Source organism: Chlorocebus sabaeus, chromosome 11, assembly GCF_047675955.1.
Source record: "Chlorocebus sabaeus isolate Y175 chromosome 11, mChlSab1.0.hap1, whole genome shotgun sequence".
In the NCBI taxonomy this organism is placed as follows: Eukaryota; Metazoa; Chordata; class Mammalia; order Primates; family Cercopithecidae; genus Chlorocebus; species Chlorocebus sabaeus.
Genome location: NC_132914.1, coordinates 128,642,174 through 128,930,531, shown reverse-complemented (window position 1 = coordinate 128,930,531; position 288,358 = coordinate 128,642,174). Strand labels below are relative to the sequence as shown.

Below are 288,358 nucleotides of genomic sequence, written 5' to 3'. Positions count from 1 at the left end.
TTCTATCCTTCTCTGCCTACTCAGAATCTCCTAACTTCTTATCTCAGTTACCTTCCTACCCCAAAGACAAAAAGAAAGCTAAACAAATGCCTTATATAGTTAGGCCCTCAGATCAATAAGTCTGCTTCTTTAATTACTGTTACGCCTTGTTCAAAAATCTTGAGTTCAGAGCAATAGTGAAAGGTTTCAAAGGAAAGCCCCCAGAAATTTTCTCAGAGGTAAAAAATTCTCATGGAGTACATGATCCATGATTCCTTGATCTTTCCCAATTTATTCATAGGATACTGGGACTGGTGATACTTGTAAATGGATGGCTGAGGCCAAATGGGAGGTACTTGAAAAAGATATCAAAGATCTAACCGTTCGGTCTTTCAGGGATGGACTAAAAAACGGCTAGGGAAATCTCATATGTCAAAGTAAAGAGATCACAGGATCTTAAATTTGGAAAGGAGAACTTTATTTTTGAGAAGGGTTGCAACCCACAGCCTGGGAAGCAGACCCTCTGGCTGAGACAGAAAGGAGGCACTTTGAAGGAAGAGGGGTGGGACAGGAGTTTTATGATAAACAGGTTGGCTAAACATACATATTTAGCAGGTTATAGGAGGAGGTATGAATATTCGTGAAAGGGGCTTGTGAGGATGTGTGGCAAGTGAACATTTATGTTACATGGTCCCACGTTCACTTCAGGGTGGAGACTTTACATTAAAATCTAATAAAATTAGTCTGTGTATGTCAAAAGGTAAAATTTAGGATTGTTTGAGCCTGGAAGGTCGAGGCTGCAGTGAGCTGTGATTATGCACTCTATTCTGGGCGACAAAGCAAGACCCTGTGAAGACCTTGTCTCAAAAAAAAAAAACAAAAACAGGTAAATAAATAAGATTAAAGAACTGTAAAAACCTAAGAATCAACATGCAAGTGTGTGTTTTGTAAAATTATTTTAAGTTGCCATATAATAATTGTACGTATTTATGAGTACAGTGTGATATTTCCATTGCATGTATACAGTGTGTAATGATCAAATCAGGATAATTAGCTTATCTGTTGCCTCAAACATTTATCATTTCTTTGTGCTGAGAACATTCAAAATGTGCTCGTTTAGCTATTTGAAATATACTATAAATTGTGAATTACAGTCACCCTGCAATGCTATGGAACACTAGACTCATCCCTCCTAACGAGATGTACTTTTGTGTGTGTGTGTTTGTTTGTTTATTTGAGACAGAGTCTCGCTCTGTCGCCCAGGCTGGAGTGCAGTGGCACCATCTCGGCTCACTGCAACCTCTGCCTCCCGGCTTCAAGCGATTGTCCCGCCTCAACCTCCCGAGTAGCTGGGGCTACAGGCGCGCACCACCATGCCCGGCTAATTATTGTATTTTTAGTAGAGGTGGGGTTTCACCACGTTGGCCAGGATGGTCTTGTTCTCTTGACCTCGTGATCTGCCTGCCTTAGCCTCCCAAAGTGCTGGGATTACAGGTGTGAGCCACCGCGCCTGACTGACTACTTTTGTATTTGTTAATCAACCTTTGGCTATGCCCCCTTCTCCTGACACTTCCCAGCCACTAGTAACCACTATTTTACTCTCTACTTTTATAAGATCAACTTTTTTAGCCTCCACATATGAGTGAGAACATACAATATTTATCTTTCTGTGCCTGACTTATTTCTCTTAATAACCTCCAAGGTCGTCCATGTTGCTGGTATGACAGAACTTTCTTTCTTTCTTCTTTTTTTTTTTAGATAGAGTTTCACTCTTGTTGCCCAGGGTGGAGTGCAGTGATGCGATATCGGCTCACCGCAACCTCTGCCTCCTGGCAACTCCGCTTCCCAGGTTCAAGCGATTCTCCTGCCTCAGCCTCCCGAGGAGCTGAGATTATAGGCATAAGCCACCACGCCTGGCTAATTTTGTATTTTTAGTAGAGATAGGGTTTCTCCAGGTTGGTCAGGCTGGTCTTGAACTCCTGACCTCAGGTGATCCACCTGCCTCGGCCTCCCAAAGTGCTGGGATTACAGGTGTGAGCCACCACACCCAGCCCAGAACTTTATTCCTTTTTTGTGGCTAAATGGAATTCCATTGTGTATATATACACCACATGTTCTTTATCCATTCACTTGTGGATGGAGAATTTTATCCTGGAGAATGTTCCATGCACTGATGAAAAGAAAATGTAATCTTCAGCTGTTAGATGAAAGATTCTATAAACGTCTGTTAGGTCCATTTGGCATAAAGCACGGTTTAAATCTAATATTTCTTTGTTATTTTCTGTCTAAATGACTTGTCCAGTGCTATGAGTGGGGTGTTGAAGTCCCCAACTGTTACTGTATTGGAGTCTATCTCTCCCTTTAGATCTGATAATACTTGATATTTATGTATCTGGATGCTTTAGTGTTGCGTACATATATATTTATTATATCATTTTGCTGAATTGATCCTTTTATTATAACATAATGACCTTTTCTCTTTTTACAGTTTTTGCTTTAGAGTCTGTTTTATCTGATATAAATACAGCTAATCCTGCTTGCTTTTGATTTTCGTTTGCATGGAATATCTTCTTCTGTCCCTTCACTTTCAGTCTATATGTGTCTTTATGGGTGTAGTAAATTTCTCGTTGGTAGCGTATAGTTTTGTCATTTAAAAAAAATCCTTTCAGCCACTTTTAGTGGGAGAATTTAACCTGTTTTAATTCAAGGTTATTATTAATATGCGAGGACTTATTTCTATTATTTTTTGACTGTTTTCTGGTTGTTTTATATATCCTTTGTGCCTTTCTTCCTTGCTTATTGTTTATTATTTTGGTGTGGTGTATTTCTATAGTAGCAAGTTTTTATTCTTTCTTTTTTTTTGAGACAGGGTCTCACTCTGTTGCCCAGGATGAGTATAGTGTCATGCCCATGGCTCACTGCAGCCTCAACTTCTCAGGCTCAAGTTAATCTCCTGTGTCAGCCTCCTGGGTAGCTGGGACCACAGGCATGCACCACCACACCCGGCTAATTTTGTATTTTTTGTAGAGATGAGATTTCACCATGTTGCCCAGGATGCTCTCAAACTAATGGGCTCAAGCAATTTGCCTTCCTCGGCCTCCCAAAGTGCTGAGACTACAGGTGTGAACCACCCTGCCCAACCAAGTTTTTCTTCTTTTGTGTTTCTCCTTTGTGTATCTGGTCTACCAGCGAGTTTTATACTTTTGCATGTTTTCACAATAGTGACGATTATCTTTTCACTTCCAGATGTAGGATTCCCTCAATCATTTCTTATAAAGCTGTTCTATTGGTAATGCATTTCCTCAGTTTTTGCTTGTCTGCAAAAGACTTTATTTCTCTCTCATTCCTGAAGGATAGCTTTGCTGGATATAGTATTGTTAGTTGACAAGTTTTTTTTCTTTCGGCACTTTAAATATATCATCCTGTTCTCTGGATCTGGCCTGTAAGACTTCTGCAGAGAAATCTGCTGTTAGTTTAGTGGGGATTCCCTTATATGTGACTTGATGCTTTTCTCTTGATGTTTTTATTTTTATTTATTCATTTTATTTTATTTATTCTTTTGAGACAGGGTTTCACTCTGTCACCCAGGCTGGAGGTGATCTCAGCTCACTGCAGCCTTGACCTCCCAGGCTCAGGTGATCCTCTGACCTCAGCTTCTTGAGTAGCTGGGATTGCAGGCACATGCCACAGTGCCCCGCTAATTCTGTGTGTGTGTGTGTGTGTGTGTGTGTGTGTATTATTATTATTATTATTATTTTGGTAGAGATGAGGATTCACCATGTTGCCCAGGCTGGTCTTGAACTTCTGGGCTCATGTGATCCACCTGCCTTGTCCTCCCAAAGTGATAGGATTACAGGCGTGAGGCACCGTGTAATAGTGTCCCATGTCTTACAGGTTTTTAAATATTTTTCATTCTTCTTTTTTTTTCCTCTGCTAGATAATTTCAAATGACCTATCTTCATAGTCAGAAATTCTTTCTTCTGCTTGATCAGGTCTGCTGTTGAAGCTTTCTATTGTGTTTTTATTGTATTCATTGAATTCATCAGCTGCTGGATTTCTGTTCAGTTGGGTTTTTTTTCTATGATTTCTATCACTTTCTGGAATTTCTTGTTCATATCCTGAATTGTTTTCCTGATTTTGGTGGATTGTCTATCTGTATTTTCTTGTATATTGTTGAGTTTCCTTCAGATCATTATTTTGAATTCCTTTTCTAGCAATTTGTTGATTTTCTTTTCATTTCGGTCTGCTGCTAGAGAGTTATTAGATCCCTTTGGTTGTGTCATACTTCCTTGCTTTTTCATGTTTCTCATGCCCCTGCATTGATGTCTGTGCATCTGGTGGAAAAACCACCTCCTCCAAATTTTGAGAGTGCCTTGCATAGAGAAAGACTTTCACATGTAGTTGGATTGGTTTTAACGTGCTGGTTAAAAAGGATGTGGTGACTCTGTTTCCAGATAAGTGCAGTGATATAGTCCCCACTCAGCTTCTTCAGCTGTGTTGAATGTCAGCAGTAACTGTAGGTGCCTCAGTTGTCTAGGCTGTAGAAGTTTGTGGTAGCAGTGGTGCCAGCATAGGCTGTTAATGTCCTTGGTATCAAAGGCTTTTGGAGTCCTCCTATTCCTGTTTTCCCCACAATAGGGGACTCAGGTCAGGGCGTCTCTCTTGATGTCAGTCTGACATGGCCTGTAAGCAGCTCCAGTGGTGCTGGGTTCCAGGTGTAGATGCTTGCAGCAGCTATGAATCCAGGGTCCTAGGCTCAGGGTCGCACAAGCCTATTATGGCACCTGGGTTTTGGTGTCTAGGTTCATTCTTTGTGGCAGGGTTGGATGTTGGTTGCCAATAGATCTGTGACTCTGAGACACTCCCTAGCAGCTCCGGCCTCGGGCCTGGGTTGTAGCTGTGATTCTACCCCTGGGGGACAGGGCACAGCACTGGCCCAACTCTGGGGAAGAAGGGTTGTCCTGGGGATTTGGGCCTCAGGATCAGGGCATGACTACAATTCGATAACCTCAGCCAGTAGGGCTCAGTGGCAACTTGGGTCCCAAGGGACGAGGCACCAGGGGGTAGGGACTCTAGACTGTGGGATGGTGAGGCTTGGCAGTACCCCAGACTCTGGGAGGCCAGGTGCAGAGGTGGCAAGGACCCCAGAATGGTGGTATAAGGTTGTCATTTGGGCCCTTGAGGGGTAGGGAATAGCACAGCAATGCCTCCACTTCCCAGGTAGAGGGCTGTCTCAGCTGCTGAGACTCTAGAGTACTAGTCCAGCTCCAGGGAAGTGGGTACTAAAGTTGTTTGGTCTGTAGGGTGGGTGTCTCCACTCAGCCACTGCTGTTTCCCTGGAATGTGGGGCACCATCTCAGCTCTGCTCTGGGATGTGAGGCTGTTCAGCTTGGCCAGGGCACTGACTCCTCAGGAAGCAGTGTGCTGTTTCACCTCAGGCCTGGGGAGCGTGGCTGCTCTGGGCTCAGGAAGCAGTGTGCTGTTTCACCTCAGGCCTGGGGAGCGTGGCTGCTCTGGGCAGCCCAGGCCCTGTTTCCTGGGATGCAGGGCACTTCTCAGCTCGGCCCAGAGGGGTAGAGGGAGGGGTAGGCAAGGTGGCTTCACATCTGCCTGGCGCCACGGGAAGGCTGTAACAGCTGCTCCAGTTGTGCTTGGGGATGTTGGGTCAGTGGGCTGGGGTGGTTCCACAGGAGCTACACTTATTGTTCCAGACCATGACACACTCCAGCCATGCTTCCAGTTCCAAGATGGCGGGGCACAGTAGCCATGTGGGCCATGGGGGTGGGCACCGTGTTGCTTCCTTCTCTGGGGATCACAGCCATTAGACTCCAGGCAGCTCCCTCTGCTGAGCTTGGTGCCTGTGAGGACTACAGGGACCCCAGTGGTGAGGGCTGTGGGTGTCCATGGTGGTGGTGGGGGGCTGCTGGGGTCCTCTTGCTTTCCTCCCCACCCCAGGGAGAAGCTCCTCGTGGGTCCCAGCTGGTCCCAGTTGGGGGATGGGGTGGTGGAGGCCCAGCATTTCCTTCCCGATGTGGCCATCCTGAGCTTCTGTGCTCACCAGCGTTTCTGTGACTCTTCTGATGCACTCCACCGCTCTCTCTCTCTCAGTTACTTTCATTCCGATGCTGTTGTGTGTTCATTGTTCTGGCTGTCTCCACGGGGGGCCAAGCATGAGGGGCTTCTAGTCAGCCATCTTCTGACCCATGTGTATGTGTTTTGTGTGGTTAAAAGAAGGCCATGAACAAAGTGTGATTTCACAAATAGCGTGGTTTAATTGCTGTACAAAGAGACTCCTTTTTTCACAATGCTCAAAGATAGGGAGGATGATGAGAACAAATCTCTCAGGGAATACACTCAACAGATGAGGTACATTTTGTTAGGGTTTGGTTATTAAAGTCCAGTTGCTCTAGGCTGGAAGCAGGCTGCTGGGGATGTAGAGTCTAACTGAAGTTTGAGGTGTACCTTTCTATGAGAAGTTCTTGGAAGAGACGGTATGACTAGCACAGCAGAGATCTGGGGTGACTCTCCAGGTCGCTCAATACTAGTGAGTGGTGTTGCTTGTGGACGAGGCTTCAAAGCACAGATCAGAGGCTGACAGAGTAGCCTGGCCACAGCCTGAGCTGTCAATGTGTCTGTTGAAATTATGGATGTGTATGTGTTTTGGGGTCCAGTAGTCACATACGTGGTCTGACAAGGTGTGATGTAAGATCTTCATGGGGCTGGGGCTTATTCTCCATTTTCTCATCACAGCAAAGCATGTTCCACTCATGTAGCACACGATGTGTTTGGAATCATGTCACAGCTGCATAGCAAAGTGGCCTGCAGGGTCCATTCCTCCATGGATGTCAAGCCCCACAGTAAACCCCAAAACCTATGTATTTAAGTTTTTTGGGATTATTGCTTTCATGATGACAAAATGAGTAGCACCATCTCCAGTTTTCCCATTTTCCTGGGCTATTTCACAGCTAACATATTTCTTCACCTAGCCTTTTTTCTAAGTTTCTTTGAAATCCAGTGTTCAGAGTGAAAGCTTGTAAACAGTTATGATGAAGCCTTTTTGAAAACAGCTTTATATTTCTTTCCCACTTGGGCCAAGGCTTGACTCAGATGTATAATTGGCAATTTTTACTCCTGATAACAGTACCCTGGCTAGATCAATCGATTGACCTTGATGTTTAACTCAGCCGGTTGCACCAGAGGCTCTGTTCTCACTCCCTCACTCACTGACTGCACAAGTTTGCCATTTAAAAATGCAGCTGTGTCTATTTCACTCCTCACCACATTGTCCCCAGTCGTCATTTCTCTCACTAATTGGCATTATATTCCAGTTTAACTCTACAGCACCATTCATGAACTATTTAATCTCAGTTGAGTCATGATGATACATTTGGGATTGGAAACATTCGAGCCTGATGTGCTCTGTGGGACTAAGAAGAAGGAATGCAGTTCTATTTGTACAATCCATCGGCAATTGATCATGGACTGTCTTTTGTCTTCTACTGTCTTGAATTCTCATTTCATCTTTCCTTGTTAGCCTCGTTAGTGAACCAGAATACACACATTCACTCTGAATTCACTCAGAAGGGACCTTGCAGATGTGGCTGAGGGTCTTGAGATGGGAGATGATTCTGGATTCTTCGTATGTGTCCAATATAATCGCATGGGTGCTAATGAGAGGGAGGCAGGAGTGTCTGTATCGGGGGAAAACGATGCGAATACAGAAGCGGAGGTTGGAGTGTTGCGGGGTGGCCTCTGGGAGCTGGAAGAGGCCGGAAATGCACTCTCCCCTAGACCGGTGGTCCCAGCCTTTCTGGGACCAGGAACTGGTTTTGTGGAAGGCTTTTCTCCCACGGATGGGGGTAGGGATGGTTTCAGGATGATTCAAGTGCATTACATTTATTGTGTACTTTATTTCTATGATTATATTGTCACATATAATGAAATAATTGTACAACTCACCACAGTGTAGAGTCAGTGGGAGCCCTGAGCTTGTTTCCCTGCAGGTAGATGGTCCTATCTGGGTGTGATGGGAGCAGTGACGGATCACCAGGCATTAGATTCCCAGAGGGAGCTCACAACCCAGATCCCTTGTGTGTGCAGTTCACAGTAGGGTTCACGCTCCTGTGATCATCTTTTCTTTTAAAATTTTTTTGAGACAGAGTCTCACGCTGTTGCACAGGCTGTAGTGCAATGGTGCGATCTCGGCTCACTGCAACCTCCGCCTCCCGGGTTCCAGCGATTCTCCTGCCTCAGCCTCCCAAGTAGGTGGGATTACAGGCATGTGCCACCACGCCTGGCTAATTTTTGTATTTTTAGTAGAGACGGGGTTTCACCGTGTTGGCCAGGCTGGTCTTGAATTCCTGACCTCAGGTGATCCGCCTGCCTCAGCCTCTCTAAGTGCTGGGATTAGAGGCATGAGACACCGCGCCCGGCCTCCTGTGACAATCTAATGCCGCTGATCCGACAGGAGGCAGAGCTCAGATGGTAATGTGATTGACAGGGAGCGGCTGTAAATACAGACGAAGCTTCGCTTGCCCGCCACTCACCTCCCGCTGTGCAGCCTGGTTCCTAAAAGGCCTGGTACTGGTCTGTGGCCCGGGGCTTGGGGACCCCTTGGGAACCCCTGCCCTAGAGCTTCTGGATGGAACCAGCCCTGCCAGCACGTGGGTTTCAACTCCTCGAAGACTCGTGGTGAACTTCTGACCTTCCAAATGGGAAGAAAGCAAAGCTGTATCGTTTTCAGTTGTTACAGCAGCGATGGGAAATCCGTGTGTACAGCAGCTCCATGCTGAAGCTTCTGAGGCACTGCTAAACTGTTTTCCAGCTGGCTGTAACATGTTCCATCTCCACCACCACTTGGTGTGGGCAGTTCTTTGGTCTGTAGCCATTCTAGTGGCTATGTGTCTCTCTGTGGTGTTAGTTTGCGTTTCTCTAGTGACTGATGACGTTGAGCATCTTGTCCTATGGTCATTAGCCATCCAGATATATTCTGCAGCGAAGCGTCTATTAAAATCTTTTACCCATTTAAAAGCTATGGACTTGCGGGAGAGATGGCTGACACCTGTAATCGCAGCACTTTGGGAGGCTGAGGCGGGCAGATCACCTGAGATCAGAAGTTCGAGACCAGCCTGGGCAACATGGCAAAACCCCGTCTCTGCTAAAAATACAAAAAATTATCCGAATGGCGCATGCCTATAATCCCGGCTACTCGAGAGGCTGAGGCAGGGGAATTGCTTGAACCTGGGAGTTGGAGGTTGCAGTGAGCCAAGATCACACCACTGCACTCCAGCCTGAGTGACAGAGCGGGACTCTGTCTCCAAAACAAACAAACAACAACAACAAATTTATGGACTTTTCATATATCCTGATATGCTGATTACCTGATATGCTGATTAATTTTTTTCTTAAAGGTAACTATTACCCTGACTTTTACCATGGTAAGTTGATTTTGCCTGTTTTTATATTTTATGTAAATGGAATTACATAGTATGCATGCTTCTAAATCCGTTGTCTTTTACTTACGTTTGTGAGATTTTCCCAAATCGTGGTATGTTATGAGAAAAGTAAATAACTTTAGGCTGAGGAATGCAAGTCCCTTTAATGATCAGGCCCAGAGAGACCGTAGAATGAGCGGCAGCCACCTGCTCCTCCCAGCTTTGAACTGTGTACTCGGCTCTTCAAACTGTGGGCTGTCGTCACAAGTAGCTGTAAATTAACCTAGTAACGCCACACTGGACACTGTGACCCACACCCTACCTTGTAACATAGTACAGCCAATCACTAATCAATGTTATTTCTGTAGACTAATGAGAATTCTTTTTTCCTTTTTTTTGAGACGGAGTCTCGCTCTGTCACCAGGCTGGAGTGCAGTGGTGCGATCTCAGCTCACTGCAACCTCCACCTACTAGGTTCAAGCGATTCTCCTTCCTCAGCCTCCTGAGTAGCTGGGATTATAGGCATGGGCCACCACGCCCAGCTAGTTTTTTGTAGAGGCAGGATTTCGCCATGTTGCCCAGGCTTGTCTTGAACTCCTGAGCTCAGGTGATCCACCTGCCTCGGCCTCCCAAAGTGTTGGGATTACAAGTATGAGCCACTGCGCCTGGCCAGATAATTCTTGATATAACTTTTTATCAGTCCACTCCTTGTTCCCTTTTGCCTTTAAAAATCCACTTGTAATGGTTGGTAATCAGAGTGTATATTCGGGAAACTTGAATGTGTGCTCCTGGGCCACAATCCTCAGGTTTGGCCCAAATAAACTCTCTACTTGTATTAATTTTGCCTCAGTTTCTTCCTTTTGGGTTAACAGTTATTTCTAGTTTATTCATTCTCGTTGCTGAATAATGACCCATTATGATAGCACCATCGTTTATTTAGTAGTCTGTGGGCATTTGAGTAATTTTACTTTAGGGCAGTTGTAAATAGCGCTGCTGTGAGCTTGTGTTCACATGTCTTTTTTTTTTTTTTTTTTTTTTTAAAGACAGAGTTTTGCTTTTGTTGCCCAGGCTGGAGAGCAGTGGTGCGATCTTGGCTCACTTCAGCCTCCATCTCCTGGGTTCAAGTGATTTTTCTGTCTCTGCCTCCTAAGTAGCTGGGATTACAGGCACCTGCACCATGGGCATTTTCATACGTGGGGGCCACACCGAGGGACCCTGTTGCTAATCAGTGTGGCCAACGTTGTTGTCTTTAGGCTAGTGAAAAGAGAAAGGATGGAGGAAGAGGTAAGTGTCAAGATTGGAAACCAGGACCAGGGAAGGGGCGAGGGCCAGGGACGGACACCAGGGGTAGGGAGTGGCGACCATAGGACAAGTGAGCCAAGGTGTTTAGTGCTAGCTCTGTGGCCGACACCATTGCAAAAGCATTCGGAGTCTCTATTGGGGGGGATTTAACTTAGGCACACGTGTAATCACTTATGTGTGTGCGGGCATCCTGGTGACTGGTGGAATTGGTGTGAAGCTGTGCAGTATTTACTGCTGTTGCCCAGTTACATCTTTGTGGTGGGTTGAACAGACATGAAAGGACCATGTTGGGAAGGTGGCATCTAACTGCCCTTGTTACTCAGGGACATCCTCTCCCACACCCAAGATGCTTTTCCATGTCAGAGGCAGAAGCGAAGGGGGAAAGGGTTTTCTTTCCCTATGACATGAAGCCCGACTTCGTCATGATTTCCTTCCATGAGGAACAGGTAATCTTGGCAACCGAGTTCCCGATTCAACCTGCTCTGCATTCAGCCTCCACTTTTCTGAACCTCAAAATGTTTACATCTTTCTGAAGACAGCCTGACTCTTCAAGAGTCCCAGCACAGTGTTTTCCCTACACCAGAAGTGTTAAGCTCAGGTGCCGCCAGAGGCCAGGCGTGTAGGTGAGGCTGCTGCAGAGGTGGAGGTGGTGAGCGTCAGGGTGGGTGCACCAGTTTCTCCCTGCAGGAGCACCAGCTGGGGATGCCTGAGGAGAAGCTCAGAGTATGGATTTTTATGTGAAATCCCCCGTTAAGAAAAAAGTTGGAATAGCAGCCCAAAGAGAACACACCTTCCTGCTAGGCCACTACTTTGCAGTCTCTGTTCTAAATATTTTAAAACGTGATTTGAACCAACAGAATCGTGTTTAAAGCAACCAGCTCTGGCAAGGAGACCACGGAGAGCTCAGCACTTAGACTGGGAAAAGCGCCAGAGCCCCTTCCAATGGTCCTGTCTGCGTGCAGGGAGCAGGCACTCTTTGTAGGAATGACCTCCATGGGGAAGGGACTATTCCACTCACCCTCACAGTGGAGGCTTCACTGGCTCTCCCCAGGCACAGGCAGCTGTGTGCAGCTTCCGTGTAAAGCCTCTGTATGCAGCCTCTCTGTGCAGTTTCTGTGCGGCTTCTGTGAGAAGTCTTTGTGTGCAGCTTTTGTGTGCAGCCTCTCTGTGCAGCTTCCATTGCGCGGCCTCTGTTTGCAGCCTGTGTGCAGCCTGTGTTTGCAGCCCGTGTGCAGCCTCTGTGCATGGGCTCCCTTGTGCCGGCCGTGGACTCTGTGCATGGCCTTTTTACAGCATCCTTTCTGCCCTGCTCTGTCTTGTTCTGCCTCACCTACTGTCATTGTCAAAGGGTTTCAGCAGGTGCCCCCTCCTCACTTCCCAGTCCTGGGATCAGAAACCTCAAGGGGGTGTGTCTGCTGAAGGGCAGGCAGGTCGGTGGGCCCCTGGTCTCTCCCCTGGGTGCAGGACCATAAGGTGGGCATGTGTGTTTTTGGGCTGTGGTGTCTCAGCTGGGGACTGTCCTCTGCTGGCCTGTGACCATGGGGCATGGCCTCCGCAAACTCCTCTTGGACCCTGCCTTAGGGGCCGTAGGGGGAGGCAGTGAGACTGGAGGGCTGTGGAGGTCAAAGCAGCTCCGTGTTGGATGTGGATCTGCCATGTTGGCTTCTGATTAACCCCTGTTCTGGGAAGGCCTCTAACGTTTCCAGTTAATTGATTGTTCCTTGTGTAGGAGCAGGCACTTACTCTAAATCCTGCCACTGGATCAAACAGTCTTAAGGTTACCATCCTTCAGTTGTCTCTTCTGAGTCACCCCTCCCTATGGTCTATGAGCCCTGGGTCTGGGAGTGATGGGACAGGGATCCACCATCTCGTCTCACTGTCGTCTGAGACACAGACCTGGCTTCTGTTCGTAAGTCACTATTAGATGTTTCTTTTAAAGAAACTGAACATGTCGGCCTCTTTCTTCAGCAGCTTCCTCGGACTTTGGGGTGGACTTGCACACACCTGCCTACGGTGGAATGACAGAGGACTGGTGGCCTCCAGTTTGCTTCCTGCTCCTCTGAGCGCCACCCCCCAGCAGCCACACTTCTACCAACAGTGCAGGCAGCTCCAAACTCCTGCCTGCTCAGCCCAGCCCACCCCTGGCCAGCCTCACTGCATCATCCTCCTGTGTGGGGCCCTCAGAGTCTGGGTCTTAGCCCCGTGGGGTCCTTCTTCCAGCTTCTGGGAAATCAGCCCCAGTTGGGACCCAGGAGATTCTCCAAGTGTGGAGGTGTGCGTGGTGGGGAGTGTGGTATTGCAGAGTGAGGGGCCCCTGGAAGACACATGATGGGGGCTGCCTTGGCTGCCTGGTGTGAGCCCTGCAGGAGGCAGGAGGAAGGGGATACCCTGTGAGGCTCAAGGGGCATCAGAGCAGCGAGGACCTGGACTCACCCTTGGGGAGGTCCAGGGAGGGAGCGAGACCCGGAACGAGCTGAAGGCTGAGTGTGCAGGCAGAGAGGGTCTGGCTGAGCTCCCCAGGCTCAAGTGCGAGTCATTCTATGCCCCAAGAGTGGCAGAGGGAGGCCAAGTGATCCTCTGGAGGGAAAGAACCCCGGGGAGACGGGCAGAAGTGACCCTGCAGAGCCCCCACCCCAACGGACGACGGAGGCTCTGTGGACGCGGGCAGGTGTGTGATAGCCAGCTCTTCAGGTAAACTAAAGAAAGCAGCCTGGATATGTGGCATTTGCCAATTTCTGTGGTGTAAACACTGCCCAGGGCTGACCTCCCACTGCACTCTAATGCCCCTGAGGGTGGAGCTGGGGGAGATGCTGGTGGTCTCTACCGCATGGTGCTGCCACCACAGACTCAACAGCTAACTGCAACAGTTGTAAAATAACCGGGAGCTGAGGGCTTGTAACTATTACCCTTGCTTTAATAGAGTTTACTTCATGGTAAGTTTATCTGATGCAATTCTGATAAAGGCAGCATTGAACGCCCGGCTCGTGCACTCTCAGAGCTCTAATGACTGGCTCTGCAAGCTCACAGGGCAACTCCAGCACACCCCACGGAGGCCCCTTGCACGATGATGTCCTTTCCTGTCCTGGATGGGCAGGTGACGTCAGGGATCTGGTGGCCTCCTGTCCGCCTCCCTGCCTCTGCAGCACGTCACAGACCCTGAGATTCAGCTGCTGTGCCTGGGGGAGCTGAGATCCAGTGTATGCCACGGGGGCAGGTGGAGATGAAAGCCATTGGTGGAATCGTGAAGGCAGTGCTGCTTCCCACACACCAGAGCTGGAGGACACTCCCAAGGGCCTGAGCTGCAGGTGTTGGGTCCAACTCACCTCAGGCTGACCTTCAGTGATGCAGGTTGGTTCCCCCTCCTCAGCGGGGTCAGACTTAGGCCGACCTTTAGCGATGCAGGTTGGTTCCCCCTCCTCGGCAGGGTCAGATGCGTCACTGTACCTCCCAGGTGTATGGGGGTTCTCTTTAAAGAAGCCTCTGCACCCAGCACTTTGGGAGGCTGAGGCGGGCAGATCATGAGGTCAGGAGATGAAGACCAGCCTGGCTAACATGGTGAAACCCCGTTTCTACTAAAAATACAAAAAACTCAGCCGGGCGTGGTGGCGGGCACCTGTAGTCCCAGCTACTTGGGAGGCTGAGGCAGGAGAATGGCATGAACCCGGAAGGTGGAGCTTGCAGTGAGCCGAGATCCAGCCACTGCACTCCAGCCTGGGTGACAGAGTAAGACTCTGTCTCAAAAAAAATAAAAAAGAAGAAGCCTCTGCAGACATTTCTTCCTTGACAACAGCCAAAGCTCTAGGAATCCTGGTGTCTGGCACCACCCTGAAAAGTGAGGGAAAGGACCCCAAATGGGCCCAGCCGGACTGTGAGAGGACAACCAGCAGGGCCCCGGGCACCCGCCCTCCCCTCCCCGACCCTGGAGAGGCGGCTTGGCCTTCCCCTCTTTCACAGGACTCTCCTCCTGCCCTTTCGTGGGCGCCTGCCCAACCCACCATGTGAACAGCCCAGACTCAGCCCTCATAAAAGGGCTGGAAGCAACCTTAAAGTGAAAATGTTTTCACTCAGCACTTCCTTCCAGAAATTCATCCAAGAAAAGCAATCAGAGGTGTGTGTGAAGATTTATATTGTAACAGCATTGTTTGTAATGGTGGAAAACATTGGAGACAATCTAGACGTTTAAAATAGAGGATGCCTTATGTAAGTTATTGTACATCATTCTCATCGCATATCAAGCAGGCATTAAAAATAATGCTGTAATGTGTGCAAGGACGTCTGAACGAAGATATCATTACGGCGTGATTTGTAATAAAAGACTAAGATAAATGTCTGTTGATAGAGAATCGCTTAAACAAATTATGAGGCCCCTATACAGTAGCACAGGCTAAAGCCATTAAAAATAATGAGGGTTCTGTAAGGTCCCGTGCACTTGTTCCTGTACAGACTATCTTTGAATTTTTTTTTTTTGGGACAGTCTAGCTCTGTCTCCCAGGCTGGAGTGCAGTGGTATGATCATGGCTCACTGCAGCCTTGACCTCCCGGGCTCAAGCGATCCTCCTACCTTGGCCTTCCAAGACGCAGGGATTACAGGCACACGCCACCATGCCTGGTGGAAACTATCTTTGGAAAGACCTTTTAGAGCAGGTGACCGTGGCAGCCTTTGAGGGCTAATATGGAGACATTGTGGCCAAAATGACAAAGAAGAAACCTCTTTTCCTCCCCACTGTGTATTTTATACTCTACACTTTAAACCACAGACATGTCTTATTTTGGGGACATAAAAGCAAAAAACTAAAAAAACCAAAAAGGCCCTAGAGCCCAGTGCATACAGACGTTGTCCTGGGGTGAAAGCACTTTGGCCGTGGTGGGAAAATGCCAGCCCTACCAGCCCCAGCGTCCTCTTTTGTAAAACGTTTGATTTCAGCTGGGAAATAAAGTTTTAGGGTTACAGGTCTTCATCTCTGATTCTGCAGCCTCAACACCCACTGTTTCCTGTGTTTTAAAAGAAACTTTTCCTAGTTTAGCATGGCTTTCTTTAGGTTTTCTGAGAAGTATGAAGACTGTACAGAGTCCTTGCAGCTCCTGTCCCGTTTCCTGTCACTAACCTCTGTCATTACCACGGTACATTCGTCACAGTTAATGAGTTTGCATGGATACATCACTCTTAACCCATGTCCACACTTCAGTCACACTTTATTAGTTTCCCCAATGTCCTTTTACTATCCCAGGCTCCCACCCAGGATCCCATGTGACATTCAGTCATTGTGTCTCCTTGGGCTGCTCTTGGCTGTGACTGTTTCTCAGACTTTCCTTGCTTCGATGACCTTGACAGTTGTGAGGAGGACTGGCCAGGTGTTCCGTGCATGGTCGCTCCGTTGGGATTTGTCCAGTGCTTTGCTCCTGATTCGCCTGGGGTGTACAGAGGGAAGGTGGCTGTCTCTCACGGTGTATTGAGGGCCCGTGTCATGGATCAGACATCATGGCTGACATTGACCTTGATTCCTGGCTAAGCCTGGTTGCCGGGTTTCTCCACTCTAAAGTGACTGCCCCTTTTTCCACTCTGTGCTCCTTGAAGTCGCCATGCAGAGTCTTGATCCCTGTCTCTAGTAAAGAGGGTGAGAGTGGTCCCTGCTGGTGGTGCTGCCCAGAGGGAACGGTGCTGTCGGCTGCCCTGGCTCTGTCCTTCCCCATGGCTGCACGATTGAGTCACAAGCCTACACTTTTGCACACCCTTGGCTATTCACTGGTTCTTTATCTGTGGCTTTCACCGCATGTCCTGGGGACAGAGTTCCAGAAAGGATGGCCCATCCTCGTTTGTGTGTGAGGTATGTCGAAGGAAGAATAAGGCTGGACATCATTATTTAGGCCTTCGGGGGAAAGTTTTTGTGTCCTCTGTATGCAAGAATCAAGATGTATAATTCAGCAGCTGAAATCTCAGTCTTACTTTCACGTCTGGAAATGAATTATAATATATATACATGCAAATGAAGGAAGGTGACTTTTTAAAATCCCTGTTCCATTTCTCTACAGGACAGTTTCTGCCATGTTCAGCTGAGCGTGCAGGGTCACATCACATTTTCCCTTTCTCTGAAGTTCATATTTTATTTGAATTCTGATGGGCGTTTATCACCCCTCTCCACTTGGAATGACACCGTCAGAACCCACTGTCTTTCGACATCTGCACCTCATTCCTTATTTATATGAGATTCTCCAAAGGCAGATGTTATGGAGCAGAAAATTGGTTTCGGAGCAGACTTTCTCCATGAATTTTCAGGACGACTATTGCATCAAACGCCCGTTAGTAGAAATGGAGTGTCTTAGGCTGTTCTCTGCTGCTGTAACAGAATATCACAGATGGTAATTCATCAAGACGAGACATTTCTTCTGCTTATGTTTTTGGAGGCTTCATGCACATGGCACTGGCCTCTGGTGTGGTCATCCTGTGGTGGAAGGATGGAAAACAAGAGGGTGAGTGATTGCAGAGCCTGGCCTCCTCTCCTCTCCTCCCCTCCCCTCTCCTCTCCTCTCTCCCTTCCCCCTTCTCCCCTCCCCTCCCCCTTCTCACCTCCCCTCCCCATCCCCTCAACTGCGTTAGTCCAGGGGCTGCCTGGGGGAGTGGGGATCCCAGAGCCACCTGCCCCATCCCCTAGTGGCCATGGGGTCTGCTCCACCTTCCTCCTGCCCCAGCCTGGGCCCCACCTGTTCTCCTGCCTCCCCCATCCTTTAGAAGCAGAGGAGGCCATGAGGATCCAGCACCCACAAGTGAGCTCTGTGTGCCCTTCCCAGGGAGGGGAGGGGAACCCCCACCTGATGTCACCCTCTTTCAATGACAAGGCTCTTAATGTGTGATTAAGATTGTTCTTGGGCGGTTCTCGACCATCACCCACGACTCTCCTGGTGTCCACTGCATGATGTCACCCTCTTTCAATGACAAGGCTCTTAATGTGTGATTAAGATTGTTCTTGGGCGGTTCTCGACCATCACCCACGACTCTCCTGGTGTCCACTGCGTGATGTCACCCTCTTTCAATGACAAGGCTCTTAATGTGTGATTAAGATTGTTCTTGGGCGGTTCTCGACCATCACCCACGACTCTCCTGGTGTCCACTGCAACCATCTCAACCCAGAAGCCCTGGCAGGTGCCGCGCGACCCGTGTCTCGGGGACTGAGCCCAGGTGTGCAGGTTCAGGCCCTTGGTAGGAAGTGCCAGAGACAGACATCAGCAACTGATGCAGAAACTAACCCACAGGCAGGGCGCCGGGAGGTCCAGGCTTTGGGACACAGGCCCTTCCGAGCCTCCCTCCCCCACCCGAGGTTCCAGCGTCATCACCATGGAGGCAGTCCCAGGTGCAGCAGGGACATTTATGTCCTAACCAGCAGGATCTAGAGGGGCACGTGGCTCCCTCGGATAAGTCAGGGCTCTCCCCGGAGAAGAAGACAAGGACGTGTGGTGAGCACACACACAGGCAGCGCCAGAGCCCAGCACTAGAGCCGGGTTCACTCCGCTCTTCCCCACAGTGCTGAAGCACACCATTGCGTCACCATGGTTTTCTTGGTGTGACAAGTAATGTTTTTCTAAATACCCAAGTGCCACAGATTGGGAATGTTTTACTTTTTAATAAATGAAAGGTCATTAGAGTAACTGACGGTGGGTGACTTCACCTTTGCTGCATTCAAACTCGCAGTGTCACCAGAGAGGAGGGCTGCGGCCACACTGGTAGGACAAATGCCTGGCTTGGCCGTCCACAATCAGGAGAGGGCGAACAGCTGGGGGCAGTTCTCTGCGGAGCATCAGAAACCCTGATGCCAATCAGCAGATGCCCGGGAATGTGTTGGCTCACATCGTGAGGAAATCTAGGTTATTCTAGCTGGTTTCAGGTGTGGCTGCATTCTGGCCTCTAGAGACATCTCTCTCTCTATCGCTCCATCTCTGTTTCTGTCTCTGTCTCTCCCCTGCTCTTCCTTGCTCTCTCTCTCTCTCTCTCCTGGTCTCTCTCTTTCTCCCTCTCTTCCCTGCTCTCTGCTCTCTTTCTCTCTCTCTTTTTTTTTTTTTTTTGAGACAGTCTTGCTATCTCCCCCAGGCTGGAGGCCATGGCATGTTCTCTGCTCACTGCAAGCTCCGCCTCCCGGATTCACACCATTCTCCTGCCTCAGCGTCTCAAGTGGCTGGGACTACAGGCATCGGCCACCGCGCCCAGCTAATTTGTTTTTTTTTTTTTTTGGTATTTTTAGTAGAGATGGGGTTTCACTGTGTTAGCCAGGATGGTCTCAATCTCCTGACCCCGTGATCCTCCCACCTCGGCCTCCCAAAGTGCTGGGATTACCGGCATGAGCCACCACGCCCGGCCTCTTTTTTTCTCTTTCTCTCCTGCTCTCTCCTCTCTCCTGCTCTCCCTCTTGCTCTCGCTCTCTCTCTCTCCCCCCTGCTCTCTCCTGCACTCTCTCTCTCTGACTCTTAGCTCTTCCCTCCTGTGCTGCTTCCATCTCAGGCCCCACATGCTGTCCCCTGGGAGCCCCAGAATCCCCTCTGACTGTGACCCCATCAATGCTGCAGCACCTCCCAGCTCACCTGTGTTTAAGAAACAGCACACGCCTTCCCCAATAGCTTCTGTAGTGGTCCTGATCTTGCTCTGCTTGGCCCGGATGGGGTCATGTGACCCCTACCCCACAGAGTGCTGCCCTAGGGAGGCTGTGCGTTTACTATGCGGCCCGATCACGTGATTCACGTGTGTGAAAAGGCGAGGGCCCCACCCGGCCCACAGGGACTGGATGTGGGGAGGGGCAGCCCCCCAGGGAGAGCCAAGAGCATCATGGGAGGGGGGAGGGGAGGGGCTGGGGAGGAGCCTCGTGTCCGGGGGCGGGTCCTTCCCGGCAGAGCCGTCCGCCGTGGTGTTCGGGGGCTGCCGTCTCTATTCACGCCCCCAGGGACCCTGTCTGGGCTGGTCAGAGTCCGCGTCAGCCCCAGGAGTGTGTGTGCTGCACACTTGACCGCGTCCGTCCTGCACACGCAGCAGCAGAAAGGCTGAAAGCCCTGGTCTGTTTCACACCTCAGTGAAAAATTAAGTCTTTTCATCTGTGAGGACTTCAGTCCTAACGACCCAGGCCGCTGGACTCCCGAGGGGGCTTCCGTCTGCTCCATCACTCAGGACCCCATCCCCAGAGCTGAGACGGGCAGGCCCTGACTTTTCCTGCAGTGCGTCTGCCACGGTTTGTTGCCCAGGATTAATGCTGCTTGTGATTGACAGCGTGCAGAGAGACCAAGACGGACGTGGACCAGGGCGGCTCTGCTCCCAGCTTCGCGAACGCTGGCGCCTGCGTCTGGAAGGGAAGCCCTGCAGGCTGGGATTCGGGAACGCGGGCGCTGGAGCTTCCTGGGAGAGGCGGACAGGACTCCCCGACCTGGTGTCCCCAGAAACCCTGGCAGGTGCCGCGTGACCCGTGTCTCGGGGACTGAGCCCAGGTGAGCCGTCAGAGGCAAGAGCTCAGCTCCAGGTCAGGCAGGCCTGCGGCTGGATTCCACACCACAGCCGTGCGGCTCTGGCCTCAGTTTACCCACCTGTAAAATGCAGATGACTGTCGTATTGACATGAATGCCTCGGAAGGTGAACGAGGCCGTCCTGCGAAGACGGCGCGGACACATCCCAGCTCTCGATCACGATGGGCAGTGCTAATATAATACAACAACGTGAGGTTGGGGGCTGCTGTTCACCCCACCCAGGACGTTTCTGCTGATTGTTTTGAAGCCCCGCCGTGAATCTTCCCTTTTCCCCGATCCTAAATCTCTCCCGCTGCTGCAAAGCCGCCCTGAGACATACGCAGGAGGTGGGTTCTGGAGACCTGTTGCCCAGCCAGCTGGAGGGACAGAGCTCCAGGTCAGGCACCCCTGCATCCCCTCCCTAGGCTCCCGCTCCTCAGCCCACGTCCCACAGTCCAGATCCCGCACCTCCCCCTCCCCTTTCCTTTTTCCTCCCATGAGACCCACCTCTTCTGCCCCTCCCTGGCCTCCACCTCCTGCTCAGGGTTCAACACTGACCTCTGCTTCCCTCCACGTTTCCCTCCTTCTTCCCTTGGCCCCTGTCATCCACAGCAGACACCCCTCAGCTGCCGCCCCACCTCCTGCTCCTGACTCAGCTGGCCGCCCGCATCCTGTAAGGATCCTGCTCCTGACCCAGCTGGCTACCCACCTCCCGTGAGGACCCTGCTCCCGGACCCCAGCAATACGTGTCCTCCCACTTCTCTCCCTCTCACCGGCCCCTCCCAGGAGCCCCTTTCCCAGTGTCATCTCTTGGCTCCAGCTTCTTCGAACCAAACCCTGAACTCCATCCAGAGCGGAGCTGCTGCCCTGCTCCAGAGTCCATCTGGTCAACCCAAGTCAGCCCCTGGGACCCACCCCTGCGGGGCAGCCACATCCCAAGTGGGGAGAGCACGGTTGGCTCATCCGGGACACATGCTTACTGGCTTGTTCTATGTGATCGGGGATTGGGTCTGGGGGGCCTGTGGGGTTTGGGTCCCAGGGTGACTCTCACCTGACCCACCCCACGTGCCGGCCGCAAGTCACACGGGCTGTGCAGACGTGACTGTATGTTCCTCCCAGGCCACTCTGTTGTCCTCAGTGAGGCCACGCCGGGGAGGTGACAGTGATCACAGATGGGACATGTGTGGCATTGTATCCCCATGTGTGACGTGTGTCCTCTGTGCAGAGCTCAGGGTGTGGGTGCCATTGTGTCCCCACGTGTGACCTCACGTCCTCTGCACAGAGCTCGGGACACTGGTGCCATCGTGTCCCCACGTGTGACCTCACGTCCTCTTCACAGAGCTCGGGACACTGGTGCCATCATGTCTCCACGTGTGACCTCATGTCCTCTCTACAGAGCTCGGGGCTGTCCTCTCATGGCCGCCCCTGGATGGTCAGGCCCTGTGTTCCAGGCGGCTTCGACAGTGACTGTCCCAGGTGCTGCCGTCACTAACCCAGCCTAAGAGCAATAAAGCCGCCTGCCCTGCTGTGGAGAATGTGTGGGTTGCTATGCACCAGTCGCCATGGCACCAGCACCCGTGACTTCAGGTCGGATGAGTGTCTGGAGAAGAGTGAGCAGCGTCAAATGGTCAGGGGCCCAGGGTGCCTGCGGAGGTCAGCCTCTGCCCAGTTCCCTGCCGGGAAACCTGTGGGGCTGTCCTGGGCCCCACGGAGCTCACAGTCGTCCCAGGGAGCAGGGAGGAGGGGCCCAGGAGGCCTTCTCATCTGGGACAGTCCTGGAAGAGGCCCCTTGGGGACACACATGGGAAAATGGGGCATCCAACAGCCAGACTGAACCAGGACCTTAAGAGAAGAGACAGCTGTCCCCGGAAGTCCTGCACTGTGGCTGCTCCATCCACTGGCCAAGTGGAGCATCCTGGACCACTCACAAGGAGCTCTGCTCTTCATGACTTTAATGCAACCTGTCACCGTTGTTGTGGGTGATCACTAACACAGCATAGCAAGGCAGGGAGACTACAGGGTGAGGAGTTTCTGCAGAAGACGTTGGAACCAGGAATGTGCACAGACACCATGAATGTGAATTGTAACTTCAAAGGGAATGCACAGGCAGTCCAGCAAAAGCAGCAGCTGATGGGAGCTCACGGCAAGCCCACCTCTCCTCCAAGTGGTGAGAGACCCCAGAGGAGAGGCCCAGGGTGTCGGCCCCCCGGAACAGAGAGAAAGATGCCCGCGTGGACGGGTCCCCAGAGGTGTGAACAGCAGGGTCCCCATTCTGACCGCGGCAGGACAAGCTCGGGTTCAAGCTCCTCAAGGAAAGCTTTAAGCTCATCCCCAGCTTCTGAGCAGGTGCAAGCCAGTCCCAGGGACGCTTTGTTCCGTTCCCTGCTCTCCACGGGAGGCGGGTGGGGAAGGGAGGAAGACAGAGGCCTCTCCCTCTTCCCTGCACAGCCTCAGACCTTCCAGCCAGAAGCAGTGGCATCTGATAACGATGATGACTATGCTAATAATTATTAGCATTATGAATTAATAGGCAGGGAGCCAGTGAAGTGCAGGGGCTGGGGGAGCTGCAGCACAGAGTCCAGGAGAGTCCATCCTGGCTCCACTCCTGAGCCTGGGTGACCTTGGGCCAATCCCCCAAGGTCAGCCATTCTGTTGGTTTCCATCACCTCTAAATTGCAGTTCCCAGGGAGCACAAAATGAGAAAAAGCGCTTAAAACCCTGAGCATGGATGGTTCCTGCCTCAGGGCTGTGAGCTGCTGCCACCATTAGTCCTGAGAAAGCCAGTGGCGCGGGGGCTCCACCCAACCTGGGACGCTCCATGTGGTCCATATGTCGTCCTGTGAAATTCTGAGTCTGTTGCCAGTAGATCAAAGTCGGGATGTTCCAGGTAAAACCTGGATTTCCACCTCCTCCTGGAGAACCGAAAGTCCTGGCATCCCCAGGCGCACCCGCCCACAGTCGGCTGTCAGGCCAAGGCTGGGGGCTGCTCCCCAGTGACCGAGCTCCCACCAGCTCAGCTGGACTGGCAGCCACGTCCACCCAGCCCTGGGCATTGGTGCTGTGACCCTGATGTGACCTGGGCCTTTGCCACCGACGACCTGAGCCCCTCTCCCCCAGCGAGAGGCCTAGGGCGTCCGGAGTAAGCTCAGTGGGGAGCAGCCTGTGTGGGGACGCCTCTCACCACAGGTTCCCCCTGAGTTTAAACAAAATGCAAATGTGCACACATGCACACACTAAAACACACATCTGCACACACCTGCACACAGCTACACACCCACACGGATGCACAGCACACACATGCCATGCACACACATAGACACACAGGTGCACTCACACTCACACATCCCACACACGTGTGCACACTTATGCACACATGCTCAAGTACACACCTGCACAGAACACATGTACACACATGTACATACACTCATATCCACACACCCCATGTATGTGTGCACATGTCTGCTTAAATACACACCTGCACATAGCACATGTGTACACATATACACACATCTCTACATCCCATGTACCCGTGTGCACATGCATGGTCAAATACTCATAACACATACATGTACATACATATGCACACTCACATCCATACATCCCATATACCTGTGTGTACACACATGCTCAAATACACAGCTGCACATAACCCATGTGCACATATACATAACTCATATCCACACACCTCATGTACCTGTGTGCACATGCATGCTTAAGTACTCATAACACATACATGTACACACATATACACACATGCACACTCACATCCATACATCCCATATACTTGTGTGTACACACATGCTCAAATACACACTGGCACATAACACATGTACACACATATACACACACTCAGATCCATACAACCAAAAACACATCCATGCACACACATACACACATATGCACACGAAAACATGTCTGCACATTCATGCGTACTAGGTGCACACATCCACACACCCACATGGATACACAGATACACAGGCACACTAACATCTGCACAACTCCACACACATGCATGTACACACCCACACACACCCCCGCACACACCCACACACACCCCCGCACACACACCTGCATACACATGCCACATCACATCTATATGAACACCTGTACACACACATGCCACCTGCACACCTGCACACCCAGCCTGTCTCCCAGCCCTTTGACAATGACATTCCCCCTTCAGGGTTCCCAAATCCATGACTACACTCAACCCCTCTGCAGGGCCGTGCAGACCCCGAGTCTGCTGCAGGAAAGGAAGGCAGTGGGGGATGATGAGAAGCTCCCCTGACATGGCTGGATCCAGTGTCCCCTGCACCCATGGGGTTGGACAACTGGTCACTGAGGCCGGTGGCATTAGAGAGGAGAGGCATCGAAATCCCCTGTGGGATGGCTGTGGGAAAGGATGCGTGTGGGGTGAGGACGAGGTGCTCGAGCTGGAAACCAGAGCTCCAGGTTCTCCCCGAGAAGGATCAGATGGAGACCACAGGCTGGGAGTCTCCAAGTCAGGGGTCAGCAGGAATCAGCCTGGGGCCCTGGCTCCCTGCAGGGGGAAGGGGCTGGATGGCCACCGTGGACTCAGCCTCTGTGAACTGTGAGTGAAAAGCTCTTGCCCTGCAAAGCCAGCCCACACCTGCCTCGCTGAGGGACTGATCAGCACCTCGCAGGACCCTCCACTCAGCACTGGAAACAGAATGTGCTTGGGCCGCTGACTTACTTGGGCCACCCTGAGGGAAAGTTAGGAGGCACCAGTTAAGTTAGAGCTTAGGGGATGCAGGGACCCTTCGTCAGGAACTCAAAGGGGAAACAGAGCCCAGGCCCTGTTATTCCGCATCTACTCACCCCTCCCTCCGGAAGGGATCAGAGGCAGCTGGGGGTGAGAGCCCTTCTAGGACGTCTGAGCCCAGGGGAGGCCCCGTCCTCTCTCCTCTGACGTCTGAGCCCAGGGGAGGCCCCGTCCTCTCTCCTCTGACATCTGAGCCCAGGGGAGGCCCCGTCCTCTCTCCTCTGACGTCTGAGCCCAGGGGAGGCCCCGTCCTCTCTCCTCTGTGGGATATGCCCATGCCCGGGGACGGGGGACCAACAACAGGCTCCTCACACAGAACCAGACTGCTTCATCGACCCGGGGAGTGAGGGTTCCGGGTGCTGTGTGTCCCTGAGGAATGACTCACCTTCCTAGCAAACTACAGGGAAATGCCATCAAATCAAGCTGCTGGTTCTAACCCTGGAACTTACAGGAAATGCAGGGAAGGGAGGAGCACCTCCAAGGATGCCTGGGGATGTAATCAGCACCATCTGGACAGGGGATTCACAGGACAAACGGCACAGCCCTGTCCTTCTGCAAAGAAACCATGGGGAGAAAAGAAGGGGCTGGAGGAGAGGGGAGAAGGAAGACGGCAGAAATGTGTGGATACTTTCCCCCATAACCAGTGGTGTGCTGGCAGAGGCTGAACAACGGGATCTCTTGGCATGTGTGTCTGCTCACACACGTGTGCACAGATTTTCATTTTTACTGACACAGAGGCTCTGCAGCACCCAGATTTTGAATAGTGAAATACACCACGCCCTTTATTGTGAATTCCATATTGCAAGCGGTTGTTGCAGGATATGTTCTCACTGATTCTTGCTGAACTGTTCTATTCATAGTTGACTTCTGGGTGCTGGCTATTGATTTATTGCCTCTGGGTTCCAAAGTTGTCCTGCGTTGTCTGCTGGGTGGAAATGCGTCTGGGCCTGGCAGCGCCTCTCCTGTGTCAGCTGGTGCAGTGTTGAGCACAGTCAGCAGAGGGCGCCGAGGAGGCCTGGCAGGAGGAAAGGTGCTGCTGTCCGGTCCCTAAACCAGCTCCAGTGGCTGGACTGGAAGGTCTGGGCTGGGCTCCCTTGCAGGGTCGTGCTGGGCTGGTGGCTTCTCCAGTGCTGGCGCCTGTATGAGCTTCTCTCATGTTCTTTGGAGTTCTCTGTACTCCTTAACCCTCAACTCCTCCTTTCTGCAGTCCTCTGTTAAATTGAACAAACCATTAAATAAAACCTGCCTGGTTCAAATCACTGTGGGATTTCTCTCTCCTGATAGAACCCAGGCTGATACACTGTGGCTGCAAATCAAGCAAGATTTGGCAAAGATAGACAATGAGTAAATGTTTTCACTGTCAGATTCAGCAAGAGACTCGCAGGACTGGCAAATGGGTGCAGTTTTGACGCGCGTGTGGGCTGTAGTTTCATTACACTGACCTAAGTGAGATGACGTCACATGCGTTGGCTCAGGTCAGACGGAAGTTGACACTGGAGCCCCACTTGTCATCAGTGAAGTGAGCAGCTTCCTCACTTAATCAGAAAATCACTTTCAGGTCAGGTGTGTGGCACTTCAGGAGGCTGTAGTGGGAGAATCGCTTGATTCCAGGAGTTTGAGGTCCCTGGAAAATCCCATCTGTCTCTACAAAAAATTTTTAAAAAATTTAGCTGGATGTGGTGGCGTGTGCCTGTAGTCCCAGCTACTCAGGAGGCCGAGGTGGGACGACTGCTTGAGCCCTGGAGGTTGAGGTTACAGTGAGCCGAGATTGTACCACTGCACACTTGAGCCTGGGCAACAGAGTGAGACTCTGTTTCCAAAAAAAAAAAAAGAAAAAAAAAAGAAAAAAAAGGAAATGGTTCATGGTTTTTCCCATACTGGAAGAACATTTCTTCACTTTTTTGTGCCACTCACAGTGTGTTGGCTACTGACACAACACATGTTTAATCGGAATCTGCACGATTAACATGTTTATTCTGTACTTTCTTAAATCTAGAAACTCAACAAAAGAATAAATTAGGCCCTCATTTGCACCATTTGATGACTGCCACTGTTTAAGTATTCTCACCATGACTGGTTCAAGCTATCACTGGAGGTCTCTGAACAGAGCTGGGAGAGGCGTGCAGCCCAGCACCACCGTTTCCACCACGTAGACACCACAGACGCCGGGAACCCTGAGGGCGGAGACCACGGTGGAATGTAGTAAGTCATCACAGGGACACTGTGAGAGTTTATTCCCTTCGTTTTCACACAATTTCTTCCCTTGTAAGTTTACAGGATTTAATTTATGACAGCAGCTGTGTTTCATGACTGGTCAGCCCCAGCACCCACTGCCCGCTCTCTGGCCTGGGAGCCCCTGACAGGAGCGAACGCGGGACGGGCCCCGGGTCTGCCCCTCCTCCTCCTCCATCCTGGTGTCCACACGCTGCACACTGTGAGCCTCTCCCCACACGATCCTCATGATTAAAATCAGTCTTTCCCCACAAGTGACCCCTACATCTAAAGCAAGGACAGCATCTGTGACTCACTGAGGCCCAGGATCCGAGGGCCGGCATGTGGTGTGGGGATGCTGACAGCTCAGACCGGGCTGTGGCCTGAAGCCAGCGAGGAGGAGAGGCTGAGGCGAGGAGCCAGGTGCCCGCCCTCCATGCTCCGTGGCCCCTCTGTAAAGTGACCTCTCACTCAGAGCAGGGACGTGGATGTGACATTTGGACAGATGCCCGATGAAGTGAGGGAGCTGTGTGAGCACTCGGAACAGGGCCTTCCCAGCAGTGGGAATGGGGGTGCAAAGGCCCTGAGGTCAGGGGAACTTGATGCATTCCAGGCACAGCAGGGGCACCTGCTGGAGGAGGGCATGGGACATCAATTCAGGATGTCAGAGCAGCCGAACTTGCAGGGCCTGTGTATACCTCTGTGTCCCAGGCTCAGACCCAGGATTTGTTCTGAATATGTAGAAAAACCTTGGAGGCTTTGAGTAGGGAAGGGACAAGGTGTTTAGGACGCTCACCCTCCTGTCCCCCACTTTCCACGTCACGCCCAGCACCCGTGGGTCCAGGCAGAGTTGGGGCAGGATTTCCACTGCCGTTCTCGCCATTTCTGACGCCATCCCAGCTCTGGGGACTGCACTGGTGCAGAGTTCTTTCCGTCCTGTCTCTCAGTGTGTTTAATCACTGTGTGGTGGATGGTCCTGGCCATTACTCCCTCAGATTAGAGCTGATAATTCACTGAAATGAAATCTCAAGGTGTGAGTCTCGTTAGGCCTCTAATGAGAAGGGAAGGCGGGGCCCCCGTGGCCCTCATCAGCTCCTTCTGTCTTTGCACGTGGCCCTCGTCAGCACTTTCTGTCTCTGTAGCAGTGATTGATGACATGACCAGCCTCAGATGCTGGTCTCTTGATCCACAGAGGAGGGGCCCCTGGGGTCCTATGAGGCCAGGGCTGGGGGCAGCAGGTGAACTGGGTTTGCCAGCGGAAGGTCCGGGCTGGGCTCCCTTGTAGGGTCTGAGTGGCTGAGTGCATCCTAAAGACCTTGGGTAACAGTAATGGAGCCCACCCCAGGGGCTCAGGTGGTCGTGGGGGATTCTGGGGCCCACAGAGCTGAGATTTCAGGGTTGGGGCAGGGCCTCTCGGCCAGGACATCTTCCCAGGCTGTGGGATTCGGCTCCCCCATTCCTGCCTGGCTTTCTTCTCTGGTGGTTGCTTTTTTTTTTTTTTTTTTTTTTAGTTGTAATAAAGGACACATAACATAAAATTTATCATCTTTACTTTTTTTCTAAGTGTATATATAGCAGTGTTAACCAAATGCACAAGCTAGCACACGATTTCTCTAAACGGACTCTCTCTATCCATTGAGTGACTCTTCTTCCCCCTCCCCACTGTCCCTGGCAATAGCCATTCTTTCTGTCTCTAAGAGTTTGACTGCTTTAGAAATCCCACATGAGTGGAATCATGTTGTGTTCGTCTTTGTGTGACTGGCTTATTGACTTAGCATAATATCCTCAGGATTCATCCATGTTGTAGCACATGGCAGGATTTTTCTTCCTTCTGAAGACTGAAGAGGATTCTGCTGTGTATAATCCCACACTTTCTCTGTAAACTCACTCTTCAAAGGACATTTAGGCTGCTTCCACCTCTTGGTTATGGTGAGCAAGGTTGCAGTGAACGAGGGTATGCAGATATCTCTCTGAGATCCTGTGATCAGTTCTTTTGGATAAATACTCAGAAGTGGGATTGCTGGATCACAGGGATTTTTTGAAGAACACCACACTGTTCATTTGACCACACCTGTGAGGGCTTATTTCTGGGTTCTCTATTCTGTTCCCTTGGTCTGTATGTCTGTCTTTATGCCTATGTCATACTGTTTTGATTACTGTAGCTTCGTAACACATCTTTGGTTTTCTTTCACCAGATTGTTTTAGCTATTCAGGGTTCTTCAAGATTCTATATAAATTTTAGGATGCTTTCTAGTTTTTCTATTTCTGTAAGAGGTCCCATTGGGACGTTTATAGGGATTGCATCGAATCTGTGGATCGCGTTGGGTAGTATGGACATTTTAATGCTGCTAAGTCTTCCAGTCCATGAACACAGCATATCTTTCCATTTATTTGTGTTTTCTTTAATTTTTTTTCAGCAGTGTTTTGTAGTTTTCAGGGCACAAGTATTTTGCCTCTGGTTAAGTTTGTTCCTGAGAATTTTTTTCTTTTGATGGACTTGTAATGGGATTGTTTTCTTAATTTCCTTTGGAGATTGTTCATTGTTAGTGTACTGAGATGACACTGAGTTTTGCATGCTGATTTTGTATCTTGCAACTTTGTTGAATTGGTTTATTCATTCTTTTTTTTCGAGGTGGAGTCTCGCTCTATCATCCAGGCTGGAGTACAGTGGCCCCGTGATCCCAGCTCACTGCAACCTCTGCCTTCTGAGTTCAAGTGATTCTCCTGCCTCAGCCTCCCGAGTAGCTGGGACTGCAGGCACCTGCCACCATGCCAGGCTAAATTTTTGTATTTTTAGTAGAGATGGGTTCACCGTGTTAGCCAGGATGGTCTCGATCTCCTGACCTCGTGATCCGCCCGCCTCGGCCTCCCAAAGTGCTGGGATTACAGGCGTGAGCCACCATGCCTGGCCGGTGTGTAATCCTTTTAATCTGTTATTAAATTTTGTTTGTTAGCATTTTGTTTAGGATTTTTGCATGAATATTCATCAGATATTTGGTGTTGTAATTTTCTCTTTTTGTAGTATCTTTGATTTTTGTATCAGGGTAATACTGGCCTCATAGAATGAGTTTGGAAGTGTTCCCTCTTCTTCAACTTTTGGAAGGGTTTGAGAAGGATTGGTGTTGGTTCTTCTTTAAATATTTGGTAGAATTCTCCATGAAGTCATCTGGTCCTGGGCTTTTCTTCTTTGGGATGTTTTTGATTATTAATTCAATTTCCTTACTAGTTATAGGTTGGTTCAGATTTTTTATTTCTTCATGGTTCTGTCTTGGTAGGTTGGATGTTTCTGGAAATTTATTTTTTTCCAGGTTATCCAATTTGTTGGCATATAATTGTTCATGCTAGTTTCTTATGATCCTTTTTATTTCTGTGGCATCAGTTGTAATATCTCCTCTTCTATTCTTGACTTTTGTTATTTGAATATTTTTCTTTTTTTTTAGTGTAATAAAGGGTTTTTGACTTTATTGATCTTTTCAAAAAACAGCTCGTAGTCTTACTGATTTTTTCTATTGTTTTTCTATTCTCTATGTTATTTTGGCATTAATCTCTATTATCTCTTTTTTATGTTAACTTTGGATTCAATTTGTTCTTTGTCTAGTTCTGTGAGGTGTAAAGTTAGGTTGTTGATTTGAGGTATTTTTTTCTCTTTTTAAGGTTGGCATTCACCATGGTAAGCATGCTTCTTAGTACTGCTTTTGCTTAGTACTGTATATTTGTACCTAATGTATAACTTTGGTATGTTGTGTTTTTATTTTCATTTGCCTCAAGGTATTTTCTAGTTCCCTTGTGTTTCTTCTTTTACTCATTGATTATTTAAGAGTGTGCTGTTTATTTTCCACATATTTGTAGGATTTTCCAATTTTCCTTTTGTTGTTGACTTCTAGTTTCATCCCATTGTTGGAAAAGATACTCAGCATAATTTCAGCCTTCTTAAATTTATTATGATTTATTTTGTGGCCTAACATATGATCTTTCCTAGAGAATGTTCCACGTGTGCTTAGGAAGAATGTGTGTTCTGCTGTTGCTGGAGAGTGTTCTGTGTGTGTCTGTCAGACCTAATTGGTCTATACTGTTGTTCAGGTCTTCTCCTTCCCTGTTCTTCTGTCTGGCTGATCTATCCATTATTGGAAATGGGGTATTGAGCCTTCTGCTGCATTTATGTGTATTTCTCCCTTCAGTTCCATCAGTTTGTTTTACATATTAGTGTGCTTTGTGATGAGTGCGACCCTAACTGGGTTATGTTGAGGAAAGCAGGGATTTTCACATCAGAGTTAGGAATGGCGGTGACAATGAACTAAGGAATGGTTTCCATGGTTACAGTTGACAGGCGGAATCCTGTGTCTTGGAAAGCCTGCCTTGAGGTTGGTTACAGTGGTTCATGCCTACGATCCCAACATTTTGAGAGGCCAAGGACGGAGGATCGCTTGAGGCTAGGAGTTCAAGACCAGCCTGGCCAGAATAGCAAGACTCCATGTTTATTAAACATTTTGAAAGGCTCACTGCTTTGTGTCTCAGGATTGCTCTGTGCTGTGTCAGACAACAGGAGGCTGAAAACAAACTCTCCAGTCTCGGGGCTGGGAGGAAACAGGGTGCCTGTTACCATGACCTGGGATGAATTGATCTTTCATTTAGTCCTTCTGCAGTGCTGGTTGGTTGGTTCCTTCCTTCCTTTAACAGGCGTTTCTTGCGGCAGCTACTACGTGCCAGGTGCTGTCCTGGGCTCTGCAGATCCAAAAGCGAAAGAAAATCCCTGCCCTCCTGGAGCTCCCCGGAAATAAGTGTATCCGTTAAAGAAGGGATGAGAGGCAGCCAGAGGCGTGGGGGCTGGTAAAGGAAGAACTGGGCAGGGCCTCTTGGGCATCTGGGGGCCACCAGCGAGGGCCTCTCCAGCCGCGGGGGCCTCTCCAGCCGCGGGGCTCCTCTGAGCGGGGCCTGCGGGGTGAGCAGCGGCCCCCACGGAGGGCAGGAAGCAGCGCGGGATGGGGACCCGCAGGGCAGAGCCTGAGGCGCCTCCGGGGACGGCCCGGTGTGCCCGGGAGGGGTCAGGGCCGTAGAGGGGGCGGCGGGCGGGACAGGCCCTGACTCAGGGTCCCGGGCAGGAGCGTGGACTTTGTGCATTCGGGAGCCGCAGGTCGAGGCTCGGTGGCTGCTGCGGGCGGCGGGCGGGGAGGGGGAAGCGTCTGTCTCCACCTGCTTCTCCTGCTTGAGGACACGAACTAGCGTCCTCCGGGCGGGGACCGGCGCTGGCTGGAGGCGTCCGCAGAAGACCCGCGCTGGGTCCCAGGGCCGCGTGGGGGCCGCAGACTCGCAAGGAGCGCAGCCCGGGGGGCAGGGCCGAGGGGGACCTGAAGCCGGGGAGGGAGGCGCAGGGCGGGCTCCGCGCTGGGATGTCAGCGCCGCTGGGGGTTCCAGAGAATTCTCAACCGTCAGCGTCTCTCCCCCGTGGGACAGCGTCTCTGTTCCAGTCTGACACGGGCGCCAGAAGCTCGCGCTATTTGTCATTTTAAAGAGAAAACACAATTTACTTGTCCAAAGTCGAGACGAGAAAGCTCGCGGATGCCCGTTAGTAGGATTTGTGGGGTGAGACGGGACCAGCGACCCTCCCGGGAAAACAGAATCCACGAATGCGTCAAGTCTCCATTTATGGATAACCGCGTGTGCGGGGAGGGCTGTGCTCAGTGTCCCGCGCGAGGCTCCTGGGAGAGCTCCCTCCCCTTCCGCGTCTGGCTCTGGGAGGGTCTGTGGCCCTGGGCGGCCGGTCGCGATCCCCGTTGCCTTTGCCAAAGTGCTGGGTCCGGGACAGGCCTGTGAGCCACGTGGCCTCCAACAGGGTCCCTGTCCATCGCGCTGTGGTCGTGGGGTTTGAGGAAGAAAGCCCAGCGCCTTCACCATTTGGTCTCCCATCGAAGTTCTAACCAGGTCTGACCCTGCTTAGCTTCCGAAATCAGACGAGATCGTAGGTGTTCAGGGTGGTATGGCCTTGGACTTTGGCCACTTGGTACCATGGTGGGCTGAGGGGCTGTGGGTGGGAAGGCGATGTGAGGAGCACATTTGCAGGTAACAGACTGTGGCTTCCAGAACGGACTGTCCCCGAGGATATGGCCTGAGCTTCAACAACCCTGCAAGTGGGTTGAGCAACCCATTTCACAGCTGAGGAAACTGAGAGCAATGGCTCAGCCTGGACCCGGAGCTGAGGTGGGCCCTGCAGAAGCCGTGGGGGGCTCGGACTGTGCATGGGGGAAGCGCCACACCAGGGGCTGCAGGACCCCTTCCTGATTCCCCCAGGACAGGGCACCTGTCATTTCTCTACACCCCATTCTCCCTGGGCCTTCTCCTTCGGCTTCCCCTGCATGAAGGAGTTTGCTCCGAAGCACGGAATTCCAGCAAGCCTGAGAAATCCATGCAGGCCCAGCACCCAGTGCCCCAGGGCCCCAGTGCTAAGGGTCCCACAGGATCCACTATTTGGGGTGAAGGCCCTGGGTGTGCCCAGGAACAGAGCTGGGCTCTCTCCTGCTTGGAAGAGGGCGGGCTTTTGTTTCAGAGCCGTGGGAGCAGACAACATTTCTGAAGGTTGCAATTTTTGTTTTTTAGCAAAAACTCCTTTCGAAAATTTATGAGCCTGAGCAACACATTCATTTTTGTGACACAGAGTGAAATAAGGCATGAGTTTTTCACATTTCTTTTCTCATTCATTGGGCATTGCATGCACCACTCTTCAGCTTGTCAAAATGTTTTAATTTGTGGATTTGTTTTTAAAAAGTATATGATTGGCAGGAAGTGGAGGAGGGTTCCCCTCTTGAGAACACCTACCACATAGACAGGAGGCCCCAGTGCCAGCTCGGGATGTGGGGGAGGGAAGTATTTAACCGGGATGGGGAATCCCCTCCATGACAGGTTCCTGTTTCCTGGCTCACCTGGAGGCTCCTGAAGTTGGCCAGATGAGACCCCAACGTGGAAACAAATCTCTTGGGCACAGGCACACTTCAGGGTGAGTGTAGCCTTCACAGGGGATGGGGCCTCACTGGGTTCCAAAGGCCAGGGTCTTCTCCTCCTCCTTCTCCTTCCCAGGGATTCCTGGAGTCTCTTTCCCATTCCCATCCCCCAGCCTCCATCCTCCATCCCAGGCTTTAAAGAGATGCATTCACCTGGTGAAGAAGGTGGCCCAGGCAGGAAAAGAGCAGGATCCGCTGCTGCCTTGTTCCCCAGGAGCGCAGGAGAGGAGCCTTTGAGACCGGCATATGTCTTATGGCTGCTCCACCCAGACCGGGGTCTGACCACGGCAGGTCAGCAGAGAGGACACCCCCGAGCGGGAGGCCCAGCCCAGGGCAGCTGCGGTCTGCAGGGCTCCCCTCCAGAGGCCACACCTCAGACCTTGGCAGCAGCTCCAGCTCCGTGGATTCTCCAGATTTTCCCAAGCTCTAGCCCCAACCCTTTAATTCACACTGGGAAGAGCCTCAAAGAACCCGGCAGGGATGGATCTCCCCCCACCCTCTGTGCAAAGATCGACTTGGTTAAAAGGGCCTCCAGCTGAAACCCATCTCCTGGGGAAATTTGTTAAAACAGAAACTCTGCTAGGAAGATGGTTTTGCCCAGACTTTCTTCTCCTCCTGGGTTTCTGCGTTTACAAAGTCTTGAACTAAATTTAATGGAGAAACCTTCACTGGTTGCTGGGAGAGCAGAGTGGAGGTTTAGGTGAGAAAACTAATTTCAAAGAACGGTAGGGGAAGAAAAACTTCTCCTCTAGCGTCTCACCTTCAGTGGGTGGGGGCCTAACTGGTGAAAGTCATTAACAGGAAGAAAGTGGCCAGGCGCAGTGTCTCACACCTGTAATCCCAGCACTTTGGAGGCTGAGGCAGGTGGATGCCCTGAGATCGGGAGTTCGAGACCAGCCTGACCAACATGGAGAAACCCTGTCTCTACTGAAAAAAAAACCCAAAATTAGCCAGGCATGGTGACATATGCTTGTAACCCCAGCTACTCGGGAGGCTGAGGCAGCAGAATCGCTTGAACCCAGGAGGTGGAAGTTGCGGTGAGCCGAGTGTCCTGTGATGATAATAATCATTACCCATCATCGTTACCATCATCATCATCATCGTCGTCATCGTCATGACCACTGCACTCCAGCCTGGGTGACAAGAGTGAAACTCTGTCTCAATAAAAACAAAAAACAAAAAACAAAAACAGGAAGAAAGCATGCATTTAGACATTTTAAACTTCACATGCATGAGAGTGTCCCAGAAATAAACAAATACCAGAGGAGCAGTGAGATTCTGGAGCTCACATCTCGTTCTAATGGGGGTGGGGAGGGCAGAGGTGCACTTACGGAAACGTAAAGGACTTTATTGAAAGATAAATGGCCATTTTCACGATATTGATTCTTCCTATCCAAACTGCTTTAAAGTTTATATGGAACCAAAAAAGAGCCCACATTGCCAAGACAATCCTAAATCAAAAGAACAAAGCTGGAGGCATCACGCTACCTGACTTCAAACTATACTACAAGGCTACAGTAACCAAAACAGCATGGTACTGGTACCAAAACAGAGATATAGACCAATGGAATGGAACAGAGCCCTCAGAAATAATACCACACATCTACAGCCATCTGATCTTTGACAAACCTGAGAAAAACAAGAAATGGGGAAAGGATTCCCTATTTAATAAATGGTGCTGGGAAAAGTGGCTAGCCATAAGTAGAAAGCTGAAACTGGATCCTTTCTTTACTCCTTATACAAAAATTAATTCAAGATGGATTGGAGACTTAAATGTTAGACCTAAAACCATAAAAACCCTAGAAGAAAACCTAGGTAATACTATTCAGGACATAGGCATGGGCAAGGACACCATGTCTAAAACACCAAAAGCAATGGCAACAAAAGCCAAAATTGATAAATGCGATCTAATTAAATTAAAGAGCTTCTGCACAGCAAAATAAACTACCATCAGAGTGAACAGGCAACCTACAGAATGGGAGAAAATTTTTGCAATCTACTTATCTGATAAAGGGCTGATATCCAAAACCTACAAAGGACTCAAATAAATTTACAAGAAAAAAACAAACAACCCCATCAAAAAGTGGGCAAAGGATATGAACAGACATTTCTCAAAAGAAGACATTCACATAGCCAACAGACCCATGAAAAAATGCTCGTCATCACTGGCCATCAGAGAAATGCAAATCAAAACCGCAATGAGATACCATCTCACACCAGTTGGAATGGCAATCATTAAAAAGTCAGGAAACAACAGGTGCTGGAGAGGATGTGGAGAAATAGGAACACTTTTACACTGTTGGTGGGATTGTAAACTGGTTCAACCATTGTGGAAAACAGTATGGTGATTCCTCAAGGATCTAGAACTAGAAATACCATATGACCCAGCCATCCCATCACTGGGTATATGCCCAAGGGATTATAAATCATGCTGCTATAAAGACGTATGCACACGTATGTTTATTGTGGCACTATTCACAATAGCAAAGACTTGGAATCAACCCAAATGTCCATCAGTGACAGGCTGGATTAAGAAAATGAGGCACATGTAGACTATGGAATACTATGCAGCCATAAAAAAGGATGAGTTCATATTCTTTGTAGGGACATGGATGCAGCTGGAAACCATCGTTCTCAGCAAACTATCACAAGAACAGAAAACCAAACACCGCATGTTCTCACTCATAGGTGGAAATTGAACAATGAGATCACTTGGACTCTGGAAGGGGAACATCACACACCAGGGCCTATTATGGGGAGGGGGGAGGGGGGAGGGATGGCATTAGGAGTTATACCTGATGTAAATGACGAGTTGATGGGTGCTGACGAGTTGATGGGTGCAGCACACCAACATGGCACAAGTATACATATGTAAAAAACCTGCACGTTGTGCACAAGTACCCTAGAACTTAAAGTATAATAAAAAAAAATAAAATAAAATAAAATAAAAAGAAGGAAAAAAAAGAAAGATAAATGGACCCTCGGAGGGCAGATGGGAGACATGGTCCTTTGTGACGATGTCTGCCGGGATGTGGCGGGGGCGCTTCTCACCTCCAAGAAGAGATTACAGTTGCTCCTGGGGAGAGACTTAGGACAATGGAGTTGTTTGGGGAGGCTCTGGTTTTAGGCAGATAAAGAATTTTAGGAACTCTAGTGCTTTCTGCTCAAAAGAATTCTGATGCCAAAACAGCATACCTCGGGTTGGCATATCCTAATTCCCTCTAGAGCCTTGTGATGAACTGTAGACCTCTTCCTGTAAACACCACCACCATATGCAAATGAAAAGACATAGGTGAGATTGAGGAGTGATGTTTGCCTCATGCTTAATTGTCAACAGTTTGGTATATGCAACATCTAAGTGGCTTCCATAAGTGAATAACAAACAGAAAGAAAGAGTGATAGAAAAATGAGCAGATATTATGAGCAGGTAATTCACAGAAAAGGAACATCAAAAAACAGTTAAACAAAAGAAAAGATGTCCCACCTCACTAATAATCAGCCAAACAGTGAATTCAGCAGGTGTGTGACATTTTTTTGCCTGCCCACTCCACGCTAATGTACTAAGACGTGCAGACAGCAGCCTGGGGAGACCAGCTGCACCTCCCTTAAAGCAGTAGCCCTGGGCCAGGCATGATGGCTCATACCTGTAATCTAAGCACTTTAGGAGGCCACGGCAGGAGGATCATTTGAGGCCAGGAGTTCAAGACCAGCCTGGGCAGCATAGTGAGACCTCCCCCTCATCTCTATAAAAAACAAACAAGCCGGGCGCGGTGGCTCAAGCCTGTAATCCCAGCACTTTGGGAGGCCGAGACGGGCGGATCACAAGGTCAGGAGATCGAGACCATCCTGGCTAACCCGGTGAAACCCCGTCTCTACTAAAAAATACAAAAAACTAGCCCGGCGAGGTGGCGGAAGCCTGTAGTCCCAGCTACTCGGGAGGCTGAGGCGGGAGAATGGCGTAAACCCGGGAGGCGGAGCTTGCAGTGAGCTGAGATCCGGCCACTGCACTCTAGCCTGGGCGGCAGAGCCAGACTCCATCTCAAAACAAACAAACAAACAAACAAACAAACAAACAAAAGCAGCGGCTCCAAAGCCGCTGGAAAACTTCTCATGATGTGGGCAAGGCAGAGGCTTCATTAGTAAAATGGTTCAGCACCTGTCATCTGATGTCCGTTCTCGCATCCCTTAGCCAAGCACAACTCAAATGGCATTGTCGATGGCCTATTTCAGGGACACAAGTTTCCTTACATTAATGACTCTTTCCAGGATGCCAGGCACAGTGACCCCCTTCGTATAGGGTCAGGGGACCCACCTGTGTCTCCTCCTTGTCTGGGGGAAGTTTACATGCTCTGTGGAGGGCGTGCTGCTGAGGGGAAGACCAGAAGGGAAGTTTTCTATAGGGGAGCTCAGCTTCTGGGGAGCCCAGGATAGGGGACATGGCCCCTGGGAGGGGAATGTCTCCACATACCTAATAATTTGAGATGATTATAACAATAATAAGTATATTTCATACAGCATTTGTGGTGGGATTGTCTGTGCTCTGAACCTTGTCCTGATCTCACCACATCCTCTTCTCTCTCTGGGATACCAACATCACCATCATTACCATCACCATCATCATCATCATCATTATCATCATCACCATCATAATCATCATCATCATTATCACCACCACCATCATCATCATCATCACCACCATCACCACCATCATCACCATCATCACCATCATCACCACTATCACCACCATCACCTCCACCATCATCACCATCACCTCCACCACCATCATCACCACCACCTCCACCACCATCACCTCCACCTCCACCACCATCACCTCCACCACCATCATCACCATCACTATCACCATCATCACCATCACCTCCACCACCATCATCACAATCACCTCCACCACCATCATCACCATCACCTCCACCACCATCATCACCACCATCACCACCACCATCATCACCATCACCATCACCACCATCATCACCATCACCACCATCACTACCACCATCACCACCATCATCACCATCATCACCATTATCATCATAATCATAACAATCATCATCATCATCATCATTATCACCGTAATCACCGCCATCACCACCATAATCATTATAACAACCACCATCATCACCATCATCATCACCACCATCATTACTATCATAATCATAATAATCATCACCATTATCATCATCATCATGACAGTCATCACCATCATAATCATCATTATCACCACCGTGATCATCACTGTCATCTTTATCACCATCATCACCACCACCAACACCATCATCATCATAATCATAACACTCATCACCATCATCAACATCATTATTACCATCATGATCACCATCACCATCGTCATCATTATAACCACCACCATCATCATCATCATCATCACCATTATTACCATCATAATCATAATAATCATCACCATCATCATTATCATCATCACCACCATCACCATCATCGTCATGACAATCATCACCATCATAATTATCATTATCACCACTATGATAATCACCGTCATCGTTATCACCATCATCACCACCACTATCATCATCACCACCATCATTACTATCATAATCATAATAATCATCACCATTATCATTATCATCATCACCACCATCACCATCATCGTCATAATCATAACACTCATCACCATCATCAACATCATTATCACCACACCATCATCATCCTCATCACCATCATCACTATCATCATCACCATCATCACCATCATCACCATTCCTATGTCACAGCTGAGGAAGTGGAGGAGAGGAGGAGAAGGAGAGGGCTCACCTCTGTCAGGAAATGACCAGGAAGTGGCTCCCATGGCCTCTTATCTTAGTACATTGGTCAGAAATGGGTCACTTGGTCACACAAGGCCACAGGGAGGGCTGGGGAAGATTGTCCTCACTCTGGATATCCGTGGGTCCAGATCCCACACGGGGCTCTAATCCACAGGTGGGGCAGATATGGAGGGAGGGCCTGAGAGTCTGCAGTTCTGAGAAGCTCCTGGTGATGCTGATGCTGCTGGTCCCAGAGTAGCAAAGCTTTAGGGGCTCAAATTCCCCGTTTTCCTTCACTATAAGAGGTACCTACTTAGGGGCCATGAGAGGGTCCCTTCTGTCCCATAACTGATTGTTGCTCAGGGTCCTCTCTGCAGAGCCCCCGGTCGACCCCCAGGGACAGACCTGTACGGTTTCTCAGCTAATTGTGGCAGCATTTCCTGCAGTGGATTCACCCCCAGAATGTGGCACCGGGCTGCCTGTGCCTCTCTTTGTTTTCCTGTTGCTGATGTGGTACCTGGGATAAGAGTGCAGAGCTGGCTTGGAAGACGGGAATTTCTCCTGTCGATATCAATCACTTCTAGTGTATTGCTGAACCTGCCTCATTACAATGTCAAATGTGTTCAGAGGTGGGAGCTTAAACCGCCATTATTCTCACCCATATCTCTCTCTGCCTTGAACTTCTGTGAGCAATGAATTTGAGTCCCAGGACAGGGTTGAGAAGACGCTGAGTTCCAAAATGAGAGTATGGGCTTTGTGGCATCCTGGGCAGAGAAGTTTATGTGTTTAGTGCATAGGCACCATGGGGGCGGGGGATCACCCCACAGTGAACCTGGCCACAGGGCCATGGATGGGATACATCTCTCAGTGGGGACAGCAGCTCCATCACCTCCAACCCAGCAACCCTCAACTCACATCCTCAGTCAAATGTCTGCTCCTCCCCTGTGAAGGGTGAGGAGGCCACGGAATCCCTGACTGCACAAAAGGCTGAGCGCTGCACACACCAAGAGATCTGAGGCCCCTGCCCTCTGGCTGCTCTCTGGCTGAGCCAGGGAAGGAAATGGGATTTTTCCTGGAATTCAACTCTCCGCACCATGGCCACCCCTTGAAGGACTCGCAGACTCTCCTGATTCAGCCTCATGGCATCTCAGGGAGGTTGGGCAGCTTCCCTCTGCAGTTGGAGGCCAAGTGCCCCACCCACCTCCAATCCTGCCCTTCAGCAAACTGACTGACAGGCAAAGGAATCAACCCAGAGCCTCCAGAGGCTTCCAAGGCCCAGCCAGGGGAGCCACACCTGCCCAGATGCTGCAGGAGAGCAGCACTCAGTCATGGCCTGCGCTATTTCACACAAGAGGAAACCGGGTTTGAGAGAGGGGAGGGGCTACGCAGACTTAAACAGACGCAGCTTTAAGCAAAGATAAACTCACAGAACAGAGAAAGTGTTCTCTACACTCTGCTCTGTCCAGATTTTAGAATCATGAGTGTGTGACCTGAGACCCTATTAATTAGATGCTTTAAGGTGATGACTAAAATTGGTCAAAAACTTAGATTAGTCAATTCACAAAAGAGGATTCTCACATGTCCCATAAGCACAGGGACAGTTGTGCAGCATCGACAGGCATCAGGGAAGTACAAATTAAACCATAGCCAGACTCCAGTACATGTCCACAAGAATGGCTGGAATTGGAACAGCTGACCTCCTGCTGAAGACCAAGTGAGGCCCTTGCAACTCCTGTGTGTAGCTGGGAGGAGTGTGCAGTGGTGGACCCCTAGGACACCCTCTTGGATGGCTTCTGGGGAGGAGTGTGCAATGTTGGACCCCTAAGACACCCTCTTGGATGGGTTCTGGGGAGGAGTGTGCAATGGTGCACCCCTAGGACACCCTCTTGGATGGCTTCTGGGGAGGAGTGTGAAATGTTGGACTCCTAAGACACCCTCTTGGATGGGGTTCTGTGGAGAATTGTGCAATGGTGCAGTTCCAAGACACCCTCTTTGATGGGTTCTGAGGGAGGAATGTGCAATGGTGCACCCCTAAGACACCCTCTTGGATGGCTTCTAGGAAGATTACACATAGAACAACCCCATGACCCAGAAAATCCATTCCTGGGAACATAAGAAAAATACATAAATATGCCTACAAAAAGCAATTGCACAAGAATGACACAATAGCTTTGTTCAAAATAGTGAAACCCAGAAACAACCCAGGCAAATGTAGAACAAATAGCAGAATCTTCATACAATACAATGTTATTCTATGATCACTCCTGAGAATGACAGCTTTAGGGAGAAATCTTAAGAAATTACGCTGAGAAAAAAAAATGGGAGACATGAAATACTACGTGTCACAGAATTCCATTTATATCCAGTTCCTGTCACTTAGGTTTCTGAACAGGCAAGACTGTCTGGAAACCGATCACAGGAGCAGTGACCTCTGGGTGTGGACTGGAAAGGGCATGAGGGTCTTCCTGGGGGTAGTGGTGTCTGTGCCTCAACTTGGGGGCAGTCACAAGGCCTGTACATATGTGAAGTCCCATCCATCTGTACTCGTAAGATTTGTTATTTTACTGAGTGTAAGTGATGCCTCAAATAACTACTAAAAAGGGGTGATGGGTAAATCCTGCCTGATTCTTCAAACCCCATTTCCTCCTGCCCCGCCCCTCTTCTCACATAGACCCTTTTCTTAATCTCCCAGCCACACACCATCCCCTAGAGCAAAGACGTTGTTTTTGCTGTTTTTTCCCCATACATGGATTCAAGATCATTGCAAATATCAACTGTGCATTTGAAGATTAAAGTGAAAGTCATTCTTGACTCCACCCCGTCCTTTCCCTCCTGCTCACCACATTCCTCTTCATTTCCAGAGAAACACTGTGGCCTGGGTGGGGGACTCTTCTTCCAGAGGGTTTCTAAACTTTTACACCCATACATCCATGTGGATGGAATTAAGTGCCCCTTTCATCATGGCTTTTATACACACATACACACACACACACCACACACACACACACACACACATCACACTGGGGCCGTGTCTTCTTCCTTGCTTGTTTTGTAGAACAGCAAGCCTTAGAAATCTTTCCACATCCGTATATATAGTTCTACCATTCTGCATCAGCTGCTACACAACATTCCACAATATGGGCATACCGTAGGCTTTGTTTAACCAAATCCCCCTTGGAAGACACTAGTTTTATTTTTCCCCAAGTCTCCAGGATGACTGTTGACGTGGCAGCACACATTCTAGCACCCGCCTCCTTTGCCCATGCTCAGGTAGATGCTGAGAAGTGAAATTGGGAACCATGGCACGTGTGCACTTCTTGTGCCAATAGATACGTCCAGATGGTTCTCCAGAAGACCGTTCAAGCTTACATTCTCACAAACAGCAGACACGAATCCTCTTTCCACACATCTTGGCTAATATTTTTTTTTCTTTTTTTTTGAGACAGAGTCTCATTCTGTTGCCCAGGCTTGAGTACAGTGGTGTGATCTCGGCTCACTGCAACCTCCATGTCCCAGGTTCAAGTGATTCTTCTGCCTCAGTCTCCCAAGTAGCTGGGATTACAAGCCTGCGCCACCTCACCTGGCTAACTTTTTATATTTTTACTAGAGACGGGGTTTCCCCATGTTGGCCAGACTGGCCTCGAACTCCTGACCTCGTGATCCACCTGCCTTGGCCTCCCAAAGTACTAGGATTACAGGCGTGAGTCACCGCACCCCACCCTTGGCTAATACTTGACATGATCATGTCCTCATTTCTCCCATCAGATAGGTGAGACGTTGCGTCTTGTTTTAACTTGTTTGCCCTCATTCCTACTGAGTTGAGCATTTTTCTATGTTGCCCTTTGTCATTTCTCTCCCATAAATTGTTTATGTCCTTTGCCTGAATTTTTGCTGGGTTGTTTATCTTTTCTGTATTACTCTAGGAAGGCGTTTACAGATTCCGTGTGTGAATCTTTTGTTCTATGTCCTGTAATGTTTTCTCCGAGTCTGTGGCTAATCTCTTCACTGTATCTTTACTGATACGGAAATTCTCAGTGTTGATGTAGACAAAATTATGTATTTTTCATTTTAGCCCTATGTGTTTTTGTCTTGTTTAAGTTCTTTTGATACCCAGGTTACATTTTCTTTCTTATTTTTTTATTTTTATTTTTAATTTTGAGACAGAGTTTCACTCTTGTTGCCCAGGCTGGAGTGCAGTGGTGTGATCTTGTCTCACTGCAACCTCTGCCTCCTGGGTTCAAGCAATTATCCTGTCTCAGCCTCCCAAGTAGCTTGGATTACAGGCATGTGCCACCACACTCAGCTATTTTTTGTATTTTTAGTAGAGACAAGGTTTCATCATGTTGGCCAGGCTGGTCTCGAGCTCCTGACCTCAAGTGATCCACCTGCCTTGGCCTCCCAAAGTGCTGGGATTACAGGCATGAACCACCGAGCCCGGCCCATTTTCTTATATTTCTGTCCATCGTTTGTATAGTTCTGCTTCATATTTAGGTCATAAGTCTGTCTTTGTTTTGGGGAATGGTGTGAGGTTGAGGCTTGATTTTATTTTTCCTCCCACAGGACAGGCAAGCATCTCAACACCATTCATTGCCATTTGTTAGGGTGTGAAACAGCTCCCTTATTGCATCTTAAGTTCATGGCAAACGGCTCTGTCTCTGAACCTTCCATTATATCCTATTGATCTCTTGCTCTACTTCTGTCGGTGCCACGGTGTTTCATTCAGTATCTTTATTACCTGTTGAAAACAGGGAGAGAATCACTGCTCTCCACTCTTCGTCCTCTTCCTCTCTTTCTTCCTCTCTTTTTGCACTGTTTTAGCACTTACTCTTCATGGTGTATTTAGAATCCGTTTGCAAGTGTCCCTGACAGTGTGTGTGGAGATGTGGGTTGACGCTGCGCAGAACGTGTGGATTCGAATGGGAAGAATGGATGGCTGTGCAGTCTCAGGCTCCCTGCTCAGGAGGGGAGCAGCTTCCTCCTCCCTTTCCCGAGAGCACGGTAACGCCTTGCAGGAGAGATTTACGATCATCTTCACAAAGATCTCACTCATTAGTTAGGTTTACTAGCACATGTTTTAAACGTCTTGCTGCTATTGTAAATGGAATCTTATGTATTCTATGGCGTCTTCTAATCAGACAGTGCTGATCAGTAAGAAGTGTTTTGTATTTGCAATTTTTCTTTTAGTCCTTATGATTTATGATGTTGGTTAATGAGGTTTTCTATGTAGGCCATGACCTATCTGCAAATATTGTTAATGGTGTCTCTTCCTTTTCAATATCTATGCTTATTCTTTTCTAGTCCTATGCATCATCAAGGACCTATATTAAATACTGTTTGTGACAGTGATATCAGGCATCTTTACTATGTTCTTGACGTCAAAGGAACAGCTTCTGGTATGTTTTTTCTTTTCTAAGACAGGGTCTCGTCTGTCACCCAGACTGCAGTGCAGTGGTATAGTCATGGCTCACTGCAGCCTCAACCTCCCAGGCTCAATCAATCCTCTCACCTCAGCCTCCTGAGAGCTAGGAATACAGGCACACACCACCACACCCAGTTAATTATTTTTGTACTTTTTCTTGGGTAGGGCTGGGGTTTTGCCAGTTTGGCCAGGCTGGTCTCGAACTCTTGGGCTCAAGCGATCCACCTGCTTTGGCCTCCCAAAGTGCTGGGATTACAGGCGTGAGTTACCATGCCTGAGTCACCATGCCTGGTCCAGCATCCGATATTTCTAAATGACACATGACAATAACCATTTTCTCCCAGTTTTCTGAATGCTGCATGTTTACAATACCCTGGTTTGTATTCCTGTTCAGTGCCAAAAAATGGTTTCAAAATTATCATCCAATTCCTTGCAGACCAGAAGGATGCTGGAGTAAAACAAATCAGAGCTTCTTCCCCCAATCCCAGCGAGGTTCCTGACTCTGGGCAGGAAGGAGTGGCCTTTGCTCCTGGGGAAAGGAACTAAAGAGGATTCTGGAGGACTCCGAGCTCCCACAGCCTCCGGGGCTCTCAGGTCTCCTCTAGGGGGAAACGTGGTCAGAGCCTGGGGAAGACAAATTGAATTCTGCTCGTGCTGACTGGCTGCTGCCCCTCACCCCACAGCCCAGGAGCTACTTGCTGTAAGGCCACTGTGCAGACGAGAGACCTTGAGAGACCTCGGTCTCCACGGTGTTCAACCATTCAGCCAAGACGCGGCCAGTGAGCTGTGGAGAAGGAACCCACATCTGCCTGGATCATGATTCTTTCCACCACTGGGTAGAAGGTAAGTGAGGAATCTGAGTGCCTGGCAGCATTTCTGGAAAATAACTGAGTATGATCATTAGAAGACATTATCATTAGAACCCAAGGGAATTCTTGGTGAAGGCCATACTTGTCACACCCAATCCTATATGGGACTGGCCAAGGCCACTGCCCAGCCAAGGGGAAGCTATGTGTCTGAGAGACAAGGAGTTCAGCGACTCCTGTGCTGTTCCCATGGAGGGAACCATACACAAACCCAGGCACCAGGGCATCCACCAAAATAATGGCGAGGAGGAGGACAGAGAGGATGGGGAGGTGCAGTCACAAGGCTCCCCACTTTGGTGGAGCAGCAAAAATAATGGTGAGGAGGAGGACAGAGAGGAGGGGGGAGGTGCAGTCACAAGGCTACTGCTTTGGTGGAGAAGCAAAAATAATGGCGAGGAGGAGGACAGAGAGGACTGGGGAGGTGCAGTCACAAGGCTCCCACTTTGGTGGAGCAGCAAGGGACACATTTCTCCTTAGTGTTTTAGAGGAGCATGAACCAAGAATGTGTGATTTGAAAAAAAGTAAAAGTGGGCGGGCACGATGTCTCATGCCTGTCATTCCAGCACTTTGGGAGGCAGAGACAGGTGGATCACCTGAGGTCAGGAGTTTGAAACTAGCCTGGCCAACATGGTGAAACCCTGTTTCTACTAAAAATACAAAAATGAGGTGGGTGTGGTGGCGGGAGCCTATAGTCCCAGCTACTTGGGAGGCTGAGGCAGGAGAATCGCTTGAACCCGGGAGGCAGAGGTTGCAGTGAGCTGAGATTGTGCCACTGCACTCTAGCCTGGGTGACAGAGCAAGGCTCCCTCTCAAAAAAGAAAAAAAAAAGTAATAAAAGTAAAACGTTTAGAAAGCGATTTCCAGGTTTCAGTTCACTCTCTCAGTGCAGTTGAGATGCTGACCTCAAGATTATTCCATGGTCACTGTCCTGGCTATGCAGATAGTGGTCGGTGGACATCCCAGTCATTTAATACCAACCACTTGGCCCAGGGGGAAGCAGTCGCTTGTGGCCCTCAGGGGCGTCTTATCTCATGGGAGCAAGTGAGGAGCATTGCCAACCTCTCCGTCACAAGTGAGTGGCCCATCGTGTGTAGATCACCAACAAGAACCCCCATGTGGTCCCCACAGGCCTGTGGATAGACAGAGCGAGCAGGATCAGGTCCCATTTTCTGGCAAGGGTCTCAGGATGAGATTATAGGTGTAGAAAGATGCTCCCAGCTCTGGGCTCTCAGTCTGAGCCAGGTGCGTGCCTTGGAAGGCCCAGGGAGGAGGCTGTGGTCATGGTTCCGCCTCTCCACATGCTGTCAGCAGTGATGCTCGTCAGATACGTTTGGTTCTCACCCTTCTGGGCACAAGGAAAAGACTGTACGTCCTGGCTCCTTGTGGTTGGGTGGGGCCAGCGACAGGCTCTGACCAGTGAGTGCTGAGTGGAAATGACACCACAATATCCATGTCAAAGCAACGAATCGTCCACGTGAGACTCCGCGGGACACCCCTTCCTTCAGGCACAGCAACCAGCAGGGTTCACAAGTCCTCCTGCCGTGGGCAGAACCTTCCAGCTGGCATGTGGTGGCCGTGCAGCATGCGTCAGGCAGAAGCTTTATGCTTTTACACCACCGAAGGCAGTTTTTTTTGGTCACTGAAGCAGAGCTTAGCTGATGCTGACTATTGCACCTCTAATTCTTTGCCTCTTTGGGGGACCCAAAACTCTAGCATTTCCTTGCACATAGTGGGAGCGCAATTAATGGATGGATGGGTGGATCATATAATGGTCCAAAGCCCTCCAGAATTGCAGTGGTGGCCCAGAGAGCTGGGCACTCACAAAATATGGAATTTCTTCTTTCCCCAGATCACGCTGCCTGTGCAGTGTTATTCTCACAACAGAGGCCAATCTTGGGAAGGGCAAGTAAGTTGCAACCCAAATAGTGGGATGTTGTACAGAAGGAAGAATGTCTCCCCTGATCAAAATTACCTTCTTTCCATCCAACCAGGTTATCGGTTCCTCCAGGTGCAGAAACATGGGCCAGTGGCTGAGGCCCGGTTCCACAAGGAAATGTTGGGAGAAGGCAGCACACATGGAGGAGAAGCAAGGAGGTAGAGACGACTTCTCAAACCTGTGTGTGTGTGTAGGGGGGTGAGCATGGGGATGAGTGAGCGTGTGAGCGTGCATGTTTGTGAGAGTGAGTGTAAGTGTGCACGTGTGTTAGTGTGTGGGTGTGAGTGTGTGTGAGAGTGTGCAGGGCAGTGAGCATGTAAGTGTGCATGTGGGTGTGATTGTGAGTGTGCATGCTGTGTTAGTGAATGTGAGTGTATATGTGTGAGGGTGCCTGAATGTGAGTGTGTGAGTGTGCATGTATGTGTGTGTTAGGATGTTTGAGTGTGCATGTGTGGCACAAGTGTGAGTGGGCATGAGTGTGAGCGTGTGTGTAAATTAGTGTGTGAGTGTGTGCATATGTGCATGAATGTGAGTGGGCATGGGTATAAGCTTGTGTATAAATGAGTGTGAGTGCGTGCATGAATGTTAGTGGTCATGAGGGCATGTGTGTGAGCATGTTCCTGTAAATGTGCACGTGTGTGTGTGAGTGGGTATGAGTGTGTAAATGACTGTGTGAGTGTGCATGTGTCTACAAGTGTGAGTGGGCATGAGTGTCAGCATGCATGTGTGCAAATGTGCGTACATGCATGAGTGAGTTTGTAAATGAGTGTGCAAGTGTGCATGAGTGTGGGTTTGTAAATAAGCGTGTGTGCATGAGTGTGAGTGGCATGATTGTGAGCATGTGTGTAAAACGTGTGTGAGCATGAGTGTGAGCATGCATGTATAAATGAGTGCAAGTGGGCATGAATGTGAACATACGTGTGAGTGAGCATGCAAATGTGCATGTGTGTGAGTGTGTGCAAATGAGTGTGTGAGCATGTGCATGAGTGTGAGTGGGCACGAGTGTGAGCATGTGTAAATGAGATGAAAGTGTGCACACAAGTGTGAGCACGTGTGTGTAAATGAGTATGTGTGCATAACTGAGTGTGCATGAGAGTGAGGGTGTGTAAATGAGTGGATGAGTGTGTGCACATGAATGTGAATGGGCATGAGTGTGAACATGTGTGTAAACCAGTGTGTGCACGCGTGTGTGTGTGCATGGTCACCCTTCCTTTCAAGGAACAAGGGTCACATGTTGTCTCTTCCTGTGACACAAGTGGCGGGGGTGAGCAGTGGTTCACGAGAGGCGGCTGCCACTATGTGAACCTGCTGCAGTTTTTGCGAATCTGTAACGATTTGCAGGCAGCCATGGGTGTCCATGCTGAAGGAAGAGGCAAGTTCTTAGAGGCAAACTTCGAGTTCAACGATGAAACAACTCGAAGGAGATGTTACCAGATGGAAGGTCTTGACTGTGAGTTGTCCAGGTTCTTGGCACACTGAACACAGAATTAAATGAAAAGCACAAAGCAACAAAAGAACAAAGTAACAAAAGGAGGAAGCAACAAAAGCAGAGATTTTATTGAAGCAAAAGTACACTCCACAGAGGGGGAGTGGGATCGCAAGCTGCTCAAGAGCCCCAATTACAGTGTTCTTCAGGGTTTTTATTAAGCTAAAAGAATTTGCTAACACCCCCAGGTGCCCTTTAGAGGCCTCCGATTGTTTACACCCTATGAAGGATTGGCCTGCAGGGTGTGGTGGCTCATGCCTGTAATCCCAGCACTTTGGGAGTCCTAGGCGGGCGGATCACAAGGTCAGGAGTTCGAGACCAGCCTGGCCAACATAGTGAAACCCCGTCTCTACTAAAAATACAAAAATTAGCCGGTTGTGGTGGTGCGTGCCTGTAATCCCAGCTACTAGGTAGGCTGAGGCATGAGAATCGCTTGAATCTGGGAGGCAGAGGTTGCAATGAACCAAGATCACACCACTGCACTCCAGCCTGGGCAAGAAGAGCCAAACTCTGTCTCCAAAAAAAAAAAAAAAAAAAAAAAAAAAAAAATTAAGCAAAATAGATGTACATATTTTGGGGGTGCGTGTGATATTTGATACATTCCTATAATTCGTAGTGATCAAGACGCTTGGGATACCCATCACCCCAAACATTTATCTTTCCTTTCTGCAGGGAACATTCACATTCTTCTCTTCTAGTGAGATCTACAAGGACAGTGAACAGACATCATGGAGGGAATGCTGGAGTCTGTTACCCACGTATCTGTTATGCCAGAGGAATGGGGTCCACAGTGGTCAGTGTGAGGATCAGCCAGTGTGACGGGAGGAGCAAAGTTTGCACAGAGAAAGACGCAAGAGCGCCATGCTGAGCTCCCGCTCCCTATTCCAGCCTCACAGAGACCCAGTCACACCTCGCTCTTCCCCCTCATGTGGACTTCCCTGACCTACACCAGTGCCAGCTGCATTTCTGCCACTTTAAGCTGAAGCCGAGCCCGGACTGACACAGTTTTCTCATTTCCCCGAGAGCAGCACCACTCCTGATTATCCCCTCCGAAGCCCCAGGAAACTCGCAACAAAAGCAGTCTTAGATTAAATTCACTGAGTTTCTGGATCTCGACAGGAAACTGTGTCGAGCACAAAGGTGTCCTGCGAACAGGCTCAATCACAAGCTCCGCCAAGACAGGAGGTGACAGAGGCCCCAGAAAGCCAGTTCCCGACAACGCCAATACTGCACATTTATCAGCTGCGGTGGGAGTTGGCTGGAGGCGGTGGCGATACCTCAATGCTCTTGCCTCGTCTTCGAGATTGTTCTGTTTGATGATGCCTCCTCACTGTTTCTCTGTTGAGGAGCTATAGTGTGGCTCACAACCAAGCGATGACTCTCCAGATTCAAAGACCACATCTCACCCTCTCTAAAGCGCCCAGGTGCCCAGCGCAGTGCCGTGTGCAGAAAGGGGTTGATGAGCATTTGCTGAGCTGGGTGATAATCCCATGGGCATTGTTTCCTCTGCCCTCAGTCTCCAGCCTGCAGACGCCTGAATGGATTCTGGAGAGGTGTGTGTTGGACTCTGAAGGTCCTCTGAGCCCATCCAGGATAAAGATGCTCCTCCCAGGCGTCTGCTCAGCAGCGTGCTGTCGGCAGGACATTCCGCACCAGGTATCTTCACGCTGCTTCTGGCTGGATTTAGGGCACGATGGAAACATAGAAACAACTGTAGTTCTGCCACGGAATCCCACATCTGCTCATCCTGGGACAGCCACGCCGTCCCCACCCAGGAAGCGGCAGCAGATTTCAGGACCCTGGAGAGGGCCAGGCCCCAGTGGCTGGTCAAGCTCCTCAGGGTTAGGGGAGCAGCTCAGGAAGGCCCCGCCCAGGACGATGAGGGGAACAGGAATGAAGTCAGCAGGTGGGCGGGAGGAACTTGACTCAGAACAGTGGGAGGGCAGGAAGCACGCTGGGGAGGGGCCCTTGAGAGGCCACCACCTGGGGAAGCCCCTGCTGTCCCAGGGACAAGGGAAGGCTCCGCCTTGATTCCCCAGAAGAACAGCGTGGCTATGGTCAAATCCGTCCACGGGGCAGATTTTCCCCACGGCCCTGTCCCCTGACCCTAGTGGCCCTCCCACAGACATGCCCTGCAGGGCCCAGGACACTGGCCCTCGATGGGCCGTGAGCCAGTGCCACCTGTGTGTGTGCTGATGGTCAGGCACTTTATTGGAGGGAGGAGGAGCAGAAAGAAGAGAAGGAAACGTTGACTCCTAAATCACAAGGCAGAAAGGATTCCTGAAACAAATCAGCCAAATCTGCCTCCTAGGTGGTTCCGGATCTGCCTCCCCTCCCCTCCCCATTTCTTAGGGTGCAGCAGTAACATTAACTCGGCTCCACTGCACATCCTCCTGGCCCTGGCCCTGCGCCCTTGGCCCCCACACATCTCATGGCTGGCACCTCCGTGCGGGCTCTCATTTCACGTTCCACCTTCAAATTGTCCTCTGTGAACACGTGTGTGCACGCATGTTTATTGATCTGTTTGTTTATGTTTGTTTGAAAATCCAGTTGCAGTCTCTTTTCATTAGAAAGCTAGGCTTGTTCCAAGCATAATATGTGCTTGTTTTGACTTCTTTTGAAAACGAAAGCACCTGAAACCTCCCGTAGCTAATTAACCTGCCAGGATTTGTTTAATGGCAGAGACAGAAAAACCCCCTCAACGCAGCCACGCAGCTGAGCACGAGGGCGGAGGGGAAGGTGCACCCCAGCCTCTTGGCTCAGGTGTTTAAGAGGAAGACACGTCCTTCCGGTGCTTTCATGCACTTCCTGACCGCCCAGAGGCCTCAAGAGCAGGGGCTGGCTGTGCTTCTCCTCCCATACTCTGCTCCTGAGCCAGGAGTTTCCCCAGCCAGGCCCCTGCCCCAGGCCCAGCTTGGGCCATGATCTCCTCCTTAGCCTGCCTGGACCTCATCCTCTGGCCTCCAAGCACAGAGCACCTCCCTTCTTCCAGGCAGCCGAGCCCAGGCCTGGAGCTCCTGCACAGCCTTTCAGGATGTCCCTGTGCTTCCACCTTTGAATAACCTTAGCGGGAGACACGTCCCAGTGCTGCTCTCCTGAGATTTGCCCTGGGATTCTTTTCCGCACTCGTGGCCTCTCCTTGGGGTCCTGCAGGACACTCCCCAGGCTGCTGCCTGCACCCAGGCCTTGCACTCCCCACACAGCTGCCTGGGGTCCCTCCCCAGCCTGTGTTAGAGGGTTTCACTCTCTGCTTGTGCCCCATAGGGGCTATACCTGCCCTACAGAACCTGTGCCATCCCAGTGGCAGCAGAGGAGGCCCTTGTCCTCCCCAAGGGCCTGTGTGCTCCCCAGGGTCCCTGATCCCTGCAGGGGGTTGTGCCTGTGCCCTGTGACCTGTTCTGGCCCATGGGCTGTGGACTTCAGGGACAGGAGAGGGCCCAGGAAGCTCCCCATCCTCTGTTCCAGAGGCTGGGCCAGGTTCTGTCCCTGCACCATGACTTCCACACCCCTGCAGGCTTAAAACAGCCCCAGTTATGGCCTCACAGTTCCTGTGGTGCAGCCTGGGTAGCTCTTTCCTTTCTCACACAAGAAACTCCAAGGAAGGAAGCAGAGAAGGGGCCCAGACCCTCCTGTCCTGAGATTGTCCCCAGATCCTCCTGTCCTGAGGTTGTCCCCAGACCCTCCTGTCCTGAGGTTATCCCCAGACCCTCCTGTCCTGAGGCTGTCCCCAGACCCTCTGTCTTCATGAGCCCACCAGGGGGTGGCCCAGCCCCAGGAGGTCCTTCCTCTCTTCAGGGCCACACTCACTGGGGACCCGTCTGTGTTCATGGTGCTGCCTGTGCCTGCTCTGGTGTCTGACGGGGCTGAGACAAGCCCCGCTGTGAGTTGAGTGCCAGAGAAGGTGGCAGGGAGGGGGTGGGGAGAGGAGGAGCACTAAGAATTCCATATAAATGGTATGCAAATGAGCAGCACATGCTCGGGTTTGGATCCTGTTTTCTTCCTGGCCTCATTCCTGCTGGACTGTGAACCTGCCCTACTTTCTGTCTCCCAGTTACAGACTTTTTGGGAAAAAGCATTTTTAGCTACCAGCACTCTCCCAGATCCAACAGAGCCACAGCGAGGCTGTGAGACCCCACTCACCACCTGGGGATGGAGCCCTCCTCCCCACCATCTGCTGGCTGTGTCCCCACCCCACCCCCAAGTTCTTCTCTCCTCCATGCTCTGCCTGAGTCCCCTCCTCCAAGAAGCCTTTGCTGACCAGTGCAGGCCACAGGGTCCTCCTGGAGTTGTGGGGACACAGCAGACAGGACACTAGGCAGGTGACCACGAGCCAGTGAGAGTGGAAAGGTCTCAGAAAACTCATTTGAGAGGAGAATTTGAGCTCTACAAATTCGTATCCATCTATCCATTCACTCATCCATTCATTCATTCACCCATCCATCCGTCCATCCATCCATCCACTCTTTCACCTATCAATTCATCTATCCATCCATCCACCTATCCATTCATCCATTCATCTATTCTTCCATTATTCATTCATCCATCCATCCATTCCTTCATCTGTCCATTCATCCATTCACCCACTCATCCATCCATTCATTCATTCATTTACCTATGCATTCATCCATTAATTCATCCTCCCACTTATCCATCTATCCATCAGTCATTTTGTTCATTCATCAATCCATTTCTCCATTCAACAAATAGGGGACAACTGAGACTGAGACCAAGACCAAGTCCTGTCCCTCGTTGGGCTTGTTTGTGCTGAAGACAAAGAGTAACCAAAATAATCCACGGTAAAGCACTGGGTGGTGATAAGGGAAAAAAAATGAAATAGGTGAAAGTCAGCGTGATATAGCAGGGGTGTGGGCGGGGCTCCTTCAGATGCGTGGTCAGCAGCAGTAGAAGGTGTTCGAGCCACAGGGGCTGACTCCTGGGGAGGGGGAGCAGGTGGAGAGGAGGAGGCCTGGGATGAACTTGGCAGGAAGAGGAACGTCCACCAAGGAGACCCGGGGGGAGCTTTAAAGGACCCTGGTCAGGCTGGGGCCGTGGGCAGTGCAGCAACACCAGCACTGGGGAGGACAATGCCCACACTGGAGACTCGCACTTCCATCTGGATATTGTGGGGCTGAAGGGGGTCCTTCTACCTGCTCTGTCTCGGGGAAATGAGGGACACCCCGGCAGCAGGAGAGCTCCGTATACTAACAGAAGCCCCTATTTAAGAATTATTGTGGCCAGGCACCCTCATCACCTCCTATTTCTGAAATAGACTTATCTTGTCCTCATCGGTGTTAGTGACACAAACCCCACTGGAAGAACCTAAACCCCAAAAGGGGATGAATGGTTGAATCTAGGGGAGGGGCAGAGCAACCTGATTTGAGGTCTGGGTGTATCCAGGGCTCAGGTCACAATCACCAAGGCCTGCTCCACCCCTGGCTCTGCTTTCTCCACGTGGACTCCAGTATCAAGCAGGCTCTGTCCACTGGTCCCAGGGGAGCAACCTGTGCCACGCCCCCTCAGGTCACAGGCAATGAGAAAGGCCAGAGCCTCTCAGCCCGTTTCCTTGCATCTGATTGGCTCTGATGGAGTCACATTCCTATGCCTGAGCCAATCACGTGCCCTGGGACAGCCATGTGTTGATTGACTGTGACTCGGTCATGTGATCTGTCCCTGGACTGGGGATGTCCCCAAACCACGTGAACTGAGGCTGGGTGAAGGGCGGTCCTCAGTGGCCTGTTCCAGGCACTGGGGGACTGGCTGCCCAGTGGTGTCCCTGGGAGAGCATCAGTTTCCCTGCTTTAGAGAGGAGGGAACCGTGCTCAGTGGTGAGGATGGCTCCGGGGTCACACAGCACAGCTGTCAGGGTCAGCACTGGGATTTGGACCTGCCTGGAAGGCCTGGACTCTGACTCTGACCACTGGTTGAACTTTCCTTGGCCTGCCTCTGGCCCTGAGCCGCAAGTCAGCTCTGGAGATGCCTGGGTGGCAAAGGCGCGCCCCTTAGACCCTCTCCATTTTACCCACAACCTGACAACGAGCCCAGCACAGGCAAGGACTCGCAGACAGTGCTATAAATCTACCCCTCGATGGTAAACTGCAAAGCGGCCATAAAGTCTTCAGGAAACACATACCGTATGGCAATTAAAATGATGTTCTCCCCCTCTGTCTCAGGGATGAGACATGTGAGGACCAGTGAGAAGTACGCATCTTTTACAATGAATGTCAACAGACTCTTACAAACGAATTCACCCCAGACTACACTGTCAGCTCCTGGGGACACATTTAAATTGTCTTCTGTGTCTGTAAAGTATCAGCTTGTCCTGGAGTCGACCCCAGATCTGAGAAGCACAAATGCTAGCTTGGAGGCCTGAGGCTGCCTGAGGTCTCTGGGCTCCTGCACAGACAGATATCTGGACAGACAGTCGCAGTGCATCCCTGGGCTCCTGTCCTTCTGCCCCCCACTGTCCTCCCTCAGCGTGGGTGTCCCATTGCACAGGCAGAAATGGGGTTTGGTCTTGTCTCCTCCAGGCACCTCTGTCTCCTGACCCACGGCCTGGGGTGGCGGGATAAGAAGGGGAAGGGCCTGGTGAGTGCAGCACCAGGAGGGACATTCAGCTGGACACAGTACTCCCTCCATGCTGGGTCTTTAGACAGGTGTCCATTGTGATTGGCCCGTGTTCCATTCTGATTGAAAAATGCTCCAGCCTGATTGGACGGTGCTCCATTGTGATTGGCCCATGCTCCATCCTGATTAGCTCAGGATCCATCTTTGTGGTTCATGATCCATCCTCATTGATCTATGCTCCATCCTGATTGGCAAATCCTTCATCTTGATTGGCCCATGCTCCAGTCTGTGTGGTCTGTGGTCAATTCTGAACATATCTGAAATATGTTACCAGTTGGAAGTTCCCACAGGTTTGGAAATGGCTGGGAAATTCTCCCCACCCCATCGCCTCTCTGCTGTTCATCCTGAAGATTCCTGCCCAGCATTCTGCATCCTTGAGCACATTCTAGCCCATTCCATTGTCTCTAAGGAGAAAAGGCTCAGGGAAGGGTTGGGAACAATCAATCAGGGAAGGGTTGGGAACAATTAGGAAAAGGGAACAAGTTTGGGTTTCTTTTAAATCCTGAAGTTTTCAGCATTTGCAGATTCTCCAGGGCCAGATGCTTAGCCATCTGCATGGAGCAATCTCTTCTGGAAACGATTTCCTGCCTCCCAAATGGCACAATTCTTGACTGTGCCGAGGGCCATATCACTGCTTCAGTAACAGACGCTCACTGCTGGCACCCAGAGAGGGAAGGCTGCTTGGTTCTGAAATCTCATTTTCTAATCCTATAATGATATGCAACTGTGTTCACACTACGCTCTGCAGCTGAGAGGCCCCTCCCCAGCCTGAGCTCAACTCCCCTCAACCCTTCCCCTTCACAGAGCGACTCTCAGACTTGGAGTTCCCCTGTACCCACCCCAAAATGTCTCCTCTGCAACCAAGTACAGTGCCAGATCCCAGGGGCACACCTCCCCTCCTCTAGGTAAGCATTGCCCCTCGGAAGCTCTTTTACAATTAAAACCTGCCAGGGAACTCAACCCAGCTCTCAAGGTCACCGAGTGCTCACATCTGCTTTTTATGGTGCCCCGAGAACCTTTCCCTCTTATTCCACCAACAGCGCACTGATTTCCCATGGAAATGACACCCCCAGTTCTCAGATCACGCGTCTGTCCCAGCTCTGAGATGGATGTTGATGAGACCTGGCCAATCACAGCATCTTGATCAGGGCACTTGGTGCTGGATAGACACAAGCCCCAGACAGTGAAAGCCACAGGGACCCACATCTGGGCTTTGACAGAGGACTGGGAGGATGCATCTCTTCATCAATGTCCCTGAGAGGAGGGGAGTAGGCTTGGCACTGCAGGTGGAGGGGTTGGCCCCACGTGGCTGAGCTCAACCAGGAGAGGAGCCAGACAGGGAGCAGAGTCAGAGAGAAGGAGACAGAGAGACAGACACAGAGAGACAGAGAGGTCCTGGGGGCTTCTCCCGGGTCCCTCCATCAAGCTGTACCTGAAAGTACACAACCATGGACCCTTCAGTTGGCTTGAGTTGGGTTTTTTGTCTCCTTCAACCACAGAGTCCTAAATATGGAGAAGACATCAGAGGGGGGAGACGGAGATGCTTTGACAAACCTCCAGTTTACAAGGAGCACCTCCAGACTGGAGACCCCTCCCAGTTTCCTCCCAGCACCCACCCATGGAAGTAGCTGCTGCCCACGGCAGGGACGGCTGAGGGATGTGTCCAGAATGCCCTCCCAGGAGGCTCTGTGTTCGGGCTCCTCGGCTCATCCATCAGCACAGACATCCCAGGTCCTACCCACTGGAGGGACTGGGGTGGAGAAGGGACCACTTCACCCAAGGTCTGAGTGAAAAGGCTTCCACAGGTGAGGTGAGGATGGCAGGGATGAAGGTGAAAGCCTGAACATCACCCAGAAGGCTGGACATTGGCCTTGACCAGCTAGCAGAGCCCTGGGGATGGAGTCAGATTGATGCCCCCAGGCCTGGCTGGTACAGAGCCAAGGAAAACACCTGCATCAGAGCTTCCTTCCACCCCACCCCCATGCCCGCCCCTCACCTGTCTGTGGAGTCTTCAGAGCTAGAGATGCCCCTCCCTTCCTGCCCACTCTCCAGCAAGGGAATATCTGCCCGGGACTTGTTTTTACCTCACCGAGAAGTACTTGGCTGGTCCGTGTCCCCTTAGAACTGCAGGGGTTGATGCAGCAGCAGGGTCACCAGCCCCGCCCCCTGGGCAGGGCTTGCAAACAGTGCTTGATGGGTCAAGTCCAGTTCCCAAGTGGAGCTTTAGCCCATGGAATCCTTCAACATCAGAGCATACAGAACCCCCCTAAAACTAATCAATTTTTAAAATTTTTTTGCCAGTGTCCTGTGGTAGAGATGCGGTGTCGTTCACCTAATCTGCTTTCTGCTGATGGAATCCAGGGCAGTTCAATGTGACCCTGAACCCCACAGAGCCAGAGAGGACATCCTGTAGTCCACGTCTTAGCTCCCACAGGTGTCTTTCCTGCAGGGTGGATTCCTAGAGGGAAGACACAAGAGCTGAGCACCATCAAGGTCCCCACATGAGCCCAGGGACTGGAGAGTCTGTTGCTGGTCATGCACAGTGCTCCCCTCAGAGCCCCTCACCAACCTCATCTGTCCCCTCACCGGCCTCATCTGTCCCCTCGCCACCCTCATCTGTCCCCTCGCCACCCTCATCTGTCCCCTCACCGCCCTCGTCTGTCCCCTCACCGGCCTCATCTGTCCTCTCACCATCCTCATCTGTCCCCTCACCGGCCTCGTCTGTCCCCTCACCGGCCTCATCTGTCGCCTCACCACCCTCATCTGTCCCCTCACCACCCTCATCTGTCCCCTCACCACCCTCATCAGTCCCCTCACCGGCCTCATCTGTCCCCTCACCACCCTCATCTGTCCCCTCACCACCCTCGTCTGTCCCCTCACCGGCCTCGTCTGTCCCCTCACCACCCTCGTCTGTCCCCTCACCGGCCTCGTCTGTCCCCTCACTGCCCTCGTCTGTCCCCTCACCGGCCTCATCTGTCCCCTCACCACCCTCATCTGTCCCCTCACCGCCCTCGTCTGTCCCCTCACCACCCTCATCTGTCCCCTCACCGGCCTCGTCTGTCCCCTCACCGGCCTCGTCTGTCCCCTCATTGGCCTCGTCTGTCCCCTCACCGGCCTCGTCTGTCCCCTCATTGGCCTCATCTGTCCCCTCACCACCCTCATCTGTCCTCTCACCACCGTCATCTGTCCCCTCACCGGCCTCATCTGTCCCCTCACCGGCCTCATCTGTCCCCTCACTACCCTCATCTGTCCCCTCACCGCCCTCGTCTGTCCCCTCACCGCCCTCGTCTGTCCCCTCACCACCCTCATCTGTCCCCTCACCACCCTCATCAGTCCCCTCACCACCCTTATTCTGCAGACGCTGCTGCAGAATGGAGATAGTCACCGACTGGCTGCTTCCAGGCCCACCCGCCTTCCAGCGTGTCCACCAGGGACGGCCTTGGACTGCCTGGGGCTGTGCTGGACGATCCCCTTGTGGCTACCGAAGGGCACGTTGGGGTGGAGGGTGGTCCCGCAAACTGGGGTCCTTCAGGGCCTGCCATGTGGTCTACCTCTCCTGAGTCTACAGATGGGAGCTGGCACCAGCTCTAGACTCAGGCTGACCCCCCAGAGGACGACTGTGCAGCCCTTCCCAGCCCTCCTGGCACGGGACTGCCGGCCGCAGGTGGCCTGTGGCTCTTCTGCTCATCATGTGTCCAGCATGGGGTGGGATACTGGTCTCCTTCTCCTGCAGGGACCCCTATGTTCACACAGGATCCCCAAGAGACGCTCACTGTGTTTAGCTGAGCCAGCACTCACTCCTACACGGCCTCCCCATCAGGCAAACAATCCCCCCACCCGTGCCCGCCCTCCCTGGTCCTGTCCAGGCCCAGAGTGAGTGATTGTTGCACTCACTGGGTCCGTCTCCATCTCTTCTTAGGCTGTGTGTGTGTGTGTGTGTGTGTGTGTGTGTGTGTGTACGGGGGTTACAATAACAGAAAAAGCCCTGCTGGACCTCCTGTTGCCAAGAGAAAGGTGTCTCTACCTTCAACTTGGTAGAACAGAGTGGGTGTCCGGAGGGTGGGAGCTGAGGCCATGTCCAGGCGCTCCTCAGTGAGTGAATTCCCCAGACAGAGCCTTCGCCTCCCACCCTGCCAGCTCCTCCTCACACACCTATTCCTGTTATTTCCATGAATGGCACCATCTTCCTCTCATCGATCTGGGTACAGAGCCCTAGAAACAGGGCCCAAGAGGACCTGGAAGAAAGGAGAAGAGGATTCCATGGTTACGTTCAGCCCCTTCCTGCGCTCACTCCTCACCCACACCTCCAGTCCCAGGCTCTCCTGTGGTTCCCTCCTGGGTCTCCCGTGGTTCCTTCCTTGGTCTCCTGTGATTCCCTCATGGATCTCCCGTGGTCGCCCCTGCAGGGGGAGTGGCAGCTCCCGGATATTCTCAGACTCACCTCTCAGGTCTGCACACCCTCCCAACCCCCCTGGTGTTTCTTTCTCATCCGAGCAAATCCCTTTGGGGCCTATTCTAAGAACGATTTAATGTATTATCCATCAGAGAGAGGCCTGCGGACAGCCCACAGCAAGGCATCTAGGACGGTGAAGCTCAAAGCACTTCCCTGGTGTGGGGGCGAAGGCCGATGTTTCCAGAGAAGACATGTTTCCAGCACACTGCACGCGGCTGCCTCGTTCTCCTCTGTCCACACCAGCCTGGCTGTCAGGAAAGGCACATTGGCATGGAAGGGGACTCCGGGTGTGGAAGAAAGGCAGACTCAGGGCGGACTCAGGCAGGAGCAGAACCACATGCATCACATGAAAAGCACCATCAGTGGACAGAAACCCTTAGCCAGACTTCACAGCATTCCCAGCCCCAGGGTAAAGCAAACTGCTCTGCGCGTCTCCTCCCATCTCTGCCCATCATGTGTCGGGTGCCCCTCAGGCAGCTCATTGACTCCCCTGGGGAGCAGAGGCTGGGTCCAGGCAGGAACAGTGGTTCTGTTGTGATCGTGTGGCAATTAAACAAAGTGGCATCTGATTAAGTGACCATATTGCTTCTCTTAACATGGAAGGACAGTAGCTCCTAGACCAGGAGGCATAAATCTCACTTTCTTTTCCAGGCTCCCTCCAGTGGAAATGTCAAGGTAAGATATAGGCCAGTGACAAACATGGACAGATACGTCCTAGCCCTAATATACTCATCAAGCTCCCTCTGATGCTGGCCAGGTACCATGCATTCATCAATCCATCCTTATTCCAGTGTTTGGTAAAGTCTGCAGGGAAATAGCTGGTGCTGTCAGGGGATGGGCAGAGGCAACCAGAGATGGATGACAGGGTCATTAAGCAACAGAGGAGCAAGTAGGCAGACAAATACATGGAGAATTCGTGCAAACAGGGATGGGTGTGCAATGGATGACTGGATAATTGCAGGACAAATGGTATAATTGGTTAAAATCCAGATGATTGGTTAAATGGGGGATAGGTATATAAATGGATGAGAAGGTAGATGGATGATGGATGGACAGATGGACAGATGGATGGATGGATGGAAGAGAGAAGGATGTAGAGTAACCTGAGTATATGTTCAGATAAGTGGATGGACGGATGGATGGATGGATGGAAGAAAGAAGGATGTATAGTAACCTGGGTATATGTTCAGATAAGTGGATGGACGGATGGATGGATGGATGGAAGAAAGAAGGATGTATAGTAACCTGAGTATATGTTCAGATAAGTGGATGGATGGATGGACGGATGGATGGATGGATGGAAGAAAGAAGGATGTATAGTAACCTGGGTATATGTTCAGATAAGTGGATGGATGGATGGATGGATGGATGAATGGATGGATTAATGGAAGGGAGATGAATGGATAGTAACCTGGGTATAAGTTCAGGTAAATGGATGGGCAGATGGATGGATGGATGGATGGATGAAAGAGAGAGAAAGATGTATACTAACCTGGGTATATGTTCAGATAAGTGGATGGACGGATGGATGGATGGATGAATGGATGGATGGAAGAGAGAAGGATGTATAGTAACCTGGGTATATGTTCAGATAAGTGGATGGACGGATGGATGGATGGATGGATGGAAGAAAGAAGGATGTATAGTAACCTGAGTATATGTTCAGATAAGTGGATGGACGGATGGATGGATGGATGGAAGAGAGAAGGATGGATAGTAACCTGGGTATATGTTCAGATAAGTGGATGGACGGATGGATGGATGGATGGAAGAGAGAAGGATGGATAGTAACCTGGGTATATGTTCAGATAAGTGGATGGACGGATGGATGGATGGATGAATGGATGGATTAATGGAAGGGAGATGAATGGATAGTAACCTGGGTATAAGTTCAGGTAAATGGATGGGCAGATGGATGGATGGATGGATGGATGGATGAAAGAGAGAGAAAGATGTATACTAACCTGGGTATATGTTCAGATAAGTGGATGGACGGATGGATGAATGGAAGGATGGATGGATGGATGGATGAGAGAAGAATGGATAGTAACCTGGGTATATGTTTAGATAAGTGGATGGGCAGAAGGATGGATGGATGGATGGATGGATGAAGGGAGAAGAATGGATTGTACCCTCGGCATATGTGCAGATAAGTGGATGAACAGATGGACAGATGGATGGACAGATGGATGGATGGATACATGCATGGAAGAGAGAAGACTGGATAGTAAACTGACTATAAGTTCGGATAAGTGGATGGACAGACTGGTGAACAGATGGATGGATGGTGGATGGATTAGTGTGAAGGTGGATGGACATACACACAAATGACAACTTTGAGAGCGAATGTTTGACTTAAATCTTAGGGTCATCACGTTCCCAGAAGACACACAGGTGGTGCATTAATCCTCACCTGCTGTTCCCAGCAGCCCACACTTCCTGTTTCCACCACTTCCCCGATCGATTCAGACAGTCAGGGAATGAGGGGGTCACAACCTGGGTCAGCAGGTCAGCCAACCCGGCCAGCGGTGTGGATGCCCCAGGCTGCCCACAGTGGGTGGTGACCTGAACCTACACAGGCCACGGGGGAGGAATCTGGGCAGTTACATGGATAATTGGGATAAAAACAACTCCACTCAAGAACCTGGAGGACTCGGGCTTTATGGGCTCTGGTGGGACACGATCCTCAAGTCACTCCCCTCCCAGTCCCTGTGTAGGTCCTGACCCAGGGAGCCCCTCCCCTGCAGAGGGCAATGCTGAGCCGGCCCTAGGCACAGAGAGGTCTGAACATCCCTGTCTTCTCCCCCAGGGGAACCACAGCCTGTCTTTCCTTCAACACAAACCTACCACATCCCTGGATGGAACTCAGACAAGCCACTTCCTATTGATTTCAATTTGCATTTTAAATAGACTAAGTGGCTCTGGAAAGAAAGCAGAAGTTCATTAATGTTGCAAAATGCCATTTCCATCAACTCCTTGCATGGGAAGCCTAATTACAGCTCCCTGGGGAGCAGTGGCAGGACCCAGGCCCACCCAGCCAGCCGCTGGAGCAGCAGTGAGTGGGGAGCACCCTTGGCTTCCTGGGCCCTGGCTGGGACAGCGGGGCTGCCTGGGAAAAGGAGCCACTCCTCCACCTCAGAGGCCCCTGGACCCTGACCTTGGCCGGCCAGCGGCCTGACCAGCAGCCGTGTCAGCAGCATTGCCCTGGGAACAGGGATTCTCAATCCTGGTGCACTCTGGAACCCAAGGAACCTGAGACAATGCTTGTGCCTGGAGACCACCCCCAGAGATGCAGATGGGTGTGGGAGTCAGCACAGACCCCAGGGGTAACTATGTGCAGCTGATTGGTGACCACCTTCCCGGGCACCTTCTGCCTCCCCACAGAGGCCCACACCTCCCCGCACAGACAAAACCCATCCCCTCCCCGCCCCCCTGCACTGAGCGCCAGGGTGACAAAGCCCCACCCATCCGCAGTGCATTCATTCACAGTGGAATACATGTGTGTTGACTGGAGAGGGCTTTTGATTACTCACTACAATGTTAAATGCATCTCTCCACAAAGACGACACAACAGAAAGGAATCACGTTTTCAACAGATGAGGCTGTAGCCATTGCAGGTCCGCAAGCAAAACAGTGAGCTCCGCCTACACCTCCCACCTCACGCAGAAACTGCCTCAGCGTGTATCGGGGACCCATGTGTAAAAGGTGAAATCATAAACATTTTAGAAGCAACACTGGAGAAAGCTTTGTGATTGGGTTAGGCAATGGCAAAAGCACAATCCTTAAAAAAAATCTGTAAACTTGACTTCATCAAAATTAAACCCTTCTGCTCTGCAAAAGACAGAGTTGCGAGAATGCTCAGACCAGCCACAGACTGACAGAAAATATTTGCAATTCATGTATGTGACCAAGGTCCTGTATCTGAAATATGTAAATAACTCTTAAAGCTCAACTGTAACAAAACAGAGGACACAATATTTTTTAAATGAGGAAAAATGTACACAGAGGTTTTCCCAAATAAAATACACAAGTGGCAAATAAGCACATAAAAGAATGGGCAACGTCACGAATTATTAGGAAAATGCAAGTTAAAGTCGCGATGAGGTCACAGCACACACCTATTAGGATGCTAAAATTAACAAAAAAAGGAAAGCAAAGGAAGAAGAAGGAACTGATCCAGGCGCTGCTGAGGCTGCCGAGCAAGCGGAGCGGCCACTTCATTCTAGAAACAGGGCGGCGGCTCCTCCAGCCAAGCGCTCCGCACGCTCGCCACGGGAGTCCGCAGCCCCACCCGGGGACCCGCTCGCGTGGGTGAAAAGCCACGTGCACACAGAAAAATGCCGGTTAATTTGTAATTGCAGAAACTGGAAACAACGCAAACGCCCCCACCAGCGAGCGGAGAACCGGCCGTCAGGCCTCGTGCGGTGGACACGCTCCGCGGGGCCGGGCAGGGCAGGCCGTGGGTGCGCACAGCCGCCGGGCGACCCTCAGTGACCCGGGCTGAGGGCCGGGAGCGCACCCAGAAGGCTCCCGCTGCAGGAGCCCGTTCATAGGACGCTCTGGGTGTCAGAGAAGAGGCCTGCGGGTTCCAGGCGTTAGGGCGGAGGGGAGGGGCGAGTACAAGGGGAGTGTGAGGGATGTGGGGGTGACGGGGCTGTTCTGGAGGTGCTCGCATGAGTCTGGGCAGTTGTCCAAACCCACAGAACCGCACGCCAACGAGGACATGCAAGCTAGAAGACAAATTTTAAAATGCATTTCCTCCTCCACCAAGCAGTTCTCCAGGAATGATTCCCACGAACGCACCCACACTAGCGTCTTAGTAAAGGATGGGGAGCCCGTGAGGGACCCGCTGCCGGCGCGGGTTAAATGAAGCTGGAGCTTCCAGGCCTGGAATCCTCCATTCCGTGAGTAAAGAATGGGCAGATCACGGATGACTGACAGGGACTTTTCCCATGAGCGCGTGTGAAAGGGATGTAGAGCCGCACAGACCGCCGTCATCTGTGTGAGAAGAAGAGACATAGCCATGTGTTTCCTTGTGAGTGACACAGTATTCTCTGGAAGGATGAACAAAGATGATAACACCAGCTCCATCTGGGGAGGGAACTGGAGGCCCAGGGACGGTGTGGGAGACCCGCTTGTCAGTGAGTGTCCTTTGAACTGCTGGAGCACGCTTTGTCTGTTCAAAAGGAAATGTATTTTACAGTTGTTGCTCCAGCCTGTCACTCTGCAGCTAAGGAGAGCTGCCATTCTCCTGCCAGCCTTATAGGAAGAAGCCTCAGCCCAGGCGTCCAAGGAGCCATCCCGGCTCCACACGTGCAGGTTAAGATTACTCAGCTCTAAAGGTAGCACAGGGCCGACCTGGAGGAGCAGGAAATGTGTAGGTTCCCAGCATGGGTCAGTGATCCCCTGACCAGGCCAACAGCATCCATCCATCCACCCACCTACCTCTCCACCATCCATCCATCCATCCATCCATCCATCCATCCATCCATCCATCATTCCATCACCCATTCACCCTTCCATCCATCCATCCATCCGTCCGTCCGTCCGTCCGTCCATCCATCCATCCATCCACCCACCCACCCACCTGTCTATCTGTCCGTCCATCCATCCATCTATCCATCCATCCATCCATCCACCCACCCACCCAACCACCCGTCTGTCCGTCCGTCCGTCCGTCCATCCATCCATCCACCCATCCATCCATCCTTCCATCCGCCCATTCACCCTTCCATCCATCCATCCATCCATCCGTCCACCCATCCATCCATCCTTCCATCCACCCACCCATGCATCCATCCTTCCATCCACCCATTCACCCTTCTATCCATCCATCCATCCCTCAGTCCATCCATCCATCCATCCTTCTACCCATCCACCCATCCATCCATTCATCCATCCTTCCACTCATCCATCCATTCATCCATCCTTCCACCCATCTACCCATTCATCTGTTGTTTCATCCTTCCACCCGTCCACCTCTTGTCCCCCACCCATTCATCCATCCTTCCACCCATCCACCCATCTGCCCATTCTTTCATCCAGTTCACTGAGCACATGCTGTGGGCCAGACTGTCTGCTGAAGCTGGGGATAGAGCCCTTAGGAAGAAAAACAAAGTCCCTGACCTCCAGGTTCAAGCGATTCTCCTGCCCCAGGCTCCTGAGTAACTGGGATTACAGGCGTGCGCCACCACACCTGGCTAATTTTTGTATTTTTAGTAGAAATGGGGTTTCAACATGTTGGCCAGGCTGGTCTCGAGCTCCTGACCTCAAGTGATCCACCCGCCTCGACCTCCCAAAGTGCTGGGATTATAGGCATGAGCCACTGTGCTTGGCCTCAGATTTGTAATTTCATTTGTCCATATTATTTTGTAATATTTGTCCACAGGACCATTTGCTTTGTAACAAGTTTGTACCATTATCATAAATACAAACAGATGGTCTGATGGTTCAATGCAGGAACCTTTGACTTTACGATGGTGTGAAAATGATTTGCTTTCAGTAGGAACCGTACTTTGATTATCTATACAGCCATCCTTTCATTTTCCATGCTGTGTTCAATAAATTACAGGAGATTGTTCTGGGCACATTTAAGGTAGGCCCGGTAAAGCCATGCTGTTCCATAGGTTTGGTGCATTGATGCATGTTGAGTTAGGACATTTTCAACTTAGGATGGGTCCTGATGACACAGCCCCACTGTGAGTCGAGGAGCATCTGAATTTGTAGTTTACATTTTCACTTCTCACTGCACCCCTTGTGTGTCCGGGACAGGCTCCCAGGCCCGGGAATTCTGCTCATTCTGTGCAGCAGCTGCCGAACATCCCGCAGTGCCCATGGACCGCCGCGTCTTGCCTGCCCTCCCATGGATGACATGGGGTCACTATTCCCAGTTCTCAGCCACCATACACAGAGCAGCCACAAACACACGTGTGGGGACGTCCTGTGTGTTTGTGGCTCTTGCCATATGATATGAGAATTAACTTCAAGCCCCCAGTCTGATAAGTACCTTGGTCGGTACTTATCAGGACACCCATCCTGGGCTGGTCACAGGAGGCTCCTCTGAGGACGTGATGTGTGGAGAAACCTGGGAGGAGGGGAGGAGTTGGCTCAGGAAGCTTCCGGACCCGGGGAACTGCAGGTGCCCAGTCCCAGAACATGGTGTGGGGAGAACAGAGAGGAGGTGAGCAGGGAGGCCCCATGAGTCGGGGTGTGGCAGGGCCCTGGGGTTTATGACAGAGGTCATGGGGTCTCTGAATGTGGGGGAAGCCGTGTGAGGGCCTCACACAGAGGTGGCCACACAGAGTGGGTCAGCACTGGCCCCTCACTGAGCGCTAGAGAAGGGGGCAGAGGGAGGGCGGGTCTGGAAGCCTTGCAGGAAGGAGGTGGAGCTGTGAAGACAGGGGAGCAAGGTTAGTGGTAGGTGCCTTCAGGACACAGGATCTGCAGCTCAGTGACTGTTGGATGGGGAGAGGAGATGGGCGTCCAGCATGTCCCAGGTTTCTGGTGTCAGCGTCGGGAGGCTGAGACAGGACACTGGAAGAGGAAAGCGTTCTGGGAGAATCACGAGTGCAGCTGGGACTCAATGAGTCTGAGGTCCTCTGAGATGACCCAGGAGCTGTCAACAAGGCAGGGACAGGGCCAAGGCCAGAGTGGAGATCAAGGGGTGTCAGCAGAGGGGCAGGGGCTGCACTGGGGGGCTTCCCAGGGAGCAGGGTCCTGGGATCAGCGGGTCACCCTAGGGGGCCTTGTTGAGTCTGGCCTTCAGGGGAGCTGTTTCCTCAATACCCCAGGCACCACTCAGCATTGCACGGGGCAGGGCTGTCCTTGAGTTCTAAGTCCTGGGACCTGGTGTTCAAATTCAATGGACTCACACACCCCACAGAGCCCATGTGCCCAGCCAGGGAGGACATGGGGTCTCTGACCACAAATGGGGTGCAGCCAAAGGGCACCCGGCTCCCCCTCAGCCCCTCACAGCATGAGGTTGGGGGTAGAGTGGTCCTGCAGCCCCCAGCCCCACACTGCTGGTGTGGAGTTGGGAGGGCACAGGAAGGGGAGGGCCCAAGGGCCGAGGACCCGCAGGTGCAGAGTGAGGAGGGGCCGAGGCATCCAGGATAGAGGGAGGCTGGGCTGGAGGGCGGCTGAGGGTGGAGAGAGGCCAGCTCCTCACTTGTCCGCTCCCCGGTGTTTGAGATGCTTTCCGTACCTGTCTCTGCGGACCTTATTCTGTGGCCATGATTCTGGGAGGATGGAATCCTGAGGCCCGGTGTGCAGGGCCCCCGAACAAAAGCCCCACGGTGTTCGGGGCCAGGCTGCGTGTGGGATGAGGACAGGAAACGCAGGGCACAGTCGGGGAGGAGCCCAAGGAGACCATGGACGTGGCAGGAAAATCCCAGGCATGGCTCAGCCAGGGCCCCTGAGTCTGTGGGACCCCAAGGCGGGCACTCCCTCAGGGACCACCCAGGGCATCATCACGGCTGCCTAAAGTCCTAAAAATACCTGCCTGGAAGGAGCCTGCGGTCGGCTCCCTGGTCTCCCCTTCCCCGTTATGGCTCCCCAGCTCCTGCTTTTCCCAGGAAGGACAACCCCCCATCCCGCACCCCCCAGAGGCACGTCCTGGGAGGGGGAGCAGAGACCCTAGGGCGCCCTCCAAATGAGACTCCTGAAGTTTTCCAATCCATTTCCTTTAAAATAACTCTAAAAAGTTTGATATATTAATTACATAAATAAATAACATACACCATATTACATATCCCATATGTCAATATTTACACATGCATTATGTAAATAGATTTATGCCATATATTTATACAGATGTAAGCGTGTATATGCGACGGAAATGTACACATGACATAATATAAACATTTGATCCCTCATGTTGTTTGGAAGAATTGCCTGTTACTAAAAATGGGACCATAAGCGGATCCAGAAAAGTATTTTAACACTTGGAGCTCTTTAGACACAAGAATTACGTTGCTATTTAAATTTCAAACACGTTTTTTGTTGTGGGGAATGTAATCTGGCAATTAGCAAATACTTCCAGGCATCGAGTACTCACTCCATGGAGAAACGGGACGCAGTGAACGGTGAATCGGAGTAGAAAGGACGCTGTGGTTTTCCCGCTGTACTTGTAAATGTGGATGGTGAGAAGGGAGTGGCTGTGGTCTCGGCGTTACTGGAGACACTGAGAAGGATGGGGCAGTTTCTAAAATATCAAAGTTTATAATACACGGGGAATTACATTTCTGCAACCGTATCTTTACATTTTAAATGAAAATACTTGCTGTGAACAAGTGAGGAGAGAAGAGTGAGGGGGTGGAGACTTCATGGAAATGGTTTAAAGCCCACCAGCATGGAGGTGGTGGGGGCGCCTCCAAGCACAGGCGGCAAATCCTGCAAGACAGGAGCAGCAGTTAAGGCGGTTGCAGGTGAAGTTGGGGGGCAGCTGATTGTGTGGGAGTTTGTGGCGGGTGGGAGCCCGCCCTAGCCCCGACCCAGGATCTTGGGAGGATGAAGGACAGCAGATATGGGAAGTGGGGCTGGTCCCACAGGGCTGGATGGATCCAGGCTGCCAGGTCTGAGTTGGCCGAGGCTGTGGGGGCCCCTGTGTTACTGAAACCAAAGATGATTCTACCTCCCCAGGGAAGGTACGGCAGCCCAGTGACGTTCGAATCTCTCATGAGCACCACACTCTTTAGAAAGCCCAAACACAGATTCTCTCCATATTTAAAAACTTCTTCCACTTTCGGTTTCATAAACACATCCTTAGCCTGCCTTCTGGGGACTGTTCCGTGGTGTGTTAAAGGTTTGGGACTCTGGGACAAACCTTTAAGGACAGTGGGAAGGCATCACAAGTTGTGACAGAGGAGTGGCGATTCACCCACGGGGTCATTTTCTGGACATTTGTGAGGCTTAGGATGTGCCGGGCCTGGGACCAAACGCCTGCTGCACTCTCTCCTGCAGCCAACAGAGACCCTAGACAGCAGGCGCGGCCCTCAGCCCCTTTCTCCAGATGAGAAAACCAAGGCTTGGACCTGCCCGAGGCCCCAGCCAGCGCCTCAGAGGGGCTCCTGGGTCCTGGGGTCCTGGGGTCCAGGCTGGGTGAGCCCAGAGCCCTGCTCTGAGCAGACACAGCCTGCTGCTCTTCCATGGTTCTGGAATTAGAAAGCAATGGACACATGCTCTGAAAACCGCTCAGCCCTTTGTCTTTAAAACAGCACCGATGTGGACAGTTCTGGGAGTTCCGGGGGGAGACAAAGTAACTGAGTCTTCCAGAGACTCAGTGAAACCTGCAATAGCTCTGGTCCATCCACAGACTTGGACAGCTTCCATCCAATTAATTACCAGAACAAAACGCAGAATCAGAAAACATCTTGGATTACCAGACTGGTTCGCAATACAAGTTAACTCTTTCCACCTCCGGAAATTAGAAGTCCCATTAACAGCCTTTTAAGTTTGAAACAGCTGATTCCAGCTGAGCCTCCTGAATTAGCAGCACACATTGGCTGTCTCTTCTCAGGGCTCCTAGGGAGAGGCACATCACTCAGAAAATGAGGCCAGGGTGACGAGTGACACAAATGGACCCACAGCCTGGGACACAGGGGACATGTCCACATCCCGTGGGAGCAAGGTGCACCCAGCTGTCTTCCCATGGGCATCTGCAGGCCCCTCCCTGCTCTGGGCTTCCCGGCACCGTCCTCCCTGTGGAACCTGGCAGGCTGCCAGGAGAAGCTCAGTGGGCACCACGGGTGCTGGGCGGGGCCTCCCATCTGCCAGAGGCTTTGATGAGCCCTGGTGACAGCAGCCTGGGAGTCCTGGAGGGAACAGCTGAGGGGCTATCTCTGCTGCAGGCCACACACCTGGCTTATCTGGGAGTCCCCGGCTCCCTCACTCTCTCTACGCGGTCTGGTCTGGGTGGGGTTGACTCCACCCCCAGGTCAGGTGTGCTCCTGTGATCCAGACCTATGAGAGTAGAACATTCCATTCCCATGGCCTGGGTGATGGGTTCAGGGGTGAGCACTTGACTGGACCTGCTTGGAGAAGTCAGTCAGCTTCAGTGGACTTAGCCCCAAGGAGACACTGGCCTGGGAGGGCCCTGGACACAGGAAACCAGAGCCCCGAGGTCATGCCTGAGCTGCAGGATCACGCTGTGCCTGAAGCTGTCCTGGTCTGAGGATTTCAATGCATTTCCTCTGGTGCCTGGGCTGGTCTGGGGCTTCTGTCACCCCCAGAGTCCTGACTCCTGAGCGCCCAAGTGGCCTGTAGAAGAGGGTGGATGTGGACAGTCTCACACCCAGTGCAGCCGCCTGTGGCCACCCAAGGACAGTGATGTGGTGCTGAATTCACCTCCTGTGTGACGTCGGGACCCTGCTCCCCAACAGGGGCCTCCTCCCCAGAAATGTCTCTGGAGCCTTTGGGAGCCTTTGGGTTGCTGCTGTTGACACATGAGATCAGTCCTGCCGTCTGAGTTGGCCCTGCTGTTGGTCACTTGGTTCCTGGCCACCATGCTGGGGTCTGAGCCCCACGGACGTCCCCGCCTCTCAGCCCAGGCGCAGGAGGGACACAGGGAGTAGAGTGGGGTGATGCCTCCTTCACCTCCCGAGGCCCAGGAGTGAGTGCCGGGACAGTCTGGCCTCGCCCTCTGCCTCCCTGGGTGTTAACGCACCCAGGCAAAGTGTGCGGTTCATTGCCAAGGCCAGGGCCACGGGCCCTGCGTTTCCCTGCAGAGTCCCTGGGCTTCTTGGCCCATCACAGGCTTGAGGATCAGCACCTGCAGCCCGTGGTGGTTGTTTTCTAGTCTGTACAGCGGATTTGGGTTTTAGAGCTGACACTTTGTCACCGGGAGCACAGCCTGTCTTCTCCGTTCCTTTCCTTTGGGACTCAGAGGCCCTCTGTGCCTTGGTGGGAGGAAGGGGAATTGTCCTTGTTGCTGACGCCCTGTGACGGTTACTGGCTGGGGGGGTGTGCATCGTGCCAGGAGCTGGTCCCTCATTCAACCTCGCAGCAGCCCTCCCAGGCTCACTCACTGTGATTTTCACTCCCATTTCACAGACGAGGTCCCTGAGGCCCGGGAAGGCTGAGTGGGCCGCCCTCCCAACTGGAGTGTGGAGGGGATTTGAACTCGGGCCTCGGGGCAGAGCCTGTTGCTGGCTGGGCTGGGCTAAGTTGACTCCCCAGGGCCGTCAGCCCCACTGCATCCTGACTGCTCAGGAACCGTGGCCAGCACTTTCCAGGCTCGAAGGCATGGGTGCTCACAGCATGCCCGAGGGTAGGTGTCATCGTCCTCACCCTGTGCACTCACCGTGCCTGTCTTTGCAGGGTGAGGGCCCTGCCGGGTCCTACTCTGGGCACCGAGGTACAAAGGGCAGCACTCCTGCCCTGCCCTGGGAGGCTGCTGGTCTCCACCAGGGTGCAGAGGGAGGTGGGCGAGGCCACAGCCCAGAGAGGGAGGGCAAGGTGGCAGGGGTGGCGTGTAGAGGGGTAGGACTGAGGGTGGCAGTGACACCAATGACCCCGGGTGAGGAGGGGCATGGACTCTCCTGCACATCAATGGGGGGCCACAGAAGCTTGTAGAGGAAGGTCATTCTGCCCTAGGTCCCCCAGGGAGCTGAGGCCTCAGCCACGTCCATCCTCACAGCTGGGCCCTCCGGCTCCTCCCGCCCTGGGAAGTGTGGCCTCTGTTTTTGGTGAGGTCACAGCTGCAGGGAGGGCCGGGGGGCCGGATGCTCCAGACTGCAAACAGCTTCGCCCAGTACCCCCTGTTGTGAGGCAGAGGCCAGAGCTAGAAATAGACCCGCAGCGACCCCCACCCCAGCCACACAGTGCGGGCCTCCTGACCACAGGTCCTGGGCCACCCCTTCCTGCTCACGTGGGAGGGAACCCTGAGCTCGGGGGAGGCTGTTCCCCAAACAAGGCCGCCTTGTGTAGCTCTCTGAGGGCCTTTTATAATCTTCCCTCCCCCGGGACAGCCCAGCTGCAGCCCCTCCTCACCAGCGACCCCTGGGCCCTTTGCCTCGGGGCCAGGCAAGCGGGGAGCAGACAGCAGTGTATGAGGAGGGAAAAGAGCCGGACTACAGGGACCCCAGCCGCCTGCCAGCCCCTCCCCTGCAGCCTCTCCTCCCAGACGCTGAGGCCCCTGAGCTGCCCCGTGTAGGGAGAGTGGCCAGGCAAGGCCCCGTGGAGCACAGGAGCTGTGGCAGCAGGAGAGCCGGGAGGAGGCTGTGGCTGCTGCCCAGCCAAGCAGAGACGCCGGCTGTATGCAGTCCTGGGCCACGTATCGGGTGTGGTCTTAGGAAATGTGAGTGTACACGTGCGTGCCTGTGTGTGCACATGTGCATGTGTGTGTACACAGCCTCCGCCCACATATCATGTGTGTGAATTCAGGAAAAGTGTGCATGTGAGTGCATGTGCCTGTGTGCATTCTCATGTACACAGCAGAGCGGTGGGTCTCTGCCGCTGCTGCAGGCTGGAACCCCTTGGGGGTGTGGTGGATCTGGAACTCTGACAGGGAATGGCCAGTGGAGCGGATCCCTTGGGAAGCAGCCCGGCAGTGTTGCCCAGAGCTGAAGATCCACTTATCCTGATGCAGCAGTTCCACTCTGGGGTGTCTACACCACAGACAGGGGCATGTGTGTTCACCAGAAGGTGCTCTTAGCAGCACATTCGTGAGCGCCAGACTGGAAACTGCTGCGATGTGCACTAATCCCACAGTGGGTGCATGAGCGGAAATGGCCATGCTGGGCCTCCCTGTCCAGGGGAGCCCTGACCCCCTCTCCCTTGCCCTGTGGAGAGGCCGAGGAGCAGTTTCCAGGCCTGGGAGGGATCTGGCCATCCTGGGAGTGACTGGGGAGGAAGGAGAGTGCCGGCTCAGTCCACAGTGACTGCACAGCTCTCCCCACCACCTCCTCCTTCAGGAACAATAAGGGCCCTTGTGTCTGTCTTCCCCAGGGACAGTGTCCTAGTGAGTAACAGAGCCTGGCCTGGGAGGTGGCCCCAGGGCAGGCCTGGGTCCAGGGGTTAAATCTGGCCTCAGCCCTGGGGCTCTGGGCAGGGCTGAGGATGTCCCGAAGGGCTGCAGTGAGGGGATGGAGCTCTCCGTGCACCAGACTGGACCTTCTGCCCCCTCCCGGGACAGCCAGCTCTGCCATCCCCTGAAAAGGGTCCCTGGGCTGTGGACAGGCACCATATCATGCTCTGCTGTGTGGTCCTGAGGGGCACAACAGATGTCCCTTGGGTCCATCCAGCACTCACCTGCTTGTCTCTGTATTTCTCTGCCAGATCGCCCCTACTTGGTGCACGTGATTCAGAAGTGGGGAGCCACGCCTCCCAATCAGCGTATTTCCTACTGTGGTCCTGGGATTGGCTCAGGAATGGCCATGTGACCCAAGCTGGTCCAATCAGAATGTGCCTGGGACTTTTTCCGAAACCCCTGGGAAAGGGAGGCTTTTCTCGCAGTTGCTGAGTTAAGAGGAGCTCTCAAAAAAAAAAAAAAAAAAAGAAAAAGAAAAAAGAAAAAAGAAAAAAAGAGCTCTCTGAGGGCCATTTCCAGGCCGCCTTCCCCCATCAGGGACACAGGTAAAGTGCAAGAGCCCCGAGCATTTCCAGGGCTACAAAAATGTTTTAATTTCTTTCAAAATTAGAAGAAAATATGAGCTCTTAGGTCAAAGAAAGCATTTTAATATAAAATATTAACCTATTCATCTTTGTACCAGTTGTAAAATAGAAGTTTAAAGGTGATTTTATGGAGGAAGGAGCCCACGAATGCCAAAGGTCCCAGGGCCCATGGAAGCCACAGTGCAGCTCTGTCTGTCTCTGCCGCTATACGGGAGGGGGCCTGAGATGAGGATGGGGAGCCGATGCCCAGGGCCGGGTGAGGGTGACGCCGGGGCGGTGCCAGTCGTCCACAAAGTCCTGCTGTGTGTGCACTGGCGTGGGCAACCTCATCAGAGCCCCACAGCAGCTCACCATGGTCATTTCACAGACGGGGAAAGCGGGACCTGGAAAGGTTAAGCAACGCAACCAAAGCCACACAGCTTGAAAGTGGTAGAGCTGGGTCTTGAGCACTGAGTTTGGCTGCAGAGTCTGAGCTGGGGAACCGCTGAGCTGCTTACTGTCTGAGGGCAGGTTGAGCCTGGACCTGTCCTGATGCTGCCAGCCCCTTCCTTTGGTGCTCGGGGGAGGGGGTTGGTGAAGCACCTTCTGTCACTTGCTTCCAAGAGAGCCCAGATAACACATGTGGGGTAGGGGCAGAGGAGAGCCGGGCAGGGGCAGAGGAGAGCCGGGCGGGGGCAGAGGAGAGCCGGGCGGGGGCAGAGGAGAGCTGGGCAGTGGCTGCAGCAGCCAGGAAGCAGACCCTGCTCCGCTGGGACATCGGATTGTGTGGGCTCTGCAGCCTTCACCATCCTACACTTTTGCTCTGGGGTCTGGGGAGTCCTCCCCCTGCAGCAGGAGAGCAGGGTTCCCCAGAAGGTGAGTCCCACAGCTGTCCAGATGTGTGACGGCAGCTTCCTGTGGAGGAACCAGACATTGTCAAATTGGGTGGGCCTGGCTTCTTGGAGGTTTGCAGTGTGTGGTAGGTGTGGAAAAACTTGAGGACAAGGAAAGCCCTTTCGAACAGGATTAAGCAGGTGGCATGGTGGTGGTGGTGATTCCAGTACTGTGTGTGTGTGTGTGTGTGTGTGTGTGTGCACGTGTCTGTACCTATGCATTCATGTATGTATGTCTGGGTCTGCGTGTGTGGGTCTCTGTGTGTGCATGCATATGTGTACATGCATTGTGTGCCCGTGTGTGTGCACATGTGTGTGCACCTGTGGAGCCAGTTCTGTGAGTCCCCCTGAGGGCCAGGAGGCCGTGGGCAGGGCTGGTCCTGGAGAGCACTTCGTTTTCTTTTCCACGCACTTTGGCTTCCCCTGCTGAGCGCACCCCCTGCACTTGGCTGGCTGCTTTCACCCCAGCCCCACTCCTCCTGTGCCCAAGAACCTCCTCCTCGTCTCCTCCTCAGCCACACAGCTGGTGCAGCACAGCAGACCTGCACTGAAATGCAAAAGGGAGGTAAAGTCAAACATCCCATCTGCTCCTGTCCTCGTCCTCAGGTTCACTGCCAAGTTCTGACACTGTTGACCCCCCACACTGAGGGCAAACAGCTTCCCCGAGTGCGAATCTCACTCCTGATTTGCCGTCACTGAGAAATTCTTTCTGGAAGGTGTTTATTGTTTCTCATTCGCTCTGCAAAATCATCAATGTAGAGAGGAGGTCTTAGGAGTTTCCAGAATAAGGAAATGATGGAGCAGCGTCTCATGTGGGTCCTCTTGGGATGGCTGAATGGAATGCAGAGGGGGAGGAGAGTGGAAAATAGTGCACACATTTTGGGAAAATTTCAAGCAGCTTTTCAGGAGCCTTGAGCCTTGGAGGAGGCAGAAAGGGAAATTATTTTCAGCTTTGTGTACACTGTTCTCTGAGGATAGCACTTGTCTCTCAGAGGCTGACTTTCTGAAGACTTTATCTGTCAGATTAGAAGCCTGTATGAGAGCCTAGTTAAAAATGCAAATTCCTAGGTCCCAGCCCAGACTCTGGGATCAGAATATGGAGTATGAGAGACCCAGGTACTTGCGTCTCAGCAGCCTCCCACGTGATTCAGACGGTCACTAAAGTGGGAAGACCATGCTCCTGAAAGAGCTGATGGCATCTGCGCAGTTGAAGCGTCGTTTGTCCGTTCGATCGTTCAGTAAACGTCACTGAGTCTCTTCAGGTGCCAGCACTGTTTCTGGTGCTGAACCAGGGCCCCGCACTCACAGCATTCACCTTCCAGTGGAGGAGACAGCTTGTATCCATGGGAGTCCCCCAGCACTCAGAAGGGACACGACGGGTTAACTGAAGAGGGCTTAATAAAAGGCAGGGGTTGGGACTGAGGCTGTTTATGCCAAGATGGCAAAACCCAAGAGGTCTGTGGGTGGCGATGTCTGAGAAGCTAGTGGCTGCCTGGAAATTCCGAGGCTCACCAAGAGCAAACCTGAATTGCTTTCCAGGCCACAGGCCTGTGAACAGCGTGGTGCAGAAGCAACTGCCGGAGGCCTCTCCACTCCCCAGGGGCTGGTGTGGGAGGCGGCCGTGGCACCAGGCGCTGCCGCATCCTGCAAGTGCACTGCCCCGTTATCAGTCATGGATGGCATCCAGAATTTCTCCATCATACTTGGACCCACCAAATCATCAGAGCAGCACAAACGGCCAATCACAGGCCCTGGGGACAGGACCCAGAGCTGGGAGGTGCACAGGACAAGCCTGGCTCCCTGCATGCCTGGGGCGTGGCCCCCTCGCTCTAGCCACTGTGTCTCCGACTGCCTGTCCTGGAACACATGCCTGCCATGGTGTGAGGGTGCACAGGGAAGCCTGAGCCCTACCTGAACTTCAGAGACCAGGGGCATGGGAGGATCCCTGGGCTGATATCAGAAACGAGGGCATCAGTGCTGGTGAGAAAGTAAGGGGAGGCCCTGGCCCCCTGCAAAGGATCCCGTGAGTCCCCAGGTAGCTGCTCCCAGGACATGGCACTTGGCCCCCCTCATCCTCACAGTCTCGAACCTGACTCCTCCACGTAGCCAACACCATAGGATGTCAACGGTGTCTTTAAATCTATGAGGCTCCCAAACGAACTATCCTCTTCCCGCCCCAGTCCCTTCCATTCCCAGAACATTCTTGGAGCTCTCATGCAAGTGGGACCGCCATGGTCCTCGGCCAACAGTCCTGGGGTGCAGCCAGAGACCACACTGCAATCTCAGCCCTCTCCTGCCTGCCTGCCTCCACTCTAATCTCCACCCCCACTTGGTGCTCTGTCCCACGAAGCTGTGACTCCAGGAAGGAAGTGGCTAACTGGTCAGGAGAAAGCCCACTCCAGGCCGTGCATTCAGGAGCTTTCCATGGAAGGAGCTGGGTACACAGGTGGATGAGCAGGACACAGGTGAAGGAGCTGGGTACACAGGTGGATGAGCAGGACACAGGTGAAGGAGCTGGGTACACAGGTGAAGGAGCTGGGTACACAGGTGGATGAGCAGGACACAGGTGAAGGAGCTGGGTACACAGGTGAAGGAGCTGGGTACACAGGTGGATGAGCAGGACACAGGTGAAGGAGCTGGGTACACAGGTGAAGGAGCTGGGTACACAGGTGGATGAACAGGACACAGGTGAAGGAGCTGGGTACACAGGTGGATGAACAGGACACAGGTGAAGGAGCTGGGTACACAGGTGAAGGAGCTGGGTACACAGGTGGATGAGCAGGACACAGGTGAAGGAGCTGGGTACACAGGTGGATGAGCAGGACACAGGTGAAGGAGCTGGGTACACAGGTGAAGGAGCTGGGTACACAGGTGGATGAGCAGGACACAGGTGAAGGAGCTGGGTACACAGGTGGATGAGCAGGACACAGGTGAAGGAGCTGGGTACACAGGTGAAGGAGCTGGGTACACAGGTGGATGAGCTGGGTACACAGGTGAAGGAGCTGGGTACACAGGTGAAGGAGCTGGGTACACAGGTGGATGAGCAAGACACAGGTGAAGGAGCTGGGTACACAGGTGGAGAAGCTGGGTACACAGGTGGATGAGCAGGACACAGGTGAAGGAGCTGGGTACACAGGTGGACGAGCTGGGTACACAGGTGAAGGAGCTGGGTACACAGGTGGATGAGCAGGACACAGGTGAAGGAGCTGGGTACACAGGTGGATGAGCAGGACACAGGTGAAGGAGCTGGGTACACAGGTGGAGAAGCTGGGTACACAGGTGGATGAGCAGGACACAGGTAAAGGAGCTGGGTACACAGGTGGACGAGCTGGGTACACAGGTGAAGGAGCTGGGTACACAGGTGGAGAAGCTGGGTACACAGGTGGATGAGCAGGACACAGGTGAAGGAGCTGGGTACACAGGTGGATGAGCAGGACACAGGTGAAGGAGCTGGGTACACAGGTGGAGGAGCTGGGTACACAGGTGGATGAGCAGGACACAGGTGAAGGAGCTGGGTACACAGGTGGAGAAGCTGGGTACACAGGTGGATGAGCAGGACACAGGTAAAGGAGCTGGGTACACAGGTGGAGAAGCTGGGTACACAGGTGAAGGAGCTGGGTACACAGGTGGAGAAGCTGGGTACACAGGTGGATGAGCAGGACACAGGTGAAGGAGCTGGGTACACAGGTGGAGAAGCTGGGTACACAGGTGGATGAGCAGGACACAGGTAAAGGAGCTGGGTACACAGGTGGACGAGCTGGGTACACAGGTGAAGGAGCTGGGTACACAGGTGGATGAGCAGGACACAGGTGAAGGAGCTGGGTACACAGGTGGATGAGCAGGACACAGGTGAAGGAGCTGGGTACACAGGTGGAGGAGCTGGGTACACAGGTGGATGAGCAGGACACAGGTGAAGGAGCTGGGTACACAGGTGGAGGAGCTGGGTACACAGGTGGATGAGCAGGACACAGGTGAAGGAGCTGGGTACACAGGTGAAGGAGCTGGGTACACAGGTGGAGGAGCTGGGTACACAGGTGGATGAGCAGGACGCCAGCCAGGGGCTGGAAGACACTCCAGGGTCTTGGCAGTGGGAGCCTCCAGGACCCTGAAGGTTTATCTGAGCCACTGTGCAAGGGGGTGCCTGGCTCTGTATGGAGACCTCCCCTTCCCCAGGACAGAGCGAGCTCCTTCCTGTGGGATTTCCAATAAAGCTACTCAGAACTTAGACGAGTTTCCAACCCAAGGGATTCATCATTTCACTAAAATGTATTTACTGAGCACCTACTGTATGCCACGTGCCATGCCTGGCATGAGAAACAGAGGAACAAGAAGGGCAGGGCACATCCGAGGAGCCTGTGTGCTGGGAGGCAGACAGGGTGGTTCCAGGAGTGGGCCATGTGACTCCTGGCTGGGAGGCGGATGGGGGCGGGTTCCAGGAGCGGGACGGGGCCACTTGACTCCTGGCTGGGAGGTGGACAGGGCGGGTTTGAGGAGCAGGATGGGGCCACTTGACTCCTGGCTGGGAGGTGGACAGGGCGGGTTCCGGGAGTGGGACACGTGACTCCGGGCTGGGAGGCTTGAGCCGCAGAGGAGGCTGGTGCCACCTTCTCTGGAGGGAGGACAGGAGGACACAAGTTTGTGGAGGAATCACGAGTTTGGTGTGGGCAGATGCAGGTTCAGCAGCCGTGAGGGCCCTGGATGAGTCTGCGTCTCCTCGCAAAGGAGTTGTTTATGACTCCAGTTATGCAGCCACGAGTAGCTATACCAAGGTCTGTTTCCCAGCTACTGTGAAGCTGGATGTTTCTGGTGAACAGAGCCCACACCCAACGCGGGGCAGAAACACGCGTTCCATCGTTCTGAGCTGAAAGGGAGCAGCCTGGGCAGAGCACATCGTGGGGGAGCGGCCTCTGTTCCCCGCTGTGCCGGGCCGGGGTGACTGGCAGTTGATAAACAGCCCCGCTCCTAACAGAGAGCCCCGGAGCGGGAGCCAGCACGGTCGACGTGCCATTTATCTTAAAGCTTTCATGGAGGGAAAAATATATTTTTTAAAAAAGCTGCCGGGAAATGGACAATTATTAATGAAACTCTTTTATCAGTGATTTCCCTCATTTGCGAGGCAGGAGATGCTGACATACAAGAGTGAGGCCAGGTGTGCTTTGGAGGGGGCTGCGAAGGTGGCCAGGAGCACAGTGTGTCCCCTCAGCTGTCACTGGGTCTGCAGGCCCGACGCCCTCTCTGAGGACAGCGTTGGGAGTAAGGGCCGCCGTGAGCTTCATTTAATTCACCTGACATCTGGGGAAGCCTGGGGCTGGCTTGCAGAGCCCATACTTACGACAAAGAGGTGTTGCAGAACCACAGGCTCTTGGCTCCCTAATGGTTCACTGGAAAGTCACTGACATGAGGAAGATTGAGTAATAGGAGAAAAGCACACATTTACTTAACATGTATGCCTGGGAGTCTTCGGAATGAGGATCCAACCCAATGATAAGGTACAGAAACTTCCACACCATCCTGAGGCACAGCGAGGAAGGCAGAGGACTCTAAGCACTGCCAGAAACAGGTCACGCTGCAAAGTCAGGCTCAGTGGCAAGACAGGGAAACAGCGGGAGAAAGGAAGAGGCTTGGCTAGCACAGGCAGCCTCGTTATGGAGATGAAGCCTCCCTCGGAGAGGTTAGATGGGAAGTGTTTCTTTTCAGACTCTTAACAGTGTCAGACTCTCAATCTCTCCCAGATCTGGGAAAGGCATGGAAAGTGGAGGGAGCCTGGCTGCATCAGTGAAGATTCTCTATCAGAGGCCAGTGGCAGCTGTTTCAAATTATGTCAAGCAAATGTATTTTGGGGGCAAATATTTTAATTTCCTCCAGCATTCTCTGCAGTTCTCTGCTGGTGCAGATGGCTCTGCCTGAGAGCCCAGGCAACAGCTCAGATCTCAGGACTGCATGGGGCAGCCTCTTCCAGGAGGCTCAGAGGTGCGGATGAGAAATGCCAGACTCTGTACAATATTTGAAGAGATCTATTCCAGGCCAAATGTGAGGGCCATGACCTATGACACAGCCTCATGAGGTCCTGAGAACGTGTGCCCAGGAGGTTGGGTTGCAGCTTGGTTTTATACATTTTAGGGAGACATAAGACATAAGTTAATACATGTGAGGTGTACATTGGTTTAGTCTGAAAGGTGGGACAACTGGAAGCAGGGTTGGGGCGCTATAGGAGGTCATAGATGGGTTCAAAATTTTCTGACTGGCACTTGGTTGAGAGACTGAGGTTATTACTGAAGGACTTGGAATCAATAGAAAGGAATATATGGGTGGAGATGAGAGGCTGTGGGGACCAAGGTTCTTATTACACAGATGAAGTCTCACAGATGACCACCTTTAGAGGCAAAGGTGGCAAATGTTTCCTATTCAGACCTTTAAAAGATGCTAGACTCTCTGGAAAAGACCCAGAAAGGGAACGGGATTCTCTACTGAATGCAAATTCCCCCCACAAGAGACAGCTGTGCAGGGCCACGCCAAAATCTATTAAAGAAACATATTTTTGGGTAAAATACTTAGATTTCTTTCAGGGCCTGCTATTTGTCATGTGATGATTTACTAGATTAGGGTTGGAATTTTTTTTTTTTCTTTTGAGATAGAGGCTCGCTCTGTCACCCAGGCTGGAGTGCAGTGGTGTAATCTCGGCTCACTGCGAGCTCCGCCTCCTGGGTTCTCCTGCCTCAGTCTCCCAAGTATCTGGGACTACAGGCGCCCACCACCGTGCCCAGCTATATATTTTTTGTATTTTTAGTAGAGATGGCGTTTCACCGTGTTAGCCAGGATGATTTTGATCTCCTGACCTCGTGATCCACCCGCTTCAGCCTCCCAAAGTGCTGGGATTACAGGCGTGAGCCACCGCACCCGGCCTGGAAATTCTTATTGCTACAAAGAGTCTGTTTGGTCAGTCTTAAAATCTCTGTTTTAATGTTAATGCTGGTCAGTTGTGTCAGAAATTCAAAGGGAGGAGGGTCTCATGAAGCATATCTGAACCCCCTTCCATCAGGGCCTGAGCCAGGGTTTCAGGTTGACTTTGGAAAGCCCGTGGCTGAGATGGGGGGTCCGCTAGTTGGTTGGGGGCCTCAGAATTTTATTTTTGGTTGACAGAGGTCAGCAGCGAACACATGGCTTCCCAGACCAAGTCACCCGTGGACGAGAGGCCTGCTGCTGCTGGAGGGTGACGTTCTCACTTGGCCTGGAGATAACACAGGCAGCCGCTTTATGTGGAAGTGTAACCAGCATTAAAAGAAAAACCTTAGACAAGTCAAATTTAACAGAGTTTAACTGAGCAAAGAACAAGTTGTGAATTGGGTCACCTCCAGAGCCAGAGTAGGCTCAGAGGCTCCATGGCAGCCACGTGGTGGAAGATTTATGGACAGAAAAAAAGGAAAGTGACCACAGAAAAGGGAGTGAGGACAGAACCCGCGGGGTTGGCTGCAGCTGGGACGGAACCCTCTGCGTTGGCTGCAGCTGGGACGGAACCCTCTGGGTTGGCTGCAGCTGGGACAGAACCCGCGGGGTTGGCTGCAGCTGGGACGGAACCCTCTGGGTTGGCTGCAGCTGGGACGGAACCCGCGGGGTTGGCTGCAGCTGGACATTTGCCTTATTTTTAATTGGCCAGAACTCGGTGGTTGGCACGAGAGTAGGTTAATCTGTTTACACATCCAGTTAGGTTTCAGTTCTCTACGTACAGAGAAATCTTTAGGCTGAACTTAAAATACGTAAGGAGCCAGCTTTAGGCTAAACTTAGTTTAACACCAGGGACCTCAGTTTAAAAAATCACACACTCTCTTTTTCTTCCCTCCCTCCCCTCTCACCCCTCATTCCTTCCCTCTCTGGACACTCCCCTCTAGCGATGCACACTTATCTAATTAGAATCTTGCTTAAGAAATCCTAGAGGCTGATCTCAAAATAACCAGGCACCGAGTCCCCGTTGTGGATTCTCCTGCTTAGGGGAGATCACGACCAATGAGTCCACCTCCACCGGGCCCAAGTCAGCATGCACCGCTCAGACCTCCGTCCACCCAGCACAGCCACTGGGGTGAGACACACAGGCCCTGCACCCCGCGTGGCTCCCGTGTCACGTTTCCCAGCTCCCTGTGGCGCATTTGCACATTTAAGATGGTGCTTTAGAACATCAGTCCATCTTCTTGGCTTGCTGGCTCTCCAATGAAAGCTGCTTTCCCTCCCGCCACCCCTTGGGCCTCGTGTCTGGCTTTTGAGTGGTGAGTCGCTGAACCTGGATTACAGAGGGTCTAGGGCCCAGCTTGTCCCTGAGGTTCAGACCCAGCAGGCCCCAGGCGGCTGCCACCAGGGACCCAGCTATGGCCTGAATGCCGTGTCTCCCCAAATGCATCTGCGGAAATCCTAACCCCCGAGCTGATGGTGTCAGGAGGTGGGAACTCTGGGAGGTGACGAGGTCGTGAGGACTGAGCGCTTTTTCTGGAGTTAGTGCCTTTCCAAAAGGGACCCTAGGAAGCTCCCCATCCTTCCACCGTGCAACGATGTCGCCGGAAGGCGTCTTCCATGAACCAGGAAGTGGCCCTCATCAGAAGCGGACTCTGCCAGCCTCCAGAATGGTGAAAAATAAATTTCTGTTGTTTCTAAGCCACCCATTCTGTGGTTTTGTTTCAGCGGCTCGAATGCACTGACAGACGTGGATTCTAATGTGGCTTCTCGGGGTGGTGCACAGGTGCCCCACTGGTGCCATACCCTGGGCGTGGGCACGGGGCCTGTGCCCTTCGCTCCACTCCATGTCATCAGCACAGTGTGGACGAGTGCAGGCCCCGAAGTGCAAAATGGGAAAGTCTTCCCCCAGTGCTGTAGATCCACCCAGCCCAGCGGTAACCAGAGAGCCAGTGGCCCCGCAGCAGGACCCTAATGAGAATGGTGCCTGTGGCAGGAAGGACACCCTGGGCTGTGTGTACGTGTGCAGACAGGATATGTGGACATAGACGCTGGATTTCTGCTAACATAGCAGCCTCGGGCCCCAGGCAAGAAAGGGTCAGGTCTGGTCCCCAAATGAACAATTAGAGAGGTTACTTTCGAGAAGACAGCCAGTGGCAAAGTAACTTAATTCTGCAAAGTGTCATGACTCAAGACTCAGGCAGGTGGCAGGAGGGGGTGGGCGGCTCACAGCGGAGCGGGGAAGGGGCAGGATCCCCATGATGTCAGTCGCCAGGTGGGGTGGAGACTCAGGGGGGTACCCCACCCCAGGGGATTTTTCCAGGGTCTCGACAGCACCGCAGGCTCACCCCATCACGATTTGGAACACATGGCCCTGGGTTTCCCCTGGGCTGGTGGGCCATTTGGTGGGGCACAGAGCCAGAAACAAGTGCACCATGGATCATGCGGCATGGCCACAGGGCCTGGGGGCACAGAGCCAGAAACAAGTGCACCATGGATCATGCAGCATGGCCGCAGGGCCTGGGGGCACAGAGCCAGGGCACAGGGAGCCTGGGCCTTCTTGTGCAGGTGGGTGGGGCCATGCTGGGCAAGGGGAGCAGGCACCCCTGCCGGTACAATGGATTGGAACAAAGGGCCCCTGAGTGGACTCAGCCCACATCAGAGCCGTGTCTGGGCAGCTGGGTGCAGGCTGGATGGAACCCCACACACCCCGTGTGGCTGAAGGGCTTCTGGTTGGCTTCCCTCTGCCCCAGCCCATGCGAGGCATAGTCAGCATGAACTGAACAAACTAGCATGGAGCCTCTGCTCTACTGAGCCCCAGAGCTAGATCTGCAGAAAGCAGAGGCTCGTTTAGACCCCAAATACCCACCTACCCAAGGCACCAAGACTTTGGTTGGCTGCAGAGGAACTGAGACCCAGGTTATTTTTAATGAGTGAAATAGAGGAAATGGCTTCGTTATGGTCTTCCTGTCCCAGACACTGTTTCCCTCCCATCTCCACTGTGCACACGCGAGCCCCAGGCACCATGCCCTTGTTCCACAGGCACACCAGCCTGCCTTGTGAAGGCTGCTGCAGCTGTAGCAGGTGCCTCGGAGGCTCTGCCCTGCCCACATGGTGCTCCTGTTCCAAGAAACAGCCCACAGCCCGACCTGCGAACTGGCCAGTCTGCAGTGTGGCCCACGTCTCCAGGAATCTGCTGTCCACTGGCGCCTTTGGCCACACCTCCACTGTTCTTGGGAGCATCCTTGGGCTTCAACTTCTCCCTACTGTGCTGCAAATGAAGTTAGTTCCCTTGGGAAGAGACCTGGAGCCCTCACTTTTACCCTCCCCTGGGCAAAATCACTGAGCTTCCCCTCTGGAGCTGGAGCTGTGCGTAGGGACATTGCCTGCTTCCTGCATCCTGTCCCCATCTTAGGGCCCCAGGACTCTATCCAGCAGGCTATGGTGTGGGAAGGGATGCTGTTTAAACAGGAAGGCAGAGGAGCTAGCAAGGGAGCCCGAGGGGTGTCCAGAGATATGGGAGAAAACCAGGAAAGTTTAACGACAGAAAAGGCAAGAAAAGCGAGGGTGCTGGGAGGAGGATGCCGGCTGCCCCCGTTCTCCCCTGCAGGTGGCTTCGTCATCTTTCCTCTGCTGGTCTGACTTCTCTGCACCTCTGTCCATGAGGCAGAATGTGCTCCCCGCCCAGCACACAGCCCCTGAGGTTCCTCTTATCTTGCTTACGAGGCAGGCTCAACCCAAAACAAGACTCTTGGCTCCCAGGCCAGGTGGCCAGCAAGAGGCCTACTTGTGTTAGGGGTCACCAAAGGTCCAGTCAACTGTGCCCTGGAGGGTGGGGCCTCCTCATAGACAGGTGGGATCTGGGACCACTGCGGGCAGACGCTTTCCAGCTCCTTCAGACAAACCTGCTCCAACAGACCCAGTGTTGCCGTGGCCGTAAAGCAGTGGAGATGCTCCTGTCCCACTGCAGCTCTGCAGGCACTAGATTAATTTCTGAGGTTGACCATCAGAAGCTTCACATTCGCGGACGAAGACAGAGACGGCCTCCACCAACAGGGCGACAGTGTTGTCTTTTTACGCCTTGTCCCCTGCCCGTTGGGCAGGTGAAGCCACAGCTGTTTCTTTCATACTGCTCGAGTTAAGGCTACAGGAACACAAGGCCCACGGCACCTGTTTTGTAGCTGAGTTCTCTAAAGCTTTCCATGATGGCCCCATTGCCCTTCTCTCATGATCAGAGGTGCCAGCGTCACCAGCTGCTTCCCTGGGATGCCCTGCAATGCTGCCAAGGAGCCAGGGATGGCTCAGGGTCACCTTCCCACCAAAACCCCACAGCGAGGTCCCCAGGGTCTCTCATGGTTTGCTGCAGGCAGCCACATTCCTGCCTCCAAGTACTGATTTTTGAGACAACAGAGCACTGCATTAGGCTTCAAATGGATCAGCTAGGTGCGCGAGCCCTGCTCTAAGTGCTGCCGGGACAGACAGGATTGCATTCATTTTAATGGCTGAGTAGGACCCCGTGGTGTATGGACACCACATTTTCTTTATCCACTCAGTAGCCGATGGGCAGCAGCTCAGATGGAGCCAGGGGCATTATTCTAGGTGAAGGAACACAGGCGTGGAAAACTAAAACCACACGTTCTTTTTTGTCAGAGGGAGCTAGGCTGACTACGCAAAGGCATACGGACTGACGTAATGGGCTTGAGAGGCTCAGAAGGAGGAGGGCCGGAAGGGGGCTAGGGATGAACACACTACACGCTAGGTACAGTGGACACCCCTCAGGTGACGGGGGCACCAGAATCTCAGAATTCACCACCACACAATTCATGCAGGTAACAAAAACCACCAAAATACGATTGAAATAAAAAAAAATCTGTAAAATACAAAAAACAAACCAAAAATTTTTCTTTCTTTCTTTCTTTCTTTTTTTTTTTTTTGAAAATCAACACATTTGATTTGCCTGTTAGGTCTCTGACCATCGTCTGTCTGGCCAGAGGAGTCCTTTGCAGGCTGAGCAGGAGGGGCGGCCCCAGCCTCCCCCTGGAGGCCCCTCACGGAACTGCGTGGTTCTGTTCTCAGACCCACAGAAGCCACCTCTCAGTGCGAATATGGGGTTGTTGGCTTGGCTCCCCCAAAGATTTTAAATGTAGAAACTCCCCAGGCAAAATATCTGCATTGTCTATGGCGGAACTTGCCTTAATGATATTCCTGCATTAGCCAACACCTGCTCCATACCAAAGACAAAATAGTGGTGAGGAGGTGTGGGGAAACGAGAGACAATATCCTAAACTGGGCTTAAACATAAGTGATCACACATGGTGTTGTGCTTTAACATAAATTATGCGCGTTTCCATGGACACAACGCAGAAACCAGACGAAGGCAGTACATGCCGAATATAAAGTATTTAATTCTAAACAGTAACAGATTTTAAACTGTTTATTCCCAGAATTGCTTAAAACGGTCACATGGCAAAAACAAATGCCATTAATATGTTTTTGTTTCTCCCTCATTTGTCCATTGCATTGATTTCCTCTGAAATGCAAATAAAACAATTAAAACAAAATTGATATCGAATGCAACTGAAGAGAAGCAAAAATCTCAAGCCCCAGTGATATATTTAATCACAACTAACCCATCATAGATAAGAATTAAGGAAGAATTTATGCTCGGACTGTAATGTTACTAGTTGAGGACCTTCAATTCTTTATTCATCTATTTAAATGATCTTTGTTGAACATTTCTAAGAATGAAATTCTTCACTTATAGTTTCTACCACTCACTTTTGTAATAAAACAAAAATGTCAGACCATCCAGACACATGAAAAGGCCAAAATGAAGTATCCCACAAAGACTTTCGGAAGGTAGAAAAACAAACAACAAACAAACAAACACAATTCATCAAAAGAAACCCCAACCTACTGATGTTGAGATAAATCACAAAAACAGTCTGAGGATGAATGAAAGACAACCAGCCCCTCCTAACCTCCCAAAGTGGTAACTATGATAAATTACCACAGGTGACAGTGACTCAGCCTCCACCACTGCTGGAATCTGTGGCCTATACACAAAAGAGTCAGGAAAACAACTTCAAGGACCATGTGGGTGAGAAACAAAAGGAATTCTGTGTGTAGGGGAAGATACCTCTCTAAGGTCTGGACAGCCTTCCTGCAGGCATCTCTGGTCCAGTGTGACCACAGATGCAAGCACCCGACCAGCCACCGCATGCAAAGGGAGATCTTATGGCCGTCACACTGAGCATACATTGAAACCGGTGACCCAACACCACAGGGTCCCTTCCCTGGGGCACCTGCACTCCACAAGACACACAGAGTTCGAATTAGTAATCTCATACTGGTGTTGGTATGTTTATAGTTCATAAAATGCCTCCCCATCCATCATGTTTGCTCACAAGCCTGTTTAATATTAAATGAAATCACAGATTCTCAGAACTGGAAGGAACTTCAGAGGACAGCTCATCTAATTTCAACTGACTCAAGACGTGCCTAAAAATAGAAGATGAAACAGAAATTCAAAACAATGAAGACACAGGCAGAACAGGAATAGTCGTCAGTGGATGTACAAACACTCGCTTCTCTTCCTCTTAACTCCCACAGAACTCCCGAGGTAATGTCGGATCCAAAATATACCTCTATGATTCCACTGAGATTAGGTTGAGATCAGTTAATGCCAGAGTTAAACTGGAGTAGAATACTAATTGGCAAGTTTGAGAGGATGACTGGGAAGAATTTGAGAGGGGAAACAGATGGATGTGGCCCTCCATGTCCGTGGGCCCCACATCCTTGGACCTCAGATCAAAAATATTAAAAAAATAACCCAGGGCTGGGTGTGGTGGCTCATGCCTGTAATCCCAGCACTTTGGGAGGCCGAGGTGGGCAGATCACTTGAGGTCAGGAGTTCAAGACCAGCCTGGCCACCATGGTGAGACCCCGTCTCTACTAAAAATACAAAAATTAGCTGGATGTGGTGGTGGGCATCTGTAATCTCAGCTACTTGGGAAGCTGAAGCAGGAGAATCACTAGAACCTGGGAGGTGGAGGTTGCAGTGAGCCAAGATCGTACCACTGCACTCCAGCCTGGACAACAGAGTGAGCCTCTGTCTCGAAAAACAAAAAACAAACAAATAAAACCCAATAAAAATAACAATACAACAATAAAAAGTAAACAAAAAAGCAGTGCTAACAACTATTGACATGGTATTTATGTTACATTAAGTATTACAAGGAATGCAGAGACAATTTAATGTATACAGGAGGATATGCAAATAATACACCATTTTATAGAAGAGACTTGAGCGTTCTCAGAGTTTGGTATCCACGGGAGCCTCAGAACCAACCTCCCGAGGATACTGAGGGACGACTATAGTTTGAGAAAGTTGGTGAATTTGTGCAGTTGGTAAACGGGGCACAAGAACAGTTTCACAACAGTATTCTAGGTTGCACAACAATGTCAAATGTTCCTCTGTCTGGGCATGAAACTTCCTGTGCAAAAATTAGAACTGAGAAAATTATGACAGTGAAACAGATGTGACCTAACTGACTCCATGTTGCTTTTTACCTCCAAGCTGTCCTTGTTCATTCCTGGGCGTAGGCTGAGCTTACTCTGGAAGGAACTTAAACTTTGAAACAAAGATGATAACAGCTCTTTCCCAAAACAAAACCCCTTCTTGCCTAGAGACTTGACTGCCTTTGCTGGACTTACAAATTAGAAGATTAGAAATTACGGTTTATGGTCACTTGTTGTAAAACCTGAGATCGGTGCTTCAGATATTTTGCAGACCCTGCATTCTGATGCACCAGCCAGCTCTACCCAGAAAAATAAACTGGCTCATCTGGTCTTGTGGCCCCTCCCCAGGAACTGACTCAGCACAAGATGACAGCTTTGACTTTCTATGATTTCACCTCTGCCCCTACCAGTCAGCACTCCCCACTTTCCAACCCTCTACCCACCAAATTATCCTTGAAAACACTTCCTTTCACTTGATGGGTTCACCTTGAATTCTTTCTAGCACGAGATCCAATAACCCTCTTGCAGTCTGGATCAGGACCCCTTTCTGGTAACAAAAGGGCTGTGAGTGAGTGACAGGTCCCGGCTCCCAGTGGGTCAGCAAACAGCTCTCAGTGCCCACCCACAGCCATGTTTTCTCTTGAGCCTTCTAGAAATTTTGATATGCAGAGAAAACCCCTCTCTCACTTTTATTTTGGATGAACTAGGATTAAACACTACAATTTTTCAAAAATCAAAGAAAATTCTGAAGATGTGGTTTATTCCTTCTTCTCTCTTTTAAATTTTTTTGTTCTTTGTGTTAAGAATCTCCCAAGTGCAGGAAGCAGAGTTCCTCAAAATTCTGATCCCAGAGGCAGCTCTGGATTTCTGCGAGGCTTTGTTGGAGCTGAGTTGATGTTTAGATCTAAGCTGCTTCCTCCACCAGAAGCAATTATTCTGCAGTTCGGGCTGACGACGATGCACAGCCCTGTTTGTGGTTCCCATTACTTGCCATCCACCGTCACCTACTCTGCAGCTCGTGTTTAAAATTTAATTTTTCTTCCCTGGCAACAGGCTATTTGGCCGAGACAGAATGTCACATTGAATGGTATAGTAGGAATTCTTAAATGCAGCTGAGGTTCTCTGGATCTCACCGGGATTTGTTTTTACTCTTTCTGAAAAGTTGCACAGTGAGCTGTGGTGGGCCCCTGCAGAGCTGGCTGATGCTGAGTGGAGAGGCATGGTGGGACAGTGGGAGGGCACAGGGCTTTGTGACGGGCTCAGCAGTGCCAGGCAGGCAGGGGTGTGGGTTGGAGATCCTGGGCTTTAGTCCTGTCTACAGGCTTCCGTGGCTGTCAGGAGGGTGGGCTCGGGGAACTGGAGCATGGGAGCAGGGTCTTTGCTGCAGCAGGCAGAGGCTCTAACCACTTCCTTGCTTGGGCGACTGAAAGTGAGACTCTGCGTTTAATGAGCCTGAGCTGCCAGATCTTCCCCGGAGTGCTGTGGAGGAATGAATCCAGGCTGGGAAGCCTGGCCCCAAGATTTCTGCTTTCTGGTGTACGTGCCCTGTGAAATCCCCTTCTGTTGAGTGTGGGAGGACTTATGAATAGGATACAATTTCACTCTTGTGATTAGGTTATGGCTTTTTTGGCAAAGAAGAAATTTTTCAGATGTAATTATAGTTGCTAATCAGTCGATTTTGAGTTCATCAAAATAGAGATTATCCTGTGTGTTCTTGGTCGAATCAGATGAGCTCCTTGGAAGTGGTACAACTCACTCCTGGAACTGAGCCTCCAGGCCGTGGGCAAATTCAGGCCCTCGAAGAGGCCACAAGTAGGTGTCTCAGCTAACAGGTCCAATGATGGCTGTTATAAAAGGAAAATAAAGGTCTAGACCTTCCCTGAGTTGGAGATTCAAAGCCGCAGTCTCTCCCCATTGCTGGGTATGAAGAAGGAAGTTGCTGTGAGCTCTACAGCTGCAAGGAAGCGAATTCTGCCAACATCCTGGGAGGCTTGTATACGGGTCTTATAGCTGAGCCTTCAGATGGGAACAAGGCCAGACAGCACCTTGGTTTCAGCCTCGTGAGGCATGAGCAGAGGACCAGGTTGGCTGGGCCAGGACTCAGACCTGACTGAAAATGTGTTGTTTTATGCTGCTAAGTTTGTGATGACTTGTATACAACATAGACCCCTAACATAGGCCCCAAGGCCGTGCAGAAACACTGGAGTACCTGACCTGGGCTCTAAGACCATGTGGAAATGCTGGAGTACCTGGCCCAGGCCCTGAGGCGGTGTAGGAACAGCGGAGTACCTGACCCAGGCCCTGAGGCCGTGTAGGAACAGCGGAGTACCTGACCCAGGCCCTGAGGCTGTGTGGAAACACTGGAGTGCCTGACCTGGGCCCCAAGACTGTGTGGAAGTGCTGGAGTAGCTGACTGATACGGTTTGGCTGTGTCCTCACCCACATCTCACCCTGAGTTGTAATAATTCCCACAGGTCAAGGGTGGGGCCAGGTGGAGATAATTCAGTCATGGGGGTGGTTTCTCCCATATTGTTCTCATGATAGTGAATAAGTCTCATGAGATCTCTTGGTTTTATAAAGGGCAGTTCCCCTGCACAAGCTCTCTTGCCTGCTGCCATGTAAGACATGACTTAGCTCTTCCTTCTCCTTCCCGATGATTGTGAGACCTCCCCAGCTGTGTGGAACTGTGAGTCCATTAAATCTCTTTCCTTTATAAATTAGCCAGTCTCAGGTATGTCTTTATTAGCAGTGTGAGAACAGACTAATGCAGTAAATCGGTACCGGTGGAGTGGGGGTGCTGCTGTAAAGATTTCCAAAAATGTGGAGGTGACTTTGGAACTGGATGACAGGCGGGGGTTGGAACAATTTGGAGGGCTCAGAAGACAGGAAGATGTGCAAAAATTTGGAACTTCCTAGAGACTTGTTGAATGGCTTTGACCAAAATGCTTATGGAGATATGGACACTAAAGTCCAGGCTGAGGTGGTCTCAGATGGAGATGAGGAACTTGTTGGGAACTGGAGTAAAAGTCACTCTTGCTTTGCTTTAACAAAGAGACTGGCAGCTTTTTGCCCCTGCCCTAGAGATCTGTGGAACTTTGAAGTTGAGGTAGATGATTTAAGGTCTCCAGGAAAAGAAAATTTTAAGCAGTGAAGCATTCACGAGGAGGCAAAGCATAAAAGTTGGAAAATTTGTAGCCTGAAGATGTGATAGAAAAGGAAACATTATTTTCTGGAAAGAAATGGAAACTGCAGAAATTTGCATAAGTGAGAAAGAGTCAAATGTTAATAACCAAAACAACGGGAAATGTCTCTAGGGCATGTCAGAGACATTCACAGCAGCCCTACCTATCACAGGCCTGGAGGCCTAGGAAGGAAAAATGATTTTGTGGGTTGGGTTCGGGGCCCCCCTGCTGTGTGCAGCCTCAGGACATGGTGCCCTGCGTCCCAGCCACTCCAGCCATGGCTCAAAGGGGCCAAGGTACAGCTCAGGCCATGGCTGGAGAGAGTGAAAGCCCCAAGCCTTGGCAGCTTCCATGTGTTGTTGAGCCTGTGGGTGCAGAGAAGTCAAGAACTGAGGTTTAGGAACCTCCACCTAGATTTCAGGGGATGGATGGAAATATCTGGATGTCCAGGCAGAATTTTGCTGTAGGGGTGAGGCCTTCATGGAGAACCTCTGCTAGGGCAGTGTGGAAGGGAAATGTGGGCTTAGAGGCCCCACACAGAGTCCCCACTGGGGCACTGCCTAGTGGAGCTGTGAGAAGAGGGCCACTGTCCTCCAGACCCCAGAATGGAAGATCCACTGACAGCCTGCACTGTGAGCCAGACACTCAATGCTAGCCCATGAAAGCGGCCAGGAGGGGGGCTGCTGGACCCTGCAAAGCCACAGGGGCAGAGCTGCCCAAGGCTGTGGGAACCCACCTCTTGTATCAGCATCACCTGGATGCAAGACATGGAGTCAAAGGAGATCATTTTAGAGCTTTAAGATTTGACTTGCATGGGGCCTGTAGCCCCTTTGTTTTGGTCCATTTCTCCCATTTGGAATGGCTGTATTTACCCAATGCCTGTACCCCCGATGTATCTAGGAAGTAACTAACTTGCTTTTGATTTTACAGGCTGATAGGTGGAAGGGACTTGTCTCAGATGAGACTTTGGACTGTGGACTTTTGAGTTAATGCTGAAATGAGTGAAGGCTTTGGGGGACTGTTGGGAAGGCATGACTGGTTTTGAAATGTGAGGACATGAGATTTGGGAAGGGCTGACTGACTGATATGGTTTGGCTGTGTCCCCACCCAAATCTCACCTTGAATTGTAATAATCCCCATGTGTCAAGTGTGGGGCCAGGTGGAGATAATTCAATCATGGGGGCGGTTTCCCCTGTGCTATTCTCATGGTAGTGAATAAGTCTCACGAGATCTGATGGCTTTCTAAAGGGCAGTTCCCCTGCACACACTGTCTTCCCTGCCACCATGTGAGACACGACTTTGCTCTTCCTTTGCCTGCTGCCATGATTTTGTGAGGCCTCCCCAGCCATGTGGAACTGTGAGTCCATTAAACCTCTTTCCTTTGAAAATTACCCAGTCTTGGGTATGTCTTTATTAGCAGCATGAGAACAGATCAATATGCTGACCTAGGCCCCGAGGCCCTGTGGAAACTCTGGGGTACCTGACCTAGGCCATGCTGCAGTACTTTTATGATACATGAATGACCCCATCTCCCACGACCACCACAAGCCTTGGGGGTGCCCGTGGGGTCCTCCCTTCACTGCAGCCCTGCCATACTCCTGACAATGCCCACGGTGTGTTTTCTATGGGGCAGCTGTGAGAGTGGGGGTGCTACTGTTGACAGGGCCCTGACTTAAGGGCGAGGAAGGGGTGGGGAGGCAGCACTGTGGCAGGACAGATGCGGCGGGCATTGGAGGGGGCAACACATCATCCAACGGTGTTGTCTCCCACCCCCACTGGCAGGTGGACCTCCCCAGACAGACACCTCATCTGCTCTGCTCGCCGCTGCCTTCCTGGCACACAGCAGGTGCTCAAAATGCATTGCTGAATGAGTGAATAATTGTGACCCAAACGGGAGCAAACACGCAGCGGCTTCACGTGTATCTATTTTCCTTTATCAGAAGTGCTTCATAACGACCCGCTTACTTCAAGTAAACTTAGTGGGATGAAGTGTGACTCATCTGAAATGATATAATTTACTACATTTAGCATCAACTGCAATCAGGGATATTGCTCTGAGCCTTGGAGCCTGAAGTCTGCAAGTGAGGTAACCGGGAGGCTCCTGCTTCTGCTAGCTAATTAGGAAAATGGGCATTTTATTTCCTGCTGACAATGCCTAGTGCATGGATTCAGGGAAAGACTGAATTTGGCCCCAGGCCTTCCTTTGGATATCAGGCCAAAGGAAGAGTGAAGGTGAGGACAGGAGATGCCCTGCGAGGATTCTCTCTGCTCATTCCGCAGTGAACAGCGCGGCCAGGGCCTCTCTGCTCATTCTGCAGTGACCAGAACGGCCAGGACCTCTCTGCTCATTCCGCAGTGAACCGTGCGGTGAGGGCCTCTCTGCTCATTCTGCAGTGACCAGCGCGGCGAGGGTCTCTCCGCTCCAGGCAGCGTTGCAGGGCTGGGCGCCTGCCCCGCAGAGCTTAGTGTCTCTCTGGGGTGAAAGACCCGTAATACAGCCCCGGAGTACAATGTGATAGACGGCATCATGGACACGGGGTGGGGGGTGCCTGACCATCCTAGGGGTGGGGCCCAGTGCAGGCTCCAAGAGGTGACATCAGGGGAGGCCTCAGGGACACAGAGGAGTCAGCCCTACAGAGGAAGGAGGAAGGACGCTCTGAGCAGGGCAACAGCAGAAGTGCTTTCCCAGAGAGCAGGGCGTGTGTTGAGTAGACACCAGGGGCTCCGGGGCAGAGAGGGCTGTGACCCAGCGTGCACACCAGAAGGGCTCTTGGGATGCCGTCTGTGTATGTGTGTTTGTGTGTGTGTGTGCACATGCACCCAGAGGTGAGCAATGCCATAGGCAAGGAGATGGGTCAGAACCTCACTGCTCCATGGGCGTCTCTGGACCAGTGTCACTGCCACACCAGGGTGGTTAGAAATGCAGGACCCAGAAGTCTGGATCAGAACCCAGCTCGAGCTCCCTGTGACTCATGGCACATGATGTTGCGGAAGCACGGGGTGGAGGGTGCGTCAGTGACCTAGATTAGAGGCGGTGCTGGCTCACACCAGGGGTCGCTCCAGGGATGGAGAGAAGGCAACTAACAGAGTGAGAAATGCGGGCAGGGGGCCTTCAGGGCTCAGTATTAGAGTGAAGGAGAGAAAGGGTTTCCTTTTAGTTGTGCACAGGAGTTGATGAATTCGATCCTGGAAATGTTGGATCTGACATGCCTGCGGGGAATCCCTTCAGACAGGACTGGAACTACTCGGTAAGGAGATCAAGCGATCTGGGTGGGAGACTTTAAAGGCTGATGGGAAAGATGCAGGGAGGAGTGGCTGAGATTCGGTAGGGAGGGCCCCACCCCAGGAGGGGAGTGGAGAGCTGGGGCACAGGTGCCTGAGGAGGACTGGTGGCCCCGGATGCAGATGTGGTGACGGGCAGGAAGGAGGTGAGGAGGGCGGAGCTGAGGTGAGGAGGGCGGAGCTGAGGTGAGGAGGGCGGAGCTGAGGTGAGGAGGGTGGGGCTGAGGTGAGGAGTGCAGAGCTGAGGTGAGGAGGGCGGAGCTGAGGTGAGGAGGGCGGAGCTCTGCCTGCTGGGCTTCCTTCTCTCCATGGAGTGGGGACCAGGTCACCTGTGGGACTGAAGTCAGAGGCTGGGGCAGGAGGCCTGAAGCCATGGGGCAGCTGGGAGGTGACTGGGCATGCAGTGTTCCCGGGAGGCTCTGGGGGAGGCCCTGTCATGCCTGGAACCAAGACAGAAGGCCAGTGGGGTCTGAGAGGCACCTCCAGCAGAAGCTGCCGGCTCTGAGGGGGGCCTTCTCCAGCCCACGCTGGGAGGTGGCATCGCTCAGAGGTTGTCCAACGTACAGTTCATTGACTGGGTCTTGTTTGTTCTGCTCTCTGATCCTGAGGCCAGAGACAATCTGTCTCCCCATCCCCAGAGCTAGTGGTGTCTTGTCTGTGGCGTTTAAGCGCTACCTGGTGTCAGATCCTGGGATGGAGCCATCTATCTGTTCTTGGAGCTGGCAGGCCAGACTACATTTCCAGCACCTGGCAGGTTCCTAGAACATATTTTGGGGTGAACTCTGCTAAGCTCTTGCTGAATTTTTCACCCAGAAGTTGGAAGCATAGAAAACAGTTCCGCTTGGCAATGTTTTCTTACCATATACTGGAGGGATCCTTGCTGGTCCTGCTTCCAGAATCAAGGGCAATTCTATCTGGACCTATTTAGGACCCAAGTTCTTTTCAGACACCCAACATTACTAGAAAGTTCCACATTCCTGAGCAAGATTTCCAATGTAATTGCTGGGCGATTAGGGTGACTGGCAGAGAGGCCCATGGTGTGTGCCTTCCAAAAAGATTCCTTGTTCCTTCCAGCAGTGAGTCCATGATAAGGTCTGCACATAAAAGCTGACAAAATCCAGGGGGTCCTTCATGGCGGAAGCTGCCGTGGAAGTCGGATGATCGTTCATTTCTCTGTTGATGAGCACAGCGCTCTGGGTGGACAGAAGAGTAACAGCCAAGCTCGCTGATGGAGAGTCCCCAGTGAGGCTGAGCCTGGCCTTGCCCTTCCTGGCCCCTCCACATAAGGCTCATCGAACATACCTCACACAGAGCAGGCGCTGCTCAGAGACGGCTTTTACTGTCCTGCACGGCCTCAACCTGTGCATTGGCTGTTTGTTTCATACATTTGAATTAGTGGTGAACACTCCCAACTAGGAAATCCCACATAAGAATCAGAATTTTTGAGCTTCTGTTGGGAATAGTACTGCTTGGTGTGCAGGGTTTACTCTCCCCTGATGACAGCAGCCGGGCTGAACTCTGGCTGCCCCCAGGGTCCTCAGGTGCTCATCAGCATCACTATCACCATGGAGACCACATCCTCATGTTGACTTCTGCCTCCTCCCTGCGTTCCAGGTTCTGGGCATGGGAGAACGGATGTGTTGGTTCCAGCCTGACTGGCCAGTACCTGTGCCCTGCCAGTTCTCAGATATTTTGATCATCACCTTTGCTTGTTGGTGTTTGAGTTTGTGCCTCTGTGTTAAAATAGCCAGGACTGTCTGAACTGCTTTTGAGACTGTGGGATGTGGGTAAAGGGCAATGTCTCTCCTGTGCACAAAGGTTGGGGAAAAGTCTGGCCTGTCACGTGACCTATGTTAGGACTCAACAAGGTCAACCGTGACCCAGCCTCTTCAGAAAGGGGAACGTGCTTAAAGGGCAGAAACACCAGTATCCGTGGGCTCATTCCCACAGCACTCAGAATGGTGATCTTTGTGATTTCCCAGGCTCCTACTGGATTCATCTACAGGCCATGTGGACACCCAAGACGGGTCTGAGAGTCTATGCCAATGGGACCCGGAGCACCTGTGACACAAGAGGGAAAGCATCTCATGCCTATGGGGATCCTGATGTCAATCTTGTGATGGGAACTGAGCAGGACCGGACCCAGCATTATGATAACAGAGCTTTGGATGAGTTCAATATCCAGGGATGGCCCTACCTCTGGATGAGGTCACCATGTACTTCACAGCTGCTGCTGGTCAGTAAGGGATGAAGGGCTGGGGCACGTCTGCTGGCTATATTCCTGGGGGGCACCCTGGTATCCACCCCCCTTTCCCAGCATTTCTCATCTTCCCGCTCTCCTGTTATAGCCATCAGGACTGCAGGCAAGAGCTGTGTCCTAATGAACTTCATTAAACAGTCATTTTACTGGAACACCTGTTCCTAATGGAGAAACCGACAACCCACCTGAGACACCAGGATGAATATCCTCCTGGGGGTGGCAGGGTCTCAGGGTGTGTGTGACAGATGATGACGGAAGGCTCTGGGTGGCAAACATTCTAGGTTTATTACCTCGTTTGATCCACAAACATCTACCTGGAGCCTCCTGAATTCCAGACCCTCTGATGGGTCCTTGGAAAGCCCAAAGGACGCCTCTTCCTGTTCAGTACCAGTGGCTGTTCCTAGCAGTGGCCTGGGGCAGGTGGCCCTGGGTTCAAATCCTTGTCTTGCCAGGAAGAGCGATGGGACTTGAGAAGTCAGTTGTCGGTTCTCCAGGTTTCAGCTCCCCCAATGGCAGTAAGGAGGCTGTCCGGCCCCACCGTGGGGTCTATGAAAATACAACGGGAGGCTGCATACCAGGCCCCAGCAGAGCAGCCCAGGACTCAGTGCAGCTGTGGTTCTGTTAATTAGGCCTCTCTGCTCCAACAGTTCCGTTTTAATTTCACCAGCGATAAATGCATATATTTAAAAAACCCTGATATTGCTTCTTAATTTCCACATGCATTAACCTGCCAAAAAGCCTGCTGTTCTGACATCCAGAACAACAGGGGAAGTTCAGGCCAGGAGGTAGAAGGAGGCCTGGGTTCCAGACCTGGCTCGCCCTTGCTCAGGTTCTGACCTTGAGTCCCTCTCTTGACCTTGAGTCACGACTCTTGGTTTCTAGTGACAGGAAACCTATCTGAAAAATGACTTAGGTGAAAAAGGAAGAGGTTGCTTTTGGCACGGCTTCCTCCAAGGGCTCAAATGACATCACCAGAGAATTCTCCTTCCTTCCTGTAAGCAGTACTATGTTGGCTGGGGGCGGTGATCTCCTCTGTGGAGCTGAGAGGCCTGCTAGGTGCTTCTGGCTTCTATCCTTGCTTCTCAGCAGCCTCAGCAGGATGTAGAGAGCTTCTCCAATCGCTGCTACGAAGGGCTGGGCCTGAGCTTTACTGGCTAAAGTGGTCTGTTACGTGGTGTAATGCCTATGTGATGTAGATGAATTTCCACCCTGCCCTAACTCTGCTTATCTTTAAGAAACAGGACACCATCGATAAAAATTTACCTTTGTAACTAGACCTGCTGAGACTGGTTAGAACAAAGATAGCCAGCCAAACAACTTCAAAAAGACCTCAGGCTTCATTATCATCTCATTTCCATGTTCAATGATATGCCCACCAGTATCATGACAGTTGACAATCGCCATGATAGTGACCAGAAGAAACCATAAAAGCACAAAAAGAAGGTGGCACTCTCATTCTGGGAAGTTCCCTGCCCATTTTTGGAAAAGACTTGAATATTCCTCTTCTCACTTATTTATTTATTTTTGAGATGGAGTCTTACTCTATTACCTAGGCTGGAGTGCAATGGCATGGTCTTGGCTCACTGAAACCTCTGCCTCCTGGGTTCAAGTGATTTTCCCACCTTGGCCTCCTGAGGAGCTGGGACTATAGGCATGTGCCACCATAGCCGGCTATTTATTTATTTATTTTTTTGGATTTTTAGTAGAGATGCGGTTTCACTATGTTGGCCAGGCTGGTCTCGAACTCCTGACCTCATGATCCGCCCACCTCGGCCTCCCAAAGTGCTGGGATTACAGACGTGAGCCACCGCGCCCAGCCTTCCTCTGGCTTTTAATGTCCAACCCCTTCATTAGAGAAACCCTATATTTTAACCCCCTCATTCCTCACTTGTCAAGAAGTTGACCTGTGAGTGATGCTTCCGTTTGTCAATTCCATGGCCATCGAATAACACCTGCACTACTTGACACTTTCGGTTTCATCTATCGGGTTAGTGACACCCAATACTAACAGGGAAAGGCCCCATCTTTTGGGGGTCCAGCTTTGTCAGTAACTGCCCGTGTGTCTTCCATGAGCCAGTCACCTTGACTGGGGAGAAAGGGGTGGGATGAAATGTAGATGCTGGTTCGTGTGAGCCTGGTTCAAAATCCACCTCTGACATGGTCCTGCAGTCAGGCTCATCCCAAAGATGTGGAGGAAAGGGGACTCCTCAGAGAGGGACCAGAGATACTAGTCTCAGAAGAGGCAACAACCTCTGGCAGGGAGAGGCAGCACGTGCCCATTATAGCCTTTGACATTCTCATTTTCCAGCTTCCACTGAGAAAAACAGATTTCATTTCCTTTCACAGAAGTGACATAACAGCAAAATATAGTGTCCTTAAAAGAAAACCGGATATCAATCTACGGTATTTTATTGCCTAGCATTTGGAGAATTGTCACTTTGTGACCAAGATGTCACCTGTATTTGTGTTATGGAACGCCTCAAATCCTTTCCTGATAGTTTACTGTTTTAATAACGCTGGGAAGAGGTGCCATTGTTTCTGGTTTGTGTAACTGTCACAGCAAACCCTTGTCATTGGGACATCTCGGCTCAAGGACACAGAGCCTCAGTCCCCTCTCCGCAATGCAGCATTTCAGGAAGCTTCTGCTACTCAATCATGCACGCAGTTCAGTCCGTGCACTTGGTGAAGGTGATGTTCGATTATTGGGGGACTCAGGAGAGAGTTCTATTAACACTGACATCCCCAGGGGAGCATATTCCCTGCACCTTTCCTAGCCCAGTCTAGATGCATTCCAATCCCAAATGTCATCTGCCTATTGTGATGATCAAATGGGTCCCTAAGTGTAAAAGGCATAGATCAGTGTCTGCCACACAAATGAACACTTTTTAAGGGTTTTCTCTCCTGTTTTCCTTGCTGAAGATGGACCCAAAGAAACACATGACGAACCATGCGTTCAATAGGCCCAGAGTGGTGAAAGGCACTCATAAACCTCCCTCCGCGAGGCCAGGGAAGCTAGTTAGACTGCTCAGGTTTCATTCACTCATTTAGACATAGAACGTGCTAGGTTCTGGGGGTTCAGGATGACCAAGCACCACTTCCTGCTTTGAAGAGGCTCAAGAAGTTCAGGGTTGAGGGCAAAGGCAGGACACTGAGAAGTGCTGCAAAGGGCCGTGCATGGAGCTGCGGGAGTCCAGTGGTTCTGGAGTCAGAAAGCCTTGGGTTTAACTCCCAGCTCCATCACTCCCAGGTCTGTATCCTCGGCCAAGTTATTTATCTCTGCAAACCTGTTTTAACACCTGTGACAAGGGGATCGTTAGAGCATAAGTCGTAAGTTCTTAGATGCTTCTGGCTGCAAGTAACGGGACAATATGCTTAAAACAGGCTTAGGTCATTTGCTCACTCTGCCTGACAAGAAGCCCAGAGGCAGGTGACTCCAGGGAGGCCTGAATCCAGTCCTCGGGGGTGGGGCAGGGTCTCGCTTGCTACCGGCCTCTGCCTCCTGCCCGGGGCCCATTTGCAGGTCTGTCTGGAATTATGGTTTTAGCACTGGAAGTACCACCTGGGGGAATTGTCTGAGTCCCAGGTAAAGCCACACCGTTTCCACCCAGCTGCAGGCCCCCAGCACCCGTCCCCCAGCACCTGCCCCCACCCACAATGGCCAGCAGAAGAAAAAGCGGTGGGCCGGGCCCTCCTCCTTACCAGGGTAAATCGTTCTCATGGTTCCCCTTGCAGATAGCCCCTTGCATCTCATTGGGCTTAGCTGAGTCATATGACCATCCCTGGACCAATCACTAGCCAAGGGGAGTGGGATTGGCTGGATGGCTCAGCCAATCATAAGGAAACTCCTCTCCTGTCTGTATACTTGGGGGCTCCCACCGGAAGGGTGGGGCAGTGTTGGCTGGGAAAGAATCTTCCGGAAGTCTGCGTCCTAGAAGGTATCCGTGTGCAAGCCGCAGGCGCCTGAGCTGTGCGTGGTGGAGAGGCAGGGCTGGCAGAGCCCGGGAGTGGGGCGGGGACAGAGCCGGGCCGGCAGGACTCGGGGCCAAGGCCGGACAGGCGAGTGCAACAGCCACAGCCAAGGCCAGGGCGGTGCCCCTGGACCCTGTGTGGGTTTGGGGGTGTCTGGCGGGGGCGGGGTGTGCGCGAAGCGGGTGGAGACAGAAATGCTAGGGATGTCCACGTGGGAGCAGAGGAGTCAGTGCAGAAAACGCTTCTCCCTGGTGTTGGCAGCTCCGGCCCCCGGGCTGCTGCAGGAGAAAGAAGACCGGCCCCTCAGCGGGGTGTCCTCCTGCAGTGACCCAGGGGCCCTGGCTCCGTCTTGGCCCCTCAGTGGGGTGTCCTCCTGCAGTGACCCAGGGGCCCTGGCTCCGTCTTGGCCCCTCAGTGGGGTGTCCTCCTGCAGTGACCCAGGGGCCCTGGCTCCGTCTTGGCCCCTCAGTGGGGTGTCCTCCTGCAGTGACCCAGGGGCCCTGGCTCCATCTTTCCTCTGATGCTTCCTTCCTAACACTTGGCTTCCAAGGTTGGACTGGAGCTGGGATCAGGTCCTGAATGAACTCTTCGGTCCCCAGTACCCAAGTGTAGAGGCCGTGGAGCCGCATGGTCCTGGTAACTGGGCTGTGTGACTCCTCTGTGGCCCGCTCCTGACCTGAGAAAGTGGTGCAGACATCCCCCGCGTCATCTGGTGGTTGGGAGCGCAGAGCCTGACCCGCGGTAAACACCACACGCATAATAAATGCCGCTGTTTTTCTTTTTGTTTGCTTCAGCGGGATGTGGACAAAACCTTTAAATTGGTTTTCGTGCATTCAGTGCATCCGGCTGTTGTGATTCTGAAGCAAGTGTGATTTTCAGTCTTTTGGAGTTATTCAGGGCAGTCCTGTTGTGCTGGGCCTGACTGAAGTGCTCAACACGGTCATGTGTGTGTCTCCAGGCAGCAACCTGCAGTGAGCCCAAGATGATTGTCCAGGGCTCCTCCTCCCAGCAGGGAGGCAGTATCTTCAGCATCCTCTGAGCCCCAGGTGTGCAGGGGGCAGGGGCAGGTAGAGAGAGGGGAGGAGACTAACTGAGAAAAAATGGCTATTGGTCAGATTTCCTTACCCCAACCCTGACACAGACGCCTCACACCTCATTGGCTGAGATCAGTCTCTCCATTTTCATAATTGATTCTTCATGCAAAGCCGCATTTTGGAGAAAAGGCATTGGTTAGAATCACGGCGGGTATGTTTGGTCATGGTGTGCACTCAGGATCCGGTAAACATGTCCTGGGAACTTGGGAGCCAAGTTCATGTTGTGTGACTATCAGGGTAGGAATTGAGAAGCAGCAGCTCCTTCGAGTGTCTCTGGAATCAGTGGGGCAGAATCGGGTTCCTAGTGTCAGCTGGGGTCAACTTGGTCTAAACCTGCTTTTCCAAGGTATCGTGAGACAATCTGGTACTCCACAGCCCTTCTGTTCTAAGTTTATATAGCAAGTGTCAGTGCTCACATCTCCTGCAGGAGCCCATCGGGGAACATAAGCTGGCTTGCTTCACCTGAATTGGTTTTGGCGGCAGCTCATCTCCCCAGGCGAGGCCAGTCTTGCCTCTCTGATCCCCTCCTCCAGGGTCCTCCCTGTGACACACCCACTGTGACACCGCAGTGCTCACTTTCCAGCCCTCAGGAACCAGCTGATGCCTGCAGATGTGACCACAGGTTGTCCTACCTATTCCTGCAGGAGTGGCTCTGGGCTAGCATTTCTCAAAGTGTGTCCTCAGTATGCTGTCATCAGAAGCACCTGGGAAAATAGTACAGAGTCCAGCCCCCCTCCAGACCTACAGAAGGGGAATGTGAGGGCCTGGGAATGTACATTTTAAGCATGTGAATCTGCCCTGGGGGTGGAGGGTAAGGACACCTTCCTGAATCCAGACAACTCATTAGCTTACTTTATATTGGCTTGGATAACTCCAAGGGATGGTTTTACAATATTTAATCATTAGGAGTGTTTGCTAAACAGCCTGGCTGTGGGCTGGATGAGGGGCTTTGTCTGTTCAGGGGCTCTGGACTCTGCTACTGTCCTGGCTGAGTCCAGTCCCCCAGTGAACCAGTGGCCAAGGGGCTCCAGTGCTCTCTCCGTGGGGTGTCCCTGTGTGCTTCCTGGAAGCCTGCTCCTTTGCTTAGATTCTGTTCCCCATTGCTTTGACCCTTTCTGTTCCCTGACAGCTGCCTGTGCCTTCCTACTGGGCCTCAACTTAGAGTGTCTGTTATTTGTGGTCAAGTATTATATTTCAGCCTCTTGGTATCCCCTACAGCTGCCAGAATAGAGGCTTAAGTGGAGTAGGTATTCAATAACAGCACTGAACGTTTCACCCAGAAGAGATCACTCTCTCAATAATTTGAACTTTAATATTAAATTCCAAACCCAGTTTCTAGCTGAGTGCCCTCCTTTGCCATTTTGTAATAATTTCCCTTTTATTTCCAAGGATTGCTGAGGCAGTGAATTGGAGCGGCTATGTGGTACTTGCAACCAGTTACCGTATTTCCCTGAAGGAATCACCATCAACCAGCTCTTCCAGAATTTAGGAGGTGCTTCCCTTATTGCCAGCCATCTCACGCACACGTAGGTGAGTTTCTCTTTGAGCCGGTTTTCCATGTGATCTTATAAAGAATTTTTGATGGTGGTGCTGCTGGCCTGAACTGTTGTTCTTCTCCCCCAGGAGGTCTTTCATCTTCTCGATCTGTGGCACAGAAGCCCCGCAGTTGGTGATAAGGGCTGGTCTCAGGGTATTGGCATTCAGTAAAAAGCATCTGAAGCCAGACTGAAGCTTTCATATGGTTTGTGCAGCAACTGGGAATTTCCTCTGAATAGAAAGCGTGTGGTTAGAGGAGAGAGGCTTTTTTGGGAAGTGGGGGTAAATAGTTTAATTCTCAGTTTTTTTGTGTAATCACTGATGGTGAGTGAAGCAGCGTCTTTTCCCTAGAGAAACGCGTGTGAGAGCTTAGGTTTGCTCTGCTGCATCATAACTCCACTTCTTTTCCACGTTGAATTTTTATTTTTCCATGAATGAGAACGACCACGTTACTGGTAATGTGGATGTGCACGACCTACTCACTTTAGAAGAGTTTCCTTCTGGGCTGGACGGGCAGGGTGGCTCACGCCTGTAATCCCAGCACTTTGGGAGGCTGAGGCAGGAGGATTGCTTGAGTCCAGGAGTTCAAAACCAGCCTGGGCAGCATAGTGAGACCCCATCTATACTAAAGATGAAACTAGCCAAGTGTGGTGGTGCTCACCTGTAGTCCCAGCTATTTGGGAGGCTGAGGCAGGAGGGCCACTTGAGTCCAGGAGTTTGAGGCTGCAGTGAGCTGTGGTGACATCACCACACTCTAGCCTGGGTGACAGAGCAAGACCCTGTCTCTAAAAAAAATAAATAAATAAAAATTAAAAAGTTTCTTCCTGCTTGAGTAATTATACTCACAGAAATTGTGTGACTATTGTTGCACTTACTGAAAAAGCAACTCACGGAGCCAAACATGTTCACGAAATGCTTGTTGACTTTAAGGTTGTGATCTTACCGAGATAATTGTTAAAGAGAATCCCAACATATGCCATGGATAGAAGTGATATTACAGAAGTATGCTGCAAGGGTCGTTTCCGTTCCATTCCGTTCCCTTCCATTCCGTTCTGTTCTGTTCTGTCCCGTCCCGTCCCGTTCCGTTCCGTTCCGTTCTGTCCCGTCCTGTCCCGTTCCGTTCCGTTCCGTCCTGTCCCATCCCATTCCGTTCTGTTCCATTCCGTTCCGTCCCGTCCCGTTCCGTTCCACTGCATTCCATTGTATTCATTTTGTCAGTTTGGGCTAATATAACAAAAATACCATAGCCTGGATGACTTAAACACCAAGCACTTATTTTTCACTGTTCTGGAGGCTGGAGAGTCCAAGGTGAAGGGCTTTGGTATCTGGTGAGGGCCCACCCTTCCCGGGTCATAGACGGTGCCATCTCGGTATGTCCTCCCGAGGAGGAAGGGACGGGAGCTTTACGATGCTTCTTTCATGAGGTTGCTCATCCCATCCTGAGGGCTCAGTGCTCATGATCTAATTGTCACGAGATCTTTGGGGTGTCACTTTTCTGGCCAGAAACCTGTGGCTGGTAGTGCCTTTGCCTGAGTTGTTTTGGGGCCTGCTGGGCTCGTTCCACCCACTCAGCCTGGCAGACGGCACTTGGCTCACACACCCGGCCTGGATCCCATGCCTCCAAGGGAGACTTCGAGTCAGGCATGGAGCGGTGAGGGGTGTGTGAGGGAGTGTGGGGTCTGGCCACTGTGCAGTCAGACATGTCGGCTGCTGCTGCGGTGGGGGCAGCTTCAGGTGCTGGCATGGGGGCTGGCTCTCTGTGAAACTGCAGCTGGACCAGGCATACCACAAGCAGCTTCCCCGGCTGGCACGGGGGAATGTGGTGGTGACTGGCAGCTTGGAGACACCAAGAACCACAGGGCCCCAAAGAGGGCATCATAGCCCTGATGTGGGGAGCTCCCAGGTTGGGGTCCCTGAGGGCTGCAGCTTTTCTCTCCTCTTTGCCCGCAACGTGGCAAGCAAGGGGCATGTTTTAGCCTTGTGTGTGTTACAGCTCTTTTAGCCTCGCCTTTCAGCGGGTCCTGAGTTCTTTTTCTGTGACCAGAAAGAATGAGGTATGCAGACAAGTGGAGGGTGAGCGAGACAAAGAGGAGGTTTAATGAGCAATAGAACAGCTTGGAAGAGACCCACAGGGGCAGCTCCTTTCCACAGCCAGGGTGTCCTGATGAGTGTTCAGCTGTCAGCAGAGAGGTAGCTCCTGTCTGCAGCTGGTCGTCGCTTTGCCTGCTCTGCTCTGGCTGAGCCTGGGGCTTTTATGGGCCTCAGAGAGAGGAGCAAGGTGTACCATTTGGTCCATGGGCAGCCATGGGCTGGCCTGGAAAAGGCACCACAAGTTCCCACTCGGGTCCATGGGACTGGCAGCCCGGCCCCCAGCCTTCAGGCCCTTACCAGGGGCCCCTTCCTCCCAGGAGCCTTCTGCCTCCGGTCACTGTCCATGGTACCCAGGCTGCTGAAGTCAAGGAGCATGTGCAAGCCAGGACCAAGCAGTCCCCGACTTGGCTTCCCCGCTGCTCTTGTTGGCACCCAAAGTTTGGAGGGGTCCAGGGCAACAGGGGCTGGTGTGTCAGTGCTTCCCCTAGCATGTGCACACCTAGCTCGGCTGTGACAGTGCCCAGCTCAGCCCCGACCTTGCTCTGAGATTGGAGCAGGTGCTGACAGTGAGGAGAAATCAAGCAGCTGGAGCAGGTGGCCTCCATCCCACAGTGGGGCAGGGGACCTACCTAGGCCCCTGCGAGTGCAGAAATGCCTGGGTCTGTGGTGGTGGCAGGACAGCTGCAGCTGCACCCAGGGACTCCCCGTTTGTCCCCGGCTCTGCTGGCTCTGTGGAGCGTGCAGCCCCGACTGTGCTCCCTTGAGGCCTGAGGTGGTAGCTCCAGGTTCTCTCTGGTTCAGGGCAGGAGCATGTGGCTGTGAGCTCTTCCCATGGCCCCAGTGTTCACGGGTGGCCAGGGGCTTCCCATTGCGTGACTTGTGGTTCTGCCTGGGAAGGGGCGTCTTCAGGAGTGGATCATGGGCGCTGGGCCCAGCCTTTTGGGGGCATCCGGCTTGGCAGCCCCCCTGATGTGGGTTGGACCCCTGGGAAACAGCCCTGGGTGGCCCGCACAGAGCTGCCTCCCAAGATGCAGGAATCCAGCACCTTTGGCGGGGTGAGCATTGTGGCCATGTCACTGGCTGGGTCCCTGACATGGGTGCCACTCCCACTTCCCACTCCAGGCCCCCAAAGTGCAGCCCCAGCTCACGCCCTGGGCCCAGCCCCAGCACGCTGTGTGTGCACGCGCAGCACCACTCTGAGCCCAGCCTTGCCTTGGGGACCCTCTCTGCTGGCCCCTTAGTGCCTGACCGTGCTGCTCGCCTGTAGGAGGGTGACTCGGCCTGGTCCCCATTGCAGTGGTCCCCAGGGTAGTAGGCTCTGGGGGCTCCCAGGGGTGGACTCTGGGGACTGTAGGCCTCCTCCTCATAGTAGGGTGGGCGAGAGTGGTGAGGCAGTGGAGGCGCCGGGCCTGGGGTCAGGTCCTGCCTGGCCGTGCAAGGGTGGGAATGGTGCGCAGAGGACACAGGACACAGGGGTCCCACCACCACCACTGTTGCTCCCACAGGTGCTCCTGTTCCAGAAAGTCACTGCTGCCATCATATTCACCTCCAAAGGCACCACCTCCTAAAACCATCACCTTGGGGGTTAGGTTTCAACATACGAAGTTTGAGAGGACACAGTTCCTAACACCACTCCTGGGTCTTTTTCTGAATCAGTTGGTATGATGATATCCTCATTCTTTAATCTACTAGTGTTGTTACCCGAAAAGGGCAGATCCAAAGAGAGGGCTCCTGGATCTTGTGCAGGAAGGAATTCCAGGCCAGTGAAAGAAGTGAAAGGAGCAGGCTTCTTAGAAACTCTTCATTGTAGAGGAGGACACCCTCAGAAAGCAAGCAGAGGAACGCACCGTCTTTCTCTTGAGTTTTTCTTATATGGGGTCTCGTCTTTGTAAAGAGTAAGCTGTGGCTACGTGATGGTGAGCAGACTGTGCAACCAAATTTATTATTCTATTGATTTAAAGAAACTACCCTTGACATTTTAGCGTGTGAGTACATCAAAGTATAACTGTTATTATCTGGAAAGCGCATGTTGTTATGGGTACCGGGAGGTCTGGACCCTTCATTGTTGGAGGAGTGTGTCCTTGGAGGTATTTTTAGGTGGTTTCCTCAACTGCAAGCATCTTAGGACCGTGGACCGTGACGGGTGAGGAGCTGCCTTGTTAGTCTCCAGATGGAGCTGAACTGAAATGGTGTCGCTTCTCTAACAGTGTGATGGGTTACACTCATTGATTTTCAAACGCAGAGCTGCTCTTACATCCCTTAAATACTCTCCCTCCCCCATCACTGTGCCCCGGTATTGATGAATTCTATTTTCTAATACTTTGTCTCTATGTTCCTGAAGGTTGTTGGCCTTTGTTTGATTTTCCGCATTGTCTTTGTCTATTACCTAGTGTCTGGTCATACCAGCCTCCTGAAATGATTTGGAAAGTGTTTCTTTACCTTCTCTTTCCTGGAAACATTGTTTTAAATTGGTGTCAATTCCTATGTAAACCTTTGGTGGGAGACTCCAGTGGAATAATCTTCCCTGTAAATTTCTTTTTCAACAATTTTTAATTACAAATTCAACTTCTTTAATAGGTATAGAAATAATCAATGATCTCATTCATGTTGGGTCGAATTATGGTAATTTGTGCTTTTCAAGAAACTGGCCCGTTTCATGTAGTTGTAAAATTTGTGTGGAGAGTTGTTTATGAGCATCCTTTGATCACCCTTTTGATGTCTGCAGGGTCCTTAGTGATATTCCCTGCTTTAGTCCTGATAGTGGCAATTTGTTTCTTCACTGTTTTTTTCAGTCTTTCTGAAATTTGTCAGATTCACTGATCTTTTCAAAGAATCAACTTTTTTTTTTTCTCACAAATTAAATACATTCATATCAAGTTATGTCAAAACATTATGTTACAAACCATAAATACATACAATTTTTATTTGTTAATTTTATCTCAATAGAGCTGGGGGGAAAGAACAAACTTTCTGTTTCATTGATTTTCTCTTGTTTTTCTGTTTACAATTTCATTTTTTTTTGCTCTTCTTTCCTTTTGTCTTGGGCTTATTTTGATCTTTTTCTGCTTCGTTTCAGTAAGAGATAAGAGGGCAGCTGACGTACACGCTTGGCCTTGTGGGTGTGAACCAAGTTGCAGGTGCAGAGAGCTTCCACTGAGGGACATCGGATGAAGTGATGGGATTCGTCACCCGTCATCATTGCGTCAGTTCTTTACGTAGCGATGTGTGGGCTAAACCCAGCAGCACACTCTGTATTCTGTGCACTTAATTACATTTAATGTGCCATGGTAAATTAAGTTTCAGCCACGTGGTTGGGGGACAGGTGTTAATTAACTCAACCCTGGCACTGACACTAGTGTATATCAGAATCATGCATAATGAAGAGTGCCTGTTTCTAACATATTACTGTAATGGTCGGAGATTCACATGCTGCTGTAAGACACAGTGCAGAGACAGACACAGTACAGAGACAGACACAGTACAGAGACAGGCACAGTACAGAGACAGGCACAGTGCAGAGACAGGCACAGTGCAGAGACAGGCACAGTGCAGAGACAGACACAGTGCAGAGACAGAGAGATACAGTACAGAGACAGACAGACACAGTACAGAGACAGGCACAGTACAGAGACAGACACAGTACAGAGACAGGCACAGTGCAGAGACAGACAGATACAATACAGAGACAGACACAGTACAGAGACAGGCACAGTACAGAGACAGGCACAGTACAGAGACAGACAGATACAATACAGAGACAGGCACAGTACAGAGACAGGCACAGTACAGAGACAGGCATAGTACAGAGACAGACACAGTACAGAGACAGGCATAGTACAGAGACAGGCACAGTACAGAGACAGACACAGTACAGAGAGAGGCACAGTACAGAGACAGATACAGTACAGAGATAGGCATAGTACAGAGACAGATATAGTACAGAGACAGATACAGTACAGAGACAGGCACAGTACAGAGACAGGCACAGTACAGAGACAGACACAGTACAGAGACAGGCACAGTACAGAGACAGGCACAGTACAGAGACAGGCATAGTACAGAGACAGATACAGTACAGAGACAGGCACAGTACAGAGACAGACACAGTACAGAGACAGACACATTACAGAGACAGGCACAGTACAGAGACAGACACAGTACAGAGATAGGCATAGTACAGAGATAGGTATAGTACAGAGACAGGCACAGTGCAGAGACAGACACAGTACAGAGACAGACACAGTACAGAGATAGGCATAGTACAGAGATAGGTATAGTACAGAGACAGATACAGTACAGAGACAGGCATAGTACAGAGATAGGTATAGTACAGAGACAGGCACAGTACAGAGACAGGCACAGTACAGAGACAGGCACAGTGCAGAGACAGACACAGTGCAGAGACAGAGAGATACAGTACAGAGACACACAGTACAGAGACAGGCACAGTACAGAGACAGGCATAGTACAGAGACAGATACAGTACAGAGACAGGCACAGTACAGAGACAGACACAGTACAGAGACACATTACAGAGACAGGCACAGTACAGAGACAGACACAGTACAGAGATAGGCATAGTACAGAGATAGGTATAGTACAGAGACAGGCACAGTGCAGAGACAGACACAGTACAGAGACAGACACAGTACAGAGATAGGCATAGTACAGAGATAGGTATAGTACAGAGACAGATACAGTACAGAGACAGGCATAGTACAGAGACAGACAGATACAGTACAGAGATAGGCATAGTACAGAGACAGACAGATACAGTACAGAGACAGGAACAGTACAGAGACAGGCACAGTACAGAGACAGACAGATACAATACAGAGACAGGCACAGTACAGAGACAGACACAGTAGAGACAGACACAGTACAGAGACAGACACAGTACAGAGACAGGCACAGTGCAGAGACAGGCACAGTACAGAGACAGACACAGTAGAGACAGGCACAGTACAGAGACAGGCACAGTACAGAGACAGACACAGTACAGAAACAGGCACAGTACAGAGACAGACACAGTAGAGACAGGCACAGTACAGAGACAGACAAATGACACAGTGCAGAGACAGACACAGTAGAGACAGGCACAGTACAGAGACAGACAAATGACACAGTGCAGAGACAGACACAGTAGAGACAGGCACAGTACGGACACAGTACAGAGACAGCCCACGCATACCACCCCGTTTCCCCTCAGATAATATTTTGCAAAAGTGCAGTGCCATTAAAGCTGCTGACAGCATTCATTCATGTTTTGTGTAAGTGTTTGTGTGTGTGTGTGTGAAGTTTTTTTTTTTTTTTTTTTCTGGGACAGATGTCTAAGAGGGCAGTTGCTGGACCACGTGATTGTCTTATGTTTACTTTTATAAGAAACTGGCAGCCTGTTTTCCGGGGCGGCTACAGCATTTCAGCCTCCCATCAACAGTGTGCGTGGTCTAGCTCCTCTATATTCTCACCAGCATTTGGGATTGTTTCTGTTTGTTATTTTAGCCTTTCTGATTGGTGCAGGGTCGTGCCTCACGGTGGTTTTAATGTGCATGTTCCCGATGGCTGGTGATGCTGAATACCTTTCTGTGGGCTTCTCTGACATCTGCTTGCCGTCTTCGGTGAGATGTCTGCTCGTGTCTGTTTTCTCATTGGATTGTTTGTACTTTTAACAATTGAGATTTGAGAGGTTGCAGCGTATATTCTGGATGCCAGTCCTTTGTTACATATGTGGTTTGTAAAACTGCTATTCCAGTCTGTGCCTTACCTTTTCCTTTTCTCCATGTGAGTGTTTGCAGAGCAAAAGGTTTTCATTTTGATGAAGTCCTTTAGTAACTTCTCACTATCCTGTAATTTTACCTCTAGAATTTCCCTGGAATCTACTCTCTTTCCGCATCTCCGGAGATGCACCTTCCAGGGCACCGCTCACATGCTGCTCCATCTCCTCCATTCCCTCTGGCGGTGTTGGTGGAACTCTCGAGAAACTCTCTCCAGAGACCACCTCCACACCAGCCCAGCCCTCGCATGCTGGCTCCTCACCTTCCGTGCTGTCCCCATGGGGGTGAGGTCTACGGATCTGGAAAGAGACATGGACGTTTGCTGTTGGTGGGCTGTAGAATGTGGGGGCTATCGAATTTGGAATTTTCAGTTTCTTATCCTCAGAGTTTTATTTTGAGGGCTAGCAGAACAGTGCCGTGTCACTTCAGAAGAACTTGTTCTCCCCTTGCTTTTGAGTGATGTACTTACGTATTAGACAAGAATAATTCTATTATTGTTTTCTTTTTTTTTTAAAACAGTAGTGGCAGGCACAGTAGTGCATTTAGGGTTAGAAGCGATTGCTTGTTGGACTTCTCTGCTGGCCTCTTTACTCAATTCTCACCCTCCAGGAGCAGGGAACTTAGTGAAGTAGTGAGACTTTTTCAGTTTAAAAAATTTAGGTCAGTGCCAGACCCATCAGCATCCTTTGTTTGAAGGCAACAGAAACAGGCTCAGCTGATTGGAGTCAGTTATTGGAAGCTCATGGAACTGAAGAAAAAAAGCATGGAAAGCCAAGTAACATGGTGTCTTCGAGTTTCAACTGAAGGAGGGCCAGGGACAAAGCAGGTGATCTCAGATGCCCCTGGAACCCAGAAGCCAGGCTCAACGGACGAGAGGCTTTTTATTTTCTTTTCTAAAAACCATGGAGAGCGTGTCTTTCTCCCCGTCTTCATCAAAGCAGAAGAATTCAGGCATCAGTGCCGCACATGCACCCAGGCCCACAGCGGCCTCAGAAGTGCGTGCAGACAGAAAGGGAGACCACGCAGCACACGCCGGCGGCCACGGCTGGAGAGAGAGGCCAGAGGAGCCAAAGTTGTGCCTTCCTTCATTTTATTCACTTCAGACCGTCTGACTCAGCGCAGATCAGCGAGCCCAGGCGCTCGAACCCAAACCCACTTGCGTCTGCCTGGGAGGAGTGGAGCACATTTACGCCTCAGCGCCGGACTGCGGGGCTGTGCTCCCTTCACCGTCTGTACAACACACGAGGCTGAGTCTGTGAACAGACCCCGACTTGCTCTGCAGAGTTGAAGCAAGCCTTGTGCTTGACCTTGTGCCCTCACGGGGGAGACCATCCGCTAAAGCACGTGTCTGATAGCTCTTGATTCATTTCTGATCTGTGCTTGACCTTGTGCCCTCAGGGAGGAGGTCGTCCGCTAAAGCGCGTATCGGATAGCTCTTGATTCATTTCTGATCTACGATCATCTTGTCCTCCAGTTTTCCAGGAGGCCATTAGTGTCAAGAAGGAGACATTCCCTGTGGCAGGAAGAGGATGTGTCCTGGTGGGCAGGTTAGAGTCGGAGGCCTCTGGGTTTTCTGCCAGGCAGGCTCCCCGAGGCCCAGAGGCAGAAGTGCTGCTGCCTGGACCAGCTAGTGCAGGTGAGTGATGAGTCTGCTTACTGTTAACAAGGGCTCTTTGGCCTATGAAGACATTTAATAACTATTTTCAATGATTCAGAGAAACAATATTCAGTTCTCTTTGGGAAGACACTTGCAGGAGAGGGGCGGGAATGTGGAGTGGGGTGGTGGCAGCCGACAGCACCCTGATCCTGTGACAGCAGGGCCGAGAGCTGCTGGTGACTGCGCCTGCACCTTGTGCCTTGTGGCATCACCTCATTCCGTCCACTCAGAATCTCGCGTCCACCCCCTTCCTCTTCGTCAGAACTGTCGTGGCAGGTGCTTTCTAGCAGGCGTGCTTTTCTAGTCCTAATCAAACAAAAATGCAGGAGTCTTAGTTATTCTTGAAAAATCAATGGATTTATCAACACCGGGCTTGCGTTTGCACGGTAAGAGCAGGCTGCAGCTGAGGGGACACTCTCCTGGCCCCGCAGGCTTCTGGGGTGCCCTCGTTGCTGGAGTCCGAATCCTCATCCTTGACAGCAGTTGCCCCTCCCTTTCCAGTGCATTCCACCACCCCTGGCAACTGCAGCAGACCTGTAAGAAAGCATTCCCCAGTCTCCCACCTTCCAGCCACTGTCCGCTTCTTTCCTTGCACAGCTGACCTGTTGGAGGTCGTCTCTGTTTCTGTTTTCTTTTTTTTTTTTTTTTTTTTAGACGGAGTCTCGCTCTGTCACCCGGGCTGGAGTGCAGTGGCCAGATCTCAGCTCACTGCAAGCTCCGCCTCCCGGGTTCACGCCATTCTCCTGCCTCAGCCTCCCGAGTAGCTGGGACTACAGGCGCCCACCACCTCGCCCGGCTAGTTTTTGTATTTTTTAGTAGAGACGGGGTTTCACGGTGTTAGCCAGGATGGTCTCGATCTCCTGACCTCATGATCCGCCCGTCTCGGCCTCCCAAAGTGCTGGGATTACAGGCTTGAGCCACCGTGCCCAGCCTTGTTTCTGTTTTCTCACCTCCTCCTCATTGTCAACTGCTCTATCCTAGAGCTCCCTAATCCTCAGCCCGACCAGCCCTCAGCCCACCGTGCAGCCCCTCCCACACCCTCAGCCCTCAGCCCACCGTGCGGCCCCTCCCACGCCCTCAGCCCACCGTGCGGCCCCTCCCACGCCCTCAGCCCACCGTGCGGCCCCTCCCACGCCCTCAGCCCACCGTGCGGCCCCTCCCACGCCCTCAGCCCTCAGCCCACCGTGCGGCCCCTCCCACGCCCTCAGCCCTCAGCCCACCGTGCGGCCCCTCCCACGCCCTCAGCCCACGGTGCGGCCCCTCCCACACCCTCAGCCCACCGTGCGGCCCCTCCCACGCCCTCAAGCCCACCGTGCGGCCCCTCCCACGCCCTCAGCCCACCGTGCGGCCCCTCCCACGCCCTCAGCCCTCAGTGCGGCCCCTCCCACGCCCTCAGCCCACCGTGAGGCCCCTCCCACGCCCTCAGCCCACCGTGCGGCCCCTCCCACGCCCTCAAGCCCACCGTGCGGCCCCTCCCACGCCCTCAGCCCACCGTGCGGCCCCTCCCACGCCCTCAGCCCTCAGTGCGGCCCCTCCCACGCCCTCAGCCCACCGTGCGGCCCCTCCCACGCCCTCAGCCCACCGTGCGGCCCCTCCCACGCCCTCAGCCCACCGTGCGGCCCCTCCCACACCCTCAGCCCTCAGCCCACCGTGCGACCCCTCCCACACCCTCAGCCCTCAGCCCACCGTGTGGCCCCTCCCACACCCTCAGCCCACCGTGCGGCTCCTCCCACATCCTCAGCCCTCAGCCCACCGTGCGGCCCCTCCCACACCCTCAGCCCACCGTGCGGCCCCTCCCACACTCTCAGCCCTCAGCCCGTGTGGCCCCTCCCACACCCTCAGCCCACCGTGCAGCCCCTCCCACACCCTCAGCCCACCGTGCGGCCCCTCCCACACCCTCAGCCCTCAGCCCACAGCCCACCCTGCGGCCCCTCCCACACCCTCAGCCCTCAGCCCACCGTGCGGCTCCTCCCACACCCTCAGCCCACCGTGCGGCCCCTCCCACACCCTCAGCCCACCGTGCGGCCCCTCCCACGCCCACAGCCCTCAGCCCACCGTGCGGCCCCTCCCACACCCTCAGCCCACGGTGCGGCCCCTCCCACACCCTCAGCCCTCAGCCCACCGTGTGGCCCCTCCCACACCCTCAGCCCTCAGCCCACCGTGCGGCCCCTCCCACACCCTCAGCCCACCGTGCGGCCCCTCCCACGCCCTCAGCCCTCAGCCCACCGTGCGGCCCCTCCCACGCCCACAGCCCTCAGCCCACCGTGCGGCCTCTCCCACGCCCTCAGCCCTCAGCCCACCGTGCGGCCCCTCCCACACCCTCAGCCCTCAGCCCACCGTGCGGCCCCTCCCACGCCCACAGCCCACCGTGCGGCCCCTCCCACACCCTCAGCCCTCAGCCCACCGTGCGGCCCCTCCCACACCCTCAGCCCACGGTGCGGCCCCTCCCACACCCTCAGCCCACCGTGCGGCCCCTCCCACACCCTCAGCCCTCAGCCCACCATGCGGCCCCTCCCACACCCTCAGCCCTCAGCCCACCGTGCGGTCCCTCCCACACCCTCAGCCCACCGTGCGGCCCCTCCCACGCCCTCAGCCCTCAGCCCACCGTGCGGCCCCTCCCACGCCCTCAGCCCACCGTGCGGCCCCTCCCACGCCCTCAGCCCACCGTGCGGCCCCTCCCACGCCCTCAGCCCACCGTGCGGCCCCTCCCACGCCCTCAGCCCACCGTGCGGCCCCTCCCACACCCTCAGCCCTCAGCCCACCGTGCGGCCCCTCCCACACCCTCAGCCCACCGTGCGGCCCCTCCCATGCCCTCAGCCCTCAGCCCACCGTGCGGCCCCACCCACGCCCACAGCCCTCAGCCCACCGTGCGGCCCCTCCCACGCCCTCAGCCCACGGTGCGGCCCCTCCCACACCCTCAGCCCTCAGCCCACCGTGCGGCCCCTCCCACACCCTCAGCCCTCAGCCCACCGTGCGGCCCCTCCCACACCCTCAGCCCTCAGCCCACCGTGCGGCCCCTCCCACACCCTCAGCCCTCAGCCCACCGTGCGGCCCCTCCCACACCCTCAGCCCACGGTGCGGCCCCTCCCACACCCTCAGCCCACCGTGCGGCCCCTCCCACACCCTCAGCCCTCAGCCCACCGTGTGGCCCCTCCCACACCCTCAGACCTCAGCCCACCGTGCGGCCCCTCCCACACCCTCAGCCCACCGTGCGGCCCCTCCCATGCCCTCAGCCCTCAGCCCACCGTGCGGCCCCTCCCACGCCCTCAGCCCTCAGCCCACCGTGCGGCCCCTCCCACGCCCTCAGCCCATGGTGCGGCCCCTCCCACACCCTCAGCCCTCAGCCCACCGTGCGGCCCCTCCCACGCCCACAGCCCTCAGCCCACCGTGCGGCCCCTCCCACACCCTCAGCCCACCGTGCGGCCCCTCCCATGCCCTCAAGCCCACCGTGCGGCCCCTCCCATGCCCTCAGCCCTCAGCCCACCGTGTGGCCCCTCCCACACCCTCAGCCCACCGTGTGGCCCCTCCCACACCCTCAGCCCTCAGCCCACCGTGTGGCCCCTCCCACACCCTCAGCCCTCAGCCCACCGTGTGGCCCCTCCCACACCCTCAGCCCACCGTGCGGCCCCTCCCACGCCCTCAGCCCTCAGCCCACCGTGCGGCCCCTCCCACACCCTCAGCCCACCGTGCGGCCCCTCCCACACCCTCAGCCCTCAGCCCACCGTGCGGCCCCTCCCACACCCTCAGCCCACCGTGCGGCCCCTCCCACACCCTCAGCCCTCAGCCCACCGTGCGGCCCCTCCCACGCCCTCACCCCACCGTGCGGCCCCTCCCACACCCTCAGCCCTCAGCCCACCGTGCGGCCCCTCCCACGCCCTCAGCCCACCGTGCGGCCCCTCCCACGCCCTCAGCCCTCAGCCCACCGTGCGGCCCCTCCCACACCCTCAGCCCACCGTGCGGCCCCTCCCACGCCCTCAGCCCTCAGCCCACCGTGCGGCCCCTCCCACACCCTCAGCCCACCGTGCGGCCCCTCCCACGCCCTCAGCCCACCGTGCGGCCCCTCCCACGCCCTCAGCCCACCGTGCCGCCCCTCCCACGCCCTCAGCCCACCGTGCCGCCCCTCCCACGCCCTCACCCCCACCGTGCCGCCCCTCCCACGCCCTCAAGCCCACCGTGCGGCCCCTCCCACGCCCTCAAGCCCACCGTGCGGCCCCTCCCACGCCCTCACCCCACCGTGCGGCCCCTCCCACGCCCTCAAGCCCACCGTGCGGCCCCTCCCACACCCTCAGCCCTCAGCCCACCGTGCGGCCCCTCCCACACCCTCAGCCCACCGTGCGGCCCCTCCCACGCCCTCACCCCACCGTGCGGCCCCTCCCATGCCCTCAAGCCCACCGTGCGGCCCCTCCCACGCCCTCAGCCCTCAGCCCACCGTGCGGCCCCTCCCACACCCTCAGCCCACCGTGCGGCCCCTCCCACGCCCTCAGCCCACCGTGCGGCCCCTCCCACGCCCTCAGCCCACCGTGCCGCCCCTCCCATGCCCTCAGCCCACCGTGCCGCCCCTCCCACGCCCTCACCCCCACCGTGCCGCCCCTCCCACGCCCTCAAGCCCACCGTGCGGCCCCTCCCACGCCCTCAAGCCCACCGTGCGGCCCCTCCCACGCCCTCACCCCACCGTGCGGCCCCTCCCACGCCCTCAAGCCCACCGTGCGGCCCCTCCCACACCCTCAGCCCTCAGCCCACCGTGCGGCCCCTCCCACACCCTCAGACCTCAGCCCACCGTGCGGCCCCTCCCACACCCTCAGCCCACCGTGCGGCCCCTCCCACGCCCTCAGCCCTCAGCCCACCGTGCGGCCCCTCCCACGCCCTCAGCCCATGGTGCGGCCCCTCCCACACCCTCAGCCCTCAGCCCACCGTGCGGCCCCTCCCACGCCCTCAGCCCTCAGCCCACCGTGCGGCCCCTCCCACACCCTCAGCCCACCGTGCGGCCCCTCCCACGCCCTCAGCCCTCAGCCCACCGTGCGGCCCCTCCCACACCCTCAGCCCACCGTGCGGCCCCTCCCACGCCCACAGCCCTCAGCCCACCGTGCGGCCCCTCCCACACCCTCAGCCCATGGTGCGGCCCCTCCCACACCCTCAGCCCTCAGCCCACCGTGCGGCCCCTCCCACGCCCTCAAGCCCACCGTGCGGCCCCTCCCACACCCTCAGCCCTCAGCCCACCGTGCGGCCCCTCCCACACCCTCAGCCCACCGTGCGGCCCCTCCCATGCCCTCAAGCCCACCGTGCGGCCCCTCCCATGCCCTCAGCCCTCAGCCCACCGTGTGGCCCCTCCCACACCCTCAGCCCACCGTGCGGCCCCTCCCACCCCCTCACCCCACCGTGCGGCCCCTCCCACGCCCTCACCCCACCGTGCGGCCCCTCCCACACCCTCAGCCCACCGTGCGGCCCCTCCCACGCCCTCAGCCCACGGTGCGGCCCCTCCCACGCCCTCACCCCACCGTGCGGCCCCTCCCACGCCCTCAAGCCCACCATGCGGCCCCTCCCACGCCCTCAGCCCACCGTGCGGCCCCTCCCACGCCCTCAGCCCACCGTGCGGCCCCTCCCACGCCCTCACGCCCACCGTGCGGCCCCTCCCACGCCCTCGGCCCACGCGCTTTTCTTGCTCAGCCGCCACTGACGCGCTCATCTCCAGGGCCGCCTCCGGCGTGTGCCACGGCCTCTCACAGCGTCAGATGCTAGTGGTGACCCCTCCTCTTTCAGCACCCTCTTCTCTTGGTTTCGGTGTCTGCCCACTCCCTGGCTGTTTTCTATGTCTCAGGCTCTTCTGTCTCGGTTTTCTTTCCAGATGACATGTCCTCTGCCTGGGTGTTGGGTGCTCCGAAAGTCTTGTCCTGGGCCACCTTTTCGTGTCACCGTATTTATTTTCCTAACTTACCTCACCCATTCCCTGGGCTTTCAGTGCTGTCCATATGCTGGTGAACCCCAGATGATATCTCTAGAATATTCCCCTCTAATTTAGCTCTAGACTGAATCCAGTGGCTCCTCGAAGCCTCTGTGGATGGTTCACGGGTAGCGCAAATTCAGCAAGGCGAGGAATAAACAGCGGGTCTCCATCTAGACCTTCCTGTGTCCTCCCTAGCGAGGGGCCCACAGTCCCCCAACTTGCGTGGATCCAGAGGCTCTGTCCTTCAGGCCCCTTTCCTTTACTGCCTTCAAGGTCCATGCCTCACCAGCCTGGTCACATTACCTCCAACATGTCCCTGGACCCCACCTGCTCCCCGTCCTCAGTCCCCGCCCTCCTGAACACAGGCACTCTCAATCAGCTGGCGGAGTTCCTTGTTTTAAGACACCGGAAGGTGGATTCACTGCAGAGGCCCCCGACAGTGACTGTCCACTGAGAGCAGTTGTACAAGATCAGTGTCATTCACAAGAGAAGCAAGGAGAAGCACACAGCTTTCTAGACGCTGGACCGCTTAGTTACAAGCGTACGGACATTTTGTAGAAAAGTAATTATATTGTAGATATGGTTTTGATCCTCACAGTTATTTCTGTACAATTATGAAATGCAGGGTTATTGCTGAGAGATTCATGCATGCTACAGCCACTGCGAATTATATCTTATCGCTAAGAAGGTCCTCCACCTCTTTATTTTTTCTTATTAGTAAAAACATGTTGGTGATTTAAATCCATGTCATTTGACGTGGTGCAGTATGAGCCAGGCCCTTTCTGGCCCCTTGAGGTTGGCTCCTGGAGAGGTTTGGGGCAGTAGCCTCACACAGGAAACTGCGTCTTGCTCTCTGATCTGGGTCTTACTGCACTGCACTGGGTGTTGCTGCCCCGGGTCTCACTCACTGCAGTGGGTCTCACTCATTAACGGCAGCAGGTCTGTACTCACTGGACTGGGTCTTACTCACCGCACCGGGCCTTTCTCATTGCAGTGGGTCTTGGTGCAGAGCCCAGGAGCCCCTCTAAAGTGACACGGCACTGTTCTGCCATCCCTCAAAATAAAACTATGAGGATAAGAAACTGGAAATTACAAACAAGGCACCAAATTCGATAGCGCCCACATTCTACAGCCCACCAACAGCAAATGTCCATGTCTCTTTCCAGATCCTTAGGAGACCTCACCCCCATGGGGACGGCACCGAAGGTGAGGAGCCAGCATGGGAGGGCTGGGCTGGTGAGGAGTTGACAGTGAGGAGGGGGCGAGAAAACTCTGTGCATTGTTTTGGGGTTTGACCCCTTTCCTCTGTGCATTTTGCTCCAACTGTTGAGACATGAGGACGGTCATGAGGCCTCTGTGGCGGGGTTCAGATGAAGCAGCAGCGTGGAAGCCCTGGACTTCCCCGTCCACTTAGACCAGCGTCTTCACAGTAGCAGGGGGCCTGTGTGTGCTGAGCCCAGGGCAGGTGGCAGGTGGCAGGTGGCAGGTGGCAGGGGGAAGCCGCGTGTTAGGATCCTCTTTGCCTCCCAACCTTGGGTCTTTTATAACCCACACTTTTTATTGCTGGGGTTTATTCTATTCTCCTGCATCTCAGAGCTGGTATTCCTGCCCTGCCATCTGTCTGACCATTCATTTATCCCCCGGTATCTATGGGCACTGAGCCTCTCTGCTTGGATTATGTCTGTGAACACCACAGTCACTGTGCCCCACCAGCGTAGGCTGAAACCCTGTGGGTGTTGGGGTCAGTGTGGACAATGCCTGCTCCAGGTTGGGGACAGCATGGGAGGTGTGAGCGCGGGGCTCTGCCCAGAGCCGAGAGCCTGGAGAAGTGGGACTCGAGTCTGGTCACTTGAGGCTACTGCTGCCCCAGGTGTGACCCAGGGAGGTGCTTCTCTGCCCCGAGGTCTGTCCTGTCCCTCTGAAAAGTGGGGTGCCCCACTTGTCCAAGTGTTCACATCACCCGTTGGCTGCCGATGCTCTGAGTTTGTGCAGGAACCACTGCCTGTTCCTGCTGGACAGGGCTCCCCACGCCTGTGGCCTTTGGTGACCCACTACATGACCAAAGTCCCCAACTCTAAATAGGAACAGCCTGGGTGTGCTCAGGTCCCTCAGGTCCGTGCCCCAGTAGGGCCAGGCTGCGCTGGGCCTTCCGGACAGTGTCCGGATCCACCCACTCCCCCTTGTTTGCTGTCAGCTCCAGACACTGTAGACTTCGTTTTTTTCTTACATTATTCAATTTGGAATATAATTTGGGCAGTTATGTTTAAACAGACCACTTCCATTGAAAATCATCTGTGTAAACAAGTCAGGCAGTGTTGGTAACAGCTGTGGGTTTTGGATTTCCTGGAGTTCTCTTAATATTTTTCAGCTAATAGGTGACTGTTTGGAGGAGGAATGGACATTTTCTTTTTGGGGACAATTGAGGCTCGGATTTACAAGAACTCAAACTTGTTTTAAGACAGGATCCTTCTAAGCTCTTGTATTCCTCTCACTTTTCAGATGAAATGGTTTATGTTGAGATCTCCTCCTCCTGGTGCTTCAGAAATCACGTCTTTCATAACCGTACAGGGCGAGCTCTGATCTGAACAGTTCCAGCTCCCGGGCTCTGCACAGGACCCTCCTTTGCCAGACCAGGAGACACAAATGACCCGGAGAGAAGGGGCTCACAGGAGCAGAGCTGAGCGGGGTTGCTGGTGCACCGCACATCGGAAAGAGCTCTGGCCAGGAACACTGGGCCCTGTGAGCTGCCCCCCAGACGGGCTTACTTTCCGCCTCTGACAGCACCAGCCTCCTTTACAGCTGCTTGTTCAGGATCCAGATGGGCTGCGATGTCTGAGGGGTGGAGCAGGGCTGCAGCGGCAGGGAGGTGCTCTGAGACCCCCTGTACCGAGTCCCACCCAGTTCAGGGCCCTGTCCTGAGGCTGGTGTGGGTGGGGACCTGCGGGCTTCCTGCCATTTCACCCTGACCTTGTGGCCACATTGCCGTTCCTTCTCGTGTCTTCTCATCTGTTCCTGAACTTGGTCCCCAAAGCGAGCTCTTCTTCTGTAACTGGCACAGCTGCCAGCTGGGGCAAGAGCTCTGTTCTCCCTGAGGGCTCTCGCTTCACCTTCGCGGAGGAGTTAAATGCAGCTTCCAGGGCTCTCCTGGAGGTCGGCAACCAGGCGCCTGCCTCTGCCAGGGCTGGCACGGGCTTCTCTTCCTTGGGATCCTGGTGAGGGTGTTGGCGTCCAGTCCATTTCCTCCCTGCTTTCTCCTCTTTCTGTGTGCATCAGTCAGGACAGTATTGATGGCAAGTGACAGCAAATCTGACCCAAGCTTCATGATACACAAAGGCGATTCACGGGTTCTCTAACCCAGCAGGCATGGGTTGGTCAGGGCTGACGTGGCGCGTCTGGAAGCCCCTCTCGGCTCGGATCCACTGCACTGCGCCCACTGTCTGAACAAGGTGGCCCCCGTGGACCCCGGCCACCCTTTCCTTGTCCCGAGCAGGAGGTACAAGATCCTGTCATGCTTCCTCAGCCTGAGCCTCACTGCGTCTCACCTACCCTGACGATGCCACTGCCCGACCATCACGGGGGCCGGACGGGAGCGGCTCGACTGGCTCAGACCCGGCGATGGGGAATCTGCTCGGTGGGGAGCCGGGGGGGGCGGGCGTGGGAGAGGACTCTCCGGGTGCAGAGATGCTGAGCAGCCAGACAGCAGCCGTCCACCATGCAGCCCCCCTTCCCTGCTTTATGGGCGTGACTGATGAGATGCTGTGGTCTCCAGAGCTCTTTCAGGGCGGGGCCTCTGGGAGGGAGCAGGGAGAATCCTAACAGATGCCTCGTACCAACTACCTTCCCCAGCACACGTTTACATCTGGCCACATTTCCTTCAGATACAGTTTTAACAGCATTCTTGAGGTATGGTTGATAGACACAAACCTGCCCGTTTTTAACGTCTGCAGTTCGATGTGTTTAGACACTTGCGTACCCTGATGAAGTCGTCAGCAGTGACAGCGTGACAGTGTCAGAGGTGTGTTCTGAGGAGATGCAGTATTCAGGCAGAGTTGAAGCCCTTCTCCGCTTCTGCTTCCGTTTTTTCAACCAGATGTAACTCCTACCTTGAATTTGGTGTGTGTCTTTCCTTTGCAAATTCTTACGCTTCTGCCGTACATGAGTGTGTCTATAAACCATGCAGAGAATTGCTTTTTTGGTTTTAACTCTCAATAACAACAGCTAAAATGAATAAAGTACAGCTTCATACACTCACATGGGTAAGTCTCAAAAGCAAATTTCCCTCAAAGGGACAGTGTTTAATTACATGTATTTTCTACATTAATTTAGTAGTTTTCTTCCTGGTAGGTATTTGGCTAGTTTCAAACACTTCATTTTTATTTTTGCTACTATAAATAAAGCTGCCGTAATCCCGCCAGTGTGTCTCAGTGTACACATGTGAGTTTCTAGGGTGCCCGCCTGGGCACATGGCCGGAGACAGGACCATGCATCAGGATGGCCGGTGTCTGCCATGTCGCTCTCCAGAGTGGCCACACCCACACCAGCAGCGCGAGGGGTCAGGGTCACTCTGCATCACAGCACCGCATCAGATTTTAAATTTTGTTGTGACATAGCGTCCTGTGAAGGTTTACTTAGCATTTTCATGGCTGTAGGTGGCGTTGAGGGTCTTCTGTGTTCTCAGCTCGCCCCAGGCTGGTGGCGCTCCTGTAGCCCTTGGAGGCCAACTCCGGAAACTGCCCACAGGTCTCATGACCCTCAGGGGCCGACTCCCCAGAGGAGACCCCAGCCTTTCTGGACCAGAGTCCCGGCCAGGAGGCTTCCCTCTGCCTCTCCGTTCCGGGTCTTGTCCGGACCAGAGTCCCGGCCAGGCCAGGAGGCTTCCCTCTGCCTCTCCATTCTGGGTCCTGTCCAGACCAGAGTCCCGGCCAGGAGGCTTCCCTCTGCCTCTCCGTTCCGGGTCCTGGAGACGTTTGTCTGATCTTGGGGCCCACAGGGTCTTATGGTTTGGGGGTTACATTTAAAATGTCCCCCTTAAAGAGAAAGGGGAAATGGAGGGGAAGGTGTTTGTGTGTTCAGTGGGTGTAAGAAAAGCATCTTTCTGAGATCAGGGCCTGGGGACTTTGGGCTCAACTCTTCCATCTATGAACTCACATAGAATCTGGAAGGGGCAGATCTGGAACAAAGGAAGCCAGGGATAGGACGTGCTGACTGTCACCTCCCCAGGCAGCTCTGGCCGTGAGTGGGCAGCTCCTAGAATCCTGCTTCCCACCCCGGGTGGAACTGACTCTCTTCAATGGGGCATGAGCTCTGGGAAGTGTATCTTACTCTGGACAGCCCTAGAACCAGGCAGGGATGTGGATCAGCATTTCACAGCAGCTGTAACCTGTCAGCCTTCTGATAGGAGTGGAAACATTGCAGCAGTAAGACGACGATGCCCCCTGGGAGGTGCTGGTATTGCCCCCACGGGGGCTGTGCCTCTAGTTGAGAGTGTGATTTACCTGCTAATCCTCCCTCCAAGGGGATGTATTAGGGAGGCCTGTTGTGGACTTTGTGTTATTAAAACAATATTTTTCCCATTTGAAGGCCATTTAAGAGAAAGAAGAAGATTGGGAGAAAGAAAAAGAGAGAGAGGCAGATTCGTAATTTACCTGTATTGATCATAAACTCCTTTAGTCATAGGTTAGAGCCTATAAAGCAGTTTAATAAACTAGAAGGAAGATTTTTTTTTTTCTGGCTGTAGAAAGCTGCGTCTCCTGAGAAATGGCCTTGGGAATGAGGACCAATTGGGAAGGTTGGTGCCAGGGCCACTGCCCGTCCCTTCACTGCTGTAAGAACGTCCTCATCGAGGCTGGTGCCCAGAGCCAGCCCCCAGGAGTCCTGATGTGGGGAGGAGTCCACGTAGGAAGGCTGGGAGGGTCTTTCTGAAGCCGCCTCGCTCAGTTCCTTTCTTCTCACATGGAGTGTGAATAGCATGTGAGAGTGTAGTCTGCAGAAGGCTCTGGAGGAATTCAGACCAAATGATTATTATTATTTATTTATTTATTTTTTGAGACGGAGTCTCGCTCTGTCACCAGGCTGGAGTGCAGTGGCACAATCTCGGCTCACTACAACCTCTGCCTCTCCGGTTCCAACGATTCTCCTGCCTCAGCCTCCCGAGTAGCTGGGATTACAGGCTCCCGCCACCATGCCCAGCTAATTTTTGTATTTTTAGTAGAGATGGGGTTTCACCATGTTGGCCAGGCTGGTCCCGATCTCCTGACCTCATGATCCACCCACCTTGGCCTCCCAAAGTCCTGGGATTACAGACATGAGCCACCATGCCCAGCCTAAATGATTTGTAGCCCACCTGTTCTAGGGGCAAGAGGCCCTGGGAGAGAAGAGTTTAGAGAAGGCCCGAGGGTGGCAGCCAGTGAGGCTTCTGAATGGGTGGAGGCGAGACTATGACCCAGGGCCGTGGGGGCCCCGGATGACACTGGCTGGAGCGACTGCCTTCTGGGCTCCCACCTAGGTTGCACCTGGGATACTTGTTTCCTAATAAAATCAAAGCATGCGCCTCAGGAAGCAAGCGGGGCATGGATGCAGCTGTGGCTCCAGGAGGAGAGGGGTCCAGCCAGACTGTCCTAGGTGGGGAACTGGTCACAACTCAACCCTATGTGGGCTCCCGTGCGTGGACAGTCCCTGCACGGCGAGGGTCAGGATGCCAGAGAGGGAGAAGAACACTGATGGAAGCTGGATTACCCGTGCTGTCTGACCGAGGTGTGGGATGAAATGAGGAGAGATGATGCTTTGGTAACAAGGTGTGAGTAATCTGAGTTGAGCTCACTGCAGAGCTGGCCGTGCTCGATCCAGGACAGCCAGAGTCTGTGGACCTGCACCGCATCTGTTTCTCAACCACTAACCTGTGCGAAGACTTCTTTCTGAGGCTTGTAGACGTGGATGGGATGCATCTGAGCGGTCTAGCGGATTGAGGAATACTTTTGGATCACAGAGATCTTGGAAGGGGACTGACCTCCAAGATGGACAGGGTGGAGGTGAGGGCTCAGGTGGCCACTAAGTCCAGATGGACACGGTGCCAAGATCGAATGTTAGAACAAGAGTGCGTCCGTCTCTCCCACCTGCTCCACCAGCTCCGAGCTCAAACCCCCGTCCATGCCTGGAGAACAGCAGATGTCTCCTTTTTGGCCCCTCTTCCATCTTACCCACCTGTCCCTCAGGAGGTAGACACACCAAGGAAGGGGAAGACGGGCTGGCCTCTGGAATCCTTACACCTGTCCTAGGCAGAAGGGATATGAACCATGCCCCCGAACAGCTGAGCACAGTGTGCTTACCAGTGAGGTCGACCCTGGACGTGCTGCTTGTCAATCAGAGCTCATGGGGTCAGCGGTTCCCACAAGCACTAGGGCAGAAATGCTGGAGTTTAGTTCTCATTCCATGGCCAACCTCATCACCCTCTGGCAAGGATCTTGGGGTTCCTCCCATCTAGGTCTGCTCCCCTCTTCCTGCTAATTGCTTTTATGAAGAGCCGCTGCTGCTTCCTTTGGTGGACAACTTTGGGATGTGGGATATAAAATCACTAACGGTCTTGCTGCCTGCTCATGCCCTGGATGCTCAGGGCCCATCTCACCATTCTTCTGCTTGACCCTTGGGCCGAGCTCATGGGATGTGTCTTCTGGGCTCTTGCAGACTCGGTCCATCCACCGATGTTACCTGGATAGAGTGGACGGAACCTTGAAGTCCCCTCCTCCTAGAGTGCCTTTTATGGAACATTTCCATCCTATAACGGAACATTTGCTGTTGGGACCTGGACACCCCCGTGAGACTCAACCTTGTGAAACAGCTCGGAGCTGTCCGTGTCGTGATGTTCTTCCCTCAGCCCCAACTATTGCAGGCCTCAGACCAAATCCTGCAGGTCAGTGGTGTAATTATAAAGAAGTTCGAAATGTCAGGACCCATGGTCAGGAGCCCCAGCCTCTCAGTGTGGCACCCACAGCCCCCAAAATCCCCTGGGGCTGCCTCCTCCAGTGACCTGGGGTGGGATTATGTCCTGAGGAGGGGGAGGAGGGCCCATGCCACATCCAGCCTGGCCTCTTGAGAACTTTAGACACGGGTCCTCTTGGAATCAATAGCAATCTGTTACCTGCTGCCCCTTCACTTACTTGGTGGTCAGCTCTATGTGCACAAACAGAATCCAGCTCAAGAGAATAAAGTCCCAGTATAATGGCAGAGGTGGGACATAGCCAGCTGCATTTCCTCCAGCTGCAATACTGAGCCTGGGTGGGAGGAATCCTGAACCTGGGTGGGAGGAGGAAGGGACACAGCCTTGGGCAGGCAGGGCAGGAAGTTGAGTTAATATGCTGAGGTGGCATCATCCACTCCACAGTCAGATGAGAGAATTTTATTTTAACACAACCCTACAAAGTGGGTCCTGTTGTTTCCACACCAGCAAATCAAGTTCAGAGACGTTGAGCTTCAGTCCAAGGTCACAGAGCTAATGCATTGCTGAGCTGGAACCTGCCTTCTAGGTCTGTCTGACCTGTCATTTTCATAATTCCACAGGGGCTGCCTTCCTATGAGAAGAATATCTCTAGGAGGGTGGATGTTTGTCTCTTTTGTTTCTGATGCATCACCAGGGTTTGGAATGCTGCTGGGACATAGCAGTGACTCAGTAACTGAAGAATGGACAGATGGATGGATGGATGGATGGATGGATGGATGGATGGATGGGTAGATGGATGGATGAATGGATGGTTGGATGGGTGGGTGGATGGATGGATGGATGGGTGGTTGCATGAATGGGTGGGTGGATGGGTGAATGGATGGGTAGATGGATGGGTAGATTAATGGGTAGATGGTGGATGAATGGATGGATGAATTAATAGATTAATGGAGGATGGATAGGTGGATGGATAGATGGATGAATGGATAGATGGATGTTTGGATGAGTGGGTGGGTGGATGGATGAGTGGATGGATGAATGGATGTATGGGTGGATGGATGAATGGATGAATGGATGGGTGGATGTTTGGATGAGTGGGTGGGTGGATGTTTGGATGAGTGGGTGGGTGGATGGATGGGTGGATAGATGAATGGATGGGTGGATGGATAGATGGATGGACAGATGGATAGATGGTTGGGTGGATGCATGAGTGGATGAATAAATGGATGGGTGGGTGGGTGGTGGGTAGATGGATGGATGGATGGATGGACAGGTGGATGAATGAGTGGGTGGATGGACAAACAGGTGAATAGGTGATGGATGACCGGTAGATGGAGAAATGGATAGAGAGTAGTTATGGAGCTCGTACATAGGCCTTCAGTTCTATTTTTTTTCTCCTGATTGTGCTTTCTGAGTTGGACTTCCTGAGCCTTTGCCAGTTCTGAGTCTTTTCCAGTTCTTTACGTATCTGTTTGTGCACAACTAAAATGGGTGAAGATTCAGATGTCTCCAGGGGCCAGGGAGGAAACATAAATTAGGGGAAAGAGAGACAAGTGAGCGCAATAGGGAGGGTGGCAAGGGCATGTGCATGACCTGCTAAAGACGTTGAATCCCAAATTAAAATAACAATAAAATAAAAATAAACTGAGTATCACTTGACTACATTACATGGAGTGCTCAGTGTACCCCCTTTAGGCTGCCAGTGTCTTTTATTTGCCAACTGTACTCTTGTTAGAGATGGTTTCCTGGGGACTCAGTTGGACCCTGGTTACAGGCATCAAATGCTACCTGTGCCTTGAGTGCATCTGCGGCCACACCTCGTGCATAGACTGCCTGGTGATGACGTCATCTGTGGATGCAGGAAAAGGAAACATGGCTTTCTGTCTGAGAACGGAGGAGACTTGCTGCCCGGCCCATGGTGCGTCAGTAGTGTAATGGACCTCACACTTAAAAAGATCCATCTTCTAATGGGGAGAGACAGTCAAAACACGAGGACCCTGTAGTTTTCTGTAGAAAAGAAATCGGTGGTGCTTGAATGAATGAAGCAAATCCTAGTGTGTCTTGCATTTGTCTCTTGCATCAGAAACAAAAGGAGGGAGGGTTTTCTCGGAGAACCGGTTAGTCCTCGAGCGTTCAGCTGGCCCTTGTAAGCACAGTGGCCTGAGCGTTCCTCCTTCTCATCTCCAGCTGGTGCGCTGTGGGCAGGCCTGCGGGGCAGGACAGAAGGTCTGGAGTGGAAGTCATCTCTGTTCCCCCAGCCTCGTCCACCCCCTTCTCCACTCTCAGAAGTCCTTTCTCGACAGATTTTCCTCGGGTTCAGAACAGGACAGATGCTGTCCTGCGATCTGCTTTACGGTTAGACAGTGGTGTCGGGGTTTTGATTTTTTTCTGCACCAGGGGGGTGGCTCAGTAGAGGTGAGAGAAAACAGCGTGACAGCACGGCTTGGGACGTGACTGATCCGAGAGAAAGCATACCTGTAGGTGTTGCTCGTGCCTGGTTTGATTTCTGAACCAGAGTGAACCTTGTCTGGAAAACAGTCATGGAGAAGGCTCAGGTCCTGCAGTAACAGACTTGTCATTTGTCATCCACAGTTGACAGGCAGCTGTCATGAGGGCCGCAGGGGCAGCTTTGGGATGGGGCCGTTCAGACGTGCTCCGTGTGGACTCTTGGCTCCGTGTGCCGCAGCCGCTGACTGAGGCTGGTGTGCGGTGCCAGAGCCCAGCTCCCTCTGGAGCCAGAGGTGGTCACCCCTGTCTTGGGGGAGGAGGCGTCAGAGACGGGCCCTTGCCTGTAACTGTTTTTCTTGATGTGGATCTGTCCTGGATTGGGAAGCTTCCCTTGTACAGATCTCAGGCTCTGGGTCCCTTTTGAGACCAGGCTGGAGTCTGCAACGGGAGCGAGGGGGTCAGGGTGCGGGGAAGAGGCCAGCCGTGTTTAAAGGTGTGATTCCTCGGCTGTTAGTGTGTGTGAGAGACTGAGTGTGTGTTTGTTTTTATCAGTAAATGAGGGAGAGGTTTGTCTCTCATGTTTCCAAATATGGCGGTAAGTAGATGTCCCCACAGACCCTCAGTTCCTGCCCCAGGTGGTTTGATAACACAGGTGGAAACCTTCCCTTGTTGGGACACACACACATCTCACCTGGGAAGCTCCAGGGACAACCAGTAAGTAGGACACAAAAACATGGTAAAATAAACAGCAGAATGAAAATGGTACACTAAATAAACAAACAAAAAACCATTGAATACAGAAGAAGGCAGTAATGGAGAAAGAGAGGAACAAAAAAGATAATTGCTTCTAAATAAAATGTTTAAGAAAGAAGACAGACACAAAGAGTGAATAAAACATATACCATGGTGTCCATTTGTGTAAGAAAGTAGTGTATTTTTCAATAAGCATTTACTGACCATCTACATTTTGTTTATTCTTTATCCACAAATCTTGCTCAATAGTGATTGAAGGTCTGCTATCCACCAGACACCCTCCTGGGGGTGGGGCTACAGGTCCCATTTCCGTGGGAGCCCTTGAGAGCCCACGGGGAGGGCAGGGGGCACGCGTGTAACAAACCACCGTCCCACGTCCCACCCACGGCGCCACGGCTCCTTCAGTTGGGAGTTCTTTGATGCTGCTAGGATAGGCACCGATGAGGCTGCCCTTCAGGATCCCCTCTCCCCGTGCAAAGAGCAGCGACTCAGGGTCACGTCCAGGAGCTTGGTCCTTTAATTAGAGAACCAGGAACAGCAGTCAGCTGGGGGCCAGGCCAGCGTGCACAGAAAACAGCCAGCAGGGATGCCTGGTGCCCAGCCTCCCCGCCCGCCTCGCAGAGGCTCACGGACCTTCCTGGCTGTCATGACCTTCGTGTCCCTGGCTGCCCCTTTGCTGTTCCCAAGGTTCTTCTCCTCTGAGCCCGTTTCGGCTGATGAGCAAGCTCATTCTCCCAGGCTGTTTGTATCATGTGTAAAGATCAGTAACTCCATTTGCCAACTCTCCCATGTGACAAAGCTCTCCAGACAGTAGCCACGGCTTGGCCACCTCGGTACACCCAGTGCCGAGCTTCTGCACCTGTGGCCATGTGAGGATGACACACAGGGGAGTCCGTTACAGCACCAGGACCCGGCGCTGCTTTCAGTCTCCCACGGAGGTGGAGCCCTGGACAGGCGCTGGGGCCGCGTGGGGCTGAGTGACTGCACACCGCGGCCCGCTCTGTTCTGGAAAACCGTGTTGCTGGGTTTGATGCCTCCTGCTTGTGTCTCATGCGTGGGGCTTGAACGGTCAACTCCGGGCATTTGGGTTTTTTTTCTCTGCCTCTGGCCCAACATTAGACAGACCAGAATCTCAGATATTCTACTAGGAATGACAGAATGTTCATCTTACCCACCAGGCAGGGGGTGGGGAGGGAAGGCTTGCAGTAGGATGGGCTTGGCCACTCTCAGTATTGGTGGTGTGACTTTTCCAGTGTGAAGAAGGACCATGTGGCTGAGGCTGTTGGGTAAATACTTAGGCCAAGATTTGTTATCTGATTGCTATTGACAGACACTTCTGTAGCACGCATATCTCTGGAGGCCGCCTCTTGTTGACATTGCTTAGAGAAAGGCAGCTGTTAGCCGTCTAATACCTTTACTCCTTAAACCCTCCGGCTGGAAGCCGCAGGGGAATGTGCTTCTGTTTACATGCAGAGACATTCTCACATTAGCAATGGGCTCTTTCTCATCTTATTAATTTCTTTGTATATCTTGTAAATGTAAATTGAGTAGAGGTCAGTTTTGGCTGAATAAAGAAAATAAACACTGATAGATTGGGTCCTATGGACTTAACGCTTTGGCTAATTTGATGACAAAAAGAACAAAGGGGAAAAAAAGCCCTCAAACTCTATGTGCTGGATGAAATTTCAGCTAGCAATGGCCCAGGAGCCAAATTGAAAAGCTTTAACACTTTCGTAGGTGTTTTCAGATATTGATTTTGTTGCCTGACTTCAGCCCTGAGATTAGGAGAGATTGCTCTTCCGATGAAAACACGTTCATTCTGGGCACAGCAGCTGTATGGATTTTCTGTTCTGCCTCTTTCTTTACTCCTGAAAAATGCCGTTAGATGGAATTTGGATGCTCTGGGGCCATGGCCTTTCATGTTCTGGGAGGCACATGGATTCCTGTGGATCGTCCCCCCAACCCCAAGGCTCCTGGAGCCGACAGAGCCAGGGGACCCAGCAGGCCCATCCTCCATCTCTGACGTCACAGGCATCTGAAGGCAGGGCCATGTACTACAAGTCCCTGACGTGCCAGGCCGGGGGAGCCAGCGGCCATTCTGGGAAAATTCCATCCCCAGGGCATGAAGAGACAGATAAAGATCAGGTGTAACTCACCTGTGCTGAGTGACATGGTGGGTCAGGGTGGGGCTCTGGAACCAGGAGGTCTTGACCTGAGTCCTGAATTGGCCCCTTCCCAGCTCTGTCACTTGCCGTGAGTCCTCCAACCACCATGTGGCTTTGTGGCTTCATTTGTAAAGTGGGGCAAGAGTGTGCGCAGCTGGCAAGGGCTGAGCAATTGAATGACTTCACTCATGTAAAACAGCAGGACCAGGCGCAGGGCAGATGCTTGGAAAAGGTTAACTATTGCCATCATTAGGAACCATCAAGGGGCTCACACACGATCTCAGTGGAGGCTTGTAGCAGCCTGTGAGGGAGTGCTAGAGATGTCTGGATGTCAGCAACAGATGCTGACTCCGGTTCTCCTGAGCAGAAAGGTAGTTTATTGGAAGGATAAGGAGAGTACAACATGTCAAAGTGAAGGCATGAAAATTAGACAAAGAATATTAAGAATTACATTATATATTGGTGTGATATATTGTGTGTGAATTGAGACTTATTTTTTAAGATAATTGAATATTCACACTCAGTTGTCAGAAATAATACAGCGAGATCCCCAATACACTTCCCCGTTTCCTCTAAGGGTAACATCATATATGACTGCAGTACATCACAGCCAGGAGGTTTACACTGATGGAGTCCGCCACCTTCTTCAGATTTCTGGCTTTACATGCACTCATTTCTGTGCATTTTAATCACATGTGTAGATCCTGTGACCACCAGAATCACAATCCAGAAGTTGTATCACAAGGATTCCTCCTGTGTTTTCTTCTAACACTTTTATAGTTTTAGCTGTTACATTTAGGTCTAATGAATTTTGAGCTATATTGTTATGTATAATGGGAGGTATGCGTCCAAATTCGTTTTTCTGCATGTAGATGTCTAGTTGTTTCAATACGACTTTTTGAATACTTTTTCTCCATTTAATTGTATTGGCACTCTTGTTGAAAACCAACTGATCATAGATACTAGGGTTTATTTTTGGTCTCTCAATTCTAGTCCACAGATCTGTATGTCTGTCCTTACGGCAATACTGCATGGTTTTGTTACTGCAACTGTGTAGTTAGTTTCCGCATAGGGAAGTGTGAGTCTTCCACCTTTGTTCATGCTTACCAAGAATTTTTGGCTGGGCACGGTGCCTCACGCCTGGAATCCCAGCACTTTGGGATCCTGAGGTGGGTGGATCGCCTGAGGTCAGGAGTTCAAGACCAGCCTGGCCAACATGGTAAAACCCTATCTCTACTAAAAATACAGAAATTAGCCAGGCGTGGTGGTGCACCTGTAATCCCAGCTACACAGGAGGCTGAGGCAGGATAATTGCTTGAACCTGGGAGGTGGAGGTTGCAGTGAGGCGAGATCGCACCACTGCACTCCAGCTTGGGCAACAGAGAGAGAGAGAGACTCTGTCAAAAAAAACAAACCAAAACAAAAAAACAAAAACAAAAAACAAAAAACAAACAACAACAAAAAATATTTTTTGAAAGGAGAGTCTTCTGTCTTTTCCTTTCCTCATTTTTTTTTGTCTAGCCAGTCTAGACAAAAAATATTCCTCCATTTTGCTCTTCCTTTCTTTTATTCTTTCTGGTTCACTTTCTTTGTTTCTGTGGATTATATCACCATTTGCTGTTGTTTCCTTAATCCTGTTCTACTTTTTTCTCATCTGCCTCTTTGTGATGATATTACATTTAAATATGTTATAGGTCCCAAAATACAACTGCCTACAACTTTATGCAATTGCTTATTAAGTGAGTTAATAGAAGAAAGGTGGTAGCAATGTATTACCTTAGTTTTTATTTCTCCTTTGTTTTTTAAAGATAGTTTTGCTGGATGTACAATTCTTGGTTGACTGCTTTGACTTCCAGCATTAGAGGATATTTTCCCACTGCCTTTGGCCTCTGTGGTGTCGGGTGAGAAATTGCCTGGTAGTCTTTTTGAGGATTCATTTTACATGATGAGTCACTACCTTGATGCTTTAAAGATTCCTTCTTTGCCTTTTGACAACTTGACTATGATATGTGCAGGCACAGATACTTTAGTTTATTCTAGTCATAGTTTACTGAGCTTTGTAGATGTGCAGTTTAATGTTTTTCATCAAATTTGGGGTTTTTAGCCATTATTTCTTCCAACATTCTTTTAGCTCCTTTCTCTCCTTTCTGGCAGAGGCTGCCATTTTGTGCATTTGATGTGCTTGATGGTGTCCCACAAGTTTCTGAGGCCATGCTCATCGGTATTCATTCTTCTTCTTTTTTCTGATTCTCAAACTCCATAATCTCAGTGGATCCATCCTCAAGTCTACAGAATTTTTCTTCTGCCAGTTCAAGTTTGCCATTGAGCCCCTCTAGTGAATTTTTTATTCCAGTACTTTTTAACTCCATAATTTCTACTTTGATCTGAAAAAAATAATTTATGTTTGTGGATATGTTTAGGGAGACATTGTGCTCATACTTTTATTAATTCTGTAGACGTGGTTTCTTTTAGTTTTTGGAACATATTTGTAACAGCTGACTTAAAATTGTCTAGAAACTTCACCTGAGCTTCCATAGGACAATTTCTATTGACTGTTTTGTGTGTGTGTATGTGTGTGTTTGCATGCATGTGTGTGTACATGCCATATTTCCTTTGCATGTCTCATTTTGTTTTCTTCAAAATTGGACATTTAAAATTATATAAATTACAAGGCTGGGCACGGTGGCTCACGCCTGTAGTCCCAGCACTTTGGGAGGCTGAGGTGGGCAGATTACTTGAGGTCCGGAGTTCAAGAGCAGCCTGGCCAACATGGTGAAACCCTGGTCTCTATTACAAATACAAAAATTAGCTGGGCATGGTGGTGCATGCCTGTAATCGCAGCTACTGAGGAGGCTGAGGCAGGAGAATCGCTTGAACCTGGGAGGCGGAGGTTGCAGTGAGCCAAGATCATGACACTGCACTCCAGCCTGGGTGACAGAGTGAGAGAGACTTTGTTTCAAAAAATAAATTATATATGTAATGAATACAGTCTTTTTCTGGACATCAGTTCCCACCCCGCCAGTGTTTGTTTCTTGAGCTGTTTATTGCTGTCATTGTTTTCTTGCTTTAGACTTCCCTGGACTAATTCTGTACAGTCTGCTTTCTTTTTTTGTGTGAAGACACGGAAATGTACTTGGTGAGCTTAGTGTCTTTTTTGTGTGAAGACACGGAAATGTACTTGGTTAGCTTAGTCTTTTTTTTTGCGCGAAGACACGGAAATGTACTTGGTGAGCTTAGTGTCTTTTTTTTTTTTTGCGCGAAGACACAGAAATGTACCTGGTTAGCTTAGTGTCTTTTTTGTGTGAAGACACAGAAATGTACCTGGTTAGCTTAGTGTCTTTTTTGTGTGAAGACACGGAAATGTACCTGGTTAGCTTAGTGGTCAGATAATGACTGAACAGAGATTTCCTCAAATTCCTTGAAATGAGGATTTTCTCAGACTTTGCTGAGGGCTGTGTGGGTGTGTGTTGGGGAATGCCTTCACCATCCTGGCAGATGGCTTACAGCTCTGCCTTAGCTGGTGCCCACGCTGGCAGGGAGCTTCCCAGTCAGCCCAGGTGAGCTGGGGCCCTCTTAGTTCTCTCCCAGCAGACACACAGCCCTGCATGTGCACCTGGCCTTCTAAGTTCTCAGGAATATATCAGAGCTTTTCAAAGCTTTATAAGAACATGTCATTCCACAGTACTTCCTTTTAATTTTTTTGGGCCAGCCTCTTCTCAGCTTCAACTTGTATTGCTGCTTCAGGCAACTACGGTAATAAACAATCCCCACTGATTTTTTAGGACAAATATTCTAGGATAGGTAGGGCTGGTGCACAAAACAAGCTCTGATGAGGTCAAGTAGCGAGGAGAAAGCAGTTCTTCAGTGGGAGCGCAGCTCTTCGGGGAGCTGTCAGCGTGGTCAGATGACAGCGATTCACTGGAAATGGGCTTTGTGGAGAGTTCCAGTCCTCTGTGTCCCTCCAGGGGCTGCCAGCCTGCTGGTTTTTTACAGCCACTCTTTGTTTTTTAGGACTACTGTGGGGCTGAGAGAAGAGGACTGAAATTGGGCAAATTAAAATGCCACACAATTTGCTTTTCTTACCAAGATTCAGCCATTGTTATTATTTTGAGAAAGGCATTCACCCTATTGCCCAGGCTGGAATGTCATAGCACAATCACAGCTCACTGCAGCCTCGACCTCCTGGGCTCAAGCAATCCTCCTTCCTCGGCCTCCCAAGTAGGTGGGACCACAGGTGTGCGCCACCATGCCTGGCTAATTAAAAACATGTATTTATTTATTTTGGTAGAGATGGGGTCTTGCTATATTGCTCAGGCTGGTCTAGAGCTCCTGTACTCAAATGATCCTCTCCCCTTGGCCTCCCAAAGTTCTGGGATTACAGGCATGAACCACCAGGCCTGGCCATTATTATTATTTTGAATACATGCTGTTCAGCCTTTATTTCAGCTTTATTGCAAGCCTTTAGCTAGTTTTCGGAGCTCTGAAACAGGCCTTTTGATGTTTATTCTGGCATTCTGATTGCTTTTATGGAGGGAGAGAATTTTGGAAGCCTTTACTCTGCTATCCCAGAAGTGCTTCTAGTATCACATTTTGTACTCAGCATTGTGCCCTGCAAAGGCAATAATGTGAAAATATTTTAAGTGGGTTGACAGTTGCCAAATACTTTCTAAACTGTTATTGTGAATTTTTACCACACATATTAATGCAGGAAGGCTGCCTTTGCAGTTTAATTGCTGGAATTCTTATGCAGGGCAATCATGGACCTCCTGCTGTGTACAGATTTGCAGACAATTCAGTGTCACTCATCCCCGAGGATCCGATGTGGAGGTTTCTATTCCCACAGAGATGAAGCCACAAGCAAAGGCCTGTTCGTGTGCAGGTCTGTTCTGAGCATGAACATCCTGTCCTAGAGACAAAATGCTCCCTCTGGGAAGAGCCTCCCTGGGCACCCCCTGCGTCCTTGGAGCCCTTTTGGGCCACGTCTCTGCTTAGCGTTGGGAGACCTGTCACACCCGAGTGGGGTGACCATGGGCTCGCGACCTGTAGGAGGCGAGACTCCAGCATTCTAGGGGGTGACAGCAAAACCAGGCCCTCAGCAGAGACCACCTCCTTCCAGAGCCTTCTGTGGCTGGGCAGGGGTCTCCAGGCAGCTCCGCAGCCCCCGCGAATACCCCCTGGTGCTGAGTCCGTTTATACAGACAGAGATGAAGGGCAGTGACGCCGTTTTTCTTTTCTGAAATGGGAGGGTCGTGTGTCCGCAGCTCAGGAGGAAGATGGGGCGCAGGCTTTGTCGGTGGGGAGCAGTTTGGTTTGGACTCGGAGGCTGGGAGCCCCTGGGGCTTCTGCAGGGAGAGGCGGTCTGAGCCACGCTTTAGAAGTTGACCTGCTGCTCTGCGGGGACTCGGTGCGGGGGACAGGGGTGGAAGCTGCTGCATCATCCAGGTGAGAGGAGAGCCAGGTGCGCAGTGAGCCGAGGTGGGAGGAAAGCTGGTTGCCAGGGAGACGAGGGCGTGTCCATCACCGCAAGGCTCCACCCACAGTACTATCCTGGGCAGAACCTTCCTGGCCCCACCCACAGCCTTAGCTGATTGGAGTGTGGAGCACATGTGACCACAGGCAGCATTCTTATAGGTCAGCTGGCCTCTCGTGACTTGCCCATATGGCCATGGAGCGTTTGCAGAGGATGTTCTGGAGAATCAAGGGTGAGTCTGCCATCCAGGATGGTGGAGAAAAGTCCTGGGGTTATGGGCCTGAGAAGGGGCTGTGGGTCTCACCATCAGGGGGAGGGCCATGTAAGAGGGTGTGGAGCCACTCGAGAGGAGTGGGGCCATGTGAGTGGGGCGGGGCCATGTGAGTGGGGCGGGGTCATGTGAGTGGGGCGGGGTCATGTAAAGGAGGAGCCCTGTGACAGGTGGGGTCCTGTAAGTGGGGTGGGTCATGTGAGTGGGGAGGGGCCGCTGAGTGGGGCGGGGTCTTGTGAGTGGAGCAGAGTTTTGATAATGGGGCGGGGCCTCTGTGGTTAAGTCTCACGTTTGTCTCTGGAGATTCCTCCTTGTGGCTCCCAGATGCTCAGGGCTTCTCCCCCATGGACAGAACACCTCCACGAGCCCCATGGCCTCAGCACCAGTGACCTCAGCGTTGCTGTTTCATAGAAGGCAACTTGTACGTGCACTGGCAGGTCCTGCTTGTTTAGGAAGGAGAGGTGGAGGCTCAGATGTCGGGTTCAAGGCTCACCGGGGATGCAGGCATCAGGGTGCTCCCTCACCAGCCTCTGGCTGACAGCGCTGAACTCAGCCACCTCGTCCGGCTTCTGGTGGCTTCTGGTCCACACTCTACCCTCCTCTGTGGGCTCCGTCTCTGCAGGGTTCTCGGAGACATCGCAGGCGCTAAATGCCAAATGCAGAACCTGGGCTGTGGGTCCCGGCCTGGCTTCGTGTGCCGAGCTTTCCACTGAGCGCCGCATGACTGGGTGCTACCTGGGGCGAGGGGGTGATGCGAAAACACTTTCTGTTCAGTTTCGAGGCAAGTTGCCCTAACTCCAGATCCCCACACAATTTCAGAGTTCTTTCTTTCCTTTGTGTTCTGAAACAGCAACGCAGTTTCCTCTCTGTGTGCCTCTCCGGCTTGCAGGCTGGCACCTGCGCATAAACCGAGCGTGAGAATCAGGTGTCTGCGGGCCCCTTTCTTCTCAAACGGGACTCCCAAGGTTTCACAGAGGAGACAGGGACTTGGGGACCTTGGAGGAGGGACACAATTTAGAGTTCAGTTCACACTGAAGGGTGGGTCTGTCACCAGACCGGCATCCCAGATCGACCATGAACAGACAGAGAAAACCTGAATTTCCAGGAGGCTCATGGTGTCTTTGACCCTGATGGCTCCTGGGTGACTGTTGTACCTGCACATGCCTCCAGGACAGTCGGGGCTAGAGTGGGTCAGGAGAAGGTCCTTCTGGATGTGACCGCGCTGTGCGTGGCTCTCATGGTCCGAGCGGGGTTGAAAACAGCTCCCCTGGGGCCAGGGAGGGTGCTGTCAGTGAGCAGGAGAGACCTGGGGTGGAGGGATGGGGAGGCTCCTGGACCCTCAGCGGCTGCTCAGCTCCAGCCCTGCCCACACCCCCCTTTCCCTGGGCTTGGTCCATGCGGATACAGGCCCAGTGTTGTAGATCTTGTGAGTTTTATGTGAAATTTCTTAACATTTACAGCACCACACAGGCAGACAACACATCTGGGGCCTCCGGTTCACACCCTGCCTGACGGCCCATCACCGTGTGTGTGGTTAGGGCTCCCCAGCACCTGGGCATCCTCCTGTGCCTGGACTCGCTCCCCCAGCTCCCCCCTCCTGCTGCTTCAGAGCAGCATCCACCTGGGCTGTGCCTCCCCTGCTGGCGCTACCCCCATCAGACAGGGCCTTTCTGCTCCCCTGTCCCCAGAGGCCCAGGAGATTGCAAGATGCTGACTGGGGGTGCTGTGGTGGGGGCCCCAGCCTGCTTCATCTCTGTCCCACCAAGCCTGGGGAACACAGAGCTGAGCCCTGCAGTGCCCGGCACATGCTCCATTATGTCCACAGAACGTTCCACCCGGCTGTGACCTTTAGGAAGGCATCCCTCTGGCCATTTGCAAATGGGTAAGTGACCCTGGGACTTTGTTGGGATTGCCCTGATTAACTCAGTGGGCCACAGATCTGTTTTTATTTACTTATTTGTAAACTTGGAAGATTTGGGAGCAAATTCTTTTTGAACTAGCCATCCAACTTTGGAGAAACAATTTATGGATGAAAAGCACAGGTGGGTTTTGGTAAAAGCAAAGTAGCATGTTGAGTTCTCTTTTTAAAGGCATTTTAATAACAGAGAAACTGAAAGGGATGTTACAGCAAAAGCATGTACCTATTGTTCATAATTTCAAATTATTAATATTTATGTTCACATTAAAAATCGCAACAAGTAAGACATTGTAGAGGATGCCGGAAACCCTGTGGCCTCTCTGCTCCGAGAGGCAGTGACTGTGGAGAGTGCTGTGTGACTTTCTTGTCCATTTATGTACATTTCAAATTCATGCACAACCTTGAGCGTGTTGGGGTCTTTATTAATCTTTCCTCTAAGCCCTGCAGCTTGTTTTTCCCTGACATGAGGTCGTCTGGATGCAGCCAGGCGCATCAGGTGTCCTGATCAAACCCTCCTGGCGCACGTGCTGGTGTCTCCACCTGTCCTGTCTCCAGCTGCGCTCAGGAATCACGCTGTGCCCCTCCTCCTGCACATGTGGGATCCTTGCTCTGTGTAGACACAGATTGCTGGATCTCGAGGTTGGTGTGTTGTCATGGTCACTCACTGGCCTGGTGTCCAGGGTAGACTTATCTGTGCAGGAATTGAGGAGCCACCTGCTAGTTTCCTCTGGCTCCCTTGAGGGGTTCTCACCCCCATGCTGAGATGAGGCCACCCAGGGCTCTGTTCCCCTGACTGATTAGGGCATTGTGACCTGCGCGGCTCCCTGTGGGAAAATGTGACCTTCCTGCTCTTAATTTCCAGTTGCCCTCTGCATGAGCAGAAGGAGCCCACGGTGCCCCCACTCCCCAACTCCTGTGTTTGCCTCATTCATCGCACGTTAATCTCTGACCTTACTGTCAAGCAGGGCAGGGCACGATGCACCCACCAGACGGACAATGTAATGTGGCCGCCATTGCTAGCTTTGCCGATTCCTCAGAAGGTTCTGGAAAATCGAACCAGATGGGGCCAGAGACGACCCATCTTATGTCCTTTGATGGAGCTATTCGTGGGGCTTGCTCCTCTCAACCCCAGGGCTCTAAGGTCCCTGGCTTTGCCCCTGCCCGCCTGGGGAAAGGCCGTGGTTAACTGTGAAACTGCCCTGTAGCTGCTGGCACTGACTCGCGGTCACGAGGTCCAGCAGCATCTCCTAGATTGTCACTGCCCACTCTGCTCTGTGGGCGGGTCAGCCGTGGTAAAGCACAGCGGGTGGAGGACCAGGCGTCCTGGGGCGGGTTCCTGTTGGGCCCGCTCGCGGCCTGCCTAGTGCCATTGAGATTGCTGTGCAGGAATCACCAGGCTACAGGAAGGAGCCTCGGACACTCCTGCTTGTGGGAGATCCGGGTCTTCAGGGTCCTCTTGGCCGTACATGATGCCCACCTCATGGGTTCACTTCAGGACCCAAGCTGAGATGGTTTGACAAAAGCCAGGAAAGAGAACCAGAGACTGTGGCTGTTCTCCGGAGAGGCCAGGGGCCCAGTGTCCTCAGAGTCCTCCCACACCCTCAGGGATGCCGGCGGGTCCCCTGTGCCTGCCCTCTCCCCTCTCCCGGGGGGCTCCCCTGTGCCTGCCCTCTCCCCTCTCCCGGGGGGCTCCCCTGTGACTGCCCTCTCCCCTCTCCTGGGGGGCTCCCCTGTGCCTGCCCTCTCCCCTCTCCCGGGGGGCTCCCCTGTGACTGCCCTCTCCCCTCTCCTGGCGGGCTCCCCTGTGACTGCCCTCTCCCCTCTCCTGGCGGGCTCCCCTGTGCCTGCCCTCTCCCCTCTCCTGGGGAGTTCATGAACCTGGAAGGGGACGCTTCTGTCTCCCTGTCCTGGCCACATAGTGCCCACCTTTCCCGTGACAGCCACAGTGCCTGTGGAGAGGGAAGTCCAGCCCTAAGGAAATCTGAACTCACTGCCAAGGCCTGAGCCAGCGCTCCACACAGGCGGCTCCACTGGCCTCGGCCCCTCTGCTTTGTCTCTGAGCCTGAGAGCGCGCAGAGCCCCTCCAGGGGAGCTGCCACAGGTATCCCGCAAAGCTGTCTCACTCTTGATGGGGGCCAGGATGCCGCAGCCGCCTTGGGTCAAGCTGAGGCCCTGCCTCCTGCATGCACTGGGTCCCAGGGAGGATGCCAGGGCCTGCGGGGGAAAATGAGCTCCCACTAAAAGGGGAAGTGCAGGCTGTGGAGTCTAGGCCTCCCCCTACCCCAACCTCAGACAGCCAGGGATTGTCCTTCCCACAGAGGGAGTGCGATTCCTGTAACCCCAGGAGTGATTCACAGTCGGCTGTGAATCACAGAGGCTGAGAAAAAACCCTCCAAGCTATCCAGTCCTTGAGTGCAGCGCTGCTGGCTCCAGAACGGCTGCCTTGGCTGGCCTCACTCGGCTCCTGCAGGAGTTGGCTGGGCCCCCTCTCTGCTTGCCCGCAGCCTGGCACGCTCATCATCTGCCCACGACTTGGTAAGCGAGGGCTGAGCTGCCATCTGCAGGTGGGAGGCCTGCGGCTGAAGGCACAGGTGGTGCTGCCCACACAGCAGCGGCATCAGAATCACCTGCAGGGCTTCTGTGCCACGATCAGTAGCTCCGAAACTGCCCTGACCACCCCGGGGCCTTTTCCAGTTACTGACATCTGCTTCCCACACAGACCTGGGCTATACCTGGTATCAGATGGGGCCTGCGCCGCGGGGATTTAAAACTCTTCCCAGGTGAGTCTAACCTGCAGCAGGGTTGGGAACCGCTGACCCAGCAGTGTGAGGCAGCAGGTTCCCAGGGGACGCTGACGCTGCTGGTTGATGCCACACTCTGAGAACCGCTGCACCGGAGCTCTGGCCGAGGCTGAGTTTTGGTGCAGGATGTGGGCATTGTTGTTGTAGACCTGAGGATCAGCAGGTCTGGGTTTTTTGCTGTAGGAACAGCTGCTAAAAATAAGCGAGAATACTACATGTTGACCGAGCGTTGGCCTGTGTCTGACCAGGCTTCAGGAGTGGGTGCTCTGGGGACCTTGCCTGGGGAGCTCTGGGCTCCTGGAGCCCAGGGTCAGAGGTCTAGAGGTCTGAACTTGAGAGACCAACCCTGTGCTTTGGAGCCGACAGCCACCATAGTGGGTGGAGCTGGTGGGGGGTGTCAGCCTCCAGCCTGAGGCCACTACTGTCTTGTCCCTGCTGTGGCTTCTGTCACCACCTACAGTGACTTCATCTCAGTTCAGCCCGCTGAGTTGGCATCCCTTTGAAATAGTACAAAGCAGAACAGTTATTCATTAACGCTGTAGATTCATTCACTTAAGAGAGACTCACGGAATGTCCACCCTGTGCTGGGCGCTGTGTTTGATGGGCAGGGAGTGTGGGCTGGGTACAGCTGTCCCTGCTATCTGGGACACCCTGGAGGGTGGTGACAGTCCTGTTCCAGCCTGTATGGACACCAGGGCTCTCCTGCCCATCAGGGCCATGGCCACCCTGTAGGCTCTCAGGCCTGTCCACCCTGGTGTCACCTCCCTGACGGGCCCTGGGCCCCGGTGGTGCCACTGCCCCTCCCCCTCCCCAGATGTAGCAAGAGAAGCCTTCAGAATGATACAGATGCATATCTGGGAGGGAGAAAAACATAAACGTCCAAGTGAGATGTTTTCACAGAGGCCTCTTGGAGATTTCCTGGAAGGCTCCATGTTGCTGACAGAAGAGGTAGGTGGGAAGAACTTCTGTAAACAGGAAGCGAAAAAGAGCAAAACCGACCACTGAAATGCCAACGTCAAATGGAGGAGGGGCAGCCCCAAGCTGACAGACCCTTCCTGATTGCAGAGAGGGTCTGGTCCTGAGGGGAGGGGAGAGGAGGACAGGGAAGGCGGGCGGAACATGGGAACGTGGCTGTGCAGAACCTTCTGCGTGGCCCTGCCTCCCTTCTGCCTTCCCCCTGGACCCGAGGTGAGGATTTGGAGGGGGCTACAAGTACAGCCAGAGGCTGAGTCTCCCCACAGCCAGGCCTCCGGTCCTCCCCAGGTTCAGCTGCAGGTGGACAGAGCAGAATTTTAGCCTCATTTGTCACCAGATCTCCCTCCCAGCCCTGGCCGTGTTTGGGCTTAGGAATTCCTAGAAAACCTGAGGAGTTGATAAACCAGGTTCCTGCTCTGTTTAGTTCAGGATCCTCATCAAGGCTCACGGGGCTGGGTTCTGCTGGAGAATGGCTCTGTCATTCCTGGGAGATTCACTTAACTCTCTGCTTCACACACTTGTACCTCAAAGCCCTTTGCTTGGACAGGGTCAGGCTGGGCACCTGCCAGCCAGAGGACACTGGTGCAGTCTTATCTGTGGAACCAATTGTCAGAGGTGTTTGAGCCAGAGTGACTCCATCTTGAGCAGGGGCTGGGTAAAATAAGGCTGAGTCCTGCCAGGCTGCATTCCCAGGAGATGAGGCATTCTAAGTCACGGATGGGATAGAAGGTCAGGCACAAGTTACAGGTCACAAAGACCTTGCTGATAAAACAGGTTGCAGTAAAGAAGCCAGTCAAAACCTGCCAAATCCAAGATGGCGACCAAAGTGACCTCTGGTCGTCCTCACTGCTTGTTATATGCTAATTATAATGCATTTGCTACTAAAAGACACTCTCACCAGCGCCCTGACAGTTTGCAAATGCCATGGCAACATCAGGAGGTTACCCTATATTGTCTGAAAAGGCAGAGGAGCCTTCCAGGAATTGCCCACCCGTTTCCCAGAAAGCTCATGAGTAATTCACCCCTTGTTTAGCATATAATCAAGAAATAACCCTAAAAATAGTCAACCAGCAGCCCTCAGGGCTACTCTGCCTGTGGAGTAGCCATTCTTTCTATTCCTTTACTTTCTTCATAAACTTGCTCTCACTTTACGGGTTTACCTCGAATCCTTTCTTGCAAGAGATCCAGAATCTCTCTTGGGGTTAGATTGGGATCCCTTTCTGGTAACACAATGGGTGACATGTGGTTGTTCCTCTTGGCTTCTCACAAAGTGAGGTTGGAGTTTTGGGATTCCAGTTCTACACCTTGACCATGTATTCTTTTTCTTGAAGAATGGCTCCATAGAGGAATATTCTGTCTGCCCCAGACTCACTCTGATTGCACTGAGGCAGCGAGTCCCCTGGGGGGATAAGAATGAAATCGCTTTGCAAAAATTATATCAATGAGAAAATTGTGGCAGTGCAGGGGATCTGATCTAGTCAACCCCCCTCTTGCCTTTAGCCTTCAATTATTCCTATGCTTAAGCCAAGCGAATTTTGGGAAACATTTAGTTTATGGTTTAAATGATAATAAGCCTTTCCCCCAAACTCAACTGCCTTTGTGAAGCTAATGAGAGACCACCTGGCTGGGAGGATCGAGCAGGCCGAATTGTTCCCAGGTGTAGACATAAACCATTGCCAGCCATTATTCCAGAGGTCACAAGACATGGAACTCCCCAATTACTCCTGCAGATAACGTTACTATTGTAGAATGTAAGATTGGCCTTTTCAGATACCTTTCAGGTTTTTTGCATACCCGATGACTGATGGCTCCATCTGATCCTGCCAACTGCTCCTGTGGCCCCACCTGGAAGCGACTCAGTCAGCAGGACGATCATTTCCCATGCTCCTGTGGTTGCACCCCCAGCCAATAGGCAGCAAGCACACGTTGCCCCAAAGCCACGCCCACCCCTTCCCCCAAACTAGAAGAACCCACTGGGGAGTTCCAAGAAGCTCTCCTCATGGGGACTGAGCCCTCTGGCTGAAAATGCATGGCGGAGTCACACTGTGACCCACAGGCTACATCTAATCCATGGGTCTTTGTTATTCGGCCTACCCAGTTTTTATTCATTGCTAATATTAACATTTGAGAGATTTCACTGCAAAGCTAGATTTATAGGTTCATTTGAATAACGGGGCAGTAAGCCGCCCCTGGGCCACATCAGGATGATGGGCTGGAGCTGAGGGGCAGTGCCGCACTCTGGAGAGGACACGTGCCCTCCGACTTTCAGGATGATGGGCTGGAGCTCAGGGGCAGTGCTGCACTCTGGAAAGGACATGTGCCCTCTGACTTACTGCAGTCTCCACCACTCCCTGTGGTCACTTTGTTCTGTCTGGTAGCATCACCCTTTTTTCTCTGTCCAACTCGCATGATTCATTATGTGTAATCACCTTGACCCTGTAAGCATGTGTTTTGTCTCATGAGGCAGTCTGTTCTACCCCAGTGTCAGAGGCGTTCGAACCAGAGCGACTCCATCTTGAGTGAGGGCTGGAAAATGAGGCTGGGACTTACTGGGATGCGTTTCCAGAAAGTTAGGCATTCCTGGCTTCTAGATATTTACAGTTAAGGGAACAAATTAATGTTTACTAAACAGACCCAGACTTGGGAGTGTGCAGATATTCTGAAATCTGGAGAACAAAGGCATTCCTAATTTTGTTTTAAAGATAATAATATTGATCCTTGCAAAATATAGTAATTAAGAAAATAATCCTTTCCCACAGACCCTTGTAGCAGAGCCCATCTCCCCGTATATACGAGCACCGTACCTAGGGCCCATCTCCCCGTGTACACAAGCACCGTACCCAGGGCCCATCTCCCCGTATACACAAGCACCGTACCCAGAGCCCATCTCCCCGTGTACACAAGCACCGTACCCAGAGCCCATCTCCCTGTATACACAAGCACCATACCTAGGGCGGTCGCCTTCCTTCTCTTATTTTTAGAAATGCCCTACTCTGTCTACGGAGTAGCTGTACTTTCACTACTTTACTTTCTTAATAAACTTGCTTTTGTTTTGCACTGCAGACTCACCCTGAATTCTTTCTTGTGTGAGATCCAAGAACCCTCTCTTGGGGTCTGGATCAGGACCCCTTTCCTGTAATACAAGCAGTTGAAATTTTAGCAGTTGATTGATATTAGCCACATAAGTGGTTATTGATGCTGTCCACATAAACAACCTTGTTCTATTTGCATGGGAATTACACAGTGAAGAGAAGTGTTTCTAACCCAGAGAATGCTTTTGAGTCAAGCAAGATCTTTACCATTAGGCCATTACAACCCCTATATCTGTAGGAACCCAGTTTTCAGATTCCTTCCTGGGCTGGGGTCGCCGCGAGAGACCACTCGACACGGAAGTCACAGCGGAGAGATTTATTGCTAGCGCGCTAGGGTCCTATGTCCAAAGTTGGCCACAGGACCCCGAATGCTTGTTACAGACAGTTTATAAAGGCAAAAACCACAAAATTTTACAAAGCTTGAGGCGCAAGATGATTGGAGCAGGTTATGGCCTGAGCGAGATGTCTTACTTTAATTGGTTGGTTTGAACCTGGTTTGAACCCGCGTGGGGTATTTCCCGGACTTGTTCTTCTGTTTGAGTTCCAGGAATATGGGTGGGTGTTTTAGATAGCCACACGGACATCAGGCGGGTGCTTTAGATGGCCACCTGGTTGTTGGGTGGGTGCTTTTAGATAACCACCTGGTGTGGCTTTTCTAAGCTTCTAAGTTTCTAAGTCTCTAAGTCTCTGAGCTTCTAAGTCTATAAATTTCTAAGTCTCTAAGTTTCTAAGCTTCTAAGTTTCTAAGTCTCTAAGTTTTTAAATCTATAAGTTTAAAGGTTTTTAAGTTTCTAAATCTATTTTCAATCCCCCGCTATAAGAGATGAGATTTAAAATTAGTTGGTACAAGTTGAGCCGAAGATTGCATTTGTTATCTGACATTTGTTAGATCTGATATTTGTTAAGGAAAAATTGTTGATATTAAAAACAGATGTGGGCCAGGCACAGTGGCTCAGGCCTGTAATCCCAGCACTTTGGGAGGCCAAGGCAGGTGGATCACTTGAGGTCAAGAGTTCAAGACCAGCCTTCCCAATATGGTGAAATCTCGTTTCTAATGAACACAAAAATTGGGTGTGGTGGCATGCACCTGTAATCCCAGCTACTTGGGAGGCTGAGGCAGGAGAATCACTTGAACCTGGGAGGTGGAGGCTGAAGTAAGCGGAGATCATGCCACCACACTCCAGCCTGGGTGACAGAGCAAGACTGTCTCCCCACCCCCGCCAAAAAACAAAAAATCCATGAATTCACAAGGTTGCAGGATGCAAGATTAATATACAAAATCAATTGTCTTTCTATACACTTGCAATATAAAATAAATGAGTTTAAGAAAATAATCTCATTTACAATAGCATCAAAAAGAATAAAATACTTATGAATTTAACAACAAACAAGTATAAAATATATAATTTGAAGACTACAGAATGTTGTTTAGAAAAACTTAAGAACTAGATAAGTGAAAAAGCATCTCATATTATTGAATCAGATCTGCACATTCTACACAATCCCTATCATTATCCCAGCTGACTTCTCTGTAGAAACTGACAAGCTGATTCCAAAATTCATTCAGGATTGCAAGGGATGCCAAAAAATAATTATCTTGAAAAGGGAGAATGAAGTAGAACAGCCCACAGCTTTGCTTTCAAAACTTACTGTAAAGCAGTGGTAATCAAGACAGGGTGGTACTGGCACAAGGATAGACATCAAGATTAATGGAATAAAATTGAGACTCCAGAAATAAAATCATATATCTGGGGCCAATTGATTTCCCATAACGGTGTCAAGACCACTCAATGGGGTAAGAATTGTTCTTTCAACATATGGTGCTGGGACCACTGGATTTCCACATGCCATGGAATGTAGCTGGACTCTACCACCCACCATACCCAAAAGTTAACTCAAAGTGGATCAAAGACCTACCTGTCACAGCTAAAACTATAAAACCTCTTAGAGGAAAATACTACTGACCTTGGATTTGGCCAAAAATTCTTAGATAAGGATTAAAACCATGAGCAACAACAACAAAGATCAGCAACAAAAGAAAAAAATAGATAAATTAGATTTCATCAAAATGACAAACCTTCGTGTGTCAAAGAATACCAGCAAGAAAGTGGAGGGCCAGGCATGGTGGCTCATGCCTGTAATCACAGCACTTTGGGAGGCCAAGGCAGGAGGATTGCTTGAGGCCAGGAGTTTAAGACCAGCCTGGACAACATGGCGAGACCCTGTCTCTTAATTTAGAAAAATTATATATGTGTGTATATATATGTGTATATATGTGTACATATGTGTATATATAGTGTGTATATATACGTGTGTGTGTGTGTGTGTATATATGCAAATCCTGCCATAGAACTCTTTTGACTCAATAAGTCAAATAATCCAATTACAAAATGGGCAAAGGATATGCTTAGTAATTTCTCCAAGGAAAATATGTACAGTGACACATTAAATACACAATAAGCACATGAAGAAAAATTGGCACTGTTAGTCATCAGGGAAATGCAAATCAAAACCACAGTAACATGCCACTTTACACACACTAAAATGCCTATGATAAAAAGTCAGATAATAATGTTTCCGAGGATGTGGAGAAATCCGAATCCTCATCACCGCTGGTGGGGGTGGAAGATGGTGCAGCCACGTTGGAGAACAGTTTGGCAGTTCCTCAAATGGTTAAACATAGAGTCACCACACCACACAGCAACTCCACTCCTAGTTACGTACCCAAGAAGAAGCAAAACAATGTGCACAGAAAAACTTGTACACCAACCTTCAGGGCAGCTTTATTCATAACAGTCAAAAGCTGGGAACAACCCACACGTCCATCAAATAACAAATGGTTTAACAAAATGTAGCACAGGAGCCCCTCCTTATCTGAGGTTTTGCTTTCTGAGGTTTTGGTTACTCATGGTCAATCACAGTCCAAAAATATTAAATAGAAAATTTCAGAAATAAACAAGTCATCACACCATTATGAGTAGCGTGACCAGCTCTCACCATGCCACCCAGGATGTGAATCACCTCTCTGCCCAGCGTACCCATGCTGTATGCTCCGTCTGCCCACTGGCCACTTAGTAGCTGCCTTGGTCATCAGATTTACTGCCTTGGCGTCACTGGACTGTGTCTTCAGTGCTTGTGTTTAAGGAAACCTGATTTTACTTAATGAACAGCCAGAAGCGCAAGGCTAGTGGTGCTGGCAATTTGCACATATCCAAGAAAGCCATAAAGTGCTTCCTTTAAGTAAAATGTGAAAGTTCTGTACTTAATGAGGAAAGAAAAACAATCACATAATGAGGTTGCCAGGATCTACAGTAAGAATGAATCTTCTTTCCATGACATTGTGAACAGTACATTGTTATAATTGTCCTATTAGTGGTTATTGTTGTTAATCTCTTACCTCATCTAATTTATAAATTAAACTTTATCATAGCTATGTATGTATAGGAAAAAAGCAGTGTATATAAGGTTCAGTACTATCCATGGTTTCAGGCTTCCACTGGGGGGTCTTGGAACTTATCCCCTGCAGATAAAGGGGGAAGATTGTGTATGCATACAATGAAATATTATCCGGCCATAAAAAAAGGACGTGGTGGCTCATGCCTGTGATCTCAACACTTTGGGAGACTGAGGCAGGAGGATTGCTTGAGGCCAGGAGTTTGAGACCAGCGTGGGCAACACAGCAAGACCCCATCTCTACAAAAAATAATAATAATAAAAATTATTATAATTTTATAATTTTATTAAAAATAATAATAATAAAAAAAATCACCATCCAGGCATGGTGGTGTGTGTCTGTAGTCCCAGCTACTCAGGAGGCTGAGGTGGGAGGATCACTTGAGTCCAGGAGGTTGAGGCTGCAGTGAGCTGTGATTATACTACTGCACTCCAGCCTGGGTGACACAGTGAGACCCTGTCTCTATTAATAAAAAAAGGTAAGGAAATACTGGGGGCCAAACACTTCTGAACAGAGATCCCTGGAATTACCTCCTCGCTCCTCAGTTTGGGGTCCCTCCGCTGTGGCATCACATTCCAGGGGGTGAGTGGCCAGCCTGAGTCACACGTCCACCACGTGGCTGCAGGCAGGGCTTGCCATGATGGATAGTTCCTGGGTGTGTTCAGGAGAGGAAGGTCACTTCTCCCAAAGCAACGTCAGGAGGAGTGGATGGGAGAGAGCAAAAGGAGCAGAGGGCCAGGGCCAGAGCCCCTTACAGAAACCCTTCAATTAATTTCTGGGGAACTTCAGAGAGGCTGATTGCTGGCTGATTCAGTCTTTGCCCTGCAAGAGACAAAAGAGTGAGACGCCAGCTGGGATCCCTTCCAGAAAGGGGCTCAGGAGTTCATTCCAAAGACAAATAAATGAAGGGCGACTTCTCAAGCTGTGCACTCGTCCTCATGGCCTTGTGAATGGGATTATATGTGAGAATCCCAGTGTGTTGGCTGAACTCCAGGGCATCTGGGGGCACAGTTAGCAGAGGAGGGTCAGTCTCCCTCAAAGGGCACCCCACCTTGGACTCAAGGGAACATCTGAGAAGTTCCTGGATGCACCGTGGAATGGACAGGGCGTGTACCAGCCTCATGTTCTCTTCTGGGCACTTCTCAGGCTCCGGTGTGACACCTCCCATGAGGATTCCTGACAGTGCAGATTTTGATTCAGGAACTCTGAGTGGAGCTCAGAGTGCTATACTTCTGTCAATCATCCCGGTGATGCTGATGCTGCCTGTCGAAGCCCACAATGGGGAGCGAGGTCCTACTGTGTGCTGGCAGCAGGAGGGGAGGCAGGTCTGTAGCATATCTGGGTGTCCATAACCCCAGCTGGTGGCCCCAGAGGACTGGGAGAGCATCTTTCCTCCAGAACCCTGTGTCTAAATCCCAGGGAAGGGCTTTGATTGGTCTTGTTCTTCCAGAACCCTGTGCCTAAATCCCAGGGAAGGGCTCTGATTGGTCCTGTTCTTCCAGAACCCTGTGCCTAAATCCCAGGAAAGGGCTCTGATTGGTCCTGTTCTTCCAGAGCCCTGTGTCTACATCCCAGGGAAGGGCTCTCATTGGTCCTGTTCTTCCAGACCTCTGTGTCTAAATCCCAGGGAAGAACTCTGATTGGTCCTGTTCTCCTAGAGCCCTGTGTCTAAATCCCAGGGAAAGGCTCTGATTGGTCCCATTCTCCCAGACTTCTGTGTCTAAATCCCAGGGAAGGGCTCTCATTGGTCCTGTTCTCCCAGACTTCTGTGTCTAAATCCTGGGGAAGGCTCTGACTGGTGCTGTTTGAGTGGTGTGCCTTAGGGTAAACCTCTGTGGCAAAAGAGAAAGGATGATAGTGATGGTTGGTTCTCACCAGAGCCTCTGGGGTGAGGAGAGCCTGCTTCCCAAAGGAAAGGGTAATCTTGTCCTAAAAGATACGGGGCCGGGGGTGCTAGGCCAACAGATGAGCTGTGCATATTTGATATCTGCTTTTAATGAGCAAACAAAACACACTTTAGTGACCCCAAAGAATATTTCAAGAAACTGAGGCCAATACACCTCAGGGATATTGTGGGTTTAGTTCCAGACCACTACAGTAAAGCAAATACTGCAATAAAGCAAGTCATATGAATATTTTGTTTTCTCAGTGCATATGAAAATTACATTTACAAGATACTGTAGACTATTAAGTGTGCAATAGCATTATGTCTAAAAAAATGCACATACCTTAATTAAAAATACTTTATTCCTAGAAAACATTAAGGTTCATCTGAACCTTTTACGAGTCCTGATCTGTTTGCTGGTGGAGGGTCTTGCCTCAGTGTGAATGTCTGCTGACTGATCAGAGAGCTGATTGCTCAGGGTTAGGCTGGCTGTGGCAATGTCTTAAAATAAGACAACAATGAAGTTTTCCACATTGTTTGACTCTTCCTTTCAAGAAAGATTTCTCTGTAGCAAGTGATGCTGTTTGATAGCATTTTACCCACAGTAGAACTTCTTGCAAAATTAGAGTCAATCCACTGAAACCGTGCCACTGCTTAACAACTGAGTCTATGAAATATTCTAGATCCTCTATTGTCATTTTAACAATGCTCACAGCATCTTCACCAGGAGTAGATTTCATCTCGAGAGACCAGTTTCTTTGCTCATTCATAAGAAACAACTCCTGATCTGTTCATGTTTTCTCATGAGACTGCAGTGATTCAGTCCCATTTTCAGGCTCCACTTCTAGTTCTAGTTTTCTTGCTATTTCAGCTACATCTGCGGTGACTTTCTCCACTAAAGTCTTGAGTCCCTCAAAGTCATCCACTAAAGTCTTGAGTCCCTCAAAGTCATCCATGAGGGTTGGAATCAACTTTTTCCAAACTCCTGTTAACGTTGTTGTTTTGACCTCCTCCCATGAATCGTGAATGTTCTTAACGGCACGTGGGGTGGTGAATGCTTTCCAGAGGTTTTCAATGTACTTTGTCCAGGTTCTTCAGAGGAATCACTATTGATGTCTATGGCAGCTATAGTCTTACAAAATGTATTTCCTTTTTTTTTTTTGTTTTTGAGATAGGGTCTCATTCTATTGCTCAGGTGGGAGTGCGGTGGTGTGTAATCATGGTTCACTGCAGCCTCGACCTCCTAGGCTCAAACCATGCTCTCACCTCAGCCTCCCAAGTAGCTGGGACCACAAGAACATGCCTGTGAATAGCGAGGCCTGGTGTCTTTCTCATGCCTGGCTAATTTGTAATTTTTTTTATAGAGATGGGGGTCTTCCTGTGTTGCCCAGGCTAGTGTATTTCTTAAATAAGACTTGAAAGTAAAAAAATTACTCCTTGATTCATGGGCTGCAAAACGGATGTTGTGTTTACAGGCATGAATCTTCTTGTATGTCTCCATCAGAGCTCTTGGGAGGACAAGGTGCACTGTCAATGAACAAGGAGTATTTTGAAAAAAATCTTTTCTTCTGAGCAGTAGACCTCAACAGTGGGCTTAAAATATTGAACAAACCATGCTGTAAACAGGTGTGCTGTCATCCAGGCTTTGTTGTTCCATTTACAGAGCACAGGAAGAGTAGACTTAGCATAATTCTTCAGGGCCCTGGGATTTGGGGAATGGTAAGTGGCCACTGGCTTCAACTTAAAGTCACCAGCTGGGTTAGCCCCTAACTAGCTGAGTCAGCCTGTCCTTTGATGCTTTGAAGCCAGGCATTGACTTCTGTTCCCCAGCTGTGAAAGTCCTAGATGGCATCTTCTTCTAACGCCTGTTAGAAGACTGTTTTGTCTACACTGAAAATCTGTTGTTTAGTGCCGCCACCATCAATGGCCTTAACTAGATCTTCTGGATAACTTACTGCAGCTTCTCTATCAGCACTCATTGCTTCACCTTGCACTTTTATCTTATGAAGATGGTGTCTTTCCTTAAAACCTCATAAACCAACCTCTGTTAGTTTCCAGCTTTTCTTCTGCAGCTCCCTCACCTCTCTCAACCTTCACAGAATTGAAGAGAGTTAGAGCCTTGCTCTGGATTGGGCTTTGGCTTAAAGGAATGCTGTGGCTGGTTTGATCTTCTATTCAGACCACTAAACCCTTCTCCATATCAGCAAAAAGAAAAGCCTTTTTGCTTTCTTATTCATGTTTTACTGGAGAAGCACTTTTAATTTCCTTCAAGAACTTTTCCTTTGCATTCACAACTTGGCTGGCTGTTCGGTGTGAGAGGCCTGGCTTTTGGCTTATCTCGACTATCCACATGCCTTCCTCCCTCAGCTTAATCATGTCTAGCTTTTAAGGTGAGAGATGTGCGACTGTTCCTTTCACTTGAACACTTAGAGGCCATTGTAGGGTTATTAATTGGCCTAATTTCAATACTGTTGTGTCACAGGGAATAGTAAGGTCTGAGGAGAGGGAGAGGGATGGGAAAATTGTGTCATAGATTGAAGTCTCTGCCATGCCCCAGTCTGTTCTCATCAGCTGTCTGAAGTTGCTTCCCTGCACCATGAGAGAGTGAGCAAGGAAGGAGCTTCCTTACAGGTCTGTGGGCTGGAATTTGCTTACATCATACATCATTTTGCTGTTGCTTTCTTAGCCCAGACCCAGCACTGGACCAGACCTAGCTGCAAGGAATGCTGGGAAATGTAGTCTCTCCAAGGAATGCTGGGACCAGGACGGACTCCTGGTCAGGGGTTGCAAACCCACCTGCCCTCTGAGACCAGACAGGGAACACAGAGCTGTGAAGTGGCTGGGTACAGGAGGGGGCATAGCGGGAGTGAGGGCAATGCTTGACCTACCTGAAAGCATGGACATAAAAAAGGATTGAGGCACTACTGCGTGCAGGCAAAGCTGTTTGAGAGCTGGACCCAGCCCCCAGCGGGTTGCTGACCAGGCCTGCTTCTGTCAGTGATGCTCCGGTCTCCAAACCCCACAGCTTAAATTCCCGCGCATAAAGGAGACATTTCGTGAACTGTGGCACTCACGAAGGTGATGGGAACCGCAGCCTCTTAGGGCATTGGTTAAATCCAGGTGATCGTTTTCTTGGTGGAAAGCCCCGAAAAGGGGGTCCCTCTAAACAAGGCCTGGGAAAGCAGTGGTTCTTCTAGGAAAGGGTCCCACCTCATGGGCTTCCTCCCATTCCCCTGCCCGCTGGTACCCTGGCACCTCCACCGCCAGGCCCATTGATCACAGTTATTGGGGCTGACTGTAGCACAGCCCTGGGCAGCTTAGGTGCATGGAAAATGGGGCGGGGCTGTGTGGCTATTGAGTTCTGGAGGGGTGTGGGTGGTGCATGGCTTGAGCTGGAGCTTCCTGGGGCAAGCAGATTAATGCAGTGAGGCTGAAGGGCTTCAGTTTGTGTCAGAATTCCCAGAAAAAAACGCTGTGGGGATGCAGAGGGATCAGGCCTGATGCTCGTTCCTCCATGACCAGCTCTGCATGGGGCCTTCTGTGTGGCATCCTCTGGCCCCCCTTTGAGATATAGAGCACACATGCACACAGAGATGCACACACGTGCACACATGCACACACAGATGCATACATACTGACACACAGATACACACATGCACACACAGATGCACACAGCTGCACACGCAGATGCACACATATGCACACGTGCACACACGGGTGCATACACACGGATGCACACACATGCACACACAGGTGCACACACACATGCACGCACAGGTGTGCAATGCACACAGATACACACAGATGCACGCATACATGCACATACATCACACAATTCACAAGCAGCAGTGAATTCAGCTGACTGAGCTGGGAGCCTCCATGGAGCTCACCTTATCCTGGTCTCTCTGGTCAGGCGCACAGGTTTCTTGTAGCTTGTCAGACAGGATCACAAGGCAGTGACCTGTCATCCCAGTCCAGCCTGGACCTGCTGAATTTGGCCTGTTTAGGAAGAACCTGGACCAGATGTCAACACTTACCATGTGATTTCTCCAGGTGAGCGGTAAGGCTTGGCACCCTGGGCTCTATTCCTTCTTGACAGCCCTTGGCTAGGTCTGAGGACTTCGTGTCACCAAAGCAGCCCTCGTAGGAGACTGAGTTTGTGGTCCCCAACACAAGCTCCCTACAAATGGATCTCTGGCTGGTTCTGTGAGTCCTGCAACCTCCATCTATCTCTCTGTCAGCTTTCTCTTAATTAATTTCATCAGGAGCCCAGGAACTGCATCTTTCACTCCAGCTGGGTTGGAACTGGCTATGAGCCAGTCAGGTAGTCTGCAGGCAGCTGGGCTCCCTCAACCTTCAGTTTTAATTAAAGAGTTGGAGGTTCACCCAGAGTACGACGAAGCCTCACTGCAGGGAGGGCCCCTGGAAGAGAGTGGCTTCTTCCCGAACATTTCACCCTGGCCTTAATCCAGCCTTCAAGCAATCTGAAGTTGGTGGGAGTGGTGCCAAATGGTCACCTTCCCCTGATTTTCTGTCAGATGCGAGGCCCTGTCAAGAATGTGCGGTGAGCAGGGGTGGATGGCAAACGCCCTCCTTCCTCCAGAAGCCCACGAGGAAGCCAGGAGTGGAGTTAAGGGTAAGCATGTGAGAATTTAAATACCAGTACAGCAGACATGCGTCCCAGATCACAGAACATGGACATGGAAGAAAGGGATTTGTTTTGTTTTTCTTTTTGTGATGCTGGCTGATTTCTTTTAGGAGCTCATGTTTAATTGGAAGGTGGAATTAATCACAGTCAATTTGGATCCCACCTTCAACTGAGGCCACGTCTTAGTTCCAGGAGGCTTCATTGCACAGTGCCAATGAATGGGAGAGGCATCAGTCAGAATAGGCTGTGCGGTGCTGCAGTGACACAGCCCCCAGCCGCTCACTGGCTCAAAACCTTTTCTCCCCTTGTGCACACTTCATGTCTTCCATGTGGATTCAGGAGTGATATGGTTTGACTGTGTCCCCACCCAAATCTCATCTTGAATTGTAGCTCCCATAATTCCCATGTGTTGTGGGAGGGACCCAGTGGGAGACAACGGAATCACGGGGGCGGTTTCCCCCAGACTGTTCTTGTGGGAGTGAACGAGTCTCATGAACTCTGATGGTTTTATAAGGGGAAACCCCTTTCACTGGGTTCTCATTCTCTCTTGTCTGCCGCCATGTAAGATGTGCCTTTCACCTTCTGCCATGATTGTGAGGCCTCCCCAGCCATCTGGTGCTGTGAGTTCATTAAACCTCTTTTTCTTCAGAAATTACCCAGTCTCAGGTATGTCTTTATCAACACTGTGAAAATGGACTAATACAAGGAGGCTCCACTCATTATATGAAAACCCCAGTGAAGAAAGCACAGGCTGATCCCTCTGAAAAGTTTCTATGTTTAATGGAGGGAGAAAGCTTAAACTCTAAGAAGCATATTTTCAGTAAAATGGGACCAGGATCCCCAAATTTTATACCCAAACTTGTTAGGCATCTCACAGTTCAGACACTGGTAGTAGAGAAAAGTGGGTGTGGATTTGAGTTGGGTAACATCAGAAAATGTTATGATATGAAATAGCATCATACATCAAATGTCTTAGTTTACATATACCTGGCCACCCATCCATCCTCATGAGGAAGGCACTCATTGTTTTTCCACAGTGAGACCATGGATGCCCAGAGAGGTTCGGCCATGTTCTGAGACTGCACAGCTGGCCTGGGTGGCCCCAGGAATAGAACTGGGTGTCATCTGGCCCCAAAGCTCAGGCTCTTCCCACTTGCTGTCTTCTCCATCTTGCTACCCCTCCCCTCATCCTGTTACCCGGGAACTTTTTCATCTTAAAAACCCCCACACACTCACTCACCAGACTTTGTGGCTCCTGTAGCTTTCTTCAGAGAAAGCAGACAGTGGGGCCCACCTTGTTCTTAGGCAGACCCTCTGGTCCCTGCCCATGGCCCAGCCTCACTGGACACAGGGGGAGATGCAGGGGAAGAAATGTCAGAGGAGCTTCTGGTGTTGCCTTTGGGATCTGATGGAATGTGGCAGCTATGAATGCAGAAGAGCCTCTGAGTCTTCATCACTTGCCTAGTGATAGGCATTTGGACAGTTCTGCTATTTTGCTGCTACCATCAAGGCCACAGAGAATACTTTTATACCTGAGTTATTGTGCACATGTGGAAGCCTCTCTGATGAAAAAATTCCTAGCAGAGCACCTGGTCCTTAGTGAGTTCTTGATAAATATGGACAAATTTATCTAAGTCCACCTGTGATTAGCAGGGTCACACAGGTAGTTACTTATTTTAGATGTATCTGTTGGATTCTCCTCATTCTTATCTGTCATCCTCCTCAGCCACATCATCACTATCACTGTCATCATCACTACCACCATCACCACCACTGTCATCATCACCATTATCATCATTAGATCATCACCATCATCATCACCACCACCATCATCACCATTATCACCACCATCATCACCATCACCATTGTCATCACCACTATCATCATCCTCACTATCATGATGATCATCACTGACATCACCACCACCATCAGCATCATCACCACCATCATCACCACCATCATTATCACCATTTCACCACCACCATCATCATTACCATCATCACCATCACTACCATCATCACCACCATCACCATCACCACCACCACCATCATCACCATCATCACCACCATCATCATCATCACCATCATCACCACCACTATCATCTTCACTATCATGATAATCATCACCAACATCACCACCACCATCAGCATCATCACCACCATCATCACCACCATCATTATCACCATTTCACCACCACCATCATCATTACCATCATCACCATCACTACCATCATCACCACCATCACCACCACCACCATCATCACCATCATCACCACCATCATCATCATCACCATCGTCACCACCACTATCGTCATCTTCACTATCATGATAATCATCACCAACATCACCACCACCATCAGCATCACCATCATCACCAGCATCATCCTTATTACCATCATCACCACCATACTCATCATCCTATTATGATCATCACCAACTACTACCATCACCATCATCACCATCACCCTCACCATCATCATCACCATCACCACCATCATTATTATAACTATTACCATTATCTTTATCATATTCACAATGAACTTCTGTTGGACACTTTAATTTAGAGGATGCTAAGTTAAGAACTTTGCACGCATCATCTTATTTAATCTTTCCAATAATCACTTGTTGAATGAATCAATTCATCAAACCACCAGACATCAATAGGGACCTTAAGAGTTATTTATCTTAGGCTGGGCATGGTGGCTTACACCTTCGATCCCAGCACTTTGGGAGGCCGAGGCTGGCGGATCATGAGGTCAGGAGATTGAGACTATTCTGGCTAACATGGTGAAACCCCATCTCTACTAAAAATAGAAAAAATTAGCCAGGCATGGTGGTGGGCACCTGTAGTCCCAGCTACTCGGGAGGCTGAGGCAGGAGAATTGTATGAACCCAGGAGGCGGAGCTTGCAGTGAGCCGAGATCACGCCACTGCACTCCAGCCTGGGCAACAGAGCGAGACTCTGTCTCAAAAAAAAAAAAAAAAAAAAGAGTTATTTATCTTAAATACTGTATCTGTGATAAAACTTTCCCTCCTCCTCCGTCATCCTCCCACTAGCATTCATTGAGTTCATATTGTGAACCAAGAATGATAGGTAACTTATTTCGTTTTCTCAATAATGATTTGCAGTAAGGACTGTTGTCATTCCATTTTATAAATGAGGCAGCTAAATCTCAGAGAGATAAACTCACTCATCCCAACATCACCCAGCTATGGAGTGGTAGAGCCTGGATTTGAACCAGGGAGTCTTGCCTCACAGTCTGGGATCAAATAGAATCATGTCACTGCCTCCCGAACACACAGGCCACTAACATTCTGGCCTGGCCATTCATCCTTACAAAGATTATCTTTCAGTGTGTCTGCAGACCCCGAATTAGGAAGATAGTGGGGAAAATTCATGGTCATGAAATCCTGGCATGAAAGAATGTTCTTTTCCATCTTTACCTTTAATCTCTGTGGCTAGAGCTTAGGAAATGTTTATGGGCTGTGGACATTTTCTGATCTGGCACTAAGTGGGCTTATTACATAGACAACTCAGGTTTTAGCTCCAGACATTTTAGCATCTTGCCAGGAATCTCTGCATTTCATTTTCCTCTTTATTACAATTCCATATTTTAAATCAAGGTAGGACTTGAGAGGGCCTAAAATTTTCCTTGCTACACAGGATGGATTGTGTTTTAGACAGAGAGAACAGAATAAATTCCTGGAACAGATGGAGACAAAAAAATAAGCCACATGTGAGCAGCTCAGGGTGGTCTCTACAATCATTCTCATGTTCACAGTGGTGAGACCTGCAGCGGTAGTCAGCGAGCATGTGGTCCTGGTCCATGCCTGTCTTCTATGCCCTGATGGTCTGGAGGTCCCGTACTCAAATCTCCAGAGAGGGTCAAGCTTAGAGACTCTGCAGGACTCGAACCCATTAGAGTCCCTCGTTAAGTGAAGGCTTAATGTCTGTACTCATCAAGAACAGGTGCTGGCCGATTCTCACGGTCTGCTTTGCTCCGCAGAGGGAGACCTCTGTGCTCTCAGAGGTTATTTGCAGTATTTCCAGAGCCTGTCACTGGTGCCAGGCTGCATGTGTGAAATCCTGGAGTGTGTTCACAACGGACTTCAGGGACCGGGTTATCCAAGAACAGGGCCTCAGGGGCATCAGCTTCCTCCTGATGAGGCAAACTTGTGGGCTCAGCTCTTCGCACCTGCCCAGGTACCTGCTCTGCACCTGAAACCAGTTTCCTCACGCTGCACCATGGCTGCAGCCGTAGATCCACTCCAGACCCTGTGCCGGGACTCCTGAGCCTGCCACTGGCCATCAATTTGGAGAAGTTATTTATCAAGTTATTTACTAATGATTTCCTGAGATGGGGTGACACCAGTTCATTGACCTGACAGGCACTCATTAATCATGCTGCTGTTAAAGCAATAAAATTGAAAATGGTTTCATGTCAAGCAGTTAGAAAAGTTGCCACATTTTTGAAAAACAGGATGGCAATCATAAAACACTTGTACCCTGGAAGGCAATAAGCAAGATGACATTTTATTGCGTTATGCTGCTGGTATTTGGGTACCATTTCCCCTCTGTTCCCTAGACTTTCTGTAATGTAGTTGTTCCATTCAACAATTAAAGCAAGCACAGTTTTCCGGCCAGGAAAGCTCCAGGAAGCTTCTTTTCCAGGTCATTAAATCTGATACTCAAGAGGTCGCCTGAAGCTGACTCTGCCACCAGAAGCCCCTGGAGAACTCCAGCTTTGAGGCCTCCAGGCCCTGGAGCCAGGAGCAACCTTACTGTCTCCTCACTTTCCTCCTGCCGCCTGGAGGGGCCAGGCTGAGGCTTCTGCCAGAGTGAGTGCCCTTGGGTTGGCAGGACCCTTGGTCAGGGGTGGCAACCAGAGCTTCATGGCCTGGCTGTGCTCAGTTGGTTTCTTCGGCTCCCCTCCTTATTCCAGGAATCCATGATGTGCAATTTCCTCATTGGGAGCTGCTTTTCTGGAGCATCCTCCTGGGGGAGAGGCTCTGTGGTTAGCGAAAGGAGCTGGTCCTTTGCCATCTCCCCACCTCACTCCTGGCCTTCCTTGATGGGAGGAGCAGAGAGCAGAGGCTCAGGGCGGCAGCACCACACACAGACCCTGTGGACGATGCCCCGCTTCCAAAGCAGCCAGGAGTGTGTTTTCAGATTTAGAATCAGATTCATGAGGGGTTGGCCTCAAAGTTCATAATGGTGTGAGGAAGCGGGCAGGGCTGTGTTTCCGTGTGTGTGCCAGATCAAGCTCCCCCAGCACCTGTGGTGGGAAACGCCACCTTCCTACGCCCTTGAGAGTCAAGAGACACATCAGCCCATAAACAAGCTACACAGTGTTCTCTGGTGGAGAAAGTGGCCCCTGTGGTTAGGCCCAGTCCATAAACACCTCCAAGCTACACGGTGTTCTCTGGAAGACAAAGTGGCCCCTGTGGTTAGGCCAGAGTTCCCAGGGCTGTTTTTAAATGTGGAGCCTTTTCTTGGGGGTGATCCAGATCAAGTTTGGAAAACTTTATTCTTAATACTAGAGCTTTCTTCCAACTCTCAATCCTCAAACAGACTCTTACATGGCATTGCAAAGTATCAGGTAGATTTATTTGGTTTTAATTCAATCTGAAGTGGCAGAAACAAAACACAAAGCAGCTTTTGCAAAAACTGTAATTTACTGGCTCATATAACAAAAATATCTGAAGAGATGGCCTCAGGGATGGCTAGATCTAGGGGCTCAAGTGACAGTATTAAGATGTTGTCTTGTTCCATCTCGCAGATCTGATTTCTCATTTGTGCCTTGGCTGTCCCCAGTGATACCAAGATAGCTGCCTGGATCTGAGTCTCACTAACACAGCTGTCCCTCAGTATCCTCAGGGGATTGGTTCCAGGAGCCCCCAAGGATGCCAGAATCCATGGATGTTCAAGTCCCTTATACAAATGGCATAGTATCTGCATAGAATGCACACACATCCTCCTGGCATAGGATCTGCATAGAATGCACACACATCCTCCTGTATACTTTAAATCATCTCCAGATTATGTATAGTACCTAATACAATGTAAATGCTACGTCAATAGTTATTACACTATAGTTTAAAAATTTGTGATTTTTATTGTTGTATTATTTTTTTTCTTTTTTGAAAATTTTCTGCCTGTGGTTGGTTGAATCCACAGATGCAGACTCTTGCAGACCCAGAAGGCCGACTGTATTTGCATCTTCCTAGAAAGCCCAGAATTCTTCTTGTTTGACAGTTTCAGTGAAATTCAGGACAGAGTCTCACTGGTCCGCCCAAGCCTACATGTCTGTCCCTGAGTCTCTCTGGTAAGGATTTGGATGATGCAGTTAGCCAGGTGTGAGTCACATGAGCATCTTAGATCCAGGAAAATGATCAGCCCTGCTAAACACATAGAATGATGAGATGGGTGGCTCACCAAGGAAAATGAGGCTCAGTTGTAGGAGAAGGGGGACTGCATGCGGTTCCAGCCACACCAACAGACGCTCATCGTTTTTCAAGTTCCAGATAATCTTGTCTTCTCCAACCTCCTCCTCATGTCTTTAGACCAGCTGGTCTCCCTCCTCCATCACTGCAGGGCCACACCTGGCCCAGGTCGTTCATTGTCATGCACATTATCCCTTGTGTTGTGTGGGGCTGTGTCTTTCTTATCTATCTGATTAGATTCTAAGCTCTTTGGAGAGCCGTATCTTATTTCACATTTGCTCTGTGCACATAGTGTATTAGCTCTTAGTGTCTATATCAAGTGTTAAGTTCATTCTCAACACAGAATGAGAAAAAAGGAGAATGATTGAAAGGCAACTTGAAACAAACCAACATAATTTTCTGTTCTGTTTTTTTACAGATTCTCATCTTTCAGTCTATATCATTTCAATGTCATCTGCTACAGAGAGACAACTAGATAAGGAAACAGGAGTTTTCTGATCACCCCCACCCCCCGATGGCCGTGACTTCCACGGGTAAGATCACATCAGGGTCTGAATGTTCATGACCTGGGTCCAGTGCCTTGTTCCTGTGTGGGAGTGCAGGTGGCGCATAAGGCTGGGTTTTCCCAGGCCCTGGACAATAGGGACTAGAAGGACTGAGAAACTACTCCAGCTCTGCTCTTCCCAGAAACAGCTGTGGTCACACATGGAGCCCAGTATCATGACCCTGTAGCCCGTTTTTGGGCAGTCAGCACAGTGCCTAGTACGAAAAAGCTGCCCAGTAAATCACAGTCGTGTGACTATATGAATGCACACATGATATGGTCTCTTGTGCACCAGGCAGGTGGTTACTGTTACTTGGTTAGGAGAGGAGGGGATCTCTGGGGTCTGGGGTCTGTACTTGGTTAGGAGAGGAGGGAATCTCTGGGGTCTGGGGTCTGTGTTGCCATTTTGAAACTGCAGCTGATAGGGCCACAGTTGAATCAGGAAGGGAATGAGATGGTGGGGCACGGCCAGGTCAGGTGTTCAAGCTCTTGAAAGATTACTTCCCTTCCTTTTTGGAAAATAAAAAAAGCTTTAGCTCCAATGTCTTTAGGAAGCTGCTGCTCGTTTCAGCCAAGCTGAGGAACCATTGAGTGGAAACGCGAAAGGACTCATTGAGAGTGCTGGAGACGAGAAAGGAAGTTGGGCATTTTCACAGCTTCAGGATGAGACAACGTTTCAGCTGAATAATGACACCGGGAGAAATCTAGTCTTTTTTGCATTGGTGCAGGTTGCCTGAAGGCGAAGCATTTACAGAAGGCAGTGTCTGAGTGTGCACTGAAACAAGCGTGGTTATGCAGACCACTGTTCTGGCCTGTTCTTTTCATTCTGGATGCTGTTAGAAGTTGAGGGACTAATTACAAGAAGAATGTTCTCCTCAAACACAGCTCGACAGCATTTGTTCCCTTTTATCCCATCCGTGGGGATGCTGGGCTCACCCACAGTCCTAAGTCCCAGGGTCTGACTCTAATATAAGCCTCTTCCCACACTCTTGCCCGAAAGCCAGGCAGCACCAGCCAGGTTCAGGAAGCTCACCGGGTTTCTGAACAGGATAGAGTATCCATCAGAAGCCCCTCGTTGACTTAAGATTCTGCATGAAATGCTGGAAAGCACAATCTCTCTCTTTGCAGAAGCATCCCACTCTCCAGAGAGCCTGGTTTGAACCGTGCCTCTGCAGAGGTACCATTCAGACTTGCGGTGCATTTTCCTTTTCAACGGTGCATCCTCAGATGAGAGGTTTCTCCTCTCCTGCTCTGGGTGTCTTACAGGTGCTGTCATCTGTTTGGAGGCACTTAGTGACTCCCGGTCTGGGAGGTGTCATGGGAGGAATGCGGGCAGAGAGGCAGCCGTGCCCATGAGTGCTCCTGGCAGCCACTTGAGCTTTCTGGGCCTCAGCTTCCTCATCTGCAGGATGGAGTGGTCACAGCGCCCACTTCGGGGGCAGCAGGGGATGAGGTGAGATGATGCAGCACCTGGGGTTGAAGTGACATGGCTGCTCAGTGAGCGGTCACTGGGGGAATAAACTGAGGCAGCCCCATGGAGACACCACCTCGTGGGCTAGTGAGGACTGCACCACACACCTGTCCGGAGCCCAGGCATCCGGAAGCTATTCCCAGATCCAGGGAGATGAGATGTCCTTAGGGAACCCCAGGCTCTTGGCAGTTCTGATGCTCTGGAAATGAAATTGTAAGGAGCTGGCGTTCTCGCCTGAGTTCCGGGAGTCACATCCCATCAACTCTTGCTGGTTAATTTCACTTCAAACTAAATCTGCCATCCATCCTCCCCCAGTTCCAGAAACCTCTTTCAGAGTATCTGAGAAGCTTCCCTCACTGGAGCCACAAAATCCCATCTCCACATGCAGTTTTGTCCCGGCATGTTTGATGGGGCTGAGTCGCTGGCCACAGCCTCGCAGGAAGCCCTCCTGGAGTGGAGACAGTTGTTAAAGGGCCTGAATAAATCTGTCCTTGGACAACTATTAGATTATTTCTGGCGGACGGTAGTTACATCCAGAGAATTTGAAGTGGTGACGGTTATGTGTTCGCATACAAATCTATGATAAGGCAACTCTGGACCAATTCTGCCATATACACGGACATTCATTAGGAGGCAAACACAGAATGGCCCATATCAAACTCTTCTGTAAGCCCAGGAAGATCCTGATCTCCTTCTTTAAACCTGACCCAGCGTCACCATGCCGGAAGGGTTTACTAGAGGAAGGAAAAGGGAAGTCCTAGGGCAGGGTCTTTTCTTCTTAGGCAGCACCATGCTTAGCCATCCTCTGATCCACAGGCTGAACAGGGCCATGTGGGGACTGTGGGCACAGGCCAGTAGGCCTGTGTTTCCTCTACCTGTACATTCAGGGTTGGGGACATATCCCAAAATATATTAGAAACTCCCCTCATCGCTAACAGAAGTGCTTTTCTAAGACCTGTAATGGTTTGTAATAAGTTAGCAACTTCACCCGTAGATACCCACTTCTAATATTCATTACGCAAATAACAACACATCTGGTGTTGATCACACTTAGCATTGGTAATGGCTGCTCTATAAACTCATCAACCCAGGGTGCAAACTCCTGGGGGCAGCAGACTCACCCAGGATAGAGGAGAAACAACCCTCCTCTGCAGTCCTTCTTTGTGTCTGGGGGAGGCAGATGGCAGCTCACAGGTAGAAGATGGAGGGAGGACGTCTGAGTGTGGTCGGGTGTGAGGGGGACAAGTCAGATGGGCTGGGGCTCAATGTGGGTTTGGCCTCTGAGATTCCAGTCATGAAAAGCCTCTTATTCTAGGTGGGGGATTTCGGAAAACCTGAGTCCAGAAGGTTCAATAAACACACATCCAGAGCCAGTGAAACCTGCTCTACCCGTGAATTTTAACTTCAGAGAATGGTAACTTGAGATTTAAGGAGAGTTCTTCAGAGGATGGAAAGACTGGGAGCAATATCACCCCCGCCTCCCTAAGGAAAGATAGGTGTTTCCAACGAAAGGCATGATGTGAGCATGTACTTTCTGGGGGGCCTGGGGGTGCCAGATGCCCTAAAAGCCAATGAGGAGAATTCTTCTCAAATGCTGCTCGGATCGCTGAGAGCCTGGATGAGGATGCAGAACCCCAGGGGTCAGAGACACAGAGGGGTCACATGCTAGTGGGCTGTCTTCCCTGGACCCTTACCTGGTGCTCCCAAGAGAGATGGAGGCAGGATGTGCGTGTGGGAGAGCCCCTTGGTGTGTATTTTAATAAACTCAGTTTATTGATGTATTGTGGTGAGGGAGAACACATACCTTGGGGAAGTGTGGACTTCTCAGTAAGAAAGCATCAAAAGGACTTAGCGTAGGACTTGGACCTGTGTTAAGTGACTTGCGAAGTGGAGTTTCTCTAAATTAGATGCTGTGAGGAAGTGGGGGGTATTTCTGTGATTAAGCATTGCTATGGTTTGAATGTTTGCCCCCTTCAAAACTCACGTGAGAGCGTTGGGAAGTGGGACTGTTAAGAGATGTTCAGCTCATGAATGGATTCATGCTATTATGATGGTTTACCTCCTCTCTGTCTCTCTGCCTTGTTATGATACAGCAAGAAAGTCCTCACCAGATGCCAGCACCTTGATATTGGACTCCTAGACTCTAGAACTGTGAGCCAATATGCTTCTGTTTATTATAAATTTCCCAGTTTGTGGTATTCCTTTTTTGTTGTTGTTGTTGAGTCGGAGTCTCACTCTGTCACTCAGGCTGGAGTGCAGTGGCATAATCTCAGCTCACTGCAACCTCCACCTCCTGGGTTCAAGCTATCCTCCCACCTCAGCCTCCCTAGTAGCTGGGATTATAGGCACCCGTCATTATGCTTGGCTTTTTTTTTTTTTTTAAGTAGAGACAGGGTTTTGCCATGTTGGCCAGGCTGGTCTTGAACCCCTGACCTCAAGTGATCCGCCTGCCTCATCCTTCCAATGTGCTGAGATTACAGGTGCGAGCCACTGTGCCTGGTCCCAATCTGTGGTATTAAAAATGGATGAAGACAGGCATCTTAACAATTCTTAGAAGTTAAGAAGAGCAGAGCAAGGCTGTGGCTGTGCTTGGTACTGAGGCTGCAGTCTCTCACACTGGCCAAGATAGAGGGAACGTTGTTTTGTGGTTTGGAACATGCCCGTGTTTTGTCTGTAATCGGATATGATCACAGTTGTTCTTGTTTTTGTCTTGCTTCATCATGTCACAGATGGCTCTGTGTGATTCAGGTGTTCCGTAAAGTGTGGGTTCACCACAAGAACAGCTTCGCCTGACTGTGAGCACCAGGACGGCTCCCATCTGATGACATAACGACTTGGACAGATTGCAAGAGAATAGTGCAAAAGGCTGGTCTCAAAATGCTCCCGGCTGAATGCTTCCATTTGTGTAATATTCTTCAAATGACACAGTTACAGAGAGGAAGCTTTTAAAGAATAGCAGATCAGCTTCAACTCCCATAAGTAAAACGGACTTAAGTTCCGAGAAGGTGGGGGATCAGGGGCGGCAGGCTCCAGGCTCAGTGGAGGTAGCAGGTGTTTCTGCTCAGCCTCGGCTGATCTTCTGCATTGGCTTGGTCTTGTGACCCCATACCCCCACTTTGTGGCACCTCCTGTCCTGGCTCTGACCCGCTGCCCAGCCCCCATCTGGACCCAGGTCTCCCCCAGCATGGACACCTGAGGGCGACGGGTACCCCCTTGCAGCTCTGAGGGTCCTGGATAGAGAGGGAGGCTCTTTCCTGGCACTCCCTGTGCAAGTCCCAGCCTAGTTCTGATTGGCCACAGTGGGTCACATGTTTGTCCCAGAACCAATCACTGGGAATGGGATGGAGTGGCTTGATTGGTCAGACCTGCATCACATGACCCCCTTGTGAGGTCAGCACCCAACCACAGAAAATGGGGGGTGGTGGCTGTGCAGAGAAGAGGTACTTGCAGCAGAGTCCACCCTGTCAGCTCTGTGGTTCCACATCCGTGCCTCTGAGGACCTTGGACTCCCAGAGCGAGGCCGCAGGGTGCAGAGAATGCCTGACAGGCTCCCTTGCCCTCCTTGTGGCCTGCGGAGGACCCCCAGGGACAGTGAGGGGGGCGCCTTGCCAGTCCTGACGTCCTCCTTATCGTGGGTCTTGTGTTCCTGACCCCATTTCTTTTCTGATTTTCAAATTAAAGTTAATTTGTTTTTTCAACTCCCACCCAAACCAAAATACTTTATTTTTAATTGACAAATAATAATAGTATATACCTACGGGCTGACAGATACATGAAAAATGCTGATCATCCCGGCCCCTCCAGTCAGGGCAGAGCTGAGGTTGGCCTGGGGCCGTGTCAGAGCGAGGGGCGTCTCTAGGCTGTGCCCGCAACCAAAACCTCCCACAGCAACCCTGCATCAGGGCCTGAGTGGGTGTACCGGGAGCTAGACACTGGTCCACAGGAAAAGTTGCCTTTGATGTGTCCCTGCCAGTGGGTGAACAGATCACCAAAGTCACAAAATCGTGGGCCATAGGGCAGGACCCCGGCCTGTGTTTGTGGCCTAGACTGAGGCACAGCACAGTTGGGTTTTTTGGTCTTGTCCTTTGACCTGCTGCTTCTGAAGAGTGATGCTTTCAGGAGGGAATGAGGTCGTGGGGATTTGCCCTCTGAATGGGATCTGTGGCCTTCGAAAAGAGGCTTGATTTGTTTGGATCCGTGTCCCCCCCCAAATCGCACGTGGAATTGTAATCCCCCGTGTTGGAGGTGGGGCCTGGTGGGAGGTGATTGGATCATGGCGTGGATTGTTCATGAGTGGTTTAGCACCGGCCCTTTGCTGCTGCTCTTGTGACAGAGTTCTCATGAGATCTGGTTGTTTAAAAATGTGTGGCACCTCCCATCCCTTGGTGTTCCATTCATGTGATATGCCGGCTTCCCCTTCACCTTCCGCCACGATTGTGAGTTTCCTGAGGCCTCCCCAGAAGCCACGCAGAAGCCACTATGCTTCCGGTACAGTCTGTGGAACCATGAGCCAATTAAACCTCTTTTCTTTATAAATTACCCAATCTCAGGTGTTTCCTTACAGCAGCGTGAGAACGGCCTAATACAAGACCTACTGAAGCTGCCTGTCCCTTCTCCCTGTGAGGATGCAGAGACAGGGTGCACCCGAGAGCCCTCACCAGATATGGAGGCCTCTGGCCCCTTGACCTTGGCCTTCCCGGCCTCCAGCACTGTGAGCAACCCGTCTCTGTTGTTTCCAATGACTCAGTCTGAGGGATTTCGTTATGGCAGCCCAAATGGACTGAGACGCCTTCTCCACGTGTGTATTTCATAAATGTTATAAAACCAGCCCTGCCTCTCCTACCTCCCCTGCTCCTTTCCCAGCTCTAACAGGAAAGCTCGTCTGCCTCTGCTCCCAGCTGGTGGCGCTGACCGAGGCCATGGGCCCTGGTGGTTGATGAGGCGCAAAGCAGGGGCAGGCGCTTAGAGACTGGGTTTACTCCCTCTTCCCTGAAGTTCTACTCGGACACACGAGGGGCCATGTCTGGCTCATTGGCATCTTCTGGGCTGAGGAGTTAGCAGGGGGACAGAGGATGAGAGGCCATCATTGCTGCTGTTCGGGATGTGGGCAGGTTGGGGTGGTGCCAGCTGTGTGCACATGACCCCCACCGTCCTGGCCGCATTGACTGGGCTCCCTTCCACGCCCTGTCTCCTGCTGGGCGCCCTGTGTTCTGAGAGTCCACAGGCAGCAGTGGGCTGTATGGGAGGGGACCCTGAACAGCACTGAGGTCACCAGCTGGACGGGGTCCTGGCTGCAGCCGTCTCTCAGCCCAGGTTCCCTCTTACACATCAGTTAGGGCCTGGCCACACCCTCAGGGGCTGAGCCACTCTCTGGGGGAGCGACAAACAAGGACAGCTTCCTCCGCTGGAGGAGTTTCTGATTAGCTGGACGTGGTCATGACCCAAATGGGTGGAGTGCGCACGTCCAGGGCAAGGCGCACACCTGTTCTGAGGCGAGATCTGCCTGCGAGGCAGTGACTGTTGCAAAGGGAAAGGATTGTGGAATTTGAGCTTCCATCAGTGGCATCTACAAAGAGCTCTGAGCAAGGCTGATTTTTCTTTTTAAAATTTTTAAAGTATTATTTTTTAGAGTCAGGGTCTTGCTCTGTCACCCAGGCTAGAGTGCAGTGGTGCCATCATAGCTCACTGCAGCCTTGCCTTCCTGGGCTTAGGTGGTCCTCCCACCTCAGCCTCCCAAGTAGCTGGGACCACAGGTGTGTGCCACCCCACCTGGCTAATTTTTGCAATTTTTATAGAGACAGAGTCCTGCCATGTTGCCCAGGCTGGTCTCAAACTCCAGGCCTCAAACTATCCTCCTGCTTCACCGTCTTAAAGTTCTGGGATTACAGGTGTGAGTGATTTTTCTTTCAGTGAATCGCTGTCAGCTGCGGGGAGGAGATGCCTTTGGGGCTATGCGGTTCAGCTCCGCTGGTTCAGGGGCTGCAACGCCTCCCCGGGGCTGTGTGAGGATCACCTGCCATCGCTTTACCAACCCAGCCCTTTAAAGAGTGTCAGAGGCTTCAGTGAGAGGTCCTCGAGCTTCCTGGAGGTCTGGGAGGACCATTCATCTTGTCAACCAAAATGCAGGAACGAAATGTCTTCAGAACAGACTCCAGGCCCCTCGGTCATCAAACTCCTGCTGAAGCATGGTCAGTTGGGAGGGGGGTTTAAGGGATGTTCAGTGACAGAGGGTGGGAAGGGGAAGTTGTATTCAAGTCTGCTGTTCTTTGTTCTCCCTTTCTCCCTGCTGACTTAAACCTTCTAGAACCGCAGGGCCTGGGCAGAACAGGCCCCTGTCTCAGATGTTGCCCTGGTCATCTGGCTTTTACTTGTGACCGTGGTCAGTGACAGCTGGGGTTCCGAGGTGGCTCTGCCTGGCTCCTTCACCACCCACACGGCGTGGAGCCCGGCGCCAAGAACCCAGTACCCCTGTGTCTCCCAGCCTTTCTAGAGCCCCTGTTGTCATTCCTGTGGAGACATTACTTCCAGGGTAATGGGGGCTCTCACCCCCAGAGCCCCCTGGTCATGCTGTGTTAATATCCATCAACCCTGGGACAACAGTTGTGGGGCTCGTGTGCAGAGGGCATCACCAGGGAGATTTAAAATTTGAAGGCAGGCTGGGCGTGGTGGCTCACACCTGTAATCCCAGCACTTTGGGAGGTTGAGGCAGGTGGATTGCTTGAACTTGGGAGTTTGAGATCAGCCTAGCAACATGATGAGACCCCATCTCTACAAAAAATACAAAATTAGCCAGGCATCATGGTGTGCACCTGTGGTCCCAGCTACTTGGGAGGCTGAGGTGGGAGGATGGCTTGAGCCCAGGAGGTGGAGGCTGTAGTGAGCTGAGATTGCACCACTGCACTCCAGACTGGACAACAAAGTGATACCCTGTCTCAAAAAGAAAAATCTGGAAGCGGCTCCCACCCTGGAGACTCTGTCTGTCTTGCTCACTGGAAGCCTGAAACTGGGCATGGTGTGGGGGTGGCCTTCATGTGTCCCTCGAATTTCACTCCCCAGCCCTAGAGGGCCCCAAGGGCTGCATCCATCAGAAGGAGGGACGCCTTTTCCAGTCACTCAAAAGCTCCGAGGCCGAGCTGCCGCCCTGCCAGGCAGCAGCTGCAGGAGCTGTGCTGGTCAGCATGGTCCTGGCCAGTGCAGCAGGGGAGCTGGTGGAGGGGCAGGTCCAGCCGGAGCCCGGCTGCACGGTGTCCGGAATTCATGGCTCAGCGGGGCTTGAGGAGCCAGATCCCCCGGGTGTGGGGAGGAGGAGAGACACTGTAGCCCCTGGTCAGCGGCCAGCAGGCCCACAGGGCCAGGGAGGCCATGGCAGTATGTGCTGGGGGCACGCAAACCCGCAGCCCACCTGGCCAAGGACAGCGGCCGCCGCTGCTGGGTTCGTTCCGCTCCTTGCAGGCTCGGCGCTGTCGGGTTTCTGAATTTTCAAGCAAAGCCAGAAATCCAGGTTTTGACCTGAAATCTGATTCTTAAAAGTTGGTACAATTTCAAAGACATTTTACAACAGACTGTTCAGACCCTAAAAATACTCTGACACTACAAGATGTCCGTGGCCACCACTGTGCAGTCAGTCTCTGCTAGAGCGAAGTTTCTGGATCGAAGGCCTCTTCTTTCTTCGGGTGGAAACAGATGCTTTATTTCTTGACAGAAGGAACTGACGACTCTCCTTCCAAGACAGGTTATTCCTCCTTAAAGATGAAGAGTGTGTTTCACTCAGCCCTATTGTTGGGGAGTTTTAATTACTAGCCTTTCTTGGGTTTGTGTGTCTGAAGCACCACAAGTGGCCCCGGAATATTCTATGCAGTGACAAACATTTGTTGGGGAAGGCCAGCAAAGCCAGAAAATCTAAGGGTGTCCTTCCACAGCCAGAGTCCACCTGGGACAGATCAATCCACCCTATGCTGTAGCGGGAGGGGTGCTGGCTGCTTGGGAATCACATCCTTGTTTATTTACCAAAAAAAATCAATTCTATAGTAAGCCATTCAGAGAAGAAAATGTACTAACTGTCCAAACCCAGACTCTACCTGTGGGCACATTGGATGTGGTTTGCTTTGTTGAGGACGACAGGTTACCATTGAAAAGTGGACTGTGCGCTCTCTCGAAGGTCTACCTTAGAAGATGAAGTGATTCTGAAGTTCTGCTTCAGGAGAATAAATGACTGCCGCATCTTCCTTTGAGGTACAGTGAAGCTGAGAAGGTAGTTAAGTTTGCAGCCTTGGTGAATAATGGTACAGTTTCTTCTTTTTACTCTGTGCTTGTGATGGTCTAAAAGTCCAGTGCTGCTTTAAACACAACTCACATATTTTCATGTTTTATGTTTTTATTTATATATTCACTTATTATGTATATTTATATGCTTAATTTTTTTGAGACTTCCTCTTTGATTTTAGATTATTTAGACATGTGTTGTTCAATTTCCAAATATTTGGGGATTTTCCAGATGTCTTGCTGTTATTGATTTCCACTTGAATTCCACTATGCCTCAAGAACATAAGTTTCGTGAGTTACATGTTTTCATTGGATGGTCTGACTTCGCGAGCGCCTCTGTGCACTGGAGAACGATGCTCGTTCTGCCGTTACCGACTGCAGCGTCCTGGAGTGTCCGTGAAGTCAGGGTGGCTGGTTGATAATGCTGCTCAGGTCATCAGTAGCCTTACTGATTTTCTGCCTACTTGTTTTATCAATTTCCTAGAGTGCAGAATAGAGTCCTCCTCCTCTCATTGTGAATTTGTCAATTTTTCCTTTCAGTCCTGGCAGTTTTTGCCTCATGTAATTTGAAGTTCTGTTGTTAGGCAGTGGATATTTAGGATCGTCCTGACTTCCTGGCACGTGTACCTGTTTGTCAGTGTAGAATCTCCTTGTTCTGAAGTCCACTTGGCCTGAAATCGATGTTTCACTCCAGCTTTCTTTCAGGTGGTGTTAGCATAGTATTCCTTCTCCTTGGTTTACTCCTGGCAGATGTATGTTTTCATGTTTAAAATGGGTTTCTTGTAAACAGTCTGTATTTGATGCTTGCCTATTTCTGTCCAGTCTGGCGTTCTCTGCATTTTAACTGGTGGCTTTGACCACCCACATTTAAAAGGATTATTGATGGAACGAGAGTAATAACTACCATCTTGTCAGTTGTCTTGTATTTTTCCATTTGTTCTGTTTTTTCCCTTTCTTTCTGCCTTGCCTGAGTTTAATGGTACATTTGTTATTATTCCATTTCATCTTCTCAGCTGATATTATGTAGAACCCGTTTTAAAACATTTGGTTGTGAATTGTGGTTTGTAATATTCATTTTTTAAATAATCTGAGTCCACCTCCAAGTAATATACTGTTGCTTCACTGGAAGCATGCGGACCTGGTAGCGGGATGTCCCCAATCCCTCTGCCATCGTGCGGACCTCGTAACGGGATGTCCCCAACCCCTCTGCCATCGTGCGGACCTGGTAGCAGGATGTCCCCAATCCCTCTGCCATGGTGTGGACCTCTTAACGGGATGTCCCCATCCCCTCTGCCATCGTGCGGACCTCGTAACGGGATGTCCCCAACCCCTCTGCCATCGTGCGGACCTGGTAGCAGGATGTCCCCAATCCCTCTGCCATCGTGTGGACCTCTTAACGGGATGTCCCCATCCCCTCTGCCATTGTGCAGACCTTATGGCAGGATGTCCCCACCCTGCTCTGCCATCCCCGTGCCACTGTTGTTCCCATGCATTTCCATTTCCCATGTTGTACACACAATTCATTGGTACTATTTGTCTTAGTCTGTTTGGGCTGCTCTAACAAAATACCATCAGCTTGGTGGCTTCTAAACACAAACACTTATTTCTTGCAGTTTTGGAGTCTGGGAAGTCTCAGATCAAGGCATGGGCAGATTTGGCATCTGGTAAGAGCCCACCTCCTGGCTTACCAACAGCAGCTTCTCACTGTGTCCTCAATGGTGGAAGGGGAAGGCAGCTCTCTGGGGTACCTTTTATGAGGGCACTAATCCCACTCATGAAGGCTCCTCTACCCTCATGACCTCATCACCTGCCAAAGACCCCACCTCCTAATGACACCACTTCAGGGGTTAGGATTTCAAAAAATGAGTTGTACAGGGGACACCAGCATTCCAACCATAGCACTGTTATTGCTTAGTCATTGATCTTTCAGAGCAATTAAAAATAGAAAAAATAGATATGTTATCTTCGTTTATTCCATTCTTAAGATATTTATACCTTTTTCGCTCCATGTTTCTGACCTATATCATACTCCCTTTGCTTGGAGAACTTCTTTCACCATTTCTCATAGGGCAGGTCTGCTGAGTGCATGCCCTCAGTTTTGTTTACCTGGGAGAGTCTTTCTTTCTCCTTCATTTTTGAAGGATACTTTCAATAGATGTAGAATTCTGAGAGCTTTTTATTCTTTTAGCAGTTTAAAGATGTTGCTTGTCTTTTTGCTTGCATAACTTCTTTTTTTTCTTCAACTTTTCAGTTTCCCCAAACATGTGCAGGATGTGCAGTTTTATTACATTGGTAAACGTGTGCCATGGTGGTTTACTGCACAGATCGTCCCATCATCTGGATATTAAGCCCAGCATGCATTAGCTATTGTTCTGGGTGCTCTCCCTCCCGCTTCACCCCTTCTCCAACAGGGTCCAGTGTGTGTTGTTCCCCTCAGGTGTTCATGTGTTCTCATCATTCAGCTCCCACTTACAAGTGAGAACATGCAGCAGTTGGTTTTCTGTTCCTGCATTAGTTTGCTGAGGATAATGGCTTCCAACTCCATCCATGTCCCTGCAAAGGACATGATCTCATTCCTTTTTATGACTGCATAGTGTTCCATGATGTATATGTACCACATTTTCTTTATCTAGTCTATCACTGATGGGCGTTTAGATTGATTTCATGTCTTTGCTATTGTGAATAGTGCCATGGTGAACATACACATGCACGTATCTTTAAAATAGAATGATTTATATTCCTTTAGGTGCATACCCAGTAATGGGATTGCTGGGTCAAATGGCATTTGTGCCTCGAGGTCTTTGAGGGATCGCCACACTGTCTTCTACAATGGCTGAACTAATTTTCACTCCCACCGACTGCGTGAAAGTGTTCCTTCTTCTCTGCAACCTCGCCAGCATCCGTTGTTTACTGACTTTTTGACAATAGTCATTCTGACTGGTGTGAGGTGGTATCTCATTGTGGCTTTGATTTGTGTTTCTCTAATGATCAGTGATGTTGAGTTTTAAAGACTTAAATGTAAAACCTGAAACTATAAAATCCCTAGAAGAAAATCTAGGCAGTGCCATTCAGGACATAGGCACGGGCAAAGACTTCATGACAAAAATGCCAAAAGCAATGGCAGCAAAAGCAAAAACTGACAAATGGGATCTAATTAAACGAAAGGGCTTCTGCACAGCAAAAGAAACTATCATCAGAGTGAACAGGCAACTGACAGAATGGGAGAAAATGTTTGCAATCTATCCATCTGACAAAGGTCTAATATTCAGAGTCTGCAAGGAACTTAAACACATTTACCAGAGTAAACCAAACAACCCCATTAAAAAGTGGGCCAAGGACGTGAACAGACGCTTCACAAGAAGGCGTACACGTGGTCAACAAACATACGAAAGAAAGCTTGCATAATTTCTATGAGAAGTATTCCATAACTTTTATCCCTGTTTCTCCACGGGGAATGCTTCATGTTCACCGCCTTTCTGGTTGTGTTCAGGATTTTCTTTCTGTCTGGTTTTCAGCAGTTTGAATGTGGTGTGTCTCGGTGTTGTTTTTGGTGCTGTCATTGTTCATCCTTCTTGGTGTTCTTTAGTTTCTTAGGTTTGTGATTTGTTGTCACCAATTTTGGTAAATTCGTAGTGATCATTCTTTCAAATATTATTTTTGTCCCATTCTCTCTTCTCCATCTACAAATCCGATTACAGCCATTTTAGACTTGCTGATTTTGTTTCACTATTTGTGGAATTTTTGCCTTCTGGGCGCCTAGGGTGAGGGCCTGTGCTGACCTAGTCAGGAACCCGGTTGGGTTTGAAGTTTGTTGTTGCTATGGTTACCTTGCTCCACTGGGGACTTCCCACTCCTCTAGAGACCAGAGACACTTTGCATTTTCTCCCTCTTTGCCTTGGGTCCCCCTTCCATGCTGCTCTGAATGCCCCTTTCCATTTGTTCTGTTTTTTCCCTTTCTTTCTGCCTTGCCTGAGTTTAATGGTACATTTGTTATTATTCCATTTCATCTTCTTAGCTGATATTATGTAGAACCTGTTTTAAAACATTTGGTTGTGAATTGTGGTTTGTAATATTCATTTTTTAAATAATCTGAGTCTACCTCCAAGTAATATACTATTGCTTCACTGGAAGCATGCAGACCTGGTAGTGGGATGTCCCCAATCCCTCTGCCATCGTGCGGACCTCATAACGGGATGTCCCCATCCCCTCTGCCATTGTGCAGACCTTATGGCAGGATGTCTGCTTCAGAGCAGCTGCTGTCCACTGATCATCTTATTCGTGGCTTCTTATCACGGTGGTGGGATGTGGGGCACATTCTCTGATGCTCTGGTCAGGGCTTATAGGGGTGGGGAGCTGTAAAATGGGATCTGGGGTCTGGCATCCCAAGTGACCCTTCCCCTCTCTCAGGGCAGAGCTGTTTTTGTTTCCTTGTTCCCCTCCCTATCTGCAGTGGGATCCCCGGGGGCTCCCAGCACTGGCGTCGTGGTCCCATCCGCCCTGGGTGGTGTCTCTATAGCAGCCCAGCCCTCCCCACTGCAGCGCTGCTTGGGGATGAGCCCCAGTTCTCCCTGTGGGCCCCGGCTGGGTTTCCCAGAGAAAAGGCCTGGAACCTGTGGGTGTGGAGCCCCAGGTCTGCTGCTGTGTGTGCCTCTGAGTCTCCCACCAGCCCGCAGTCCATGACTAGCACGTTTCCATTTTCACTGTAACCTCCCAGGCAGGTACTCGGGGCCTCTTCTCCCTGCAGGCACCAGTCTCTTTCCCCCTCTAGGTTCTGGGTCAGTCTCAGTTCCCACAGACTCAAGGAGAGCAGTCCTGCAGCTTTTTCTTCTTCTTGTCTGGGTGGAGTGACACCCTTTCCTACTTTCTGCTTCCCTAAACTTCAGCAATAGTTCAGGACAAGGCTTTTAAAATAGCTTCTGCTGAGATGTAAAACAAAACAAAGGCCGAGAATTCCATCCAGCTTCAATCACCAGCTGAAATACAACATCACATTGTATTCCTGCTCCAGCATCCAGAGAAGGCAGCCTCCGTTTTCACCTGAGCTGAAATGAGGATCCTGAGTGGCCCCTCAAGCCGTTTCTTCCACGTCTGGGTAAGTAGCTTGTGGCTGTTCTGAGGAGATGAAGAAAGGCCCTGGTGTTTGGCTCATGCGCTCCTCGCCGCCAGGGCCTCTTCTGACTTGTGGTAGGATGAGCCCGCACCGTCCAGCCAGGCAAGGGTGAGGACAAGGGAAGAGCGGCCAGGCCTGCTTGTTTTACATTTTCTGGAAATGCCAGATTTGTGCCACTCTCAGCTACTGTCTCCCACTTAACTGTACTGATGCAGGAACAGAGGCTGTGGTGAGCCGCCACTCCTCCTGTGATGCCACAGCCAGTGTGATTGTCCTGGCGAGGTGGAAGACATGTGCACGCCGAATGAGACCAGACGGACCCAGGCTGGTGAGCAGGGGGATAAATACCCTCAGCAAAGTCTCTGGAGAATTTGAAGGGATGATGGACTGTAACAGCCCACAATGCGAGCAGCATCAGGGTTATGGAAATGCTTCCTTCTGGGTCTTAAATACAGAGGCCAAGAAACAACAAAGGGTCCACTGTCCCTCGTTAATCACCTGGACACACTCTAGAGTTTCTGGAATATGCAGCCAGCATTTGTTATTCCCACAGAAGTCTGGAGCCCGTGGGCTTCTATTCTAGTTGTCCAGACAGCAGCGGGGTCATCTTTGCCAGTGGTCTGATTTGCTCTCTCCTCTTCCGCCGTCTTCCATCCAGCCCAGGCAGCAGAGCCATGGATGCTGTTGGTCCAGGTTTCCCAGGGCCGGCGGGAGGTCCACTCTGCCCTGTTGCTCCAGAAACTTCCAGTGTCTTTGAGACCATGCTCCTGCCCGCAGGAGGGCAGTAGGCATGAGTCGGGACTTCCTGTGGCAGGTGCTGGAAATCCTGGCAGGTGGGCCTAGGGGGAACTGCAGAAGACAGTGGGACAGACAGGGTCCTGCCCTCTGGAGTTGACATTCTAGCTGCAAAGATGGTCCTTAAACCAGGCAATCCACAGAGAGGCCCATCATCACAGAGGGAGGTGGGAGTGATGAGCGGAGGCCCAACCCAAGGGCCTGCACTGTGTTCCCAGGGCGTCTGGGGACGAGACAGTCACCCTGAGACCCAAGGAATGAAACAGGGAAGGAGGGCTTCCTAGGCAGAGGACAGTGAGCACAAAGACCCTGATGTTCAAGCCCCCAGAAGGAGGCCTCTGAGGTTGCAGCAGAGTGAGCTGGGGAGAGGGGTGCGAGGGGAGGCTGATGTGGGCTTGGTTGTATCTGACTTGGTCTCTGGGAGGTGGTGTGGGCTCGGCCGTGGCTGACCCGGCCTCTGGGAGGTGATGTGGGCTCGGCCGTGGCTGACCTGGTCTCTGGGAGGTGATGTGGGCTCGGCCGTGGCTGACCCGGCCTCTGGGAGGTGATGTGGGCTCGGCCGTGGCTGACCCGGCCTCTGGGAGGTGATGTGGGCTCAGCCGTGGCTGACCCGGTCTCTGGGAGGTGGTGTGGGCTCGGCCGTGGCTGACCCGGTCTCTGGGAGGTGATGTGGGCTCGGCCGTGGCTGACCCGGCCTCTGGGAGGTGGTGTGGGCTCGGCCGTGGCTGACCTGGTCTCTGGGAGGTGATGGGTGAGGGCTTCTTCCCTGCTGTTCCAACCTCCAGACCCATCTACTCCAGAGGAGACCTCTGTTTTCCACGCTTGCTCATCTCCCCGGACCCCTGACTTTCAGGTTCCTTGGGACACACCTGGGCCTGCCTTCCTGCTTCAGGAGCAGGTGTGGGGAAAGCAGACGCCCAGCCCTGCCGCCCTGTCCTGCAGTGTAGACTTTTGGTGAGAGTCATAGGAACTGATTCTGAAATGGTAGGAATTGGGGTCCTGACCAGTTGAGGGAGACACCAGGAGCAACTTTAAAGTACCATAATCCTCATTTAAATATGTCCCTTTCATTTTGAGTTCCTGACAATTTAGGCATAACGTGAATTGAATCTGACCCTCTCATTAGAGACACACAAAGGTGCCAGGCAGATGCCTGCCTGGTTTACGAGAACTGCCATCCCCAGGCATCATAAACATTGATTTTCTTGTTGTTGTATTAAATTTCCATTATAAATTGGTTTTATTCACTAAAGCAATGATCCTGTTAGTAATCCTAGCTCTGGTCGCCACTGCATGACTTCGGAGTGAGGAAGCCAGGCTTTTAGGAACAGCGAGTATCTTTATTGTGGCTGTGCCACAGTGTTCCAGTGGGAGGATCGGGAGGGCACCCGTGTTACTGCACTCACCACGCGCAGACACCCTATGGCGGCGATGCCTGGGACCTCGTCTCACTCGCTCCAGATCCTGGGAGAGGTGTCATCATCCTCATCTCACAAACACCGAACAGGCAGATAAGGCCGCTCCAATTTTCCAGAGGACCTCAGAATTTTTAAAAGAGGAAGAAAAGGGCCCTGGCCACAGCACAGCCCCTGAACACAGCTGTGGACCCCGTAGCAGAAGGAAATTAGTGGGCCTTCACTTCCCCTTGCTGTCTGTTGCCTTGCAGCCCCCGCCCCCATTCAGGACGCTGTGGAGCAAACCCCCCGCAAGGGGGCAAGGGACAGGATGTGCTGGAGCCTCTGCCAGAGACGCCCTCAGTGCTCAGCCCAGCCCCAGCAGGTTCCCAGCAAGCAGGGGGCATTGGCAGGAGGTGATGTCCTCTCTGCCATGGCTCACACAGCCGGAGGCCCAGGGTGGGGCAGGAGGTGAGAGCCAGGCACTGTGCTGGGGTACACACACGAGCACCCATGCGCGCGCACACACACACACGAGCACACGCACACATATATGCATTCTTAACCCTTTCAACAACAAGGGTAACGTCCTGGCGTGCTCTGGGCTGCCCACCTGGAGAAGGGGAAGGGGTCTCTGAGAGGGATTCCACCCACACAACTCACTGCTGTCGGGGTGTCCTGACTCACATCTGTTAGGGCCCAGCCAATTGCAGGTGACAGAAATCCCAGCATGCACTGGCCTAAGCAGAGGGGGGACTTCCTGACGCAGGTGACTGTAAAGTCCAGAACTGAGAGGCTTTGACGTGGCAGGAATTGTTTGGTAATTGCAGCACCAGGGCCCAGCTTCTCCTTCGTGTCCTCCGTGTGGGCTTCAGAGTGAGGTCGACTCTGCCCCCTCGGTGGCAGAATGGCTGTGGCAGGGGTTCAGGCCCATGGGAGAGTCCCTGTCCCACCTGCTCAGACAGAGGCCTGCACCTGGAGGAGGAGGGGGACTCAGGCTGGGCCTGTGCCCTCCCTGAGCCAGACCCTGTAGAGGGGATTCACTCATCACCCTGACCTGAATCTCATCTTCCACCTTGGCTCTGGGGTGCAGCCAGCACCCCTAAACCACAGGGCTGAAAGCTGGGGCACTGCTCCTCACAGGGAATTTGGAGCAGTTACGAACTTTTTGGCCTGAACGCTGGGTAGCCATGACCAATAAATGGACGTCACACTTGGGATGAGGCCTTCACTTCTGGAGCAAGAGGGAGCGTCGGGCAAGCCTACCCTGGAGGCGTTGACGGAGTACAGGTGACCCCCGCCCTGGGGTCGGGACACAGAGGGGGACTGAAATGTGAAGACAGAGCATGTGACTTCCACTGACCCCACCGTACTGAAATTTTGTTGTGGATGGTCATTTCCATCTTACAGAATTTAAACTAAAACTACTTAAAGTGCCAGCAACTTTCAGATCTCCCAGGTCTGACATAAAGTTGCTTTTGCATCTCCATATCTTTCTTAATCTGAAAAGAAAAACAGTAAATATGTCAGCAGCAAATCGATGAGAGAATTATTCTGTAATGAATTCCAAACACTGTAAATTAAATGGACAAGAGGCTCCAGCCTTCCTGGGCTTGTTCAGCCCCTGGACACCTTTGAGGGCTGTGCCCGGTGTGAGAAAAGATGCTCGTGGGGTCAGGAGACTTGTCCTTTCCTCTTCCGTTGGCCACAGGGGCTGGTCCCCTGGCCCTCTGGCGACCTGGCCAGGGAGGAGCCTGACCCTTGGTCACTCCAACCCTCGGCTCCTGAGGCCCTCATCCCGGCATTCAAGATTGGCCAGTCTGTCCCTAGCTCTTTGTTGTTGTTGTTGTTGTTAATGTTTAAAATTTTTAATCTTTTAAATTGATACATAATAGATGTACATATTTTGGGGATACAGGTGATAATTTCATACATTCATATAGTCAAATCAAGGTAATTGGGATGTCCATCACCTGAAATATTTATATTTTCTTTATGCTGGGGACATTCGAATTGTTCTCTTCTAGCTATTTGGAAATGTAGAACAGATTAATGTTAACGGTAGCCACTCTGCTGATCTACCAAACACCAGGTCTTCCTGCTTATACCACACTGCAGATTGTACCGACTCATCCACCTCTCTTCCCTACCCTTCCCACCCTCTGGTAACCACCAGTCTACCCTCTGTCTTCATGAGATCCACTGTTTTAGCTCCCACATAGGAGTGAGAACATATGTGACATTTGTCTTTCTGTGCTTGGCTTGTTTCACTTAACATAATGACCTCCAGTTCCATCTGTGTTGCTGCAGATGACAGGATCTCATTCTTGTTTCTGGCTGAATAGTGCTCCACTGTGTGTATGCCCAACATTTTCTTATCCATTCATCCACTGGTGAGCATTTAGGTTGATTCCATATTTTGGCTATTGTGACTAGTGCTGCATTCACTATGGAAGTGCAGATATCACTTAAATATTGATTTCTTTTCTTTTGCATGTATACCCAGTACTAGTGGAATTACTGGATCATAGAAAACTGGTTTTCTGAGGAACCTCCATACTGTTTTCCATAGTGATGGTACTAATTTACATTCCCACCAACAGTATACAAAGGTTCCCCTTTCTCCATATCCTCAACAGCATCCGTTATTCCCTTAGACAAAAGCCATTCTAACTGGGGTGAGACAACAGCTCATTGTGGTTTTGATTTGCATTTCTTGGATGATTAGTGATGCTGATTATTTTTCATATATTGTGGCTATTCGTATGTCTTCTTTTGTGAAATGTCTATTTGGATATTTCGCCCCTTTTCTAATCAGTTTATTTATTATTATTATTTGCTATAGAGTTGTTTGAACTCCTTATATACTTTGGTTTTTAATCCCTTGTTAGACAGATAGTTTGCAAATGTTTTCTCCCATTCTGTGGGTTGTCTCTACTTTGTTGCTTTCTTTGCTGCGCAGAAGGTTTTTTTTAGCTTGATGTAATCCCAGTTGTCTATTTTTGCTTTTGTTGCCTATGCTTTTGAGGTCTTACTCAAAAAATATTTGCCCAGACCAATGTCCTGTGGCATTTCCTCAATGTTTTCTTCTACTAGTTTCATAGCTTCAGGTCTTATATTGAAGTCTTTAATCCATTTTGATTTTATTTTTCTACGTGGTGAGAGATAGGAATCTAGTTTCATTCTTCCACATGTGGTTATATGGTTTTCCTGGAACCATTTATTAGAGGGACTGCCCTTTCCACATTGTGTGTTCTTGGTGCCTTTGGTAAAAGTGAGTTGATTGTAAATGTGTGGATTTTTATTTGGGTTCTCCATTCTGCTCCATTGGTCTATGTGTCTGTTTTTAGGCTAGTACCACGCCTATTTGCTGACCAAGCTTTGCAGCATTTTGAAGTCAGGTAATATGATACCTCCAGCTTTGTTCCTTTGCTCAGGATGGCTTTGTTTATTCAGGGTCTTCTGTGGTTATATTAATTTTAGGATTGTTTTTCTGTTTCTGTGAAGAATGTCACTGGTATTTTGATAGAGATTGCATTGAACCTGTGAATTGCTTTGGGTAGTATTGTCATTTTAATGATGTTAACTCTTCCAATCCATGAACATGGAATATTTTTCTATTTTCTGGTGTCCTCTTCAATTTCTTTCATCAGTGTTTTATAGTTTATTTGTATAGATTGTTCACATCTTTGGTTAAATTTTATGTTCTTTGTAGCTATTGTAAATGGGGTTGCTTTCTTGATTTCTTTTTCAAATTGTTCACTGCTGGTGTATATAAGTGCTACTGACTTTTGTACATTGATTTTGTATCATGCAGGTTTCCTGAATTTGTTTATCAGTTCAAATAGGTTTTTGGTGGAGTCTTTAGGTTTTTCTAAATATAAAAATCATATCATCTGCAAACAAGAATAATTTGACTTCTTTCATTACAATTTTAATGTTCTTTATTTCTTTCTCTTGCCTAGTTGCTCTGGTCAGGACTTCTAGTATCATGGTTTTTTCTTTTTTTTTGAGATGGAGTCTCACTCTGTTGCCCAGGCTAGAGTGCAGTGGTGCGATCTCAGCTCACTGCAAGCTGTGCCTCCCAGGTTCATGCTATTCTCCTGCCTCAGCCTCCCGAGTAGCTGGGACTACAGGCGCCTGCCACCATGCCTGGCTAATTTTTTGTATTTTTAGTAGAGACGGGGTTTCACTGTGTTAGCCAGGATGGTTTGATCTCCTGACCTCGTGATCCACCCGCCTTGGCCTCCCGAAGTGCTGGGATTACAGACATGAGCCACTGCACCCAGCCCTGTTTTGTTTTGTTTTGAGACAGAGTCTCACTCTGTAACCTAGGCTGGAGTGCAGTGGTGTGATCTTGGCTCACTGCAGCATCTACCTCCTGAATCAACCAGTCCTCCCACCTTAGCCTCTCAAGTGGCTGGGACTACAGATGTGCACCACCATGCCCAGCTAATTTTTGTATTTTTAGTAGAGATGGGGTTTCACCATGTTGGCCAGGCTGGTTTCAAACTCCTGACTGCAAGTGATCTACCTGCCTTGGCCTCTCAAAGTGTGGGATTACAGGCTTAAGCCACCATGCCCAGCCTCTAATAATATGCTGAATAGAAGTGGTGAAAATGGGCATCCTTGTCTTGTTTGATCTTCCAGAAGAGGCTTTCAATTTTTCCCCATTCAGTGTGAGGTTGGCTGTGGGTTTGTCATTTATGGCCTTTTTTATCTTGAGGTATGTTCCTTCTATTCCCAGTTACGGGTTCTTATCATGAAGGGATGTTTTTTCAGCATCTATTGAAATGATCATATGGTTTTTGTTCTTGGTTCTATTAATGTGATGTACCACATTTATTGATTTGCATGTGTTGAACCATCCTTGCATCTTTGGGATGAATCCCACTTAATCATGGTAAATGATCTTTTTAATATGTTGTTGAATTTGATTTGCCAGTAGTTTGTTATTTTTGCATCTTTGTTCATCAGTGATATTGGCTTGTAGTTTTTGTTGTTGTTACTGTATCTTTGTCTGACTTTGGTACCAAGGTAATACTGGCCTCATAGATGAGTCTGGAAATATTCCCTTCCCTTTGATTTTTTTTTTTTTTTTTGGAAGCATTTGAGTAGAATTGGTATTAGTTCTTTTTTAAATGTTTGGTAGAATTCAGCAGTGAAGCCATCAGGTCCTGGGCTTTTCTTTACTGGGAGACTGTTACAGCTTTGATCTCATTATTGGTTTGCTTAGGTTTCCTATTTCTTCATGGTTCAATCTTGGTATATTGCATGTGTTCAGGAATTTATCCATTTCTTCTAGGTTTTCCAATTCGTTGGTGTATTGTTGTTCATAATAGTTTCTAATTATTTGTAGTTCTGTGGTCTCCATTGTAATGTCTTCTTTTTAATTTCTAATTTTATTTATTTGGCTCATCTCTCTTTTTTCTTTGTCTTGCTAAAGGTTTGTTAACTTCACTTATCTTTTCAAAACCCAACTTTTCATTTCATTGATCTTATGTATTGTTTTTTAGTCTCATTTTCCCTTATTTCTGCTCTGTACTTTATTATTTCTGTCCTTCTATTAATTTTGCATTTTTTTCTTGCCTTTCTAGTTCCTTGAGGTGCATTGTTGGGTTATTTATTTGAAGTCTTTCTACTTTTGTGTTGCAGATATTACTTTTTATAAACTTCCCTCTTAGTACTGCATTTGCTGTATCCCATAGCTTTTGGTATGTTGCATTTCCATTTGTATTGGTTTCAACATATTTTTAAATTTCTTTATTAGCTTCTTAATTTCTTCATTGTATATTCATAATTCAGGAGCATGCTGGTTAATTTCCATGTTTGTGCAGTTTCTGAGTTTCCTGTTTTATTGATTTCTAGTTTTATTCCATTGTGGTTAGAGAATACTTGATGTGATTTCTACTTTTTTTGAATTTGTTGAGACTTGTTTTGTGGCTTAAGATATGGTATATTCTGGAGACTGTTCCATATGCTGATGAAAATAATGTGTACTCTGCAGTAGCTGGGTGAAATGTCCTATAAGTGTCAGTTAAACCTATTTGGTTTAGTGTACAGTTTAACTCCAGTGTTTCTTTATTGATTTTCTGTTTGTATGATTGATCTGTCCATCACTGAGAGTGAGGTGTTGAAGTTCCCTACTATTACTGTATTATAATCTATCTCTCTCTTTAGATCTATTAATGTTTATATACTTGGGTACTCTGGTGTTAGGTGAATAGATATTTATAATTGTTATATCCTCTTGCTGAATTGACTCACTTGTATCTTTATATAGTGACTTTCCTTGTCTTCTTTTATAGTCTTTTGACTTGTAGTCTATTTTATGTGATGTAAGTGTAGCTCTTTTTGGTCTCAGTTTACATGAAATATCTTTTTCTGTCTTTTTACTTTTGGTTTCTGAGTGTCTTTCTAGGTGAGGTGGGTTTCTTATAGGCAGCATATAGTTGGGTCTTGTTTCTTTTTTTTTTTTTTTGAGACGGAGTCTTGCTCTGTTGCCCGGGCTGGAGTGCAGTGGCCGGATCTCAGCTCACTGCAAGCTCCGCCTCCCGGGTTTACGCCATTCTCCTGCCTCAGCCTCCCAAGTAGCGGGGACTACAGGCGCCCGCCACCTCGCCCGGCTAGTTTTTTGTGTTTTTAGTAGAGACGGGGTTTCACTGTGTTAGCCAGGATGGTCTCGATCTCCTGACCTCGTGATCCGCCCGTCTCGGCCTCCCAAAGTGCTGGGATTACAGGCTTGAGCCACCGCGCCCGGCCAGGGTCTTGTTTCTTTATCCATTCAGTCACTCTGTATTTTAACTGGAGAGTTGAGTCCATTTACATTATTATTCTTGATAAGCAAAGACTTACTATTGCCATTTTGTTCTTTGTTTTCTGTTTGTTTTGTAACTCCTCTTTTTATTTTTTCTTTCCTTACTGACTTTCTTTGTGGTTATTTCCTCTGGTAGTATGTTTTAATTTGTTGCTTTTTATTTTTAATGTATTTATTACAGGTTTTTGCATTCTGGTTAGTATTAAGAAGCTTACGAAAAACATCTTATAGATATAACAAATTAATTTAAAAAGATAGTCACTTATCTTAGAAAAAAAAGTAAAGTTGGTCTAGTGTAAAACCAACACTGAAAAAACTATTCAAGAAACTCCACTTTAACTCAATCCCTCAAATTTTGACACTTGTCTCAGTTTACATGCTTTATATTGCTTATCTCTCAATGGGTTGCTGTAGCTACTTTTGTTTTTGATAGATTTGTCTGTTAGGCTTCATACTAGAGTTATGAGTGGATTGCATATCACAATTACAGTACTGGAGTAGTCTGGGGTTTTCATTGTACTGAATTTTACCATTAGGTTTTGTTTCTTCAAGTGTTTTCTTTTTGCATGTTAGTTTTTTTTTTTTTTTTTTTTAAGTCTTGTTTAATTTTTTAATGATTTCAACTTTTATTTTAGATTTAGGGGTACATCTGCAGGTTTGTTACATGGGTATGTTCTGTGATGCTGAGGTTTGGGGTACAATTGATCACATCACACAGGTACTAAGGACAGTACCCAAACGTTTTTCAACCCTTGCCCCTTCCCTCCCTCTCCCTATAGTAGTCCCCAGGATCTACTGGGTCATGTCGATGAGTACCCAGTGTTTAACTCCCACTTATAAGTGAGAACTTGCAGAGTTTCATTTTTTTGTTCCTGCATTAATTTGCTTAAGATAGTGGCCTCCAGCTGCATCTATGTTGCTGCAAGGGACATGATTTCATTCTTTTTTTGTATATGTGACATTTTTTTTTTCTTTCAGATTTAAGAACTCCCCTTAGTGTTTCTTGTAAAACAGGTCTGGTGGTGGTGAATTCTCCTAGCTTTTGCTTGCCTAGGAAAGACTTTATCTCCCCTTCATATTTGAAGAATAGCTTTGCTAGATAGAGTATTCTTGGTATGGCAGCTTTTTTCTTTTAGTACTTTGAAAATTTTGTCCCACTCCCTCCTGGTCTGCATGGTTTCCATTGAGAAGTCTGTTGCCAGACAAACTGGAATTCCTTTGTATGTTATTTACTTATTCTCTCTTGCTGCTTTTAGGATCCTCTCTTCATCCTTGACCTTTGAGTGTTTATGTTGTGGGTGAAGGATCACCCAGGTGCCGAGGCAAGAGACTGAAGGCACAAACTGTTTCAGTATAATAAAGAAAATAGTTAGAATAAGAATAGTCATAATACAAATTAGATATAGAGATGATCATGGACATTATCAATCATTAGTATAAACATTATTCATCATTAGCTTTTAATATTACTCTTTGTTGTGTTACTCATATTACCAAGGAATAACCGGTGGGTATAGAGTCAGGTGCTGAAGGGACATTGTAAGAAGTGACCTAGAAGGCAAGAGGTGAGCCCTCTGTCACACCCGCATAAGGGTCGCTTGAGGGTTCCTTGGTCAAGTGGTAATGCCAGTGCCTGGGAAGGCACCATGAAAGGGAGTCTCCTTTCCTTGGAGGAGTCAGGGAACACTCTGCTCCACCAGCTTCTTGTGGGAGGCTGGATATTATCCAGGCCTGTCCACAGTCATTCGGAGGTTTAAACCCTGTCCTGTGGTGCTGTGCTTCAGTGGTCACACTCCTTGTCCACTTTCACATTCCTCCTGCACTCCTGGTTCCTCTTTGAAGTTCTTAGTAGGTAGTGGTAGAAGAAATAGTGAAAGTCTTAAAGTCTTTGATCTTTCTTATAAGTGCATAGAAGAAAATGCTGATGTATGCTGCCTTCCCTCTCTGCTTCAGCTACCTAAAAGGGAAGGGCCCCCTGTCCCATGATCACGTGACTTGCTTGACCTTCTCAATCACTTGGACAACTCACCCTCCTTACCTTGCCACCTTGTCTTGTATGCAATAAATATCAGCATGCCCAGTCATTCAGGGCCACTACCGGTCTCTGCATCTTGGTGGTGGTGGTACCCCCGGGCCCATCTGTTTTCTCTTTATCTCTTTGTCTTGTGTCTTTATTTCTTACAATCTCACGTCTCCACACATGGGGAGAACAGCCGCAAAGCCCCATAGGGCTGGACCCTACATATACCTTGAGGTAGTTTTATTTGGGTCAAATCTGTTTGGTGTTCTTTGATCTTCCTGAATATGGATATGTATTAGTCGATTCTCACGCTACTATAAAGAATTGCATGAGACTGGGTAGTTTATTTAATTGACTCACAGTTCCACCTGGCTGGGAGGGCTCAGGAAACTTACAATTATGGCGGAAGGCAAAAGGGAACTTGGGCATCTTCTTCACAAGGCAGCCCGAGGGAGAACAAACACAGCAGAAACTACCACACACGTATAAAACCACCAGATCTCATGAGAATCCCCTCGCTATAATGAGAACAGTATGGGGGAAACCATCCCCTTGGTCCAATGACCTCTACCTCGTCTCTCCACTGACACATGGGGATTGTGGGGATTATAATTCAAGATGAGATTTGGGTGGGGACGCAAAGCCTAGCCATATCAGGATATTTATGTGTTTCCCAAGTTTTGAAAAGCTTTTTGTAGTATTTCTTTGAATAATCTTTCCACTCCTTGCTTTTGCTCAACTTCCTCTTGAACACCAATAATTCTTAGATTTGAGCCAGGTGTGGTTGCTCAAATCTGTAATTCTGGTACTTTGGGAGGCTGAGGTGGGAGTGAGAGGATCGCTTGAGCCCAGGAGTTTCGGGATCAGCCTGGGCAACATAATGTGACCTGGTCTTTATAAAAATCTAAATAAATTAGCTGGGCATGGTGGTTGCATGCCTGTGGTTCCAGCTATTCAGCATGCTGAGGTGGGAGGGTCCTTTTTTAGCCTGGGTGGTCAAGGCTGCAGTAAGCCATGATTGCACTACTGCACTCCAGCCTGAGCAATGAAGGCGAGACCTGTCTCTCAAAAAAAAAAAAAAAAAAAAAAAAAAAAAAAAATTCTTAGATTTGATCTTTTGAGGTAATTTTCTGTATCTTGTAGGCGATCTTCATTTCTTTTCATCCTTTTTTTCTCCTCTATAATTTCAGATAGCCTGTCTTCAAGCTCACTGATTATTTTCTCTGCTTGATTCATTCTGCTATTGAGAGCCTCTAATAAATTTTTCAGTTCAGTAAATGTATTTCTCACTTTCAAGATTTCTGTTTGATTTTTAAAATTATTTCAATGTTTTAGTTCAATTTCTCTGACAGATGTCTTAAGTGTTATGTTGGAGGTCACTGAGTTTCCTTAAGACTGTAATTTTGAATTCTTGGTAAGAGAGCTCGTATCACTGTCTCATATGGAGCCAGTCACTGGTTTCTTGCTTTGTCCATTTGGGGAGACCATGGTTCCCTGTTTGCTGTTGTTTCTTGTGAATGTATATTTATGTCTTTGCATTGAAGATTATTTATTCCAGTGTTCTCTATCTGGCTTGGCTTGTGTTTTTATTGGGTATGTTTGCAATTTACCTGTTGAATTTCTTATTTTTTTTTTCCTGTTAGGTTGCTGCCCATTTTTAGTAGTACATGATCCCTTAACCTCAGGTTTGCCTTGGCTCTAGCAAACTATCAGAGTGCTCCCTGTCTGAATGGGGAAGGTTCCAAAAGGGATATCCCAGTAGTGTGGGAAGGCGGGCTCAGGGTCGTGCCCAGGGGTCCTGTGGAACATACCTCCTAGGCATTGTGCTGCTGAATAGTCACTCTGGCTTGGTGTCTCCTTTGATGAGTTACAGAGCAGAGTTTCCGGGGCTGGGATGGTAGTCCCACCTCCACGCTTTGTCTCTGGCTGTCCTCAGGAATATTTCTCCCTTCAGGCATTCTCTCAATGCTTCCATGGGCTGAGACAGAGACAAGTTTTCTGCCAGGGACTCTAAAATCGGGGGGAAGGTAATTGCCCACCTCAAGTTCACTTTTTCCAGTGTAGAAACTGAGACAGGAATTTTTCATGTGCTTGGTGCTGGGCCATGGAAGGCAGGGGCATCATGAATATGAAAATTTGATTCTCTTACCATCTGCTCAGAGTTTTGTCACTTCTCTGTGGCCCTGGGAAGTGGCCCATCCTCACATTTGAGTTCTAGGATATTGCTGGGGATCATCTTGGCCCTGTATGTTTGTTTTTAGTTTTCTGTGGCAGTGGGTGGGGATGGGGGATAGTGAAGCCAGCTTGCTTCTATGTCACCATTTAAAAAAAAAATTGGAGACAGAGTCTCACTCTGTCACCCAGCCTGGAGTGCAGTGGCATGATCTCACTGCAGCCTCCACCTCCTGGGTTCAAGCAATTCTCCCGCTTCAGCCTCCCAAGTAGCTGGGATTACAGGTATGAGCCATTGGACCTGGCTCTGTGTCACCATTTTGGAACCAGAAGTCAGTCCCCAGCTCTTGTCTCCAGCAAAGTCTCTCTCCTTTCTAAACCCTGGCACCCTTGAGACCACTACTTTCACTGTCCCCAGAGAGACACACCTGTGTGTCTACCCTGCACCTGTGTACCACCTGTCTCTAACCTGCTGCTCCCTCCCTCTCTGCCATCAGTGCCCACCTGCTCCTCAGGTCCAGTTCAGACCTTGTTTGTACAAGGTCACTCGGAACTCCTGGGGTGCTCAGTGTCAGCTAATGTAGGTAATGGGTGGCAGGTGTGCAGAACACCCTTGGCAGGCACTGAGCTAAGCCTTTGATCTACCGTCGTCTCGGTTAATCCTCTCAGTACTCTGTGAGATAGGACGTGTGTGTGTGGCCCTGCCTCCGAAGAGTCATTCACCAACTTAGCAAATATTTATGGAAGACTCACTGGGGATTTGTTAAAGTCACGGCTTTATTTGAGCTTTCATTCTAGTCAGGGATGATAGACAAATGATGCCCATCATAAATAAGTATTGAAACTGTTAGATGTCTGAACGTGCCTTGGATGAATACAGCCATGGCTCTGTTCAGGGGTGGATGAGGCCGTCAGGGCTGAGGAAGTTCCATTTAAATTATCTGGTCAGGCAAGGCCTTGCTGAGGTGGTATCTGAGCAAACATAAAGGCACACATTAGCCCCATGGACCGCTAGGGCGTGGACCTTGGGCAGATGAAGGTTGTAGGGAGGGGGGCAGTCAGGGGCCCAGATGCTGGCTGTGCAGAGTGAGGGGCAGAGGAGCAGGAAGTGAGGCCAGAGGTAGCATGGCCCTGGGATGCCTCACCTTGCTGTGAATGCTACAGCCAGGTCCTCTGAGAACAATCCCAACACAGGAGTGTATTAACGTCTCAGTTCCCAGAGCACTTTTAATTTCATTTCATTCACTCAGGTATCCATTAACACCCTTTTCTTATGTGCTGTATTAGGGTTCTCTAGAGGGACAGAATTAATGGAATACACACACACACACACACACACGTGTGTGTGTGTGTGTGTGTGTATATATATATATAAAGGGGAGCTTATTAAATATTAACTGACACAATCACAAGGTCCTACAATAGGCCATCTGCAGGCTGAGGAGCAAGGAGAACCAGTCTGAGTTCTCAAACTAAAGAACTTGGAGTCCAATGTTTGAGGGCAGGGAGCATCCAGCACGGGAGAAAGGTGTAGGCTGGGCGGCTAGGCTGGTCTCTCTTTTCACATTCTTCTGCCTGCTTATATTCGAGTCAAGCTGGCAGCTGATGAGATGGTGCCCACCCAGATTGAGGGTGGGTCTGCCTTTCCCAGTCCACTGACTCAAATGTGAATCTCCTTTGGCGACACCTTCACAGACACACCCAGGATCAATACTTTGTATCCTTCAATCCGACCAGGTTGATACTAAGTAGTAACCATCACACGTGCATTCATCATGTGCACACGCTGGTTAGGATCTGAGGGTACAGACCAGACTCCTGTTCCCTGGTTAGGATCTGAGGGTACAGACCAGACCCCTGTTCCCCAGTTAGGATCTGAGGGTACAGACCAGACCCCTGTTCCCCGGTTAGGATCTGAGGGTACAGACCAGGCTCCTTTTTCCCAGTTAGGATCTGAGGGTACAGACCAGGCTCCTGTTCCCCGGTTAGGATCTGAGGGTAGAGACCAGGCTCCTGTTCCCCGGTTAGGATCTGAGGGTAGAGACCAGGCTCCTGTTTTCCGGTTAGGATCTGAGGGTAGAGACTAGACTCCTGTTCCCCGGTTAGGATCTGAGGGTAGAGACTAGACTCCTGTTCCCTGGTTAGGATCTGAGGGTAGAGACTAGACTCCTGTTCCCCGGTTAGGATCTGAGGGTACATATCAGGCTCCTGTTCCCTGGTTAGGATCTGAGGGTACAGACCGGGCTCCTGTTCCCTGGTTAGGATCTGAGAGTACAGACCGGGTTCCTGTTCCCCGGTTAGGATCTGAGGGTGTAGACCAGCCTCCTGTTCTCTGGTTAAGATCTGAGGGTAGAGACCAGGCTCCTGTTCCCCGGTTAGGATCTGAGGGTGCAGACCAGGCTCCTGTTCCCTGGTTAGGATCTGAGGGTGTAGACCAGAGTCCTGTTCTCTGGTTAGGATCTGAGGGTGCAGACCAGGCTCCTGTTCCCCGGTTAGGATCTGAGGGTAGAGACCAGACTCCTGTTCCCCGGTTAGGATCTGAGGGTGCAGACCAGGCTCCTGTTCCCCGGTTAGGATCTGAGGGTACATATCAGGTTCCTGTTCCCTGGTTAGGATCTGAGGGTGTAGACCAGGCTCCTGTTCCCCGGTTAGGATCTGAGGGTACATATCAGGCTCCTGTTCCCCGGTTAGGATCTGAGGGTAGAGACCAGGCTCCTGTTCCCCGGTTAGGATTTGAGGGTAGAGACCAGGCTCCTGTTCCCCGGTTAGGATCTGAGGGTGCAGACCAGGCTCCTGTTCCCCGGTTAGGATCTGAGGGTGCACACCAGAGTCCTGTTCCCCGGTTAGGATCTGAGGGTGCACACCAGAGTCCTGTTCCCCGGTTAGGATCTGAGGGTACAGACCAGACCCCTGTTCCCCGGTTAGGATCTGAGGGTACAGACCAGAGTCCTGTTCCCCGGTTAGGATCTGAGGGTGCAGACCAGGCTCCTGTTCCCTGGTTAGGATCTGAGGGTGTAGACCAGAGTCCTGTTCTCTGGTTAGGATCTGAGGGTGCAGACCAGGCTCCTGTTCCCCGGTTAGGATCTGAGGGTACACATCAGGCTCCTGTTCCCTGGTTAAGATCTGAGGGTGTAGACCAGACTCCTGTTTCCTGGTTAGGATCTGAGGGTGTAGACCAGCCTCCTGTTCCCTGGTTAGGATCTGAGGGTACAGACCAGCCTCCTGTTCCCTGGTAAGGATCTGAGGGTACAGACCAGGCTCCTGTTCTCTGGGAACTGGCATCCCAGCAAGGACAGGTAATAAACAAATGAGAACATTTGAGAACAGTGTGGGGAGGGCCTAACACTGCTGTGTGGTGGTAAGCAGGATGCAGGCTACTGTAGACTGGGTGGTTGTGGGGAGGGGATGGCTATGGGGAGGTGACATTGATCTGAGCCCTGGATGCCAACAAGGAGCCAGCTGTGCATGGATGGAGGTGAGAGCGGCGCCAGGCTGAGCCTGCAGGAGGTCAAGGTGCTGGTGGGAGCTCATGTGGCTGGGGACAGTGAGCGTGGGCGGAACAGAGGTGGTACTTGTGCCGAAGTAATTAACTGTGAAGGCCAAAGATGCCGTCCCTGCAGAGGCCTGCTGGCAAGGTTGGTCCTCAGCTGGGACCTGGTAGCTTTGCTGATAAAGAGGCCCCCACACTGATCCACCGAATGGTAAGAGGGGCTGACCTTGGCCAGGCTGCGTGTGCAAACAATAGGGTTTATGCTGAGGCCCTGCTTTCCTTCTGAGAGGCTGGGATTCTGTACTGTGCCAGGCACAGGTGCTGACATGACCAGACCCCAGTGAACCCTGGGCGCCGAGTCTCTAGTGAGTGTCCCTCATAGACAGCTCTCCCAGGTGTTGTCACATCTCGTCACTGGGGAATTAAACGCGCTGTGAGACTCCTCAGGGAGGGGACTCTGGGAGCTTGTGCCTGGTTCCCCTTGTGCCTTTCTCTTTATTGTTTTTGCGGCTTGTCCTTTCACTGTAATAAATTGCAGCCTGAGTCCTGGGAGTCTCTGAACCTGGGGATGGTCCTGGAATCCCTGACACAGATGTGGCCAGAGAAGGGATAGGGCCAGTCCTGCAGGGCCCTTTAGGGAATAGTGAGGTGCAGTATGAGGGTTGCAGCGACCCATGGGCTGCTCAGCCCAGCCTGGGGTGACGGTCTCACTTTCTGCAGACTCTGAGAAGTCCTCACTCAGTCTCCACGTGCACAGGGCCTAGGAGGCGGTCTGGGTGCTGGTGGGCGGCTCTGCCACATACCGCCCTCACAGTCTTCCCCTGAGTCTGTTCTTTCCTCTTGCTTGTCCCGGGTCTCTCTCGGCAGCACCTTCCTCTGTGTGTGTCAAATGCTACTGACCTCATGTACTTCCTGTCTATTCAGAGACAGGACACGGGGTGGGAAATTGGTATCATGTGCATGACGCTCACCTCCTGAGGATGGTGAAGAGCTTGCAGGCATCAGAGCTAGCCAGGAAGTGAGCAATTGTAGCATTTTTAGGAAACTCACTTGGCCCTTTGTGAGTCTGTCTCCTGGTTTTCTTCGTGCCCAGGATTCGGAGGGTGATGAGAGGGATCCTCCCTCGCGCCCTATGGCCTGGCTTTGAATTTGGCATTTTCAAAAAAAGTCTGGACTAACTGATCATGATTCCAGACTCCCGAGAAAGAAGCAGAGAATGTTCGGGTTTTAGGAGTGGGATCTGGGATCCTGGGGGTGGGGGAGTGAGGGTGAGAGCCCCACGGAAGCGTACCCATGAGCAGGTGGATGTGGGAGGGCCAGAGCCCCCCAGATCAGGGCTGGCCTTGGGGAAACAGAAGGGGTCATGGCATCAGAGAGGAAAGTGCATCTTAGCTACGATCTCCCCTGCCCAGAGCCTCCTCCAGATGCAGGGACCTCTCTCCTTCTGTGTTTGACCAGGGACACTGACGGGTCTGCCTATGTTGAGAGTCCTCAGAGAGCTTCAGCTAGGCCTGTTCCCCCAAGATCTTTTGTTGTTCATTTTAAGAAACAACAGACCATCACTTTAAAAGTAGCACATTTTGGTGCCTGTTTCTCAGTGATTGATCCTTTCAAATATGGTTTCCCGGGATCTAAAGATTGTAGCTGAATAATGCATGATATTTTTGTTTCCCAGAAACAGGTGTTTTGTTTTTATTGCATTAGCATTATGAGAAAAAGCTGGCTGCAGCTTCTCTGAGCTCTGAAGTGCTGGAACAGTTCTCGGTTTTATAGGCACCCGTTGCCAGGAGCTGTCAGTACCAGGCTCTTGGTTTCTTGACAAGGAAGCTCATGGCCGCGTCTCACCTCCTCCGGGGAGGTGCCCGATCCGTGTGCAGCAGTTTTACACGTCCGTCCATTTGTTCACCATTCACTCATTCACTCAATGTTCATTTCCTGAGGGCTGCTGAGTCCTGGTGCTGGGATGCACTTCGGGGTTACAGAGACAAAAAGACCAAGTTCCAGTCTTTAGGAAACCTGCAGTCTATGAGGGAGACAGAGTCTCAGTCATTGGGCCAGGTGATGAGGGGTAAACTGAGGCACACACCAGGTGTGATGGGCTGTGAAGGATCAAGCCTTGAGCTCACCTGTGGGCAGGAGGAAGACCCCACTGAGGAGAGGAGAGAATCCGTGAGTGACAGGGAGTAGATGGGGCTCATCAGGTGGCTGTGTGGTGGGCGGGGACCCCAAGGGGCCTGAACAGAAGTGTGACTACAGTGACTCAGAACTTGGGAGGGGCTGCCCTCGAGCCCCACCTGATTTACGACCTGGACCCTTTGTGATTTTGGCTGAAGAGAGGCAGTCGACTCCTTTAAAACATGGAATGAAACCCCAGAAGCAGGAACAGGCCAGCGGTGGTTAATGAGTGAAACAGATGGGAGTCTTAATTAGAGCAAGAGCAGGGCTAATTTGACGATCAGTGCTTCCCTGAGCATATGGCCCAGAGATGCTTCCACCCACGCTGAGGGAGACAGTGTGCAGAGTGGGAACGGCCACGTGTGTGGGAAGTGGGGTTTGGAAGGGTTTGTTCCCCTGCCCATGCCCTCTACTCCACTGCCAGCTTCTACATTTTGTTAGCTTCTTTTTCATCCTCTGCCTGTGTCAGAGGGAGGGCTTCTCTGAGGAACTGACTTGAAGGGCATGGCCTCGAACTGACATGTGGGGATTTTGCCACACAGCCCTAAGGAAAGCCGATGATGACTTAGTGACTCTCACCACAGGCTTCCGACTGCTAAGACCCTGAGTGTGGGCCTGTGAAAAGGGCAGGTGGGAGGGGGATGCTTGCCAGAGCCACCTCTGACTCCAGGTTAACTGGGGCCACATCTCCCAAGAACCCTCGGTGGACTCTCACAAATCCCTCAGGTCAGCAGCCAGCCCTACAGGGCCTGCCTTTGGATAATAGTTCTTCAGGAGGAGCATAGCACTGGGTCCTGTGCCATCTGGCAATATTGCTCCTTTCCCATTAAATCCAGTGGTTCTCAAAGTGGGGTTCCTGGGCCAGCAGCATCAGCATCACCTGGAAACTTGGTAGAAATACAAATGGTCAGTCCTGCCTCCCAGACCTGCTCAGACACTCTGGGGGCAGAACCCAGCAATCTATGTTTTAACAAACCCTCTGGGTGACTCCCACGCATGCTGACATTTAAGACTCTGCTATAATAAGCCCTAGGAGATTTCTTCACACTAAATAGTGCTTGGAAGGATCAGTGTATCCTGACAACATCCTGTACTCTTTAGAGAAATGGAACTGGGCACTCTGAGATTCTGCATTTTCATCTTCTGTGATAAGTGGAACCTTTGGACTCTCCTCAAATCCTGTCAGTGAGCAGGTAGGCAGCACTGATGGGGGCATGGGAGACAGGGTTTGTGTCTGTCCTCCTGGAAACCATTTTATCTTTGCTCTCAGTGAGGGACTGACCATCAGAATGAGCAAATAATTGTTAAGGTCTAAGGAAACAAATCTCTGTGACTGTGATATATGGCCTCCACCTGCTAAAAATGGCTTCAGCCACTGTGTGTAATTCTGAGAGCTTATTTCTTTGGAAAGAGGCCATAGCCATCAATACTAACCATTGGGGGAATTTATGCCCCATCATCCAGCACTAGCAGCCCTATTAATTTCTCCAGCATGCACAGATGTGGACTCCCCTGACTGAGTGAGAGGCCATATAACAAAGAACTGATTTGATGGTCTGCTTAGTTTCTAAAGTTCTGTATCACGATTCCTTCTTAGCTGCAAGAGATCTCCTACCAAAGCTGACATATCTCAGTGGGACATGCATTAACCCTTCCCGGTAAGAGGGAGTAATGAACTGTGCCAAGATGTTCCAAATGGCTCTTTGTGGAGATCAGGGCACCTCCAGGGGATGCATGACACATTTCAACCTTAGATACTTGTTTTTTTGCATGTGAAATGCTTGGATGCCTTGGTATTGGGGGCTGATCTTTTGCATTTACTAAGTGGCCACCCAGCTAAGAAGGGCGAGAGACTTCAGTCTGCTGCCCGTCTCAATCACACCTCCTCCCCATGGGGTTTCAGATGCTTGTGAGTCCCTAGGGTGGACCTTTAGGCAGTGTTTCCCAATGTCTCTTATGAGAGAACAGTGCTCAATGGAAGGAGATAGCCCTGCTTTTCAGGAAGTTGAGACTTGAAGAATTCTAGCTCTTGGTGCCATCAAGTGCCATCAATGACATCCAATTTGTCAATGACCATCAGACTAGTTGTTTGTTCCATGGCCTCTTGTCGATCAAGAGTCCACGTCTGTGCTGCAGAAGTTAAGGGGGCTGCTGGTGCTGGGTAGTAAATTCTCCCGTGGTCAGATCCAAGACACTCCTAAACCTTAGTTGTGGATCATGAGACGATGTGGACCTGGGTGTTGGAGTGTCGGATGACTGGATACGCCCCACTCATGCCAGGGATGTCACACGGTAGGACTTCAGAGGAGACAGAGTGTGGGGAGAGAGTCGAACTGGAGATGCAGGGAAGGAAATTTTTCAAATTGGGGAGATGGAGTCCCAAGTGAGAGTTTCCAAAGAGAGGGTGGCTGATAATCGAGCCTTGGGGAATATCTACATTTAGGTGTCATAAGGCGGAGACAAGACAATAATAGAGACAGATAAAAAGTCACAGAGGCAGGAGGAAAATTGAGAATGCAGTACCAGAGAAAACAATCGATAGTTCATTTACAAGGTGGAAGAACTAGTCAGCTGTGTAAAATGTTTCTGAGAGAATGAAGAAGACAGAATCAAAGAGGAGCCACAGGCTGGAGTGACCATTAGCAGGAACAATGCTCCTCACTGTGGTCAAGGGCAGAGGTTAGGGGTGAAACCAACTCAAGGCCCCAGGGCTGGGGGAGAGGCTACGAGGTGCTGGTCCTTGGGGACACCACCTGCCACCCTCACATCTCCTCCAGCAGATGCAATTATTCTCTCCCTCCCTGGACAGACATCGTTAGAGAAGATTTAATCAAGAAAGAGCAATGGCGTAATGGAGTCCGTCCAGATGAGTGAGATAATGGCCTGACTCCTGGCCAGCCTGCTCACATAATTGGATATGCAGGCAACTCCTCTGCTTCTATTAGGTTAACAAGCTGTGATTGTCTGTGAGATTGCAAACAGCACCTTCCCTCTGTTCTACTCCCAGTCCTGCAGATCTCCTGGGTTTTGAGAGACGTTTCCTAAGTGAAGTGACTTTCTCTCTTTCCTCCCTGGTGGGTCCTGTAGATGGATGCCGCTCAGGCTCTTTCCATGTGGGGTGGGGGACACGGCACACAGATCCTCCTGCCGGGCTCCACAGGAGAATTACTTAGGCTTTTCCAGGGCTCGTCCCAGGATGCAGGCCACGGCTGCCAGGCTTTGTGTGAAGCTGTGCCCAGGTGTGGAGGTGACTGGAGAAGGTGGGAGAGTAGAGTCAGATAAGGATGGTGGCCTCCCTGTCCCAGGCTGATGGAGTGCGGGGACTGGAGCTCAAGCAGCCATCATGGAACGTGAGGAGAATCAAATATTGAGGACGCGTGGGAAGCAGGATGGAGGAGGCCCCTCCTTTGTGAAGGTAAACAATGACGCCAGCTCAGGACTGCATTTCTCTATACTGTTTCATGAGAGAGAAGGAAACTCCTGTCTTGTTTAAGCTCCTGTGTTGGTGGTTTTCAGTGGCTCACAGCTGATCTCACCTTAACCAACATGGCCATAGCACATGCATTTCCTGGCCCTCTGTGTGGTGCTGACTGGAGAAAGCAGCTTCCCTCCTGGCTGTGGCTCAGCCCTGGGCTCCTCAGAGCAGGGTGCTCATGACCCACCTGATGCTGACTGCTAGGCCTGGGACTCTGCATTTCTGACAGGCTCCCAGGGGATCCTGTGCTGCATGTCCCAGTGCCACACCTGGAGCAGCAGGGGCTTAAAACTCACCTGCTTTCTGCAGTCCCAGCCCAGGCGTCCTCATCCGTCCTACCCAGGACATTTTCTGTCCAGCCCTGCCTGCAAGGGCAGTATCCAGAAAAAAGCAATCAGCAAAGAGGATTCTAACGTAGATGTGCCTGGTGGGGAGTGAGGGCTCTGCAATGACTGAGTCCTGGAGGCCGCCCCATTACTCTTCAGTTGCAAGTGACAGGTAATATATTACTTCTCCTCACCTGGCTGCCCCTGTAAGCTTCACTTCACAGCAGTCTTCTTGCACCTGTAAGACAGGAAGCTGGGGTATCAGTGGGGGTTACGTATTAAAGGCCCAGCACGGACCAGCAGATGCATTAGCAGTCTATTCCTGCTTTTCCTAATCTGGCAGGTGGGTTATCAGGTTGCTTGCTTAAGATCAGCTTCATTTATCCCTTCCGATGCTAGGTTAGAAACTGGAGGCTGCGGCCCAGGAACCCTAATTGTACTTGAAGATGCTAAGCACTCTTCAAGACAGCGCATCTGCCCGTAGTCGGAAGAGCTTACTCTCCCGCACCTCCTTCTGTTCCTCCCTTTGGCTCCTGCACAAGCGCTTGCTGTAAACACTGATGGGGAAGCTGCAGTCCTGGGCTGGAGGGCCGGGCCTGGGGGCACTGTCACCCCAGCTTCTCTTTGGTCCTTTCCTCATTACTCAGTGCCCTGCAGTCAGCTGGCCTGGGCCTCGCCTGGCTTCTGTGATGCATCCTCAGGCTTCTCTGCTTGTGCCTGTTCAGTCTTCCTGGCTTAGAGATGGCTGCTGCTGTCCGAGCCCAGTCTTCCTGGCTTAAAGATGGCTGCTGCTGTCCGAGCCAAACACTCCCACACATTTTTTTTTTAAACTGAATCAAGTTTTAACTTTATGCTGATAGCACAATTTATTATTTTTAATTTAAAAAAGTAGGTGCTTGAGCAATTTCATAACCAGCTTATGAACATCATACTTCTACTATATTTATTTCTTTAAATTTTCTTCCAATTCTCCTCAATTGCCATGGTTGTAATTGGGGTATAACCTCAAGCTTTTGGGTTCTGGTCTTTTCCCAGTTGGTCTGTGTAGTCCCTGGTATCCTGTTGCCAATCACTGTATTTGAAAGGTCATCTGCTATTTTAAAAAATAACATTTTATTACAAGTTACATATTTACTGTAGAAAAATGTGAAGTCTCTATATGCCAAAAAGAGGAAAAAAACATCTATGATTATATCACTAAGAGGCAACCACTGGAGATATTTTGGCACAGGGATTTTCAGATCATCGTTGTGAGCATGTATGTGTGTGACACAATATATTTGAGTGAAGTTTTTTGAATGAAACTTGGCTCACTTTATGCACACTTTGCTGTAGCCTGTGTTTTTGTTCAAATAATACGTGACTTTGTCTTCAAGTCATTAAACATCCTCCTTTGACAATGAAGATTTCCTCAGGTGAAAGTCAGAATTACCCAGGGTGTTTTTAAATAATAAATGGCTCTCTAGGCACCTCACTGCAGAGAGTAAATCTAATGGGTGGATCAGAGCATCTTCTCATATGACTTCTGAGTTTTTATTCATTCAATACCCTGTTGCTGAAAATGGAGGCTTTCCCAAATGGTTTCCTGTTGTAGATTTTAAAAAATGTTTCTATCTGCATACATCAGATGTTGTGGATGGAAACTGGATCAGAGGGCCAAAGAATCTTTGTTATATCTGTTGCAAACTGTCATTGATATCCAGAAAGAAGAGACCAGTGAGCACTGCACAGAAGGGAGTGGCAATGCCCGTCTGCCCACAGCTTAGCCAGCACTGTGTTAAATGTTTTTCCTATCTTCCAATTCTATAGGCTCAGTCACTTATTCACTCATTCATTGGGTCTATTTTGGTCAACTGCTCTGGGCCACGCTCATTCGGGTGATGGGGCGTCTATGGTGACTCAGGACAGACATAGCCCCTGATCTTGTGCTGCTCAATTTTGTGGGAGAGTACAATTGTCCCTTGGAATCTGCAGGGGATTGGTTCCAGGACTCCCTGTGGACATAAAAATCTGCAGATGCTCAAGTCCCTTATATAAATGGTGTAGTATTTGCAGACAGTGTATGCATATCCTCCCATATACAGATGCTCTTCAACTTATGATGTGGCTATGTCCTAATAAACCCATTGTAAGTAGAAAATTTCATTTAGTCAAAACTGCAGTTAATACCCTGATAAACCCATGGTAAAGTTGAACAATTATAAGTGAAACTATCATAAGTCCGTGTGCTTGTCTATTTACCATGGGGTTACATCCCAATAAACCCATCATCACGTCAAAAAATCGTAAGTTGAACCATTGTAAGCCAGGGACCATCTCTACTTTAAATCATCTCTAGATTACTTGTAATGCCTAAGACAATGTAAATGCTATGTAAATAGTTGTTATACTGGCTGTATGCAGTGGCTCATGCCTGTAATCCCAGCTGTTCAGGAAGCTGGGGTAGGAAGATCACTGGAGACCAGAAGTTTGAGACTAGAAGGTTAAGACCAGCCTGAGCAATATAGTGAGATCCTGTCTCTTAAAGAAAAGTTGTTATACTTTATTGTTTAGGGAGTAATGGCAAGGAAAAGGAAGTCTGTACACATGAAGTACAGATGCAACCATCGTAGGCCTAACTACATTTTGTATCTGAGGTTGGTTGAATCTGTAGATGCAGAACCTGCAGATACATAGGACCAACTCTACTCAGAGGAGGGCCTACGTAGAGTAGGCCCCCAGTCAGTGCAGGTGGTCATGACTAGGTAACTTGTGATGGGGCGTACGATGTATAAGTTTCTCTGTGGGTTGGGTTGTCACTCAATTCCATCTTTTCTCTGGGAAGGCATGGGTCTGGTGCATCTGGCTTCTGGCCCATCATCTCCCTCCCTCACAGACCTCTGGAGAAATGTCCATCATCATCTGGTTCTTGCAAATTGATGGGTGGATGGACAGATGGATGGAAAGAAGAGGAGGCGACAGCTCAGACCAGTTATGCCAAATGCACTGAGGGCCTCCCACAAGCCCCACTCAGGGTTGCCTGAGAGGATATTAATCATCTTCTCTCCCAGTCATTTCCTCTCCTGGCAAGACTTAGAAAGGTGAAGACTGACCTCACACCAACCACAGCCTCACTATCACCTGAAACATCTTGAGCAAATCAGCACGGCAGAGAGAAAAAGGAGCTCCCAGGTCAGATACTGGTTTCTCCCCTAGTTACTATGAAGGAGCCCCAGGGAGAATTTGAAAAATTAACAATAGAGAGTTAAGTGGGTGAACTACTAATTTTTTTTTTTTAACAAATGGATAGAAATGAGATGAATTAAAATAGAGTGATATCCCTGGGTGGCATTTGAGGAGTAGACGCTGTTGGTGCATGTAGAGAATGACTCAGGCTGTAGATTATAGTCTTGGCTGCACATAAGAGTCACCTGGAGAGGTTTAACAATCCTGATTTCCAAACTGTGTCCCAGCCCAGTTACATCAGGATCTGTGAAAATGAGGCCAGCCAGGATCCAGTCATTGCAAAGCTTCCCAGATTATTCCAGTGGGCAGCCTCTTTGAGAGCCACTAGTTTAAAGTCCCCTTCTTATTGGGCTCTGTGGGTTTCTGTCCCACCCAGGCCTGGGTGCAAGGTGGGTGGGGTATGGGTGAATGCTGGGGGCAGTCTACAGCTCTCCTGCTTCTGGAGCTGCTGCCTCCCTTGGGCCATCCTTCTTTCCTCTTCAAAGCCATGGTCTCGGTTGACAGAGAACCTGGAAAATACCCTCTTCTTGGTGCTGAGTTCTCCTCAATAGCCGAAGTCCTGGATGGGCCTGAAGAGTGACATTTGTTTGTTGGACATTCAGTCTTCACATTCTTCTTCCATATCTGGGTCTACATTCCCTGCCAGATCCTTTCCCCCAGTCCAGGACTCCAGATATGACTTTTCTCTGGGCTCCAGGGAATGGGTCGTGCATCCTAGCCTGGATCAATCAGAGCTTCCATTTGGGCCGTGGTGATGGGTTCAGGAATGAGCATGCAATTCAAGCAAGGACTCTGCCATCCAAACAGAAGAAACCCTGGTCTTCTGCTTGAATGGTTGAGGAAAGGTGGTGGACCTTTCTTGAGATTTTGGAATCATAAACGGGGGGATGTTAAGGTTGGAGTTACTGGAGAGAGCTGCTCTGAGAATAAAGCTAGCATAGAGAAGGACAGCAGAGACTGGACTCTGGTGATGTCACCTGGGCACTTGGATCAAGCCAGGCGTGAGGTCACCACACTTTACAGGTAAGTGCACCATTAATGTCTCTTCTTATTTATGCTGACTTGGTTTTGGTTTGCTGTTGCTTATGACAGAAAGGATCCTGACAGATGCGATGGTCTACAGGTTCTCATGATCTGGCTCTGGCCCTCTCCAACTCTAGTTTCTTTGCAAACCATGCTGCATATCCTCTTGGGGTTCAGATCACTTGGAGGGATCTTAAAGAAGTTCAGCACGGAGCCAGATGGCCTGGTTCAAATTCTAGCACTGCCACTCATGAGCTGTATAACCTTAGGTGAGTTACTTATCTGTGCCTGCCTCAATATCCTCCTCTACACTATGGGAATCATGATTGTACTAGGTTCATTAAGGTGTCTTTACTCCTGAGGCTAGACTGAGGATTAAATGGGGAGATTAATTTAAAGCAGTGGAAAGTAATTATAGACACAGTGAGCTTCCTGTCAGTGTCAGCTCTTGCTATGACAACAACTTCTGCGCCTAAAGAGTTTGCGTCCTCCTACTTTCGGCCTTTGTACCTGTTGGTCCCACTCCCTGGAATGCCATATCCTTTGATTGCATTTCCTTCAAATGTTAGCTCCTTAAGCCTCGTTATATGTTCCCAAAACTCCCTGTAATTTTTCATTATAGTTGGCAATTCTGTTTTTAGAGTAGGTATTCCTCTTCTGTATCCTTCTCTAGACTGTGAACTTGAGGGCAGGGGATGAGTCTGTGTCACTGCAGCTTCTGTCTTCAAAACCAATTAACACAACCCAGCACATCTGAAAATACATGTTGAATGAATGAAAAATAGAATGGTCTGGCCATTCAGGGGCAGCTCCTTCACTGAGAAAATGTTGCCCAACTACTACTCAGACGTTGCTCTGACAGAAATGGTCCTGACAGATGCAGTAGCCTACAGGTTCTCATGATCTGACTCTGGCCCTACCCAACTCTAGTTTCTTTACATACCATATTGTATCTCCTCTTGGGGCTCAAGTGACTCAGAGAGATCATCCAACATTCCAGAGATTCTAGGGCAGAGGGATGCCTTGGTGTGCAGGCTGGGAGATGCCATCCCATACGTCCTTCCTCGCTAGCCTTCAAGGCTGAAGCACGGGGGCATGTAGACACCCCTTCAGCCTGTAGTGGGCTTGGGGATGTGGATGGGGTCCATATTCTTGGTCACCTGACCAGGAGGGTGCTCACTGCTGGACTTCAACACCTGCAACTAGCAGCAAAGCTCCAGTAAGGTCCATGTTGAGCACATGGGCCAAGTTAAACACACAGCGGGGTGTAGGAAATGGGCTTTAATAAGCATATAATTATCCTTAAAGGGGATCTGAGTCCTTTTCCCTTCTAAATATACTTGTGCATTATGAGCTTTTAATTAAAACTAAGGTATCACTCTGCACTAAGATCATGCATAAGAAATGAGAAGGTGGAGATGGGGCTAAAAGGGTTTGGGCGTTTATGATGCAAAGTAATTGCAATGCTGTTCCATGAAACCCATTTTGTTCTTGGAAGCTGAAATTAGACTTTGATGTCTTTTGAGGTTCTTATTGCATTTCTAACTCATGGTGAACCTCCTTTCTCAGTTCTCTGCTCCACTGAAAGCATTAGGGACAGTTAACATTCTGGGAGAGAGACACTGCAACGGGATAGGCTAGCTCCCAAGCCATCCTATGGTGGGCAGCCTTGGAAGCATCTGAAGCCTGGGTGCAAAGCAAGAGGGGTGCCAGTCCTATCATGGCTGCAACGTTACAGTCAGGGAAGATTGCGGAAGGGTCTTTCACTTCCTAAGGAACTAGATAGAGTCCAAGGCTGTGCTGCACCACGGGCTATGGTCTCTGCCAGGGACAGGTCATGGTTCTTTGAGTCCAAGTTGCAGACTGGACTCTGGCCCCTGAAAAGCATCAGAAAACTGAAACACTTTGAAATGTAATGAATTTTCACTCAGAACTTTGAGTCTTTCCTCTTGTTCTGACACCCTGTGCACGTAGTGTAAAGGAAAGAGGAGGAGCGAGCTTGGCTTAGCGTGGTGTCTTTGTATCCTCACCCATTCTGGTTGGGTGTTCCCCCCAGGGTCCTGGCAGAAGACACCACCAACCAGGGACAGCTTCTTCTACAGCCCCACCTTGATGAATTATCCACAGCTTCACAAGTGTGGACCCGCAGCGGGGAGAGCATCCCCAAGTCACTTTAAAGGTGAAGGACAGGAAAGACTCCCAAGATAGAAAGTCACGGTGCGGCATCACTTTCCATCCACCTTTTCAGGAACAGCCTTGCGAGAGTCCTGGGCTTCGTCTTTTCTTTGAGTTCTTCAGAATGGATGTGGGAAACAAGTGCTCCCTCCTGTAACACCAGCTCCATCCTGATTCCTGGAGTTGCCTAAGGCATCCCATCTCAGGGTTTCTCTACATCACAGCTCAGCAGTTATGACATCCCAATTAAGCCCCACTTCCAGTAATGGGAGGGAGGTTGAGGACTTGGCAGCAGGATGTAACTTGGGAAGATTTATGAAGCAAGTCAAGGGGGAACGTCTGCATAAGCTCTTTTTTTATCTAAGAGATAAAGGCTTCACTACAAGGTATTTACTGCACCTGTGAAGCTGGAGAAGAAATCGACTCAGGAGGGTTATTTTATTTAAACATCATGGTGTTCTTCACTGTGGAAGATCGAAGGATGATGATTTAGAATGTGACATGCTGTATAAAGGAGGGGTCACACCAGCTCGACAAAGCCCTCCTCCCTCCCTCAGGACCAAGCACTAAAGCCAAATGGATTAACCTTCTCTACCCCATGTCCCAGCTTCCAAATATGCTTCTCCCAGAGCATCTGCCCTCAGGTTAGAAGGAACACTGGGCTCATATATGGTCCTTCTTCAGTCCTGTATCTGAGCCTGGGTCCAGAGTAAGCCCGTGTATGTGTTACATGTGTGCTGCCTGTGCGAGTGGCCTGTGCCTTACCTGTCTGGTTCCCATGTGAATTGCCCATGGGTGTGACTTAGGGACTGCCAATGTGTGGTACATACGTATGGCCTACATGCATAATCCTGTGTCACCTGTGAGTGCCATATGTGTGCTGTTTCCTTGTGTTTGATGTGCTGCCTGTGTGTGCTGCCTGCGACTATATTACCTGTGAGTGCTTCCTGTGCACTGGTGTCCGTTATCTTTGTACGTGGTTTGTTACATTTATGCTGATGTATGTTAAATCTGTGTTACCTGACCACCACACGCCCTCCTGTGCTACTTGGCGTGTGTGTGTGTGTACATGTGTGATCTCTATATGTGTACCATTTGGCTGCATTTCTTTTGGTGTTTTCCCATGTATTATTCATGTGTGCTGACTACACGTTACCTGAATTTGCTGCCTCTGTGTGTCACCCGTTTGTGTGCAGCCTGCATGTACACTCACTTGGGTGGGTCACTCGTGTGGTGTGTCAGTGTTATAGTGTGCGCTTCTCCTGTGTGTTGTGACGTTACCTGTGTCCATGCCACCCATGTTACTGAATGTATCACCATCTTTTGTCACTTGTACATGTCCCTTGCGTGTGTTGCTACTTATTTGTGTTGCTATGTGAGTCTCTCTGTATCCTCTCCTGTGTGTCACTGGTCCATGCATGCTGCTGAGGTGTGATTCCTGTGTATTTCCTCTGTGACCTGTGTGTGCCCCCCATGTTTCCTGTGCCTCTGCTCTGTGTGTTAACAGTTTCATGTTCCTCTATGTGAACTACTGATCTGATGTTGTGGGTTATTTGCCTATACTGGCTGTATGGCGGTGTCTGTGTGGTGATGTCTGTCTCATGAGCCTTACTTGTGTGTTTTGCCATCACTATTAGTACCCCGATGTGATGTCTGGGTTTCTTCCAGGCATGGGGCCTCATGAATACCCACGTGCTCCCACCACCCTTCCCTCTACTATGGCAAGAGGGGCAGGCAGAGACGAAGGCTGGCAGGAGAATCCTGGGAACTCCGGGTCCTCAAGCTGCTTCCAACAGGGCCCTCCGGGTCATGGGAAGAGCCGGCTGCTGTCCTCGCCGGGACCAGGACTGCATTTCCTCACCTGTCGCTGGGCCCCTCCTTCCGCTGGCCAGGACCCTCGGGAGCGAGCCTGAGCCACTTGCCCTCCAACCAGGGACGTCAGAGGCCCGGCTCGGGCGGCGCCCCTACTGCCGAGGTGGTGAGCACAGTGGGCCTTCTGTGGACTCGGCCCCACCTGACCCTGTCCCTCTGTCTGGCGCCGACATGCGAGGGGACAGCGGGCTCCACGGGCTTGGGGCTGGCATCGAGGCAGGGTTGGCCCAGGGCCACCCGCGCTGCCCTGAGGCCCCTCGTGCTCCTGACGCCCGCCCTTTCCCGGCCCCTTTCACAGCCAGGGAAACTGAGGCCATGAGCCCAGGCTCAGGACGACAGAGGGGGAAGGGGGGAGATCCGGGTTCTGGATCCTGATCCGGCTTTGTGTGGATGAGAACTCTTCGGGCTGGAAGCCACAGAAACCCTCGAATGAGCTCAAGGAAATAAAAGCGAGCAGGGGACCTGGCCTTGGCAACACTGCAGCACAGGCCTGGCTGCAGGCTCGGCTGGATCCAGGGCTCCAGTGATGTTGTTTTCCATCTCAAATCTGGGCCTTCAGCTGCTCTGGCCCTGCTAATGACCCAATCTAGGGCCTGCGCCCCTCAGAGTGCCCCTCAGGGGCCCCTCAATAGGGCAAGATGGCAGCTACAGTCCCTTCCAGTTCCTCTCATAGGAGAGGCTCTCCCGCTCCTCCTGGCCTGCACTCTGATTGGACTGGCTGGGCCTTGTGGTCAGCCCTGCACCAATCACAGGTCCGGAGCACAACCCGTGGAAAGTGTAAGAGCCTTTCTCATTGGCCAGGGGACAAACCCTGATGCTCACTCTGATTGGACTTGCTCAGGCCATGTGACCAGCCCTGCACCAATCACAGAGCCAGAATACAGTGGCTTCGCACCACAGCCGGGACCGCAGGCCTCTCCAGAGACCAAGGGCATCAGTGGGGGTGCCAGGGTCCCTGCCAGGGGTGGGCGGGCTCCTGAGTGAAACTCCGGCGGTCCTGGAAGGAGGGAGCGAGACCCTCCGCGTATGTGGAGTCTGTGCCCCGAGGTCCCACATGGGGACTGGGAACGAAGAGAGGGGCTGCTGTCGGGGGCTCAGCTCCTCACGCCTGCCCGGGCACCGGGCACCGCGCTCAGGCCGGCGGGACGGTCCTGGTGGGGCTCGGCGCCCCTCGTCCTGCGCCTCCTCCGGGCCCGCGGGTCCTCGGCTCCCCCAGCCCCGCCGCGGGCCGCATGTCTCTGGACGGCGCTGTCAGGAGTAGGTGTTCAGCATCCGCGCCAGGACCCGGGCTCTGTGGTCACTGAGTGCAGAACACGCCAAGCTTCAGAGGTCTGGGAGTTCCAAGTGGATTTTGAATTTTTAATCTATTTGTCTGATTCGTGAACTTGGAAGCTGACATCACGCAGACGTCCCAAGGTATCAGCTGCAGATATGCACGTGAACGCCGGCAGGAGGCTCCAGGCCTGGGATTTCCGCTCGATCTGGGAATGAGAAATGCAACCTGATGACACCCGGAGCTCCTGAATCACCCGGGGAAAATGACGAGAGACACTCTCTGGTGGGAACGTCTCCTAGAAACAAGGCCTAAGATGGGGCGACAGCAGCCCCGCACCTGTGTCCAGATGGGTGGACCACTCGCCCATGCTGACAGGTCTGTCCAGTGGTGGAGAAAGGGTACAGACCCCACGGCCCTGCGGTCCACCCTTAGTGCAGGGGGAGAGAGGGAATCCACGTCAGCAGTCAAGGAGCTGGAATCTGAAATGGCCAAGGCTGAGCCCTGCACAGCACCCAGACCTCCATGTGCCTCCAGACACATCCGAGGTTGGGCCTTCCTTGAGATACCGTTCAACTTCAAGGCTCTTTTCACCTGAGCTCCCTGGAAGCTGCTCCAGACCCCCAGTCAACCCTGCTGCTCCCCCTCTGTCCCCACAACGCAGAGTGTGGCCCCATTGCAGAGACTGGTTTTTCCCCGTGTATGGGAGTCAGTCACCCCCACCTGGAAGAATGGGATTGTTGAATTGAGGCATCGTGGGTGAATTGAGGCTTCCATCCCAGAGCGTTTGATTTGAGTGGTGAGTCTCTCCAGAACCCACTCCCTCTGGCACGCAGAGGGCAGCAGCAGCAGGGGCCTGCAGTGGTTACAGTGAGCAGAGAATCCCTGTGAATCTGCCATGGACACGGCACAGGGAAGAAACTGACAGTGGCCTTTTAAGCCCTGGAGAGTTGGGGATTGCTTGTTACTGCCTGAAACCTTTGCTTTGCATGGATTAGCCAAAGGCAGCTCTTGTAACAGAAGAGCAGTCTTGGACAGCAGTCAGACGTAGTTTCTTTCTAGTCACATTTGGCTTGTCTGTTGCCCAGGTCCAGCTGTTGTTCTGTTATCTCGCATTCCAGGGCCCAGAGCTGTCACTCACCTTTATTCCCTCTAACAACCTCTTTTGCAAGGATTAGGGTTCATTTATTATTTGCAACTGGTACATCTGTTTCATTAATTCTGATTTATTCTCCTTATCATTCTGTTTATTCTTATTTCCAACTACTTTTTAAATATTTTATTTATATTTTGTTTCAATTTCTCCTGTTTATGCCATAGAATTGGGGTTTCGTTCTAGCGTTGTTGTCCATTAATCTCTCCTCTGGGCTCTCAGATGGTTTTTCAAAGCTCATGAACATGGGTTAGAGCATCTCTAATGAGTTATCACCTCTGAATGGAGAGTTCACAATTTATAAACAGGGGATCTTAGGCTCAGAGTGTGTGCTCTCTAAATCTGTTAGACCTGTACTTAGGTCAATAAGACTGAGGGGCAGGTACACAACTATTTCATTAATTTAAAAGTTTAGAAAAACAAATCTTATAACACTGATTGGCACTGTATGAATTTTAAAGAAGACATACATGTTTAAAGCTATACATTGTAGAAATAGAAGAGATCAAATAAAACCAATATTCAGAATCACATTCAGACTTTACACAGAACCATTCGACATCTGCCACTGGTCAGTGTCTACATTTATAAGTTAACACGAGTGGTTTCCATTAATCACTGGGATGGTGCACACTCCCTGCCTAGAGTGATCACATGAAAATCTACCCCACAAACGCTGACGAACAGGCTTCAGACTGATGTGTGGAAATGACCCATATTGGTGAGAACTTCCCGTGTGTTGGAGCACCAGGCACTCATATGCCTTGCCTGGTCTCAGTGAATCCTCACACGGGCCTATAGGACAGGTATGATGTTATCCCTATTTACAGGTGAAGAATCTAAGTTCCAGAATTGGCCATGGTCTTGTGTTTAATGGGGAAGACAGGACAGCTCTCTACTAGCGCATATCCTTAGGATACTGTGATTGGTGGGTACACAGAATTGGAAAAGAAAGACACTGGGAACCATGAGGATGGTATTGAATGGATGTGGTTCATCCCATTCATCCCCAGGGTGTGGGGTCACTGGTACCCTCCTGGACCTTGTTGAAGCCTCATTTATCATCCAACAGCTCTTCATTGAGCACCTACCACATGCCAGGGAATGTTCTGGAAAGTGGGAATGAGACACTCAACAGGTCAGATACGGTTTCTGCCCTTATGGAGTTAATGTTATGGGGGCAGAGGCTGACAATAAGCAAGTAACAGAATCATGGACACAATGATTCCAGGTGGTGATGTGTGTTCTGAGGACAGTGTTGCAGGGTAGCAGTAGGGAGTGTGTCTGTGCATGTGTGTGTAAGTGTGTAGATGTGTGTTTATATACAAACATAAATGCAGTTTGTGTGGGTGGACTTGTAAGTAGGTGTGTGTGTGTATATGTGAATTTATAGGGGTTTATGTGTATCCGTAAGTGTGGAGGGGTGTGTAGGTGTTTGTGTTTTTATGTGTGTGTGTGTACATGCATGCTAATTTAGAAAGAATGGTCAAGGGAAGCTTTCTGGGAGTTCAGTGAAGCTGAGGTGTTGGGGAAAAGTATTACAGGAAGAGCAAATGGCAAGAACAAACGAGCTAAGGTGGGACCTGGGCTGGAGTGTGGAGAGAAGAGAAATTTTCATTAGAGATGTGGAAAGCAATGTACGTGGGGCCAGGTCCTATGAGGAGCAGCAGCCTGAAGTAAGGGGTTTAGGTTTCTATTCTGATTCCCATGAGAAGCCCTTGGGGTTTTTTCAAAACCACATTTATTAAGGGTAATTGATATGTAATAATCTGCACATTAAGTTTGATAAAGCTTGATAAGGTTTGACACATGCACACACCCATGAAACCGTCATCACAGTCAAGGTCGTGAACAAAGCCCATTACTCTCCAAACCTTCCTCCAACCACGCCCTCACTTGCATGACGAACAGAGAGTGCGGGCATTTGACACCCTCCAGGAACAGCCTCCCACTGATGACTGATGGGAATTGGTATATCAGTACCCCAACTCCCTCATCCTTGGGGGGAGGATAACTCTGAGGCGTATGTCCCGCCTGGATTCTCAGATTTCCCAGTGGGATAAAGCTCTGGTTGCCCCAGAGGTAACACTTGAAAACAAATTGTTTACTAACTGCCCCCTCATCCTGCCTCATTCTCCCTTCTCTTACCAGTGTTTCCTGGGGTCACCTAGCAAATACACTGCTAGTCCTGAATCTTGGTCCCAGGCCTGCTTGTTCCTGGAGGGCAAAAACTAAGATGATATATATTAGAGGCAGACCTTGTAGGACCTACAGGAGATTAGACATGGGGTGTGAGATGATGAGGGAGGTAATGGATGAAATCTACAGTTTTTGGCCTGAACATGAAGGCAGCACTGCTGTAGACTCATGGATTTTATAAAAGGAAAACATTCCAGAATTGGGAAAATACCAGTAAAATCTCGAGAGTCACATTATCTAAATTCTTCCTTGGCAGCCCCAGGACGACGGGCTGTGAATATTCCATCAGTTCAGTCGCCCCAAACTGCGGATGTCTTCTGTGGGTCTTTTCATTCCTGCCTTACAGCATTAGAAAATCTCTCTTTCTATCATCTGTTGGCAATGGAATATTCAAATAACTTCCAATGAGCAGGATTTGTGTGTAAAATGTTCAGACACTGTCCTCAAAATAATTTCATTAGCCACCTCATTTTCAGTCACACATGACTTTATTAAAAGGTTCCTCTTAAGAATTAAATTTTCATGCTTGGTTTGCGCTGATGGTGAATTCATTGCAGAATTTAGTTAAATTTATTTCAGTGCTTTGTGAGTTAGCAGAGTGTGTGCTTCTCACTAGTAAATGGATTTCTTCAACTTTACTTTTGACCATGCCTGGGAATTGTCAAAGGTATTCTGGTTAATAGACAATTAAAATACTGCAATTCCTTCCCTAATGGAATGTGTCAGTGGTGAAATTAGCATAGTCGTAGGCAGGAGTGGGAAGGTGAAGATCCTGGGGCTCAGTCTACAGCCCCCTTCTCACCCTGGCTTTGCGCTGTCCTTAGACGAGCTCACCCAGCTGCTGCTCTGAGCAACCCTTGATTCAAGTCCATCATGGTGTGTTTGGCAGAACAATGGCCCCAAATATGCCCAGACCCTAATCTCTGTAACCTATGAATATGTCACCTCACATAGGATAAAGGGCTTTGCACATGAGATGAGGGGTTTGGACCCTGAGATCGGGAGAGCATCCTGGGTTGTCAGGTGAGCCCAGTGTCCAGGTGAGCCCTGTGTCATCACGTGAGTCCCTAAAATAGGATAACTTTCCCAGCTTGGCCAGAGAGATGAGCCAGAAGCAAGGGAGATTGTTTGAGAGCCTTACCCTATTGCTGGCCCAGTAGGTAGAGGAGGGTGCCAAGGCATGCACATGGCCCCTTGAAGTTGGGAAGGCCCTGAGCCAGCCAGCCAACGAGGAAACAGGGATCTCAGTTCGATAACCACAAGGGAATTCTGCCAGCAACCTGAGTACACCAGCAGATGATCTTCCCCTAGGGGCTCCAGAAAGGAACACAGCCTGTGGATACCTTGATGTTAGTCCAGTGAGGTCCACATCAGACTTCTGACCTACAGAACTGCAAGAAAATATATCTGTGTTGTCTAAGCCAGTAAGTTTGTGGTGATTTGTTATGGCAGCAGTGGGAATGTAATACAGGTGGTTATGGTTCTGGAAGTAAAGGAAAGCTGCCCTTCAGCTTGCAGAGACTGGAAGGCTGCTCCACCTGAGGCCAGGGGTGTATGTGCAAGGTATTGGGTGGGGAGAGTTGGCCTTAGGATGGAGAATAGAAACAAATGTGGTGAGAAGGATGTATCCAGCTGCCCAGGAGAGAACGCTGGCAGTGTTCACCAGTATCCTGAAAGGGAGAACAGGGTGAGTCAGCCCCGAATAACCACCACTGTGAAGTGGAATCCTGAGAGCTAATTACCCACTTAGCAGAGTACTGATTCTGCCATTTGCTTAGCAGACTTGGCAGAGGATCAGCAGAACGGCTTCCTAGAAGTGCTGGGGCAAAGGAACAGGTTGGAAAGTGTGTGATCTGCTGAAATGTTTTTATTTTCTATCGAGAATGTCGTGTTTGTGCTTTTTGTGTCCTAACTGTGAAATGATACATCGAAAGATTGATTTTAAGAAACTGCGCTTTGCTTGCTGTGATCTTATGCTTTTGAAAGGTTCTCAGGGAGGGGGTCTTGTTTTTTCACTGGCAGGTCTGAATCACACACCATTATTTATAGAGTAGTTGGGCAATTTCTCTCAGCTTCCCTGGTGATCACCAGCTGTACCAGCTCTGGTGTGGATCCTAGAACATTGTCTGTGACCTGTGGCAGGTGACGACTTCCTGGAAAGAGCCCACATTGAGTGCTTACGATGATTTGGAGCCTGTGTACAAGTCTGTGTCTGTGACAAGGACATGACGGAATGGTTCTGGGTACCTGGGCCCGTCCTCCACTTCTGTGACATTCATTCTTTCACCTGATCTTTCCTGAGTGTGGATTGTGGGCCAGGCCCTCCCCTGGATGCTCGGTGTGAGCATCAGTGGGAAGATCAAGTCCTGTAAACCATCTCACATGTCAGAGGCTCGGGGAGCAGAGAAAGTGGGATGGTGGCAGGATGAAGTCGGCACCGTCTGAATACCAGGAGGGGCGTATTTTATTTTGACTTTGCCCCAGTGTTATAAACTAGGTTCTGCAGTGGACTGAATGTTTGTGTCTCTTTAGGTTCGTAAGTTAAAATTCTAACCACCACCGTGGGGATCGTATTAAGAGGTGGGGCCTTTTGGGGAGTGATGAGGTCGTGCAGGTGGAATCCTCATGAGCAGGGTTAGTGCCCTTATAAAAGAGGCCCCGGCAGGTTTCCACCATACAAGGGAATGGTGAGAAGTCTGCTGTCTGCAACCTGGTAGAGCCTCACCCTGCTGGCACCCTGATCTCAGACTTCTGGCCTCCAGAACTGCGAGGAATACATTGCTGTTGCTCATCCACCCGGTCTGTGATATTTTCTTATAGCAACCTGGGCCAAGACAGAGATCCTAGAGAGATGTCCCCTTGCATTTGGGGTTAAGTTTGCTTTGTGTGAGCAAGTGTGAGAAAGAGAAGGCAAAGAGGAGGGAGAGAAAGCTGCTGTTGGCTGACGTAAGAGCTTGAGGGAACACTGGGGAAGGCTGAGCAATTTCAGCTCTCACTTGGGGATAAATCAAAAATCACCTAAAGGGGGTTGATGGAAAACTCAGGAGATTTTTCTTCCAGTTGGTAGGCAGAGGAAATGGGGTATAGAAATGAAACAGATGTTCTGAGTAAATGTTAATGACCCATAGGCATGTGTGAAAGGCAAGATTGTATAAAATCAAAAAATCAATTTTAATCTGAAGGAAAAAATGCAATGATACTTCCTGTTGCTGTTATTCTTCTAAAGTCTAGGTTGAAGCATTAGGACTGAAGTGATAAAAAAGACAGGTTAATGCAGCCAGGAGAGGAAGAAAAATGTACATTCAACAGGAAGAAATATTTGCATCCAGGGTCCTAGTAATGAGGAAGATGAGAAAGTATTTGACAAAAGCCTTCAAATGCAGTGCTTTATTCACAAAAGCCTTGGAACAAGGCATGACAAATTAAATAATCATTTCTGCATCCTTTACTGCAGAGTCCATCTTGTAAACTTGAAGTTAATAACCACAGCATTTATTGTGCACCTACTGTGTGGCAGGCCTCGTGCTAAAGGCCTTAGATGGATTATCTCATCTAATCTTCGCCTAGTGAGGTACGTGCTATTATCATCCACATTTTACTTGAGGAAACTGAGGCGCAGAGAGGGTGTACAGTTGACAAAGGCCACACATCCAGCAGAGGCCACACATCCAGCAAAGGAGAGAGCCAGGATTCCCACACAAGTCTGTCCCGCTCTGAGTTGGGTCCTTTTTATTTATTATTATTATTATTATTATTATTATTTTTATTATTATTTTTTTGAGACAGAGTCTCACTCTGTCGCCCAGGCTGGAGTGCAGTGGCCGGATCTCAGCTCACTGCAAGCTCCGCCTCCCGGGTTTACGCCATTCTCCTGCCTCAGCCTCCCGAGTAACTGGGACTACAGGCGCCCGCCACCTCGCCCGGCTAGTTTTTTGTATTTTTTAGTAGAGACGGGGTTTCACCGTGTTAGCCAGGATGGTCTCGATCTCCTGACCTCGTGATCTGCCCATCTCGGCCTCCCAAAGTGCTGGGATTACAGGCTTGAGCCACCGCGCCTGGCCTGAGTTGGGTCCTTAACACCCAGAATGTGGCACAGTGGGATGGTAACACACAATATGCGGGGGTTTTAAAAATACGGACAACGCAGTTGAGCCAGGGATCAGGTTTACATCACTCGGATTAGGTTTACATCACTCAGGGATTAGGTTTACACTCAGGGCCTTTGAACAGCTCCATTTGCCTGGCATTAGAGCAGATTGCAGTGTTTTGCTTTTGTTTTCTGTCCAGTATCAGATGAAGTAGCTTCCTTTTTATAGGGCTATTTTGAATGAAAAACTTAATTTTAAACATCAAGATCAGTTTCTGGATGGTGAGATGTTCAGCCCCTGGACAGACAAAGGAGGGACAGCTCCTCTCCATTTGGAGGATTGGGCTTCTTGACTTGAATTAGCTGAACAGTTCAAATTACATTCATTCTCTCTCTCTCTCTCTCTCTCTGTTTTTGGGTATATACATTTGGACTTAGTAATCACATGAGCGTGGCAGGATCCCACTGTGTACCATATAATAATAACTTAGTGGAGGGTTCCTTGGTCGATATTCACATAGCAACCCCCCCCACATTGACTTTCTGTTCCCTCTGCACATGCTGACCACAGCCCAGGGCATGTGACCGTGTATGGGGTCAGTCCCTCTCCATTCCCAGCCACGTCTGTTCCTACCAGGGAAGGTACTGGTCGGCCAGGAGTCAGCGTGTCTAATTCCTAACTTGCTTATGCCAGTTGTGTGTGTTACTGAATTTAGGTGCTTCAAGAAAGCATCATAAGTCAATGAGATAAGAGGGCAAAATAGGGTTATTTCTATGAAAACTAAATTGAAAGCAATTTACTTAATTGCTTAATTAAGTAAATTACTTAATACTTAGTGTGTTTAAGTGTGTTTACTTAATAGACACACTAAAAAAAGTTCTTTTGTTTTAAGTGTAGCTAAAGCAACCGTAGAGAACTAGGTATAATTATTGGAGAATTTTGTAGTGGAATTATTGGTTTAGTTGCTTTGTTTAAAAACATGAACAAAACCCCCTAAAACTCTGATTCCTGAGTACCATACTGTGGCTGTGGTTGATGGAAGAGAAAGTGAGTAGACCTCAGTTACGAAACCCATACTGAAAACATTGACAAACAATTGTACAGTTCCATGCATTGTGTGAAAATATTTTAAAGAAGTATAGATCTTATTTTTTTCAGGATTTGCCACTTTCCCCAGCTTTATTCAGTTAACCAACTAAAGAGACATCTATTCTGATATGAAGCTCATAGGCAGGAAAAAGAGAGTCTTACTTTTAGAACTGAGATTCATCTGTCCTTTATGCTTTGACCTTTAGTTCCGTTAAGCTCAACACTGGGTGACCTCTGACTCCTCCATCATCCCAGTAAGACGGGAAAGGTTCCCTTGTCCCCCTCGCAGGTGTGCGATGGGGGAGTGGCTCGCTTCTTCAGCGCCCTGCTGCTTGAACCTCTAGGGGAGCAGAGAGACGGGCAGGCTGTGGGGCTCCAACCCCGCGGCAGTGTCTAGGGGAGAGTGTTTACAGCTGAAGCTGCAGTGGGTATGTGTCCCAGGGTGCTCTTTAGTTTAGCTGTCTGTAGGTGGCTTGTGTCAGTCAGCGCAGTTAGACCCCGGCCTTATCGCAAGGACAGAGGGCTTTCTGTGTCCCAGGGTTCTTGGCCTGGGTGTACCAGAAGAATCAAATCACATGTGGTCTTGGAGAATGAGTGCGAGGTTTTATTGAGTGGAAGTAGCTCTCAGCAGATGGGGCAGCCAGAAGGGAGATGGTTTTCCCCTGGAGTTGGGCCACTTGGGGTCTGGGCTGTCCTCTAACTGCCCCAGCCAAACTCCGCATTTGCCGGTGCTTGTCAGTGCGTTCCTCTTGACGTCCAGCCACCCGTGTGTTTCTCCGCTGATGTGCTCCTCTCAACGTCCAGCCACTTGTGTGTCTGCCTTGCTAGGGTCTTGGGTTTTTGTAGGCACAGGATGGGGGCATGGCAGGCCAGGGTGGTCTTGGGAAATGCAACATTTGGGCAGGAAATGCCTGTCCTCACCTAGTTCCATGGGGCCGGGGACCATGCCCTTCTCTACCCAGCACTTCCCCACTTCCATGTCATTTAAATGGACCATGCCCTTCCCTGCCCAGTGCCCTACTCCCATATCACCAACAGCTCTGCCCTCATCTTCCCCCTCCCCATCTCTGGCTTCCATCTTCATGGCTCCCAGCTGCCTCCAGACTTACTTTCCACTCACCTGGGTGATGCTGCGACTTCCTCCTCTGTCCACTCCCTTCTCTTTCTCTCCCCAGCCCCATCCATTCCATCCTCCACATTACCGAGCCGTGGCTCACTTTACCCAAACCTAGTGAGGGAGGGAGTGCATGGACAAATGAGGGGAGCCCCCAGCAGTCTCTTAGCATCCAGCACCACGCCAGTTGTCCCTGTGGCTCAGTCCCAGCAGGCATCTCTTCCACCCACTTTCCATGCTCTTCAAGTGTGATCCATTCTTTGCACACAGAGGGGCTCCAGGCCCCTGGATACATCCTGCCAGAGCCAGTGCCCTTCCTGGAGACACACTGGCTAGAGGTCTCCAGTTCGTGCAGGAGATGTCAGATGGTGGTTCTGCCGTTCCTGAGAGTGGCTGTGGGGATGGACTCACTGTGTTCTCCACAGCCCCTCCCACAACAGGCAGCAGCTGAGAGCCCCAGCGTGCCCAGCACCACTGGCCTCTATCTTCCTTCCTTCTCTGAATTACTGGACTTATTTCTTTGAGCATGGAGAAATGATTTGCCGTTCAAATACGGAAGAGTATTTCCTTCACCCTGCTTCAGGCAATCAGGCAGGCAGACAGACCCCACAGACCCCAATCCCAAGGCTTCCTCCCCACCCTGGGCACCTGCATTGCCAACAGCATTTGTGTTGGGTCAGGGGAAGACCCTTTAAAAGTGTCATGCATGGACAATGGATTCTTGTTAAATGCTGGGGCCAAGAACACTGACCACGCCAGCGGAGAAGGGCACTGGCAAAGAAACCAGACCTCTGAAGGAGCCGCGCACGTGGACACAGTTAGCAGCACAGACTCAGCTTCATCTCCAGAACACCTTCTTCTGGGAGGACCCTGCCTCTGTTTGGGAGATGCCTGGGAGCATCCGTGGGCCAGATCCACTGGCATCATGGTGCCTCACTGGGCTGGCCCAGGAAAGTCATTTTAGTTTTGTGTTGAAAGGGGGTGGGGCATTGGGGAACCTTCTGGGCAGTTTTCTCAGTGCTGCAGCCTTGGATTTGGGTATCATGTTCTGAAATGACTGGAATGCTCAGGAAAGCTCTCTGAGGAGGTGACATTCGGGCTGAGGCCTGGATAGAGATGTGGGGGGAGAATATTCTAGACCAAGCCCATGGGGATGGGCCGAGTTCAGGCCCATGGTCTCTGAGTTCAGGATTTGGGTGAAGCTGCCATGGGCGTTTTGTGGCCTCTGATGGTCCCTGTGAGCGCCCTTCCTATGGGCACACATCCCTCATGGTGTCTCTCACAGTTCCAAGGGGAAACCAGACTCCATTTCCCAGGATTGCTTGCAGCCAGGTCCCTCATGTGACCTGAGCCCGGTCATGTGATTCAGGCTCAACCAATCAGAAACCTCCCATGAGCCTTTGCCTAGGAAAAGAACTGGAGGAAGATGGCAGCTGGGTGGATCCCTGTGTGGGCACTGGGGCTGGCGGGGCTGGTGGACTCAGTGGGAGTGGGAAAGAAGAAGGTTGATATCCCCTCCCGGGGCCAGCAGGGTGAGCTGTGGGGTCAGGTTGAGTGGCCTTCCTTGGAGCAGCCCCTGGTGTGGGCTGGACACTTGTAGCCACTGAGTCTCTGCCCCCACAAAGGGTTGGGACCTTCCTGATGTCCACACTGGCCCCAAGGAATCCGCTTCCCCTGGGTCTCATTGGAAATGCACCATCTCATACCCCAGCCCAGACCTGCTGGTTGGGGCCTGCATTTTATCAAGACCCCTGGGGATTTGTGTGTAATGGGAGTTGGAGAAGCGTGATCTGTAATGAGCTCCTCCTGCTTAATGCAGCTGGGGGGTGGGCTTCTGTGGTTACAGCAGAGAACTAGATGGTACAGAAGCCATGGGAGGGATGTGACCAGGGAGTGAGATGATCGGGTTCATCCTTTATCCATTCTGCTGCTGGACTGCAGAGGGGCGAGACAGGAGGCCAGCGCATATCCAGAGAAAACACATCTCTGACCAGACAAACACGCAAAACCTGTGAAAAGACCCAGACACACACACCTGCAGGTGAAACTGAGACACACACGCACACACACAAACCCAGAAACAACCATCTACACAAGCGCACAGAACCACAAAGACACAAGCAGGGCTGGGGTGACTTCACCCCAGAACATCTCCTTTCTTGTTTCCCTGGATCTGCGGGAAGGAGCCGAGCCTGCCTGACTTTGGTCCCTCGCTCACCACTAGACCTTGAAAGTGAAATTGAATATCCACAAGCCCATGACCTTGGGGTTCTGGAGAATGGGTCCTGTAATGAGTGTCACGGCTCCAGGCCAGATGAAATGCAGGCGTTCCAGCCTCTGTCGGGGAGGGTCCCTCGGCCCACTTGCTGAGGGCCACAGATCGATGTGGATCAAATGCTAATGGCTTTTCAGCTGGGGCTGCTAGAGCCCAGTGCAGGACCATGGGCAGTGTGTTTGCTGGGGGCACTTTCGCCCTCCACAGGGCGTCTCAGGCTACCTGCTGAGACCCAGGTTGGCACAATGTAATACGTGCCATTTGTGCAGCAGCAGGGGACTGGGCACAGAGACAGGGGACATCAGCCTGTGCCCATGATCCAGCTGTAAACGCAGATTTATACCCAGGCCAAATCTATCTGTGATTCCATTTCAGAGGAATAAAATTGCACTAGAGGGATAGTAATTGTGCAATATATTGTACTTGAAATTAGAATTCTGTAAAATCTCATTATTTATGTCCAGACTAAAAGAGATTGAGTTTTGATTATTTAACTACATTTCCTGTTGCTCTGATGAGGAATGATGCTTCTGTAAGGGCCGACTGTCTCATTCCTGAAGAGTAGGGTTTTCAGAGCAGCACCATGAGGGGCTTCTGGAAGTCTCTGGGACTCAGGGTTGGTCTGGAGGGACATGGGGGCTGCCCTGGGCCTGCTTGTCCTCAGGCCCCTTCATCCCCCTTCCCATGAGTCTCTGGGCTCACCCCCTTGGGCTGCATTTCCCAGGCTCTGACTGGGCTGATTTCTGCCTGGATTAGCGGTTGGGGGCTGTGGTGGAGAGTGGGGGCAGGAGGACCCAGGGCGCCCCCCTCTGCAGTGGCTGCATCTCTCCCATGGCTTCAGTCCCCGCTGTGGCCTGTGAGCTGGGCACCCTACTCCCTCTCATGGTCTACCCCAGGGTCAGTGACAGGTTGCTGTGCTGGCTGATCCTCACCTCACAAGCCGCCTTTGCCTTCTCAGCTTTCCACGCAGATCCCTGCATTGTCCCTTCATGGCTGAAGCACCTGCAGTGACCCCTCTTTCCTTGGACCATGGTGCAGATGTGCCCCTCACCAGGATACTCAGGCCTCTACCCCACCCATTTCATCCTCCTCTCACCCTCACACACCCTCTGCCCTGGTGCCCAAACTCCCTGCTGTCCTCCACGCCAGCCCCAGCGCCTTCGCTCCTGTTGCCTGCTTGTCTGGAGTCCCCGCCATAGAAACATCCCCTGTGTAAAGTCCCTGCTCACGGGTCATCTCCGAGGTCACCAGTCCTGAGCCTCCCACCTGCCGATAGCATCTGCTGGGACCTTCCAGAGCCGTTTTCTGTCCTCGCTTAAGTGCTCAGCAAGAGTGCGTCTTGCAGTAGTCAAACGTGTTCATTTGCATTCTTCCTTTTATTCAATTATTCACCAAGTATTCACTGAGGCTAACTATATGTAAATCACTGTGATACAGCAGGGTAATCAGGACTTTTTCCATTGTAGGTGGCAGAAATCTCAACTCAAACTGGCTTGAGTAAGAAGGACAGTTTTTTGACATATAACCATCCATAGGTATGTCGGCTTCAGGCATGGCTGGATCTAGATCACCTTAGGTCTCTGAAGGCTGGCTCTTTGCCCTTCTTAGCTCTACTTCATGTTGGTGATGGAGCTGCAACAGTATAATGAGAATTTATTTTCAGTTCTAAGTGGCAGAAATCTCTAGAATTGGCTTACACACCATTGTTTGTTGATGCAAATAACCACCCAGGGATAGTTTCTCTTCAGGCATGGCTGAATCCAGGAGATCTCCAGAATTCTCTCTTGTTGCCTCTTACTGTGCTTCCTCTGTATTAGCTGCATCCTCAGACAGAATCCCTCACTGTGGTGTCAAGTTATCTTCTAGGGATCGTGAGGCTTGCGTCTCAGCCTCCCAGGAACCCTGCTGGAAGGGGAGTCCTTCAAAACCTCCTCTGAGTTTCAAATTTTAGTTTCCTTGTCTCCCAAAGGTCTGATGTGGGTCACACATCCATCTCTGTTCCTATAAGTGGCCAGGGGAATGCAGGGTTTTGATTGTGCCTGACTCACAGGCCCAATGAACCAAGCACACATTTCAGGCCAGTCAAATACATGTGTGTAAACAATGAAAGATTACATATATTCAATTCAAACTTTGAGAAAATTGTAGATTCATGTGCTGTTGTAAGAAGTAATACAGGACCTTTTGCAACTTTTACCCAGTTTCCCCAGTAGTAACTTCTGGCAAAACTGCAGCCCAATATCACAGCCAGAGCATCGCCAGTGAGGCCTTGTTGGGTGGAAAAATGTCAGCAGATAGATCTTCGTTGTGTTGTCAGATGCTCCATAGGCTGCTGTGCATGCATCAGTGTGTTTGTAAGAACACCGCACAGGGTGGCACAGGTTCGCCACAGAGGCCACAGGCTACAGGGGTTTTGTGAGGTGTGGTTAAATTGGAGGAGTTACGGGTTAGCTTTAGAGGAGAAAATGTTCTTACACTGGTGTGCAACTGAAAATTAGTTTCCCAAGATGGTGGACTAGGAATGTGTTCATGCATCTCTGTTAATTAAAATTATTTTTAAAGTAGAAATAAAATAGTGTCCATTTCCCTGAAGGCAGAATATCTCTTATCTAGTGTGATGTTTGTCACATGAGTGGCAGAGAGTTTATGATTTTATCGCATCTCCTCAGTAGATCGCTGGAAAAATTTTCCAACACAATAAGGTTAAGAGCTTCTTTATTATAGCTTTGTGTAATTGCAGCATTTTATTGATGACATAAACTAGCAGGAACTCTCAGTCTATAAACAGTCCCCTCCCTGCCTATAGCAGAGAACACCCTCCCTGTGGTTAATGGGGATGTATCCTTGGCTTTAGAAGGGAGGAGCTATCCTCAGAGGGCAGCCAGTCCCGCAGATCCTGGTCATGCAGGCAGTGGGCGCTGTTGCCCTGTCCTGGGAGGGTGAAAGTCAAGGGTGCTTTTCTACAGGGCAGGGGAGAAGGGAATACGTGTACAAGATGCAGCATGCACAGCCCCTGCTCCAGGATCTGCAGTGGCTTCCTACTGACATTCATGATGGAAGAACTACAGGCAGAGGAGAGGGAAGGCCATGCGAGCACCATTTATTTCTCTGGGGTGTGTGTGTGTGTGTGTGCATCAGATGCTGACTCTGTGTTTTATGCATCCTCTGATGCGTATTAAAGGTAATCCTGTGGCAAGGTATGATGATTATCTTATCCCCATTCTACAGAGGCGGGAGCTAGGCTCAGCTCCTGATAGTGGGGCCTGCAGCCATACCCAAGTCTGATTTAACCAGAGCCTGTGCCTCTTTCCACAGCCGTGTAAGGCCTCAGTACAACATTGGTTCTAGCTTGCGAGCAGGTTGCCTGAGTTCATGGATGGGGTGTGGGTGCCGAGCCCATGCCCCGTTTTTTGTTGCCTTGGGGAAATGAAAGGATATAGATGGGAACAGAGTTGAGGACGGAGGTCTGGAAGGCAAAGGGGGAGGAGTTCAAGCATTTTATTCTGACCTCCTAGTTATTCCCCAATATTACCATTATCATATCATCCTCATTATCACCATCATCCCCACCATTGTCATTGTCATGGTCACTGTTATATTGTCATTCTCTTCATTATCATTATATTATTTACTATCATCATTATCATTATCTTTGTCATCATCAAGATCTCCTTCGTCACTATTAACATCACCATCATCATCACTATCACCATTACCATCATCACCACCACCACTACCATCATCACCACCATTACCATCACCACCACTATTACTATCACCACCACCATTACCATCACCACCACTATTACTATCACCACCACCATTACCATCACCACCATTACCATCACCACCATTACCATCACCACCACCATTACCATCACCACCATTACCATCACCACCATTACCATCATCACCACCATTACCATCACCATCACCACCACCATTACCATCACCACCACCATTACCATCACCACCACCACCACCATTATCATCACCATTACCATCAGCACCACCATTACCATTACCATCATCACCATTACCATCACCACCACCATTATCACCACCACCATTACCATCACCACCATTACCATCATCACCACCATTACCATCACCATCACCACCACCATTACCATCACCACCACCATTACCATCACCATTACCATCAGCACCACCATTACCATTACCATCATCACCATTACCATCACCACCACCATTACCATCACCACCATGATTACCATCACCACCATTACCATCACCACCACCATTACCATCACCACCACCATTACCATCACCACCACTGTTACCATCATCACCACCATTACTATCACCACCACCACCATTAACATCGTCATCATCATCATCACAGTCACCCCTTCCTTTTACTAAATGACTTTTTTTTTTACTTTTTTATTTTTACTTTTTTGAGATGGAGTCTCACTTTGTCACCCAGGCTGTAGTGCAGTGATGTGGTTTCAGCTCACTGCAACCTCTGCCTCCCAGTTCAAGTGATTCTCCCGCCTCAGCCTCCCAAGTGTCTGGGATTACAGGCGCCTGCCACCGCATCTGGCTAATTTTTGTATTTTTAGTAGAGACAGGGTTTCACCATGTTGGCAAGTCTGGTCTCGAACTCCTGACCTCAGGTGATCCACCCGTCTCGGCCTCCCAAATGTCTTTTCTATATGTCATTGATTTTTTTGAGAAAGTGAGTAATTTTTCATTGTGTGTTGATTCACTTGTTTTTAAATTTTATTTAATTTATTTAAATTTTTTTTTTTATTGAGATAGGGTTTCACTCTGTCACCCAGGCTGGAATGCAGTGGCTCCATCCTAGCACCCCACAGCCTTGACCTTTGGGCTGAAGTAGTCCTTCCCCCTCAGCCTCCCACGTAGCTGGGACTACAGACGCTACCATGCCTGGCTAATGTTTTTGATTTTTATTAGAGATGAGGTCTGTGTTACCCAGGCTGGTCTCAAACTCCTGGACTCAAGAGATCATCCTGCTTTGGCCTCAAAAACTGTTGGGATTACAGGCGTGAGCCCTGATGCCCAGCCCTCTTTTTAAAAATATACATGCACTATTCAGAGATTTACAAAGGAAATATGTTCAGATAGGGTGAAATTAAAACTAGATAACTTTTTGCCTAAAATAAGAGAAGAAAAAGTCTGGTCACTCATTTTCACTAGTAGTATTTTGATAGCTCTTCCTCCGGTCTTAATTTAATGAAATGATATGCAAATAATTTTTTCACCAAATAGGGGAGAAGGCAGTCCATGACATTTCACAATGAGCTTCCCCGACTGGGTAATATGTCATAACACATCATGCCATATCCTGCCACCGTGGTCCTTGTACACATGCTTCGCGATAGGGAATCCTCACCTGTGAGTCTGGCCAGTCCTCCCACCTGTCCTCATGGCTGGTCAGTGGGACAATCCTCTGTTCCCTACCTCCCTCTTTCCATCTTCATCCCACTGTTCCTTGATATCAGCCCCTGACCTACCCCTTCCAGGAGACCCTTGCTCCCTTGTCCTCTGGGATCCTCCTCTTCACAGGGGGTTTACAAACCATATGTGATCTCACCCCACACCCTTGTCACACATGCCCTGAGGCCCTCCCACTCCAGACACTGGGCTGGGTATTGGGGACATAGGGACAGCCCGGCCGACATTACTTGACCCCTTACAGGCACCAGGAATTTACTCGTCTAATCCCCTGCATTTTCACAGCAGCCCTACAAGGTGTGTTCTGTTCTGTTCATGAATTGAACATAAATAAAGTGAGGTGGACATTGTGCAGTGAGCAAGAGGAGAGGCCGGACTTTACCCCAGGCCATCAGAATCCAGGGTTGAGCCCCGAACTCTCATGCTAGTCCATGGCCCCAGCCTGGGAGGAGGTCACCCTGTGTCAGAGGACCCTTCCCTGTCCCTGTCTTGTGTCGTGAGGAAGGCCAGACAGGGCCCTAAGTGCTCTGAGCAGCTGGAACTCGTTGGGATACAAGTGACAGAAAAGCCAACTTTAACGAGAGGATTTTGGATTCAAGCTCCTGCACAGTCCAGGGCTAGAGCTGGCTCCTGCAAGACTGGATTCAGGCTCCGTGGCGCCATCAGGGCCCGATGCCTGTCTCCTCACACCACTGTCTCCTAGGTTCTTTCACATTGACTCCTTTCTCTGACAGGCTCCTCCTTCATGGATGCAAAATGGCTGCAGCAGCTCCAGACCTCACATTGTCTCAGCTTCAAGTCCACTGGGAAGCCACCTGCCTAGGCCCCAGCATTCCCTGCAATCATCTCATTGGATCCCACTGGGTCGGATTGGGTCACGTGTCCATCCCTGAGCCAATCACAGTGGCTGGTGGAATAAATGCCCTGATTGACTTAGGCGTGGGGAAGTCACGTGGTCTTGCCTGAGACCTTCTGGAGGCTTTTCCAAAAGACAGGACTGAGAGCGGGAAGGGACAGCTCACCAGGGATGCGCTGGCCTGGGCTCACCAGGGAGAGGGAAGAGACAACGCTTTGCACAGCCCACAGCACAGCTGCTCATAAACATTCACAGCCCCTCCGTGGTCAGAGGACCTTCCCCACCGCTGACATCAGGCCGGGCGGTGCGACCCCCTTCGTCCATGAAACTGGAGAGGATGTGAGGGGCGTCGCTTCTGGGCAGAAGCTTTAGTACTTCATGAGTTATTTGTCACATTCTGCTCTCTGAGCACATGAAGTGCAGATGGCGAGGGGGAGACGCCCAGCCAAGGGACAATGGACGAGGGGCATGAGCCGGGACGAGCCTTTCCCTTCCTGAGCAGCTGGGGTCGGGGATGTTTGTTACCGCAGGGCAGCCTAGCACGTCCCGGCCAATTCCCACTTACACACACAGCGCGCGTTTGCCATGGACCAGGACCTGGGCATCTCTGGGGCTTGTTTCCCCACAGAGCCAAGTCTGCAGGGCACCCAACAAATAGCCCCCAAGTCACTGTTCACGCTGCTCCTGCTTCCCTGGGCTCTGGGTCGCTCCTTCCCCCTGCAGAGCCTCCAGAGCCGCGCGTGCTCCTTACTCCAGCCTGAAGCATCCAGGAGGCCCCAGCAGCAGGTCAGGAGCAGTGACGAGCTCACTCTACTGAACTGTGGAAATAAGTCTGGTTTCGATCAATTTCCTCGGGGCCTCTGTGATATTTTCACGGCCTCTGGGCTTGGGTGTGATGAGTTTCTGCCCTGGATCAAATAGCAGGAGGGGAGAGCTGACCCCAGATGTGCACTGACGGCCAGAATGTTCCCCAGAATGCCCAGTTCGCTCTGAGATTGCAGGTGCCACGCTCCGTGGTCCTGCTCCACCCACGTCCTCCATCCCAGGACAGATGCTCTCCTCTGTTCAAGCCCAGAGGTGACAAAGTTCACCGTGACCTCATTTCCCTTTGATGTTTGGGCAGGTTCCTTCCTAAAGCACGTCTTGGCGTGGCTACGCCACTCGGGGGCCTTCGCCTATCTAGAACCCAGGCCGTCTGGCTTCAGGGAGGTATGGAGAAGTGTGACCACAGGCACAGCAGGAGCTCTGGGAGAGAGGAGCAGGCCCTGGCAGCACCGCTGGCCTTGTCCTGCCTCTTCCGCACCACTGTCTCCTCTCCCGACTCTTCCTCCTCTGTCCTGGCAGTGTCCCATCTCCTCGGGATGTGCCCAGGAGTGCCCATCTCAAGGGAACTCCTCCCTAAGCCCACATTCTCTCCTGGCATGTCCTTTAGTTCTCCAGTTTACAGCCACACTTTTCCATTCTCTTAAATGATGGGTTTTAAAATTAATTTTCACCAGGAAGAATATGCTGTGATTTTGAATGAATGTCCTCTTTCTCTAACAACTACCACTTAGATAGGAATCTCCACGTTCCCTCCATGGACAACCCTGTCTTTTGTGAACCTCCAGAGAGATGTTAAACACACATAGAAACACGGAGATGTGTGTGTTTTCTAAGACAATATAGCACAGCATGGACTTGTCTTCTTCAGAATTTTTTCATTCTTTTCCTTCCCCTACTTGTTTTTAGGATGGACATTCTGCATCTCTTGTTTCTTTACCTTTTGACAAGTGCATTTAATTCATTACACTTTCATTAATAGCCATCTCTGCCTCCTTTCTGAATTATGATTATTAATTTCAACTATTGCCCTCTGGCTGACAGGCTGTGAACATACAACCTTTTAGCTGGGTTTGGTTTTATTTCTTCTGTCAATACTATTATTTAATAATTATTTAATATTGTACCACATGCATCATTTTCTTTCTCACCATAACTTACTGTATTTCAAACTGCTTCTCAGCAAATTATCTTCTTTATGCGTTTCCTTCAGGAATTCTAGTAGGGAGAGGGTCCTGGAGTTAATCCCTCCTTTTTCTGTATCTTTGAAAACAGTTCTAGTCTCATGAACTCCTCGTATTTTCTACTCTCCATCTGGCCCTGTTCAGAAACGTGTGGCTGCCTCCGGGATCCTGGGAGATGGTGTCCTCCTAAGAGGTTGACTTGGAGTCACCTTGCAGGGCCTGTTCCTCCCCAGGGGCCCCCTGGGAACATCTCAGCTCCTCTCTCGCCCCCACCTGTAAATAACCCTCTGGGGGGGCTGCGATAGACCCAGCTCGTGGCCCCAGGGCTTCTCCCCTCTCTGCGGAGCCCCCATCCTGTGCCCTTGGTTTCGGGCTTGAGCCTGGGAGTGGCTCTGGCCAGCAGAAAGGGATGGGGACAGTGCAGAATCCCTCAGGCTTCCCGTGTCCACGTCCCTGGCTCCTCCCCGCACTGGAACAGGACTCCTGCCAGCAGCTGGGGAGACCGTTCTCTAGGGCATCCTCTGAAGGCAGCAGGCTGCTGTGGGCTGAGGCGCTTTTTAGACACGAGATAATTCACAGCTCATCAGGAACACCGCATCAGTGCTTATGGGTGTCTCACGACTGCGGTAGGGAAAATAGGTCTCTTACCGGAAGATTAAAGAGAAAGATTCTCTCCCTACAGACTCCTCCTGAGCAGCCACGCACGTGGCATTTGCTCACAATGGGCGATGGGATTTTAACCAGCTTTTATGTTCAGAAGGCAGGGCACACCTGGAAGCCATCATCAGGTGATGGCCTGATTGAGCTGGTGAAGCACCGGGCGTGCAGGTAGGGTCCGTTCTTGATCAGGAGCGTTCTCAGCGTCGTGAGCAGCATGGGACTTGGAGGCTCGGATGCCCCCAGGAGGCAGGCCCTGCAGCATGGGGCAAGGAATGGACACAAATGCTGGGCACGTGTTGTGGTCACCTTGGGAGGTCTTGGCAGCAGCGGGTTCAGGCACACAGGCATCATCGGGTATGCTCCCTGCTGGGACTGCAGGGGTGGAGCTTCCAAGTCCAGCCGAGGACACAGGCAGGTGTGCGGCTGTGAGTGCTGGGAGGGTTGGCCCATGGCCCTGGCAGCCCCAGGCCCACACCCTGCTGTGTTCTAGGGCAGATGAGATGATTTTCCTGAAATGTTCTTTCTCTTCCTGGCCCCATCCTCCAGGTGTGGAATATCCTGCTCCAATCCTCAGCCCTGGGCCTGGCCATGTCACCTACTTTGTCTAGTGAAACGTCGGTGGACAGGCGCTGCCCGGGCTCCAGGGAGCTCCTCCCTGAGACTCACTCCCTGTGACTCTGCCATCAGCACGGAACGACCTGCCTGGCTGCCTCCGGGGTCAGGGAGGACATGCGGTGTGGGAGCAGAGCCGGCCCCACTGCAGCTGCGGGCGCTGTTCATCTGAGTGGCACAAGGTCAGCTGACACCCGTCAGACTCTCAGAACCCTGAGCCAGCCCTGCTGAGATCTGAGCCACCGCGGCCCAACTGCAGTCACCTGGGAAGGAAGCCCCGCATTCCGCCCCCGGGATGTGCGGCCCTTTGCTCTGCAGCAGGTGTGGATGTTGCGCCTCCAGCTGCTCCCCCGCTCCCTGGTTTTGGAAGCTTCCCCTTTCCTGGGCCTCACGGTGCTAAGATCCACCACGAGCCATCACTGTGGTTGTTTCTCAAGTCCAGAGAAGAGAGTTTTCTGTGAAGTGAAAACCTTCCTTGTAACACTGACCAGAGGCTCCGTGTGCATTTGGCTGCCAGCCATGAAGCAGGCTCTGAGCTTCCCCTGGGGTGTGGGTTCCCCATTTTCGGTGGATTCGGCAGGGGCTTTCCTGGGTGCATTTGCCCCCTGGGTGGGTGCTGTGCAAATTAAATCAAAGGCATGAAAAACAATCTCGATTACAAGGCTGCTCAAACACACTCTGTCCTCTGGTCTCTGGTATCCAAGAGGTCTTTGTGTTCATCTCAGAAACAGGATCATAAATTAAAGACCCTCTAAGACTCCTCCGTGTGGTCTAAACAGGAGGATGGGTGGAGGTGTGGCGCCCACCTGACCTTCCCTGTGTCCACATATGTCCCGCCCCCCTGCTGATGGGCAGAGTCATGTGACTGGTGCTGGCCAATGGGCTGAGGGCAGGAGGGACCTGGTGACACCCGGCTGAGGTGGAGAAAAGCCCCCCAGGCCCCTCCAGCTGCATATTTCCTGCCGCCCTAAGGGGCCACATGCTCTCTTGAGTGTGGCATGAGGAGCGCAGCCTTGATCATCAGGGCCCCAAGTAACCATGAGGAGCCAAGCTGAGTCCCGGCCCACTGTGCTCATGGGGTGTGAGTGAGAAAGAGCTGAGGTTTTGTGCTGCTGCTGGGATTTCAGGGCCATTTGTTACTAGAGAAGCTGTCCCAGGGGTCCCAGACCTGGGCTTCCTCCTAGCTTGGTGCATCTTGGGAACTCTGGATATTACCATCCTCATCTCTATAGGGAGAATCATCATCGTCATCAAACCTCATTCACTTATTGTGAAGATTAAATGAGTTAGCATAGTAAAGCTTTAGATCAGTGTGTACCAATGTAGTCACTGTGTTGGTGTTGGCCATAATGAGGGGAGTCAAAGTTTTGAAGGCCTTCAATACCAGGCTCAGGAGTTTGGTCTTCATCTCAAAGGCCTGCTTTGGCCAGGCACATTGGGTCATGCCTATAATCCCAGCACTTTGGGAGGTTGAAGTAGGAGGATCACTTGAGCTCATGAATTTGAGACCAGCTGGGCAATGTAGGGAGACCCTATCTTTACAAATATAATAAAAAACTATTAGCTGTGCATGGTGGTGCATGCTCGTAGTCCCAGCTACTTGGGAGGCTGATGTGGGAGGATCACTTGAGCCCAGGAGGCTGAGGCTGCAGTGAGCTGTGATCACACCACTGCACTCCAGCCTGGATGACAGAAAGAGACCCTGTCTCTTAAAAGAAGAAGGAGAAAAAAAGGTTTGACTTTTTCAGTGTCTCCTACAAACACTAATTCTACCGAATGCTACAAAAAAAAAAAAAAAAAAAAAAAAAAAAAACCTCAGTATTCTGTGTTTTTTTTTTCATTTTTTACAAGTAGTGGATTAGCAAAGTGAATGCATTACTTTTTTTTCTTTTTTACTGCAGAACTTGTCAGTGCCTTTAATATGAGGGATGAGTCTCCAGGAGAGTTTGTTGTCAGGATTTAACACTTACTCTTGGCAAAGCAGTGATTTGTGCTGGAAATGAACTGGGTAGACCCTGTTCCCATCTCCGTCTGCCCCAGTCTCCATGCTGCCCACTCCCTATTAACAGTGCCTATAAACCAAATCACTGCAAAACACCCACAAATGGAGAGTGGAGGAGCATCACTTTCCACCCCGGGATCATGACGAGGGCTCTGTAACTTTAACAACCAGTCAGAAGACACCTGGGCTTGGGCTTGTGCAGCAGCTCCGAAGCCTGCCCTCCCTTGTCACCCACGGCACTATGACTTTGGAGGGTCTCAGCTCAGTCCTCCCTGCAGAGGGGCTGTCAGTGCTGGGCAAGAAATGATGCATGTTCAGGGATGGGCCCTAAACCTCCTGTGGAGGCACCTGACATGCCCCTCCCATCTTCCTGTTGACTGAGGTGGTGATGCCCAGGTGACCCTGCAAACCGCATGTTGGTGGTAGCTTAGCAGCCATCAGCCTGGGCCCCTGAATGACCACATGGAGCAGAGTCTTCCTGCTGACTGGAATTACCACTCTACATTCCTGTGAGAGAGAAACGAGTGTTTTCCTCATGAGGTTGTTGAGTTTTGGATGTGTCTGTGCCAACACAGCTAACCCTGGCCCAATACACAGGGTGAGGGCAGACTTTCCCCAAGAGGAGAAAAAGGGTGTTGGGCAGAGGAAGGGGCAAGGCCGGAGGGCAGGTGTAGGAGGGTGACTGGCTCTTCCTTGAGTGGAGCCGTGGGCCTGTGGGCAGGTGGGCGGGGGAGTTGGTGGCTGCCTTCCCACTTCCTCTGGAAAGGCAGCCCCAGGCTTCTCAGAGCTGGACTCTCTCTGTCCAACAGGAAAAGGCAGTCCTGTCTTCTTGCAGAGGGGAGAATACACCTGTGCCTTCCTCCCCACAGGCTCCTGTGGCTGAGCAGCGGGTACAGCCCCTTCAGTCCTGTGTCCTTCCCTCTGCCAGCATCCCCTGAACTGCTGGGTTGACGTGGGATGTAGACCAGGAGCCCTGCTGTCACCACTCGAGCTTAGGGACTAAAGCCGGCCTGGCTCAGTTGCCAGGTCTGGGGGAGACACTGAGGATTCCAAAAGCTGATTGAACAAGTCCCTTCCCAAAACGAATGGGCTGAGTGGCCAGCACCCCTAGGCCTTGTTTCACTTGTCCTGAGGCAGAATCGTCCTCGTAAATACAACCCGGGAACATGCACTTTGGGGACGAGGGCCCTGCTCCAGGTTTAGATCAGCCTCGTCCAAACCGCGGCGTGTGGGCCACGTGTGGCCCAGGATACCTTTGAATGCAGCCCAACACAAATATGTAAAATTTCTTAAAACATTATGAGATTTTTTTGCAATTTCTTAAAGCTTATTAGCTATTGTTAGTGTTAGTATATTTTATGTGTGGCCCAGGATGATTCTTCTTCTTCCAGTGTGGCCCGGGGAAGCCAAAAGATTAGACAGCCCTGGTTTGGATGGACAAAGTCTCCAGGAATGAAGTACATTTGGGATGAGCACAGGACAGGCTGAGGCTCGGTGAACAGAAACCACAGCTAAGCAGGATGCCGGGTCGTATAGACCGTACACTCAGCTGCCAGAAGGTACATTTCCTTCTTTTCCTGTAATTGGATCCATTTCATACCTTGAGCCAATATTATGACTGATGTAAAAGTATAATTTATTAAATTCTAAAGAAACTTATACAAGATCAAAGTAATGTGGTAGACAGAGCATGAGTAGGAGTTTTGCAGAAAAAAATCCAAGGAGAGAATCGTGTGTGTGTGTGTGTGCGCGTGTGTGTGTGTGTTTATATATGTACAGTTCACCCTTGAACCACACAGGGATTGGGAGTGCTGACCTCCCATGCAGTTGAAAACTCCATGTATAATTTTTGACTCTCCCAAAACTTAACTATTAATAGCCTACTGTTGACCAGAAGCATTACTAATAACACAGTAGATTTACATATATTTTGTAAATTATATTATATACTGTATTCTTACAATACAGTAAACTAGCATACAGAGAATGTTATTTGAAATTATAAGAAAGAGAAAATCTATTTGCCATTCACTAGTGGAAGTGCATCATTGTAAAGATCTTCATCCTCATTGTCTTTCGTGTTGAGTAGGCTGAGAGGAGGAGGAAAGGGAGGGGTTGGTTGTGCTGTCTTAGAGGTGGCCGAGATGTAAGAGATGGAGGAGGTGGAAGGAGGGAAGGCAAGAGAGGCAGGCACACTCCGTGCAATTTCATGGAAATTTTGTCTGACCTGTTTGCTTTTTCATTTTTCTAAAAATATTTTTATGTGAATCCTTCTGCCACCGTGTGCTTTGGATTCAGTGCCCGCGTCATAGAAGGGCCCGTGTCAGTAAGGAAGTGAAAAGCAGGATGGAATACTGAAACCCTCCTGGCAGATTGTCTGTGGTCAATGTATTTTCTGGTGTGGCTTCTTCTTTGTCTTCTTCCTCAACATCTGTCACTGGTTCAGAAGCACTCACCTCCTTCAAGTCGTCTTGTGGTTTTTGTCTTCTGTGAATTCCTCTGGTGTGGTGTCTGTTAGCTCTTGGATTTCTCCAAGATCCATATCTTGAAATTCTTCAATCTCCCATCTTTTTTTTTTTTTTTTTTTTTTTGCCAGATGCACAATCGCTTTCATGATGTTTTTTTGATTGGCTCTGTTTTGAAGTCATGTACAACATCTAGACATAGTTTTCTCCAGCAGGAATTTATAGTTTCAGGCTTGATGACTTTCACAGCTTTTTCTAACAATGGCATCTTCCACGGTGTAATCCTTGCAGACTTACATGACATTCTTGCTATTGGAATTCTGTTCCATAACGTTGACAATCCTTGCCATACAGTACTGAGCTTAATGGGCCTTAACGGTCCTTATGACTCCTGATCTAGAGGCTGAATTAGAGACATCGTCTTTGTCTTGTATTGTATTGTATTAGAGACATTGTATTGTATTTGGGGACAAGACCACTTTGATGCCTTTGGTGTCGAACCCAAGGCATTCTGGGTGGCCAGGGGCATTATCCAATATCAAACAGACTTTAAAAGGCAGTCCCTTACTGGCAAGGTACTTCCTTACATCAGTGACAAAGCACCCATAAAATCAGTCCAGGAAAAGGGTGCTCACTGTCCAGACCTCCATGTTGTACAAAAGACTGGCAGCTGCTGTTTATCTTTTCTCTTCAAGACTCGGGGGTTAGTGGCTTTATAGAGAAGGGCAGTTCTGACCATAAACCCAGCTGCATTTGCACAAAACGGTAGAGTTGGCCTCTCCCTGCCTGGCTTCAGTGCTGGTGCTCACTTCTCTTCCTTACTAATAAATGTCATTTGTGGCATTTTCCTCCCAGAATAGAGCACTTTCATCAGCATTAAAAATCTGTTCAGGCAGATAGCCTTTATGCTCATTGATTTTCTTAATGGTGTCTGGTAACTCGTCTGCTACTTCTTGGTAAGCAGAAGTTGCTTCTCCTGTTATCCTGACATTTTTTGAAAGCCAAACCTCTTTCTCTTTCTAAAATTATCAAACCATCTTTGGCTGGCATTAAACTCTCCAGCTTTAGCTTCTTCACCTTCCTTTTGCTTTAAGTTGTCAGATTTTCTCAAATCTTATTAAAGTCTACATGTATGTCTTTCTCATAGTCATCCTGCACCCACACAGAGGCTGCGTTTTCAATACGAAATTCAAACGTCTGCCACAAAAAGTGTGAGGTGTTTGTGCTTGCTGGCATAGCTGCAGCAACAGCTTCGTGGATTTCCTTTTCTTTTTTTTTTTGTAATGGTCCTTATGCTAAATTCATTTATCTTGAATTGGCAAGCAATCTCAGCTGCAGACCTTGACCTAGAGTACGTATCAGGCAATTCAACTTTGTATTGTAATGTCGTGACTTTTCTCTGCTTCTTGGAACACTTCCAGCATCACTAGTGGCACTTCTCATGGGTCTCATGGTGTTATTCAAGGTTTATGGTATTGCCGTAAATATGATTCAAAAAATACATGAGAACCACAAGAGATCATGCTTTACTGCAATATGTAATTTACTGGAGCGATGAGCTGCACAGGTGGGGGTGATTAGCATCGCATCACATTTCAAGCAAATACTCAGAACACTTGAGCTCACCATAATAGCAACGGGAGGGGCCATGAAATTATGACAGTGGTATGTTAGGTACTACAGTGAGTTCTATGCAGTTATGATTTCATACTGCATCTTTATGTTTGTTTACATTTCTCTTGGCTGTGAATGATGCCAAGTCTGTAAGTGTTTATTTGTGTAACTTTGATAAATTTTAACTTTTATAATAATTTGTCTAATATTGTGGTAGTAAATGATAAGATAGACTAGTATCTACATTTATTTTATGTATTCATGATATGCGTAACTTTAATTTTTTTCCAATATTTCTAGGTTATGTGTTTCATCTGCAAGTTTTCTCAAATTGTTGCACATCTTCAAAAAATTTTCCAACATATTTACTGGAAAAAATCCACATATAAGTGGCCCCCCCACCAGTTCAAACCTGTGTTGTTCAAGAGTCAGTTATATTTATGAGGTGTTTTCAAAAGTTTATGGAAAATGTGTCTTACAAAAAAAACTATGCATGAATTTCAAATTTCTTTTGCACCAAAATAAACTCATACTAACTTGTTATAATATGTCTGAAAAGTATCTAGTTTGAGACACTAAGAAAGATAAGACATCAGTTTGGAAAGAGTCCCTATCAAAGCAACGTGAATTATGCTAAAATTGAAGCAGAACAAACACCAAATCTGTGGTGAAGCTTAGGTAGAGGACTAGTGAAGTCATTGATGCTTTATAAACAGTTTAGGGGGATAATGCCCCACAGAAATCAGCCATTTACAAATAGTTAAGTCATTTTAAGAAGGAACCCGATGATGTTGAACATGAAGCCTGCAGCAGCAGACCACGTCAGTTTGAGAGGAAAAAATCAATATCGTTGATGCCCTAATTAAAGAGGACTGGTGCTTAGCAGCATAAATAGCCAACACCGTAGACATCTCAGTTGGTTCAGCTTACCTAATCCTGGCCAAAAAATTAAAGTTGAGCAAATTTTCTACCTGATGAGTGCCCAGACTGTCACACCCAGATCAGCTGCCAACCAGAGCAGAGCTTTCAATGGAAATTTTACACCAGAGGGGGATCAAGATCTTGAAGCATTGCTTAGAAGAATTGTAACAGGAGATGAAACATGGCCCTGCTAGTACCATTCTGGAGACAAAGCACAATCAAAGCAATGGCTACCAAGAGGTGGAAGTGGTGCAGTCACAGCAAAAGTGGACCACCCAAGAACAAAGGTCATGGCAACAATTTTTGGAAATGTTCAAGGCATTTTGTTTGTTGACTTTCTGGAGGGCCAAAGAACAGTAACAGCTGCTTATCATGAGAGTGTTTTGAGAAAGCCAAAGCTTTAGCATAAAGTTGCCTAGGAAAGCTTCACCAGAGAGTCCTTCTCCACCACGATGCTCCTGCTATTTCTTACCATCAAACCGGGGCAATCTTTTTTTTTTGAGTCAGAGTCTTGCTTTGTCACCCAGGCTGGAGGGCAGTGGTGCGATCTTGGCTCACTGCAACCTCTGCCTGCCAGGTTCAAGTGATTCTCCTGCCTCAGCCTCCTGAGTAGCTGGGATTACAGGCGCCCACCACCATGCCCGGCTAATTTTTGTATTTTTAGTAGAGACAGGGTTTCACCATGTTGGTCAGGCTGGTCTCAAACTCCTGACCTCATGATCCACCCACCTCAGCCTCCCAAAATGCTGGGATTACAAGCGTGAGCCACCACGCCTGGCCAAACCAGGACCATCTTGACAGCAGCCCTGGGAAATCATCAGGTGTCACCTTTCAGCCCTGATTTGGCTCCTTCTGACTTAATTTTTTCCTCATCTTAAAAAGTTTTTAAAGGGCACCCCTTTTTCTTCAGTTAATACTGAAGCCCAAGGAGAGGACATCGCTGGGCCCTTCTCTGGGGCTGCTCCCTGGCTGGGAGGAGAGCGGACAGTTGCCAGGGGCGGACATTTGGGACAACAGGGCCTTGTCCTGCAGCTTGAAAGCCCCTCTAGGGCTCATTTCCCTCTTAAATCATGTCCCATTTCCCTCTTAAATCTAGCCCGCTGTGGCAGGGAAGCTCGTGGGCAGAGAAGGGGGACCAGGGAAATTTCTAGAGCCCCTCTCAGCCCTGTGATGGAAACGGGCCACCTGGGGAGGATGGTCATAGTGTCATCAGGCACAGTGCCCGCTCCACTGCGCTGAGAGCTCATGAGCCATCCAGGGACACTGCTTACATCCCAGTGCAGGATTCCAAAAACACGGGGAAAACCTTAGAACCGAACACAGGGAACTATCTCCACTCTAGGACGGAGGCAGACAAGTGCTCTGCAGAAATCAGGGAGTCTCACAGATCTGCGTTAATTAGAAGCAATGGTGTCTGCAATCTAGTGAAATTGGTAGGTGACAAAATACTGTTTATAAAGTGGTCCCATCTAGGTATAAACAAGGTTATGTCTATTACATTCTATGTGTGCCTTTTTAAAAGTGAGACTCTAAAAGGTGGTAAAAATTCAATCCTAATTGTTCACAGTGATTTGTCTGATAATACAAATTTATAGGGTTTACTTTCTTTGCCTGTCAGTATTTTCTGACCCCTTCCCCTTCCTGCCTTTATGAGTAATGAATGTGCATTACTTATGCAGTTAAACAAATAGGAGGCTTTTAAAACTTGGCTTTGTTTCCTGGCTGGCATCTTCCTCTCCAGGCACATCCCCTAGCAAGAACAGCTTCTGAATTGTCCTGTGTTTGTGAAATGCATGGACATTAGCTCTGCCTGGCACAGCTGAGAGCAAGGAAAAGTCAATCAGAAAAGCAGAGAAAAACAGATCCAAACACAACTCGAGTTCCAGAATATGGTGACACTCTGTGCACCCACACTTAGGTTCGCCTCATTTACTCGTCCTGGTGGAAAAGATACCAGGAGACGAGTCATCCAAGAGCAGTCCATGGATGACTGAGGGTTTATATTTGGCTTCAGAATAAATTAATTCCCTTTTTAATAATGATCTCCTCCCAGGAGAATGGCATTTTAAAATGCCTGACTTGGCTAAATATTAAGAGTGGAGTCCTCAGTTCACGCTGATGAATGGGGAGGGCAGGGGAGAAGCAGGGGTGGGTGGAGGCACAAGGAGGGCACCGGTGGATGAGGCAGCCTGTCTGGGAGCAGAAATCCCATAGACGGCATCCCTGGGCCCTTCCGTGCTGCAGCAGGAACCAGTGCTCGTAGGATGTCCCTGAACCGTGGGCACCGGGGCAGAGTCCTGAAAGTAACACCTTCATGAAATTCAATAAGAAAAATCTGGGCAGCCTTCGTGAAATCTGATTTAATGATCTATTCTCATCATTAGAAGGGGGACTGCAGTTTGGAGCAAGGCTTGGGGGAGTTACTTTTCAGGATTAATTAAATAAGCCACGTATATTTCTCCATGGAGACCTGCCCTGTCTATCTGCACGCCAGTTAATCAGGGAATTGTCAGGACCCCACCCCGGGTCAGCTCCCCACCCCGCTTTCCCTTGTCCCCATCCCCTCCTCCAAACTGCGGTCACCTACCCAGGCCAGGCTGGCGCTGGGGGGCAGGGGAGCAGGTCCACACTCTGTGGCTTTGTGAGAACACAGGCGGCAGGCGCCCCTTTGCATCCACATTTCTCTCGCCGTCCCTCCTCATGCCCTGCCTTTGATGGTGAAATGGAACTAGCTGAAACTCGGCTTCCTTCTGTGAAAACAGTAAAAAGGCACAGGCAAACAAGAATATGTGACCGTCACAGCGCAGCTGGGCTGACAGGCCTTCAAGTGGCTGGGAGTTCTTGTAAGGGAGGATAATTACATTTTCATTGTGTTAAAAAAGGAGGAAATGGGGAATACGCCCACCATCACTGCTTTGAACCTCCTCAAATTTCATTTCCTTCTGAAACTGTTGGGAGTCCCAGGCACGCCTGTGGCTGGACTCATGACACCCCCGTGGGTGGGTGGGTGAGAAGGTGCTCGGGGCCCTTCAGTGTGGGTGAACAAAACCCCCAGAGCCCCCGCCAGCTTCTGTGCAGGGCTCAGACCCCCAGCTGCTCACGAGGTGCTGACGGAATGCCTCCCCCGTGAAGGTGTCATTGGCGCGGAAGAAGATGAACCTCATTGAGGGGCGTGTTTCCAGCTCAGCAGCACCTGGGATTTGTGCAGCCCGGGCCAGGGCGGAAGTGCGTTGAGGGGCTTCCCGGCGTGAGTTTGCATTTGGGGACCCGAGGAACCCGTGGAAGGCGAGGGGATTCCGTGTCGGTGTCAGTCCTGGGACCTCCCTGTGCAGAGGCTGGCGTGTTCCCACGCTCCCTCCGTCAGCAGGTGGGTCCCAGAGCCGGATCCGCGGGGGGAGGGGGCAGGACGGAAGCCACGGGAGAGGCCCCAGGCCGGGCGATCCAGCACCTGTCCGCGTGAACGCCACTGCAGCCTGATTGTCAGTCATTAAACAGAACAAGACTGCCGGGAATCTCAACTGGATAATTCAAACAATTAGATTAACAGGGGTTTGTTTGGTCCTAACATCACGGAGCGGAAGAACAGTATTCGTGGCGTTAACTCTGAAAGTGTCTCGTTCCCAGGACTAAGCAGGGCAGCCTGTGATTAGGAAATATTTGGCCACGGCAATCCCCCCGCCTCTTCCCTGTAGGGTGGCCTCAGGGTCCTCCAGGGAGAGCCCACTCTGACATCACACCCAGGACGGTCATGCCTACACATAGGCGGCTTCTTCGGGGTATAAAAAAACAGCACATTTTAATGACACAACCACCTCTCTTCATTATGTCCTTAGCAAAAGCACCGTAATTATACACGTAGAACCTGAAATCAATAGGGGCCCTGTTTTGTAATTTGAACTGTAATTTACAATGGTGAACCCTCCACGCTTCCAGGCAACATGCAGAGAAGGTAATTTCTAGATAGATGACAAGGGGTGCCTCCAGCAGCCTGGGTAGTCACACTGTTCGATAGTAAAAAAGAGGTTTGTAGCCCTGGTGGAAAGCTTCAAGTTAAGGAAGCCAAGAGATTAAATAAACAGAAAGTAGATTTGAAATACACACGGCAAACTGGCAATCTGCCTTTGAGTGTTTCAAAATCACGAACTATAAAAGACTCTAACACACTCTGGTGTTTTTCAGACAAAGGTTGGGATTTTCCTAACATTTAGAAATAGTTGGGAGCATGTATGTGAACTCCTGTGTTGAAACTGCTCTGCATTCATTTAGGCCTCTTATCTTCAAGTCACCTTCTGGAGGACCTGGGCGTGTGTTTGGAAACGTCCCTCTGGAACCGCGTGACAATCCTTAGGGTCCAGCTGCGTAGGTGCTAGGGAGTCTGGACCAAATAGCTCCCACCGGTCTGGGTCCACTCTTCCTTGCTGAGGGGCGTCTGGAGAAAGGAGGAGCCTGCATGGGGCGGGAGGCGGGGTCCTGCCTGGGCCTGGGGTTCTGCTGCCTCAGGGTCAGGACCCTGGGAACCCCACCTCCACCCACCATGTCCTGCTCTGACTTTGCTCTTGGTGGGCGGCAGCGGGGACCGGGGGTCTCTCCGTGGCTCTGCCAGGCTGGGAAATGCCTGCTCCACGTCTAGCTTCCTGCTACAGCCTCCCCATCTTGGCCGTCAGCACCGCTCCAAGACCCAAATACTGGGGCTGTGGGTGGAGAACCTGGCTGGAGGCAGTCAGGGCTGCACTGCTCAGCAACTTAAGGGGACTGAGTTGGCCTGGGGTTAGTTGCACATTCACTACAGCTGCACATTCCCATTCTCTGCTTCCAAGGCAAGGAGAGGACTGTGCATCCTCAGTGACCTGGTGCCTCACCCTGCTTCAGAGAAGCCTGTCCTTGCCCCCAAGCTGCTCTCCATGGAGTTCTGTTTGCGCACAAGAGGTCCCTGTGAAGGAGTGTCCATCAGGTCTGGACGTGCACCTGACCTCACTGACTCAGAACGTGGTGACTAAGGTGACTAATGCTCCATTAGTTCTGCGTCTGATACCCAGGTCCATGCAGGCTTTTTTGCCTCTGTCCTTAATCCTTAAATTAATCCAAGGATGCAGCAGTCGGGGCCTCACTGTAGAACTCATGTATTTACCACACAGGAGACTGAGGCAAAGAGTGGATGGAGGGGACGGGAGAGCTGAGAAGTCAGACAGGAGCTGGGAGGCAACTCAGAGGCCAGGAGAGAAGGCGGCGGCTCTGTCCCTGGGATGGAGCGGGGTGGGTGGTGCTGGCAGAGCCCAGGGCTGGGGTCTCTGGGGAAGCTGGACCCACAGCAGCCTCGGTGTGCAGGAATAACGTACACAGCAGGCCGGAGGCTGCCTGATTCTCACACGTGTTCATGGAGACCTGTGTGCAGCAATGATCCCCAGCCAGCATCCGGCGGCTGCCTGATTCTCACGTGTGTTCACAGAGGCCCGTGTGCAGCCATGATCCCCAGCCAGCATCCGAGAACTTGGCTTTTGGGACGTTTCCTGTGTGACTGGTTGACCAGGTCATTTGTGCACTCAGGGAACTAAGCCCTGCCCTACCAGCTGCCTGGACTCGGCAGTGTGATCAGGGCACGCCCGAGTTCTGTCACCGCAGTGGCTGCACAGGTAGAGGGTGCCTATGTGACCAGCCCTCTGTAGAAACGCCGCACTCAGAGACCTACACAGCCTCCCTGAGAAGCAACACTCTGGATGTGCTGCTGACTTCACTGCTGGAGCAAGCCGCGTGTTTGGTGTGATGCGCCCTCCCCGAGGGGGAGCTCTAGCCTGCACCTGGCCAGTCCAGACTACCCTGGGTCTTTCTCCCCTGCTGATCTTGCTACATGACTTTTCTCTGTAATAAGCCATGGAGTCCACACTCCACGCAGTGTGTGGTGGCCCCAGGACCCCTGAGACATGGAGCTGCAGGGAGGACAGGTAGCTGCCCGAGGTGCTTGAGGCAGAGAAGGATGGAGAATAGCCTGGCTCCTCCCCTCCCCCTGTCGCCCACCAGGGCCTCTCACTGCCTGAGCCCAGCCTGAGGCTAGCTGACCAGGGGTGTGGGAAGCCCAGCTCTACAAATTCACAACAGATCAGGAAGGGCAGGGCATGGATGGGAGGGCATCAGGGCCACAGGCCAGGACAGGCATGTGGGTTGCTCTTGGGGGCATTCGCAGTTATACTAAGAAGCTCCAGGAAGGACACACACACACACACACACACACACATACACATACATATGCACACACACATACACAGACACACAGACACACATACACAGACACACGTACACACTCCCCTGCCCTCCCATCTCCAGACCTTGTGGTCCCCATGAGCCCCCCAACTCCTGGCACTGCCGGGCTGTCCTGAAGGCTCCTTTGGCTGGAAACGGGCAGGGATCTGAGAGCGCCCGCTGTCGGGTGAGTCCTGCTAAACTCACATCAGAGATTAGGACGAGAAGACACAGGAGTGAGCTGGGCTGGGGTCTCAGCTGCGGATGACAAGGAAGGTCCCAGAGAAAAGCCCGGCCCCCCCTCCGCTCTCCACTGGGCCCCCGGGTGGATACTGCCATTTCCAGAACAGGCTGTGGGTTGCACGGGCTCCTGAGGTTCACTGAACTGGGGCTCTGAGGGGTCCCCAAAGTGCTTCCTCCCTGTCCTGTGCCCCCACCCCATGGGGTGGAACAGCCGCTCACAGGCCTGGGTTCTGCCATGCACAAGGGAGCTGGACCTTGGTGACTGTTCAGGAGGGAGTCTCTGGGCCACCCTCCCCATAACCACATGTATATCCCCTTTGGCCCCAAGGGAATTTCTCATAATCCTCCCTTGGAGGAGCCCCTCAATGCCAGCCCACCCTCACCACTCTCTCCTGAACCCCCATGAACAGCCTCCGTGGCACTTCCACCTGTCCTTGTCCCGCCAGCCCTCCCTGTCCAGAGCAGCCATGGGGCCTCTTACAGTTTTAAGTCTGTCAGCATCACACGTTTCCTCAGAGTCTCCTCGGGCTGGGTGAGTTCTCATCCTAACAGGCCCTGACTGCCTGGCCCTGGCTACCTCTCCTGCCTCACCAGGAGCTGCTCACAGCTGTCTTCAGCCAACCAAGCTCCTAACCATCGGGGATCCTGGGACTCAGGCCTGCCTTTGCTGGACACTTCCCTTTGGATTTCCACCTGGCCACATTCCACTCTTTCTTAAGGATTCTGCTTAAAAGTCGTGTCCTCTAAGGCTCCCCGCTAGCCTTCCCCACCGTGATGACATCCAGGTAAGGCGCTTGGGGGTTTAAGGAGCAGATGGAGCAGTGGGGCTGGGCACAGATGTTGAGGCAGGGGTGGGGGCAGGAGCCAGGGAGTGTCAGCCTTTGACCCAGGAAGGAAGGGAGCCATTGGAGGGAGCGTGTGGCCTGGTGACTGTGGTCGGGAGACCTCTTCCTCAAGCGATAGTTGCGGTGGGCATGTGAGGAGGAGTGGCTGGGGGCTGCTGCATGGCCCCAAGTGGGGCAGGTGCCCCTGCAGTGGAGCTGCTTGCAGTTCCTGTCCCTGCCGTGTCATGTGGCCTCCGCAGAGTGTGAGAGGGTCCCTTGTAACTCTGTCTATGTGATTTTGTAGTGTCTGCCCCAGGAACACCCTCCCAGTCATATAAGCCTCAAGCCCACAAGGCCTGGGCGCCTCTCCTGCTTCCCTGTGCCATGTCCCCGGGGGACAGGGGCCCCACCTGCCAGCTTGTGGACTTCAGTCCCCATCAGTGCTCACCCTACTGCAGCCCATTCTCACTGCAAAAGCTCTTTCTTTTATTTTAAAAATGCAATTTCTTCCTAAGCGAATAACTCCAAAGCAGGAAGAGGGCAGTGGAGCTGAGAGGCACAGCTGTGCTGAGGACACCCCATGGCTGGTGTGGACGCCCCGCTCCCAATTCATGTGCAGGGTGCTTCACGGGAGGGTTGGAAGGTGGTTATATCTGAATGGCACTGTGGGGGAGGGACTGGCCTGCCTTTGCTTGGGCCCACAGCTGCAGCGTTTGCGTGCTGAAAGCCATTGTTATTCTAACTGTTGACAAGGGACAGCTCCAGCACAGCTCTCAGCAGGAAGCCTGCTCCTCCCCTAGTGTCTCTGGCACCATCACTGAACCAGTATCTGCAGCAGCCAGCAAACTGACTAATTAGGGATGAGCCCTTTGTTCCTGATAACCCAGTGGCTCTCATCTGGGGCAGGCCACGGGCAGAACATTTCACCCAACAACAGCAGGAAACACGTTCTCTCCATGTTCATTTGGTACAAGGAATACATCCTATTCCAGTGATAAGTCTCAGAAAATTTTAAAGAATGAAATTATACCAAGTAAGTTCTCCAGCAACACTGGAGTGAAATTAGAAATCTGTAATGGAAGAAAACTTGGTAAATTGGTCTATATGTGAAAATTAGACAACATATTTCTGAACAATAAAATGGGTCAAGAAAAAAATCATAAGGGAAGTTAGAAAATACTCTGAGACGGATAAAAACAAAAGCATAATATACCAGAATTTATGGGATGCTGTGTCACAGGGAAATTTATTATAGCCACATACATCTAGATTAGACAAGAAGAAATATCTCAAGTCATTAACCTAACTTTCCACCTTACGAAGCTGGGAAAAGAAGAGCACACTAAGTCCAAAGGAAGAAGAAAAAAGTAAATACAGATTAGAGCAGAAATTAGTGGAATTCTACTCATTTGGAAGAATCAAGAAAATCGACAAAACTTTAGCTATGTTGACCCATGAGAAAAGAGAGAAGACTCAACTGATTAAAATTAGAAATGAAAGAAGAGCACTACTACCAAGCTTATGAAGAATAAAAGATTGTAAGGAAATATGGCTGGGTGCAGTGACCCACCCCTGTAATCCCAGCACTTTGGGAGGCCAAGGTGGGCAGATATCTGAGTCAGGAGTTCAAGACCAGCCTGGCCAACATGGTGAAACCCCATCTCTACAAAAATACAAAATTTATCCAGGCATGATGCTGGGTGCCTGTGATCCCAGCTACTCAGGAGGCTGAGGCAGAAGAATCGCTTGAACCCGGGTGGCAGAGGTTTCAGTGAGCCAAGATTGTGCCATTGCACTCTAGCCTGCGTGGACAGAGCAAGACTCCATCTCAAAAAAAAAAAAAAAAAAAGATTATAAGTAAATACAATGTACCATGTACACCAACAAATTAGAAAACCTAAATGAACAACCCCTAGAAAGTTGCATGTTTCCAAAACTGACCCAAGAAAAAAGAGAAAACTTGAATAGACCTATAATAAGTAAAGACATTGAGTTCATAAATAATAATAACAATTTCTACAAAGTAAATTACAGGACTAGATGGTTTCATTGAGAAATTCTCCAAGTGTTCAAAGAAGAAACACCAATCCTTCAAAAACCCTCGTAAAATATGTGAGTATGGAATACTTCCTAACTCATTCTCTGAGGCCAGTTATTACCCTGACACTGAAACCAGACAAAAGTGTTACAAAAAAGGAAACTATAGCTCAATGGCCTTAAGAATATAGACACAAAACTCCTCAACAAGGTACTATTCTAAACTCAGGAACATATAAAAATAAAAATTAAAAATTATTACCAAATAAGATTTTTTTCCCCTGGAATTCCATGTTGATTCAACATAAAATCTATAAATATAACAGTATATTAATAGAGCAAAGAACTAAAACAATGTGATTATCTCAATAGATGTGAAAAAAAATAGTTGCATTTGACAAATCCAACACTTTTTCATAATAAAAGTATTCGACCAATTAGGAATGGAAGGGAACTTCCTCAACCAGCTAAAGGGCATCTATGAAAAGCCTATAGCTGACATCATGCTTCAGAGTGGAAGATGGAACTATTTTCCCATAAGATGAGGAATAAGGTAAGGATGTCTGTGCTCACCATTTTCATTCAATATTGTACTAGAAGTTCCAGCTATGGCACTTAAGTAAGGACATGAGATAAAAGGCATCTGAGTTGGAAAGGAAGAAGTAAAATTATCTCTATTTGCTGGGGATATGATCTTATCTATAGAAAACGCTTACACACACACAAAAAAAAAACCTATTAGAACTAATAAATTAGTTTAGCAAGGATGCAGAATACAAGATCAATACACAATCTCAGCTGCACTGCTAAACACTATCAATGAAAAAACTACAATGGAAATTAAGAAATAAGTGCCATCTATAACAGCATCAAAAGGAATAAAACACTTAGGAATAAATTTAACTAAAGACGAAATATTTGTATACTGAAAACTATGAAACATTGTTGAAAAATTAAAGAACTAATAAATGGAAAGACATCCCATGGTCGTGTATTGGGAGACTGGATACTGTTAGGATGGCAGTATGCCCCAAATTGATACAGATTTAATGCAATCACTAGAAAACCCCAACTGTCTCTTTTGTAGAAATGAATAAGCTGATTCTAATTCTGTAAAAGCCCTGACTTGACCATTATGCAATCTATGCATGCAACAAAATTGCACTTGTACCCCAATTTATAGTTTACCCCATAAATTTATAAATTGCATAAATTTATACGCGTAAAAAAATAAAATTCATGTGGACATGCAAGGGACCTAGAATAGCCAAAACAACTTGAAAAGAGAACAAAACTGGAGGACTCACACTCTCAAGTTCAAAACTTACTGCAAAGCTACAAACTGAATAGTCCACAGAAGAATGAACTTGGATCCTCCCCTCACATTATGTGTGAAAAATAACTCAAAATGAATTAAAGACCTAGAAATAATAGCTAAAAATATAAAAGCCTTAAAAAACACAAAAGTACAAATCTTCATGACCTTGAATTAGGCAACTGTTTCTTAGATTTGATATAAAAAAAAAAAAGGGGGAAAAAACATAAATTGGACTTCGTCAAAATTAAAACATATATACATCAAGGAACACTATTAAGAAAGTGAAAAGGTGGCCGGGCGCGGTGGCTCAAGCCTGTAATCCCAGCACTTTGGGAGACCGAGGCGGGCGGATCACGAGGTCAGGAGATCGAGACCATCCTGGCTAACACGGTGAAGCCCCGTCTCTACTAAAAACTACAAAACACTAGCCGGGCGTGGTGGCAGGCACCTGTAGTCCCAGCTACTCGGGAGGCTGAGGCAGGAGAATGGCGTGAACCCAGGAGGCGGAGGTTGCAGTTCCGGCCTGAGATCCGGCCACTGCACTCCAGCCCGGGCAACAGAGCGAGACTCCGTCTCAAAAAAAAAAAAAAAAAAGGTGAAAAGGCAACCCAGAGAATATCTGAGAAGTATCTGGTATCCAGGATATATGAAGAATTCTTAGAACTCAATAGTAGAATGAAAAATAAATTTTAAAATAGGCAAAGTATTTGAATAGACATTTGTCCAAAGAAGATACACAAATGGCCAATAAGCACATGAAAAAATTCACATCATTAAGCAGCAGGGAAATTCAATCAAAACCACCGCAATGAGATACCACTGCATACCCACTGGGATGCCTGTAATTAAAAAAAAAGCAAAATAAAATAATAAAAAGTACGTATTGGTGAGGATATGGAGGAACTGGATCCTTTATTCATTCTTCGTGGGAATGTAAAATGGTGATGCCAATAGAGAAAATACTTGGGCAGTTTCTCAAAAAGTTAGAATTATCCCCAAAAAGTTAGGGATCTCCTCATAGAATTATCCCACGACTCTGCTATTCTACTCCTAGATAGACACTTAAGAGAAATGAAAGATATGTTTACACAAATATACACAAATGGTCATGGCAACATTATTCATAATAGCTAAAGGGTAGAAATAACACAAATGTCCATCAACAGATGAACGGATTAGAAAATGTGGTCCATCTCTACGATGGAACGTTACTTAGCCATAGGAGGGAATGAAGCACCGACACAGGCTGCGTAGTGGATGAACCATGAGAACATTTTGCTAAGTGAAAGAAGCCAGACACAGAGGCCACAGCCGTACGATTCCATTCCTATAAGGTGCCCAGAAACTGCCAAGCCATAGACACAGAAAACAGCTGGTGGTTGCCAGGGTCTGGGGAATGGAGAGAGGAGTGCATGCAATTTTTGGGGGGTGGGGTGATGAAAATATGACTGTTGCATGACCTTAGGAATGTACTAGAAACTACTAACGGGCAGTTGGTGCAATTATGTGGTACGTGAATGATATCCCTGTTTTTAAAGTGTAGAAAATAAAAGAACTGGGGAGCAACTGGACACATTGGGAGTGCAGGTGTGGGCAGTGCAGGCCAAGCGTTTGCACTCAGTGGGGGCAGGAAGCAGCCCCCACCTGAGGCTTCTGCACCTGGGAGGCCAGCATGAAAGTCTCATCTCTTCCTTGGACTGGGAGGCAAGGGCAGCATGTGGGGTGAGCAGTGCTGGGCTGGTACGGGCTCCTCTCCTGGGCTCTCCTGCCTCCCTCCTGCTCCCTGGTGTCTTCCGGTGCCTAATTTTGTGGGTATTCCAGACGCCTGACTACTCTTTCATGAACCTCACCCAGTTCTGTTCCTGTCTGGAGACGCCTCGCCCAGGGAGGCCTCCCCAGTCCCAGTCCCCAAGTTTGGGCCTCCTGCTGGGTCAGGGCCCCCAGCCAGGGTGCGGCCCCTCCGGCCTCTTGGAAGAAGCCCTGCTCCCACCAAAGGAGACTGTCCGCCCTACAGTTTCTCCTTTTAAAATGAACTTTCCCGACATTTTCCTATTCTAAGCACAACTCATCATTTCAGGAAATTTAGAGAATGTAGAGAAGTAAAAAGAAAAATGTCCCCATCCATGGCCAACGCTTTCCCGAGTTGCACAAATACAGACAAGTGATATGTGTTTCTTTGTTAACAAAAATTGTAACCACCACGTCTAGGTTATTCTTAAGCCCGACTTTCTCATGGCATGGTGTTTTGTAAACGGTTCTTCATGAAAATAAAATAACCCTCCTGGGCTCTGTTTCAGCGGCTGCACAGCATCCCCCAACGCCGTCTCCATGGAGAACCTGACCCCTCATTCGTGAGGCGGAAACTCACCTGAGCTGAGCTCCAGGGCATCTCTGCGGGGAAGTGGGGTGGGTGGAGCAGCACCTGCCCTCCCCAGTGCCCCAGAGACAAACTGGCGCAGAACCCTCTTCCAGCAGAGGAGCCCTGCGCCCCTGGGAATGGGGATCAGTGGGCCCTGGTGGGTGGGCTCTGCTGCAGAGGGGGCACTGAGGCCCAGGAGGGTCCCCACAGGCCAGGCAGACCAGATGGCGATGGCTTTACCACTCTGGGCCACGGCAGCCTGTGTCCCTCAGTCTGCCTTTTGCATCTCAGGGAAATCTCCACCCTTCTGTCCACCAGGGGCACTGGTTTCTGCACCAGCTTCCTCCCCAACTCTGGTAACAGCCTTTGCTTTGCCTTGGAGGAGCCCACCTCTGTCAGATGCAGATGAAGATGCCAAGGGGAGCCTAACCGACCGTGGAGCCATCATGGAGGGAGGCAGAGCTGAGGGCTGGGGGAGGTCCCGGCTGCATCACCTGAGCCCCTGAATCCAGCCACACCTGAAGGTAGCTACCCTTGCCCCTCTGAGTTGCATGAATCAATACATCCCTTTCATTCTTAAGCCAGTTTGAAATGGTTCTGTCCCTGACAAATGGAGTCCTAGTTGGTACCCTGCTCTGTCCCTCCCACCCCCACTTCAGTCTTAGCAGCCTGGGAAAATTCAGAGAGAAATGAGGGGGCCGTGGAGAGCTAGGTTCTGAGGCTGTGGCCGCTGCACCCCTCCCGCCACACAGGTGGGCCGGTGTTTAGGAAACGCTACTTCCACCGAAGCCTTTGGTAACACCCTGGTGCCCGCGGCACCCACGACTGGATACCCCTCCCCAGGTTTTTGTCTGCTCTGATGAGCCCCCAGCTGCTCTCCCCGACATCCCTGTCCTCAGCAAGACCCCAGCTCCTCTCTGGTGTTGGATCCCGTCCCCGCCTCCCCAGCTGTGCTCACCCCTGAAGCAGGAGCTTCTGAATGTCCTGGGTTTCTTGGCTCCTCGCAGAGCCCCAGGGTCCCTGATACATGTCTGGCACCAGTGGGGCACGCGGTAACTGTTCACCCACTCCCATAAATATGCTGTTTACTGCTGAATTATAAAGGGTGTGGGAACAAGAGAGAGGTTTCAAACCACTTTTCATTCTTATGGTTTGAATACATTACACAGTGATCTAATTAGGCTTGTATTTCAAGCAGAGACCACACTTCAAAGTAAAATTTAAAAATAATTCTACTATGGGAGGAAATGAATGTTTCTAATATAAAATTTCACCTGCTGTGCTTGGCAGGCAGGGAAGCTTGCGGAGCCTTGTTATCCTAATCGAGGAAGCCCCAGAAAGGAGAGCCATTAAGAGAAGTGACGTTTTCCTGGACGTCTGTCCTGAGAGGTTTCCATTCCTCCCGGATGCTCTGGGTCTCTGAGCACCCCAGCCTGTGGGTTCTGACAGGAGGTGGGTGGGAACGGGAGGGGGCCCCAGGCAGGTGCCCCAGCCCCGTGTGGGGAGCAGAGGTGGGACAGTGGAGACTTGCTCAGACCCTCCTCTTCCTATAGTCCCAGCACCGCACGGTGGGACTCTGGACAGTCCTCCGTCTCCGTCTTCCCCTCACTGGGGCCCAGCACGGCACAGGAGGGGCGGCCAACACCATTTAGACACCAGAACTGTCCGGAGTGTCCTGCCCTCTGTCTCAAGTCACGACCCCGGATTCCCCAGGCAGCCACACACAGCGGTCTACACCCGGAGAAAGTCGCCGTGAGAACTGTGGCAGCACAGGAGGTGCCGTGTGTTTGCTTTTGTTGATCTGTCCAACTGCAGCTCTGATTTATTCCTGGGGTGGGGTTGAGTTGGTACCGTAGGCGGGTTAGTCTGTGACCATCCGCAGGTTGTCCTTCATCCCACTCTGCTTGCTCCCTTGGATGTATTTTTCCAGCGCGCACAGGGAACCTCCTTCTTTCTGCTAAGGGATGCTGACCGCCTAATTAATTGGTTGCTCTTATGACCTAGCCCAGCTCCCAGAGGTTCCTGTGTCAGGGCTGCTTGGGATTTGTTAAGGAAACAACATGCCGTTCCTCTCATAGTCATTTGTCATCTGCGTCTGAACGTTCATGACACGTCTTTGACCTAAGATACCTGATCTACATGACAAATTATTTGAGAACATAAAATCTGAACTTGAAATTTTAGCAAGAAGAGAAAGCCGACGTTCGCTTTTCACCTTCACTTGGGCTCTGAGCTGTCTCCGAAAGACATATCTGATTTCTGTTACATGAACGTGTTTCTTTTTTTCCAAGTTCTGAGGCCTCCAGCTCACAAGTCACATTAGGAGCAGGCCCTGAGAGGCAGGAAAATCCTTCCTGAGCTCTTGTGGCGCCAGGACCAGGGACCGTGCTAGAGTTAACGCCTCACTCCCCACAGGGCTCTGGGGGAGTTTCCCCTTCCTCCTAAATGGCTTTGCAGGGAGAGCGGGGCCCTGCCAGCGGGAGCCCCCTCCAGGCCAGCTGACCTGGGTGCTGGGAGGAGCTGCTGCCGCGAGGCGAGGACTGATGTGTGTTGAAAACTAGAATTCTGAAATGAAATGGAATTCGAATGAGAGACCAGGGGATGCCCAGACCTGGGAGGAAACGGCATTTCACCCGGCCGGGCCCTGCCCTTGGCCTCCGCAGCCCAGGACAAATACTTCAGAGCAGTTGAACAGCATTAAGGCAGGAGGAGGGGGACCCTGAGTGGCTCCAGTGAGGGGTGGCCTGGGTTGGGGTGGGAAGGAGGCTGTGCCCGTCCCAGGTGGAGGAATGAGGCAGAACCAGTGGGGAGAGGCCTCTCATCTGCCTGCCCTGGACAAGCTCCACCCTGTGACCCTGCATCCTCCCCTGTCCTTTGAGGCTGCCCCAGGGCCATGGTTTAGAATAGCCGGTGCCCACGGGGAGCCCCACCCCACCCAGGCCCCTTGGCATCACTGCTCTGATCTCCTCGGGAGGCTGAAGGTGACTCGATGGGAGGCAGGAGAGCACAGGGGGAGTTCACTGCAGGTTTAGGTGCAGGGCCCAGGGCCGCCCAGACAGCAGCCACAGCCACGGCCTTGGGGCTGGAGGACAGGGAGGGAGTATGCAGGGCCCTGCCCAGGTCAGCGGGAGGTGGGGGCGCAGAGGGCTGTCCCGAGGACACTGGGCTGTGGAGGACGCAGTGAGAAATCTCAGGGCAGGGGGCCCACCCGGCACCCTCCTTCTTTCCTCCAGTTCCTGACTCTGCCCTCTGTTGGCCAAACCCTGGCAGAGGCCAGTGGACTTACAGCCTGAACCCCGAGGGTCAGCCCACTGGACACAGCCGGGGAGGCTGAGGAGCCTCTGAGCAGAGCCCGGGGCGGCAGCCTCTCCATCTGCCAAGGCCTGGCTTCCCGGGCTGCCCCAGCGCTCTCGGGTCCTGGTACTGCCAGCCTCGGTCCCACCATGGCCTAAGATGGGCCCAGCGCTGCTTGGCAGCGAGTCTCCCCCTGAGGGTAGAGCTGCTCCTCCTGCCTCACCGGCCATGGGCTCCCCCTCAGCCCAGCCCAAGGGACTTGGGGCCCCTGGTGGAGGGAACTGGCTAGAACCACTCAGAGCCCAGCGTCCCTGAGTCGTCAGCACAGGCCGAGGTTCAGGAGCCATTCGCAGAAGGGTGTCCTGGGTGCAGGTGTCAGAATATGGGGGGCGGGTGTGGAGAGGGGTTGAGAGGTAGGTTGGGGTCTCTGCCCATGTGAGGCTGGACTGAGCCTGCCCTGGCCTCTGGTTTTCTGTGGACTTTGGGGTCACCTCGGATGTTTCCTCTGACAGCAGCTCCCAGTTCCTGTCCCACGCTGACCCTGAGGCCACCTGGTCAGGGCCCTTCCTCACTGGCTGATACCAGAGGGCTCCCACCGCTTAGGGTGGGCCCAGGACTTGCCACTTGCCGGCCAGGACACTGGGACCTCAGCACAGGCCTGGGCCTGGGAGGGATGGGGACAGAGACCCCCAGCTGCAGCGTCCCCCACAGGTGGAGTCAGCCCAGGGATTAAGCAGAGGAAGGGAAGGGCCGACGTGTGGGGGAACGTTCCCCACAGTTTCACACCTACGAGACACGTGGCCAGAGCGGGGCTGGAGCTGTCACCGGAACACTGTGTTGTGGACCCAGCCCCTTGTGTCCTGACCCTGTGGGCATGTTTGCCGCATGACGTTGGGTGGTTCTGATGAGCACAGCCAGTCCCCAACTGCACTGCATTCAGCATGAGCTTCCAGGACGACGGTTCTGCTGACCCCGTGAGGCTCTGGGCTTCCTCCTGTCGGCACCAGCACAATTCCAGGGCCTGGGAAGGACAGCGGCACAGCCCACCCCACAGCGAGCCCCACCCATGTGTCTGCGATGAGGAGTGTGGACTTGGGGTGACCGTGGGATAAAATAATCAGAGACGACACAGACGTCGGCCACCTGACGGGTCCTGGGGTCTTTCCTGGCAGGAAGGCACAAATAGAGTCCAGAGTCCTCCAGGGGGCCCATCTCTTTTCAGGACCTGGCTCTGCATCGCACCTCCAGACAGGGCCACGGGACCAGTGAACAGGCTCAGTGCCCCTGAAGTGAGCCCCTCACAAGCAGGGGCAGCCAGGCCTGGCAGAGCCGCACAGGTGCCCCTGCTCCGTGACCCCAGAGAGCACCACAGGCTCCTAGGGAACCCGGCCATGCAGGCCTGGCGTTGGTGACCGGGGGAAACTCAGCCACGTCGAACATTAAGGGGGCTCCTGGGCATGGCTTCCGCGGGCCCAGGGAGTCTTTGGCAGAGTGGAGAGAATTCTTTGAGCAGAGAATGTTCTCCTGACAACCCGGATCGGGTGGGGTGAGCTTGGCTGAAAGAGCATCACTTGAGGACAGTGACCCACACGTGTTGGTTGGTTCTTTCAGTCGTTCATTCACTCACAAGTTGTGTGTCACTGAGGCTACCAAGAGGAATCGTGCACAGGTGACCTCGTGGGGGACTGAACACAAGTGTGGCCAGTTCAGAGCAGGAATCCAGACTTCACAGGCCCCACCCCACTCCCCTGTCACTCCTGTGTTCCCTGTGTAACCACCCAAGGGGTTCACCTTGCTTGCTGCCTAGACAGAGCTGATTTATCAAGACAGGGGAATTGCAATGGAGAAAGCGTAATTCACACAGAGCCCGCTGTGCGGGAGACCAGAGTTTTACTATTACTCAAATCAGTGTCCCTGAGCATTTGGGGAGCAGAGTTTTTAAAGATAGTTTGGTGGGTCGAGGCTTGGGAAGTGGGGCATGCTGATTGGTCAGGTTGGAGGTGGAATCATAGGGGGTTGAAGTGAGATTTTCTTGCTGTCTGCTGGTCCTGGGTGCGATGGCAGAACTGATTGGGCCAGATTACCGGTCTGGATGGTGGCAGCTGATCCATCCAGTGCAGGGTCTGCAGAATGTCTCAAGCACTGATTTCAGGTTTTACAACAATGGTGTTATTCTCAGGAGCAATTTGGGAAGGTTCAGACTCTTGGAGCGGAGGCTGCCTGACCTTAAACCATAATTTCTAATCTTGTAGCTAATTTATTAGTCCTGCAAAGGCAGACCCGTCCCCAGGCAAGAAGGGGGTCTTTTCCGGAAAGGGCCTTGATCAATTTTGTTTCAGAGTCAAACCATGAACTGAATTCCTTCCCCGTGTTAGTTTGGCCTATGCCCAGGCATAAACGAGGACAGCTTAAAGATTACAAGCAAGATGGAGTCGGTTAGGTCTGATTTCTTTCACTGTCGTAATTTCCTCAATTGTAGTTTTAAGAGAACCTGGGACAGGTTCCTTAACGTCTCTGTTTCTTCCTCTATAAAATGAAGACAGCAGCCAGCTCACCTCACGGCGCTGCTGGGCTGACTGAGCCCTGCGTGGAAGGTGCTCAGAGCAGAGCCTGGCCCAGGAGGCCCCTTGGCTCTCAGCGGCCCTCACTGTGGAGCTGCGAGGCGGGTGGTCATTGATTTTCTGGTTCTGCTGACGTGAGACTCTGCACCTGCAAGGCGGAGGCTGCCCAGTGCTGTTCAGGGAGCCTGGGCTCTGATTGGCCATTCCATGATTCAACAACTTTGGATTCTCAACATATACACACCTGAGTTATAGGAATTCCTGTGCATTTTGCAAGACAAAATGAGAGAAATAATCAAATTGAATGCCAAGTTAGATTTAACACATACACCATTTATTATCCGCTGTTCATTTCAGTCTGTATTCTGCTTCCTGAATATGTTCACATCTGTTCTGTATATATTTTGGAGAACCGTTGAGCATTGTGTTTTGGGGGTGATTTGTAAGGGCAATTTTGACTAAGCAGTTTTCCCTCTGTGCCAGCATTAGGACAGAGTCCACATATGGTGTGTGGTTCTGCCCCATAAACAGGGGCTCCGTTCCTATCTCAGGATGAACATAAAGGTGTGAAATGAGAATTCTGGCAGCGCCCTTCCTCCCTCCCTCCCTCCAGCGTGGCAGGATCTCCGCCACATCTCAGTTCCTACTGAGTCCTGTGCAGGCGTCTCTGTTCCTTTCCAAGAGCCACGGTTGAATTCAGCCCTGCCACGTGATGGGATCATGTCTGGCACCTGCAGAGTCAGGGCCCTTGCCGTTGGCCCAGTGAGCTGGGATGGTGGCCTGGCCCAGGGCAGGGGTAGGGACCTGGGAGAATGGCCCAGGAGCCTCAGGCCCACTTTACAGGGCAGAGCAGGGGTGGTGTGTCCGAGTCAGCAGGAGACACACACTCTCTCTATCTCACACACACACCACTCATATACACACAACACACACAGTCTCATCCATGCACACTCATGAACACTCACATGCTCACATACACGCTCACACTCTCACATGTGCTCACACATTCCCTCTCACACGCATGCAAGGTCACACGCACACTCATTCACACTCAGCACTGAGGCAGACAGCGCCCTGAAAGCTAATGACAGAAAAACCAAATTCTACCAAACTGTTGAAAGAGGTTTATTCTGAGCCAGTGTGCGTGCCCACAGCCCAGTGAACACAGGCTGGGGAGTTCCTGAGAGTGCCCCAGGGGCTGGTTACAGCTGGTTTCATGCATTGCAGAGAGACAGGGCCTGCAGGTGCAATCACGAATCCATGCAGGGAAGGGATGCGCTGGCTCAGCCCACAAAGGCAGGACCTCTGCAGGCCAGGGCTTACCAGTCACCGGTGGGTTTCCAGGATTCTTTAGCTCAGAGATGGCTGAGAGAGCCAAGCTTTGTCTGAAGCCTTGGAGTCAGGGGAAGGGGTGCTGGGGTTAAGAGGAGGGGTCTGCTGTCTGTCCCGTGAGCTGCACCACAGTCAGGCTGGAAGGTGAGCCCCATTATACAGGTGAATAGAAAAACCCATTTCATGAGATTCTGTGGTTTGTAGGATGTGACTCCCCAGGACTCTTAGGAAAGAATTGGGCAAGAGAAAGAGCGGGCAGAGTTCAGTCCTCAGGGGACTGACCCTTGAGCCTGGGGTCCATCTCCCCCAACCTTCTCCCAGCCCTGCTGGACCTCATTAATCCCAGGACACCGCAGCCTCCCCACGGGCCCTGACCCCTGTGCCCTCTGCCAGCCAGGCTCCCTCCAAGTCCTGGCTGGTCCTGCTCACCCTGCCCCTCTCTGCCCAGCCCCTCCCCAGGGGGGTGTCCCACTCACATCCCCAGGCCTCGGCCTCCTCCACCCACATCCCCAGGCCTCGGCCTCCTCCACCCACATCCCCAGGCCTCGGCCCCTCCTCCACCCACTCAGCACTGCAGGACTGCGTGGCATCCAGTTCAGCTCCGTCCCAGACACAGGACCCTGTGCTCGGAGACTGCCCAGCCCTGCCTCGCACACAGTAGGTGCTCATTAATTGACTGTGGAGGGATAGTAGCCTGGAGAGGAGTCTGGGTGTGGCCAGAGGGTCTCAGCATCTCCATCCCACCCTGGATGGTTTCCTGCAGGAGGGTGCACTGGCCCCACAGGGAGCGCCTGTCCTAAGAAAAGAATAGGAGGGCTCTGCTTCCAGGCTCCAGAAAGCGCTTAGGAGCCTGAGCTGGGGCCGCCTGCAGGCTTGTCCACACTGGAGACAGCTCTGTGTCAGCTGCGCAGGGGACACCATGCTGAGCTGAGGAAGCCAGTGCTCTTCTCATGAGGAGCTGGGGCTGTGGGCAAAGGGGGGCTGCAGGCTGAAAGCATCTGTGACACTGAGCACACAGCGGGTCAGGCTGTGGTCCGGTTATAGGGGTGGGGCCAGGATGGAGAGGCAGGGTCAAACCACAGGGGCAAGGTCAGGGTGGAGAGGCGTGTTTCAACCATAAGGGCCAGGGTGGAGGCGACGGATCAGAGAAGGAAATGGCTAGGAATAGGGGGTAGGGACAGGATGGATGGGGTCAAACCACAGGGGCGAGGTCAGGGTGGAGAGGCGTGTTTAAACCTTAAGAGCCAGGGTAGAGGTGAGGGATCAGAGAAGGAAATGGCTAGAAATAGGGGGTAGGGACAGGATGGATGGCCAGGCCGTGGGTGTGGAGATAGGGGTGGGGCTAGGATGAGGGGGGGAGCCAGACAGAAGGGTGGGTCCAGGATGAAGGGCATGGTCTAACCATGGAGCAGTGTCAAGCATAGGGGGAAGCCAGGATGGAGGGGCAAGGTCAAACCACAGGGGTGGGGCCAAGGTGGAGACGTGTGGTCAGGGTGTGGTCAGGCCCTAGGGGTGGGGCCAGATTGCAGGGGGCTGGGTCAGGCATGGGCGGGGCCAGGCTGGAGGGGCGGGGCCAGGCAGGGGTGGGGTCACACTGTCCTGTAACAGGGGAGGGAGGACACACACATCCTGACGCCCAGCCTTTGAGGTCTCCACGGGTCTCACAGCCCTACCTCACTGTGTCCATCTTTTCCTCCTCTTCATGACTGGCCCTCAAGAGTCAGGGCTGAACGAACCCCACTGCACAGTGCGTGACACATCACATATCATCTGTCTGCGCGTAGATTCCTTCAGGCTTCAGGCTTTATGATGTATTTTCGTTCTTTCCCATTCCTCCTCCCAATCCCCTCCCTGCCCTTAGGAAATCACTGAGCCGTGTTTAATGACGATCTTTTTGTTGGGACGTGTTCTTGGAGAGTGTCCGTTGCTGTTTCTGGGCACGAACATCAATGGTCTCATGTGATTAATTTCGTTCTGTGTATTTTTAAACTTTTAAAAATAATCATGTTTTAAAGATGCTCTCATATCGCTCCGTGTGCACCAGCTCATGCTGTCTCGTTGCTGCGTGGTTCTCCGTGTGCGTCCAGCTCGTTTTCCTCTCTGTTCTCCCAGGGACACCCACCCAGGTCCTGTGCCCCTCCCGGCCCCCACAGACAGGCTCAGAGGTCATCTGTGGGCCTGGGTCAGCACCTCCCTGGGTGTCTACTTGAGGTGGGACCACTGGGTCCAGGGCCCTCCGTCCACCCCCACCTGCAGGACGTCCCTGCGTCCCTGCCTCCCTGCCCAGGCCGGGCAGCGCCAGCCTCCTAATCACCGCCAGGAGTGAAAGGAGACAGCCTGGGTGTGGCATCTTGGCCTGTTGGCCTGTTGGGATTTCCTCTCCTGGGTGTTGGCTGCTCACATCACTCTGTCCATTCTTTGGGATTTCTCCTGGTTTCCTTGTTGATTAACAAAGTTACATTGTATATTTGACACATTGGTCACTTTCCAGTTTTAAACTTTGCAAATCTCTTTTCCCATTTTGCCAGGTGTCTAATAATTTTGTTCATGGTCTTCTTCATTAAGCAGGCATCCTTTGTTCTGATGTGACAAAACTAATCATTTTTCTGTGGTTTATGCTTTCCAAATGTGTTTAAAAAATTGTTCCCAGGCACAGGCTCCCAAAGACTCATAGTTTTCGTATTTTCTCTTTTCATATTCAGGTTTTCAATCCATCTAGACTCCACCTTTGTTTGCAGTATTGGTTAGGGATTCAGTCTTACTTTCCTCCACACAGACAACCCGTTTTCCCAGTACCAGTTTTACACAGCCCATCTTCTATCAACTGTTTGTGGAGCCAGTTTCATCATAGTTTTAATAAATATCATGTGAACATATTACTTAGCTTGGTTGGTATTCCTGAAATGTTCTATTTTCTGTGCACTGTGCTCCTTGGGGAAAATAAACCCAAACCACACAGAATAATGAAAACGTCATCATCATCAACAGCCAAATGCCTCCTGCTTTTCCTTCAGCTTCGGTGCTGGTTAAGAGCAGAGCTCTGGGGCCGGGTGCGGTGGCTCACACCTGTAATCCCAGCACTTTAGGAGGCCGAGGAGGGCAGATCACGAGGTCAGGAGTTCAAGACCAGCCTGACCAACACATGGTGGAACTCCATCTCTGCTAAAAATACAAAAATTAGCCAGGCATGGTGGCGCGTGCCTGTAATCCCAGCTCCTCAGGGGGCTGAGGCAGGAGACTCTCTTGAACCCGGGAGGTGGAAGGTGCAGGGAGCACTCCAGCCTGGGCGACAGAGTGAGACTCTGTCTAAAAAAAAAAAAGAAGAGCAGAGCTTTGGAGCCTATCAGGCCTGGTCCCCGGAAGCAGATCCTGGGATGAGGACTCGGGAACAGGTGACGCGTGAAGGGAGGGCCTGGGAGCCGGGACAGGGACGGGGTCAGGACAAGCGAAGCCGTCAGCACCAGGTCTCCTGACCGCAATGACTTCCCTGTGGTCCTGCAGGGGTGCCCTGGAGCGTGAACCTGCCTCAGCCGCCCTGTTGGAGGCTCCCACACCCCGTCACTGGTCAAGGTCTCGCTGGGTGGGGAGGATGAGACAGGGCGAGCTGCTGAGTGTGGAACAACTTGCTCCCGGGGGCAGCGGCAGCACAGCCCCTGCCAGGTTCCTGGGGTGTGAATAATTTCACCGTGACTGATGTTAAGCCCGTGTCATACCTGGTTTACATAATTCCTGAAAACTGTGAACACTGAAATAATCTCCCACAAGCTGGGAGGAGGCGGCTTCAGCAAGGCCGGCCCCCAGGCCACTCCAGCTCACTGCGATGGGGCCAGTCGGGCTCAGTGGCCTAAGGACAGTTGTCCAAAGAGGAGTGTCAGGAGCCAGCCCTGGAGAGAGAAGAACAGAGAAGCCCAAGAGGGGGTCCTGGAATGGTGAGGGCCAGAAGCTCTGAGTGGAGCCCCCCTGGTGTCCAGGCCCCCGGGTCAGGAATCCTCTCCTCCCCACCTGAGGCAGGTCCTAGAAGGTTATCAGGGAGCTGCAGCTGTCCCACAGCAGCTTGTGGGAGCCGACTCTCACATTTTCAGGGGTTTTACAAGCCAGTTGTTAAAGTGCTCGCACTTGAAATTGGATATGCCGGGGACATTTGCACCAGGGAACCTGGCAATCTCCACAAATCAGGGTGCTTTGTGTTTCTGGAGAGCTGGCTGTTAAATGTTACCAACACAGCTGTGATTACTTCTCAGTACACCCCAGCCTCCTCTCTGTCAAATGGGAATGGGGCTGTCCCTCACCCAGGTCCCTGGGGGTATTAAGTGATACGATAGCATTAAGCCCTCAGCTCAGGGCCAGAAAGCTGTGTGACAGCCCCATCAGCCTGCCACGGCCGTGAGACGCACTGGCCCTGCCCTTCCCCCTGTGGGGAGAGGAGTCCAAGTTCACAGAGACCCTCAGTGCCAGGATCAAATCCAGACTTTTCTGGACCTGTGGCCAAGAAGGCAAATCAGTGTCCTCAGGGCGGGGCTGTGAGGGAAGCAGGTGTCCCTGGAGCTCCTGCCCCAACTGCCGTGGTGGGGAGGGGAGGGAGGCCTGTGCCACAGGAGAGGCCAAGGCAAAAGGGTCCCTCTTTCTAGAGCTGGCGTCGGAGTCTGAGGACAAGAGCAGAGCGAACTGAGCGACCCAGCTCTAGCCTCTACCCGGTAGCACCCGGCCTCCCTGCAGCGGCCGTCCTTACTGGAGGGACAGAGAGCAGCCTGCCCTGCAGACCGCACGGACCACCCAGACGCTGGGCTGTGAGGAGACCCCACCCTGGGACCAGGAGCACTGGTTAGGCCTCTTCTTGAAGGGGAACCCACCTCACAGGCACCCAGGGTGCAAAGTGCCTGTCCAAACACCAATGATCCTTCCCAGGGAGATGGGAAGTGCAGTCTCAAATCATTCCAGGTGGAGCAGGTTAGTAAATAAACGTACCTGAAGCCAGGCAGATTTGAATTTCAGATAAACAGGAATGATTGCTGCTCTAAGTATGACCCCCCACCCCCGACCCCTCGCAGCAGATGAGGCTTCTCCATCAGGAGGAGGAGGAGCCTGTGGGTGGGGAGGCCCCCACTGGGCCTGCGCTCCCCGCTTCCCCATCTTTCCCTGGATGCAGACCATCCTGGATGGGCGGGCCACATGGTCACAGGAAACACTAGGATGAAAACACTTCTGATAATCTGTTAAAAGCTTATCCTGTGCACTAATTTCCCTAGAAGATTCTCCATGGGTGGAAAACAAGGTGTAGCCTATAGCTTGGGGGTGAGGACAGCAGAGAAACAGCTCTTTTCAACACCGATGTGCCCTGGGCAGGTTTATGGCCTGGGAGAGGCAGCCCGAGGAGAGGAACCAGGTGGGCGGGGAGAAAGCCCAGGTCTCTGAAGGCAGCAGGGGCAGCAGGTGAGGGCAGGGAGGCCAAGGTGGCTGCAGCCATGAGTAGCTCTCCTGAGCCCGGGGGGGACAGGTGGCGGGAGGTGCTCAGACCTGTCCTGCCTTCCTATCTGTGCACAGATGTCTCACGTATAATATGTAAGGACATTGAGCACATTGATGTGTCACATATTTAACTCTTGGACAGAAAACATTTTTGTAAAATTTGTTATTTTGCTTTTCAGTATCCATTTCCCATTCTGGGGTCCCATTGCTAAATGAACCCCAGCGTTCTTTTGGGTAATCAGTTGGGCCCCACCTCAGTCCCCGCGGTTTAGGAGGAACGAACCCTGCCCCTCCATTCCCCGAGTCCAGGTCTGACCCATCAGAACCTGGAAGTGTCACGGAGCTTTCTCTTAACGTTGGAATCCTGTTGCAAAAGGTCAGAATCTGTGCTTGGAAGCACCAACTAAGAACACATTTTGCATTATTTTAAATGGGAAAAATTAAAACGTATGATCTTAAAATCTCCAGTCAATCCCTCGATACAGCCAAAGCCCAGTAAAATGCTTACATATCGAAACGGTCTGGCTGAGTCGCCACCCAAATCTCATCTTGAATTGTAGCTCCCATAATTTCCACGTGTTGTGGGAGGGACCTGGCGGGAGGTAATTGAATCTGGGGGCCTGGGTTTTTCCCGTGCTGTTCTTGTGATAGTGAGTAAGTCTCATGAGAGCTGACGGTTTGTAAACGGGAGTTCCTCTGCACAGGGCCTCTTGCCTGCTGCCATGTAAGATGCAGCTTTGCACCTCTTTTGCCATTCACCATGATTGTGAGACCTCCGCAGCCATGTGGAACTATGAGTCCATTAAACCTCTTTCCTTTATGAATTACCCAGTCTTGGGTATGTCTTTATTAGCAGCAATGAGAACCGACTAATACACCTGTGAAGGTCCAAATATTGTGTTAGGGTGCACAGTACTGGCAGGATCCCTTTTTGATCAGCAAATAAATGATCAACGAGATTGTCAGCCAACTGTCGCCTGTTTGCAATGGAGCTCCCCCTCCACGACCAGCGCAGGTCAGCATGCGTTAGCGTCCCTTGGCCCCTACTGGCATCTGGCGCACTTTTCAACACGGTTTTCAACACACGTGATTATGACAAGTATATGTGTGATGTCACTTAGTTTCTAGACATAGTTTTGTTGGATGTATTATATTAAGATTTGTTAATGGGAATTGGATTCTCTCTTGTGTAATCATTGGCCATTTTTTCAAAGAGAGTTCGCACATTTTATGAATTTTGGCTATTAGAGCCAAGGGGTGACTCACTGCAATCCCAGCCATTCTGCAGGTTATGCCAGCTGAGTCTAAAGTTCATATGGAAAGGCAGAAGTCCTCGGACAGCCAACACCGTGAGGAAGAAGAAAGAACAGAGTTGGAGAACCCACATACCTGACTTCAAGCCCTGCCATAATACTACAGTAATCAAGACAGCGTGGTTTTGTCTCCAATACAGTCATTCCCCCCAAAGAGAGGTGCTTTCCCTGTTGGGTGTCATGAAGCCAATACATGAAGCTGAAAGTGAGTACCCCGCAGTGCAGGCTTTATTCCATTGCCATGGAATTGAGAAGCGGGAGCCTGGCTCACAAATCCACTCAGCCTGGGAGGGGTGGGGAGGCTGACACACTAGGACTCTCTCATGACAGGGTTGGACACGCCAAGCAAGGGGAAGAATATTCGTGTCTTTTCCCGGAGCGGGCAGTGAGCTTTCCAGAACCGGAGCGCGACCTTCCTTTTTGTCCTTTTATGGCTTTGTCCAGTCATTGTCATGGCGATTTCCAACTGTCATGGCACTGGCGGGAGTGTCACTGAGCATGGAAATGAGATGATAATGAGGCTGAAGGTCTTTTTGAAGCTGTTTGGTCGGCTATCTTGGTTTGAACCAGTCTGAGCTGGTCTGGCTACAAAGGGAACTTTTTATCCCGGGAGTCCTGTTTCCTAAAGATAAGCAGAGTTAGCGTGGGGTAGAAATTCAGTCATGTTCCATAGGCATTCATTCCAGTAACAGTATCAATGAAAGAACAGATAAATGGATCACTGGGACGAAACAGGGAGCCCAGGAATAGACCCACAAAAGCCCAGTGAACTGATCTGTGACAGGGAAAGTTGGCTCTGGTGTGGCCTTTCCCTGGTGGCTGGTGTCCAGGAGCAAGGACACAGGGGACACTGGGGCCGCAGGGGAGAGGACACAGGGGACACCGGGACACAGGGGACACCGGGACACAGAGGAGAGGACGCAGGGAATGTCAGGGACACTAGGGAGAGGATGCAGGGGACACCAGGACACAGGGGAGAGGACGCAAGGAATGCCGGGGACACAGGAGAGAGGATGCAGGGGACACAGGGGATGCCGGGACACAAGGGAGAGCACACAGGGAACGTCAGGGACACCGGGGAGAGGCTGCAGGGGATACAGGGGACACTGGGACATGGGGAAGAGGACGCAGGGGACGCTGGGACACAGAGGAGAGGAGGCAGGGCATGCCAGGAAGACAGGGAAGAGGACACAGGGGACACCAGGGATGCTGGGACACAGGGGAGGGGACACAGGGACGCTGGGGGGGACCACAGGGTAGAACTGGGCCAGAAAACGTCTTCCATAAAGACCCAGATGGGAAATACCTTCATCTTCGAGGGCCACGGGGGCTCTCCCACAGCTACTGAAACCTGCCACTGTATGAAAGCCGCCAGGCAGTGCAGAGACCAATGAGCCGTGACAGGCTCCCACGGGCCTTCTCCACAGAGGATGAAAGTGGGCAATGAGAGCCCACAGATACCTCCTGCTCCTTTTCTCCTCTTCCTCCTACTTCCCTTCTCTTCCTCTTTCTCTTCTTTCTCCAGTTCCTTCTCCTCGTCTCCTCCTCGTCCTCCCCCCTTCCTCCCCAACTCCTTCTCTTCCTCTTCCTCCTTCTCTTCCTCCTCCTCCTCCTTGCCCTTCTCCTCCTCCTCCTGTCCCTGGTGGGTGAGCCATCAGCAGTGACAGGCCACACATGGAGTCTGGTCTTGCCTCTGCCTTAGCCTCGCTCTGTGGCTCTGGGTGAGTTCTGTCCCTTCTCCAGGCCTCAGTTTCCTCACTTGTAAAATGAGGAAATTGGACTCATTCTTGGCTTCCCAAACTCCAGTCTTCACTTCCCACCTTCCATGTTCCATACACATTACTTATTCCGTGTTTTTCTTTACATCCTCTCATTTTCAACTCCACTAAATTCCTCTACAGATGAAACATCATTTCACCACCATAAGCAGAAAATCATTCTCACTTACCATAAACAGAAGGTGGTTTGAATGTGAAATGAGGACAAAATAATGTTATTCACAACAAGCTAAGGCTTCGTCTGCCCAAAACTCTGAGCCCGACGCCCACCCTCAGGGGTTGAAAAATCAACCACCACCAGGGGCCAGGAAGTGACCTGCAGGCAGTGTGGGGTTTTATTTGCATATTAAAGTGATGATGATGAGGAGGAAACAATCTACGTTCTTCAGGTGTACGGGCTCACTCAACCCTCATAAGAGCCAGAAAAGCGGCCGGATGCGGTGGCTCACCCCTGTAATCCCAGCACTTTGGGAGGCCGAGGTGGGTGGATCGCTTGAGCCCAGGAGTGTGAGACCAGCCTGGCAACAGAGTGAGGCCCCATCTCTATTAAAATTGTTTTTAAAAAAGAGCCAGAAGTGGCAGGTGCTGTTCTCATCGCCACTCACAGACGAGGAACCTGAGGGTCTAAGACACAGGAAGCTGCTCGATCCTCCAGCCAGGACGAGGAGGCTGAGGGAGAGCCCAGGCCAACCTGCTCTCGGAGTTTCGAATTTCAATTGCGAATTTTCCACAACTGTGCGGAAATGTTTGTCCAGGGGTTCTGGAAACACTCATGGTCTATCTTCTGTTTTCCTATTTTTGATAAACATAAAACAAAACAAGACAGAAAAAAAAAAAAAACCCTTCCCTTTCTCTGTTGGTCCATTCTGAGGAAGCGTCACCCGATGTGGTGACAAACGGCAAGTGGCATCACCCCCAGCGTGGGAGTGACAGGGCGTGGTGGGGACGGTGGCGCCGAGAGGGTGCAGTCCCCACCTGAAGGGGAGCAGCGGCTCCACCCACAGATGCTCCAGCAAGGAGAGCCCCGTGCCAGCTGCCCAGGCTGTTGGATCCAGTCAGGGATCTGGCTTGAACGTGGGCCCACGCAGGGGGTCTGCACACGGGTAGGGTCTTTGTTCCCCGAGTATCTATCCCCAGCACCCACAGCAGTGTCCAGCTCAGAGTGAGGGGGCGATAAATGATGTGTGAACAGATGAATTCATGGAAATCTCCCACTTTTTACCTATTGGGGATTAGTTCCATGTTTTAAGTCTGGGCTGGCAGTGCTGCATGGTCCTCCAGGTGTGTCCTCTGTCTGGTGCTAGAGGACACCCCAAGGTCAGCAGGGTCTTCTGCTGGGTCTCTGAGCCGTTGTTCTCTCGCCTGCCTCACGTGGACACAGGTTTCCCGGGTGGAGTGTAGTTGAGAGATCTCAGTCACTCGCAGGAGGAAACCTGCTGTTCCCTCAGGGGCGCAGTGAGTTTCAGGCATTAGGACGGAGCCAACACCCACATTTCCTAAAGCCCTGAACGTAAATTTCTCTCAACTCCCTTTTCTTGGGAATTAGTAAATCAAACACTGTGTTTTTCAGTGTCTCAAATCTCCCTTCGTCCCAGCTGAGCCCAAGGAGAGTGAAGGGCAGAGGGTGGCACAGGGTGGAGATTTGAGAAGTTTAATTAAAGCCTCAGGTTCAGGCTCAGGGTGATCCTGATCCATCACTGAGGTGCGGCCGCTCCCACTTCATGAAGTGACAGCCCAGCCCTGAGGATCAGAGCCATCTCTCAGACGGAGGAGAAGTCAACGCCTGACAGCCTTTGCTCATTTGACAGATGCTTCCCTGAATTCTCCTCTTGGTAATAAAGTGGTCTCCATGGTAACTGTTGAGGTCTTGATGATGGATTAGACAGGCTGTTTTTAATCATCCTGAAAACAATGCTGGCAGGTGCATAAAATCCTTCCAGAACCTTCCAGCCCAGCCCAGCCCCCAGCAGGATGCAACTGAGGAAGTGAACCCAGGCAACGCCACAGCAGAAGAGCCACCTGGCTGGGCCCTGCCTGGATCTGCCAGGATCTCTATCCTGACCACACAATTGTCAGAAATAATAAATCATTGATTTTGTTTGAAGTGACAGCATTTTTGGGAGGGTTGTTAAGCAGTAAGACATGAATCAGGACAGGTGGCACAGACTGGGCATGGCTGGGACTTTAGTCAGCCAGGAGGAGCTGCCTGGCACGGCTGTCCACTGGTCTAGGACCCAGGCCACACCGCCCTGCAGCTGGTTCCCTGCAGCTCCTGTTAGTGCCGCATGGCTGTGTGCGTCCCCTCTTTCTCATTAGGTGCTTTACTGCCCTCCTGGAAGGTCGGGATTTAATTTCCCTTCAGCTTTAATAAGTCCTCCTGACCGTGTGCTCACACACTGAAATTAATTTCTCCAGCCTGGCTCTGACGATTTTCATCCTTAATTCCTCCGTGTCCCCAGGGTGCCTCCAGGCATGTTGTTGTCTTAATTCATCTTCTGTGATTCAACAAAGGGACCGTCCCAGCGTGGGGCACCCTCATGTCACACATGTCTCACCACAGCCACGCCTGGGCCAGGTAGGATTAGTTCAGAGATGCTTTTGAGGGGCTGTCATCACGAACACCAAGGGGCAGGTCCATTTCTGGTCACAGACATGCGTTCAGCCTCTGTCTGCAGCCAAATGGAGGCAGGTACATTTACTGAAGCCACAGAGGCCTGTGGTTGCAGGTCCTGTGGCGTTTTGCCTGCCTGGCATTTGTTCCCTCTACTTCCAGTAACAAGCCCTGATGGGCTCTGCGCAGCCACACCTTCCCTGCTCAGCTCTCACAGCCCCGCTGGAATTGCTTTCTCCTGGCCCAAGCATTTCACAGAGGCTGCACCACTCAGTCCCTCCTACTCCCCTGGAGAAAGTGGCTGAGGGGGGTGGTGGGGGATAATTGCATTTCCAAAGTCTGGGCAATCAGCCAATGTAAACAAACACGTGAGTCACTGCTTGGGCTCTCTAGGAAGAGGTAAAGTAAATTAAATACACACAATTTCCCAACATTCCAATGCATTTCTGCATGAGCTGGGTTTCTTTTTTTGTTTTCCTTCCTTCCTTCTTTTCTTTCTTTTTCCTTTTTTTTTTTTTTTTGACGGAGTTTCACTCTTGTTGCCCAGGCTGGGGTGCAATGGCACGATCTCAGCTCACCGCAACCTCTGCATCCCGGGTTCAAGCGATTCTCCTCCCTCAGCCTCCCGAGTAGCTGGGATTATAGGCATGTGCCACCATGCCTGGCTAATCTTGTATTTTTAGTAGAGACAGGATTTCTCCATGTTGGTCAGGCTGGTCTCAAACTCCCAACCTCAGGTAATCCACCTGTCTCAGCCTCCCAAAGTGCTGGGATTACAGGTGTGAGCCACTGCACCTGCTGTCACTATGTTATTTTCTCTTGCATTAACATTTAATTCAGTACAGTTGCCATCTCTTTAGTAAAATTCCTGTCCTGTTAATGTATGTTTTTCATATTTTGCATTAGATCCCTTAACATAGTATCATCATTTTAAATTCCCTGACTTATAGTTCCAACATCTGTGACATATTTGTCTAATTCTGTTGGTTGCTTTGTCTCTTGACAATGAACTCTTTTGTGCTTTTTTTCTGTGTCTGGTAATTTTTGGTTGGAAGGTGGACATCTGCATATATAATTCAAAATAAAGATAAACACTGGACAATACAAATTGAGATAAATAGTATTTATACCTGGAAATTGGCATGCCTCTTCTTTTAATAGGTCTTTATTTGAGAGTTAAAGGATAAGTGAATCTTTTCCCTCTTCATGGAATGTAGCATTTGCTCTTTCCTCTGTCTAGAATGTTCTTCCTGATACATCCACATGTCTGATTCCTTCTCAGCGTTGAGTTCTCAGCACAAAAGTCGCTTCAGTGGGAACTTCTCTGACCCTATGGAAGTGGCCTCCTCAAGTTTTTCTCTATCTTTTCACTTTTTGGTTGCTTTTGTAGCAATTATCACTATCTAAAATTATCTTGCTTTGCTACTCATTTTGTCATTTTGTGTCTGTTTTCTAAGAGAGCAGGGCCCTTATTAGCCTTGATCTCCATTGGTCAACAGTACCTGGACGGTGTCAGTGATGAAGTAGACAAAACTCTCCTGAAGCAATGAAGAAACCAGTGCACAAATGCATGAATTAAGCAAGTTTTTATGAGTCTAATGAAGAAACTCTGCTGGTTTTTCCCCCTTTGCTATGAAGCCTTCCTCCCTCCTCCCTGGACTGTAAGGAGGTAGTGCTCCCGAGTCATGAGGGTGAGGAAAGAATCAGATCTCCACCCGTGGCGTCCTCAATGCAGTGCTTCTTCTCCCAGCCCAGCCCTGTCTCTCTTCCTCTTTCCTACATTTGTCCACTGCTTCTGCTATCTCCTCCTCAGCCCAGCTGCACCCAGAACTTGGCTGAGCAGTCCCTGTACCCACCCTGAAGTGTGCCCACCCTGAGTGTTCACCTAACCCCTGCTGCCCTAAATCCAGAGTGGTATCAGACTCAGATCAGCCTTGTTGGCCCTGGGCCAATCTTACTTCCTGGTTAAGAAAAAAATATATGTTTGTTTCTCTTTGGCCTTAAAACAAATTTGACATTTGTTACACTGAATTTAACTGTCTCTCCCAAAGCACTCTTGTAAATGCAGTGGGCATCTATTCCCAAGCCATCAACTCACATGTGCAGAATCGCCTGGTTCCTTTATAACTGAGGATAGTCTCTCTCGGGAGCCCACACACTGCCTAATGGCAGAAGAGTAGACTCAGTTCCAGGTGAATGGCATCAATTTGGGGTGGTAGTTTTTTTTTTTTTAGACCATTAAGGATTTTCTCCCTTCGCTGCTCTGTTGCCTCTATGTTGCTAGTTCTCATGCAGCCAGGGTAAGATCCTCAGCCATCCCCTCCCATGCCGACACGTGCTGTCCATGCCTGTCCCACTCAGGATCTGGCTGTGCAGTGCTCAGCGTGCCTGGTGTCAGCTCCTCTAGCCCAGAGCAGCCCTGCTTCCACATCCCTCCCTCCACGGCCTGACCTGGTCCTCCGGGGCCCAGGGTGCATCACTGCCTCCCCTGGGTACTGGAAGATAAGAACCCAAACAGCCTGTCCTGAGTCTCTGTGCCCTGAAGCCTCAGTCACCTCTTCTCTGTCTACCGTCATCTGGCAGTGTGGGGCCCGCTGTGAGGTCACCACTTACAGATTCCCAGGTAGGAAATGAACCGAAGTCCTCTTTGCCTTCAGACCCCAGATGTTTCAGGGTCATGCGTCATTCTCCACTTTAGGACTAAGAGATGGCATTTGGTGCAGGGCTCCTTCTTGCAGACCCTCCCCAATGTCTCTATTTCTTCTCTGATTCTTTTCTCTTCCCAACCCAGAAATAATTTCTACCTATTTTAGGACTAGGAAAAAAAAAAACTGGCTTAGAAAACATTTTCCAAGTGTCTCTGCATTGCAGCAGGGGAATGTACTTGAAACGCACACATTCTAAAAGCAGTAATTTATTGCTTTGTTCTCTATTTTGGCTGAAGGGCTTCCTCTTGGGAGCTAAAGCCTCAACAGTGAGGACCCCAATGGGGAAGGGTCAGGGAATAAAAGAGACACCTGAAGGCAAACATACATCAGTCAAAGCTTCACAATATCATCCTGCTGCGTGGGCTTTGCCTTTCCTGGAGGGGAATTGCCAGCCCTGGAGACTCTGCTCTTGAATGGCCCAGCACCGGGCTTGGGGAGCTGCACCTCGTATCTCCAGGCCCTACTCAGAAGGATCCTGATTTACTGTCCCTATGTCAGCCTGCCACAGGGGGTTTCCTCAAATCTCCTGAGCCAGCAGGGAGGGGAGACCCCAGGAGGCTCAGTGGCAGCACAGTCTGGGCCCCCCACTGCCCGCACACTCCTCCTTCCCCCGTCCTCTGCCTGTGAGGGATGCGTGCAAGGGCATCATGAACATGCTGCACCCACAGACCACTCTGCAGGTGGCTCAGAGGGGACAGGTAGAGGAGGAGGGAGGAGGGAGATAGGGAGGAGGACAAGGAGGAGAAGGAAAAGGGGGGGAAGACAGGGAGGAGAAAAAGGAGGAGGAAGGGAGGAGGAGGAGGAGGTGGGAGAGGAAGGTAAGGGGAAGAGGAGAAAGCCACAGAGACCTGAGCGGGCCAGACTCCTCTGAGGGACTCATAGGAGTGAGGATGTCCCAGTGAGGCCACAAGGACAGCCACACCTGGGCCAGGTGCCCTCCCAGACAATGTCACGGCATCATATGGCCCCCACACATATGTCAAAGCCCTTCCCTTAAAAACAAACGATGACATTGGCTGATTAGGTGAACATGAGCTCCTGTAAACGGTCTTGTGGAGTGTGCAGAACCATCCTCAGGAGGCTGGAGACAGGGCTAGGAGGATGCACAGAGCCGGCCAGGTGAGGAATCAGCCCTCGCTGCTGCCAGCTCCACACACACCTGGATGCTAGGGTAGGAGGTGGGATTTCTGATCCAGCTCACATTCATATGTCTGAAAATTTGCCAAACGTATGTATTTCAGAAATGCTCATTTTACCCTTGCAGAAATTAGAACCCCAGGGAAAGAGTGAGTGGAGACCCTGACCTGGCTGGGATGACCTCTCTACCAACTACGCAGATGGGAGGAAGAAACGGAAGTGCGTTTCCATTATAGGAAGATGATTTCAAAGTTACTTTCTTGCACATGGAGTTGCAGACCGAGCTTCCTAGTTAATGTGTTTTTCACTCCAAATCAGCCATGGTGATGAAACGTGTTTTCCCAGAGTTCCAGCTCTCTCTGCACAAGCTCCTGCCCAGCCTTCTGAGTGGGAAGCCCAGGTGCAAATGCCTGGGTGGAAAGCAGACTGTCCTGCAGTAAATTCTGTTTAGCAGCTCCTGTTCCTGGCTGTGGAAAGGCGGTGGGATTTACTGCTCCATGGAGGATAATTAATCTGAGTAAAAAGAAAGAAGGCAGGAAAGGTTACTCCAGCCCACTGTGGAGGGCCGAGGGCAGGATTTGTTTGCACACCGTGGGGATACGTCCTCCTTCACTTAGCAGCTGCCACCAGGTCCCTGGTCACCCATACCCTGGAGGAAATGCCCTGTAGCCCTCAGGGACACAACATGTGTGCCACTGGTGATTAAGCTTTGGCCCTTATGCCCTGTGAGTTCATGCCATGTCTCGTAATTAACTTTGCACAAATCTATTGATCTGAACCGTCAGTGAGTGGACAATTGCTGCATGACCCGCCAATGAGTGGACCTGTCAGTGAGTGGACCCATCGTGAGTGGACCCGTCAGTGAATGGACCCATCATGAGTGGACCCGTCGTGAGTGGACCCGTCAGTGAGTGGACCTGTCAGTGAGTGGACACGTTGTGAGTGGACCCATCGTGAGTGGACCCATCATGAGTGGACCCGTCAGTGAGTGGACCCGTCATGAGTGGACCTGTCAGTGAGTGGACCCATCGTGAGTGGACCCGTCAGTGAGTGGACCTGTCAGTGAGTGGACATGTCGTGAGTGGACCCATCGTGGGTGGACCCATCGTGAGTGGACAATTGCTGCATGACCCGTCAGTGAGTGGACCTGTCATGAGTGGACCCGTCAGTGAGTGGACCTATCATGAGTGGACCCGTCAGTGAGTGGACACATTGTGAGTGGACCCATCGTGAGTGGACAATTGCTGTATGACCTATCAGTGAGTGGACCTGTCATGAGTGGACCCATCGTGAGTGGACCCGTCATGAGTGGACAATTGCTGCACGACAGTCACTCATGTCCATTCCCTCCTTCAACAACAACATCCCATTTCCTGCTGGGAAGAGCCCTCGCAGGCACCATTCAATCCAGGTGAAAATGCCCCTCTTAACCCGAGCAGCCTCCGCTTCCCACTGCCTGGGGTCCTAAGTGAGACCTGCATGGGCAGAGTGAGTCCGTGGGGCTCACACATCCAGGGAGACCCCAAACAGGCTCTGTGAGCAGCTCCTGCTGGCGGACCCTGAGCTGTCCTTTCCCAGCCAGATGTTCCACCCTCCCCTTCGGTTTCCATTGCTTGTGACCCCAAAAGTCCTGACTGCTTTGGCCGGCCACCCCAAGAGCACCTGGATCCTGGAGTCACGTTAGCACTGCGCCAGTGAGCCAGGGGCCTGGATGGGGGATCTGGGTGTCACGTTAGCACTGCGCCAGTGAGCCAGGGGCCTGGATGGGGGATCTGGCTGTCACGTTAGCACTGCGCCAGTGAGTCACGGGCCTGGATGGGGGATCTGGCTATCACGTTAGCACTGCACCAGTGAGCCAGGGGCCTGGATGGGGGCCTGGCTGTCACGTTAGCACTGCGCCAGTGAGCCAGGGGCCTGGATGGGGGATCTGGCTATCACGTTAGCACTGCACCAGTGAGCCAGGGGCCTGGATGGGGGCCTGGCTGCCTGAGCCTTGACCAGAGCCCCTGGATGGCCTAAGCTCACTCATCCAAGAACCATTCATGGAGTACCCATGCTGTGCCAAGCAAGCATCTATTAAACATGCATGTGATGATCAGAGAAAATCTCAATGTTAATAGTGACCTGGTGAGGGAAGAGGGCTGGTGTGGAGGGCAGGGGTGTGGAGGGCAGGGGTGTTTGTTCACTTTTGGGTTGACCAAGGAGTTGTCCCTCATCTATTCCAAGACTTATCCTAGAGATAATTAAACTACCTGCTTAACACCTTCAGTACTGAAAGGGGTTTATTGACTTTGGGTTTATGTAAGTCACGACCATCGATAGCAGCTGAATATCTTCATTGTGTCTTATTCTATCTGATGTGGTGTGGGATTTTCAGTTGGGATTGTAAAAAAAAAAAATAAAGACCTGTAATCCCAGCACTTTGGGAGGCTGAGGCAGGCAGATCACGTGGTCAAGAGATTGAGACCATCCTGGCCAACATGGTGAAATCCCATCTCTACTAAAAACACAAAAATCAGCTGGGCATAGTGGTGAGCACCTGTAATCCCAGCTACTCAGGAGGCTGAGGCAGGACAATCGCTTGAACTCAGGAGGCAGAGGTTGCAGTGAGCCAAGATTGCGCCACTGCACTCCAGCCTGGTGACAGAGCGAGACTCTGTCTCAAAAAACAAAACAAAACAAAACAAAAATACAAGAAAACCTCAAATGAATAAATGTCTCATTAACACTTTAATTTGAGCCTGGAGTTTCAGGATAAATTCTTATGCTGGTGCAAAGAAAATTTTGTGATTGTCGGAATTTTAGATCACTCTGATGAGGAGACATTTCTGCACTGTTGATCCATACATGTGGCCTAAGCTAAGTTCTCATTAACTCCTTGGCTAGAAGTCTGGATGGAGGGTGTAGTGGGTTGAATCATGGTCCCCGAAAAAATATGTCTACGTCCTAATACCTGGCAGCTGTGAATGTAGCCTTATTTGGAAACAGGGTCTTTGCAGATGTAACTAATTTAAGGATCTCAAAAAGAGATCATCCTGGATTCAGGGTGTAAATTCAGTGACTAGTGTCCCTACAAGAGAAAAATCACAGGAATATTTGAAACCTGAAGACCTAAGAAAGCCATGTGAAGACATAGGCTGAGATTGAAATGATGCATCTACAAGCCAAGGAACACCAAAGGTTTCCAGCAGCCACCAGAAGCTGGAGAGAGAAGTGAGATGGATTGTCCCTCAGAGCCCCCAGAAAAAACAATCCCTGCACCCTCCTCGGTTTTGGACTTCTGGCCTTCAGAGCTGTGAAAGAATAAATACCCATATAAATACCCATTGTTATAAGCCACCCTTTGCCCCTGAAGGAAGAGCAGCAGAGGGGGGTGTCAGGGGCTGAAGAGAAAGAGCAGGTGGAGCTGCCTGGGCCCCAGCTGGGTGCTGCTAATCTCCACCTCCTACCCAGGATGTGACCGCCCAGAGGTGCACAGACACTATCCACCCCACGGGAGCTTGCTGTAGCCCCACGTCCATGGCTGTAGCTTCAGTGCCAAGACCAATGCCTCCCACATAGTACGTGCTCAGAACAGGCATTAGAATGGATGGATGGGTGGATGTTATCAGAGGACAGGAGCCCAATGTATCTTCTTTTCTAATTGTAGTAAGAACACTTAACTAGAGATGTACCCTCTTGTCACATTTTAAGTGTGCATTACAGTGTTGTAAACTATAGGCACAGTGTTGTACAACAGATCCCCAGAACTTACTCATCTTGGGGAACTGAAACTTATACCACCTAAACAGCAACTCCACACATCCCCTTCCCCAGTCCCAGGCCACCACCATTCTACTGTTTCTATGAGTTTGACTATTTTAGAGGCCTCCTATAAATGGAATCAAAGACAAAGGACCCGAATACACATTTCTCCAAAGAAGACATACAAATGACCAACAGGTGTATGAAAAAGATGCTCAACATCATGAATCATGGGGGAAATGCAAATCCAAACCACACCTGTTGGGAGACCATTATCAAAAATACAAGAGGTAAGTGCTGGTGAGGAGATGGAGAAGTTGGAACCACTGTATACCCCTGAAAAGAATGTAAAATGATGTAGTTGCTATGGAAAACAATATGGCGGCTTCTCAAAAAATTAAAACTAGCACTGTCGTATGGTTCAGCCATCTCAATTCTGGGCAGTTACCCAGACAAACTGAGCTTAGGATCTTGAAGAGATATCTGAACTCCTCATTGCAGCAATGTCACAATAGCAAAGATGTGCAAACAACCTGAATTCCCATCAACAGGTGAATGGATAAGGACAATGTGAATGTACACACACAATGGAACATGAGCCAGTCAACAAAGAGGGAAATCCTACCATTTGCAATAATATGGATGAACCTGGAGGGCATCACACTAAGTAAAAGAAGTCAGAAACAGAAGAACCCCTGGGTCTTGAGCTCAGAAGTTGTTCAGCAACCTCTTTTCTGCAGAAGCAAGTTTGGAATGGGAATGCAGGGAGCTCCTTACCTAGGAGATATTGACACGGCTGTGGGAAGTGATGTGGGAGGGGCTTGCCAACCCAGCCTCAAAGTGAGGTCCAAGCCTGGGGTGGACACAGAGGCTGTCGGGTTACACCATGGAGAGGTGCAGACAGAGACCCCCTACAGGCTGCCGTGTCCACTCCAGGGGGAGCCCTAGACACTCCTTCCAGGCTCTTGATGACCATTCTTGGAGCTTAGGCCAGCAGGACCATGGCAGGACCTAGCTGATCAAGGCCTTGTGGCCAACCTCCCATACATTTCCAAAGGGCTGTGGGGCCTTCACAGTCTTGGCCACACAGGCCGTGCCCTCAGAGAACATCTGATCTTCCCACACCCTGCACAAGTGGGGAAGTCAGGAGAAGCCACCTGAAGTATTGGCTGAGAGCACCACTGGGGGGGCCAGTGGCTTGTTCCATGGGATATATTATGAAAGGAACAAATCCTGAACAGAGGCTGGGCTCCACTGCTTGACAAGGGGCAGTGACAGGATCTCCCTGTGCAGTAAGGTCAGAGGGCTCGGGAGCTAGACTGCCCTGTCCACACCCTGCCCACTTGCCAGCTGTGTGCTGGCACTCAGGACCCGAGCCTCAGTTTCCACAGCTATAGAATGGGGAGGCAAACATGGCCTCCCCCATAGGCCTGCCATGAGTATCCGTGAGATCATTCACACATGTTAGCACAGTGCCTGGTGAAGGGTGTGCTCCAAAAATGGCCAGTGTCATTACCTGATACTTTCACTATGCAAGGAAAAAAGAAAGAGAGAAGGTGGATGTATTATTTTGTTCTCATACTGCTGTAAGAACTGTCTGGGACTGGGTAATTTACAAACGAGAGAGGTTTAATTGACTCAGTTCCGTATGACTGTGGAGGCCTCAGGAGACTTACAGTCATGGCAGAAGGTGAGGAGGAGGCAGGCACCTTCTTCACAAGGTGGCAGGTGAGAGAATGAATGAAGGCGGAACTTGCCAACACTTATAAAACCATCAAATCTCATGAGAACTCACTCACTATCACAAGGACAGCATGAGGGAAACTGCCCCCATGATCCAATCACTTCTCACTGCGTCCCTCCAATGACAGCTGGGGATTTTGGGGATTACAATTCAAGATGAGATTTGGGTGGGGACATAGCCAAACCACATCAGTGGAAAAGAGGAGGTGGAGGATGCATTTCTGTGAGTTGAATGTACTTGAACTTCAGACAGCAGAGCCAGGCTTCGTAGAGCATCCTTGGACCACCATGCCTGGGACCTTTCCCTCTCTGCTGAGGCCCAGACAAACCTGCTTCCGGAACTGGGTCAATTTCCCCATAGAACTGAAGCTTGAGAAGACTGGCATCTGAGTTCATGTCTCAGGAAACCAACCATCAGGACTTCCAGATAGCATCAAGGAACTGAACTTTTCCAGATCACTGCATCCAACCAATGAGACCTGCTGCTTATTGGCCAACTCCTCTTCCTCTCTTCCTTACTCCTAACTAGTGAGTTAGAGAGATTCATTTGGGACTGGTCTGTATTCAAGCCTTTCTTCTCTGGCAGTACTTGTCTCAGTGGTTGACTTTCTATGTGGTGAGTAACTGAACCTAACCAAACCCCTGGTGCTTGGCAACACATCCCTGAAGATGCAGGAATCTAGGCTGAGGGACAAGGGAAGGGGAGTCCACGGCTCCAGTGTGGGAACAGGTGCATCTGTCAGGAGGGTTCAGCTGCAGGAACAGGGACCCCCATATAAGAGTGGCTTAAATAAAATGGGGATTATCATGTTATAGACACTCCAAGAATAAGCTGTCCAGGATCCTGTGGTGATCCCAGGGTGTCAAGGTCTCAATTTTTCTCCACCAGCCCTTGATGCCCCTTTACCCTACTGTGATCCAAGATGGCTCCAGGTATCCACTTCCCTCCAGGGGCAAGGGGAGAGGAAGAAGAGGGCAGGCTTTAGGGGCATGACCTGGAGGTGCTACACACAATTTTCTCTCTCATCGCATTAGCCATAACATGGTCGTGTGACCACACCTTCCTGCAAGGGAGTATGGGAATTGTCGTCTTTATTCTGGGAATTCATGTGTCCTGCTAAATCCTGGGACTCTATTGCCATAGCACAAAAAGGAGGAAGCACATTGCAGGGTGGTAGTCACTGCCCCAAGGTTGTACCCAGGAGGAGTCTCAAAGCCTTGAAGGCCCTTCCCATTTATAAACATAAATAATTAGAGTTGAACAAGGCAGAACTTAAGAGAGAAATCTCAGCTGGGTCGGGTGATCACCCATAAGATTAGGGAAAGAAAAAGAGGGGATATCAAGCAAGCTAGAATTTTAAGTTCATGAGGTTTGTTTTCCTAGAAGTAATTAGATGATACAAATTTAAAAGTTAGAAAGAAATAGACAACAGCCAGCTCCACGTGGGAAGGATGTGGAAATTGCTTTTTGAAACATTTATGCTACCTCAGCCAGAAGACCCGCCATGAACGCCTAATTATATTTTTAAGTTGCTTTTGTGCTGTTGGACTTTCTTTAGCAGCTATTGTTCTTATTATTTGTCATGAGGACAAGTCATTTAATGCATTTCATAAGATCTGTGTGTCAACTGTCTTCCCTTTGCAATGTGAATTCAAATACAGCAATCTCTCTAACAGCTATTTCCTTTCCTGGTCTCCGATACCACTCAGGAAGCTCAGCTTGGGGTGGGTAGGGTGCTCTGTCCCTCTGCCCGTGGAGCTCCAGTCAGTAGACATGGGCAATACCGCTGCTCCATGGGCACACCAGGCCCAGAATCCACACGGGAAAATTGCCGTCTGAAAGAAGAACTGGAACACACAGCCAGTCTGACTCTTGTCTTGTTGAGACATTAAAAATGAACACCCCCCATATCTGTATGCACAGAAGACAACACCGCCAGCTGTGTGAGGACCACTCTTTCTCTCTTTCCATGCACGATTTTCCTGCACAATAGCCACTAACTTGTCTTTCATTTCTGGGGACAATTGTCCACCCGAGTGTCAGATGAAGGGAGAATTATCTCCAAGATACAGTGCAGGAGCACGACCATGTTTCCAGTGCTGAGGCTTTCTCTGCTGAACCTGTGTCAGTGCGTCTGCAGGCGGACACCCGAGTCTGTGCTCGGAAGGCAGCCCCTGAAAGGGAGCCAGGAGGCCCAGACACACACAGGCACCTGTGCCCAAATCTGGCAATGATCCAGAAACTAAACGCCCAGGTCTGTCTCGAATTGTGTTTCAGTGACGCCGCCCACCTAATACATCACTCTCTCATGTGCAGGGAGGGGGAAATTGCAGCCAGCGAGTCTGGTCTTTCCTCTGGAAGGGTTGGAAGATGTCAGGGAAGTGGCAGCAGCAAGTCGTCTCATGTGAACCCTGAGGTGCTCTGTGGTCCCCACGGGGCAGAGCCTGCAGCTGCTGGGGTCTGGGATGGAGGGGCTTTGCACTGGACCACCTGAGCTATCCAGGGCGTGGGGCTCCATAGAGGCCTAGACAGGGGCTCAGGGACCACCAGCCGGGGCAGAAGAGCTCAGGGTTGGTTTCCAGGCTCTGTGCAGTGAGTAGGGTGTTAGAAGACACCAAAACAAGGCCCCTCCCCCTTGGATCTGCAGGGCATGGGCTGGTCGTATGTCAGCTGTTGCTGCCACAGAAGTCAGGGTTCCAGGGCTGGAGTGAGCCCTGGGGTGACCTGGTGATTCTGCAGCCACTGTGACAAGGCATGGAGTGCCTTACGGGTCCCCTGCGGTCCAGTGTTAGAGCACGGAGTTACGTAACCCACGTGACCCTGAGCTTCCCAACACAGGCTTTCCCGTAGACCCTGCTTCACGCTGGAGCCCCTTAGACAGGAAGGGTGAAATCAAAGGAATCCTTCTCTCCATGAGGAATGCCAGTGCTTGCAGCAGCTGCTCTGCGAGGGCCCGCGTGTCTGCAGACCCAGACCTCAGGAAGGGAATGCAAGTGACCACAGCAGCGCATTCGGGAAGGTTCGGGGCCAGCTGGCGGCCACACGAGGAGCCTGCCCTCCCAGGTCGGGCAGGCTCTGGTGCTCCAGGCTCCTGGCTCTGGTGCTCCAGGCCAGCGTGGCACAGCTGCCTGCGCCCTGCTCAGAGGACTCCAGGTCTCATCTAGGACTGCCCATCTCTCTCCCTGCAGGTTCCTCGGTCAGGGATGGAGGTTGCAGAGTCTCTCCCTCTCCAATGTCCAGGTCCCGCCCTCAGGGAGCAGAACAGGAGCCTCCCATGTCCATCACAGGACCCTCCCTTCCCAGGAGGAGGCCCAAGTGTGGCTAAGGGCACCTTCAGAAAGTGGCAGTCGCTGCCTGCATGAGACTCCGGGAGGCTGGAGATGGGTGCTCCAGGGCCTCCTCCCATTGCCAGCACCTGCCCTCTGTGCCTCTGCTCCCTGGAGCTGCAGGAGCCCAGGGTGAGGCATCGCACATGCCTCCCCAGTGCAGGCAGACAAATCGCAGTGTCCACGGGGCAGATATTACAGCATGGCAGGGACAGGTGAAGCGCAGCCCATACCAGGTGCAGGCAATGAGGGGGCCCAGAAAGACTGGGATACAAGCATGGGCTGTGATTTTCAAGCGCATCAGGTTGCCACTCAGTGCAGGTGCTTCCCATCCTGGGCTCATCACCTGGCATGGCAGAGTCTGGCTGCATGCCCGCCTCTTAAATCACTCAGAATCTATTCAGTAATGAGATCCTGTGGCAGCTCCATGAGGCGGGCACTGTCATTCTCCCTTTTGTGCAGAGGAGGAAACTGAGGCACAGGGAGCTTAAGTCTCCCACCCCGTGTCTTATTCCTAAGAAACATCTGGGGTGGGTGGATGTCCAGGCCGCCTCGCCTCAAGTCTCTGCTCTCAGCCTCAGTGCTGGGAAGATGCCGCCCTGACCATGTCAGGAAATTGTCTGAGGCCCATTGCTCTAGCCTTAGAAACAGGGCCCGGCTGCGCTTCCCCTCTGGAATCCACCCCCAGACTCTGGCTCCTGCAGAGGCCCTGGAGATCCTCATCCTCCCTCCTCCCAGGAGAGTCTTCCCTCATCCTGCCCGCAACACCGGCAGCTGCGTCCTCCCCAGCTTCACTTTCTATCTTTACCACATCGGCCTCTTATTACTCAGCAAAACATAGCTACCTCTGTTTTCCTCTGGGTCTTCCTCTGTTCTGCACTGCTGTGTTCCCTCTTCCGGAAGCTGTTCCCACTTCTGTTCTCCCACCTGGGGATGGCAGCTCCAGCGCTGTTCTGACCCGGGCTGAGGGGGGCATCCCAGGGACATTTGCAGGAGGCCCTTCTCCCAGCTCTGTTTGCTTTTCTAGGCTGATCCTCACCCACTCCTCTTTCCTGACCCAATCCTCTGGGTCTCCAGACTTTACACAGCCTGTGTCACCGGCATTAGTCAGTCTGGTTCATCCCTCCTACCGACGGGGCCGAGTCTCCAACCAGTAATTGGGCTGCGTCTCCCGAGGTTGGTCAAGTGGCTTCCCCGAAATCACCCCGCAGGGTCCCTGAACTGACATTAATCAGCTTCAGCCTCCGTTATTTCCTGGACTGGGTCACCTGTACCCGACGCTCCCAGCTTCAGCCAGACTCAGGCCTCTGATATTCCTCAGCTCACCCTGGTCATTAACCACACTTTCTCTCTACTCATGAGCCAGCCTCAGGCATCTAAATGTGAGTCCCCCCCACTTCTGTGCTCACAAAAGTTGAAGTGGGGCGCTGCGGGGAACCAACCTCGTTTTTGATGAGGTATTTTCCCTGTGAAATGGCCTGCACATTGCCTTCCGTTTCCAGGAGCAATGGTCCACCTGCCTGTCAGATAAAAGACCCAGACGCAGTCCCTGATGCAACCATGACTCTCAGCACTGAGGCGTCCCCCCTTCAGCGTTCAGCATGTGAGTCCATGCTTTTCAGACACGGACATCTGAGTCTGTCCATCAACAGCAAAGCAACCTCCTTAAGTAGTTCCCGCAGGACCCAGACTCACACACACACACACACACACACACACACACACACGCACACGCATCCAACCCCATCAGCAGCAAAGCAGCCCCCTTAAATAGCTCCCGCAGGACCCGGACACACACACACAGGCACATGCACACACACACGCACACACGCACACGCGCATGGCAGTGATCTAGAAGCCAAACCCCAGGTACCTCTCAGTCAGACATTTCAGGAGTGCCGGCCACCTAGTAATCACCCTAGATTCAAAGTGCAGAGAGAAACTGCAGCTTCCAACCTCTTTAAAACTGCCAGAGGGCCGGGCGCGGTGGCTCACGCCTGTAATCCTAGCACTTTGGGAGGCTGAGGCAGGCGGATCACAAGGTCAGGAGATCGAGACCATCCTGGTGAACACAGTGAAACCCCGTCTCTACTAAAAATACAAAAAATTAGCCAGGCGTGGTGGTGGGCGCCTGTAGTCCCAGCTACTTGGGAGGCTGAGGCAGGAGAATGGCGTGGACCTGAAAGGCGGAGGCTGCAGTGAGCCGAGACTGCGCCACTGCACTCCAGCTTGGAGGACAGACCAAGACTCTGTCTTAAAAAAAAAGAAAGAAGAAAAAAAAACTGCCAGAGCATGTCAAAGGCGCGGAGTGGGGTGGGCGGTCTTGGTTCTCAGTTACCAACGCTGTGAGTGACCCGTGTCCCTCGTGGGGAGCCGAGCCTGGGACTGCTGTGCATGCGGCGGGGGGGAGGGGGGAATCCAAACTGATGGCCTGAGTGCTCCAGCAGCGCGTGGGGAGCTGAGCCTGGGACTGCTGTGCA

General features: G+C 50.9%; 3 long non-coding RNA genes across 10 annotated transcripts; 2 read left to right on the top strand and 1 right to left on the bottom strand.

The window, feature by feature from the left end:
• Positions 1-15,891: 15,891 nt before the first annotated feature.
• LOC103239422 (uncharacterized) lies at positions 15,892-21,128 on the bottom strand. 2 transcript variants are annotated; one of them, XR_012094625.1, is made up of 3 exons: positions 18,377-21,128; positions 17,523-17,906; positions 15,892-17,155 (listed from the first exon to the last, which is right to left on the bottom strand). It is a non-coding gene; the product is annotated as an uncharacterized lncRNA (long non-coding RNA). The 2 variants fall into 2 exon arrangements; XR_005236719.2 differs by having other exon boundaries at positions 17,523-21,128.
• A 75,789-nt stretch (positions 21,129-96,917) lies between these two features.
• On the top strand, positions 96,918-243,450 carry LOC119623258 (uncharacterized). 7 transcript variants are annotated; one of them, XR_012094621.1, is made up of 7 exons: positions 103,264-103,351; positions 105,869-106,009; positions 115,355-115,516; positions 166,153-166,267; positions 234,782-235,168; positions 238,241-238,408; positions 241,229-243,450. It is a non-coding gene; the product is annotated as an uncharacterized lncRNA (long non-coding RNA). The 7 variants fall into 7 exon arrangements; XR_012094622.1 differs by lacking the exons at positions 103,264-103,351; positions 166,153-166,267; positions 234,782-235,168; positions 238,241-238,408; positions 241,229-243,450 and adding exons at positions 96,918-97,122; positions 99,139-99,392; positions 122,473-122,684; positions 123,978-128,661; XR_012094619.1 differs by lacking the exons at positions 238,241-238,408; positions 241,229-243,450 and having other exon boundaries at positions 234,782-236,638.
• On the top strand, positions 200,707-216,436 carry LOC103239420 (uncharacterized). Its single transcript, XR_005236718.2, has 3 exons — positions 200,707-201,177; positions 208,103-208,302; positions 210,090-216,436. It is a non-coding gene; the product is annotated as an uncharacterized lncRNA (long non-coding RNA).
• Positions 243,451-288,358: the final 44,908 nt, after the last annotated feature.